Below are 284,829 nucleotides of genomic sequence, written 5' to 3'. Positions count from 1 at the left end.
TGGCTAAAAGGTTTCTGACAGCGGCTATTCAGGCCTCCCCGGATATGAGTACGCAAACACAAACGCCTTCGCACGACGGCGACACACAAAACACAGACCCACCGGCCCAACAGAACTTGGCAGGGCTGTCGCCGCAGCGCTGGCCAGAAAACTGAGGCCAGAGAATGACTTTGCTTCTCTGTGTCAGCAGCTGTCCCTCAGCGCAGAGTTTGGGGACGAAGGAGGGACTGCGACTGTGCTCTGCCTGAGTGCCGCTAATAAGAACAGGAAGCCCAGATAAAGGGCTCTCTTTCATGCTGTAGCGCTGGCATAATGAGCCCTGGCATCTGATGGATTACCCAGACTTATTTTGCAAAAAGCCTGCCTAATTTTTACTTTCGCTCTCCACTAACCCTGCGCTCTCCCAGACTGTTGAACAAAGGCCAGGCTTCTCAGCGCCTTGATGCTCTCATCGCGCGACCATCATGCGCATTACGTGTCTTCCGCTCGTTAATCGCCCGGCGATAAGTCGGACACGATTTCCTGGAGCAGCAGACGGAAACGATGAGAGCGCTCGGCGAAGATATGGCGCATAGCAGACGCCTTTAGTCACAATGGTCACGACTCCGGGGATATAGTTTCAGCTAATTTCATAAAGCTAATTCACTCAGTCGAGGAGGGAAGTGGAAGAGTGCGGGGAGGGGGGGGCGAAGAAGAAGATCCTATAGATGACAATGGAGTATTTCTCTGATTGGCCTAAAATGCTGCTGCATTGTGTTGGAAGTTTACACACACACACACACGTACGTCAGACTCATTCTGGGATTTTAATTATCTCCCTCTACGACTGCCTACACAACAAACCTCAGTTATTCATAAAAACACAACGTTGCTGTGAATGTTTTTCCAGGACTCTGGCTCAAATATTTACATACATCTTCCACTAATGTTACATGTTCATTTCCAAGTTGAAGAAAACCTCAGTTTGTTTTTTTAGCCACTCGCAAGGCTCTCATGCAGGTCTGGAAAAAATTGAGCACTTAAAGTGATCAGTTTCTCTGATTTTACTTTTTATAGGGACATGTTTGCAGAAAATGAGAAATGGTCAAAGTAATGAAAAAGATGCAGTGCTTTCAGACCTCAAATATGCAAAGAAAACAAGTTAATGTTCATTTAGAAGCAACAACGCTTCAAGAGTTCAGAAATCAACATTTGGTGGAATAACCACCAGGTTTTCAACAGGATTCAGTGCCATTGGGCTCTTTATTAAAGGAATGATCTTGTAAAGAATCTGACAGGCAAAATCTCTTCTTGAGAAAACTTTTAGCACCTTGACCTCAAAAGTTTTGAAAAAGGTGCTGTAAAATCAGTAGTTTTAGGCCTGAACAAAAAAAAACAAAACGTTGAAACATCCTGGACAGACTGTTTTATTGTCAAATCACACAAGGCTTGAGTCAACTGGGTATAATGTCCAAACTAAGTGGAATAACAGGGAGGGTTCCAGAATCTCATGGTGGCGGCATGTTGCTCTGTTACGTTGGTTCTCACTTTTTTTTTTTTTTTTAGACTTTTGTTTGTAACTTGTTTGGTTGAAGCACTGCATGTTTGGACAGTTATCTCCTCTGGATTTGGATGCTGTGTGACAGGAATAATTTTTGCTCTCATTTATTTTGCTTTTGGATAGTTGTTCCGCATAATCATGGCAAAGATGTATTGTTTTTTTTTTTTTGAACAACCAGGAGCAGCTAGCTAGCATCTCAAAAACCCAAGCAAACCCTGGATTCATGGATTCAGGTCAGGAACAAAACGCAAAGAGAGAAGGAGAAAGTCAAACCATCTCTTCCATTGTTTATCATAGATGTTAATGTGGAATATCATCTGCTGCTCAGATATTGAGCCGTTAGCATGTTGTGACAACACTACAGTCAGATTCCTCCTTAGATTAGTTTCTAGTTTGAACGCATCAACCTAACCAAGTGTTCTTCTTGTCACTGTGGCAAAATTCAAACCTTTTTTAACATCCTTACTTCAGTGGATGTTGAATAAGTGGAAACCTGGTCTGAAGCATCAGTTTTAAAGAGCATTTAAAGCCGTATGCTAGGTCCTCCTGTTGTGGCCAAAGCAGCTGAAGAACCACAAGGACGGTTTATAGTGTGACCCCAGCGAAAAACAACATTCCTGCTTTGTTTTTTAATGTGAAGAGCTTTGAATTAAAGCACAGCTGCATTGGGAGGGATTCATAACCTTGGCAGCTTGAAAGACCAGTAGCTTCCTAACAAGGGCGAGGACGTTGTTTTCTTCTCGCATGCATGCGCCGCACGGTCAAAGAGCGAGACGTGACGGTTCACGCGAGCGGCGGTGCTTTTGCCCGTGTTACACGAGCACATGTGTGCACTGTAATCAAAGTGACTGTGTGAAAGCGACAAAACGCTTCTTCTGCCTGCTCACCTCAGGAATAACTATGGAAACTGAAAGCTCACGAGGAGCCGTGCCACAGGTCTCTGTGCGACCGATCGATCAAATTGATCTAAAATTCAGTTTTAACCGGCTTTACACGTGATGTTTCACTGGAGCACTTTTTTCCAGTCCTAGTTTCAAGCTTGTTGTTGAGCTCTATTGACAGAAATGAGGAATAATAAACACATATGAACGAGGTCACTTTGAGGTTATGGAAAATGGTTGAGTATAATTACCAGTGGGTACTAGGGCTGATTAATTGTGATTAATCGATTGTTGAAATAATCTAATTTAGCTGTAAATGAATTGCTATAGGGAGTACACAAAAAAAACTCATTTGCTTACAAAAAGACAACATATTCAGAGCAGTAAATAAGCAGAGCTATGCGTTTCACATTGAAGATAGAAACATCTTCGTCTGTCAATATGTTTTACCCAAAACTCCTCGAGTGGCAATTTTTATATTCACTAAAGGTTATTGCATTTTAGGCAACAAACTGTTTTTCTTATTCAAAAAGGGAACTCTGATATTTGTTTCCTTCCATCTTTTAATGTATTTCTAATATTATATAGAAAAGGCTTGAGTAGTTTCATGGAAAATCTGCAGAATGTGTCCCTTTCCCCCCAGCCCCAGATTAATCGATTAATTGTCAGAAAAATTGATAGATTTATCAATTAAAATAACTGTTGCTTGTAGCCTCGGGGTGCTGACGCTTCACAGTAATCCTAGCATATTTTCATGCACAGGGCTGTAAAAATGTCCCATCTCAGAGTCAGGTTTAGCTTTTTCAGACCAAACACATTTTAACATTAGACAAAAATGTCTACAAATATTAAAAAAAATAAATATATTAAAAAAATCCGCATAACTCTTAAGGCCACCTTCAATGGCAGAAATGGCAGTGAGGGGTTTTACGTATCTGTGAATGAACTTTGACCCACCATTCTCCTAAAACTTGCAGTTACAGTTCAGCATGACAGACCACTGTACGTCATTATGATGCTCCCAACAGCAGAAGCTGTCGGTGGAGCAAATAAGTCTTCAATATTGAACAGGCAGTGTGACGGAAGGGGACCAGTGATGAACAATAAAACCAGTGAGCTTCTGTACTGAGGTAATGATGGAGAATGCCGTAGGATTCAGACGAGCTTTAGCAGGAACAGCTGTGGACGAGGGCATAACAATGAGTCTGCAGGAAGGTGATGAATAACAGAGGGAGCTGAGCCAGACAGAGGAGCAACAAACTCATATAACACGATTTGTACTTTCCACTAAAGTTTTGATTTTGTCCCGTCAGTCAACAGAAAATCTCCCAGACAGTTTTGCTTCAAGATGTTTTTTTTTTTTTCTTTGGCAATTGTGAGGAGGGCCTTTTCTTTTGGTCAGCCATGGTTTTCACCTTTGGACTCCACCACTGATGCCATTTTCTTTCTTATTGTAGAATAATGACCTCAACTGAGCTGCCATGTTTCAGATTTTGTTCTGGGTTCTTTTGTGATTCCTCTTGTTTTGGGATGATGATGATGATGATGATGATGATGATGATGATGCTCCAGAGGTATTTTCATTGCTCTCTCCACTTTTTGTGGATAAAGCTTTTCCTGAAAACAAACAAAATAAAAACAATCAAAATGAAAGTTGAAATTTATTTACTGAACTGGGTCTCAGAGGTTCATCTATCTTGTGCATGATCAGGTTCCCTCAGACCTAATAATTCACCCTTCTGGAGAATGTGACATTTTAAGAACACAATGTCTGAGTGTTTTGTGAATTTTGTCGTTTGATCTGTTCTACGACCTTCTGTTTGAGGATGACTGTGATTATTTCAACACTATAGCGTGGAGCAGAAGCTGCCGGGACTCCTATAAATGTCCCCAGATAACTGGTATTTGTTTTACCTCTAAGAACCACTTAGATCTCTGTGGTACTGTAGCATAATTAAAGACAGAAATATTCTGTTCCTCCAATTTATTAGACTTGTTGTTGGATGTTTTCTCCACATAAACTTGTCAGACAAAGAGGAGAGTAGTGACCAGCCAGGCAACATGGGAGAACAGGTTTACCCAAGTTGCTTCCCAACAACTCCTTTTTGAAGACTCAGATCTGGACAGACTTGAGTCTCGGATAGTGAGAAAGAGGAACGTGTCTGTTTACCGGGGATTGTTCCACCCGCAGAACCACACAGAGAACCGAACTCTATACGCTGGAAAAAGAAAGTGGTGAAACTATAGACAGCAGGAACTCTGGATGCAAAGTAAGCTGGAAAACACTCATCACCTCTGATCGGGTTTCACCACAGGAAAGTGAATGGTCACTTTGTCCGTAAGCTTAAGATGAGTGGTCAGGTAGAGCTAACAGACAGGGCAGTCAGAGCTGGTGGAACGGATCCAGAATCAGTGAGGCTGTAATAAGAGTCCAGGTACTTGAAGCAAAGGCTGAGAGCTAAAACCACAGTAACTCACAGAGAAATCAGGGAACAAGCAATGGCATTGAGGCAGAAAACATATAGATAGTTCAGACCACTCAAAGGCTGATTATAGGTCTCGAGCCTATAAATAAAAATTAATCAATCGAGTTGGACACCATGCCTATGGGCTCGGTCGGGTCAGGCTAAGTTGGATTTTTCAGGCCTGATATAAACTCTTAAGAGAAACAGGCAAAAGCAGCAGGAAAGCTAAAGCTAGTTAGCATGGCCGCCACTGATGGTGGACAAACACTTTCCTTGTAACGGTAAGTCGTTTCTCCTCCATTAGCACATTTAGCACCATATACATGAGGATAGTTGACAGCGCTACGACCCTCCTTCTCGCTCTGATTGGTTGTTTTTGACCGGGGGTAGTGAATTTTTGCGGACCGCAATAGTAGCACTGGGAGGAGATGGAAAAGTTTGATCGGATTATCTGTCTCATATCATGCTGTCACAACATGGTGACAGTTTTATATGTGAAAAAAAATTTTTTTTTATAAAAGTTATATGCTGCAGCCTTAAGCAATAAAAAAAGCACACGAACGACAGCTTAGCTAAAAGTCTCCTTCCAGCGGGAGCTGAAACATAAACGACAGGCCTGCTGGGTCCCTGGGCTGCATTTGCATCAACGTACGTACACGTTGAACGTTCATGCATTAACATTTCCGTTCACATCTGCGCTAATGGAGCATGCGAGAGGCGACTGTGTGTTTTCTCCAAGTCCTTGGTGCTTCTTGGTCCGCAGCCAGAGCCGGAGCTGTGTTGCAGGAGATACAACTCGTCTGTTACCGAGACAGAAGGAAATGGAGCTTGGCTCGTCGCACAGGGCCCCTCACAACTGTATTTCTATCAATTTGGCAGCAGGGCCCGCTCGGCCACCCCGAGCCCCCTGTGTGTGCTCATCAGCGAAGTGTCGCGTCTGCCGACAGAGAGCTGCCATTTGTTCGGGGAGCACTCCCCACAGAAACAAACAACAACAAAAAAGAGGAGCCCCGTCTTTTAATTGCGGGGTAATTTATCGCCTGACTTGCTAATTAAATTGCATCGCCAACCAGTCTGCCGTAGCTGCACAGGGTCTGTGTTTGAGACTCCAGACTTGGCCGCGAGCGGGAACAGGGCACGGGGAGCAGAAAGGGGGGAGATGAAATGAAGCCAAGGAGGTGATTTGCAGAGGAGACGAGACATGAGGTCAAATGAATGGAAAGAAGAATATAATTGGATGAAAGGAGGAGAGACACTGGGACACATGACATCTCTGATCCTTCCTGCTTGAGTGTCACCAGAAAAGGAAGCTAGATGTGATTCGCATGTTCAAATAAGCCCCAATAATTAAACTAAGCGTGACGAACTGCGGAAACAAAGATGCAACCAAAAGCTCAAACGTGTCAAAAAGAGATCACTTATCGTCGAAATCAGAAGTTCTTCTCACAGTTAACAGTGAAATTGATTCAGTATTTCATGATGTACTGAAAGACGACAGCACAGCCATCAGTATTTCTAAACCACTGAGGTGCTTTGTTAACTTACAGTCATGTTTAAAAAAATACCCGCCATCTTAAAAAACTATTAACAGCAAGGCAAAATTTCAGGTATCATCAAAGTTTTAGTAACTTTTTAATCACAGACTGTATATTTATTAGGAAGTTATTTGATAGATCACACCACAGGGCAGCGTTGCACAGTGGAAAGACGAGAGCTACGTGGATGTCAAGTAAAAAACTAGAACTGCAAGCAGTTGTCAACGGGTTCCAACCCCAAGTCGGACTTATGAGTCCATTTTCACTGGCAGTTTTAGTAGAACCGAACATCATCGCTGTTTTGCAATGATGAACCGGCAAAGCTGGCAGAGATGTAACCCAAAGAGACTTGAAGAGATGAATATAAACCCACTGCACAACTTCCAGATTCTCTTTGTAAAAAGTGTTAAGTTAAATAGTTAAATTTCTCCTCGATTTCACAATAAAATCCAGCAGCAATACAGAAATTTGTACAGTCAGTCCTGCAAAAGTGGATTTTTGTGGTGGTCAAATACATAACAGGAGAGAGAGAAAGAAGAAAAAAATAACACGTCTTTCTTCTCCTTATCCACTGCGTGCGTTAAAGGACATGATGGGTCGCCGTTTTCCCCGGAGCCACAAATGTTTCCTGTTTTTTTTTTTTCTACTCTTGCATAAATGCCTGTCGCATTCTGCAAAGTGCAGAAACATGTCAGACAAAAGTGCTCAGCGGGCTCCCTGGCTCATGTCCTGGATGGTCCTGTCACAGGGACCCCGGTGGGGTCGGGGGGTGGGCCTGGTGAGGACATCCACAGGTTGGTACATACTTATAGGGGTAGCTGCAGATCACTGCTGTGACATTTTCCTTCCCTCATGTGACCCCAGAGAGCCGGTTCAGGTTGGGCCATGACCACAGAAAGCTGACAAACATCAGTTTTCATGTTGCTGCTAAGAAATTTTATAAAATTGATCTTTCCATATGAATACACTTTCATTAGACTTTGCTTGTTTAAACATTTGACAGTTTACAGCTTATTAAGTGCGACTTAAAGGAACTGCTGAATTAAAGGAAGTGAACTTCTATTTAATAAATGTGAATAACATGGGGAAAAAAATCATTTATTTGAGTAATTTGATTCTCTAACTAAAACACATTCAAGGATTTCTCCCAGAAAACTTGCTGAGCCTGGAGTTTGGGGCGCTCTGCAGTCATTCATCCAGCAGCCCGCAGTGTTTTGGAGTTTTAAAAAAATGTTTAAAGTTGACAGGAAATTTGAAAATATCCTGTCATTATCTGTGAGATTATAAGAGATAATCTAATGTTATTGGAAGATTAATACCTGAACACCAATTACAAAGTTTTAAAAAAATGCAAACATTTAAAAAAAAAAAACGTAAATAAATTAACAATGCTAAGCCTGGTGGGGGCACAAGTAAAGCCTGGTGGCCCGCCAGGCTTATAATACACTGGGGGAAACCCTGACATTATATAGATTGTCTTATTTCTGTTTATTGTAAAGATTTTCCACTTACAGCTGATGAAAACACTACTAAAATAAAAACATTTTAAAGACATAAACATGGGCTTAATAAAAAGTGTGAATAAATGCTGTTGTGATTTTTAAAGGTTACTTTTAATCTGAAAAGACAATCCTCATCAAAACGCATGTCGTAATTAATAAAACTATTGTTTTTTCATATCTAATTTTAAGTAGGACATGTTGTTTCTTATGTCCTCAAATTACAGCTTGCATTTAAAGTTTAAACTCACTCAGTGTATCCAGAAAGCTTTCATAGTGTTTCACTTTTTCCACATTTTATGTTACGGCTTTATTACTAATTCTATAAAATTAATCTGATTCCTTCAAATTCTACACTCAAAGACTTCTGCTCAGGTCTCTCATGAAAATGAGATCCAGATCTCAACGGGGTTTACCTGGTTAAATAAAGGAAAGAAAAAAAAAGAAAAAAAAGAATACCCCAGTTTGACTAAGTGGGGGAAAAAACTGAGACTTTTGCAAATTTATTAAAAATAGAAAACCAACAACCCACATTCATGTAAGTTTCATAGCCGTTTTTGAACTTTGAGGAGAGAGCTAAGTGAAAACAGTTTGGAATAAGGCTGTAGCAGAACAAAATGCGGGAAAAGTGAAGCACAATGAACATTTTCCATATCTACTCTCTTCTTGAATCCTCATTTAAAAAGATTGAAAAATCTTAAAACTGCGAACTATTTTCAAATTTTAGCTTTTCGAGGCAAAATGGCTGACGTGCTAAATTTGTTCTACCCCTTTTTTTTTTAATCAGATTTATTTATTTATTTATTTATTTATTTATTTATTTATTTATTTATTTTTGCTTGATGTAACACCAGGCCTCTGTCTGTGTTTAATTAAATGCTGCATTCGCCCGCTGAGCTGGACTCACAGCCGTCGTTCTCATTATCCATACAGTATGTCTGAGCATATATCGCACTCATCAGCACTCAAAGCTATCATCCCCTGGTTCATTCAGCAAGATTTTCTTACTTATTGATTTTCGTTTCTCCATTATCTGCCGGGCGCTGAACAAAAAAAAAAAGATAAACGTGACATGGTTGGGGAGAGGTACTGTCATTGTGTATGAATTTAGATAAGGCATTTAAAGCTCGCAGCAGCGTCATGCATCAAGTTATCATCCGTTGTCAGCTTCTCTCTCGTCCTGAGCTCTTTTCAAAGGGCAGCCGGGTCGCTTTTGAGCCGCTATTTGAATTCAGGTTTGCTTCCCAGTAAAAGGTCTTATCCGGTTTGTTTAGCATGTATCGGTGTATTTCTTTAGGTCTTTGAGGATGTACACAATGAGGCGTTCTTTTCGAGTGTTTCCGTAAATGCAGACGTTATCTCTGTTTTGATAATGAGGCCTTGGCTGTATCTCAGCACACGTGCCTTTCAGGTTTATATTCACGCAGCATTTAATAGATATCCTGTGTTCATATCTCATTTATTTTTGACAAAACACCTGTGAGGTTTTCTTTCTTCTTTGAGTTACAGATGAATTCTCAATCAGCCTTCGTTTTCGTTTTTCAGCGACTGATGCACACGCATGCCGGCGTCGTTCTTGAACTCATGCACCTCTTTCAAATGCTGATTTGATTCAAATACTAATTTCCGGAGAGACTCTTTTTTTTATTTATTTACATTAAAAATTCAGGTTGATTCTGAAAAAAAAACACACACACACACAAAACAAGATGTTAAAGGAGGCGTAGAATTTCTTTGGCATTGAGAGTAGTGAATTATATTAAAATGTACATTTCTATCAGAAACAACATCCCAGTCTGAATAAATAAATGCATTACGTGTGTAAAGTGGAAAATATCAGTGAGGAATTGAATGAAAATAAAGAGAACAGGGTTTTTCGGCTAGATTAATTGGTAGTCTTTAAGGGGCTCTTCAAAGGCCTTGAGCTTAATGAAAATGTGAGATATTGCCGCAAGAGCAGCTCAAACGGCTGAAAAGTTGATTGAGATGTTAGTCATAATGCTTTCTGGAGAACTAATTTGTAATACAGGTGAATTAAAAAAGGTGAGTTGACAAGAAGCCTTCTGGTTAAAGACTACTCAGGGTTTCTGGAAAGAAGGAGGCACGAGGATAGTCAACTCTAGGATTCTGGAGGAACAGTGTGGTTATTGTTCATCGGACCAGATCTGCACCAGGGTCCTCAGAGTTCACCCAATCAGTTTATGTGCGTTTCTTGAACTCCGGGAAGAGTTCAAGAAACCTGCTCCCCCAAGTACAACTCCTTAAGTACTTGGGGGTGTATGGAATATCAGACTGTAAGATCCCTGGACGGCCAGCGTCAGAGCTTGGTCAGCATCGCTGGCAGAAAGTCAGACACGTTTCCAGTGAGTGTTGGACTCCACCAAGTTGCTCTTTACCACCGATTAAGTTCATAACTCAGGCACGACCAAAGTGTGGAGGAGATCCATTTTGGTCACATTGCATCTCTGCTTTTTGCTGCTGATGTTGTTCTGTTGGCTTCATCTGATGGAGATGTACAGTTTTCATCCAAGCAACCTGAAGGTAAGTGTGAAGAAGAATCGATACCTCCAAATTCAAATCCAAGTCCATGGTCTCGACCAGGAAAAAGGACAGAGTGCTCTCTGCGGGTCAAGGACAAGGTCCTGCCCTGAGTGAAGGAAGTGTCTCAGGGTCATGTCCACATATGAGGGAAAAATGGAGTAGGAGATTGGTAGGCAGATCATTGTGGCAATTACTTAAACTACGACTCTGCAAGTCAAACACAGGATTAATACCAAATCAGGTTTCTGCTTGCAGGTACATAGCGGTTGATTCATGCTAACATTTCCAAAGTTAGCATACACACAAGTATTTCTAACAACTACCTCGAATAACAACTTACCTTATAGAAATACAGGACATAACTGAACCATTTTGTCATGTATTGACCAGGCTAAACACACTTTTGTGTGTTTAAAAACATGCAGATGGGGTTGTGTAACCAAAGGGGCGTCACATATGTCTAATAATATTGGATTGTTGTGTCAGGATAAACTTATTGGCTCCTTTTAATGAATTCACTGCTTCAACTTCAGCTGCCCATAACATGCCAATGCCTTCAGGTGGTTCCCGCTGAGTGCAGAGCTCAAGTAGATGCTCGAGGTGTAAACATACAACAACACGTCCTACTCTGAGTCAATGGACGTACCCCATCATCACACCACCTCCAGATCACTGAAAGGCTGGAGGCTGTTTTTACCTTTCTGATTTAATGACAAGTGGATCGCTCCAAAAGCGCAATGTGGCATCCTCCCTTTTACTCCGAGAGACTTGTTCAACTCCCTCAGCACCCAGCGAAACACTCCGCTAACGTGAGATGTGGCGCAAGCTCCGTTCAGCCATTGAAGAAAAAGTATAATTCAGAGATCTGATTCGCCTTCGCCACATTAGTAGCAGTGTTCTGACAAACAGCTTAAATAGGCTTTGCCACGAAAGTGATTTGATTTGAGAATCTCAGGGGGCACAAAGGGCTAGATTAAACGTCGGCTATGTGTGTCGTGGAGCTCTCTCTGTGTGAGTACGCACGTTTGATGACTAAAGGCAATCAGCTGGAGGCGCTTCAGCTCTACGCTCTTTCCACTTTGAACGAGTCTCTATGTCGACATGAGAAGCGAAGCTTGAAATGTGGCAAACTGGTCCGCTAGCATAAAAAGTCACTTTAGTGAACTTATCAGCTGTGTACATGTTGAAGTCCTCTCACGCTCCACGTTAAATTGTAGTAGCTTGTTTGTTGTGTTACACCGAAAGTGTTTATTTGCTGGTTCTTTCCTCTAAAGAGTTGTACTCCACATCCTATTTAGGTTTTCCTCGTGAGGCCATCGTTTGAATATCTTGTATGATCCGTCTAACAGATTAGTTACCTGATCCCAACGACAGAATATATACATTAAAAAAGTTAATCATAACAACTGAAGGATTTTGACACATTTTCGCCACAAACTTCAGTTGTTTTTTGTGTGTGTATGCGTGTGTGTGCGTGCATGTGTGTTTTATGCAAACTAGAAACACAACAGACCACTTAAAATGATCAGTTTCTCTGATACTTTTACTTTTTATGAATATATGTTTGAGTAAGATGAACATTGTTCTTTTATTCTATGAACTACTGACATGTCTCCGAAATTCCAAGCAAAAATTTTGTATTTATTTGCAGAAAATGAGAAATTGTCAAAATAACAAAAAAGATACAGTGCTTTCAGACTTCAAATAATGCAAATTAAACAAGCTCATATTCATTTAGAAGCAACAACACTAATGTTTTAACTCAGGAAGAGTTCAAAAATCAAAATTTGGTGGAATAACCAGGAGGTTTTCAATGGGGTTCAGTAGAATGGGCTCTTAATTTTTTTCCACAGTGGACATGAAGGAAAATTATGCATTGTTTTCTAATATTTGTACAAATCAAAAATCTGAAGTGGGGGATGTGCGTCTATATCCAATAGGGTTTTATATAAGGAGTGTTAAAGTAAACATTTATAGAGTTCTATATTTATTTGCAATTTATTTGGGAAAAGCATCTGAGAAACTTTTCTTGTAAGATGATTTCTAAGAAAACTTGTGAAAAAATATGTTGATGAATCTGAACATAAGAGCTGTGCTCCAACCCTTGACTATTCTCCTGCTGAAGCTAAATCCCTAATTTGTGCCACAGGCATGCCTTTTATTCTGTGGTAGAGCAACAAAACTCTCATACTTCTCTGCTGCCCTCTACTGGATGATCTTCAGAAGCAATAGCAATAGCCCCATCCAAGGTGAAGGTTTCCCAGTAGAGACAATGTAGTGAAAATGAGACATGACAAATCTGACGAAATGAGGTTCAGAGGACGATGGTAATGATATGCTCTGAGATAATATAGCCATGCGATTCATGATTGGCGGTCATGATTGCACGTGCCGCATTTTATAGCCTTTTTGGCAGGTGATTTCGGCGAGAGGCGATAACGCTAATCACTGAGATCATCTGCTGTTGGAGAGTTTGATTGGCAAGGAATCCAGTTTTATGCACATGCATTCTAGTGTGTCACTGCTTCTGGGAGCGATGAGAAAACTTCACGCTGTGTTCCCACACTGAGGATAATGTCCCCAAACCCATTGGGATTATCAGTGTAATGCCCTTTTAACTGCTCTGATTAGCTGCTTATGCCTTATTAGCCTGCTGCGCCACAACAAGAGGATACCGCCGTCCTTACATCGTTTCAGTGTTTGTTTTGGGCAGCAAAATCAGAGGAAGTCTCTGAGGAGCTTTTGGAAATGCTGTGTGACCTTCAACAAAGTTCGAAGCCACGTTTTACCTGCCCATTAAAGTGGAACATCGACTGTCAAACACGCCACAGATCAAGCTAATGCTAATGCTAACGCCTACGTGTCCTGCCCGCGGGGCAGAAAAATACAAAGGATGTGTGAAAAGCACTTAGTGGCTCCCACTGCGGTTCAGTGGAGTCCAAAGACAAACACATTTATATTTTACTACAGGAGCAGAACTTCATCAGACAAGGGCAAATTACCTGTACAAAGGTTTGAAATCCAGGCACGTGCAGAGGGGGGGGGCTGGGGGTGCTTGAGCACCTGCCCTTTTTGCTCCTTGCCCCAAAGTGCCCTTTTGGTCTTTTTTTTTTGTTGGTATTATTATTTTCAAAGCCCTCTTCTGACACATAATAACATGTACTAAAATTATTTTTTTGTTTTGTTTTGTTTTTTTTGTACAACATAATAAGCCTTCAGGTGTTATGCCCTGAAACGCATGCCTGCCCAAAATTGCATCCCCTCTCGCGGGAGCGCGCATCGCTCTAAGCTCTCGCATATTGACGAGAAAGCGGACTGAAAGATGACCGAAGAGGAAATTTTAAAGATATAACACTGGTCAGAAAGATGCATTTAGTTCAGTGTCCATGAGATGATATTCAGAAAGGATTCTTTTACTGATTGATTTTAGTTTCCTCTGCGATGAACTCTTTGCGTAAAGTCTATCAGGTGCTCGCATGAGGGTGTAAATTATAACCTGTCAAATGACCGACGGGCTTTAAATTTTCATGTAGTTAAAAAAAAATAACCGGTCAAATACGGAAAATATTCCGCTAACGCGACCTCTGGGTCGCATGTAATGAAGCACAGCACATGGCAAAAACAGTGACTTGATGTCACATGAATAGTTTTCAGTTTCTGATTCATAATGTAATACCATAAGTTGTTGTGATTAAATTCCACGACTGTGTGCAGACAGATCCTACAACTTTACATTCCTCACGATGCTGAGACAAAAGTCAGAAACATCTTAACTGGGCTACAGAGGACAAACAGCTGGACTGTTGCTGACTGGTCCAAAGTTTTAATTTCTGTTGGAAATCAAGGTCCAGAGTTTGGAGGAAGAGTAGAGAAGCAAAGAATCAATGTTGCTTAAAGTGGGATGGTTTGGGTTGCCATGTCTGCTCCTGGTGTCGGCCTATGGGGTTTACTGAAGTCCAGTCAACTCAACCATCTACCAGATCATTTTAAAGAACTTCATGCTTCCTTCTGATGACAAACTTTACAGAGATGATGATTTAATTTCCCATCAGGCCTTGACATTTGCCTACTCTGCTAAAAATACCAACAACAAAAAAAAAGGTTCAATGACCATCATTTTCCTGCTCTTGATTGGCCAACAAACCTTTAAACTGTAGATGGAAACAAAATCATTTTACAAATGCAACATACAAGAACAGTTGACCACAGAAAACCTAGGAGATGTTTACCAGAGGAAGCAAATCTCTTTACTCCGCCTGACTCAAATAAACGTCCTCGACGTCAGTGGTCCCCAACCTTTTTTATTACCGCCGACCGGTCAAGACTTGGACCGGTCCGCAGCCCGTGGCTTTTCTCGGTAGAGACAAAAACCACTGACTATTGCCCCAATAACTTATAATGAATGAAATTAAACGACTCCACTTAAATTACCAGCACTTCACCTGCTGGGGTCTGAACGCACAGCTTCACAAATTCCTCCTGGTTCACATCTGCAGAGAAATCTGCGCTGGTTCATCGGGCAGTTGGATCTGTCTGATCCAAACCGATCCATTAAACTTCTTTTTTTACCCTGTGCGTTTTTCGTGATTTCACTTCCCCGAAACAGACAGACGTTATGTCTGCCGCGCTTCTGAGCGCCGCTCTCCTTCTGGGTGCAGGAGGGTCACGTCTTCAGCTCCATTAGTTAAAGCCACAGGGTGAGTTAAGTTTAATTCTTTGCAGCAGCGGCAGAGCCGCGTCCGCGTTGGTTGTACAGCCGCAGCGAACTGCGCATGTTACGATCTAATTAACTTGTTCACCTTTATTTATTTCCTCAAGATAAACTGCCGGCTCCTCTGTGTGGACTATAAATAGGTTCAACATTGCAATCTCTTTAGTTTTCTCTCTTCTGTATGTAATGGAGACTGAAATTAAACGCGCCATTTCTACCAAGGTTTTTGAATGGGCTTCCTAACCAGACGCTCCAAAGCGTCCGGTGTTATGCCCAGGTGTTATTCTTTAACTGTATTTAAAGAATAACTTCAGCGAATAATTGTGTGAGATCCCAGCGTGGAGCAAGTAACTCCAATCAGACCAATCAGATTGCTGCGGGATATTAATATAAAATAAATACAGAGTTGAATGGCTTCAATAATTACCCTTTTAATATATCCAATTCATATTATTACTTCACTCTTACTTATATTTTATTTTTGATTCCACAGTCATATTTTGTTTTTCTAACTCATGTTTCAGAAATGGAACAATCGTGTAAATATTTTTATCTAAAAATGTTATTTTTTGAATGTGAGGTAAAACATTCATTCATCATTCACTTTAACCCTCCCCCTGTGAGTATCCCCCCGAACAGGTGCCCTCACAGAGGGTAACGTTTCGGACGAAACATTACCCGAATCGTTCGCCAGTTGAACATCGGGGGCGAGCGGGTTAACGCCCCTGGGCAGATCGCCAGCACATCCCAGGGGGAACATAGAGACAGACAACCATGCACACACATTCACACCTAGGGAGAATTTAGAGGGACCCCAATTAACCTGACAGCCATGTTTTTGGACTGTGGGTGGAAACCCACGCATGCACAGGGAGAACATGCAAGCTCCATGCAGAGGCGTCCGGGCCGGGAGTCGAACCCACAACCTTCTTGCTGCAAGGCAACAGCTCTACCAACTGCGCCAACTGTGCAGCACGTTATAAACACCTAAAAATACTTTTAAGTCTTATAATAATTACGTCATGAGAGAACACGTGACGCAGCTCGGACCCTGTGACGTGTTTGACCCATTCCATTCTGTTCTATGTGACAACACCGCCCTCTGGTGGTCTTGTTTTGTTCCTCCTACTCATGGACTTTCACTGGCGACATTCTGTTAAGTCCTCTCCGCTGTTCTGATTTGCTTGATGACTTTCAAATGCCCCTTTTCCACTGGCAATTGAAACAACCCGGTTCGGCTCGGCTCTATTTCGGAGTGACCGCGTTTCCACCGCCCCTTCTTGGCCCTGTAGCAGGATGCCGCCTCCTGGTGGCGGGGGGGTGTAGCGCCATGTGCTGTGCTTCGTTACATGCGTCGTTACACAAACATGGATATTCATTTAGAATTAAAAATAACTCACCCTGAATTACCATGATAGATATAATGTATGTCATTGATGAAGGGGAAAAAACTCAACCCAGACTTTAAGTTTAGGGTCTGGTTCGCAGAGTATGAAGTTAAATTTGTTTTCCCAATTATTCAATGGGAAAAAATAAACTAACCTCAGTTAAGTAAAATAAAATTGTAAACTTTTGGAATTGTAATGATTTCTTTTTTAAAAACAAATTGTTTTGTTTAAAAAACTTTTTTTTTTTTTATTAAATAACAAATTTTTGTCTTGTGAACTTAAAAAGTTATTTGCCAAACATAAACTTTTATTTGCACACATCAGAAATCTTTTGTTGCGATTTTGGCTCCTGCCCATGAGGTCATATGAGAATCACAAGCAAAACTTTGAGTCAAACAAAAACTTAGAATATCAAGAAAATATTTCTGACATGCACAAATAAGTTTGTTTTGCAAAAAAAAATCACTTCATGAGACAAATGTGTGATTTAAATGTTTAAAAAAGTTTTAAGCAAAACTCAGTAGGCTTTTCCCATAGTGACATGCATTAACAATTCAATTTTTCTTTTGTTTTTTTCTTTTTTCCTGCAGTTCCACATTAAAGTTTGATGCAGCTCTGCTTTCCTGAATGGACCATCTTCATCTCCACTGCAGCAAACAGGCAGCTCTTTTTTATAGATTACAGTCACCAAAAGGTAGCATTGTGCCCTTGTTTATATTTTTAATAGTGTAATTCTGTGAAGACAAAATATGTAAATCAGAGCTAAACCACCAGCTCTGATTTACATATCTTGCTAAATTGCGGGTTTGAATATTGCAATACTTTCCTATAACAAAATAGACCTGCAGAAAGAAATTACTAATAAAATATCTTACGCATAGCTGTATGCTCTATATAGAGATTTTCCTTAGCTTTGATTGTATATTTCACAATTTTGTAATTTATCATTGTTTATTAAACTCTGAAAGCTGAGTGGCTTTGTTAATATTCTGTCCTAGAATGCGGTAAGATGTGCCCTTTTTTTTTTTTTTGAGCACCTGCCCCTTAAGTGGTTTCTGCACGGCCCTGGCTGTAACATTTCGTTCCAAAGACTTGTAGTCCTTTTTTTCCGGTTGTATGAGGACCTTCCCCCACCTATTGCTTGCCAAGTCAGTCTATTGGGTGACTGAAAGTTTTTACACCGTTCCCTGACTCATCAGAAACCAAATTTTGGCTAATGGGAAACATTTTAAATAATGAAAAACACACAAACCTCCAGACTTGTTGCTTGAACAGACAGTCTGACTGACTTCCCAATAAATATTGGTCATGATTTTCTAAATTTAGTGGGAGATTTTGCCACAACAATAAAAAAAATATTTTTGCACATTTTACCAAGTTTGCTAATAAGTGTAACACTTTTTCTTTCTTTTTTTTTTTTTTTTTTTTACAAACAACACATTTTTATCAAATTTCTACTTTAGGGAGCATAAAGAACTGCAATTTCCTTTTCACTGACACCAAAAAGTAAACGGCAAGCTGGTTGCAGAGAGAAGTCGATAACTTCCCCCAGAACAGGCGATAGTATTGTGTTTATTTCTCAAGTTATGTGCATTCATATTCGAGTTATGACTCCATTTATGTGTCTGGAGGTTTTCTGTCAATAGGAGAGCCTCTTCCCCACCGCCCCCGAGTCTCCTGCTGCTCGCTGCAATTGATTTTATATACATTTTCAATAAACATCAAGGATCTAAATGATCTGCTTATTATCATCTTTATGTTATTTTATCAAATGCTTGTGCACAGCCCAGAGTTCCACGCCGAGGCAGATGTTCCTTGGCTCAGGGACGCTGCAGCCCTGGACTTTTAACCTCCTAATTAATGAGCAACCTGCTCCTCCACCTGAGCCGCGGATCTCATTCTCCTCAGCGTAAAGACAAACATAGTATGATCTGAGCCATTCCTTTGTATCTCTGCCTGTATTTTCAGGGTTGTTAGGTCCAACCATCAACTCTGCCCAGCTTGCCCATCTGTGTTGAAGAGTAGCATCCCCACAGCTTGATGTTGCCACCACCATGTCTCACCATGTTTAATCGTGTTCTGTTTTAAGTCAACTTTAGGATTCATGGCATCACGCATGACATTTTATCTTGATATGTCGTTTTGATTTGTCTTTTAACTTGTTTTATGTTGCTAAAGGCACATCTGGGGATGTGCATTGCAAATGAACTAGGGCTCTAAATGTCGTAGTGTTCTGCTTTTTGATTAAGCTTAACACCTGTCCTCATGCAAATAAAAGACAAAAATCAATACATTGGTTTTTTTAAAGTTCAAATTCAGGCCAGCAATGCAAGCTGTACTTCAATTCTGATTGGTATTTGATGTGGTGTTTGATATATTTTTAGACTGCTTTCCTAATTGGACTAATCTACTGTAACTTTACGCCTCACCACTCGGCGTCCTGATGGGTGAGGTAGTGTGTGTCAGCGTTTTGCCACTTTGCAGCTGTAAGACTTATTATTTGCCAGCAGCTTCTCCAGCAGGAGCAGGTGGCTATCAGTTTGTGTATTAGGGGGGGTTGTTTCAACAACTATGGATTATTGAGTCTTTATTTAAAAAAAGAAAAAAAAGGGGGAAAATGAAAGTAAAAAAAACCCTAAACAGAGGCAGCTGGGAGCTGAACAGTTGGTCTGCATCACGACTCGGCTCCAAGTCACCCAATTAGTGACTAACACGGCTCCACGCTGCAGCGACGCTTCTTATTATTTAATGACTGTTGCAAAAAAAAAAGGAAAAAAGTGCTAGAAAATAAAATTTCTGCTAGCAGACAAATGTCGTATTTCAAGCAGATACCTTTTCTTCTGTGTTCAGAAGAAAAGGTGGGTACCTGTAGATTTAATTGGTTTTCACTTCAGTTGAAAAAAACAAAACAAAAACAAAAACACAGCTCAGTAAAAGATCTAAACAAAACAAAGACGAGCTGCAGAAAAGCCAAAGACGACTTCTCAAGACATTGTTCATCTTTACATTCGTTTTGGGCATTTGGTGCTGCGTTTAAGCTGTTTTTGTCACTTTGGTGAGATAATAAATTGTAATGTTTATTGTAAATTTTTCTCCTAATAAGGTTAAAACTGGACATATAGGCTAAAATATATCTTTTGGTTAAATGTTCACTAAAAAGCAGTAACTTATGCTTCTAGAATTGTTTTCTATTAGCTGGTTTCTTGGCATAGTTGAAGCTTTTAAGCCCATCTAGTAGCTTTGCATTAGCCTGCCTCATCCAATCTAAAAACCATTCTACAACCTGTTTTTGAGTGAGTTTGGTATCATTATTCAAATGTTTACATCCAATGGGGCATATTTTGTTAGTGTGCTGCTCTGCATCCATCCAACTCTTGTTTCTTTTTTTTAATTCTATTGAAGATGTGTGTTGTAGTCACAGTTCTCACTGGGAAAAATAAAAGGTTTATTCCAGGAAATCTCCTACCACCGTCTCTACCATCATCCTGTCTGTATGTAAACATCTGACTAGAACTTCAGGAATACTTCAACAGGAGTGGTTATTTGTGGAATTAGATATTTAATTTCCCCAGCCGCTGATTGGATCTTCTTCTATCTGTTAAAGCAACGTGCTTCTCTTTGGTCTGTGACTTCATTAGCTAATCTCCAAGAGGCAGCTTGATGTGGCCAACCTGTGTGTAATGAGCCTGGCAACTTTGCTGGATTAGCGCGGGATAATTGGTATGAGATTGCAATCAAAGATTCAATTATGATGCGGGTGCTAACTTATTCCCCCCCTGACTGTTGATTTGCAGTGTGTTCGTTTCAAATAAGTGTTAGTCTTTCCCTGACACTTAATCCCAGACAACGTTTGAGATACGTGTTGACTGTCTGTCTGGATAATTTGTTATTTTTCTGCATTTTGTCACATTACAACCACAAACCTCTTACAGGTTATTGAGCAAACAGCATTATGAAGACCAAAGAATGCACCAAGACGTGTCGGGCAGAAAGTTGTGGAGGCGTTTAGAGCAGATTCTAAAACGATAATTCAAGGTTTGAACATCTCATTATGAGATATCTATTCACATAGAGACTTTTAAATATTGCTCCATGGCCGAGCTCAGGCTGTTTTGAAAAGAATGAGTTAATATTTCCGACGTCTCCATGTGTCAAACATTTATCATTTTCACAAAATCACAGTACACATTACAGTTTGCGGTTGTAACGTGGCAATATGTAAATAAACGCAATGAAAGGCAATGGACACCAGAGGGCAGCAGAGGAAGAAAGCTGGACGGAGGTCTTGGCAATACGTCCACGATGAAAAAGGAAACCCAAAGACCAGCCAAAGAACTAGAATATATAGAAATGTGTATCTGCCTTTAGCAAATTATACTGTTTATAAGACTCTCGTTGTTTTATGTTGCTTCACTAATATACATGTCTTATCTGTTGTAGTTTAAACTGAGGTAATAAAGTTGCTAAGTATTTCCTCTAACAGATAGGTTTAGCTGGATGCATTGGACATGAATGTATAGTTGTTCTATCTACTGGGTTTCTATGGCGTAGCTGTTGTATTGTTTTGGTTGGGAAATTTGCCTTCTACAGCAACGAATCACTTTCACTAAGGTCAGTCTTTAATGCATGGATATCACTGTATGTATGAAAATAATGTCATTCGGTATGATTAACAACGCTATTGGGAGAAAATAAAAGAGATAATTCCTCCTCTCGTGTGTTCGTTGCTAACTGAGCGCTAATGTTAGCTAGGTGCACAGTTAGCTGCCAGCTCAGCAGTTGGGTTTATTCTTAGTCTTGCTAATGTTAAATCAAAGTGAATGATTGGTACCTCGCGAAAGTCGTTGTCGGCATATATAATACTGCTAAATAAAAATGTATGCTTTCGTCATTAGAGCTGTTAAACGTGGTGATAGCTAGCTGTTAGAACATTAGCATTATGGACTACAGGTGATGCTAGCCACTAACTGCTGTTGGTTCTATAATTGAATTGTTTGTCCCACAGTCCCGGGTATTGTTAGTCGTGAGCATGCAAACTGGGGCTGGTAAAGGTGCCTCTGACCACATATTGCTAATATTGTATTACGTTAATGTTAGTGCTAGCTTTCAGAAGCGAACCCAAAGTTAAACATTTTAAATTATTCTCTCTGTACAGGTGAAACTTTTCTAAGATGTATGTCTAAAAATATATATATTTTTTAATGTTCACAATATGTATTTAGACAGATGGTGGTTTAATAAGATATTCACAGATATTTATTAGCAACATTTTTTTTTTTACTTAAACGTGTAAGCAATACTAAAGGAATCTAGAAATAAGGTTCCGGTTGATGTAACGTTAAGATAGTTGACCATCTATTTAAGTTAAGCTGACCATTTAAAACGAAGCAATACTTAAAAATGTATCTTAACCCCGTTCAGTTTTCTGCATATAAATTCATTCATTCATTCATTCATTCATTTATGTTTTTTATTTAAATGTGGAATACATCAATAATGTGTAATGCGTCTTTTTACATAGTAAAACCTGACGGTATGTAACAAACTACTCTGCATCGTCGTACTTAACCTCTCTCTCTAGTAATAGAGGTATTCTCTGCTACGTAATTTTATTTCTTTATTAAGCAATTTTTTTTAAAATTGAAAGCATTGCTATACCACTATGACACACAAATAATTATTATTTAATTATTAATTATACTATTAAGTGGGAGCCAAGCTGTTGTAACATAATTTAAGTTTTATTGACCTTGTGTGCTTTATTACTTTCTCATATGGGCATTTTACAATATGTGATAACTCATACTGTTTGAACAAGAGAAGTATTACAAGCATGCATGCGTATATAATGTTTTAAAATCAAATTTTAAATATTTTGCAGTGTCTTTTGGGGGGGGGTTGCGCTCAAATATTTGAAAGTAGGAAATGTTATATGAATGGATATTACTAATTTGATTATGTTCTATTTGTTTTGTATTAATAGACGACACATTTTCTCTTTATATTTAATAACAGCTTTAATATGACACTTAATATTTAGACATTCGGTAGCTGTCTTGAAATGGTCCTCAGTTTCTTTTTTCTTTAATAAAGGCTACATTAGTTTCTCTGCTCACACATATAATGATAATCATTTAACAGAATTGATCACTGATTTAAATGAATGTTTCTAAATGCATTAGTTGGTGATTTCTAAGCTTATTTTTTGTTACTGAAACCTCATTGATTACTGTAGAGACAACCCAAGGGGTTGGTCAGTCAATTTCTAAAATGACAGAGATATTTACTTTGAATCTTGAATCTTTTATTTGGGTAAATGGTGTGATGATAAATCCTGCTCTGCTCCATTCCTTAAATATCATCAAGCTTGTAATCTTTGAATGAATATATATAGGTTGAATCCCAGCAGAGGGCAGTGCTGCACATTTATTAAGTGACGTCTGGAGAGTTCATTCTTATTAGGGGTGCTCATGTTTTATGTGTTCCTATTTGGCTTTAATATGTTTCTGTACAGCTAAGCTCTGGTGTCTTTCAGCCCGATCTGTAAGAACTGCATGGGCGGTCCTAGACAGGGGCCAACAGGGGTCAGTCCCCCTGTAAATCTGGTACTGATTCCAGTTTTTGCCCAATTCTGAAGACATATTATTTAATTAATTGTTTTACAATATGCGGTGGTACAGAAACAACAGCTAATTCCTGCCTTCACGGTTTTACTTTACTGTGAATTCAAAAATTAAGGTGGTGCACTTTTAGCTTCAGCCGTATTGAGATTGGATCTCAGTTTTGATATATTAAATCATGAAATATTGGCCTTTTTTGTTTTCCATTCTTTTGTACTGAGCAACTGTCAAGACAAGTTTATTTGTAGCAAAGCAGTTCAAAGTACTTTATGCCATAAAAACATAATAAAGCTGCTCAGGGTTTCCCCCAGAAAAACTTGCTAAGCCCGGTGCTAGGGCAGTCATCCAGCCCACCGCCATGTTTTTGAGTTAAAAAATGTTTAAAGTTGATAGGAAACTTGAAAATATCACTTGGTAGTTATAGGTAATTGGAATACTGGAAAATTAATACCTAAACACCAACTATAAAGTCTTTTAAAAAAGGCAATAATTAAAAATAAATAAATAAATAAACAATGCTAAGCTTGGTAGGGGCACAAGTAAAGGCTGGTAGCCCACCAGGTTTATAATACACCGTGGGAAACCCTGCAGCTACCATTTATGAAACAAGCAATAAACATTATGTTTTATCAAATGGAGCATAACAACTGAATCTCCATCTTTGGTTCTGCTTCTGGGAATGCAAAGTAGACCAGAACCAGAAGACCTGAGTGATGTGGAAGGTTGATCCAACAATATAACTACCGGTATTTAAAAAAAATGCTGATCCTAACTTAGCCACTCTGGTCAAAATAGTCTAGAACCGCCATTGATGAGCTAAAAACAGAAATGCTTAAAAAGTCTCACTGAGGAATTGAACCAGTTTTGGTTAGTTCAGCTTGTCAGTTCACACTATTTATGTCTAAATGTCACAATGACGTTTTCCACCTGGTTACACACACATAAATTCTAATTCTGGTCGCCGTACGAATGAAAAGTTAGCATGTTAACGTTTCAGGCGGTACAATCCCTCCGCCCCGTTGAAATACAACTTCTCCAGCATTTTCAGCGAACACCGTTTTCTTTCCCCGTCACTTTCTCGTTAATGATTGATAGCGGCAAGACATTTCTATTAGAGGAAACATGGCCAGCCAGGAGGAGAGCTTGGAGCCCAGGCTGGGAGGAGTTTGGATGGAAAGTAGATCCAGCTGCAAAAAGGAGCAGTCTATTTCCTGGCATTGCTGTTCACTGCTTCCAATGTGTTTGAGGAAAAAGAAAAAAAAAGAAAAAAGCTCGACCCACTTTTAGCTGGCAGAGGGTGTCCCATCTGGCTGCTTCTGATAAAACCCTACCTTAGTTAATCACTGACCTTTTGGGATCTTATGTAAATGCATATTAAATTTACCGATATTAAGTTTCAGATTTCCTGTTTTTTTTTGTTTGTTTGTTTGTTTTTTCTCCCTTGTGTTCATTGAAAGTGATGGATGAGCAGACGGGCTCTCCTGCAGGCAACACTGACAACAACAGCCAGAGAAATGGAGATGAGGTAAGAGGCTAACAAATATCAAATGACACATTTTTCACTTTTTTTCTTTTTTTCCTCTCTTTCAACTTTTTCTACGGAGGGCAGGAAACTCCCACGAAACTGCTACCTGCCGCCTTCCCCCTGTTGTATCTCAACTTGTGCTGTTCCTGCAGAAACCTCGACGTGGCAGCTGGACCAAAGGGAGGAAGAGGAAGAAGCCAATGAAGGACAGCAACGCGCCCAAAGCTCCCCTGACGGGCTACGTTCGCTTCATGAACGACAGGCGGGAGCAGCTGCGGGCGGAGCGTCCGGACGTGCCCTTCCCAGAGATCACCAGGATGCTGGGCAATGAGTGGAGCAAGCTGCCCCCGGAGGAGAAGCAGGTCAGGATGAGAAGTTTCCAGACGGCGCTCGGCTCTTGGGCGCGCAACCGTGAAGAGAAATGTCTGGAAGGCGCTGTTTGTGTTGGCTTCCCGTCGCTGCAGCGGCAGCAGCGCTCAAAACAGGACGGCATCAGAATTAACCAGCAGGCACAAAAGATCGTGGAAAACTCTTGTTCTAAGCCAAACCACTAAATGTTAAATTTGTGTCTAAAACTTGTCGCTCTTTAGACCCTAAAACATCGACCTTTTTTTTCTTTATGGAATACCTGCACAGAATGTGTACAGGACAGTGACAGTAACCCTAACTGATGATAGCCCTTTATCTTTTCAAGTCAAGTTTATTTATGAAGCGAGTTTCATCAACAGTGGAGTTAAAAGTGCTTCACACAACAAAAACATAACACAGTAACCAAATATGAAACAAGCAATAAACATTGTTTTGTCAAATCTCATCATCAAAATCATCAAGTAAACACACATCGAACATGTTGATCAATGTTCCACTGGCTGCTTGTCCAAAGCAACTCTAAAAGCAGTCTTTGCAGTTTTCTGGAAGTTTGTTCCAGATTTGTGGTGCATAGAAACTGAATCCTGCTTCTCCTCATTTGGTTCTGGTTCTGGGGATGCAGAGCAGAACCAGAAGATCTGAGTGGTCTAGATGGTTGGTACAGCAATAACAGATCTTTAATGTATTGTGGTGCTAAACTGTTCAGTGATTTATAAACTTACAGTATTTTAAAGTCTATTCTCTGAGCAACAGTGTAGGGACTTTAAAACTGGTGTTGTCTGTCTTCCTGGTTTTAGTGAGAACGAGAGCAGCAGCCTTGTGGATCGGAACTGATTAATATTTTTAGGCAAACCTGTGAAGACACTGCTGCAGTAGTCAACGTGACTAAAGATAAACGCATGGATGAGTTTCTCTAGATCGCGCTGAGACATTAGTCCTCTAATCCTGGAGATGTTCTTCGGGTGATAGAAGGCCGACTTTGTGACCGTCTTAATGTGGCTCTGAAGGTTCAGGTCAGAGTCCATCACTACTCCCAGGTTTCGGGCTGATCGCTGGTTTTCAGTTGTAATAACTGAAGCTGTGCATTGACTCTAGATCTATAACTCTATATCGTTCCTCTTTAGGTTGAAAGATAATAACTTCGGTTTTGTTTCTGTTCAGCTGGAGAAAGTTTTGGCACATCCACACATTTATCTGTTCTAAGCATCTGTTCAGTGGTTGGATGGGTTCAGAGTCACCTGGTGACATCGTGATGTAGAGCTGTGTATCATCCGTGTAGTTATGGTAACTAATCCTATTTCCTGTTATAACCTGAGCCAGTGGGAGCATATAAATATTGAATAAGAGGGGTCCTAGGATTGAACCTTGGGGTACCCCACATGTCATGTGACTTCTAATAAGAAATTGACTACTGAAACTAGGAAGTCCCTGTTCTTTATGTAAGAGTCGAACCAGTTGAGTACTGAGCTGGAGAGTCCGACCCAACTCGATTCAGTAAAATGTCCAACAGAACCAGCACTGTGGTTCTCCCACAGTCTGTTTTTTTATGGATGTCATTGATCACTTTGACAAGGGCAAAGTGATCAATAGTTAAATAGTTTTGTTGTTAAGAAACTATTTAACTATTGAAACATCTTTTTCAATAATCTTGCTGATGAATGGAAGGTCGGAGGTCGGCCTTTAATTCTGCCAATCTCCAACCTATTTTGGTTTGGTGACTTTTTGTCAGAAAAATCTCTGACAATTTATTTTCTTCCCTTCTTTTAATTAATCTATTTTCTACTAATAAAGAAAACTAGTATTTTTGAAACAGATGCATGGACTTTTGAACGTGTGCCGCCTTCCCTCCGCAGCGATATTTGGACGAAGCGGAGCGAGATAAGGAGCGCTACATGCGAGAGCTGGAGAAGTACCAGAAGACCGAGGCCTACAAGCATTTCACCAGGAAGGTCCAGGAGAAGCAGAAGGGCAAGAGGCACCGGGGAGGTGAGACACGGTCAGGCGGCCAGCCGCCTTTCCCTTTTTTTGGGAGGCGGGGAGGAAGAAGGAACTTCGTGTTAGAAAAGTGTTTTAGTGAGACGCTTCCTGTGTCTGAAGATGTTTGGATAAACCAGTCATTGTTGACTGAGGAGTCCTTTCCAGACAGGATGACTCACAGGAAGTTGAATGTGTAATGAGGGTAAGTGGAGGAGGAAGCAGTCAGGAATGGGTGGTTTCTCTTTTTTGCATGACCTTTCCGATTCCTTTCACCGAAACATCCAATCACCAAGCGATCAGCTGGAGCTTTGGGTTGCATTAAGTTCAGTCTGTATGGGCAACCTTTGCAGACGCCTGTGTGGTTGAAAGAAAGTCAGGGAAATTTTAAAAGAGTTCTCCTTTTTTTAATTAAAATAAGTATTCAACACATCACAATTTCTCATAGTAAACATATTTCTGAAGGTGCTAGAGACATGAAATGTTGAGCAGGTGTTTGTAACAACCCAACACTGGAAAAACAAAAATCTTACCAAAAATATTTTTCTTCTAGTTTCCGATGCAAATATTTTAGTACACTTGAAATAAGGCAAAAGTAACTTTCTGGCAAGATAAATAATTGTGTTTTATGAAATGAAATGACATCAGACTTGCATATAGCACGGTTTCAACCCTCCAATGATTCTCAGAGATGCTTCACATGAAATCAGTAAGTAATTTTTTTTTTTTTAATTTTTAAAAACAATAATTTTAAGTTAATATAGTTTTAAGTCGATAATTATTGAATATAGATACAAAAAGTCCTATTTCCACTGGCAGATTTTTTTACTTAGAACAGGAAAAATGTCCTATAATATGTAATAAAAAAAAAAAAAAATCCCCTCTCACCCTCCGTGGGTGGTCTCTTTCATCCTCTGAGCTCGGGTCCTCTACCAGAGGCCTGGGAGCTTGAGGGTTCTGCGCAGTATCTTGGCTGTGCCTAGAACTGCACATTTCTGGACTGAGATGTCTGATGTTGTTCCTGGGATCTGTTTGAGCCACTGCTCCAGTTTGGGGGTGACTGCCCCGAGGGCCCCTATGACCACAGGCACCACTGTGGTCTTCACCTTCCAGGCCTTCTCCAGTTCCTCTCTGAGGCCCTGGTATTTCTCCAGTTTCTCATGCTCCTTTTTCCTGATGTTGTGGTCACTTGGTATTGCTACATCCACCACAACGGCTTTCCTCTGTTCTTTATCCACCACCACAATGTCCGGTTGGTTCGCCATTACCATCTTGTCTGTCTGGATCTGGAAGTCCCACAGGATCTTAGCTCGGTCATTCTCCACCACCTTTGGGGGTGTTCCCCACTTTGACCTCGGGGCTTCCAGTCCATATTCTGCACAGATGTTCCTGTACACTATGCCCGCCACTTGGTTATGTCGTTCCATGTATGCTTTCCCTGCCAGCATCTTGCACCCTGCTGTTATGTGCTGGACTGTCTCAGAGGCCTCCTTGCACAACCTACACCTTGGGTCTTGTCTGGTGTGGTAGATCTGGGCCTCTATTGCTCTGGTGTTTAGTGCCTGTTCCTGGGCGGCCAGGATGAGGGCCTCTGTGCTGTCCTTGAGTCCAGCTTTCTCCAGCCATTGGTAGGATTTCCTGATATCAGCCACTTCAGTTATTTGTCGGTGGTACATCCCATGTAGGGGCTTGTCTTCCCATGATGGTTCCTCCAGCACCTCGTCCTCTGTTCCCCATTGCCTGAGACATTTGCTGAGCACATCGTCCATTGAGGCTTTGTCCTTGATGTATTTATGGATCTTGGATGTTTCATCCTGGACAGTGGCTGTCACACTCACTAGTCCTCTGCCTCCTTCCTTACGGCTTGTGTACAGTCTCAGGGTGCTGGATATAATATATATATATATATATATATATATATATATATATATATATATATATATACTGCTCAAAAAAATAAAGGGAACATTTCACTTTAATTTTGTGTGTGGCTCCAAATCCAGGCCTCCATTGGTTAATAAATTTGATTTCCATTGATGATTTTTGTGTGATTTTGTTGTCAGCACATTCAACTTTGTACAGAACAAAGTATTCAATGAGAATATTTCATTCATTCAGATCTAGGATGTGTTATTTGAGTGTTCCCTTTATTTTTTTGAGCAGTATATATATATATATATATATATATATATATATATATATATATATATATATATATATATATATATATATATTCGATAATTATACTTTATCTTGCTGAAAAGTTACTTTTAACTTAGTCGAGTGTACAAAGATTGTTGTGCTAGAAACTTTGTGAAGATTTTGTGTTTTTGCAGTGAACTAATCCATCCACAGAAAGAAACCAAAACAAGTGAGTTCAGAAATGAAGTTGTGTGTAATAATGTGAAAAGAAATAGGAGATAAAGTATTGAAAGAAATACCATTAGAACTGTATTTACTATATAAATATATTTCACCCACTGTAAATCAAATCAGAACTACAAATGCTAGAAGTGTATTTTGTCCTGTCAGTGAGGAAGTAAAGGTAGCAGTTCAGACAGCTAAACATAAGATTCAATTACCTTCTTTTTGCCATTTTTGGCCATATTTTGCATCTGTTTATCTTGAAATGTTACATCCCCCGCAAAAAAAAAAAGTTGAGGAAAAACAGCTCTGCTTGGTGAAAAAAAAATCCCCTTTCCACTGAGCTTGAAGGATTGCCTCGTTTGAGCTGATTGATATAAAGTGTTGACATTTTTATTGACCTCTCTGTTTTTGTTCATTTCCCTGAGTTCGTAACGAGCCGACGACAGGCCCGCAATCCCAGAAAATCTGACTCATCCGTGATGATGTCCCCTTCATTTACTCTTTCCTTCCTCTCCAGATGTTGGGCACCAAGTCGCCAGCGAGGCTCTTCATGAGGTCAGTAAGTCTTTCCTGCCTGGTGGTAACGCTCAAAATTGCCCTTCATAAGTGCTAACTATCATATTTCATTAGGGGAAGAAACCCTCTTCTAGTTCACTTAAGAGTTTTATGTGTTACACAACCCTATTAAGTCATGGGGTGAAAAGCCCTTACCTAAGGGGTTTGTGACTTGGGCCACAAAATGAGCTGGACGTTTTATGAAATGATCACAAAAACATTAACAACAAAAAAAAGATGAGTATTTAAATCATTTTTACAACATTCTGCTTCCTCAATAACTTCAGGGATGTGGAAAATCCAGCTGAAGAGAGTGGATTTCTTTTTCTTTATGCTTTCCTCAAGGAGCAGCAGGCGGTTATGAAAGAGAACCCAAACCAAATGGATTGATGAAACCATTTCACTCACCAAGATCTCTCTGGCCAGGACATTTCATACTTCATCAGAACTGAAGTGCAGAACTCCTGGGAAATCTTGGTGCTGTCAGTTCCTCCCACAGGAAAGAGGTTCTGCCCATAGTAAATGTGCAAAGAACAAGCTGCAATAATTCCCAGAGCACAACGATGGAACGGTGACTGGGTTGGTCACTGTAGTTTCTGTGCTGTGATCCGCAAAACTGAGGCTGTGATTTTTCCACAACTCGAGAGTCTTTCTGTGAATTCAGTCAGCGCTCAAGTAGCTGTAACTCCTCAGAAACAAATGTCCAAAGCTGGAAATATCCAGGAGTTTCACGATGAATTCACATTGATTAAAGTGTTTAGTTCACTTTAATCAAACTCTAGTTCATTTGCCCAAAAAGTCTGGTTCCTTTGTGAATGTGCAATCAAACTCTGCAAGCAAACTCCGGTCCACCTTAAATCCTAGGTGTCCGTTCAGTTGAAGTGAACTCTGGTGCAGTTTGCATTTCAATGCAAGCAGACGGGTGAGTGGGCCCAATGCAGGAAGTGGATTATGCTGCCGGGCATTCTGGGTAAATCCAACCAAAGCAAACATGCAAGTCTGGTGCTAATGTGAGAAGTGGCTTTTGGTCTTTTACCAAAGACAAAAGAGAAATCTTGCAACCACCACTCTATTTTTGTTCACATTTTATCGTCTTAGGAGGTTTTCTTCTTGTTTCCTTCAGTAGTTCTTGGTTCAGCGCCACCTCAGGCGAGGAGGTGAACATGTTTTTCAAAGGGTTTGGTTCTTTTGATGCAATGTGGTGTGAAAGCAAACCACAGTAGCCCAAAATGTAGAAAAAAAAAAAGTTGCAAATTTTGTCCCCAGTTGAACCGAGTCTACCGGACTATCAGGTGTGAAAACACCCTCAATCAGAGGAAGCAAGCTGGGCACTTTCATTGCCAAGATTTTCTATAGAGGTGAGATGTATGCCTACTGCAGTCAGCGGTTTTAAAAAATACAGTGAGCTATCTTTGTTGTTGGCCAGAGTATTGGGAATATACTAGGTGAGCATCATATTGGAGCAGAGAAAAATGTACCACAGAAACAAATGCAGGGACAAAATAGCAGTAATTAAAAATCAGACTGGAGCTAAGACTGAGGATCACTGCTGTCAGTTCAGGTCACAGTGATGAAGATCATGTGGTGCTGATGAAATCTAGAGCGACTTTTGAGTTAGTTAGGAAATAAATGATTGGGATAATTAAGGAAGGACTGCTTTTTTTTTATCTTACTTATTTGAAACAGACTTAAAAGATTGACTGAGCATATCTAACGTGTTCTGATGTGGTTTCATTATATGATATTTTGCTACATAATTGTTCAAATATATATATATATATATATATATATATATATATATATATATATATATATATATATATATATATATATATAACTTTTTTATGCACTCGAAAATTGGCCACATTGTAGGAAAGAAATGATAAACATGCAGACGGAGCTGAAAAATAATTGAAAGTTATTAAATGTGCTTTACGTTCAATGGAAAATCTTGGCACTATTGACCGAAGTTGATGTTATGACTCAGATTTTTTTTTTTTATGCATGATTGTGTGTGGAACGATAAGATCTAGTCATGCTGGAGAGGGAGGGTTTTCTGGTTTGTTCTGAAAGCTGGTAAGTCATGGGGGGAACTTCTGCTATTACATTTTAGCATGGCTCTTTCTAAATAAATAATTCCATTGTGAAACATGTCATGTGGCGTTGATGAGAGATAGATACGCATTAACTGTGGGTCTGGCTGTTTTATTTTGAAAATGCGTCCAGCAGCAGGCCTGCCTTGTGTTTGTCAGCTTGCAAACAAACACAAGGCAAGTTGTAGATTGTAGATATGCAATCCTGACTGAATTTACTAGTACCTCCTGATAAAGATGCGTGAAGAGCCTGAAAATGATTTCATGTAATTATAGAAAAATTCAATTTGTTTGATGCGAGTGAATTTATTCAGGGAGGAGAAATGTCATCAGCAGGGCCAGATTTACTTGGATGGAAACCATTTTGGTGCCGTATTCACTAAAGAATTACATTTTTTTTGCTAATTCAAATTATAGCGCATTATAAAACATTTATTTATTTAACCTTTGTTTCACCAGGAAAAATCCACTGAGATTAAAAATCTCTTTTGCAAGAGAACCCTGGCCAGGACTGGCAGCGGCCCACAAAACATTCACAACAAATTGAGTATTGTTTATAGCTGAAAAAATCCCAAAAGTATTACTACAGTTCACCTTACATGGATCTATGACTCTTATATAAAGTACATTTTTAGCAAAACACACATTCATAAATAAATGTGTAAGGTGTCCTCCCCTAAAACATCTGGCGCCCTGGGCTACTGGCCCTGATAGCCCTTGCCAGGTTGCCAGATGTTTTAGGGGAGGACACCTTACACATTTATTTATTTTTTATGATCAGAAGTTAAATTGGACTTTCTAGTCTTCATACTTATATTTAAGGTTTCATTGGTCAATTCCCCCCAATGAAATCAGATGAAACTCCTAATATATTAATAGAGATTATTGTTTAAAAACCCCTCATACTTCTAAACCTTCCAAAAGAGCAAAAACTTCCACAAAGTTTGGTTTGTAGATTTTATTGATGTGCGAAATTGTAACAAGAAAACAGATTCAGACTTCTGCCAAAAAAAGGGGAAATGGGCCGTCTCTTTTTTCATGGCTTTCTTGGTCCTCAGAACTAAATCCTTTAGAAAACTTGCAGGGTGAGCTGAAGAGAAGAGGGAATAAGAGCGTATACCCGAGACTCTGGATCATCTCCAGAGACGTTCACTCAGTTGAACTTAAGAAGCCCGTACCGCCTCTAGCTGCAGGTTCCAAAACAAGAGAGAGTTCCTCCAAAGGAAGATCGCAGACTGCTACATCAGTGACCCTGCATTTAACACAAGGCGAGAAAATACCATGGTTTATTTAATTTTATTTGGGGGGAAAAAACATATACCAAAGACGCAAAATGCTACTTTAAGTGTATAGAAATGAACTGTTAGTTTAACTGATCAACTCCAAGGCTGTATAATCCGTGTTCCCCCCTGGGAGCGCCGTTGGCCCTTCCTCTGGCACCAAACGTTTAGTGCTCATTGTTGCACGACTGAAGCCGGGGGTTAATCCTCCTTAGACCTGTGTTTATGATCCAAACGCTTAGCTTCCACTTACCGTGCAATTCATTTTTATTAACTTCAGCGTGTAATTAAGAGACTTTTTTTTCCCTCTTTCCTCTGTAGCTACTTTCAGAACCTCGCGGAGGGTTGTGGCCAAGGTGACTTAACCGGGATGAGCGTTGCCGTGGGAATAGTGTCGCTTCCCCCCACCCCGCTCCTTCCAGATTAGCACCAGCAGGGGGATTCAGCATGAATGTCATTATGTTGGGGGGGGGAATGAAGAAGGATGGCGCGTTGTTACAAAAGGAGGGAGTGAAAGCTCTATTGTATCGCGTTCTTCTGTTTCAGCGCCTGTTTTTAGAGCAGATTTATTGCACAGCCTTTCCTATCTCGGATGCAGAAATGATGAAATTACTTCCATCCCCGCATTTCATAAAAACTGTATCGCAGTGTACGTCTTGTGGCCAGATAGAAAATCAATTACCAGCCCACCCAGAGCCCAGTAAGATAAATGACTGTGTCTGGCAGTTCGGCTAATCTTCCTCCCTCTCTAATGTCTTTGGCTGTAAACAGAAAGACGCGGAGGGAAAGGACAGGACCGTGTTTGACATCCCAATCTTCACGGAAGAGTTTCTCAACCACAGCAAAGGTAAAAATAAAGGAGTCAGGAGGACGGCTTAAGTGTCTGAGCGAACCCTTAGAGCAGGAGTGTCAAACTCCATTTTTATGTTGGGCCATATCAAAAATCTGAATGCTCTTAAAGGGCTGTGTTGATGAAACCAATTAAACTGTTAAAATATCAGTAAACAGCTGTTCACCCAAGACTGTTCTAGTGCTTTTTTTGCAATCAAAATTACAGATTTTGTGAGTAAATTTTTGTAAGGAATTTTACTACTTGCCATATCAATTGCAAACTATAACTTGACATCGAGTAAGGCTGAAGCAGCAGTCACTTCAACTCAGTGTTTTTGACCTATTTGAATAAAATTTGCAGTAAAAGCAGAAAAAAAGTTAGAGATTTGTTGATTTTGTGTGAATTTTTCAGATTTGTGAAAAACTGGAAGGACTTAGTTGGAGTATAGAGGGTCACATAAAAAGCTACAGCGGGCCAAATCTGGCCCCCGGGCCTTGAGTTTGACACATGTAAACCAAGAGTTGACTCCCAAGAGCATGTGTGTGTGTGACTGTGGATTTTTTTCCGCCCCACACCGTTAGCGCGAGAGGCCGAGATGCGGCAGCTGCGCAAGACCAACATGGAGTACGAGGAGCGCAACGCGGCCCTGCAGAAGCACGTGGAGAGCATGCGCGGGGCAGTGGAGCGGCTGGAGGGCGACGTGATGCAGGAGAGGGAGCGCAACGGGCTCCTGCACCAGCACCTGGAAACCCTGCGCCAGGCGCTCACCTCCAGCTTCTCAACGGTGCCTCTGCCAGGTGAGAGAGACAGCGCCCTGAAAAGTGTCGACGAGTCTTTGACCTTTTTGCATTTTGCCATGTTGCACAGGGTGTCGGCACATCCTTAAAAAGACATTTTAAGATTAAGGACTTAAAATCTCTTAATTTCAGTTTTAAAAAGTGTGTTGGCCATAAATACGTCATTCACAGGTCTTAAATTTTATCATGGCAGGTGTATTTAATCTTTTATATTTCATGTGGTTTTTATTCTCGCAGGACGTTCTGTCAGGCAACAGTTTGACTCACACACAGACAGGTCACTGTTACTAGCTGCTAACATACTATCGCTAGCTAGTTAGCTAGCTTTTTCCTAATATTTTTTCCAGCATACAGTGCGCACCGGGACTACTTCTTATTGTGTTGTAGCAAGTGTAACAAGTGCAAGATGGTGTGTGGCAGAAAAGTAGCACTGCGCAATTTGCCAAACAAAACATTTTGGAAATTAAACATGATTGCTGTTTAGTTGGATGGTCAACTATGGTCAATGTTGATCGCAAGATGGATGGAGGTAAATAATCCAGTGAGAAAACAAGTTAGAAGCTTCAAAGCACTTAAGACCGTTGCAGAGTTTCACCAACAACAACCCTAAACATTCAGCCAGAGCTACACATGTTCACGTGCTGCAGCCGTCCAATCAAAATCCAGTCTTGAATCTGCCATATCTGCCACATATACATGGAGTTTGCTGCATCTCATGTACCAAACTCGTTTTTTTAAACAGTTGTAAACATATTAGTCATGTTGCATACTCAGGCAAAATCTGCAGTGAGTTGTCCTTTGTAACTTTATTTCACATTGATATCATTTCCCACGCATTTTAGCTCTCCTGACAGCAGCCCTGCAGACTCGGCAAACACCAGGAATAGACATAATAGGCCCATAAATTATTGCATCAGAGCTCCATAATGAAAGATGATTACAAAACTTCAGGTAGTGCCTCCGGGGCGTTTTTTCTTTTTGCACTTCCTGTTGAAGAGCTTGTAAATTAAACTGGGTAGAACGAAGCCTTGTGTGCTTCTTAGTTTACAAAGAGCAGGTTTGGATTTATTTTCCCCACTTTGATTCTGTTTATTTTTTTTAGTTGTTGGACTTAAATCAAATTAAATTACAGCTGTTTATGTTTCCAGGGTTACGACTTAGCCACGGGTTCTCCGCATGTCTTAAACTTTATTGGGAATTCTTCCTATAACAGTAAGGCACGCTTTTGCTTTCATAAGAAGATTTTATTGGCGGCGGTTCTGTAAATACGGAAGAGGATAAGGGCCACTGAAAGGAGAATTGCCTCTTTTTTTCCCTCAGAGTTCTTAGAGTATCTTTGGTGTTTTTTGTTTTTCCTCAGTGGCTTTAATCCTCCTCCATTCACAAATCACGCAAGTATCTTTTTAGTACGTTTTACTTTAAACGCAGAATGGAAACATTGAGTGCTTTCATGTATTAAAAGCACAATTTAAAGTAATTACAAAGTAAGCATAGAAGCTTTAAAGAGCTAAAACTGCAGGAATAAAGTGCACAAAACGTCAAACAGAAACTTCACTGATAGTTTAGCCTTCAACAAAAGACAGAAGGCTGGAGAATCTTCTACAGTGAATTGAAACTGGATTGGAATAAGGCTGAAAAGTGAAGCCTCTTTCCTCCATTTCTCGACTCGAGAAATTCCAGTGAAGCGTGAGTGAGCCCGCGCTCTGAGGACGATCTCTTCTTGTGAGGTTATGGGGAACAATAACATCATTTAGCTCATTAAGGGCTTTCTATGGGATGAAGAGGATTTTATATTCTCCGCATGTTTGTGCCTGACTGCAACTTAGCTGCAGCGTTTAGGATCAGCGAAACAATTTTAAGCAAATTGTCTTGAGACCCCCGTACAAAAATGCCATCGCAGTCACGCAGCCTGGAAGTAATAAACGCCTGGGATGGGTTGCAGCTTCACTTGGGACGGGATGCCTGTGAATGTGGCGCATTGAAGGAGAGAATGGGAGAGTTAAAATGACGAATCCGCATGGGCAGTAGTAAAGTGATTACAGGTTATTGTCTTGTTTGAGACACAGAGTCTTGCTGAACTTTTTCACATTTTGTCATAGTTGATTATTTGTTGTGTTTTTTTTTTCCTGGCAGACCAACACAAAATATGAAGTGGAATGAAAATTAAATGGGTTTTTTTAAGTTGGCCTGTCTGTTGTGTTCCCTCCACTGCAAAAACACAAGATCTTAAATATTTTTTGTCTAGTTTCTAGTTCAAATATTTTAGTACACTTGAAATAAGACAAAACTAGTAAGTTGTCACCAAGATATTGGAGCTTGTTTTAAGTCAATAACTCCTTGATATTGATGAAAAAGTAAGAGAAATAATCTGTCATTAGAACAATAACATGGATAAAATGTCCTGTTCCTCTAGGCAGATTATTTCAGGTTATTATACATCATGGCGTTTTGTCAAATGTGGAGTTTAAGACGTAGTAAACACAGTGATCATGGCAGAGAGAGACGACTATTATGAGTTTGGAGTGGGAGGAAATAATGATTGATGTGCCGCAACATCTCATTTTGTTTTCCATGTTGTTGCAAGCCAAAAAAAAAAAAAACCCAGAAGGTGTCTTTGGGACGTTAGCCCGCTACGTTGGACGTTGGGAGTTTAGTGTTTTGGTCTAAAAGTATGTCGTTCCTCGGACAATCGGTCCCCAGAACTATCAATCCTGCTGTTTTCCAGATAAACTCAAAAATTCTCACCAATCGCCCCAGTAGTTTCGCATGGGGACGGGGGCGAAAAGTCGCAAGAAGGGGCTCAGAAAAAAATGACTCCATTTTCGTCACACATCTGCGACAAATGGAATCGATTTCCACTCGTCGATGAGCCCTTTAGGTTGGGTGAAAACTAACGTACGTTTTTCAGATTTTCATTTGTAAAAAAAAAAAGAAAATGTCAAAAAGCCACGAATCATTTTCCTCCCACTGTGAGACGAACCTTTACGTAACCTCGTTTTGTCGTAGAGAATCTCAATAAAGCATGCAAAAGCATCGGAGCAGATGTGAAGACGTTCAATAGGTACGAAAACGCTCGTGATGCCAATCTGAACACTGAGGACGCGTGCTTCCTGTCTATAGGCAGTGGAGAAACCCCGACCTTTGACACCATCGACTCTTACATGAAGAAACTCCACACCGTAATCATCAGCAGCCCCCAGGAGCACGAGAGTCTCATCAACACAGTGAGAGACGTAGTCAGCCGCCTGGACAGGTAGGAACGTCTTTCACTACGTCTACTTTAGGGATGTATTTTTTTGTATTTCTCTCTACCTGATTGACAAAACAACTGAACCCGGAGGTTTGTTCATCTGGTGTCTAGGTGAATCAGTGGCGCTCACTCTGAACTCCAAACGCTTTTTTTTCTTTTCCTGATGTTCGGAGCAGATAATCGGATGGAGTTCAGCTGATCTGATGGACCGGGATTCGTCTTCAAGACGTTTCAACAACTTGTCGTCTCCCAGCCGAATTACAAAATGTCCAGACTCTGCTGTGATCATATTGGTGAATGTGCGGTAGCTTCTCATATTAATTTATTTTGTCCCCAACAGTTTACACCCGATCGGTAGGGCGGTAGTAATCTTTTTGAACCGGACATTTTCTGTTGTTTCCATCCTGTCCATTCACGTCTGCCTCCTCACCAGACCCATCACTATCATACATGATGTATTTGCATTAAGCCGTTGCCGAGAAATATCCCTGACATGTCTGTTACTCTCGTATAATTAGTCGAAGAAGAAAAAAACTTGTGCCATTATTTGTTTTTCCAATTGTGAAAAGTGTTTGTATTTTCAATAAAAATGTTTTCATCATTCAATTTTCCGTTTTGTGACAACCTCAGAACTACAAAAGTAAATATTTAAACGTTTATGTATTTGCTTTTGTAAAAAAAAAAAAAAAAAAAAAAAAAAATCAAAAAATTAACACAAATACAGGAAATAGTCAAAACGTTTTCCCCTAAAATGATAAAAATGTATTTATATGTATTCTCTAGCTAGAGAATTCTGGATCAAAAGTTTATTTTAGGTACAAAAAGTCTGAAATTCGCCCATATTTTCTAGTGTAATGTATATTCTGATTAGTTATACATTGTTTGTCTTCATTTGCTTGTTCTGTATTTTTTGTTTTATATTTTCTGGCTGCATTCTTTGTTTTTCTTCTTGCGATTCGTAGTTCTGGAGCAGGACGTTCCTGTTATTATGCTGGACTTCAAACTCCATGGTGCAGGAATTATACTTTAATTTAAACCTGATAAACACCACTAATACTTCAACTTCGAATTTGTCTCAAAGTTTTAGTTTTCCAAACCAAATTGTACAAATGGGGGGGGGGAAAAAAAGTTAAATCAATTTAAGAGGGTTTAAGAACTTCTCAGGTTTCTAGGGGTTTAAAGTCTTTGCACTATATCCATAAATCATCTGTGGCTAATCGCCACTAATTTGCCAACCTGCTCGGTTTGCAGCTAATCTTATTTACTCCCAGTTTATTCAGCCAGTTAAGCAGCTCTGCAGAGACGCCGCAGTTGGATTTGCTAAACACTTCGGCTTTAAAAATTAAAGTAAATATTCCCGATTTAAAGCCTATAAATTTTAATGTGAATAAACAGATTTGCTTTAAATAATGCATTCCCGTTCGCCGACACCCGTTTAATTTCCAGCAGAAATGCTTTCCGCCGATGAATGCCATCCTGATTGTGTGTGTGGATGTGAAAGTGGCACATTTCTAATCTGTGTGCAGGAGAAGACTTTGACATCTGACTTTAAATAAATCACTTACGACTTTTGCTGTCATCTCGTCTACCAGTGTATTGTGCAGTTAATATATAAAATAATAGGACAGCTGCATGTTTATGTGCATTCACAGTATTCAAGCCCTAGAAAAGCGCCATCATTTCTGCGTTTGAACGCTTCTTATTTATGGACAGAGAATCAATCGTTGCCACAATACAACATTTGAAGTCGGCGGCCGGAGATTCCCAGGATCAGTCAGTCCTGAAACTGGGCGTGTCGTCAATCCAGCAGAGCTTTAACTTTATGTAAGGTGTCTGCTGCTCAGCCCAAAATGCCGTGTCATGCTGATGGATTACAGACGTTGGTTAACTGACCTCATTAGCTAGTAATGTACGATACTCTGAAAAGTATTCACGCCACAAGAGCTTTTCCAGAGTTTTTTTCACTTTGCAGCAAGGGGTGGGCGATATTGACCTAAAGTTTTATCACACTATTATTTTGTGGTGCTGTTGTGCTATTGCCACTGTTTTGCAACAGTGGAACAATGAGACCAAAACATACTCGTCTTATACAGTGGTCCAGTCAAAGTCCAGACCTAAATTCATTGTAGCAAGACCTAAAAATGTTCACTCACAGACACTCTCCATCCAATCTGACTTGACTTGAGCTGTTTCACAAGAAAAAATGGGCAAAAAATAAAGATCAGTCTCTCTAGATTGCACATGTAGAGAAACACACTAAAACAAATCTCCAGTTGTTGCTACAGCAACAGATAAGCCAGATAAAATAACAGATTTTTTGTGATGTGATCAAATGTAAGGAACTGCATCCGTTTAAGCCACACCAACATATGGTTACAAAACCTTATGCAACAACAAGAATGAGTTACTGTGACCTTTCATAAGCATTAATCTGCTGAAGCTGGAGTGTGTCCTGCAGCTGTGGACAAAACCAGCCTCTGACTGCGGCTGGAGGAGAGGCGAACGTTAGCAACGCTACGGAAAGTAGTGCCAGCCGATTTAAAATTTTTCTTGATTGAAAAATAAAAGCGTCTTCCAGAAAGAGAGAGAGAAAATACATCAACGGTCACCAAAGCAAATGAAGCTCGTCCCGAGAACATAAACACCCGACTTCATCCATATTTTATCGCTTGCTCAAAAGTTAAGTTCCTCTTCCTGGGAATGTCATCCAGCTCCTTTTATGAGATCCCTGATGAGATATGCAGCCTAATCCAACCATGGCCAATCTTCTTAGAGCCGAGGAAATCTTTTGCAAAGTTCATGCCTGCTTAATGTCATCCCTGGAGGAGCAATGGCTGGAAAAAAAAAAAAAAGCATGCTGGATGAAAAATTTGGGAAGTGAAGAGCGTCCCCCCCTGGGAGTCTACCTCAGCCCGTTAAAGTTGTTTACCTTTTGGTTTATGGTGTCATCATGCAGATGTGCGCCGCTCGCTGTGTGCAGTGGGTCTCAGAGCTCGTTTGTATAATGAGCTTAACCGGAGCGCTTTTATTATCATTATTGTTATTATTTGGTTTTGCTTTGATGTTGCCCAAAAGCTGTGAAAACACCATGGAAAAAAACAAACCATAATGAATGCTGATGTTCCAGGGCTTCTGCTTTGTGGGTTAGTTATCCTCTCTCTTTTCCAGGTGATGATGAGGAAAATGTGTTTTTAGTGAACAGCTGGAGAAGAGAAACAGCTTTTCTGCCTTTTCACTGTGTATCAGCAGCAGTTTTTAATACGGGCCATATGGCTCACAGCTCAGGGCGCTGTGTGTCAGGGGGTGTCGGAAGACATTTGAAAAAAAATTAACAAAAAGAAAAAACGTCATGTTACTATTGCTTATTGTTGTTTCCATTCAACAGGTAGTGTGTGTCCCTGTTGCTTAGCATTGTTGGAGAACTAGCTCAAAATCTAAATGGCCTAGACCAAGGCTCTGCACTGCAGCTCTTTAAATTTGACCTAAAATGTAAGACAATAAAGAAACGTAAAGGTAAAAGAAAAAAAATTGCTAGTTCCTGCATTCTTTGTAATATTTAAGTTGTATTTGCATAGAATTTCCACGAATAATACGAGAAATTCGTTTATTGTTTAGTCAGAAATTAGATGTAAACAAAATCACGTAAGTTTTGTGACTTTACATTATTTCTGAAGGATCGAGACAAAAATGGCTGTTTGAATCATAAAGATCACTAACCTCTGACTTAAGCTAACGAGACATCTCAAAAAAAGAATAGAAAATGTGTATTCTGTGTGGAAAAAAAATGTAAAAAGAGCATCTCAATGCATTTTTTTATTTTTTCATCATTTTGTATTTACTGCCAAGCGGATTATTTCATGCTGATTACAGATTCTTTAAAACCATTTGGATTTGGAAAACAAAAATGGAGAGTACTTTTCTTAACATTTTGTATATAATAGACAAAAACTAAATGATTGTGATACATTTGACTTAGGATTTATATTACACAACTTAATCCCTAAAGTAAATAGCTAAAAATAATAAAAGAATAGAAAACTAATAAACAGGAAAAACAAAACAACTCAGCACTAAGCATCATTTTCTTAATAACTCAGAAACACTGTCACTTTTGACCATATATTTCTTCAACATTTACTCCCTTTCCTCTAACAATACAAGAGAACTTCTCTAATAGAATTTTTTTTTGTGTGTGTGTTTCCTCATTGTTGTGAAGTCCATAATTGCGCATTCTTTACGGTAGGGTTAATGCACTGCCCCCTCTTGCCCTCCCTTTTTTTTTTTTTTTTTTCCTTCTGGCCTCTGAAATAAACGCCATCCCCTTCAGTCTTTTGTCTGAACAAAGAGACACTCAGAAGAACACAAACACCTTCTGCAGCTCCTCCGCGGGGGGCTCGTCCGGGTTGTTGGCCGCCCCGTCCTGGCCCGTGGAGCACAGCAGGGTTGACGTGAGGACAGAGGAGCCCGCTCCAGCAGAGAGCCACAGAGATCCTGGACCAGTGGAGGGACGGGTGGAGGGAGTGACTCAGAGGAGAGAGGATGAGTCAGTGCGTCATGTGCTGAACAGGCAGGCGGAGGTATCAGTGTCCTGAATGGTTTCTCTTCCCGCGGTGTCACGGGCCGCTGTGGTCAAACTGAGCCACCTTTTGTCAGGGAGTCGGGCTCTAATCCACTGTGCACATTTGTGGGAATCCTTTACCGTTCGCAACGGATAACAGACGCAAATGAGCGTTTCAAAGTTGCACTGGGGATGGTCTGGTCCTGAATATAAATTTGGGTGAAAACACTAGTATCTTCCTTGCAGCAGTTTCTCTCATTACAATGTGTTTTGTTGGGATTTTATGTGATTGACCGACACAAATTAGCATGTAATTGTGAAAACAGAAACAAAGGACGTGTTTATATTTAGTGCCCTCACCCCATAGTCAACACTTTATACGGACCCTTTATGGTGTAATTACAGCTCTTTTTCTATTTTGGTATGTCTACAATGTTGTTTTTTGCAAAGGTTTTTATCAGCCTGAAACATTTGGATTAACTCTGACCAGCCGGCTGTCTCGCCTTGACGAAGCGTCCTGCTGCATGATGCTGCCACCACCACCACCACGTTGCTTCTCCTGGATCAAGCTTCTGGAGAACAGCTGATCACACTGTTTCGTTTAGTTTTTTGTCAGGGTCTAGTCAAATCAAGTTTATTTGTACACCAATGGGGCAGTTCAAAGTGCTTTTAGGTCATGAAAACATAACGGTAACCAATTATGAAACAAGTAGTTGTCTGTCAAATGTAACCTAAATCATTGAGCAAATATACATCAAATATTTTGATCAGTGTTCCAGTTTATTAATCAAAGACAACTAAAATAAAAAACTGGGTTTTTAGCCTTGATTTGAAGTCTAGAACTAACAAAGTGGACCACACTTTACAGATTTTTATCATCACTTCCGGTCCACTTAACAATTATGCACTTTTTTGTCTAAGTCTATGATGAAAAAAATCTGTATAACATACAGATTTTACATGGCTGTAACATGTCAAAATGTGAACAGGTTTAAGGGGTAAGAACCGTTTTGCAAGGTGGTTTTATTTAAGCACACTCATCTGTTTGTTTTCAGCTGAGGAATAACTGAAATGATCTTCGCCTGGTGAGAAAAAAAGGGAAACAATAGTCATCTTCCTTCATTATTTCACTCCTCCACACTTGGAAAATCCTTGGTTTCGACGCTCGGCAGTGAGGAGGGGGATAACAATGCCTGGAATGTAGGGGGAAAAAAAAAAAAGAACTTGAGTCATTCCCACGGGTCGACGTCTGGTTCAGCTCCTCCTCCTCATCTCAGGTTGTGAAGGTTTCATGTTCCTCACACTGGATTCTGTCTTTCTTGGAAGGTGACTTGAGAAGTCATCCCACATGACAACTTTTGTTTTTTAGGGAAAATCTCCATCAGCAAAGGTTGCAGATCTCACCACAAACTGCTGTCAACTTTTTGTGAACGATCACATTTTAAAGGACGACTCTTTCATCTACTTGTAATACTTAAAAAAAAAAGTCTTGGAAAGAATAGCTCTTATTTCTAATTAATTCAGATCACGGCATTTCCCCACAGAGCCCTGGGGCGGCTGAAGGAAGTGATTTCCTTTTTCCAGTGGTCATTTATCCCTCACCGAATGCATTATGTCAGTCGGGCTGCACTCAACGCTTTTTAATAAGCATCACAGACTCACTCTCACTGTGGCTTTGTGCTGTGCATATGTTTACTCCCTGCTGATTCACTGTGTTTCCCCCTCCCCACCAAACAAACAAGGATTTGAATAAATTAGACTGACTGACATAAAGTTTCTACTTTGAAGTGAGCCTCCGTAACTTCCTGTGAACAAATGCAGCCGTAGGAAATGGATGTTTGTAAATGCCACAATGAGTTACAGAGTAATATTCCAAAACAGAAAAGCAACGGCAATAATTCCTCGTCCGAGGGTTTGCTGACTGTAGTTGCTCTAATTCTAAACGAGCCAAGTCAGATTGACTTAAGGTTTAAGCTACTAATGCCTGAACTGCTCTGTGTTTATTCACCATGCTTGTGGGGTTCCCCTGGGTATGATCTTAGGTCCAACATTGTTTCTTTTGTACATAAACACAGTAGCTCTCAGGAGTACACCTGTTAAGATGGGAGGTACTTTGTGTTGTAAAATTCTATATTTCTAAATCATTTAAAAAGTTTTTTACAGATATAATGTGACACATACCCTGTTCAAAATAAGTAAATATATTAAATTATAAAATATTAGAGAAAAAGATCTTTTTCATTCAGGTTCAGCATTCGGTTTGTCTTACTTCACACCCACCGTCATTTATAGTGAATCTGACAAACTTTTAAAAATATTTGGCTGTGTTAGTAGGATTTTTTTTTTTTTTGGTATTTATTCATTTGGCATTTCCTCACATATAATCTTTTAGGGCAGATGTGTCAAACTCAAGGGCCAAATCTGGCCCACAATGCCTTTTTATGTGGCCCTTTAGATTGTAGACTAAACACTGAGTTTGCTTAAATATGTTATTAATCAAATCAGTGTAGTTTTTATCTGTTTACTGGCAAATTATATCAGACAGTCCCTCCAGTTTCTTGAGAATTCTCCTGGAAATTCACACAAAATCAGCAAATTGCGCTAATAACTGGGATGATATTGCAGATTTTTCCTCTAAAATTGTCAGAAACTTTCTTACTTGTACTAAACAGCTGCCTCAGCTTTAACTGATGTCAGATTATAGTCCATGATCTATACAGCGAGTAATAAACAGTGGCACTTACCATCGTAAATAAGCATGAATATTTTCAAATTAGTTCCACGAATAGTTTGATTTTTATTGCAAGAAATTACAAAAAGAATCACAAAATCTTGGAGGGACTGAGAAGGTGTTCAATAATATTATTTAACTTTAAGAATTCATTGATATTTTTAACCGTTTGTGAACAGGTTTTATCAACACATTTTGGCACAACCGGCCCTTTTAGAGCGTTCATGATCTGGATTTGGCCCAAAACGAAAATGAGTTTGACACCCCTGTTTTAGGGTAATGAATTAAGGTATGTTAGTACAGGTAATTTGTAATAAGGTAGGTAGAAAATACATTTAATTTTGCCTTGAAATGTACAAAACAAAAGATGATAGCTTCTAAGGGTATCACCAATATGTAATTTTCAAGGAAAGGGTGAAATCACTTTTTATGTGTCCTCCTGTCCCGTTTTACCTGTTATCTCAGTATACTCAGCTTGCGCCCTGGAGGAATGACATTATTGACCATAACAAAAAACCGCTACGTGCGGCAGGTTAACAGGCATAAAGCTTGTTAAAAATAACAGTGAAATCAAAAGCAATGCTCACACTATGCACAATGTGAGGTTTGTCTCACACAATTTGGATTTTGAAGCCAGTTCGGCGTCACTTTGAAACTGCGCGTGCACGCCTCCTTCTGGCTGGCCCAATCTCTCCGCTGCGCGCGCTCCCGCATCACCTCGGTGGAAGAAAAAAAGAAACTGCTGCGGCTGTTGCAGGAGCCACGCAGAGCGAAACCACAGACTCCAGTTGGAGTTCAGCTACTCACTCCCGGGTTTTTTAGGGGTGTTTTTCTGTGGGGACGTCAGTTCAGTCGAGAGAAAGGCTTGTCAGGACCCGGATTTATTATGACCAAGTAGTGGGAGCGGTGGCGGCGAGGAGGCGCGAGGCGAGGTAAGGAAAAGTTAGCCCGGGCTTCCTTTTCTCTCTCATTGAAAGTGTCTCAGTCACAAAGTCTGGGCAGTTTTTTCTTACGGATACAAGTTCCAGTTCGTACAGCTGGGGGTGAGTCGTGTGCTCCTGAGTGGCTCTGCGTTTAAAACGCTAGCTGCTCGGGGTTTCCAACCTTCAGGGATGCGAGAAGTTTTCAACCAGTCGAGTTTTTACCCGACTGTAACGTTAGCTGCTGCTGCTTCTGCTGTCAGGAGTTTCAGTAAGTAAGGCTTAAATACTGAGGGGCTCGGTTCGAGTACACCAGGTAAGGTAAAGAGCTAGCACCAAACTCTTGACCGGTCTCTGTTTACTAAATGGGCTGGACAACGCTTGAGTTAGTTTTGCCCAAGCTGGGGTCTTTAACGGGGAGTGGTACATGGTTGCGTTTCAGAGCTGCAGCATGTCAGCAGCGCTCTCCACACTGTAGTTACGGACAGGGAGCCATCAGAACTGACACCTGCCAGGTTAGTATTTGTTTAATGTTGTCATACTCGCATTATTTTCATCCCATGTTTATTCGCTATCGTCAGATTTTATGCTACTTCTTTAATTTATCTGAGCTCAGCCAGGAGTAATAATGTTTGAGTTGGACTTATCTGACTGATACCAATTACCTTTGGAGTCTAAACCTGCCGATTCTAATATTGGGTAATCCTGTTTATTATATTTTTAAAATATTTCCTTTAAGGACAAGCCACTTTATCTGTATTTGAGATGAAATGATAATGGTTTTAATGGTTATCTTTTAGGCTGCATGAAATCAGAAAAATATTTAACTGCAACTACTTTACCTCAATTTTCCTGACGCATGTCGATGGTAAAACATCGAGTCTTAACTTCACCATCTTAGCCGCTAAAGATATACATCAGGTGAAGGAGGTTGAGGGGAATTAATAGTGTGTCAACCTGCCAGAAAATGTCATGGCTATGTAATATGTGATTATCTGACACTTTATATATAAACACTCCTTTCCAATTGCAATATTGCCTACACTGATACTGCAGTGGCGATTGAGATTTGATATATTGGAGGGTTTCCCCCAGTGTATTATAAGCCTGGCGGGCCACCAGGCTAAGCAGTGCTTATGTATTTAAGTCTTTTAAAAAAAAATTGCATGTTTTTTAAGACTTTGTAATTGGTGTTCAGGTATTGATCCTCCAATCTTTCAATAACGCATAATTATCATCATGGCAATGGCTGATTTTCAGAAGTAGACAGGATTGGTATTCCCATTTCATTAGCATTGTAGCTAAATATCTGCTTATGCTAAGGGCGGGACGTCTTTCAAACCTTTACAATAATAGTAGTTAGGCTTCTCCGGTTAAAAGCAACAGATTGTTGTACCCATAACAATCAGGACCCTAAATCTGTGAGTTATAATTATTTGTTTTATATTTCTGATTCGGTGCTTTTATGCTCCGTCTGTTTTTTAATATTGTCAATCCACTTTTATGTTGTTCTGTATGTTTGAAAATGCCTGGCTGCAAAACAGATTTCCCCCTTTGGGGACTATAACGGAACTGAACTGAACGGAGACTGCTACTACTCTTTGTGTATTTTGAAACGTGTTCTGATAAAACGAAGATAATACTGATAACCATCATGAATTTGCACACAATAGTCTTGACACAAAACATTTCGTCACTTGCCTAACTACTTAAAACCCATGATGCTTGACTGTGACTTCCAGATCAATTTTCTAACCTGCAAGCCAACAAGTCTTTCACAGATTGAAATGTTGGAAACTATCAACTTTAACACCTTAAAAGATTGCAAGCATGTCTTGACATTGACTACTGGCATGTTTTTCTGCTCTGTCAACTCCATTGCTGTGGATGGAGAATCGAGTTAAACATAATTCAATTCAGTATTGATCGGGTATTTTCAGTGCTTTTGTTGAAATCCCATTAGCTGTGGTAAGCGGTCATCATGGGACGAGAACATGTTCAGGGATGGAAAGACTGTCTTGTCATGCAAAACCAAGTTTCCTGTTATTCTTTAAACCTGAAGTCATACCCTCAATGCGTGGCAAGGATTTTTCTCTGTGAACTTTTTGTTAGATCAGTGGAAGGGGCTAACAACATACAGAGTTTTCACCACATTCATCCTTATTTCTCCTCCATCTTTAACTGATGTAATAATTCACCAATCATGGAAATAATCCTGTTTCACTTTGTGTGGGAAATCATCACTATTTGGCTTTGTGACGATTGAAGTAGAGGAAAATGAAGAAATTTAGCTAAGCTGCAAATCAGTTCTCATCCAAAAAATGGCTCAAAAAATGGAAGCAAGGTGTTCTTCAGTAATTATTTTCCAAGAAGTTTCAGACATAATCAATCCTACAACGGCAAGAATAAGGTGGAGAACACATTAATAATAATAAAAAAAAGTTACTTGAAGTTTTAAATAATATCCATCACACATTAATAGTGTGTGATGGATACCCTTTCAACCTGGGCATCCATCATAGGTTGATAGGAACACGTCTAATGAAAAAAGAGAAACTACCCCTGACTGAAGTCGAAGTGTCCTCTGTGTTTTTATACACTTCAGTGTGACCTATACAGTGTGCAATAATGGCAAGAAATGATGTCGATGAAGCACTGATTTGCTCTGGGCAGCTGCAGAGAGCCTGTTCATATGTCTCTAAATATAATTGTGAATAAGCTCAAAAATGCATCAAGGTACATCCTGGTAGTTTCTGCATTTATATGCTGAAAATGGGGCCATATAAAAAAAAGAAAAATCACCAATGCCCCTAATCACCAATCAGTCGATTAAAGGAAATTTCCAATTTCTGAACTGTACATTTGCAGATCCCTACTAAATAGAAACCGAGACCAAGGTAATAAAGAAGGCTCTTCCATTTCATTATTCTGTTTACCTAAAAAAAAGAAGATAGAGGATGAATGCTTTTTCAAATTAATGGCAGAAACTTTAGCAAAATTGAAGCTGTAAAAATTAACATTCAAATGAAATGGCAAGCCTTTTGATGGAGCCAGCATGTCTTTCTCTCTGATAACCGTGAAGTTGCAGCTTTTGTTGCTTGTTTTTTTAATTTATTTTAAAGTATTCTGGCTAAAGTAAAATGTTCATTAGTCCTAAGCGTCACAAGTACAGGTCAGTGAAAGTTTAAGTACATCAGCGCCCCGAGCCTCGGCTCATTCAAAGCACCCTGTGTGCCACTGATAAACGAGCTCTCCTTTTGTTTGTTTGTGTTGGCCTGTAGTGTTCAGTTCTTGTTTTTACTTACTGGCAAGTGGCCAGAGACAGTACCTATTAAGTCTCTGTCAACATTACTGTTTCACCTACGCTCGGAAAAAGGCTTTAGTAGGGTTTGCAGCAAATCCGGGTTTGCCTCCTGGTAATTGTCCTATGAATGCTCGTCCCGGGAGCCTTGTGGGCCAAATATTTGTTGGAGGGTTTCCTACATCTCTGAGTGGGGAACATACCTTTCATTCTTGTGGTGAGCAACAGGAAGATTGTGTTTTGTGGTGATCTGGGTGTTTGTTGTAAACAGTGCAGTTATAGCCTTTTTTTAGGTGCCTTGCTTTGTTTTTTATCTTTTACCATGAAGTTCAACAGGTGGAGATTGTCTGGTGAAACAGAACTTTTCAGGACATTTTGCATTTCCTGAATTTGTATTTCACCTTTCCATGTTGTCTGCAGATCCTAGAAAAGCCTTAGAAAGTCTTAAATTCATGGATCTAAAATAAAGGCCTTAAAATATCTTAAAAAACACAGCAAAAAGTATTTTGGTCTTAAATATGTTAATCACAGGTCTTAAATTTAGTCTTGGCAGGACTACTTAATCATATATTATATGTAATCTTTTTCTCGCCAGACATTTCCATCAGGCAAATGTTTGAGTCACATGCAGACATCTTTGTGACTCATACCCTTGCCAAGCTAGCTATGTTATTTAACCTTGACAAATGCAAAAAAAAAAAAAAAAAAAGCTAGCTACCTTAAGTAAGTGGGCAAGTGCAAATGTATTGCCAGCTGGATGGACGAAGTTCGTACATTTCTTTGGAGAAATGTCTAAAAAAAGGTCTCTTTTTTTTTATTCAGAACTTTGATCTAAAAAAAAAAAAAAGAAGCAACGGTCTTAAAAAGTCTTAAATTTCAGTTGGTAAAACCTGCAGAAACTGTGCATTCAGTTGGGCGCTCCAAAGCCTATCACTTAAGGTTTAGGTTTCCTTGTGGCACTGATATTGACTGAGATGGAGTAGAAGAACATTGAAATGTTCAACATTTGGTCTTTGAAGACGTGAAAAGAAAATCATCAACCAATTAGCTCGACAATGCTAAGGGTAAAGCCTTTCATATAAGAGAAAATTTTTGCCAGTTGTCAGCAAAACAAATTCCAATCCTTTTAATTTTTAATTACTCGACAAAACACTGATGATGTGACAACTAAATGGTGCACCCAAGAGTCTAATTTGAATGGTCTGATTCCACATTTTTTGTAATATATTTCGGTTAAGAGCACACTAATTGACTTGAATCAGTCACTTATGAATAACATTTCAAATAAGAGACCTCTTCTCTGACTGCTTTACTAAAAATGTACAAAACATTCTTTTCTAATTCTCTAATTACTGTATCTTGAGCTAACGAGCTGCACAGCATGTACAAACTGCATTATTTATCTAAAGTGGTATGAAAGCACCGAATTCGCACAGTTGTTATTGTTTATTTTCTTAATTCATTCCAGTTTCAGAGTCTATTTAATTGCATCTCAGCATGAAGCTCAGGGTCTTTTTGTGTAATAGTGGATTAATTTGATGTGTGACCGGCTGCAGAGGTTTTCCTATATGGTGTGAAATTCAGTTAGATTTCCCTTTATTTAGTTTTGTTTATTGAAATAGTTTTTATGAGTAAAAGAATAACCCGAAAGCACTTTAGTTTGTTGCTTTTCCTTATCGAAATATGGTCACTAAAATAAATCACTTCTTTGGACAAAATGTCTTATGCAAAGGAAGGTGATTTTTTTATTATTATAATTATTTGCCTATAATGAGACTCTAACAGTGGTGGGATTGTTGTGCAAAACAGGAGAAAAAATAACATTTATCACTGTTGCAGATACAGGAGCCTTCCCGACCTGTTTAAGTTGTTCCAAGATATAATGTTATCATGTAGCATTAGCACAGCTAGCATGTGGCATCCTTCAGCATTTCTTTACTTCTGGAAGATTGGCTGGAAGAAATGCAACAAGTTAGGCAAATGTTAATGAGTATATATATTATCGATTTTGATGTAAATTAGTATCTTTAAATAATTTATTTTTCTAACATCTATCATATCAAGATATCTATTATTTAGAAAACCCTAGAGCACACAGATCCATTCACTGCATGAGTTTCATATTTCTGCAAACAGTTTGTTGTCCTAGATGTGTAGATTTTACTGTCTTTTTTCTGAGTGAATAATTTTCTCAGCACCCAGTGTTTCAAAGCAACAATCATCGGGCTGTGATTTGCAAAATGCATGAAAATGATCAAATAATTCTGTATGTCAGTTATTTGTTGGGCCATTATCGGCTTGCATTACATTAGTAATAGCAGTCTGTTTATCTTTTTCATCTGACGTCATTCTGCTTTAATGCAATAAGTATAAAAAAGCAGTGGCTGATATTAGACTTCAGAGCACGAGCTACACTGCACACTCTTCAGTAGAAAAGTGATCCCTCTCTCACAGCAGCATCCCAAACAAATTTTCTGTAAAATGTCAGATACCCAGCCTCAATCTGACATTCACATTACCATGCAGACTAAACATGTGGGCTACCGTGTTTATTCTTGACATTTCTATAATTTATTACTGTAAACCTGAGCGCCACATTTAGTTACTTTTTAATATCAACATTTGAAAGATATTACATAATTTCTCTTGATCTTGGTGATCATAGTTATTTTGTTGTATATTCCAATGGTAATAGGAGTGTATTTATTTATTTTTTAAGATTTGTTTTTGGTTCTAGTGGCCTTTATTTGATAATTAATTGACAGGAAAGTGGGCAATGAGAGAAGGGGGAAGACATGCAGCAAAGGTCGCCAAAGTCGGGAATCGAACCTGCGATGGCTGCGTCAAGGACTAAATCCTCCATATGTAGGTTGTGCTTAACCCCTGCACCACCACAGCACACCCAATAGGAGTGTATTTAAAGAAAATCTAAGTTAAACAGGGGATTTATTTTATATAGCCCATGTTTAACCTAGTGTATAGCATTAAATGTGACCCACACTGTAAAAAAGAATACCACAAATCTACTCAATAAAATTAAGGCAACACATCACAACTGTATTTGGATTTGAGCTAAATGTAAGTAAATTAGACAAGTTACATTTAGGAATTTAATCTAAGTATATTCAAATAGAAAATCTAAATTAATAAATAATTTAAACAAGAAATTAAGTTTGGGCGGGGGAGTAAAATCCTTTATATAAATTAATCATAAAAAAATAATTTAATTGAATTTAATTCAGTGTTATGGGACTTGATGTCCTCCAACTGCAACAAAGGCGCACTTTCACAGGAATAGTTTTCCACTTAAAAACTGCATAAATATATCAACTTAAATTCAAGTGAAATAAAACTAAATTATTTTCTTCTTTTTTTTTAACTAGAACCAGTAGATTTTGTTGTTTAGGAATATCGGTCTTGACCTTAAAACTGAATTGTACCGTTTTAAATCAGATTTAAATGAACAACTGCCACAAAGTTAAAAAAGTAATTACATTAATTATATTTTACTTAATGTATTAGTTAAAATCTGCTTGATCACAGGCTCATTTTTTTTTTTACAGTGCAGCACCTAAAGGCAGATTAAGATTACATTAGGAATCTCTAGTGGGATTAAAATAATTTTAATATGTGTTGACGTTTAAAAATACAAAAAGCACTTCACTGAAAGAACAGATTGGTGGAAGCTCCATTATGTGAGGATACTTTTCTTCAGACAGAATAAAATGTTTTGTAGGTGGATAAAGTCGTAATCACTAGTTCAACAGTTCAACAGAGATTTAAAGGATACAGCCAAATTAATGATCTAATACCAGAAAAATGTAAGTTTTGGAACAGCCTAGTCAAATCCATCTGTGTTAAAGCTGTTTTGGTTTGTTGACAGACTAAATGCTGGAACTGAACTAAAAAGCGTTTCAACAAAGTATTTGCTTAAGGGGATCCAATCCTGTACAATCTGGTTGTTGCGGCTTGTTTAATTTCTACCCAAACTATTTTTTTTTCATGTTGAATCATAGAGAGGTAGATAAAACTTTAAAATGATTAATCAAGGTATGATATCTGGCATTTTAAAGGAATTGTTCAGAACTTTTAAGCAAAACAGGAAAAACAGTTTGAACTTGTTAAAATCCAAAACAGGTTTTACATATTTACATGACTGACTGAGAGATCTCGACTCCACATTCTCAGTTTTTCCAAAGGCCAGAGGCTGACTGTAACATTGCGCTCTGTTTACACCAGCGATTTGGTATATTTGTTGCTTTGCAACGAAACAGCCCTCAAACAACTTTAGGTGCTTTTGAAGGTCAGCATGCTTGATAAAGTACAGTTTGGGCTGGAGGCCATCTTTTAAATGAACTCAGCTCTGCTTGCAATCAAGGGAAAGCATCAAGGCAGAGCTTTTTTGTTGTTGTTTAGGAATATCGGTCTTGACCTGTATTCATGCGGGAAGGTTCGTGTCGAGACTTAAGTGAAATGCTTTGTTTTTAGGGAATCAGATTGACTTTTTACATTTACGCACATGACCTGACATGATCGTTCGGGTTCATATTCATCAGATAAACACAGCACTTTCACACCAAGAGCTTTCTGTGTGCATTAATACCACATTTTATCAGCAGAATTAGGGTAAAAGTTCACCTGGCTTTGATAAGTTAGTCAATTGGGATGTAGGTGTGAAGTGGTAGGCGAACAAGGCAGCACCTTCATTCCCTTTACATTTGTTGGTGAGCTGATGCACCTCTGATGGGATGAAGCTGTGAGCAAAAAAGGCTGGCTTTTTTTTTTTTTTACCAGCATTGAGCAAGAGCTGTTTTGTGAAAAGAGCTTCTGTGGTGAGTTGTTGTTCTGGTGGAGAACGGATAGTTATATGAATGCTATTACTTATTTTGAACAAGCCAAACACATTGTTTTTGACTACCAGACATCAGTTGTTATTGATCAGCATCTCATTTCCATCAATTTATTCCTTTAATGGTGTTTCTGATTGCTTTATATTCCCCGTTGCCAATTTCTTCATGTCTACAATAGGTCTGGTTGACCTTTATAGGGAATGTTGACTGTGTAAACAGTGATTATTAGGGGAACTAAAGGCTCTGGCGTTGCTGATAAGCTGCTAACTGGAGCCTGACCTTGAAAATGTCATTGTATTAGGCTTGTTCAGCCGAAGTGTTCAGCTTCGGCACCTTAAAAATCTTAGGAACCATAAATTAAGCAAACTCAATATTATCTTGGTGGATACATTTGGCCTGTTATTTCCGTTAGCCATTATCATAGAACATTACTAGACAAATGAATAACCAAATCTTTGTTTAAATTACATGCATTTACATTAGTTGTTCAGTGTCAAGTGTAACGTTTCAGCATGTTTGAATTAATAACTGAGCTGGTGATGCTCTGATTGCTCAGTAAATATAAAGTGAGTTTGTAACTGGTTGACTTTGTTGGTACAGGGCTTCAAGGACGGTCAGAATTTAGCTAACAGTGAACTTCATTTGAGATGCATCAATGAGATATCGACCACAATCAAATAATTTTGAGCTAGATGTGCCTTGGTACGTGAACATTTGGTAATAAACCTGAAGATCCAGTATGTTGGTTGGTTAATCAACCATAAGATCTAACAGAATGTGGTAACAGCAGAAAGAAAACACCGTTAACCTAGAGGTTTTTAAAAAGGAAGTTAGAGGAAGATTAGAAATGTACATTTGAAAGGAAACTGTTTCTTTACACACATCCAAATATTTCTCCAGTCATTCAGACTGCAAAAGGGTGAGAGAGAGCAAGACTTTCAGCAGATAACTGGACGGCTTAACAAATTACAGCACACTGTGTGCAACTGCTTTTGATCCTAATATAAATAAGAAACCAAAAAATGCTGCTGTACATAACAATAATATAGTCCATATAGAGAAAATAAAATCTAAATTCATTATCGACAGGCCAAAGCTTTAGTCAGACAGGAAAAGGTTGCATCACTATAAATGATTTTTTAAATGAGAATACGTAAAGATTTCACACATGCTTTTCAATTTTTAAATGTAGAAGGCAAAACTGTTCACATGTGAAATGGTGAACTCTACAAGAAAAGTTACCCAGAAAGCCTTTTGGATGAGACTGAACCTAATATTGTTCTCTGTTATTCAAACACCTCTTGATGTGATATGACATCCAACTACTTCCTGCATTTCAACCCAACCTTTTCACTCAATTGTGTGTTTCCTGCTTCAATATCTTTTTTTTTTAAACAAGCTACTGTTTAAATCACAGGTGTAGGTTATAATCTGAAGCTGCTGCACCCAGTAGTTTAATGATTGGTTTTAAACGCATTGCAGTACTCAACATGAGATAAACTGCCACCATGTTTTGTCCTGTAGAGTTCAAAAAGCAAACTTGAAACAGGAGCCAGCAGTGATGTAAGCCCGTTTTATTGTTGACGTCTTCCAGACCTCTCACCTGTTTCTCAACTTGTAAAAGGCCCTATTATGCCTCACTAATGTCTACTTAATTGTTGATTGATGTGAACCGTGTCAGTGGGATCAGCTTTTGCTTTTGGTTATGGAAAAACCTACAGGACCTTTCTATATCAGCAATAAATATGAGGACCTTGGCAGGAATGTCTTCTATATACTCACTTTACTTTAAATAGACTTTTAAAAAAGAGAGGTTACTTTTTAAGATTCCTTCTGCTTCAACTTTGCCTTGGTATTTTGTATTATTCCTAAGTGTCCTACAAATAGGAGAGGAGTAAGACCTGGATATTGTCAGATTATTAAGTCAGGACAAATGTTTTTGCAAAAGACCAGTGACAACCTTTATTAGTAGATGAAAGGAAATGGTGGAGCTAGATTCAGCTTTTTATCCTTGTGCAATGTAAAAATGAAAGCAATGTTGCCCTTCAGAGTTTTGCAATCCTAGCTGGTCTCAGAGCTTACAGGGTTTATTTCCTAGGGCTGCAGAGGACGATGGGCTCCAAAAAGAGAGTTAACAATCTTTAGAGAGATTGAAATCTGCAGATGAATCGGGTTTCCAGTTTCATTGGCTGCCCAGTGCCTGCAGGCAACGTGGTACAGTTCTGTGTTGCTAGTGGTTCAATCTGAGACTTGATGGACAAAATTGTTGAAAATCCTTAGTTATTTCACAAATCAATGCAAATGTTCTCAAAATATAAGCAACTGTGAAGATGGATTTATTTTTTCTCTTTTATTGTTGAAACCCTAATGGGAACATGGAGCAGTGCGTATTTATGAGTGATTACAGTTGTTCAAATAGTCTGACTGTACAGACTGATAACATAAAATATATTTTTGTTACGTGTATTTTGAGTATATTTTTTTTGCTTCACTAAATTTAAAGAAATGTGTCTGAGGCTAAAATCATCAGAGATGGATGGATATGTTCTCTAAAGCTGAGTCTGCTAAGTTGCTACCACAATGGATTGGAGGGTGTGGTAAACCTATGATTGCGTTCTCTAATATTGCAAACACAATAAACCTTCATGTTTTATAATCTTTCAACCAGCTCATCATGACTCACAACGTTCCATCCCAAAGTTGAATTCACAGAGATTCTGGGTTTTTATGTCTTACTATCATAGCAACCTCTTGTATCCATTACTTCGTTGTTTAAGCTTCATCAAGACCACCTGTCTCCGGGGGAAATTGGGACAACCCATTTGACGCGCAGTATTTCAAGGTAGCGAGGACATTACGCAATATTCGCGGGGATAACGCCTCGTGGCGTTCGCCACCTCAACACTTGTAAATAAACAACCAGAGTCTGACCTCCACTGACACAGCAAGTCCATTTTCCAGAAATAAATCTTGCCAGTGGCGCTCGAATTAAACCTGCACACTCACCCCATTTTCAAGCCAGCCAGCTGAGCGAGAGCACATCTCCAATTACCTAACTCATAGTCCATCCTTTCACTCTCATGTCATTCTACACGCATACACAGATCAGAGCCCATCTTAACTCTGTGACTCCCCCCATCCGCCTGCTTGTTTTGGTGGTACCTTTTTTTTGTTTCTTGATCGTATGAAAACAGTACTGGTACGAAAACAAACCCAGACCCTGACACCGGCATTCGGGCTCATACCAAAGCTGTATCAATTCTGCAATGGGAGTGTGACGTATCTGTCTGAGAATGGTGAGAAAGGAGTGAACACATGCCCATCCTTATTTGGATGAGAAGAACTGGTTTGTGGATTTTCTGTTTGCTTTGTGTATGACTGTGATAGCCAGTGGCTGAGCTGGCTAGACACTGGCATCCAGCCACGAGGTTTGGGCCATGAAAGAAAGAGGAACGAGCAGCCGGGGGACTGCGAGGGGGTCTCTGATTCACAGAACTGTTGAGTGACAGCAACAGGGGCAGCACTCAAACTAGCCAGCAAGCTTACTGCTGGTAAACAAGCTCTGCTATTCAGTTCATCTTCTTTGTAAATTCACAACTGGGATGAGATCAAAGTTAAAATCTGATGGTCCTGTTTTTTTTTTTGTTTGTTTTTTCGCTCTTGCATTGAGCAGGAGGAAATCAGCTGGAGCTATTTTTGCTGAGGAGTGAATGCAATTTAAATACAGAATTAATTCATGCACATATTTATGTTGGCCTTCATATTTCTGCCTTGTGCCGGCATATGTCTCTCTGGACCGGTGTTCCAGTACAGCACCTGCATTGACTCGTGATGGTGAAAGGTTCTGTTGACATTACAGAAAACTTGATCATTTGTGCATTTTAAGCAAAAATGCAATTTGTATTAATAAAGAACAATAACACCCTGCTTGTTTATTCTAAATGTTTTAGTGGTTTTCTGCATGTGTGATATAAACTACTCTAATTCACAATTTTATACTGCGTTCTGGGGATATAAATTCAGTGCAAAAATGGTAATCTAGATGTTCATAAGTCAATCAGCCTTGGCTCTGATTAACGAACTGTTGGACAGATACAGAAAAATCTCATTTTACTTTCTTGCATCCAGGACTACTTCTATTTTCCATTTATAAATGCATCAACCAAGTAAAGTTTTTGATGTCTAAATGGGGATAATCTTGCCATTTTCTGTTACATCTATAACTGCAAAGCACAGGTTTGTCCTATAATCGTTAGAACAAAAAATTAATGGTCAATGGTTTTTTCACGTGATAGTCCCGTAGACTCGGTTCAACTGGGGACCACTTTTTGTTGGTGCTGTTTATTTTCACACTGTACTGTCAAACAATCCAAACCCTTTGAACAACCTGTTACCCCCCCTCGACTGTGGTGACGCTGCACCAAGAACTACTGAAGGAAATTACGCCAAAACCTCCAAAGACATGAACGCAATTTCCTTAAAAGTTAAACAACAATGCTGAAGAATCAGATTTTAGCAGGTGTAGCATTTCTCCTTTGTCTTTGGTAAAAGACTATAAGCCATTTTCCCCACTAGTGCTAGACTCTTGCATTTATTTTTGGTTATAATTACCCAGAATGCCCTTTCGTTTGCTTCCTGCTTTTGGAGCGACCTCCGCTTTCATGCATTTGAACTGTGCCAGAATTCATCTGCTGTGCCGAGATCCAGGTTGTTAGGCGGGCCAGAGTTTGTTTTTTGCTCTGCAAAAGAATTTGCGTGTTCACACCACCCCAAAAGAACCAAACTTTCTTGGCAAACAAGGAAGTTTGATTCAAGTGGACCAAATAGGGCTGGCACGAATACCACCTAATCATCTCAAGTTGGAACAAAGAGGACCAAAGAAAAATGGAAATCGGTAGTCATTAGGAAAAGCGCAAACCGTGCATCCCCAGTCTAACTTAAACCCTTACTGTTTAACAAAGTTTTCACTTTGTACACACTGCAGTTACTGGCAATAACATCTCAGCCAGTTGAGCAGCACATGTTAATTTACTGTTGTTGGATCAGCAAGAATTTGGCTCTGCAAAGAGGTCACATGAGAGCAGCGTTTTTCAAAAGACGGATTAAGTAGGTTTGTTACTTAGATATTGAGATGGTAGAACCAACACAGACTAACTTAAACTGTAGCTTTTGATCAATAATTAGACCATATACTTTACATTGGAAAAAACCATGGACATGATTCAAGGCAACACAAAGCAAAGGGAAGAGTGTGCTTTTTGTATATAGTTTTTTTCTGTGATACACCAACACAAATGCCATAGTTGTGAAGAGGAAAAAAGTAAGGATGTGGTTGGAACTGGATAAAATGTTAATTTCAGTCTCTTTATGCAAGTTAAAACTTTTTAAGTGTTTATGTGGGCTGCTATGTTTGTGTCGAGCATTCCTTTACAGCACAGATTTCAAAGAGACATCTTGTTGGTTTTCATCCCGACACAGTTTCTCTATTTACTTGAGAAAAGTGCCACAGTCCTCAGTTACTTTTGTACCGGCTGGAGTTACTGGAGCTCAGCGAGTTTGCTGACCTGCAATTAGTGCCGACCATAAACAACCAGAACCCCAGTGAGCGGTGCCACGGGTGGCTGCCCTCACCACGACAATCTGGAGTTTCCCTTTTGTCCTCGAATGCGTCAGATGTAGAGCCAGCTGCCCACCCCAACGTTTCAACTGCACGCCTACTGAGACGACTGAAAGAAAGTTGTGGAGGCAATCGCGAAGTATGCAGAGAGAAAATGTATAAATACAACTGGGGGGAAGCAATACGTTGCAACGCCTGTGGCTTTAAAGAGGTTTTAGCATGTCACACTCCCCCTTCTGTCTTCCAGAATCAGTTTTAAATATAGTGCCTGATGTCATGTGAAAGCGATGCAAAACCTTGCCTCTATGATCAAATCCGATACGATGTCCACTCTGGCTTCAGATGCATTATGACATCGTTAATGTGCTACTCGACCTCACTCCCCTTTATTGGACGTTTTATGTTCTTTCTTTCACAATGATTGCAGCAATTCAATCACATGCCAGATTCTACTTGCCAGATATTGCACTTGTGATGTAATCTTTGGGAAAATAGTAACTTGCTTTTGCTGTCATTGGCTTGGAGTGAAGGTATTATATGTATTTCTTTTCCAGATTATCAGCAAATTATCTGGATGTCAGTTTCCAGATGTGTTGGGAACAAAAGTTTGGCCTAAATCCAGTGTGGATCAGCTAGCTGCCGATCCTCTGGCCTCCTGTATCATTTAGATGAAATGGTAATGAATACTGTTTTCACAACTGATAGACTCGGTTCTGTTGGGGACCAAAGTTGCAACATGTCTTCCATTTTCAGCTGGTGTGGCTCACTTTCAAATTGCACTGTGTCAAACAAACCAAATGTTAAAAACTCTGTACATCCCCTCGCCTGTGGTGGAGGTGCACAAAAAGAACACTGAAGGAAACGACATTAAAACCTCTGAAGAAGACATGAGCACAACTTAAGTTTTCATGACATGTAAAGAAAAATGGAGTGGTGTCAGATTTTACCAGTTGGAGGATTTCTCTTTTACCCTTGATAAAATAATTATTTTTCCCACTAACATAAAAATAAATAAGACTTGTGCTTTTGTTTTGGTTGTATTTTCCCAGAACGCCCTACACTATAGTTCACTTCCTGCTTTTGGAGCGGTGCCCTATCTGATGGCATTCGCATATGCATTTGAACCGCATCAGAGTTTACTTCAATCAAATGGAGATCTCGGTTTTTAGGCGGACCAGAGTTCGCTTTTTTGGTCCTCATCAGAGTTTGATTGCACATTCACACCTCACCAAACAAACTGGAGATTCTAGACAAATAAGCTAGAGTTAGATTAAAGGGGATTGTGAATGCACCCTTCACACATACCTCAGTGGGACAAACGTATGTGCATTTAAACCAGTTCAATGCTCAAGGCAACTCTGCTTAATGCTCTCACAATAATGAAATTTGAAGATGTAGAAAATTGGTCTAAAGAAATAATGTTGCTCCTTTTGGAGGACAAGTGATTCCATATATTTTCATAGGAAAGAATAGAGGGTTCCTACACTCAAAATATATGGAAATTGATTTGGGCTTTTATCTAGGTTTGGGTTGGCATGGATCAAGGTTTAAAAAAAAAAAAAAAAAAAAAATATATATATATATATATATATATATATATATATATATATACACACACACAGAAAACATATTTCTTTTTGATTCCTGTCCCATTAACTAAATGTTGAATCCATCCATCTGGTATTTAAACATTATTGAAGGTTCAGATTAAAATTCTGCTTTCGCTGTTAAAATGTAAGTAGTCAAAAGAAACTTTTCTATTAAGAAATGAGCAATTGAATTTAGAACCTGAGAACAGCAGACAGCAAGGCCTTAAACGCCTTTGAATCAAATTTCTTTGCCTTGGCCAGTCTGGTATGACGAGAATCTCTGAAACTTTTCTGTGTTTCCCAGTCAAATCCTGTAATATCACATGTGGTTTCGGGGGTTAGCATAATGCAAAGTCTTTGATCCAGGTTGTGTTGAGCTTGACATGTGTTTTTTATTTTTTTCTTCCTTCTTCTCATGGGGATCTCGGTATTTGCTTCAGTTTAACATCAAATGCCTTGCCACACATACGCAGCGCCCAAAGCTCACTTTGACGGCATATGAAATCGTAACGTCCGATTACAGCGCATTGCCAGGTTGGATCCAGACCTGATATTTTTTCAGCTTTATACATAAAAGATGTCCGCCGCATCATCCTAACCGCAGTCTGTGAAGTCTAAGGCCCTGCAGGAACAACTGTTTGCATCACGGTAGCTGTGTGTCAAACACAGACACATGGAAATGTTTTGACTACCCGTCTGTTCGAAAAAGAAGAAGAAACTGCGGTGCTGTGCCAATTAGAGCGGGAGGAAGGAAGTGGTCAGCTCTAAAAACCCAAGAGTAAACGAAAACCCAGGGGAGGCTTGACCTGGATCCTTTTTTTTTTTTTTTCATTTCATGCTCAGGGCACTTCAGACCGATTACTGCACTTTAACCTAAGAGCATTTTAACTCTATTGTCTTCATCTGTATCACATTATGTAAGTAATGTCTGGCTTGAGCTTCAGACATGTAAGGATTATTATTACCATCCGGGGATTATTTCATAGAAACACTGACGTAAAAAAAACTTACAAAATCAAATATTAACTTGATTTCACCTCCTTTGACCAACTGTGAGCACAAGAAACCAGTATTTGGGTTGGATTATGTGCTTAAATATGAAATCATGTTATCAAGTGCACCCTCTTAGAGCACTAAATAATAATAAAACCTTTCGGTATAAACAGCCTCCCCTCCTCCAGGCCCTTAACTTCTAATAGTTTAGAACCACAAGCTGAACTCAACACTAACATTTCCTTATATAGCTTGTTTTCTTGCCTGAGCCAGACTGCGGGGTAAGAGGGTGAAACCAGCATGTCACGCCCGCAGGGATGAATTTAAGGGGGGGAGTGGTTCTTGTCTAATTTCTGTTGACTCACTGCTTTTAATGAGAAGTGGGACGTGACGCCCGTTGTTGGAGGAAAGGTCGGGAATTGCTCGTTAGTGTCTGCCGGCGTTATTAATTCACTCCGGCCTCTTTTGTCTTTCGCTGTTGTGATTGTTATCGTGCATCATCAAGGAGGGAGCCACGTTTTTGTTTTTGTTTTGTTCTGAGACGCGTTCTCGTGTCGGGTCCTCCAGGAGACGCGCTGACCGCAAGGAGATCACATTAATTATTTTATGTCTAGACTTGTTGTCACACGATGCCAAGAAGATGTGTGATGATTTTGCTGCTTACTATGAGAAGATACCTGTTTATTATTTGCTTATGGTCCATCTTACACTGCGAAAACCTCAGTATTTTTATCACTTCCGATGAGTGAGAGAGCGTCATAGCTGTGGTTTATATTTATAACCTTTATCCTCTGCTACTTCCTCTTCTAGAAGTAATCATCAGATGCAAGACTAAAGGTACTGTCAGTATAGGATATGAAAATCTGGACCGATGTTGAAATTTGATAAGCCTGTCACAATAAACAGTTAGTCAATTAATCGCATAATAAGTTAATTACTATTCTGATAATTAATATTTTTTCAAGAGCAATTTTATTTTCAGTTGCTGGATATTCAAAATGTCTTTCAGTTCCAGTCTAGTGTTTGAGAGAGCGCTAACTCACATTATTATCACTATATTATTTGAAAATGGTATCAAAATGACAATATAATAAATGCCCACGCGTCAGTGGCATTTGAATGGAAAGATCAGGTTTTTAAGTTTCAAATTATCGGGCCGATCAAGCTGGAAATCAGTTCATGTCTACGAATCTGCTAAACTCGAGCTGTAAGCATGAGAGCTTACAACTTTTGTTGTCATCTTTTTTTTTCTTTCAAGTTTACGTCGTCAACAAGTTGCTTCAATGTTTTCAGTGGTCATATGGTGTAAAAATGTCTGCTTTTATTTCAAACGAGAACGTTTTCCTGCCAGTTTTCGTTGCACAAGATAAATCCTTTCGTTTTTAACCATCTTGTTCTTCTGCAGGAAAAAAAAAAAACGCGTGCAGACGGAAGATGCACTGAGGAATTTGTCTGAAGCAGCAAGGCGCTGATACGCTCAGCCTCAGAGGAAACGGGAAGCCGGCGCCTGGCAGGTGAGCCGAGTCGCACTTTCTGCTGCCTTTTATTACCGAGCTGTCATCATTCACTGGGTAAACAATTATCACAGCGGGGCTGCTGCATCCCTTTGTTGTGTAATCTCTTCAGGCATGACAGTTTTACATAAGTGCTTCCTGTTTTTTTTCTCTGCTGTACATAAAAAAATGACTGTAATCCCACAGGCTTTTCTTGGACTTTTGTTATAGATTTCTCTTTTTCCCCCCTCTCCTTTAGCGGGTTAGGATGCCATGCTGGGTCATACATATAAATCAGTCTACACAATACGACAAGACGCATAAAGAAGTGCTGTTGTCTTAAATCATAACTCGTGGTGGAACTTTCCTAGACAGACTTGTTGATGTGTTAGTCATTACGATACCTTGCACACGCCGTGATACCAGAAACATTCCCACTTGTTTACACAACACTTGTTTAGTCATGGTTTTCCAGGTAGACTGGAGGGCAGCAGTGTGTGCTTCAGTTTCTGTCCTTGCTGCCAGCTGATGAGTTTGACTTTGGTGTCAGTCTGCAAAGTTTAACATCTAATCTTGTGTTTTAAAATACACAAGATTGGATGTTTTGTGATGAAAAATAGCTGAGTGAAATTAACAGAAATGTTCCGCTTCCTTATCTTTTGATAAAACGAGACTGACTTTGATTTATATTAAGATGTGCAGTTTCTATCTGAAAACCAGAAAAAGGGAGAGCTGAATATTTTCCGGTAAACGTTTTTTGTATTTCCATGTGTGTCGTCTGATTTTTTTTTTCTTGCATAGTTACGGGAATCACTGCAGTTTTAGTGAAAATGCTTCAGGAGGAAAGGGTTTCAGCACAATATGTTACTGTTTCTGCATTTTGTTATGTCGGGAAACTTTCAGTGTTCCAACATTATGAAACACGCTAGACTGAGATTTATTTGGTATTTAGAAACGGATGGCAGTAAAATCCTTAGTTTCTGCAAAGAAGTTGTTTTTCCTGTGGCTTTTTTATATTAGTAATCATATTAGATGTACAGCTTACTGTGCATTGAATGAACTTGGAACAGATGAGTAGTATAGTAATGCTTCTGACATGACCTCTAACAATCATAAAACAGCCAATAGTGGATAAACTATTTTCTGGTGTTTCCACAATAGGCTAAAGTTTTTTTTCTCATGTTTGCTTTGATAATAGGTTAGATTACTTTCACAAGAAAAAAAAATATTTAACTATATATGCAACATGTTTTTTAAAAGTTGATAAAAAATGACTGCTGTCTTCAGATTGAAATTAAAAACGTTCGAGGCATAAATATTGGTGCAACAATCTGTTGGCCATCAAAATCAAAGTTTTGAACTTGCTGAGCTTGTTTTTGTGCTGTTTTTATTTTTATTTTTTAAGATATTCTTTGAAAAGTAAACAGTCATAAACTTAAAATCCTATTTTTTTTTCTATACAGTGGATTCAACAAACTACCGGCTTGTCACTGAAATTGAACTATGTTTACTGTCAGTAGGGTGTTTTAAAAAGGAAGACAGGATGTACAGAGGTGTGAGAAGATATTTAAAAAGAAAGTTTGTTTTTGAGACATTTTTGTGGTCCACTCAAGCTGCAAGAGAGTGAGAGAGAGTGAGACTTCAGGAGGTAAACTGGGTACTGAAAGTATTTCAACAAAAGTTTATCTTTTTTTATCCATATAAGATTTTAACTTCTGTCATGAAACATGCCGAAGTGAGATGGTTTTTCAAATGTATTGAAATGAGTGTATTCCACAAAACTGGTGTTGAAACACTTTTTTCTCATCACACGAGTCATGATCAACAACCCTGTGTCTTTTCAGCAGACACTAGCTTTTTAAAACGTATCATTGTACTTTCATTCTGCAGTGCATAAACGGTGATAATCTTCTACTCCATTCATTTTGTGTTGGGTTAAAACCGCTGCCTTTATCAAGAAACCTGCAGTGTTTTCTTTTTTGTCATGATCAAAGATTAAATAAAGTTCAAATGAATAGTTACAAACAAAATTGCCTTATCTTAAGTCACAACTGGCAGGTCAGAGTTTAAAGTAAACCAGTGAAGCTTGGTCAGTTCATCTCCAGGCTAAATGTCCTCTACCAATGTTTAAATGTTGCGTTTAGATGGCCGGCGCAATCCGAGGCCAAGTGCTCCTCAGTCCCAGTGGAGGTTTAGAGCACTGTGAAAGTCAATGTCTATTGACTGACGGTAAACAGCGTGTGTGTAGATCCATCACTTCTTTGACTCATGGATGCTCGTAAAGTTCCTCTGTTTATCGATCGCTGTGTTTCGCCTTTGTAATTGTCAGTGACGAACGGACAGGAATGTGTCCTGTGCTTTTTACCTCTCGAGTTACCACTCCGGTTCTGCTCCTGAAAGTGCCCTTGCCTTCTCATTTGAGGAGTAAATCATGTACAGTTTTCCCATTAGGACCCGCTTTATGGGACTTAATTGAATTGTACCATAGCAGCAAAAAGTGTGAAAGAGGAGAAAAAGGCTCGACCCATTATGTCCTTGAAGCCTATTGTGTTAAAATCAGCAGAGATCAATAAATTAGTAGGCGTCTAGAGCACGTAGTCATATCATACTCCTGTGTTTCACCCCCCCATCCAACTCAAAAACCCCTTGTGTTTGTCCTGCTAAGTGGAGTGTGCGAGCTAGCAGCTGTTGGAGTTCCCATCAGAGAGCAGAAATGGATTTCACAAAGAGTCACAGATGTCTGAGACATCAATATAAAATGATCTGTGGGCCAGCTCTGCTCCTTTTCCTGCAACTACTATTTCAGGGAAGTGGATGTGTGGATGCTGCGCTGTACGCTATGCACACGCTTCCCAACCACCACAGTAATTGGATAATTACAGGTGGGATGATGATTTCTACAAATGATGCACAAAAATGTAAACAAAGCAATGACCACTGGATGACTTCCAGAAAACTGTTGATTTAGCTTCTCTTTCTTCTTGAACTTCTCCTCTGTGTTACCCCATCCTCCTGACCTTGGATTATTTTCTTAAACTTTCTAGATGGAATTTGGTCCTTGGTGGATAAGAGCGTTTGACCAGCAGTGGGTGGAAGTTTCCCATAAATTCCACTAAGTTGTGTCTCCATGTTGCATGCTTTAGTTACCCTGAGTCCATTTCACTTTAGTTATGGTAGGAATGTGCCACTGCATGAGAAAAGGTCATCATTCCTGTCATGGCTCTCTCAAGTCCTTAGTCAAGGCTCCCAACATAAGGACATTCTTTCCCACACACGCAACCATGCTCCGTTTCATCAATAAAATAACTGCTAATGTTTTATGTTTGGAGCTTGGCTGTTCCTTACTCAGAGCCTATAGATGATGTAAAAATAAACACATTTTCCTGAAAAGACTTGCTCAGTTCATTCTAGTTTATAAATAAACCCACAGTTGTTCCAGTTTATTACTGGCTTCACGAATTAATAACTTCCATGCAGTAACCACTGACATGTTATCTACACCCTCATCATTTCATGTCTGCCTTGTGTTTTAGTAACATAGGAAGATACCTACTTTAGCTAAATACTGCTAACGCTTCATTTAACCAAGCTACATAATCCTAAAGCAGGTCTTTAGCTAAATAATGCTGAAACATTATTTAGCTAAAGACCTGCTTCAGCTAAAGCAGGCTCAATTCATTCTAATTTATAAATAAACCCACAGTTGTTCCAGTTTATTACTGGTTTCATTAATTAATAACCTCAATATAGTAACCACTGAAATGTTACCTACATTATTTAGCACAACTAAATAATACTAAAAACCTGTTTCAGCTAAAGATTTGCAGAAGCAAAGCCTTTAGCTTTAGCTAAAGCAGGTGTCATCTGACAGTTTTGATTTGTGGAAAGTATCGATTTGAGAAAATTTGTCACAATTTAATGTACTCCATATTACTGCGCTGCTACAAAACTACACGACTGCTACTAAACTTTCGAAGAAATAGCCTTACGATGCTAATCTCACACAACACTATGCAGACACTTCGTCTGCACTTATGAAGAGTCACGTCACAAACTGATTAATTCAGTTAATAATTCTCTTTAAAACTTTGAGGCATTCAAAGAAAAGTAAAACTTTCCTCTCCAGAAAGTAATTTGATTCTTAGTTATTGAGACAAGGTGGTGACGTCATGGCAGAAAGCAGTGCTTCCTGACTCAGTGGAAGATTTTGACTCTTCATCCATAATACATGAAATATTCAAGACAAAGGGCACATCCAATATTTCTTAAACTGTCACATCACTTTATTTGTGTCTAAAGCTAATGGCTACCATTAGAATTAAGGATGGTGATGAAGGACTAATGATCACAGTAATGTGAGGACCAGAACGAGTGCAAGACTGAGAACATCAGTGTTATGACTGGATTAATGTATAAGACATCAGCTAAAACTCAGTTTCAAGATCAGTTGTCATTGATTCTCATGGACTTATGAACACAATCTTTCTTTCCTTTTTTCTTTTGCAGTGTTGTGCATTTCTGTCCTGTTGGAAAATATCGAACAGTGTATCAATCAACACCTCAAAGACTTGGAATTGGATCAAACCAGGGAAAATACAGAAAGTGTTTTTATAGATAGTATTCCTTACCTCACAATGCTGCCATGTAATCTGATTTTCCAATTTATTATCCACCAGTTTGCCCAGTGACTTTAAACTCGATCTCCACTATGTCTTTTGGTCTTCCCACCAATTGTTTTGTTGTTAATTCAGCTTCGTCTTGGCGGTCTCTTTAACAAGACTGATGTTTCAGCTGTTCAGCCTCTGGCCTGGCCTGTGCGGCTCAGGCTTTGAAAATGGAGAGACAATTTGGACTTAAAGCAAGACGGAGCTTAAAGTAGAGATGAAAGAAGTTGTGGAAGTACCAGTAATATTGATGGAAACAGCTGGCAAATGAGCCGGGCCGACCACTGCCAGTGATCATGTTTTAATTAATCCATCTGCTCATTTTCAGATTATTAATCGATTATTGTAAATTATTAATTTTACTAAGAAAATCTGACAACTTCATGACGTCTAAGGAGAGACTTTAGTTCGTGAAAAATGTTTTAATACGTCAAGCGGTGGATCCTTCTGTGGTTTTCAAACCAACTGCAGCCATAAGATCCAACTTTCTACAAACATTTTTTTTGCGTAAAGTATATTGTTTACTTCATAATCCAGATTCAGGACAGGACTGACTGCTTTATCGTCGTCGTATTTCATTTTTGTTCATAAAGCACAACAGTGAAGTTGGAAAAACAAGCCAGAAATTTAGCTAATCACGAGTCAAGTCACTGCAAAGTGATTTGTTTCTCAATCTTCAGCCTAATACTGCATGCAACAAATTGTGATTCCCACACAAACTTAGGCAACAGTGTAAAATGGATGTTTTTTTTAGCAGCATGGAGTTGCTGTGATGCCCCGGGGCATCACAATCTTAATTGGACTCAATGAAACACTGTTAAGACATGTACAACTGTAAAATTGCTTATGAATTATCTGCCTTGTTTGCATAAAGAAAGGTTTGTGACTTTGTAAACTTAAGAGTTTATTTAGCATACAAATCCTCTTTAGTATCATATTGGATATATAAAAATTAAAAACACTTTTTCACACTAGTGTAGCCTGCATTCAGAGTGGATCATGCATGTGAGAGAGCTGCTCTGCTGCGTATCGTTGACTTGTTGCGACTACTCGACTCCCAGCCAGACCCCTGATCTTCCCACCCTCTTTAACATGTTTTTTCAGCTGTGTTTACATTCTAGGCCCCCCTAAAAGCTGAAAAGTGGGTTGAATGCCTTCCCCAGTCCTCACCCGCTGACATCTGTCAAATCTGATTATCATTCAAAACCAGCATTCCTCAGGTCTTGTGCATAGTGAGCTCTTACAAGTTGGGAAAACTTCCCAAAAATTCACAGAGGGAGACAAACATTGTTTCAAGGTCACTTAAGACAAGCTCCAAATGTTTTCAAGTAACCAGATATCTCCAAATACTCAAATGAATAAAAGAAACTTTATTGAAAAATAGAAAATACAGGCATTTTCTGAATAAGATCTTTCTAAGACATTTTTTGTTGATTTTAACTAACTGATTGCTAGAAGGAAAAGACTGACATTACATTGCAGCCGTAATGCTTCATGCTAGCCTTTGACTTTTGAATAGGTACTGCATATTTAATTTGTGATCAATAACTTAAGCCAATATGTTTGCAAGCCTGATTATGTGTTCATTATGCATTATTAGTAAGTATGAAAGCAGACCTACTGAGCTATAGGACGTTTCATTACCATTGTACAGAAAGCCACATCCTATCTCTGCCTGTTATTATTGCAACCCTGTCTTAGGTAGTTATTGTTAAACAGAAATTTACACAGAAACAAGATAACACACTTAGCAACAACTGGCAGATTTTCAGCTTGAACGGTACAGATCAAAGACTGATTGGTTGGCATTTCCAATCGATACTGCGATATCAGGTGGTAGTGACAACACTCTTCAGTGTGTTTTATGCTACTGACAGAAGAAGGCTCAGTATTTGTTATTTTTAGCACAGGCTGTGTGTTTTAAAAGGAAGTTGGAGGCAGAACAGAGATGTAGGAAACTATTTTAAAGAAAAATGCATTTTCTATGATATGTCTACGGTTCTACTAGATTGCAACAGAGCAAAATGCGTTAAGACTTCACCAGGTATAGTTCAAAACTTTGAACTGAGATTCAAAGTTCAGAACTTTGCTAATGTTTATAATTGGTAATGCTAAAATGCTAAAACAAGCTTGAAATGCAAACTTTATCATTTTCTTTTTCTAAAAATTACAATAAATTTTTTTACTCCTAATTTTTTTTTTAACATTCTTATTATAAGACAATGTTTAATCAACCTAATACAACATCAGGAGGTCAAACAGCCATAGATTGGAAGTCAGCCACAAATCCTCAGCCAATATGCATCTCAACAAACAATATGTTACATGTAAGATCCACCAAGAATTAATGTTAATATTGATAAATGGGAATAAAGGTTCATCTGTTTGAAACTCCGACGCTGATTTGGTACCAGAATCATAAATTTCCAGCTGAACTTCTGATGCATAACTATGTGGATATTCCATCATTCAGGTTCATTGGCTTATTTAAGTCCATCCTCTAGTTCAGTTGCTTCAGTTGAATAGCAGTAATTGTTTGGTGAATTATAATTTTTATTGTCCTTGATAATGAAATGAACCTCAACAAAAACTACAATCCTGCAATAGATTTTTCATAATTTAAAATCTAAAAAGAAAACACCGTGAGCAACACTGGACTGATAGTTTTTCAACCTGGCAAAAATTTATTTATCAAAAAAAAAAAAAAAAACCCAGCCATGTCATGAAAGTTTTAGCCATCCATCAAATTTTCCAGACAACCATTTATTTAGGCAGTCACGGCATGATTACTTAGTTGTGATGATGGACAGTTGTGAAGAATGTTGTTCCCCTGACGAGGCCAGGAGGCAGATGGATAGCGTTGTGGTAATGTCGTCAAGATGTTAGCAGTCAAGTTGCGTCATTTGTAAAGAATGAGTGATGATTAAACCAGATAGATCACTCGCCTCAGACTTTTCAAGAAGTGCAGCGATTCAATACTTGCACCAACCAGATTAATGGACCCATCATTTTCAGGTTTTATGCATATAGATGTTATCTTAAAGCTTAAAATCTGGATAAAGGAAGTGAATATCTGAACTGAAAATCAGAGGGTTTCTTTTTTACTTAAGGTTAACAGCTGGACTTGCACTGTGAGTGTGTGTGTGTGTGTGTCCCCTCTAAAAAGGCCCCACAGCACTGATTCATCCAAGGCCAGCTTCTAGATACCATAAATAGTTTGTCTGAGTGCAGTACAAATGTTTTCATGGTTCATCCTGTTCTTTAATTCCCAGCATTTAACTGTTTGCGTTAACTGCAGACAGTGGGACCAGTAAAAGTCTGTTGTGGTGAATTACGGCCAGCAGGCAGAGAAAGTTCCAGTAGTTTGAATCTGATATGAAGGCAAGTGTGATAAAAGGTGCCACACTTTATCAGTGAATCTCACGGACCCCTTGAGGGTTCTTTGAACATCTCGAAACTTTTCCACGTCTATAAAGAGTTTTTTTTTTTTCAGCCTCTTACAGATGCAAATTTATGATGGTTTCCCTCCAGTATCACAAGGTAATAACTTTTATCCTCAAATTGATGGCGTTTCCCTTTTCTTTGGAAACATTGCGCTACCTCCTGCCAGAGGGCCAGCGGAGCCAAGTCTTTCTTCTGTCGCCAAATGACCAAAATTAAATTAGATTTTCCGGGAGGCGGGGAGGGGAAGTGAAAACTATTTTCAGAAAGAAAAGTGGGACAGGGTTAAAATTGACCAGAAACTGCACGTCATTTCGTATCCTGTCAACCTGAAACACGAGGCAAAGACTTCTTGTTTTGCTTCCTGATATTTGCAAATGTGAACATCCTCTGTTTGGACCGTAGGGGGCGCGCCCCACAGTTTGGGAACCTCTGGAATAAACAGTGAGAAAGAGAGAGATTTTGAAAAAGATTAAAAACATTAAAACCCGCACCCCTTTTAGGACTTCAGTTAAACGTTTAACTTGGGCTCTAACCCTCCGGGACTTTAGTCAAAAACACCGTTTGACAAGGACTCTAACCTCTAGGTTTTTAGATGAAATGCCGTCAACCGGGACTCTAAACCCCGTAGGACTTTAGTTAAACGTTTAACTGGGATGTTTTCCGGAGGGGGGGTTGGGGGGGGTTATATCATTAAAACGGAAACAGTGAGAAAGAGAAATAAAAAGAAATTAATAAATAGATAAAAATATTAAAAACATCGAAGACATCAAAACTAATCGTAGCTAATCTTATTTCCTGTTATAACCTGAGCCACTGGGAGCATGTAAATATTGAAAAGAAGTGATCCTAGGATTGAACCTTGGGGTACCCCACATGTGACCTTTGACCTCTCTGATGAGAAGTTTCCGATTGAAACAAAGAAATCCCTGTTCTTTATGTAAGATTCAAACCAGTTGAGCACTGGACCGGAGAGTCCGACCCAACTCTCCAGTCGATTCAGTGAAATGTCGTGGTCAACAGTGTTGAAAGCTGCGCTGAGGTCCAACAGAACCAGCACTGTGGTTCTCCCACAGTCTGTATTTATATGGATGTCATTGAACACTTTTACAAGGGCCGTCTCCGTGCTACAAAGCATTTATTGAAACATCCTGTCGACTACACCGCTTTGCCTTTGTCTGCACAGTTCCTACGAAGCTTTGACGTACGTTGAGTTTATATCTTACCCAAATAAAAATCAGTTTCAGATGTGGTCTGGCAACACGATGCTGTGCAGGTCTTTTTCGTTCATCAAAACAATGCAACGTGGTAAAATTCACAGCAGTCTGACGCATCATTATGATGGATGCCCAAAACCTGTCATGTTGCAACACGATATTTCTCCTAAGGCCTTCATCGCCCGATCTGTGGTTCTGGCAGCGTTGTGATGTCCTGTTGCTGCACGTTTCCCACACGCTCAGCTGTTGATGGAATGCATGGTTGGTGGAGTTGAAATACTTTTTAGCAGGATGGCATAGATGTGCGAGGTTTGTCGGAGGGGAGTGAAGCATGACCTGCCGAGGGGTTTTGCAGCACTTTTAAAACCCAAAACACGATTGGGTTTAGAATAGATTAAAAAATTAGTGGCAGAGACGATCCAGCGGATGTTGAACCAGAAGAGGGAATCTGGATTGCATGATGGTAGCTAATTTCATGTGAACAAAGTTAGTTTTAGAGGCATATGTTAAAAAAGTTGCACTGTGATTAAATCGGTTGTTTTCATATTTAAGGGATATTGTATTTTGTGTTCCCCGCCTCTCGCCCGGAACGTGAGCTGGAGATAGGCACCAGCACCCCTCCCGACCCCACTGAGGGACAAGGGTGACGGAAAATGGATGGATGGATGTATTTTGTGTTCTTCTGGGTTCTTACTAGCAAAAGTACAAACCCAACTGGATGTGTACTTACCTTGAAGACCTAGTCAAGATTTGTAATTTGGAAGCAAATCTAAGCAACATTCCCAGTGGGACCACCATTTTATTTTCTTTCCATCTTTTCATTTCATATATTGCAGGGTTTCCCTCAGTGTATTATCAGCCTGGCGGGCCACCAGGGTTTACTTGTGCCCCCACCAGGCTTGGCATTGTTTATTTACTTAAGTTTTTTTTTTAATTATTGCCTTTTTTAAGATTATAGTTGGCATTTAGGTATTAATCTTCCAGTCTTCCAATAACACATAACTATCAAGTGATATTTTCAAATTTTATGTTAACTTTAAACATTTTTTAACTTAAAAACATGGCGGTGGGCTGGATGACTGCCCTAGCGCCCTGAGCACTGGGGTTAGCAAGTTCTCTGGAGGAAACCCTGCACTAATACTTAAGTCTTGTAGTAGACATAAAAGCTGCAAGTTTTACTTTGAAAGGCTGCACTCGATTATTAGCGAGTGACGTTGATGAATTATGGGATGTTAATGACTGTTCATAATGGTGACTAAATGAGTATATCTGCAAATAAAAGCTGCAATAAATGTCATTAGGTCAATTAGGAAACAAAACAAACATGACACACATTTAATATTCTCTCTGATTTGTCGGATCACTGTCTTCTCCCAAAAGAGACACGACAGAAAATGGGAGTAATTAGTAATTAGTTACATAAGTCTTATTGCTACCAATGGGGATTTTAACAACCATTATACATCAACTTTTAAGGTGTAAAGAACTTGCCGTGTTTTGAGAATCCACTTACGTTCACGACATAAATGAGAAATCACACTTTCTTGTTCCTTTTTTTTTTTTTGTCTTTGTGATTTCCAAGACATCCCTAACCGTATCGAGCTCATCTGAAATCTTCACTCTGAAATTTAACATCCATATTCGCATTCAGGGTCCCGCTTTCATGCTGAGCAGTGAAGAAATTCACTTCCAGCAGTATTTGGTTCCTGGTGTCTATTACGGATTAGACTTCAAAGAGCTAATTTAGGACTGACATCCTAAAAATAGAAGAGCAACACAAGGCTGTAAAACTCAGCGGGGAATGCCTGTGTTCACGTTTCTAATGAATTCATTTCTATGCATCACTCGCGGTGCTGATGTACTTCACCATCTTGCTGTGTTTTAATGACTACCTCATCACTTCTATTGCACCGATCAAGAGAGTTGAAGTATATAAAAGAGCGATACGCTTGATATTCCCTACCCAGATTTTTTTTTTTTTTTCGCACTACCGGCAGATTTTTTTCTTTCTCCTATTTATGGGATTCCTATTAAACAGAGTGAAAGCAGATCTGTCTGTCATCCCAGACAGGGCTGCAAGTAACAAATATTTCATTGATCGATTCATTTATTCAGTATTCTGACGATTAATTGTTTATTCGGATAAAAAATTTGTCACATTTTGCAGATTTTTTCATTGAAATATTAAGTCTTTTCAATTCAGTGTTTGATTAGAAAATGGAAATAAACGACTAATTCAAATAGATTTTTGAATAAGAAAATAAGCATTTTATTTTCTAAAATGCAATAGCATAGCAGAGCATTTCTTGAGCCACTTCAGGAGTTTTGGGTTAAATATATGTTTTACGAAGGCATTTTTATCTTAAATGTGAAATATATGTATATAATTGGTACATTTTTGGCTAAATTAAAGCTCTGAATATTTTTATTTTTAAGCAAATAACCTTTATTTTGAGTCTGTTAACGAGTTAACTAGTGATCGATTTCTACAATAGTTGATGATTATTTCAATAATCAATTAATGACGATTAATTGTTTCAGTCCTAATCCATGGTCGGATTACTCAGCACTATCTTGAGATTATTTTATTTTATTTTCCCAACTTTCCCTGTTTCATGCAATCTGTTTTTCCTGAATGAAAGGCTTCCGGTGCAGATGAAGGATCAGAACAGCTTTTTTTTAATTTTTTTTTTAATTTTTTATTATTTTATTTTTTTTGAAACAATTGCACTCAGGTGGCATATACATTAGATGCAAGGAGATGCCTCAGGTTATGTTGGTGTTTTCTCAGCACTTCACATGAAAGCAAAGGTGCATGTTTTCTTTTTGCTACCCAGAAGGTTTGTGTAGAACTGCTGAAGCATAAATGTACCGCCTTTAGTCTTTGAATTCGCTCCATGGAAAACCGAGTAGTTTTATGGTTTTTAACCAGATTTTACGGCTACCGCTACAGTTTGTTAAATGAAACTTTAATTAAATTAATTGATTAATTTAAATAATAGATGTATTGATCAAGATATGTTTCAAGAATGTATGATTTATAGTATAACCTCCAGTAAAATTGGCATTGATTTACAGTATATATACCAAAAATTTTAATGCAAACATATAACATTAGCAACTTGGTTTTTATTTAAAAAAAGAAAAGCCATCGTACTCCTATTGCTGCTAAAACATAAATTTATAACAGTTTATTGTTAAAGAATAATTTAATAACAGTGGTTTGCAAACATAAAATGTTTCTTTTTTCCAAATATGATCATATTGTTAAGACAGGTTTCCCAGTAGAGTTGGATCTCAATTTGTAGTGTTTTATCAAAAAAAAGGTAATAATTAAAAGGGACAGAGCATATTATTTTTTCAATATGCACTGCTTGCTTGAACAAAAAATTAAACATTTTGAGTTGACAAAATAATAAGGATGTGAGAAAGATAAAAATCTCCTCAACTTATACGTCAGACTCCAACATCGCTGCCATGCATATATATTTGTGCAAATTTTACTTGTGGGACATTATGCATAAAATGCAAAGACAAACAGTGTTTTTAACTCATGCTCCTAATAGCAACTAGCCTGTCAAAAGCTTATCAAGCCACATGCTAGTTATTCAAATTGGTACATAGTTAAGTGTAAATCTCAGAAATGTTGCCATTGCAGTGCAATATTCATATTATGAAGAACTGTTTGGATTGTAGTAGTTATTGGCCAATATAGGTGTTAGGAACTTGCATTTTTCATATTGGTGTAATATTTACTCAGTTGTGTCTCAGCAACAGATGATCACACTGGACACTAATGACATATCTCAAAATATGATTTGTGTCCAACCTGTCAATCAAAAATTTACAAACTTTATTGCCATTTTTGCAACCGTAAATGATTCAGGACAGCTGAATTTGTTTTTCTTCTATGCAAAAAAAAAGGGTATTGGTCTTCTTTCAGTTAGCTGGCCAACAGTATGCAGCAACAAGTGGGGAAGGGGCAGAACTCCATTCCTCCAAACAGCTGGAGGACACGCCCATCTCTCTGGCACTTTCTCTAACATCTCACTTTAAACTGTAGGGACAATATGAATTTATAGTAAGCAGCCTATTCCTAATGCTGCATGTTTTGGTTTTGCTTCCTGTGGCTGTATTTGTTTTAAAGCAGCTTTATAATTGAGGACCTAGACATGCACACCTTCACAGTCCACCTTGAACTTGATAATGTCGGTTAACGTAGAGAGAGTTTCTTCTTTCCTTCTGATTTTTGGCGCTCTTATAAAATGCATGCTGTCTGGCTTTTTCGTCTTCTCCCGTGTCTGCACTTTTTTTCCCCCACCATCTACCTCAGAGGACTTTTAACAGTTCTTTTTCAGACTAACAGAGGCTTTTAGAGACATGCAGCAGTCAGCCCAAAGAAGGAGGACAGTATGAGCAGGCAGGGCAGAGACATTATTTTCTGCTTAACAATCACAGCCCCATTCTCCCTTTCCTGTCATCCCTTGTTTTTGTTCACTTCTCCCCTGGTCTGTTTATAGGAACTTATTGTCTCTGCTTTTGGCATTCGCTGCTCTCAAAACTTTGTCCTTGTCATGGATGTTGATCATGATAGAGGATCCCCTTCCAGTGAACCTCTCTGGATGTTCGACAGCTTACACAAAGACAGAGTACGACCGTTAAGTTTTTCATCACTATCACAGTTTTGGTTTCCTGTACTGTGTTTGTGGGACATGCAGTACTTTGTAAATGTTTGCTGCGTACTTTATTCATACCTCTCCAGGTCTAATCAGTTTCACATCTTAATATCACGTGATACTTTTAATGGGACAAATTGAAGATAAATTATTAGATTATTGTGATATGATAACCTTTATTAAAAATACCATTGTTTCATGCGGTATTCAGCCTGCAGTCAGCTGCAGACATAACAGACGATTTTCCAGCTTCAGTTTTAATCAGCATTATTTTCATAAAGGCGTTTCCATGGTACCTGTAGCTGCATTTCTATCGACCATATAATTGAGCAATTTGGAATTACGAAAATAAATTTGCTAAATGTAAACATGGCAATTAAAAAAAAACAAAAAAAAACTCTTGTTTGTTAATAAAAAATGTTGAAAATAGGATGAGGTGGGATTTTTTTGGCTGTATCGAAATTACTGTATTTTGCAAAACTGCAACGGAAACTTTGTTTTTTGCATCAAACGAGTCGCATGATCAACAACCAGATGTTACTACTGGCAGAAATGACAAAGGAGACAAAAAAGTGGTAGGAAGATGACGACACGATGTGTTTTTTTTAATGACTTATCATGTGTTATTCATGTGTGATTTTAATTGCCGTTTTTGTTTAATGGAAACATTACGATTTTGAAATTATGTTTTTTTGATTTTGTGGAATAGCAACTAACTTTTGCACTTATTTGTAATAGAAACGCGGGTAGTGTTTCTGTTTCTCACAGCTGTTTTACAGTATTTCACGTATATTTCTAACAGCCAAATTGTTGTTGTTTTTTTTTACCAAGGGAAAAGTTTAGTGGGTGTTTTTCAGCCATTTGACCTGTAGTACTCTCATTATTGATGGTCAATATTTGAGCAACAATTAAAAATCCATTATTTGATCTTTGAAAACTAACGTTTTTATATTTGTAGCTTTTGTACATTTAATGACAGAGGAAAACTTGTGAAGTTTCACTTTTTTCACTTGTGATTTTTAAGAGATGAAAATGTAGGTAATTTGACTTAAAACATCCTGATCCTGGATGTCAATTATTCAAATCCTCCTTGTACGTCTTTGTACTTTTCAGACTTGTAGTTCAGACTTTAGAGCTCCATGTTGTTCTCCAAAGGGAGCCAGACACGGTTGCCCTGCTAGATAATGGTTTTTCAAGCCTGGCTCCATGTAAGCATACCTGAACTGTGAGTCAGAATTGTACACTCAGATTAATTTTGCTCCATTTTATCATTCTCACCGCTTTACTCTCTGTGATCTAGTTAGGCTATCATATATCTGTCTGGACTGAATATTTTATGACGCGATGCCCTCCTCTGGCTCCAAAACGTGTCGAAGCTGATCTGTCGTCATTCTGTTTCTATTGCTGTCCTTTGCCCTGCTTATGGGTAGGAAAGGGCTTTTTCTGCCACTCTTCCTGCCAAATGGCCATCTGAAGCGGTCATCTTATATCACTTCATCTTCTTAAGAATTACAAGCTCCAGCTATTGTTGTAAGTTTTATTACCCTTTAAACACAAGTAATATATGTTTCATATCAGGACAAGTGATTCCCACGTAGAACTCCTTTTGAAGTAAATTTTTAAAAATATTACTTTTAACTGTTTTTATGAAGCAATTTTACATTAGCAAGCCACCTTAGGCATGGTTTTAGCTAAGCTGTGCTGCTGTAAGAGCTGATATAACATTTAAATCCAGCGCTGATATTACTATTAGACAGTAATGCAGCAGGAAAACATTTTTATTAGATGGTAAGAAAAATATTAACAATGGCATATTGTAATAGAGGAGGAGGCAATTAAACATACGGTAGAAACTGGACACTTGTATATTAATTGTTTCACAGGAGGTTAGAAAAGCAGCAGTTTAAGACTTGCACGAGCAAGTCTTAAACTTTCAACATAAAACTTTCAACATAAAATGACAACTTTTCATCATATTTACTAATTTGTACTCTGTTGCATTTATTGGGTAAATAAATATGGGAAAAATATATACATATATTTTCTTATTTTTTTTAGCAGAGAGCTTTGAGATAGCATTGTGAGCTAACCCTCTTTCCTCTTGGTGTGTGAGGTTATCACAAAACCAGACACTGTTTTTTAAAGGTTTCTAAAGAATTTTAAAAACTTGAATCAACATTAAAATCACTTGTTTTGTGTTTATGCGACGTATGTAAGTATCTGCTGGTTATCAATCACCCAAAATTAAAGAGAAGGGTTCATCAATAAGCCAGCTGATTACCTCGGATTGGTGGTATTGCTGTTCAGTGCAGTGTGGTGTTTAGAGGATAAACCTGTTTCCAAAAGCCAGAATCATATCCATGTCTCTAACCTTATTTTTCTTCAGCTTACTTAATTCTTTTTATTTCATAGTTAGCATTTTGTAACCTTAAATCTTCATGTCACTTCACAGAGTTGAAGACTTCTTAATAGTTTTAAAGAGGCTATGCAAAAGTTCATGCTGTATTTGAATTACTACCCCAGATAACAACTGACAGCAACCCTTAGTTAGCAGCTACAAAGCTCGTATTTCGCGTGTATGGCACTGCATGCAGAGGCAAAAACAATCCAGTGCTTTGCCGTTATCACTTAGTGTCAGTCGGCTCCCCGAGCTCAACCTCGCTGACGCAGAAGCCCTTTCATTCGCTTTGATCTCGTTAATAATTGCATGCCATGCAGCTGAAAAAGAAGGGCAGATTTAAAAAGCAGCAGAATGCTGCAAACTGATAGGGATAATAATAGCGGGGGACTTGAGACTTTTGTGCTGTTTGAGTTTTAATCCACTGTTGTCTATTCAGCTGCTTCAGCTCATTGTGATAGTTTTGTGGATGGTCTCCGAGTTTTATTAAAAAGAAAAGATCATTTTTTGAAACCAAAGACGATATTTAATGGATTTACAGGAGATGGATTTGAATTTTTGTATTTTCTACTGCTCTTTTTGTGGGGGGGTTTTCCCCTCCCTGACAAAATAAAAGTAAAAGACATGCTGTCGTCCACTGTGTCCACCCATAACAGAACGAACGTCAGCTGACTCGGTGGCACAACTGAAGAAGAAAAGCACCAACCAGGGACACAAGCAGGCCAAGAAACTGATCTGTTTTTGTTTATCTCCTTTCTCCGCTGGAGCTAGAAATGGATTGCTTTAACATTCTTCCATTTCATTGAAACTCACACTCACCTGTTGAGTTATTCTCATAGCAGCAGCGATTTAAATCCTAAAAGCTCTTAATGTTTTCACAGGGAGTCAAAGGCATACTGGCACTGCTATGGTGTGTACATTGTAATAAAAGTGTGTATTTTTTGAGTCATGTCGGATCAGATGTTTGCCTGATAACATTTTATGAATTTTTTTCACTCCGTCTTCCCCTAAGCTAGGAGCAAAAACAAAGAACAAAGCATGCAGAGCAGGTTGCATTACAGAAATCGAAAATTCTGCAGCCCAAACAATCTCATTCACTACCAATAAAAAAAAAAAAAAAATCCAATTTAGATTGGCTCCACCAAGAAGTTTGTTGCTGTTAAAATGTAGTAAAATGATTATCAGTTTGAAAATTTAATGCGACATTTTTTTGTGGATGCAGCGATGTGAAAATTAGCGTGATCCCTTGACTAATATCGCCCTGGATTAATTTACGGGACTGACGCCAATATATATGAGAAAAATGACTAACCCCGGCCGATATTGACGCCATTGCCATTATGTTTTTACTTACATGCTATAAAATGCTGCATGCTAAAAAAATAAATAAAACCTTTTCAGTTATGAACAGAAAAATTCTCATTGGCATTAAATCAAATTTGAATAATACCTGACCAGCTTTTTGCATGTTTTCACTGGTATTTGAGGTTGGAGGGCCTCGTTGTCATCACCCTAATCTTTAGTTTCCTCCACAGATTCTCCATGATGTCCACACATATGTGATGAAAAACAAGTTCAAGTGGAGGATGTGGTTGTGTTTTCCGTGAGTGTGTGTGTTTGTGTGTGAGCGCACAGATGACAGGAATAGTTATGCATGGAGTTTTGATTCGCATACAAACACAGAGCTCACATTCACAAATGAAAGAGGGGTGAACCATAATGGGCAGGTTGGCCATATATAATGGTGCCTAACCACAGGCATTTTTCCCAGAAGCAATCTGACATTATGTGTGGTAACATGTGGTTTGTAGCAGCTGACTCACTAAAGACTGGAAAACTCAGGTAGCCTCTGAAAATAATAAAACAGCACCAATCTCTGGATCCTGGCCACTTGGAAGATAAACAAGCAGGTCATAATTAGACAACTATGCTGGTTTTCAGGAGAAATATCAACTATTTTTTCTGTCAAAGTTGAGGAGCAATCTGAGCACCACGCAATTCATAATCTGAACATAGTAAAATACTGCCAATACCTGCAACCGTAAGGTGATGCTGCAAGAACAATGCATTTTAAAAACAACATATTCTATTATTTCCACTGCATAATTATTCACTTTTTTGTGCTGGTGTCATAAAACCACAACAGAACACATTAAGTCCATACGAGCCTGTTTGGGTCTGGCCTTTCTCTAACAAGTAGCGTCATTTGGAAATCATCATCTGGAAGGAAAGCCCCCTTATTATCACTTAGTCTTGCAGTCAAATGAGGTGATTAAAATGAGAATGAGTTCAAGGATTTATCTTTCATCCGATCCCAGAGAAGGACAAGCATCAGTCACCACAATGCCTACAAAGTGTCTGTGTTGTTCTAATCCATCTCCCAGAAAACATTTGCTTCTGTAAAGTGTCTGTTTTTCATTAAGACAACTAAGCACTGACAGACGTCAAGGCGTTGCACTCAGCCTCTTACTTTGATTTAACCCTGGTTTTTTTCTGCTTCTTTGCTGTTTTTTGTGTTATTTTTTTGTTGTTTTTTTGTCTTTTATGCCCACAGCAACATTTAAAATGCAGGATATTTCATTTCTACTTAAGCCCCGATAAAAAGTCGACATCATTGCAGAAGTTGCTGCTGTTTTTTTTTTTTTTTTTTTGCACATGTTGACCTTGTGTGGCCCTTCCACCTACTGTGACCTGACTCTTTATTTTAATATCGACCCTGCTGTGTAAAAAAGCCAGATGTCAGGTGATTGGGGGGGGCTTACCCCAGAGCAGGTCAACCGCCCACTGCTGTCACGTCTGCACGCATACCACCTCCAGAAAAACGCCCTGCTTAAAGCGAAATGAACTGCCAAGGTGGCGCCAAGACTAAACACCAGAGAAGCTGGTATCCATCAGTTGTCTTTGTCTTCAACATGTTTTGAGTGTTTCAGTGAGAATACCTCTGGCTTGTTTCGATTGGAAAGAGAGCGAACATTTTGATTTACCGAAAGTCTTTAAAGTCTCACAGAAGTGATGAACTGTGGAGGCAGCAGTGGAAACTTAACCATCAAACCATCTGTGGGGAAAAAACCAAAACAAAAAAAAAAAAGATTGGTTTTGTTTAGACTGAGCTTGTATGTGTTGGCTCTTAGGTTCCTGACACCCTAAGGGTTATCTTGATGGTATTCGCTTAAGGACATTTCACAGAGATTTGCTATGTACTTTTTTCTTTTTTATATTTAGTCACATTAGAACAACAAACAATGATAATTTAACTTTAGTGGGGATTTTATGTGATAGACCTACAAAAAGAGCCACAATTTTTCTGCATGAAACAGCTGCATTGGGTGATTTTTCTGTTTGAGCTGCAAATTTTAAGTCTTGAATTCAACTCAATTCATGAAAACTATTGAATTATTAATTAATTAGCTAATCCTGTCGCAATAAGCAATTGAATTATAATCACTTCCAGAAAGGGAATCCTATAAAAACAAAATGGTTTACCATAAAGTAAAAAAGATACAATCTACTTTGATCAATTATTATAAAGTGAATCAAGTAAAAAATAAAAAAATAAATAAATCTCACAGATCCAGTGCTTGTAAGTAGGCGTGTCACAATAAACAATCAATCAATTAATCGCATGATAAACTAAAAGAAACTCAATGAGTTTATTTGCTTGACTTATCGGTTTTCTCTTTTTTCCCTCTTTTTACCAAAAACCAAATGATAAAAGTCTTCAGTCTGGTGTTTTAGTCTCAACTATCCCCTTTTTTTTTGTTTGTTTGTTTTTTTTAGATAATTTTGTCTTCATAATTTATTTTATTTGTTGTTTCTGTTGTTTTCTTTATTTATTTTGGATATACCAAATGCCTCCAGACTCCAGTGTTTAAATGTTCATTAGAATTTCAAGTTGATCTTTGAGAACGTGTTTGTGAATTTTTATGTTATTACTATTATATTACTTGAAAAAGTTCTCAAAACAATTTTATCATTTATCTCTATAAGTTCTGGGGCAATTTATCGTCCGGCAAAAGTTATAGTAAGAAAATAAGACTTGGCTATAAAAGATACCTGGTTGTGATGCCCCCCATAAAATCACAGAATTTATTTCCCTCTGCTTTTTTAACTCTTTGTTAGCTCACTCCAAACATCAATCAAACATCCTTCAGTTCTGATAAAATACTTTACTTCACTTGTTTAATTTTTCTTCCAGGCACCTCGTCAGAGACATACCAGGTCACATTCTCTGTCTAGACTCTGTATTTAACAAACCGTTTGGCTGCTGACACGTCTATTAAATCAGCATTAGGCCGACTAGGAGCTTCTTGTGCTTTAATCCATATCACTGGCAGGCGGACAGCTGCTGGACTCTCCGTGCCTGAGATGTATGGTTAACAGGCATCATGGAACTGATAGGGCTCTTTGGGACTTCAGTTCTGCTGGGAGGATTGCTCTTAGGCTCATTCTTTCAGGGGTTTTTTTAAGTCCTTTTTTTAATCCCCTCAGTGCAACATGAGTTGTTAACAAGCCCCGGTGACTGCTAAAGGAGTTCGGTGGACACTGGGATTGAGCGTGAGCTATAATTACTACCAGGAAGGGAATTCTGTGTCATGTGTAGCTGACTTCATCTTATGCGTTTTCTCTTTCCAGCTTTATCTTTTAAGTTTTTCTGCTGTTTTACCCCTAAAACAAAACTTGCCTTAGTGTTTTTTTCTTTCTCCCAACAATTTTCCGTACCTGCCTCGCTCCATGCTCGTTCCCTCCCTTCGTCGTCGCGTCGCTCTTAAGCTCCGCCTCCGTCTCCTCCTCTCATTCATGCTCCGGCTTCTTCCCCACCAGGCTTTTCATGTGGCTCATTCATCCGCCTGACCGCAGACCGGATTCACACCAGCGCTCCGTGAGTAGTGTGCTTCCAGTTTGCGTCGCCGTTTATGTTCGTTTCTCGTCTGCCGAGCCTCCGCCAACTGTTGCCCCCGGGGGCTTTCTCGCAGGGCCACTTGGGCTCGCAGGCGTAACGATAACACAAGGTTTTAAGAGATTCCCAGAGAAATTTCCTTGAGTTTTGGAGGAAGGGGACAGTGCGAGAAGCAGCAGAGGTGGAGTGGTAGGCCTGATAACCCGCATCACCTCTGTCACAGGATTAGACGAGGGACACTCGACACTGATGGGACTCCCTTTAATTTAACAGGATGTGTTTGCGTTGGACAAGCTGGCTCACATTTTAATGAGCGCACCTCATGCACAGAGAAGCTGGAGTTTAAATATTGTTTTTTATTGCTCAGAAAATAGTTTATCCTGAGATCCACACATGGCTGTTTAGCAGCTTTTCTAATTTGGTTTTATATGAATAATATTCTGTTTGCCATATGATAGTACAGAATGCATCTCGGAGCAGCGTATTTTTCAGAAAGGCTCAGTGGCAAAGCACTGTTTTGTCACAGGAATTATTATTTTCCTTCAGTCTCTTTTTGACGTTTTCTGCACATTTTTTCTACTGTCTGTGGAGAGAAAGTCATATTAATATGACTTTCTACAGTCTTAGTAAATTCTAACGTTACACTTTGGAAAGTGGAAGACAGTTTCGTACCAAAGCAGATTATTTGTTGATACTTTTTCCGCGAACACAACTGGAAGTGTTTAAAGCACAGAAATGTTGTTACAGTTTCACTAATAATATTGATGCCCTAATAAGGAGTTTTATCTCTTTTATTTTTTAATTTATTTCATTGGCACTTGTGGCCTTTATTACCAGACAGGAAATGGCCAAAGAGGGAAGGGAGGAAGACATGCAGCAAAGGTCTTGAGGTCAGAAATCGTAATGATCGATTCCAGGAGAGCGATACCCAATAATGTTCTGTCAACTTATCACCTACAACAAGCCTGGCTTTATGATTTGTTTCTAAAGATCACTTGCGAAATATAGCAGAACCCAGAGCAGGCCATATGACACAGTCAGGCAGGATGAAGCAACAGCCAGTACAGCCTCTCTCTCTCTTTTGGAAGACATTGCAAAGGATGAAAAACACTTACAATTTTAGCGAAAATCTGCTGCTCATGAAAATTTCTAGAATTGAGGATGTTTCGGCATGGCTGACTTGGGCTCCCACTGGCAAAAAATTTGCAGACAGGGAGTTTATTTATTCAAGGTTTACTTTCTTTCAGCATACATAGAATTTTATCAGTGTACACGGGTTTTGTCACGCCAGTCTTTCATTTTAGGTCTAAGAGGGAAAAATCGACATACACTTGTGATGCCTACCACATTTCAAAACTGCTCACTATGTCATTGTCAATTGAACATCTGTTTATAAATATGTATGTAAGTGATGGTACACATTTTTCAGTAGGATTAATGAATATGTCGTCTTCCGTGACCATTTATCTGTTTTATAGAGCAGAAAAGCTGGTTGCCAGTCAGTTTATCTCTCTGTACTTTAAACTGCTTTTCTGTGTCCTAAAAATAATCCAGGCACACTCTCAGGCTAAAGTGTTGATTGGCATGGTTTCATACCTTTTTTGTTCTTCACTTCACTCGTGTGAGCAGCAAGAGGGTAAGCCAATGCTAAATGAACTGACAGGGAAACATTTGGAAGCCGTCCTCTGCCAACAATGAGAGACAAGTGTTGAAGTTTTACCTCTTAAATTAACGGAGAAAAAAAAAACGGGTCGCAGTGCAGTTTTTACTGTAAAAGTTTTGTAATCTTACAGAAACCTCATGAGATTCTCATCAACAAACAATTTGGAGCTGGTTTTGTTATGTATTTCTATTTCTCGTAAATATAGGATAGAGGGGGATATCAACATGTTTTTGTCAGTGTAGGCTACAACATGCAACAGCTCCCACAGCTATGGCTCAACCACACTGATTTCCTGAGGTTGACGGCTACTCTGTGATTGCCCTGTAATTTAACAGACCTTGAATCTTTTCTGCATGCAGTGTGTTCACACTAAACTGCAAGACAGTTTTCCTTGGTAAACTTTTCTTTAAATCAAAGATCCTTCCTGACTGATGTCTCTACTTACTGGAAACTGTAGCAAAAATGATCAAATTATGACTGCTCAATCTTCAGAAATTCATTGTCATAAGGAGAAGTTATCCAAATTTCATTTTTCAGTAAAAAGCTGTAGATGTATTTTCTCCCTTTTTTGTTGATAAAGCTAAGTACGATGGTCAGCCACATTGGTTGTGTTGTTGTCCGTTTTAATTATCAAAGATACATAAACTCTAAAAACAGTAAAACTAATCAAACTTACACTTGGTGCTTTTAAGTCTTTAGTCAATAAGAAACAGAATGGGCTTGATATGATTACTAACCAGAAAAATCAGAAAAGACAGGTTTGCCACAATTGGCCAATACCATTACACTATTATTGATATATCCCATCATTCTCTTACAAACATTACCTATGAAATTGTAGCTTAAAGAATAGTTGTTTTGGACTTGTCAAAACATTTCTTTGCATGAACATCAAGACTTAGACATGCTACGTCTTGTGCTTAGCCACCACTTTGACCGAATTTACCTAGACGCTACTCAAAAGTTGAAGCAGTTGAAGTTGAAGACTGATAACATCATCAGTCCACGGGGGGGGAAAGTGCACTATCATCCTATGCTATGCAGAAGCTTTCTCTACACTAGGGAAGTCGTTAACTTGAAGAAACCAATCATGTGATCAGTTACTGTGGCACCAAATTAAATGAGTTTGTGATGTGACAAAAAGATAACTCAATCTGTCTTGTCACAGCAGCAGACTGTACACAGTATCAAAACGAGGGGGAGAGACAACTTAGTGATTTACAATTTACAATGTTTCTTCTAGTTTAGATCTACATTTAGTAGGCTAAGAAATAACGTAATTGCAGGTTTAAGGTATAAAAGTCAGACCTTAAAATGCAAACCAAGATTTTAACACATACGATTTATGAAAGGCAGCCGTGGGTGAGAAGCCACCAAGTGACCTAGAGACCTTTTGGTCTCTGAGTCACCTGGTGCCTCCTGCTGTGCCACCTGCCGTCCTCTGCCAACTGTGGCTGTGGGTCAATATGCATTAGACCCACAGCATATTCAACCTTAAATAAATGTCCAACACACACTGAAGCAGGAATTTTCATAAGTCAGCTCAGAAGGTTGAGAATGCCAGCGCTGCCTTAGCCAATTAGTAGCAACTACTTGTAAGAGGCACATCAGTATGAGGTCAGGCTGCAGGCCACTTGTGTGTCCTTTGCTCCTGAAGTGTTTTTAGAGAGAGCTGAACTGCACCTGCTGCTGCAATGAGCTAGATCAACACCCACATGTTGTCTTTTTGTTAGATTTAAGTTCACCTGCTTGTTTAGTTTGATTATAAATGCATTTGTAAAATCCCTGCCAGATGGATAGATGGATGGATGACTGGCATTTTCAACATACTTTTAAGTAATGATGCAAACAATTAATCAACTTACAATTCATTGTCAATTAATGATCAAAATTAGTTCAAATCAATTATCTAGTAATGCCAGCTTAGACCTTCCTTACGTGTAGTAGTATTGCTGCCATCCTGAAGAGGGCGCCGCTGGTCAATCCTAGGTGGAGCCAGTTGATACAGAAACAAAGTTGGCGGAGCCATACCAGAACAGGAAAGAGAAATGATCTAGAGTCCAGCATGGGATGCAAAATTCACTTTATGCTATTCTGTTTTGAAATATAAATACTTAACAGGTTCTTTTTCACTTTTTTTTTTAAACCCAGAACATTATGAAAAATTTTGCTCTTTATGTGATGGAAAAAGATGGTCGACCCTCTTCATACAAGAGAAAACTCAAGTTTTTAAGAAAATGGCTGCTTATCAATTAACCTTTAGTCAAGCAATGAAATCAGTTAACTTTATAACTCATTAATCACAGTCCATTAAGTAGTAGACTGTGAGTTTAATTTTTATATCTGAAAAACATTTTTCAGATATAAATTAAATCTCCAACTTTGCTAACTGTCTGTTTAACAAAAATCAGTGCTAAGTTGTAGTAGTGGAGATTTGCTCACTCCTGTTGCACTGACTAATGTAGACAGTAGTCTGAAAAGGGAAACTTCTTGAGACAAGTTAAAAAAAAATTAAGGAAATCAGGCTTGCCACAAACTATTATATTTTCTAGCGTCAGCGGTATTCATAAATCCATTTTCAGAAGTGTGTTGAAGGTATGGATTTAAATCGTGACTGTTTGTGTGGCATCAAGCGTGCCACTAAGCTCTGGATTTTAAGTGACGATTTGTCTGTGGTGCTCCACCAGGCCATGTTGTTGTGTAAAAACTTCCTGTGCCTCGTTGAACTTAACCACAGACGTCAACTATATTGAACACACCATGTTTAAAAAAAACACAGGCTTTCAAGACAGGGTTACTCTGTAATCTGACATTATCTAGATCATAAACGTCAAGCTTTGAGAGGCAAACTGCGTTTTGGAACCTGCGTGTGTTGCTAAGTTGTAGGATATTTTTGGAACCAGCTGAGCTCACTGGCTTGCACTGTACAGCTTACGGGCCATTCAGTAAGAAAGGTTGGTTAGATATTGCTACCATGTCCTTCAAGCAAAAGACGGTCACTTGGTGGATCTCTTTGCAACTATCGTGTGTTGACCAATTGTTGGACTTAGTTCTTATACTTTAATCCTAATTTCAAGCAGGAATAACACACAAACAAACTCAAATGACTTATAGTATTAATTGTAATGACTTAAGTTTTAATTCTTGACAATTTCCTTGATTTATTTTTTGTGGATTAGCCACCATCTAACCCGCCACACGCCAGCAGTGGGTCAAAATGAAATTTGAAAAGCCTGTCTTGTAGAGATGCGGATTTTTCAGTCTGGCAATTTGATTCCAATTTTTAGGGTCACGATTCAATTCAGAAACTATCTTTGATTAGAAAACCGATTTTTCTATTCAAATGGCCCAGAGATTGTTTAAATTATCTGACTGATGAGGGGAAAAGATGTTGTAAATAAATAGAACATTTATCTAAAGCAATCAAATTCCATCAATTTATATTGAAACAAAATTAGGAATGTGCATACAATTCTGTAACTTTAATTTCCAGTATTAGGTTAGCTTAGCTGCCTGGCTTTTTCTTAACCCTTCTAAGAGATGGAGTATTAGGGTTTTAGGACCCCATGAGTTTTTTTATGCTGTCTGGTGGAGTCACACTAACCCTATGTGCAGTCTTCAGAGGGTTTTCTTTTCTGTGTGTGGTTTCGAGAACTGACAGTCTAATGGGATAACACCCCACTTCCCCACTGTCTGACAGTGACATCTGCTGCGCTCATCCAGAGCATCACGCTAAGACTGATAGAGGGTTAAATAAACAAAATATCAAAGAATTGTTCAAAATACAAGATGGCCAATTGGGCACGTATTAGGATATGCAGTGTAGTTGAAAATAGTGGCAAAGACGTACAACTTGAATGCATTTTAAAATAGATTTTTGATAATTTTGAATTGATTCAGAGTTACTAGAACTAGGAATTAACATTCTCAAAAGAATCAATTATTTTTCTGCACCTCTGCTGCTTTGATAACAGGCTGAGGATTGAACGAAGAATTGAAAAACTTTGAGAACAGCTAAATGACGAGCTGTCATGTCATTCTGATACTTTGTTCACAAACCCTTTCAATGAAATTGTTTGTGTTTATGGGTGCCAGTGATCCACTGGTGTGATTAGTGAATCATAAGCCGTACCGAGTGATGAATAACACTCCTTTTGGAAACTGTATTGGAGGACAAAGTGTCAAAGTTGTTTTTGCAGTTGTTTGCAGACAATTGCAAAAAGTTTAAATTAAGGGATAAATTTGATCATTTGTACAGCCTGTTCTGCTCAGACAGGAAGATATTCTTTTCTTTTATGCATATTATTATTTACCTCCTGTAGATGAATTGGAATCTACAGAAATTGATAATGGCAGGTCAAAACTCAGCAAAACCTGGAGACTGGAAAAAAGCCACAAAAGTTTTATTTTTGCATGTCTAGTCTGAAGATATAAATAATCTGGTTGTATTAGGTGAAAAATGTAACTTCACAGTGCAGTTTGTAGCTCTGTCAGGGTTCTGTACTCCGCTTCTCGTCCAACGACCGTTGGATATAGCCACCTGCAAGGATAAGCTGGTATAGACAGTGGATGGATGGATAACTACATTTACAAAACCATACAGATTCCACCTTGCTGCTATGTTTTGAACAACAGGAAGCCAAAATGAAACTGTAAAAGTAACAGATACACTCTAAAACATAAATTTAAAATGTGGTGAACTTTCTTTGTAATAATAATGTTCAGTAGTAGTACTTTTTAACTTTATTTGGAGGGTGTAACACTATAGTAGATGGTGTGTAGGAAGAGCAGCACATCAGCATATTTAACAGCATATTCTACCTTGTGCCTTTTAAATCTCAGTGGAAAGCAAGACTGGAATAAATGTGAAACTATAAGACTATTTTCCAATTTAAATAGTGCTATGCCTGACACACTGGGCAACGTTTAACATTTTAACAAATAAAAACATGTTTCCAGTAAACCAACACTGCAGGCCTGAGTAATAAGACCAGCTGGGAACTTAATTTTCCTGAATGCACTTGGAGAGATAAAAACAGCCATTGAAGTAATCAATACGTTTATTTTTAACCCCCTGATGCTTTTGAAAATAAAAAAAACAAAATGCAGAGACACAGAATTAAAAGCCCACTCATGCCGTTTAACAGTTCAAACTGCTATTATTGCCATCCGCCGTAAAGGCAGCAGCCGTGGCTCACGGCATCCCTGGAAGGAGTCGAGGTAATGGTATGCTAGAGCTGTGAATACGGGTTAGGGGAATTTAACAGGTAGCAGATGGACTACTAGAACCAGCTGTTGTTTATGAGGCAAGAGGGAGACATTGTGGTTTAGAGTTCAGAGGGAAGGACATGTGTGCAAAGGCACCTGTGAACAATCCTTACTTTGATGGAGATCTCCTGAGGTGTGCAGACCAAACAGGGTTGCTTTGATTCACTACATCCTCTGAAGAAGGCTGCAGTAGTTTAAGGCAAAAACAGTTTGATGAAACTGGTTATAGTCGACATATTTCTGTCTGTTCTGTGTTTCAATATGTTTTATTTTGGAATATTTCATAGAAATAAGTTAGACATATGAGGGCAAACAAGTTAGCATGTGAGCTACTTCTCAGTGCAGCCCTTGTAAGAATGATTGCAAATGGCATAATGGAGGAAAATTGTTGTGATGACAAACTGTGGGCAGACTGTTGGAAAGAGTAAGAGCTTCTGAAAGAGACATAGGCCAATTTCAAAGCATCAAATTAAGTCATGTTTGATATACGTAGCATTTTTATAACAACTGAATGTTGATAAGTTAAGTTACAGTACAGTAATTTATCTGTGACGATTTCCTTAATTTTGGGAGATTGGTGATTGGAATCAGCAGGTCAGGTTTTTAAAGATCGGTAATCTGCGATCGTCCAGAAATCTGCTGTTGGTGCAGCCCTGCTGGATTGTGCTGTGAAATAGAGCTATGTGTCTGGAAAATACATAATACTGCCCCTTTAAACGGTTGTTCAGAAAGTTGTACAAGGACTTTTGCTTCTCAAAATGAGCTGCGACTGTATTGGAAGCTGAGAATCAAATATAATCTTCGTCCGCATTAGCCAGATGTGGTTTTTCTTAGAGGCCCTCACTCCCTGTTCTCTAGATATGCAAATAAGCAATAAAAAACCTGTTCTTCGAATACTAATATTTTATGAGGTTTTTTTTTTTCCTGAGTTCATGTGTTGCCCCCAGCTGTTGCCACCCAGTTGGGTGAGCCGTAACAAGAAACACCACAGGAAATATGAACATTTTTTTCCTCCCACAGTTAAGGATATCAACATTGAAGTTTTGGACATTTGTCTTACATACAACGCAGCTTTCAAAGACTTTTTAATCCATTTTTTATTCCATACAGTAAATTTTCCTCATTCAAAATAAACTAAATTGGCTGTAACAGAGAAGCCAAGGCCTTTGGGATGCCTGTGGTTATTTTCATCGCAAATAAAACGTCTAATGCTGAACATTAAAAGAATCGTAAAAAATGGGGTGATGCTTTTTTTGTTGTAGTTGTTTTGGCTTGTTTTTCTTCTTTTTTTGTTGTTGTTGCATAGCAACCCACATGGAGCGACTTTGCATCAAATATAAAACCTCCAACTGATCCTACAACAAAGGAGGGTAGGATTCGCTGACGGGCTGAGCAGTTTCAGTTTGCCCATGAAAAAGTATGTCTTCTCTTCACAGTTGGCATTAAACCCACCAACTGGATTAGGAAAGCTGTTACTGTCTAGTTTATTTTCAGCACAGTTGCAGCAGAACAGGGCAGAAACGAACACGCCACAAAGACGCGAGGCGCTCAAAGTGACACGTTATACAGAGCATTGTGCGTCCAAATCAAACCGCAATAAATGTGCATTGCATTTAGTCTCTCTTGTGTTTTCTGGCTTTTCTGCATACAGTGGAGACAATGTTCCTTCAATACTAAATGTGTCAGCAAATCTGACAGCTGTGTGACAAGGCAGCGGTGCTTCTCCAACGTATCGTTATCACAAAAAATTGGAAAGTAATGGAAAGCATATTCCATATTTCTGCACTTAAAAAGATTTATCCATCAAAATTTTAAGCTGGATTTATTGTCAAAGCCCTCTCGGATGATTTACAGTACGGCGAACTGTGTACAGTGGAGTAGGGTGATGTGAATATGACCCGACATTTTCATAAGAAGCAGGTTCGTGTCAACTTTTGCACATTTGTGTCGGATATCTGATGGCCGTTATGTAACGCCGTGCCTGAACTGTGACTGGCTCTGACAATAAGCTATGATCTGCTTCACGTCAAGCCCCTCTCTCTCTCTACTTCGTCTCCGTCTTCCTTCTTTCTTTCCACACTTTTCATCTCTTTATCTCGAGTAACTCTGCCGTGTGTGTGTGCCTCTCTTGTCATCTGTAGGCTCCAGCTGCAAGTACTCTCAGCTCCATCATCTGGGACTCCATGGCCGCCATGGCTGCTGCTGCTGCTTGATTCATTGCACTGTGAGTTAGCTTCTGTTTTATGTGAGAATGCGTGCGTGTCCAGGTCTCCCTGTCCATCTGCGTTTCGTGGTGTCATTTCTTGGTTGTTGGTTCCAGGGCTGTGTAATAATATCAATTTTGCGATATATATCGATATTTTCTTTCCTAGAAAAAAATCGATATTCATCTGCAAGTATCGTAACATCCAACTGTCACCTTGCTCACTCACTGCTTGCTTCACCAGGAGAGTGATTAGGTCATCAGGCTTAGAGTGATTCCTTCAGATGTTAAGTGTCAAGGTTAAAAAGGTATCAAACTATTCAGAGCAGGGTACTTGGTGCACTTTATTTACTTTACAAATGCATGTAAGCTACAGTTTGTACTGTTTCAATTAAAAGAAACATGTTTTCTCTCCACTTCTTTGATTCATTTTCTCCAGCTGTCAACTTTAAGTCTGTGTCCATGCCCAAGCAGAGCCAGGTGTTGTGTAGTTGGTGCTTTTAATCAGTTTTCAGTTAAATTAATTCAGTCCAACTCTATAACAGTCACAAAATGTCACCAAAATCACTCTGTCCCTCTAAAATCTTTCAGAAAATCGCAAACGTGATTTCAATTGTATCGTTTGCTGAATATCGCGTATATATTGTATCATGAGCGGAATATCGTGTATTGTATCGTATCATGAGATTACTGTATCACTACAGCCCTAGTTGGTTTTGGAAATGGGCTGTGCATGTGCATTCAATCAGCTGTAGAAGCCTCACTGTGTCACTATCAAATAGGTTTTTGTCATATAAATTTCTCACAGTAAAGTTTTTACCTGTGACACTGAAGTAAATTCTTTTGTCCTTGAAATAAACTAAAATTATAATTTAAAACTTCAAAAGGTGAAAGAAAAATTACTTAACGGTGTCAGAAATTAAGGCCTCAAAATGTGTTAATTTCTGATTTTTTTTAAATTTCTTTTTGTCTTTAAAGTTTGCCGTCAGTATGCTAATGACAGATCTTAAATTTTGTCATATCCAGACATCTTAATCTCTTATGATAGTTTTTTTTTTTTTTTTTTCACGGGACATTTCTGTCAGGCAAAAGTTTGAATCGCACGCAAACTTCTTCACTGCCAGTAACGACCTTTCCAGCTAGCACGCTTTCCAGCTAGCCTGACTAGCTAGCTAGCTTTTTCAGTGTCCATCATTAGTAATTTCAAATTTATCGCCAGTTGGTTGGCGATGTTTGTCTTAACCAATAGCTAACTTCTGTTGCTAACCCATATAATTTATTTATGTACAGTTTTCTTTTGTGCATTCTGTTGTTGTGATGCAGGTCTTAAATTCCTTTCATATAGATCTTAAAAAAGTCTTAAACTTGACTTTGTGAAACCTGCAGAAACCTTGTGTTTAGCTGTGTTTTGCCCCTTCACACGCACCCACTCAGACTAATTGTAGCAAAGCTGTCATGTCATGCAGAGTGCTTTCCTCCTATTGAGACCAAATTTAAGGGTTCAAATTACCAGACACTCAGGTTAAAAATGTTGTAGGAGTCAAAGCGCCGATGTTGCAGCTGGGAGCAGTCTATAACAGCCTTCTTTAAAAATGCTACGGGAAGAGGTATTGCAATCCGAAATTTATATGTTCGAGTTTTGATTGAGGCGTTGCTTGTTTGGACAATTATTCCCTCTGGTTTTGGATGCTGTGCAGCTGGAAGGATTGTTGCTATTACTTTTTTATTGTTGGGTATTTTTATTACAACTGGGAGCAGCTATTAGTATCTCAAAAGCTTAAATAATACATGAACTTCGACCCCAAGCAGAGAGAGGAGGAGGAAATTCAAAGCATCTTTTCTTTTCAGTATGGCATCTGCTGCCCAGAAATTGAGCTGTTAGCATGTCATGACAGTCAGGACGCTCTCATATAGCAACAATTTGAAGTCAGAAGCCTTTTTAGATTTGTTGCAAGACTGACTGCTACCAAACACCCTTCCTGCCCCACAATGACTCTTTGAGGCAGCTGTGATGTTACAACATTTAATTTCCCTTTGGAATAAATTGTGTTTTTAAATTGAGCTGATGTTGGTACAATTTAATGTTGTGTTTTATCTTGTGATGAACTGGTGTGAAGTCTCCACTAACCCTCATGCAGTCTTTAGAGATGAGGTCATTTGGACCCCACAAGTTTTTGCGGGGTCACACTGACCCTGTGTGCGCTTCTGCTAGGTTTATTCTGTGGGTTGTTTCGGGAACTAGCAGTCTGATGGGAGAACCCCCAATTTTTCCACAGTGTTTAATTTGGAAGAGATTGGTCAGTAAAATATTCGCAGATAAATTAGATCATATTGTCACAATTATTTAATGCAGTGAGAAAATATAGGATTCCAACTTTAGTGCTGACAATATTGTTGTCTTTTTAACTATATTTACGGTGATAAATAGACTAAAGTAGAATAAACATAGCATATAATATAGTACAAACTTTAGTGCTGCTTATCCAAGATCAGATAGTGAAATATAACATTCTATAAATCAATATGTACATTTATCTATTTACATTTTTTTGGATGAGACATTAACATTTAGATTTAACACAGGCCCACTAATCAAAGGTAGAACTCCCTGCTGTTTATAACACTTTTCTGTCTGCCTGTTGTGAGTTTTACCTGGAAGGGTAAACGGTGCAGGATAATGTTGAAATTCCCCCATCTCTTCAGCCATCTTTGGTGTCAGTTACTTCCTGCTTGTGTGTGTTTTGCGCTTTGTTTTTCAGAACAGCAGTGGTGTTGTTTGCACCTCTTGGTGCTTGTGGCGCCAGAGGGCTCCACTTTTCCACATTTGCATAATAGAACATTTTAGTTCTGCAATTAAAATCCTCCTGGATTCTCAGTTTTCATTTGAAATGCCTCGAATGCTGTGATTTATTTTTTCTTGTTGAGATAATCCGTGATGTGAAACAGAATCTGTATAAAAAATATGGATTTTGTTTTTCCCTCCTCCGACGAAGTCTGTCATGCTTGAAAATGAGTTCATGAAGGCTGCTGTGAAAACGTTCCAAACTCAAGCCAGATTTTCGGATCAGAACCACCAAACTCCAGAGAACACTTAGCAGGGCTTGGAAACAAAGTCCTACTTAAATCATTAGTGGGGGGAAAAAAAGCCTGTCCCACCATCACTACCAGGCTGATGCTGTCCAAAATCATAATGAGAAGGCAGAGAGACATTCTCCACTCACAGAAATAGTTTCTTTTTGGTGGTGGTAATTGGGAACTGTTATCAAATCTGTTCCCTTGTTCTATTTTCTCCCAGAGTTGAGAGCTGTAGCAGAAAGAGCCGTTTGTTCTTTGGAGAAAGTAGGACAAGCTTCTCCAGCTTCATTTCAGTCAGAGCTCATGTTTCCTGTAGCTTCCTGAATACTCCACATATACGGCGTTATAAATGTTCTCCAGTTAAACCAAGTGGGAACCAAATCGGCTTTTATGTTTTAATTTCTTACATGCATCTGATGTGTTTATTCTGTTTTTTTTGGTTTTTTTGTCCAGATAGATCTCAGTAAATTAAAATAGTTATTAAATCTCAGTAATCCAATTTAGCTCACACACACACATATATATTAATTTCCCATGGTGGTATAGTTCCAGCGCTGGTTTTTGTTCATTTGATGACTGCTAATGAAATGCCAAAGAAGAAATCCTGGCCAGTGACAGTGACCATTAGGCTCATCTTCATTGTTGCATTTAGCATCTCATGTCTGTCTTTTACGGTGACCAAGAAGGGTCAACACAACAAAATCAAAAGCCTTAACAGCAAAAAGCCGTGTTGGAAGTTATGCTAACACGTAATGTATGCTGAAACGGATGTTGTGATAAAATGAAATTAATTCTGAAACAGAAATGATGCTAACATGGAATTTGTGCTAAAACTGAAATTATGCTAAAATGGAATTCCTTTATCCAACTTTAGCATGACGTCCACTGTGGTTTGTGTTGTTGAGTTGTAGCTTTTGCATTTTTCTGACCCTTCTGGGCCACCGTATCTCCATAAGCTGCCATAGAGAATTTATGGGATTTATTTTTTTGCTAATGAAACACTTTGATACCCTGAGCATTGAAGCAGGTGTTTGTAGTTTTGTCAGGTCCCGAGTCTTGCTGAAAAATGAAATCGGTATCTCCATAAAGCTTGTCATCACTTGTGAACCTTTTTCATTTTAACTTTACTTTTTCCTCCACTCCAATTTATTTGCCTTCGTAAACATCCGGCTTCTTTAGCAATGAAGTTTGGTGTATATCCTGTATTCTGGACAAATGTCAACTCAGCAGTGTTCCTCATATCTCTGCTATCCATAACATGGCTAAAGCATAACGCTGCTCTAAAAGTAGTTTATTTGTTGGTTTTGGTCTTTATCTTTTGTTCAATCTGAGACAGATTTTTTTATTTTCTTTAAATGAAATCCACTTTGGTTGAAATTAACACTTTTGTGCAAACTGAACCGATATGAATTTTACTTTTTGAATAAGATTATTCAAAAATCTTATTCAACTTCAATCTCAATTGAGATTGACGTTTACTGGGATGCATCTTTATCCTTTAGTGTTTTAAAATATATTTAAAAAATAGAATACCACTTTGAACTAAATCAAATCAAATTAAATTTTATTTGTATAGCACATTTCAGCAGCAAGGCATTTCAAAGTTCTTTACATAATTAAAAACAGAAACACAGAGTAATAAACAGTAAAAAAGAGAAAGACATGAAAAACTTTTTATTAAGTTTATGGTTTTTCCGTTGGGATCTTAAACAACTAGCAGACCTGATGCCAACCCGTTATGGTAACAGAAACGGTATAAACATGTCTAAGATGTAACAGATATCAGGAAAAATAAAAAACTCATGAATGCAAGTTTTGCAGTAACTGTTATAAGCTAACTCCACATTAAGTCAAATGGATTCCTGAGCACTGAAAGTATCACAGGGCATACCTTGCCCCCTGAAGTGCCTAAAAACCCGTGTTAGTGAAAGCATTGTTGTAGTCATTTATAACAAGTGTATCAGTGGGACTTTATGGCCTTGAAGCCATAGGAATTTGCTGTGATCCCATCTGATTGCTGTTCCCTGCATCCCCACTGGCAGTCTGAAAGGATCCGGCTCTGCTCTACTGTTCATTTTCCCTGATGGATAGCTCGGCTTGTTTTACCACCGGGCGGAGGGCGGGAAGAGAGTTGGTGGAGAGAAAGCCTTCATGAGCTCTCCATAGTCACCACCCTGCAGCCTCGGGCTAATCTGTGTCGTTTTTACATTGCAGTGTGCAATTCATGTTATTGAATATGAAAGGCTGTGTTTGTGTTAAAGTCAAGAATACTGGAAATGTGTTGTTCTGTTGTTTATTTTTCCTGTAATGTAGCTTTTTTTCGCACAAGGAGATTTAAACTCTGCTACAATAGACCAGCTAGAGCTGCATTTGTGTGGAAATAATTTGGGGAACAGGATGTCATGCATCCTTAAAATGTCTTAAATTCATTTCAAAGTTAAGTTTGAATTCAATATGTTATTCCCAGGTCTTACATTTAGTATTGACAGGACTGTTTAGTCTCATGTGTTCCATGTATTTTTGTTTTTCTTGTGGGAATTTACAGTCAGGAAAAAGTTTGAGTTGCTCTAGTCCTTGCGTTCTGACTTGAGACGGTTGAGGCTACCGCTAACTAGCTGCTAATGTACCCCTCCTAGCTATCTATCTAGCTAGCTTTTTTGTGTGCATCATAGGTAAGTGCAAATTTATCGCAGGTTGGATGGAGAAAGTTTGTACATTTCTGTGGAGATACAGGTCTTAAATTTCATTCATACTGGTCTTAAAAAGTCTTAAATTTGAGTTGGTTGTTTGGTTGGTTTTTCCAAAAAGACAGTAAATGTTGATCAGAACCCTAGAAAAAAACTTTCTATGTAAAAAAACAAATACTGCTTTTCCACATAGCTGTCAGTTTTTAAGTGTATTTATGGAATTAGAATGGTTTAAAAAAAGTAAATATTACTACTTTAACAACCACTTCAACCGCATTTTGTATTAAAGTGATGTTTGTCACCAAGATAAATCACTATTTCCTCAGGAGACCTGGTCACATTAATATGATTATTTGGGAAAATAGTTTATTGATTTAATATTTTATTCATTGAAGAAAAAAAAAAATCCCATAATAAATTCTCTTGACTTTCTGGCTGTCAGTGAGAGAAGATTTTTAAAAAATTAAAGAAAGAAAAAGGATGTTTCTTAGATCATCATAGGAGAATCTGATGCTCATGGATTTCAGGCCATTCTTGCATCAATTACTACATACTGTACATGAATGTTGAAGAATTCAGCATGTTACCACAGCAGAAACACACCTCTACCAGCTGCTATATCCTCACATCTGATCCCTGGATAGAGGAATTAAAAGATCAAGAAGGCTGAAAAATGAATGCATGCATGTGTACGCAAGTTTTCCGTCAGAGATGTGGTCACAGCTGGAAGGGAGCTCTCAGGAAAATGAGTGTGAACCGCTGAGTTAGTGTATATATTTTAGATATTTTTTATTTTGTTTTATCCCAAGCGATGCATGCATTAATTTTTAACATGCCATGCCATGCTAGTGGATAATTCTCCACTAAAGATAAAAACAAAATCTATGAAACTTTAGACCACCTTAAGATCAGACAAGACAAGCATCTACTGGTCATTTTACAGTAGAGGCCCATACTTAAGGCCTATACTGAATGAATCTATAAAACACTATTGGAGACAAAAAAAAACTTGTTTCCCCCCCCAAAAAAAAAATCCTGCTAAAGTTTTATATCTTCCATTCTCGTGTGAGAGATTTATCATTACATCTTTGTGGGAATTGCCTTCAATAAGTCTAAATTTGCTCTCTGCTTAGAGCATGTGAAATATTGCGCTGCATGTTTCATCTTTATGATTTACACATGGCACCCAGAAAATATTGTTCTCCTCTAGACGTAAAAATACAGAGGAGTCTTTTGGCCGTTAATGTAAACGGGAAGCTATACATGTTAGCTTGTGGATCTCTGGAAACAAATCACTTCTGACACACTGAGCTCATGACTCGCATGACTGATTGCCTGAACTGAATCAGCTGTTACTGGGTTTAGAGAGTAAACATGACCAATACTTGAAGAAAAAATGATCCAAAAACACACAGTAAAATTAAAAGTCATTCCCTTTCTATTTTTTGGCTCATTTATAGTCAATTTGGATGATGTTGTTTTTCTTCTCTTTAATGTTCAACACCCCATATTGCCCCCTACTGACAGTTTATATCATGAAGGTAGATCTGAACTTAAAGGGAACCAATTACACAAAATTCACATTTTGCATGTTTTTGTCTATTTGGGTTTCTACTGCTTCTAAAAACAGATTAAGAAAAACCGCCTTGCCGGTTTTTGGCAATGTTTTTTTTAACGTCGTAAACCAGCAGGCACTGCCCTGCTAGCAGCGAAGCCCCACCTGTGACTTATGTTTGTTTGGCCAGCTGGCTTTACTGCTTTTTGCGCTGATGGAAAAGACAAGTGTTTTGTTGTCTACTTTACCACCCAGAAACCACTTGCTGCATTCTTGTTGGTTGTGCAGGAGGCTCCACTTCTACTTTTCAAAGATGTGTGAATGTTTCATTGCACATCTGTTTAAAGGCTTTTTTACACGCGAGGGTAAACATTGAGTTTGGGGGCGTGGCCAGCAGCAGCTTATTTGGATTTAAAGTGACAAGAGGCCCTAAAATATCCCATTCTGAGAGGAGCTCAAGATAGGCAGAACTGAAATCTTATTGTCCAAGAATGATTTTGTGCAAACAAATAAATGAACAATGAACATATTTTGTATAGCTCATAGACTCATCTTAACATAAGCTGTTCAAGGAAGCATAGTAGGCCACCTTTAAAAGTCTGTTTTGGAGTAATTTTGTTACCTGAAACATTGATTCATGTTTCTTGAATGCAAATTGTCCTTTATGGGTTTTACTTCCTGCATCCTGAACGCCCTGCTGTACTGAAGAGGATCTGATCTGATCTACAAACCTGTTTACCTTGAGAATGCAGTTGAAGTAGATAATCACCTTTATATGTAATATTGCACATGCATCTCCCTGCTGCGACACAGACTTTCCACAAACCCATCTTCCAGCTTTTAGAGCAAATATTATGTAAAGAATCTCAGTTGCATTTCTTTTGCTTGGGGTGTGTGTGTGTGTGTGTCGTTTGTTCGCCCTGTGTGTTCTTTGTGTGTACTGTGACTCCTACGCATCTGGCTTGGTCTGCCTTGCCACTCTGCTGGTGATTTTCTGGAGGCTAGCGGGTTGCCTTCCCAGGAGACCTCCACTGGCTCTTTCCCAGGCCAAGCACTCTCCCAGAGCTTGCACAATACCAAATACCACAGAAGAATGTGGTTGCTTTCTCATTTCGCCCCCACCTTTTTTTCCCTCCCTCTATTTGCTCTCCATTTTTCCTCATTTTATCCAAGGTTTTATACTGTCTCTCTCTTAGTGTGTGACTCATGAATGCCTGAAATGATCACTCTTATCACATTACACCATATAATTGTTTAAGTCATGCCTGCTGGTTGAGTATGGTTCCAGATATAGCTTAGCATTGCATTAACTCTTCTTCTAACTTGCCTTCTTGCATGACTGGTAAAGAAACTCCATAGACTGGCTTAATTAAAGCAAATAAATCCAGTGTTTCTTTGGGACATTATAGTCCTTTGCTGTTTTCGAAAGTTCTCTTCAAAAACTCCTAATCCACAGTTTTGTTATCCTGTGATTATACAGAAACCAAACTGCAGATAAAGAGGCTTTAACGTGCCAACAGGTGATAACTGAACCCCTCTGTTATCAGGCTTTGTTTTGACAGCAACAAAGTCTTTGAGCATTTGTATTAGTTGTGTCTAAGGTAGGTCTGTCACTGAATCAGCTCTGAGTTGAGCCTATAATGGAGTGATTTAGTTGTCACATTACTCATTACTGTCTGTCAACACAACAAGCTTCAAGACGGCTTAGGCGCGTCGTGATTTTTGATCCATTTTTGGTAAAAAGAGAATTCAGTGAGTCATTGTACAATCCTTGCTTAGGTATTCACACACTGAAAGAAATAACTCTTTGGAGTAACATAAAAAAAATCATGGAAAGATTTTCCACCTGATTACTTTGCTTTATTTCAGCACTATGTAATTTTGTTTATCCGATTTAAAGGAAATGTGTTGCTTCAACTTAATTTATTAAGGTTATTCCAATTTAAAGCAAATGTGTTTGTTCAACTTAATTTATTAAGGTTATTCCAATTTAAAGCAAATGTGTTTGTTCAACTTAATTTATTAAGGTTATTCCAATTTAAAGCAAATGTGTTGGTTCAACTTAATTTTTGTGGTTGATTCAACTTATTTACTTTAGTTGGACCCAATGTAATTTAATAGAGCCAGCCTAACTAATTTTACAGTGATACCTTCACACTACTTAATTAAGTTGATCCAACTCATGAAAATTAAGTTAGCTGAACAAACACGCTTCATGCTGAAAGAAAGCTATATAATCGTGTGGAAAATCTTTCCATGATTGAATTATGTTAAATCAAAGACATTTTCTTAAGTGCTATTAAATGAAGTGTTTTAAGACCACACTGAAAGAAGAAAGAACACTCAACAATTAGAAAAAGTACAACATGAACTGTATTTTCAAAATTGTTATCCATTTTCTTTTTACACAGCACAAAAAACAGCTGAGTTGAAAGTTGAAATAAACAACAAAAGGTCAGTTTTGTTTTTCCAGAAAAAAACTAAGCTATGTTTAGCATAGATCAAATTCTTAACAACATAAAAAGTGTCAGTAAATTCGCTCAACTTTGCGAACTGTAACAATTAAAATTTAGTTTTCGACTGCAGTCTTTGGAAAAAAATTTAAAGACACAATGCTCAAGTTGTTCATCACTTCCACCGCCTCCAGGACAATCCCAACATCCTCAATGGCATCGCCAGGCTCTGCACTCTCCGGTCGAATAACGAAGATTCCACAGACGGTCTCGGCCATTTGTGCACCTTGATGATGGGAACATGGGTGGGGTATTGGGGGGGAGAGATTTCACATCTCATTAAATAAAAAAATAACTTTACACTTATTTGGCTGACTCACCAACAGCTAAGGTCCATCAAAGATCTGTCTGTGTTAATTGTGAGTCCAGTGGTAAGATTTTCCATTTAGAAAAGGTACCATATTTTCTGCACCATAAGGTGCACCTAAAAGCCTTACATTTTCACAAAAATCGTCTTATAATCCGGTGCACCTTGTGGTGCGGAAAATACGGTATATTGTCTCATATGGAAAAACATGAAGAGAAGGGATGAATCCCAAATAGGCCCCATATTCCATGGCCTGTTCTCCTCAATTGAAATGACAGTCTGAGGATCCACCACACAGACTGTCATTCCAAAACAGTCCTACTTATGTGCAAACAAAGCCCTGACTCTGTACACAAACCAAACATCTTATACATGAAGAACCTGTCTTATTTCCTGGATGGAGGAAATGTCATGACTATGTGTGGTAGTTATTTCCAAATAGATCAGTACTAACATCTTAGGTAAAGTTACTTAATATTTTTGTCTGCGTATGAAACAATGCTGTTAGAAAAAAAGGCTAAATAAAACAGGCCAAAGATCTTTTTGTGGAGTTTAACTCACCTAAAAATCCTCATTTTAAACCCACTTAACAATAACTGTAATTATATCAATCTTACTAATGATTATCCTTTTCTGTGGGAGAAATCTAAAAGCATCTCAAAAGTCAAATTAAAATTGAATGTACCCAAGTGAAAAAAAAGAAGAGTTTTAATGATCATCTCTTACTTTAAATTTATTGGTAATTCACAGGAAGTCCAATTAACTCCAACTATCATCACCTCTTTTGTAGACACAAAGATAAATTAACATACCATGTACTCTTTCTCCAGCTCCTTTGGATCTTCATCCAGGTATGCACACATCCTTTTAGGATGCACCCTCGTCTGACTTCAGCCGTGTTTTCCTAAATATGCAGATCAGAAAACAATGAGAACAACCGCCAAAATCCAGCAGTATACTATAGGGTCACACACTTGAAAACTTAGCTAAATTCAAAGGAAGTCACAACGAAAGTGATCAGTGGCTTGCAGCCTATTTGAAAGATCTTTAAAATTGTTATAATCCTTTAATTATGCCATGACTAAAATTAAGTTTAACATTTTATTTAAGCTTCTAACTGAAGCTGTCACCTAAGAAATATTTATGTCTGAAACAAGGGTTCAGTATAGGGGGATATACTGTGAAAAATCTATTTCCTCTGCCTTCTCCCAGTGCTAGAAACAACCAGTCAGTGGCAGGAGAGTTTTAGTGCGGTCAATCCCAATCTCATGTTGCTGCTCATCCTTCTTCCCCCTTGCTCTGTACTAATCTGTAGCTAGCACAGGGCTGATAGCAGCTCATATCTACTAGACAGAGAGAGACAACACTCCTTACAGTTCCACATCCCCACGCAAATAAAGACAAATAAAACAGACTTACCAAATACAAGTTTAGCTGAACCCTTAATCGCTCTAACACTAGATTCAGTCATTTTAGATCTGGCAAAACTTACCATTAGCCACTGAAATCTAAAACTTGATGGCCGATGACCCCCTTCACCAGTGCTTATGTAGGTGGATAACAGACAGGTGATGTTCTGAAAGAGATCAGATTTTCAAACATTAAAATATGTAATTCACCCTGAGCAGAGTTGTATCTGAACATTCAAACTTTTAGTACAAGTCTCTTGAATGGATCATGAATCAATCAATCAAATTTTATTTGTACAGCACATTTCAGCAGAAAGGCATTTCAAAGGGCTTTACATAATTAAAAACAGAAACACAGAGTCATGCAACATTTAATAAACAGTGAAACAGATAAAAAGTAAAGTCAAAAACATTAAAAACATTGAAGACATTAAAACCGCACTAAGCCTAATTTAGCTATAAGCAACTCTAAACAGGTGGGTTTTAAGTTGAGATTTAAAGGCACCCAGTGTTTCAGCTGTTCTGAAACTGAATATAATCACTGGGCACATGCAAGCATGTACGTGCAGAACAGTGGTGACTTGAACATGGTAGAAAGCAATAAAAATATAAAACATAAAAATCAAAACAAAAACCTCAACATTTCAAAATTAAACCGATAAACTTAAAAATTGTTTATGAACTACAATTATTTGGGGAAAAACAAGTACAATAACAAAATACATCTTTAGAGCAGAGGAATATATGCATTTAAAAAAAAAAGAAAGCCTGTTCATGGACTAATAGGAATAATGGACAATCCTCTGAGTGTTTCAGCCAGAAAACAATACTAGAAATCCATAGCTAGCAGGTGGACATTTATGTGGACATTGCAAGCACATTTAAAGCTCTAACAGCAAAGGTTTCCGCAGGTTCCTCTGACTCAAATTTAATACTTTTTATTATTAATAAATTAAGAATCTGTATTACGATAGAAAGCCACAAAAGTGTGTGTGCATCCAATGTCCACTCTGCATTTACCTACATAATAACAGTACTGAAATAAAATAATAATAAAAAAAAAACATTTAAATAGACTTATGTTTGGCCCCAGTGTTTAAAATCCACTAAACCTCAGACTTCAGAGTTTGTATGGCACCAGATGCTGAATTTACATCAGTCCAACTTTTTTCCAGGGAGTTTTAACAACCTGAGGAGGAGCAAAACTGTGACATTTATGGGGTCCGTTTTTTGTCCCTTACACTGCTTCATGTGATGTTAGCATGATTTGAGTACATCAATTGCATAGAAACGTGACCAAACATAGAAAAAAATGTTCTTTTAAAAAGTCTGATGATTTTAATTTGCATCTTTTTATTTCGATTTTTATTTTTGATTTAGACGGATGAAAATAGACTGAATCTTACCTTTTTCAAAGTAAGCAGATCCAAATCAGGAATCTTCCCGCTTCTCTTGAAAGAACCGTTTGAAGTTTTCCCAGACACAAGATCTCGCGTGATCTCGCGTGATCTTCCGTAATTTCGCTAGCATCTCGCGTGATCTTCCATAATTTCGCTAGCATCTCGCGTGATCTTCCGTAATCTCGCTAGTGTCTCGCGTGATCTCCGGGTCTCGCTAGACCCTCTTCGGCGGGAGATTAGTCTGACTAAATTGAATCACGTTGTCTCAACTTGAATACATTTTATTAACGCTAGGTTGTTGAATTTTATGTTTATTTGACGTGATTTTGTCATATTTGCCTTTGAAACATGAAATAATTCTGTTAAACATGTTATTTTTTATAAATGCAATGACCACTTCAATTCAGTTGTGCTTTGACACAAGCATGGAGCAAGCAGGAAATGGTGCAAATGTTAGAAAAACGCTGATTAATTACCAGCTAACCATCACTTCATGTGATGTTAACACATGTTAGCCACTGACATGAGAAATTTGAAATTTTTTTTTATTTCGAACATGATACAAATATAAAAAGTAATATAGTACACAATAAGAAAAGTGAATAGAAAAGAAGAAAAGTACATCAATTACATAGAAACGTAACCAAACATAGCAACACTGATATGTGCACAATCCTGCCAGGAAAATTTAGTATTCTCTAAACTGCAGCTGGCGTTTTCCTGGCACGAAAAACAATCATCTCACGGGGCCTCGTGTGATTTCCCATGATCTCGCAGGATCTGCCGTGATCTCGCTCGTCGCCTCCAGCACAAGATCAGTCTGACTATAATGAATCGTGTTATCTCAACATGATTCAATTTCATAAACGTTAAGTTGATGAATTTCTTGTTTGTTCAACATGATTTTATCACGTTTTTGTTTAAAACATTAAATTATTGTGTTAAAAGTACATGATATTCTTTTATTAATGTAATAACCCCCTAAGTTCATTTTTTTGAGCGCATAGTACATTTAGGATTACAGTAATTTACTGTGATAATTACTGTGGTTTATACTTTTTTACTTTATTTTTTCTGTGAATAAAGTAGCATAATTGGAGGTGGCATGGCCAGCCAATAGTGTAATCTATGTAAAACTGTCAGTGTTGATATTTCAGAAATGTTCCAATAAGACAGTGTCTGTATTTGGTAAATTGGCTGAATTTACATCATTATTATTATTTCCAGTCATCCAGACCACTCAAATCAATTTCCACTACAGACACTTTCATCCATTTGCACTCAAACACTTTTATTCATCGATACGCTGATCAATAGCAAACATGGGACTAAGTGCCTTGCTCATGTGACAAAGGGATGCAAGAAGACCAAGGAAAACTTGTAAGTTAGGGAGAAAGTTGTGAACAAGTTCAAAGCAAGATTAGTTAGTGTAAAAATATCTTCTTTTCAAGTTTGAGTATGGTAAGAGCTACAGAGATCAAAAAATGTAAAGCTAAGTTTCTGTTTCCTTGCACTTGTATCACATAAAATCATAGTAAAATACACTGACGTTTGTGGTAATGTTATAAAATGTGAAAACATAAAGACATAAAGGCTCATGAATGCTTCTGAAAGATACAGTGTATCGTCTTCTCCTCTATTCAGGATCTTCAAACCATCTTAAAACATTCACTTGTTAAAGGTTTCGTTCCTTCTTTCTTTATTCCAGTTTCTTCTCTCCTGGCGGCTCTGAGACTTGTTTGGGCCATAAAATCTCTTTTTTTGGATTATCTGTAGATCACACACGCTGTCGTCAGTCGTGGTTTTGCCGTTTTCTTCCACATTATTTCTGCCTCCTGCTCTAGCCTCATTAACCTAAACTTTATGACTTACTGCTTTATTATTGAGAGAGGAAATTAGTCCTCTGAGAGCACATTATTCTCATAAGCACATACACCTTAATTGCAAACGGTCTGCTTGCAATAGTTGAACGTTTACTTGTAGTTGAGTATTTGTATCATCTGTAAGAGACTCACAAGTTTCTTTGTGTCAGTGTTTGTGTACTGAGATTATTGCTGTTTCCACTTTAAAATTAATAATTAATTTATAACAATTTGCCTATCATTTTCCTCCCAGAAACCAAGAAGCCACCAAACTCGTTCACTTAAAGGCTTTGTTTTCAAAATGAAACTTCTTTCTGGTGTTTCTCTCAAACCCAGTACGAGTATGAAAATAGCAGAGAAGATTTTGTTTTTATTTTATGTCCGTATTTAGATGTGAACTGATTACAACCCATAACATGTTTAATTGAGCAGCTAATGAGGGTTGTGGGAGAGAGCTCCTCCAGGCTGGAGTGACATGCGGTCCCTCGGTGAAGTGACTGAGCTGAAATTGGGTTGAAACTCCATATTGTGTGAAACGATTCAACCGTGAAGTGGGCTTTAGTAGTGGAAATAAAAGCTTGTTGGGATATGCCACCCACTTCTGGGGTTACACAGTCACATTTACACACTGAAATTTGAATCATGATTCTTCTTTTTCCATGGTAGCTGTTAATTGAGTAAAATGGTTCCACCAGGTAAAGATCCAAACTGTTGGCAGCTCAGAGATATAGAGATGGATCCATCAGCGTTTTAAAGTTTTGATATTCTTTTTGTAAAACTTAAAACCTTCTGGGTCTGTGAGGTTTCCAAAAGGCCGTCAGCAATTCGAAACACAACATATTTCCTGACAAAGGTTGAGAGCTCAAAAAGATGAAACAAAATAGAACTTTACACTACAGCGAACCTCTGGTATTCAAGTGGGCAGTAATAACTAAAATCCACAAATACGTGAGACCACTCTCTAAAAATGCTTTGAACTCCATATTTTATTGCTTCCAGCATCAAATACACCTTAATATGGGTTAATATGTACACTGTAACCCAGGGGTGTCAAACATACGGCCCGCGGGCCGGAACCGGCCCGCAAGGAGGTTCGATCAGGCCCGCAGGATAATTTGAAAGTGGAAAAAAATGCATAAAAGACATGGATTTATTTTTTTAATTAAATGCAATTCATGAATTATCCGCTAGGGGCGCACTGTTCGCAACATCTGCTGCTTGTTATGACTTGTTTATATCCTGTTCTGTACCTGCCCACTACACCCTAATTAGCAAAAATGGCGTTATCAAAAAAGAGAAAAGTGGATAAAGAGTGTAGAATTTTCCAAGAAAAATGGACCACGTCGTATTTATTTACGGAAACGCATGGTAAACCTCTGTGCTTGGTGTGTTTGCAACAAGTTGCCGTATGTAAGGAATATAATATTCGGCACCACTACGAGACTCACCACAGCGCAAAATATGACAGCTTACAAGGACAACTGAGAACGGATAAGGTCAACGAATTTCTGGCGGTCCTGAGGAAACGGCAGTCAACTTTCACCCGGAGCCGAGAAGTCAGTGAAGCCGCGGTAAAAGCCAGCTACCTAATTGCTAGTGAAATAGCATTAGCATCAAAGCCGTATTCCGACAGTGACTTTGTTAAAAGATGCATGATGAAGGCGGCTGAACTCGTATGTCCCGAGAAGCGACAAGCTTTTGCCAATATCAGCCTGACGAGGAACATTATAGCAGAGAGGATTTCGGAACTATCGGCAAATTTAGACAGCCAATTGAAACAGAGAGTCGGGTCATTTATTGCATTTTCCGTTGCAATTGACGAGAGCACTGACATCACGGATGTGGCTCAACTGGCGATATTTATTCGTGGAGTTGATGAGACATTGACTGTTACTGAAGAGTTTGTTGAGTTGGTGCCTATGATGGACACAACAACAGCCGAGGACATTTTCGGGTCTGTCGTTGCTGCACTGGACAGAGTTGGAGTGGACTGGTCCCGCGCTGTCAGCATTGCTACAGACGGCGCACCATCCATGATCGGAAAGAAAGCAGGTGTCGTGACAAAGTTCAGAGAGAAAGTGCAAGCCCTTAATGGAGGAGATTGTTTCTGGACATTTCACTGTATTTTGCACCAGGAGGCATTGTGTGGCAAGTCCTTGAAAATGGACCACGTCATGGAGGTGGTTGTTCGCACTGTAAATTTCATCCGAGCCAGAGGGCTAAATCATTCAGTTTGAAACCCTTCTCAGCGACAGCAACATTACACACAGCCTGCCATACCAAAGTGAAGTGAGATGGTTAAGCCGAGGCGCTGTGCTGATGCGTTTCTTTGATCTACGAGAGGAAATCAGACAGTTCATGGAGAAAAAAGGAAAACCTGTGTCGGAATTACAATCCCAGGAATGGCTACAGGACCTTGCATTTTTGGTTATTACTGAACACTTGAACAGTCTGAACAAAATGTTGCAAGGCCGCAAAAAAGTTGTCACACAGTTTTCTGACAAAATACATGCATTTAAGTTGAAGCTGGCTTTGTGGGAGACGCAACTGGCAAGTGGAGACCCTGCTCATTTCCCCTGTCTGAGAGATGTGTGTGTGACCACACCTGATGCAGACGTGAAACGGTACAAAGACAAGATTGCAGGATTACTGTGGGAGTTTAATAAACGATTTCAGGTATTTGGTGAACTTGAGACAGAATTTTCAGTTTTTCGCTCACCTTTCACAGTTAAAGCTTCTGATCTGCCTGTCGACATCCAGCTAGAGATAATTGATTTGCAATGTGACGCAGATTTGAAGGGCAAATTTGCCTCCGTAGGTCTGGACACATTTTATCAGTATCTACTACCAGGGTACCCCAAATTAACAGCCCTGGCTGCTAAAATTTTGTGCATGTTTGGGACAACCTACCTTTGTGAACAAATTTTCTCAGTAATGAGTATCAATAAAACAAAAATGCGTTCAAGGCTCACACACAAGCACTTAAATGACATTCTGAAAGTGACAGCTAGTCAGGACATGACACCTGATGTTGATGCACTTGTGCAGGCCAAAAGATGCCAAGTTTCAGCAACAAAAACAAGTCCAGACTAGACTAACGTCTTTAAAATGCTGCCTTGCATTTTGAATTTGCAGATACTGTTTCCATTAAAAGAATACAGCTCTGTGAAAATGAATACTTACTGTGGTGATGAATGTGTGTGAAAAATGTGCAATGTAATGTTAGCCTTTCTTTATAAGTCTCTTGTAATCATAAAGTTCATTACTATAATTTTCAACACCAGTTACTTAAAGTTTGTGCAATTTTGTGAAATGTTTTGTAAAAGTGTTGTTCAATACATTTTGAGTTAAATTTCAAATTTCACAATGTCCTTGTGCTTCTTTACACCAAAACAAAGGGAAGACATGATATTTTGGTTATTTATAGCTAAGTATGCTATAACTTTAATGGTCCGACCCACGACGTCTACCTAGGGGTCATATGTGGCCCGCGATGTGAAATGAGTTTGACACCCCTGCTGTAACCCGTCTTAGCACAACAGTAGAAACTTACATCTGCAGTCTTCCCCATTTCCACTCTTGGGCGTACAGCCAATCGGCACCAAGGAAAATAAATGCTGCTCCGGGATTCCAACTAGGTATTTTAGTTTCCCAAGCTAAACTTTCTTTAAAATATTTTACTTATGAAAAAATCTGCAACTTAGTGGGTTTTCTGTAAATATTTTTTGGAATTATGTTCCATAGAAAAATCTACCAATAGGTAAATCTGTGAATACTGAACTGCGAATACGTGGATTTTTGCTAAATTTATGATCACAATCGTCTTAATGTAGTACCAGTCCAGTGTGTTAGCTCCTGTTGCCTTCCTGCTTCACTTGGGTTCAGGTTCATATTAAGAGTTTGAATGGGTGTCTTTAATAGGAGACACCTGTTCAATTCTGATTTTTTGCTGTAATGCAATTTTTTTTTTCTTCTCCGGGTCAGGGGGGTCGTCCTGCCTCAAGTCGAGAGTTTAAGTATCTGGGGATGTTGTTCACGAATGAGGGAAGAAGGGAGCGGGAGATCGACAGGCGGATTGGCGCAGCGTCTGCTGTAAAGTGGGTGCTGTACCGGTCCGTCGTGGTGAAGAGCGAGCTGAGTCAAAAAGCGAAGCTCTCAATTTACCGGTTGATCTACGTTCCTACCCTCATCTATGGTCATGAGCTTTGGGTCATGACCAAAAGAACGAGGTCCCGGATACAAGCGGCCGAAATGGGTTTCCTCCGCAGGGTGGCTGGGCTCCCCCTTAGAGATAGGGTGAGAAGCTTGGTCATCCGGGAGGGACTCAGAGTAAGAGCCGCTGCTCCTCCATGTCGAGAGGAGCCAGTTGAGGCTCGGGCATCTGGTCAGGATGCCTCCTGGACACCTCCCTGGTGAGGTGTTCTGGGCATGTCCCACCGGGAGGAGGCCCCGGGGAAGACCCAGGACACGCTGGAGGGACTATGTCTCTCGGCTGGACTGGGAACGCCTTGGGGTTCCCCCGGAGGAGCTGGAAGAAGTAGCTGGGGAGAGGGAAGTCTGGGCCTCCCTTCTGAAGCTTCCGCCCCCGCGACCCGACCCCGGATAAGCGGAAGAAAATGGATGGACTCCGTGGTGAGGTATGATGGCAATTACACTCCATGTGACTGCAATTATACCTCAATGTGAACAGATTGTGACCCCAAAGTGACCCTAGCACACAGAAAAGGATCCTAGATTAATTTAAGTGCACCAAAGTATTTGGATTAAAAACTGATTCTTCATTTCATCAAAAAACACACGGTTTTCTATATTTCCTTTATTTGTGTTTCTCAAACTACAAACTGGCCTGTCTTCACTAACTTATAGTAAACAAGGAATATAGTAAACAATATTTTTTTATCAACAAATCAGTCAATGCTACTCTACAGTTAGAGCTGGTAAAAAGTGACCTTCATGTTATCAGTAGTATCACTAACCATACCGCAGCGTGTGCCGCTGTTGCAGCGACTGTCCTCATCATCGAAACCCTCTTTCCAAACAGCAGTAGAAAATCCCATAACCCATCTGCTCATGGCTGTGGGTTTCAGCTTCACTTATTCTCCTATTATGAAGCAGGCTCGGAGAGCTCCTACTCTCCCTCAATAAACTTGTTTGTTCCAAACCAGCTCCCATACCGAGCTCATTTCTGAGGAGGAAGACGTTGCGTCTCTGTGGAGGGCTGATTGTGTAAAAACCTGATGTGAAATTTCAACAGGGTTCTGCTGTTTTGATGCATCGCTTACTTATTTCTCAGCATCATTATCTCTGTTTTCATTGCAGTTATTGTTTTTTTTGTTGTTGTTTTTTTTAATAAAACCACTTTTCTCTTCTTTCATGTTTTATGGCGCCTTGTACAAGCATCTTTACACCAGAAACCACATTGTACATTTACAGTCACAAACTTCAATGTGTTCTCTGGTTTTTATGACGTTTGTTCTCTAATGTTCTTTAACAAACCTCTGATGACCTTGACAGAAAACAGCTGGATTTCTGCGCTGGTTAAATTACACTCAGTTGGCTCCAGAGTTGGGTAATAATTACTTACATTTTCTCTCAGGGAAGCCGGGTGCTAGGAAAGCAGCCCATTTCATTTTTGAGTTAAAAAAATATTTTAATTGACTGAAAATTTGAAAATAAGACTAGATAGTTATGTGTTAATGGAAGATATTACTAAAAATACCTAAACACCAACTAACAGAAAAAAATACAATTAAAATAAATGTCAATTTTTAACTTGTCACTTTATTCACTGAAGTTGTTGGTTTATTATGGTGTTCCTGTGAATGAGAAAGACACCTGATCTCAGCGTCCGTATGTGTTCACATACTGACCAAATTATGTTCCCATTGTCCTTCCAGCCATTTCACCAAAGAGGCTCCTTAACCCATCTTCACTCACTGTTAATAGTGTATAAAACAACCTACAGTAATCAAATAAACCATCCTTAGCCTGGTGGGGGCACAAGTAAAGCCTGGTGGCCCACCAGACTTAAAATACACTGGGGGAAACCCTGGACGTACTGCTACTCTTACATGACTGTAATCTTTTGGTACATTACCCACCTCTGGTTGGCTCTATTTACTAATTATGCGTCTTCTTAGGGATACAGAAAAGTTCCTGTATTGCTCTGTGTTTTTTATTGATTTTAACTCATGCCTGTTGGGTCTTCAGAGGTATTGTACTCATTTCAGTGTGGCAGTCGATGCACCCACCAACTTGTTGTATTCGAAAACATCATTTAGACTCTGCTGGATAGAATGTGTCCTCCAATTTAGTCCTCCAAAATCACATTCCTGCCTCAAGCACTGCTTTCCAATCCCCTTCTCTCTCTACCCCACTGCACCAGCCGAGCAGACGGCACTTCTTTCTGAGTCAGAATCAATTTGACCCGCTGGAAACTGGTGCAGAGTCAACGAGCTTTGGGTGGTGCGCCACTGTGGCTAAAACATAGGGGTTGCTAAACTCGTAGTGACATCTTTGCAATCATTCTCAGACAGCTTCCTGATGCTTTATCTCCTTTAAGATGAGCATTTTTCTGGCATGTCAGTTCACTGAGCTATAACTGATGGGGGGAAATGATGAGAAAAGGCCTCAAGTGTAAAAAAAAAAAAAAAAAGATGGATGGAAAAGATGAAAAGATGGTCTTGGTGTCAGGATGTAAATAGTGGCTTTAAGGAGCTTCCTTTAGTGCAATCATTCAAAACATAACTCGATAGTCATCTCGGTGTTATAAATGGATGTGACAAAAGTAAGTACTGGAGTAGATTAATTAATTGATAAATGCATTTGTGGTACACTGATGAAGTCGATCATTTAAGGTATACATATTGTAGTGGACAGATTTGTTACCTATTAAAGAGGAATCTTTAAAATAAATTAATATTTTATCATATCTAAATTATTTAGAAAAATCTAACTTTTCTAAAATTGGATTAGAAAGTTGGATTAGAATCGGCAGTTTGCCAATTGACAGCGCAGGCTAGGTAACAAATTATCATCTCTTTTCAGTGCTCCATCTGAGCTTTCTCCTATTGACTTGAATTTCTCTGATTGAATTAGACAAATCAGCGAACAGAAGAAGTTGTAAACTATGACATTGATTTTCTGTGCTGTTTTAGAATCGTAGTCTGCCTGTGGTTTTATCAATGGCAGCAGAGGAAGTGAACGAAGCCGTTCAGTCAATGTTGGCCACACTTTCACTTATTGAATTAACCTTATCAGCCGCCTTGTTTGGATCAGTTCTTCTCTCTTTGCAATGGGGGATGGCTGTTTGTAGCGCTGGTAATTTCTGGTAAGCTTCATAGCATTAAACTGGAACATTTCATGTGTCACGGCCAAATATAAGCTATTGGGTAAAATTTAAACACAGGCCACGCCTCCAGGAAGTAATCGTTTCTCAATAACCGAAGGTTCACACCGCCTGTACAAAGTGACGCATAGAACAAGAGGCCGGTTTTTACCAGCCTAGTTCCTAATGGCATGAGGTAATTTTTCGATTAGTCATTCTTTGTTTTACGCTAAACCATCCTGGAGTGTTTACAGTGAACGTTCCAGTAGAGTTTAGCAAACTCCACACCTTTTGTAGGACAGAAAAATACCTTGCCTCTCAACCAACCCTTTGGCTCGTAAATAGCATCAAATAGATGTTACAAAGACTTGGTGAAGCCAAGATGGCACTTTGATGTTTAAATTTTCTAGAGACTTTTTACCTTCCTTTAGAATGCTGCTCTTTGTACTTTGTGACTAGATATATGTGGGTCCTCACCAGGCTAGTGGCTGGACTTCTGCGTCGTAATATTTCCACTGTAGAGAAACAGAGTGCCATGGAAGTTCTTAGAAAATCTGGTTGAACTCAAATGTACTACAAGTTATTGCGATTCCTCAATAAATACTTATGAAGACCGCAATACTAAACTCCTCTTTGAAGATCAGGTGTCCGTTTGTTGCATATATCACACTATTTCTTCATATTCAAAAAGTCCCACTCTGGACTCCACGTCTTATGATCCTTCTAGCTTTCTGCAAATAAAGTTTTAACTCACCAGTTGCTTTCAGAAGCAGTACAAATCTGGGGCTCACATGGTGGGCCCATGAAGCCTATGTTCTGGGGGGAGGAAGGCACAGAGCAGCAGGTGTTGTGTGTTATCTCCTCTGCAGCAAAACCAGACACTGTTTGCTGCAATCAGATCTGGAGCAGATGGCCACAGAGTGTTTTCCTACGTTGAATCCCACATGAACAGCTCACTTTGCAGCATTCAAGGCAGTCACAGACAATGAGACCGAAACAATAAAAGGCTCACTGAATGACCCATTTTGTTTTACTGTCTTCGTTTTTTGGGGGGAGGGATTTAGTAATGGAAGGTTAGTGTTGGGTTCATCATCTCTGTGGCTAGTTTTTTGTTTATACATTTCTTCAATCTGAGAGAAAGCCACACTTAGCTCCAGTGAACTCTCCGGATTTGTGTGGATATTTAAGATGAAACCATGTATCTGTTCATGTGATGCATTGCAGTGATGACAGTTGTCTTCAAATTCATGAGATGTCTTCGTCTGTCCACATATCACATGTCCAACCTTCATGTCGCTTGAAATGGAGATTAACAAAAAACTTTTAGCAAAACATGCTCAAAACGTATTTACTACTAGGCAATTGCTGTTGGTTTTACAACAGATATGAAACTGAAAAATTGACAAGATATATTCCTTACAAAATGAAGAGTTCAAAAAACAACTTTCCCATATTTACTTCACGTTAGGCTAGGGCTATGTAATAAATAAATATCAACATATAACAGGATAGACACATTAATGCATAATGGATCTGAGAGAATATCCACTGAACTCCGATCCAGAACCGCACAACATTCTGGGAGATGTAGGCAGAAGAACTGCTTTAGCTGTTTAACCTCTCATGGCCAGCTGAGCAAGGTGAGTGGCATCAACTATCTTGTTCACTCTTTGGTTGCTTAGCAACAACTTCATGAGTAATTTGTGCTGCAGCAGTTTCAGGTTTCGCCACTGTGCCTCAGCAACATAAAAATAAAAAACAATGGTGTGGATCTAAAACTGTAGCTAAAACTTTCAGCATTTTGGGAGTATTTCAGATATTTAAAGCAAAAAAAAAAATTCAATAATTAGCTATCAACTAAAATGAAATGGTTATATCGTGATAAGTCTCTCAGCCTAATGCCTTATAGTAGTCACAGTATTGTCGCCAAATTGTTCACAGAAATTTTGTTTATTGATTATGAACTTGTCTTCATAATCAATGAAGGTTTTAAGACAAAACCTTTAAGACACTTGTCTTAAAACCTTCTGAAGAAGACTTGCAGAGTTGTTGCTCTGCAGAGGTCCGCGGAGGTCAGGAATCACGATACTGCAGCTACACATGACCGGTGGACTTTATCTCATGGCTTTGAAATCCTGACTTTTTCATATCTCAGTATACCTTGATACCGGTAACCAGCCCATGTTGTAGCTAACAAAAAGGCCAAAGATTGTAGTTATGATTTAAAACTGCTTTAGAAACAAATTAGTTCTAATTCATCACATTTCCATTGCCTTACATAATCTACATTGCATAATAAGCCAAAAATAGGTCACAATTTGGCTGATGGCCATTCTGCAAAAACATTAGCTCTGAAAGAAATGCTCTCATACTGAAGCAAAAATAATTATACAGAAAGAAATATTGCTTATTTCATAGAGACTTCTACTTTGATTTGTTGTGTCGTGTAAATTTCGCCTCCATTGCGATAAGCACCCAACACCTACATGTCACACCAGATTACATTATCTCCTGGCTTCCCAGTTACCGTGTGGCACTGATATTCATCTTAAGCACAGTAAGAAATGAGATTACAAGCAGATTTTGCTTCCTTGTGGTTGCAGTGTTGAATTTACTCTGAACAGATGGGGGAAAATAGCAAGGAATTTGAAGGTGATAAAAAGAGTTGCCATATCCCTCAGTAGGGTTTTTGTGCTTTGGGTTATTACAAGAGTTTCTCCAGTCTGAATCAGAAAATTTTTCTTATGCTTTTGGAAAGACATTGTCAGTTGCTTGATGCGTCTCTCCTATGATTTTGTTGGAGTGATGGCCTGCGTTTTTCTGGGAGGATGCACAACGTGTGCTGCAACAGGATGAATCCTCTCCCACCCTTTACCAGTCAGTCAGCAAAGTTTTGTTCAGGAGTTCCTGCTGTATTGTGTCTGGCGCTGGGTGGGGTGTTCTCATGTTGAAGTTCATCTACACAGGATCTGACATACATGACTCCATGACTGGTTCACACATCTTTTAGCAATGAGTCACAGTTTCATTAGGATTTGATGAAAAATAACATTTAAAAGGTCAGGCCATAACCAAATCCCACAAAATAAAAACAAAGCAAAACTTGAACTATCCCTTTAACGTTAGGTTGCTAATTTCTTCATAATTAAGCCGGTGTCAGAAGCTGATGTATAGATTTTGAAAAAACAATTTGTTATATAAACAGCGTACCTTTAACTGCTTATGTGATGACCTCACTACTTTTTGCAAGGTTCCTGCAAAGCCTGAAATGAGTTTCAATCATTTTCCAAATCTAGATAAGTACAGAAAAACGTTTGAGGTTTCAGATTTAATTTTATTTTCAAAAATCGAAACAACTGCTAAACAACTCTGACAATGTGCTGTTTGCATCAATTCGTATTTCAACAATGTTTTTCTTAGTGTTTTGTACACCACCAGCTGAGGTTGACTTTTTAAGTATCAGCTGTATGGTTCCTGAGTTGATGCTCAGTACAGCAGCGGTTAGCTCTGTTGCCGTCCAGCAAGAAGGTTGTAGGTTAATTGGTGTTATTGAATTGTCCTTTGGCATAAATGTGCGCGTGTACAATGTTGTTACTCCTGTGCATCTCTGTGTTGCTTGTGATAGACTCGCCACCTGTCCAAACTCTATCCCACCTCTGGTTTAAATGCCAGCAGGTTAGTGTTGATGCCAAAAAGCTGTGGAATTATCACAATGTCGAATTAATAGCCAAATTCTGACATAAAAATCTTTGTTTCTGTTTCATTAAGTTTGTTGTGATTTCTGCTTTTATTTCTATTTTATTTTTGTCAAACTGCTGTGTTTAGTATGATTCCTGACTTTGAGCTTTTGATTTGATGACAAAGTTGAAGCCCTTTGTCTCATAACCCTGACTAACATCTCCAATCTTCTGTCCTTCATCATTAGTGATTTTTACACTTATGGGCCATTTGGTGGGCTGGGAGACACAACACATGGCAGTAGCTATATGAGGTGAAAGTTTGCCACCTTCTGGAGGAATCATGACACTGCTTTCCCATAATGCTTTACTTCTATATCTCTACAGGCCTTTATTTCCTATCTTGTTCTTGTGATTGTGTGGCATAACAACATTTTGTTTGTAGGTGTTTCGGTCATAAGGCATACATTTATTATCTGTATGTTAAAGTAAGTTTTATCGTCTCTCTGCAGGAATTAAAGTCATGATTCAGAAACAAATTATTTCTAAAAGCTTGTATTCTTTCCTGTTCTGTGTTTCAGGTGCAGTTTTCCTCATTGTTGTTCTCCAGACCTTTCCTGTGTGCTGTGGCTTCATGGAGGGATTTCCTGTGCACTGACCTAGCAGGCTGCCCACAGGACCAGCTGCCATGTCAGCTTGCAGCACCTTCACCGAGCATGTGTGGAAGCCAGGCGAGTGCAAGAACTGCTTCAAACCAAAAAGTCTGCACTGCTTGACTCAGAGCAGTGGGGGGAAACCCCCCTCTGAGCAGAGACCGCCATCAAACCAACAACAAAATCCACTTCCTGCTGGGAACAGAGCTAACCCCAACCTTACCGCCAACTCTCAGCGGGCAGGAGGCGGACCTGCACGTTCAGGACACATCCGCCCTCCTGTGGCCAAGAAGCCAACCATTGCTGTGAAGCCCACTATGATGCTGCCCAGCTTATCTGCAGGACTGGATTCAGATGGCAACTTGCCGCAGCAAACAAATGTAATAGATCAAGGTAAAACATCGGCTTTTACTGCCTGGAACCGCAATGGACTGAACAGTAAAAGGCCTGGTGGGCCTAACAATAACAATGAAGGAGAGGATGACAGTGAGGAAATTGAAGGTTATGGACAACTCAGTCCAAGGACACCCAGCGGAAATAATAACAGTGGACTGACGGATGTCCTTAAAGAGATCGCTGGGTTGGGTCCAGGTTCTAGCCCCACACTCCTTTCTGGTTCCAAAGACCTATTTTGGGGGCGAATCAGTAGCTCATATCGCAGGTCCCTAGAGAGAGGCCTTCCAGCCTCCAGCTGTCTGGCTATAGGAAGCGGCAGCAGCGAAGGTGGCGCTCAGAAGCGGGTATCGCTTAGTGATTGCACCAAGATCATAAGCTCAGAGGGTGGACGCTTCTGCTACCCAGAGTTTTCCTGTGACAATGAAGATGATGATGAGGATGAAGAGGAAGACGAGGAGGGTGAAACTGAGAAGGATGATGAGGAGCATGAGAGCTGGGATGAAAGCGACGAAGAATTACTAGCCATGGAAATCCGTATGCGAGGCCAGCCGAGATTTGCTAATTTTCGTGCCGCCACCTTGTCTCCAGTGCCCTTTGCAGTGGGGAAAAAATGGAATACGGTGCCCCTTCGAAACCGCTCATTACAGAGGATCTGTGCAGTGGACTATGATGATAGCTATGATGAGATCTTGAACGGATACCCCTCTAATGGAAGCCTTCTTCCCTATGGACCTCGTGAGACGCAAAGCAGTGCTTTCCTCTCAAATTCAGAGTCTACAACCTCTCCAGAATCATCGTCATCACTACAAGAAGACTCTCAAACGATTTCCAGTAGTGGAAGCAGTGTGTTTAAAAATGGCTTGCTTTCGCCTATATCTTCCAAGGCACTTGCACCGTGTACAACCCCCCCAACAAAAGAGGCTCCCAAAAGGGCTCTAAGTCCACCCAAGGTGGCTGAGACCCACAAAGCAGTGCTGGCAATTAGATTAGAGGACCAGGATGGCAGGGAAGGGATGCCAATGCCTCAAGCACTTCCTGGACAGCCAGTTACGATAAGTTTTAGCCCTACAGAGGAGCAGGCTAAACCATACCGTGTAGTTAATTTAGAAAAATCCCTCATTTGTAAACCTTACACTGTGGTAGACGTCTCAGCATCGATGGCCAGTAAAGATGAACAGAAACAGGATTCGTCGCCACGACCCAAAAACCTGCCAAAACCCTCTAGTCCCACATCATTTTGTGGCACTCCTTTAGTCCAGCCCCTCTCGCCAGTATCTCCTCTTTCCCCATCTTCTCCTTTGAGGTCAGTATCACCTTCATCCATCGCTCTGTCACAAAAGAAAACCGGCCAAATACGATACCAAGAAGTATGGACGTCAAGCACGAGTCCTCGGCAGAAGATACCTAGAGTGGATCCGGGGAGTAATTCTGGCCAGTCTGTCACTCCTCAGTTTTGCAGTCACAAGTCGGCTCCCACGTCTCCCATCGCAGGCCTGTTGTCCTCTCGAACTGTACCCGTAAAATCTCCAAATTTATCAGAGATCAAGTTTAACAGCTTCAATAACGCTGGCATGCCTCCTTTTCCTATCATCATCCGAGATGAGCCAGCCTATGCCCGTAGCTCTAAGAATGCAGTCAAGGTACCAATCGTTATCAACCCTAGTGCGTATGACAATCTTGCGGTGTACAAGAGTTTCTTGGGTCTTCATGGGGAGCAGTCGCAAACAAAAACGGGTGGCGGTAGGGTTACTAGCCATACCTATGAAGAGATAGGTTCCTCCGAGAGTGTCCAGTCCTCGTCCACAGAGAAAACTCTGTCTGGGAGAGGCACAACAGAGCAGACTTCATTTGAGGAGACAAAATTTACGCTTGAATCAGTGCCAAGTTTGCAAGTTAGAACCACTACAGATTCAAGCACTGTAACGAGCACTGTAATGAGCTCCGTATCTGGGGCCCTTTCTCCCACTACAACAATTTCTTCTGCTAGTCTTGCCATTACTGCAAATCTAGTTAAAACCAGCCCTGCTGCTAACGCTGTTACACACTCTTATAGGATAAGTAGAGATGATGATGATAAAGGCGTGACTTCTCCTTCTGGGACAGGTGTAAGTCACAGAGAGGAGGCCAGCGCAGTTCTGTCACAGATTGTAGCGTCTATCCAGCCTCCTCAGTCGCCTCCAGAGTCTCCCTCGGCACAAACCAAAACCTTCAGCTCTGAGGAGTTGTACGCCCTCCCTCCTGACGCCATGAAGGAGACCCTTTCACGACCTAAGTCTCTGTTTTCCACCACTGACGGCTGTCTTTCCAAGCCAAAAAAGGAAAACCCCTCAAAGGTTTTGTCAAAATCCCAGAGTGCCTCTGCTGCTGTCCCACTCACCAGTCCCCGATCTGAGCCCAGTGCCCCCTACCCGCCCCCGAGGTCCACATCCTCCCCTTATCATGCTTCTAACATACTTCAGAGACATTTTGGCAACTGGACAAAGAGCTCTGCCTCCAGCTCCTCAGCGCGACCCAGTGAAGGTGAATCGAGCCCCGGCGGGGAGGGGAGGCGGGCTTCAGCCGAGAGTTCAAAACCCAAAAGGTGGATCTCCTTCAAGAGCTTTTTCCGGCGGCGGAAAGACGAGGACGATCAGAGAGAGAAGGCGGAGAAAGAGAAAGAGAAAGGCAAACTGGTCGGACTGGATGGAACTGTGATTCACGTTCTTCCACCGCCACCTGCCCAAAACCAGCACTGGTTCACAGAGGCCAAAACAGAAGATCCCACCCAGAAACCTACCATCATCTTCACATACAAACCAGACACTGGCAGCAGCCCCGGGGATGGAGATGGAGAGCTACGCATAGAAGAGTGCAGAGAGACTGATCTTCTGGCAGAAGAGAGCAGGGACTCTGAACCTCTGAGCCCAGGGCAAACGGCACCGTCAGAAACCGCTGGAGGAGACGCCAGCAGCAAAGACCTCAGGTAATAACTGCTGTTTTATCTCTTTATCCCTCATCAAAGCATCACTACAGTATAGATTCTGTTACTAGCTGTAAACTCTCCTACTGAATTTGGTCCCTCATTTTGTTTATTTGATTTGAAAGTTTCTTGCTTTGTGACTGTTCTTAATTTACTTTTTATATTCATCACCTGAAAATAGTTTTTTTGACTGCTGCTCCAAACATAGCACGTCTTATGTCCTGCTTTTTAAATATTTACTATCAGAACGACCAACACACATCTACAGTACCTTGAAAAAATTTCACAGCATTTCAACATTTTCACATTTTGTCAAGTTACAACTACAAACTTTTACATAATTGTAAAGTCTGTATTCAGCCTTCTCTGAGTCAATGATTTGTAGATGCGGCTTTTTCCTACAATTACAGCTGCAAGTCAGTTATTCGCCCCTTTATGCACACATTCAAACACTGATGATTGCATTAAAGTTTAACTTTTCTAGAATTGGAATTAATATTTGATGATATATCTGATGTGATCAAGCACCATGGCTGTGTAGCGTGTAATCTGACAAATCTTGACATATCGTTCAAGAAAACTTTCATTTCCTCATCTAATTAACTTGCAGTTCATATTTTCATATGTCAAAAGTATCTTCAGTCCTTCTTCAAAACTTGCTCATTTGATCTGATCTCTCCTTTTTAAATTCAGCCTGAACTTTGCCCTGTTTTTCTCTCTCTTTTTTTACGTTTGCCTCCCTGACATGTTGCAAACGGTCAGGGTTGTGTTCAAGCTGCTCTGCATCCTTTTCTTTGTTTTGTCTAATTTTGCTGTCCTAGTACTCACTTTGCTTTGAGCCCAAGGCCAGGAAATATTTCACTCCTCAATCCTGTCAAAAGCTCGGCCTCATTCTGTCGGGTTTCAGACTTTTCTGTTTTTTCCTCTTCAACTAGCTGCAGCTGTTGTCGTCTTTTCTTTTCTCCGGGATTTTCAGTATATTAATTTCTTCATAACCAGTCACAACTTTGCCAAAAAAAAGCCATAAAACAGTGTAAAGAAAAAGCCATAAATCTACCTCGCAGGTAGGTAGCTCATGACTTTTTTTAATGTCGTAATGAAGATACAAAGATCAAATTCGTCTTCATTATGCTATTTATATCATATCATCTGACTGTTGCTGAAGTCGGGTATGCCGTAAAATCCAAAAATATCTGGTGACTCCATTTAAAATGTATATAATAGCTTGTTTTAATAGTTCAAACACCAAATATACCTTCGTATGCATTAATTCGCACAGGGGAAACAGTCTTGGCACTGCCACAGAAGCTAACATCCACGTTGTTTGTTATTCCTCCTCTTGGGCGTGCAGCCAATCACGCTACGTTTCCAAAGCAGCGCGAATTGCCTGCTTTGCAAACGCCAGTCAATAGTGTGTGAAGTAATATTGTGCGTAGGTATTTCAGCTTCCCACACCGCATTATCTTTCAAATAGTTTACTCATCCTCTACAAAAAAAAGATGCATTTTCAACAAATAATCTGGAGTTACATTCCACAGAAAAATCCACGAGTAGGTGATTTAAATAGGCGAGGTCCACTGATAGCACTTTCATATACTGTCTTCTAGTCTGATATTTCATTAAAATGAATGACAGTAATGCCATGTATGCATGAAAACATTGAGGTGAGGTAAAGTAACACACTAAATATCATCAGTATTACTCTTCACTCACTCACTCACCAATGATGTCCTGGATGAGGCAGTCTACACTTCTTGACTATGCCAGAGCTAACGAAGACCAGCCTCCAAAAGCTAAAGCTACCTCAGCCAAACCGTTTTATTCTTCAGTCATTTAGTGACCTCTCAGGTAGATTTATTGCTTTTAGTAAATCATTACATAGTCAGAGAAAACCCAGATTTGTTACTTTACTTTTGCCAAGCAGTGTGCATGAAATAACCTGTGGTTGGTGTGAGGTTCTTCAAATACTCGGACATCGATTGTAGAAGAAAAGCCTAAATCAACAGAGACATTTTGAGTTTAGTAACTAGCTTAATCAGTATTGAATTAGGGTTGTTGCTAAACCGCTGTCCTTGACCTTCCCTCAAGGAATGTTAAGTATTCATGAACAATCACATTCATGTTTTGTCCTATCCTTAGTTTCTGTAATTCAGTACTTGACTCATAAAGTCCTAGTTTTGTGATTTTATATTGTTGCATCCCTTTTTAAATTATCACTCTAATAGTTACATTTTACTTCCCAACACGAAACTGAACTTCTCTATCAGAGAAGAAAGTGGCTCATTTTGTGGCTTTCTAAAAGTAAAAACAGACCGGTCACATTGTTTTGGTTGGGAAACAAAGAGTTAACTCAGGAGATTTTTTTTTTCCCTTCTAATCACGTTTTATTGGCGAACGGTGGGCGTGCTCTTCAGGGCTGGCCAACACACTTTACCTTAGACAGGTAAGAGCATTCAAAGAGGGAGAGACTAAGAAGAAGACGAGAAAAGAAGATTGTAGGAAAAGAGTGTCGTCTTCCTTCGTGTTTGACATAGAATGTGATTTCTCCTGCCTTGTCATTCCGAGTTTTCCAATGGGAAGCTGTGTGAGCCAGTACAGTGGGTAAGAACTTGTCATCCTTATCTTTTTACACACCTTTGAAGGCAACTTGGCCATGTGTGGCAGTGTTGACATAGCTGGGAGGAAGGAAAGTTTCCTGTGTCTTATTTTATTTTTACATTTCTGGACATTGGCACCAGAGTTCTGAGAAGGAGAGAAGCGCTCCGAGGCTGCTTCGTGCTGTCTGGACAAGTCAGGTCCTGACATTGAAGTGTGTAGCAGCCATGAAGGTATTCATTGTGTCAAGGGCCTGTGGAGATGTGTATCCACTCTGAATGTTTTGTGTCGAACAGAATGAACGTATGGACACCTCACCTATCAGGCGGGTTTATGGCTTTTTGTAAATCATTAATATTTCAGCTCAGTGCAGAACCCGGTTTTGCTGTTTGCTTCCAAAAGAAAAAGGAAGAATCTAAGGGGAAATTGAACATATTTATTGACAGCAGCACAACAAATGCCAGTAATTTACAGCTTTATTTTGCTTTATTTTGTTTCTTCAACAATCTCACTCACCGTTTTGTGATCACTCCCCTTTTCAACGGTAGGATCCTGCAAAGATCCAAAGTGTCGCTTTGCGTTGATCGGCTGTCTTTCAGAGACTCTGGTCGTTTCATGGCCTGCAGGAACACATCTGAAACATGCCAGATGAGAGGTGTTTTTGTCAGACTCAGTGTCTGCTGAGGATAAAGGCAGAATAGGTCGGTCAGAAGCTGAACTGTTGCAACAGGTTTTTCTTTTTTCTGACATGCATGTGTCAAAATGAGAGGCTTTTAAAGGTAAATCTAGAAAAACTAAGACAGTTTTACTGGCTGACTGGAAGTGCTATGTGTTAATGTAGATAAAGCTGAACGGAGCTGGTTTTGTGTCTTGATGTGAGTACTTTTGGGAACTTTTACCTGTCTTCATTCCATGAGTCGCATTAGTGTCATTCTGCATCAAATGTACTACGGTACTTCTGATGAAAAATGATACAGGAAGTGACACATGGTTTAGGATGTAATTATTAATGTGCCCTTCCCATAAGCCGGCGGGGGGGGAATTAACTTTTTGGGAGCTTTTTACACTTCCGGCCATGTTTTTGTCTTTACTTTTAAAAAACGCAAGTCGGATTCAGGAAAGCTAGAATGATATGAAGTATAAATGGTTACAGAATAGTTACAGTAACCTGTATCTGTTACTGTACTTATGATGTGACGACACCACGGCTGGGAAGACGACACACTTGTTCTGTTTTTAAGTTCCTGCTGGCTAAAAATGGTCGAACATAGCTCCTGTTTAGAAAACAGAGCAGTTTTCCACATCAATACGTTAAAGAAGAAAACTTGAACATATCAATTAGACCAAATACTTGGGCTTCTAAATGGCAGCTATTTAAGGAAAATAAATGTAAGCTATTGGCAGCCAAGAGCTTTGCCTTTCAGTAGCATTGCAGGGAGGTGTTTTAGCTTCTCAGGCTGCATTTTCTTTCAAATGTTTTAGATATACTCTATGAAAAAAATCCTTGAATAGTTGGAGAAATCTGCCAACAGATGAATTAGCAAATCCTGAATCCTAGTTAAGAATTATAAGCAGCCTTAGGGAAGTCACTGAGTGGCTGGAAGTGTCCCGTCAGCCTGAAACATGACCCACATCTCCACTAACTACGTCAGATCAGCTTTCATTAATTGATCAATCTTCTGTTCCAGTTCGTTTACATCTGCTTCCTGCTGTTGTAGAAGTTTCAAAAAGTTTTCCACTTCTTCCCAAACATTTCTGATCAAAGTTAAGTACCTGTTCATGCTTTTCCTACACGGCATCACCACACTCCACAGTGACCTACTTTCCCTCATCCCTGCATCTTGTTCCTGCCTTCATGTGTGTCATTGCCTAGAAAACCACTTCACATTTCAGAAGCTTTCATCACTCCAGTCCACAGCGTGCTGAGGTAGATGTAGAGAGGTGAAACACTGATTTAAGAGTTAAAAAAACAACTAACGAGGGTAACTTGTTGAATAACGAGAAAGGAGCTTGATTATAATTCAACAGCAGCTGTCTTTGCTCTTTTGTTTTGTTTTACTAAATAGCAGCATTTATTATTATTTGAGGACAGAATCCTTGTCAAAAGTAAACTAACTATTAAAGAAAACGACAACAAAAATTAGATCAGAGGCATGTGATTTCGGGTTCAATGAAGCTGAAGTTTGGCACGTTGCTACATTAATAGCAGTCCCTCCCTCTCTGTCATGTGCAGCCAGGTGCCGGCCAGCCATGCCAGGGAGCGGGAGCTGCCCAGGGTCATCCCTCTGCCTGCCAGAGTGAATCTGGGGCTGGTGTTCGGGGACGCCCACGAGGGCCACGCCAACCAGGCCGCCCCGACTGTCACCGCCAGCGAGGGCAGCGCCAGCTTCGGAGAGCCGGAGGACGATGGGAATCACTCTCATCACTCCCACTCTCCTTCGCCCAGCTGGTGCAGCGCCACCTACAGCAACCTAGGTAAGAATGGCTCATAAGGGGGGGATTTAACCAACAAAAATACTGTCTTATCCTCTGTGGCTCATCTGTAGCATTTCTTAATAAGTCTAAAATTTATATAAGTAAAATTAACGCCTTAAATTGTCTTCAATTCAGTTTAATATGTAAGTTGGACTTTAGTATAATAATCACAGGTCTTAAATTTTGTCATGGCAAAACTATTTATTCTATTTAATGTAATAGCCTGTATTTTTGTTTTTCACTAGACTTTTCTGTCAGGCAGAAGTTTGAGTCGCACTCAGACATCTTGACATCTCGAGACGGTTGAGGCTCCCGAGCTACTCGTTGCTAACATCCACGTTGTAGCTAGCTAGTTGGCTTTTTGCATCTATCATGGATGAGTGCAAATTTATCTCCTGTTGGCTGAATAAAATCTATACATTTCCGAGGAGACTGGTCTTAAATCCCATTTGTAATCGTCTTAATAAGTCTAAAATTTGAGTTGGTGAAACCTGCAGAAACCCAGTAGGTGACGATATCAGTTTTTGTGTCTTTTATTTTACTTTTCTCCAGCTTCAGCACTATTCTTCTTGGAAGTTATTCCTTCCTAAATCACCTGGGAGCTCCAGTTCATAAACATCTGGTTCTTACATAATCACAGTGATAATTGAAACCTTCAGCTATATTTTACAGTAATGAGCACGTAAAAAAAAAAAGATTCAGTTTTGACCATTATCACCTTTGTAAATATGATTTGCAGCACATTATCTGTACCCATGCACAGTCACGCTCCACCTGGCTCGGACCATGCATAATGTACTGTACGACTGACCGCAGGGTTGCTGCTTGCATTATTGCTGTGCTCAGGTTTAATCTGACAGTAATTACAGTGACGTCTTTGTGCTGTGATCCTAATCCTCTGGTCGGATACGGATATTAAAGCCCAGGGTTATAAAAACGGATGTGATGAAAAGCCATCAGGTGGCCTGCTTGCAAGGGAAAGAGTAAAAAAAAAAGAGAGAGGATAAAAAAAGCTGAGAGGCTCATTAATGCAGGATATTGACCTGCTTTATATTCATCCCAACTGGTGCTGAAGTTGAAGCTGCAGCTTCTCATAACAATCCAGTGTTAGAAGCAACACTTGTTCCTGCTGCTGCTGAAACAACAACAAGCTGATTACCACATCTATAATAGTGTCAGCTGACATTTATTTATTTTTATTTTACTGCTGTTGCCTGGACACAGAATAAACATCTTTTTTAAGTAGCAATCTGATAAGTGCTGGTTAATTATTGGATTTTTCAGATCAAATAGTCAGTCAGCATTCATTCAGTATATTTCCAACTTTAGCAGAACTTTAACATGAGTCACATGTAATTTCAGTTTCCTCTTAATTTAGTGTTTTTCCATAAATGGGAATGATTTTTCCAGATCAGTTGGAATTGTCTGTTTTGTAGAAAAGTGTGGAGGCCTTCTTTCAGCCAGCTGACCATCAGTGCACAGACACATGGATTCGGTTTTAGCAGAGGAGCAGAACAGACTGGAATGCCCAGATTTCAATGTCGAAAGATCTTCAGCGATAAACATGAGTCAAGTTGTTATAATAATGTCACGGTCTGTTTATTGATCTTACATTTTTTCCTGACTTTGTCGTCTGTCGCCAGGCACACAGACCTATGAGCTCAGCTCTCACAGCTGGTCCTCAGTGCTTGTCTCTTCAGCAAAGCCTCCATTTTCACCATCATCCTTCTTTCCTCCCCAGAGGGAAGAAGGATGAGAAAAACTGCAGTCTAAACTAAAACGTTAGTCTTAGTTCAGACGGTATGCAATGCCCCTGTGCTGACAAATCGCATCAATATTTCAGGGATTAGCAGAATACAGCATTTCTGCATTTAGATAAAAATTCAGACTGAGTTTATTTAGAGAGTTGATTGGTGCAGTTGACAGAAATGTGCAGAAACGCACATCATGCGTTTAAACTGAAATCAGAACCAGAAAGAGATGGAAGAAAATAGAAAACTGATTATGTAATCATTGTAAAGTATCCAAAATGGCCGGTAATCATCTCCATGGTGATGATAAAAGGTCTATTATTATCTGTAAGCCCTGTAACAATTACATAGATTAGATAATGCTTAAGGGAAGCAAAGCTGTGAAGGAGTTCCTATTAACTTCTGTTTAAAAATGACAGGTAAAACGAGAATATGGCCACAGGGAGTTTGTCAAACACAGAATTCAAGACACAAGAAACGACGCATGATGGCTCAGGCTCCAATTGATATGCAGCTGTTTGTCATGCTATATTGTCAGGCTTAATTATGACATATGATCCTGGATCAGTTTGAATTTATAAAACTGAAGATGTCAGAGGAAACGGGTGTTTCTACAAGGATTCCCTCGTCACAGGTGTCAGAAAGTGGGTCAGCTCCATTCAGCTCTCATTTAAAGCAATTTCTCAAAACAGTTGTTATAAAATTAAATATTAAGGATTCACAGGAAAGTGAACTCTTCCAGCATAAGTCTAGAAATAATTGTCAACTAATTTAGCAATCGATTAATCGTTGACTGAAGTCTCAAAAAAATGCCACTTGCTGAAAAAACAACACAATTGAGCCAAAACTTCACTGAACGACATACATGTTGCCTTATATATTAAAAAAAAAAGTTTATAAATATGTTTTACACAGAACTCCTCCAGTGGCAAAGTTTTAGCTTCATCCAGTTTGAATTTTGTTAAGAAAAAAAACCCATCTATCCAATTATTAATTGATTAGTCCAAAAATTTCCAAAAGATTAGCCCTACGCTGTATTGATGTTAAATCAAGCAGGAAGGCTGAGCTTTTCACATTATTAGAAGTGTTTTTTAGCTGCAAAATGCACACTTTGCTACAAATGATCAGGCGTTCACTAAGGGAATACTGTTTTATTGCATTTTAGACAATAAAATATATATTTTTTTAATTAAAGAAAGGAATTTAATTACTTCCATCATTTTTTTAAAATACTGTATAAAAAAGCTCAAGTGATTAAATAAAAAAATCTGCAGAATGTGCCACTTTTACTATCCGATTCATCGTCAGAACCCTGGATGGCTAAAACAATCGCTAAGCTTTGAGTTTTATTTATCTATTTAGGCAGAATGTGATGTGAGCACAGCTGTTGATGTGTAAAAGAGACGGAAGCACTAGAGCCTGTCGAAGCACAAAGAGCAGATCATTGCTTCAGTGAAGCTGGCAGGTGCTGCTGGCCTCCTGAAACATGAAGCTCTGGTGTGAGAGGGAAAGCATCGGGCCGCGATCAGGCTGTGCGAAACAAAACGAGGAATAGAAACAATGTGACAGACAGAAAGGAGAGTGTGGGTATTGTGGAGCAGAAACATTAGTGAGGCGCTTCTCATTGCACATGCTGGCACGTGGGTCTCTCTCTTTCTGTTAAATGACTCATCAGGGACTAAATATGTTTGGTGTTCTGCGCTACTTGCTAATTAGACTTTAAACGCGCGTGAGCAGCGTTTGTGTTTGTGAAGCTCGGAGTGCGCGCACTTGTTGTGGTGGTTCGATGTGTTGGGATTGTGTTAAAAGCTCCCTGGATGTCATCTGATGAGCTGCTGCCTGCAGCTTATTTTTACTTTGCTACACGCTGCTAATGAGAGACGCGGCAGGAGAGTGAGAGACTGTTGGTCTAACGAGAAACTTTCCAGAGCGCATCATCTCTGCTTGGCGGCGGGGAGGGCGCACGCATGCGAGCGTCTCCCTCACTCTGCACCAAGTTGAGGTTTAATCAGAGCATCAGGCAGGAGGAGGCAGAGCGCTCGCCGCCTCACTCGGCGCTGGTGGGAGAGTTGGCCGTTTCCACCAGCGACTCCGCACAGACTCTGGAGATGGGAGCAGAGAAGAGTGTTTCCCTCCGCCTCCCTGCTCAGCTGCTGCGCGGCGTTAGCTGAAAACTGTTAGTGGAACTGAGGTAGGCTTGTTTTACTTGCTCTCGTCTCCTGGTGTTCATCTCTGTTTCTTCTGTCATCTGTCAGTCTTAACACCAGGAACCTCCCACCTCAGCTTTGTTGTTTCAAATCAACACTTTGTTACGTCGATAGCTTTCCCCAATTAGTTGGAACAAAATTAGAAGTATGGAATGTATCAGAGTTTTATATCTTAAAAATCTGAATCTGTAGAGATGAAAGCGAGCAACACAAAACATTGAAACCGATTTTTTATTTTTTATTTTTTTACCCACTGCCTTCTATAAATTTAAAGGAAATTTCTTTGAAAATTTTTGATGATAGTCTGATAAAAACTGTTTTTATTAAAATCCATGCATTTTATTGAAAAAATACATAACCCTTTTTTCTTTTTTATATTACTTTTATATTACTATTTTAGGTCCTTTGGGATTGCCAAATTTCTATTTGCTAAATGCCAGGATAATAAGAGATCATTTCTTTTTATTTCATTAAATAAGTCTACACACATTTCTCCAATGTTTTATAGAAACGTTTGAGTCAGACATGTGCAGTCCAAAACACATTTTGTTGCTTTGTTTCTTAAGCCACTTTGCAACAAATGTAACAAGAGCCATTTACATTCAAGATTTAGCTTCCTGGCTAACGTCCTCACATGTTGCTTCAGTATTTGCCCTTCATGTTTTTCTTTATGACGCCGTCTTTCTGTGAAGTCCAGCAGTCCGTTTCTGCAGAACAACTCCCACAAGACATGATGTTGCAAATCATCCCACAGATTAGATTCTGCTCTAAAGCTTGTAAATATCCCCCATTTTCCTCCAAACAATGATTTTGGCCAAAAACTTACATTTTAGTTTCATCAGACGTCAGTACATGTCTCTTAAGATTAATGTTTTTGTCCCTGAAGACACTCGCAGTAAAGCATGTTTTATTGCTTCTGCCTTGCTGAGCGGCCTTTCAGCCATTGTTAGTGTGTCGCTGTGTCATCTGTCAGTGACACAGTGACACCTCTGTCAGTGGCTCTGCTAACACCTTTAGGCTAGCATCTTCACAAAGCCTTTTGTTTTATTCCCCCGATTAGTACTCTGGGACACAAAACCCATCTTCTTCCTGAAGATTACGATGGCTGGAGTTTTCTGTGCTTTTATAATTGCGTATACTTAAATTAAAACAGATAAACCTGGCACTCCAGACTTCTAGAAACTGTACCCAAGGACAAACTGGAGATGTGGAGGTCCACAATTATTTAACTTACCCAATATCTTTAGATTTTTACCATGATGACACAAAAAGGAGCAGAAAGTTTGTTGGCTTAAAAATACATCCACAGGTGTGCCACATTCCTCCATCTAACTCAGCATGTCCCTGCTGCGGGCTTTCCCAAATTTCTTAAAGGCATTGTAACCTTAATGCTTGCAAACCTCGGAAACTCCTAAAAACTTCCCCATCTCATTATTCTCGTTATTTACTTTTTTCACAACATGTAGTTTAGATGTAGTAAATAAAAAAATTAAGTTATACCATTTAATTAATTTGGTTTAATCATAGCAACACATTAAGTTATGTAATTCAGTTGAGTCACAACAGAAGATCCCTGTGACTGGACAAGGGAGACGTCTGCTTCCTTGAACGGATTACCGCAGATTGCTGGAGGAACACATTAAATCTATTCCCTCTAGGGAGGATTATGGAGACTCATTTACTTCATCCCGACTGCTCTGTCCAAAGACTTTGACTACATCCCTAAGGCGACGGCAGCGTGACTTCCACGTGAGGAGTTGCTCATCCTGAGTTTGTAATCAGTAGCATCTTATACAGTGGGGGGGAATGATTTGCTAAATCGGATGCCCGGACCACTCTGATGGGATCAGTAAATCTCCAGAGCAGCAGTTGACTGGAATGGTCATTTTCTGTCTCTGTCCAGTCTTGCATTATTATCCTCTAGGAAAACAGGGAGTTCCCTGTGGAGTTAAATCAGTGCTGGTGTTGGTCTGTGACCTTATGAACCCTGTCCTTTTTTTAAATACTTGTCATGCAAAGGGCACAATCTTTAGTGTTACTTTCATTTTAAAGTCTTCAGGTAAGGATTTTCACATATTAATGGGTTGCAAAAAAAATAAAACTGTTTGACTCGTAGAAGTGTATCAAAAAGGCCCTTTATAGTTGTTGCTGAATTCCCCACGAGTTGCTAAACCCCCAGATTTATGATAAACCAAAAGGTAACCTTTGACACCTGAGGAGCTCGACCTTTCAGACATTTAAAAACTCATCTTTCTCTTCCTGCAGGTCAATCACGTGCCAATATGATCCCACTGAAACAGCCACGGAACCTCAAGGCCTCCAACGACACTTTGTCCTCCATGGAGCTTGACGGCTCTGCGGAGCAGCCAGCATCTAAAGCCACACCGCCGCCTCTGCCCAAGAAGGTTGTCCCTCGCTCCAGCACTGAACCCAGCCTCGGGGTCAAAGAGCCCAGCCAGGGAGCCCTCCGACCCCGGGCAGAGGCTAAACCGGGCGGCACCAACCTGAGCGTGGCCAACCCTCTGTATGACCTGGACTCTACCTGGGAGACGGCTAGCCAGAGCTCCTCTCTGAGCTCCGAGCCACACCGAGCTCACGACCAGGAGAGTGGTGACTCTTTGGAGAGATCATCCGCCTCCGCAGCCGCAAGCAAGGGTCGCCTGACTAACAGCGTGTCCGCTCTCAGCTCCCCGCCTACCGCTTCCACACCAGTCGCTACCTCTGGCAGGGACAAGAGGGTCTTCCCAAGCACAGAGTCTCTGGGCGGACGGGGTCGGACCGCGGGCCGTGGAGCCGCTGGCGGAGGGACCTCCAAACCACACAGACCCGCTCTTTACAGGGGGCTGGACAGCTGGGATGAGGTGGTGGGCAGGATCCGGGGACTTCACATGGACACCCTACGGAAGTTGGCGTCGAAATGCGAGGACCGCTTCATGGCCGGCCAGAAGGACCACCTTCGATTTGGCACTGACAGCTGGTCACACTTCAGGTTGACCACCGGCAAACCGTGCTGTGAGGCAGGGGACGCTGTCTACTACACCGCCTCTTACGCCAAGGACCCACTGGTCAACTACGCCATCAAGGTGAGCGTCAGGTAGTTTTGCTGATCACCTTATCCTTATACCAGGTTTATTAGTAACCTGGTATAAGGATAAGGTGGTTTGAATAGTTTAGTAAAAAAAAAAGTTTGACCCTTGGCACTCTTTGATAAACTCATGAATGAATGGTAGAGGTACACCTCCTTGAAGGCATACGTCTTGAACTTTTTCACATTTGTCATATTATTGCAATGATAAATGGCTAAATACCTCAGTGACACTGTCCTGTTTGAGTCCCATTCTCAGTTCCTTTGCTGCATCCTCTTCTCTTTGTCTTCCCCTCTTATCTCTGCCCCCTTTCTCTGTAATATAAAGCTTCCACATTTAAATCTTGCCCACTATGTCAACTAATTTCATAGTGATCTTTAGTATTTAAAGTATTTAGTATTTAATAAATGTGAGGGACTGTGAAGAGTCTGGAACGCTATGACCTGAGCAATGGACAATCCAGGTAAAAACCTGTTAGAGGCTTCAAATGATGCACAACTGAGGTTTTGATTCAGTGTCCAGTCAGATAGAAACCCTAAATACACAGCCTTCAACTATAGTTTGGGTCATACCTCCTCAGCCTTCTAACAGAATCTGGCTAATGACCTAAATATTTGATTCAGACATCTAAAAGCTGCCAGACACCAACCAGGCCCAAGGACAGGAATTTGAGACCCTTGATTTAGATCAAAGCAGATTCATGGGTTAGAATGGCCCATTCAAAGTCCAGAAACCAACTGTGAATATGTTGATCCTCATTTGGGGCTGCCTATGAAGTAAGAATATCCAAAACTCCTTAAAGACCGGCAGCTGCAAATCTCTCAAAAGAGGATTCAAGAAGACTGGTTTTAAAATTCATATTTTTCTTTGTCACGATTATGTTCTGCTTTGTGCTGGTCTGCCACAGAAAATGCCAGCAGAATACATCATAGTTAACAGGACAAAGTTTGAAAAAGTTCAAGGGTGTGAATGTCTTTGAACGCCTCTATAAATGAGCTTCATGATGTTGGTTTAATTATACCTAATAAATAAAAGTGATCCTGAATTACACACCGTAATACTCCAGTTAATAACATAATCCCTAAATGCTCCATGTAACGTCTGATTCTCCTGCTAAACGGTGATTAGAAGGAGTGTTTGCTTTGACACCAGCAGGGAATTTGAAGAGAATCCTGTGTCCGGTGGTGGCTGCCTTGAGACGTCCTCGTGTTTCATTTGTTTGATGTCAACTCCTCCCACTTCCTCCACAGAAGCACAGGAAGGTGTTTACCTAACAGTGCTGCCACTTAAACTTTGAGCCCTGAGGAAACGTTCTTGTGCAATAAAACCTGTGCGTTCACATGTGTGCGTGCGTGTGTGTGCGTGCGTGTGTGTGTGTGTGTACAGACTAAAAGGTTGCAGCGGCTGGTAGAGTTTAAAGAGTTAAAGTAGACGCTGCACTATTCATAAAATACTTTCTGAGTTTGACCGGACTTCAAAGTTTTGCCTTTCCAGGCCTGAATTTACTTTTGTGTTGTATAAAACAAGGCTGGCAGAAGCAGCAGAGCACAAACAAGCACCAACATGCCAGTTTCCCTTCGCTAAAGCTTGAAACCTTTACACATTTCTCGTTAAAACCGATTCAGACACACTCAGAGTTAGAAAGTTATGCTGGCTGCTGTGTGAATAAAATCTCCACGGACATGTTGGCAGCTTGACGTATAAGACTTAAGATTTGTCATGATGAATCGCTTATTTAAATAATTGAAAACTAATTTAGAAAGCAATTAATTGTTAACTGGATTATGCAGACTCAAAAAAAGACCATTTGGTGAAAGAATAACACACTCAGAACAGCAATTAAGCCAAAACTATATAAAAACTAGTCACATTTTTCATTTAAGAAAAAAAAACTATCTTGTGATTCAGTGGTTCAATAAAAATATATTTTTTTATCTGATTAAGCAATTAACTGATTTCTAAAATGATCATTTGCTGTATCTCTAATATATATAAGTATATATATTTCTCTACCATTTTGACACTGAAAAAACAACCACACTGCTTCATTTAAGAAATATATTCTCAAATGGGAACAAGGAGGAAAAACATAACTACTTATATCAACCCAGTTTTACTTATCAAACCATGACTGACATGTTAAAACGTTGCGCTTCCCTAAAAACAATCAAATGAACAAGTTAAGGGAAATAAATTTACTCTGTGCTTTATTACAGCTAATTTTTTCCAGTAGCTGAGGTTTTCTTCTTGCAGAATTAAAAAGCCATTTGCTGCTGCTCAGAGGCATCCCTCTGCTTCTGGTAATCTCACAGACCATTACGCTTTTGGCTCTGGGAGACTTTTTTGTTATTGTTGTTTGGCTGACCATTCCTGAGCACCAGAACCCTCATTAATTCTCCTAACTCTGGGTAAGTGCTCTTCACACAGTTTTAAAGTTGGTTATGTGATTTTCCACAGTTGCTCGTCTTGCTCTTTTTTTTCCTCGTCTCTGTCATGACGCACTTCAGCAGAGACATAGTGGAGATCGCTGCTCCATCGTACTTGAATATGTAAGAGCACCATCCCCCTTCAGTTATGAAATGTTATGTACTGCACCATTTTGGATTAAATTTTTGCTTTTATAATCATCAAACTGAATTTGAGTAATTTCCTTCAAGGTATGGTTGAAAACTTTACAGTTTGCCTCCTGATGTAGACGTCCACTGTGATCTAAGACGTTCTTGTTGCTCTTTCTGAAAACTGCTTTCTACTTTTTTTTTCACTTTATGCATAACTAACAACAATATTTGCTTCAGTTCACAAGAACAAAAGAAAAAAGAAAGTTTCAAATTCAACAAAAAAGTTTAGCCAAGAAGTCACCAGTTCTGACCAAAGGTTTCACTGGAGGTCACTGTTTATATTATAATATGGTAAGGTATGTCTCAATAACAGATTTTGATGGATGATAAATTGTCCCAGTAATAATTGCTAGAAACTGTACTATTGTTTTTTTTATTACCATTTTCAGGTAATGTATAGATTATGGCATAATAATGGAAATTTGACCTCTCAAATACCAATAAACTTAAATTTTGTGAAGAACATTTACATTGAAACTAAATGGAATATATTTTAGATATCCAAAATAATCAAAACCATTAAATAAAATAATAAAGACAAAAAAAAAATATGACCAAAGCCATAAATAAAATGGATTGTGAAGTTTTTAAAAACAAAAATGCCCTTGAAAAATTATTAAACACCAGAATGGAAATTAATTTTAATATACTATCAGTTGTTTAACTGCTTACTGCAACAGGCTTAAATGTTGCCTTTTTTGTAAAACAATTTAAAAAACGAATAAAAAGTACAGAAGCTATAAGTAAAGGAAATGATAAAAATTAAAATCTGCTGTTTTTGATCTGCAGATCTGTCGCAGTCATGTGAAGGAGACGCAGCAGCAGTTTTTCCACAGCCTGGCGGTGAGACAGAGCCTCCCGGTGCACTTCAACATCCAGCAGGACTGCGGACACTTCCTGGCTGACGTCCCCGCCCGACTGCTGCCTTGGGAAGAGGAAGAGGAGGGAGAAGATGAAGAGGAGCAGCAGGAGGAGGAGAAGCAGAGAGACAAGAATCATGAAGGACAGACAGAGATGGACACAAAACCGACAGACTCTGAAGCGTCGAAAGCTAAGTCGGATGAGGTCCCGGCGGCGGGGAACATGAACTCGGCGGGTCAGCTGAGGAGCCGAGTGGTGGTCATCACGCGCGAGGTGCCCTTTCAGACGGTGGCGGACTTCGTGGGGGAGGGCGCGGCCCGGCACGCTCACAACCCCGAGCTGTACGAACGTCAGGTGTGCCTCCTGCTGCTGCAGCTCTGCTGCGGCCTGGAGCACATGAAGCCCTACCACGTCACGCACTGCGACCTGCGGCTGGAGAACCTGCTGCTGGTCCACTGCCAGCCCGGCAACCCCTGGAACCTGGACGTGCTCGAGCCCAACAACAACAGCAGCAGCAACGGCTCGGGGGCCTCGGCCGCCGCCGCCTCCACCTGCCCCGCACGCCTCATCATCAGCAACTTCTCCCAAGCCAAGCAGAAGAGCAGCCTCATGGCGGCCAACCAGGAAACGCTGCGCGACCAGTCGCGGCTAGCGCCTGAGATCATCACGGCCACGCAGTACCGCAAGTGTGACGAGTTCCAGACTGGGATTCTCATCTACGAGATGCTGCATAGACCCAACCCGTTCGAGGAGACGCCGGACCTGAAGGAGCGAGAGTACACCTGGGCAGACCTGCCGCCGCTGCCCGTCAGGTCGCTGTACTCCCAGGGGCTGCAGCAGCTGGCCAGGCTGCTGCTGACGGTCAACCCGTCGGAGCGGATCCAGATGTCCGAGGCGCGCGCCTGCCTGCAGTGCCTCCTCTGGGGGCCGCGGGAGGACCTGTTCCAGGCCCTGGGCTGCAGCAGTGGTGCCGGCCCCGTGTCGGGGGCCACCGCCAGCCAACGGGAAGCAACGCTGCAGAACTGGTTGGACCTTAAGCGGACGCTGATGATGATAAAGTTTGCGGAGCGTTCACTGGACACGGCCTGCAGCGTGAGCCTGGAGGACTGGCTGTGCTGCCAGTACCTGGCCTTCGCCACCACGGACAGCCTGGGCCGTGTGGTCCACATCCTGCAGCAGCCGCCGCAGCAGCCCCACAACCAGAACCAAACCCAAACACATCCGGCGCACGCCCACCGCCTGGCTCAGCCACAGCAACTCTAAGCTGTTACTATGGCAACACCTCCAACTTCTTCCCCTCTATCTCTGCTCCCTTCAGCTGATGAAGTGTGATGTAAGCTAACAGTGAGCGCCAGCCGAACGTGGAGCTGTTTGTTTTCCCCGTCGGACCACACGGCGAGAGAGACGGCGTCTCATCAAGCAAACAGCACGACCTCATGATCAGATCCCATTACTGCAATGTTCTTAAATCAAGTTCAGTAACGAGCCGAAGCACAGGAAGTCTGCAGGAGTCAATCTGACCAGAAGCAGCAACAAGTTACCAAACATGCAAGGAGATTTTAGCCATCAGGTTCCTTAATGTTCTGCAAAGACGAAGTTCTTTAGAACGCTCTTAGCACCCGAGATCATCACGGATTAGATTAATTTTAGGGTTGAATTTAAAAACAAAAAAAACAAAAAAACAGATGATTTGATATGGAAAAATAAACCAATATTTTTTAAAGGAATTTGATCAAAATCAAAATTTTAACCCCTTAACACTTCAGGCAGGTCAGTGGGTCGTCATGACAGTTTAGTGGTTTTAAACTCAAAACTGATGCAGAGTAGACGATGACTCACTGAAACCAAAGATCAGCCACAAGCTGCTCACTACAGCATGAAATGACAGGGTTTTCTGGCTACATCAGAGACATGTGGGTTTCAGATCTGGTTTTGGTGAAGCTTTCGATTTTGATTTTAGTTGAATATTAGAAGACATAAAAATATCATTGAATTGTGTCTTTTAGCACTCTGTGATTAATTATATTAGGAGAATCGGCAATGTCACACTGTGTGTGTCAGCAATTGCTGTAAAAAAGTATTTTATTAATTAAAATGAAAACAGTTATTACAGAGTTGACATTAAACTAGCTTCGTCAACTTGTATTGGTGTTTAGCAGCATTAGTGTAGTTTGCATTAGAAAAACAGGTAATTCCCAGATTTCTAAAAGCCTGTCAGCATTTCAGAAAGGATGAAACTGAGCAATTCTCCTCTCAAATGTTTAGCCTTCATGTTATGTGCTTGAAGTCTTGCTTTCTCTCACTCACTTGCAGCCTGAAAGAACCGTAGTCGTCTTACCACATAACATACGTAGCTTACTTCTCTGTTCTTCCTCCGAATTCAGCTGTGACCAATTCAGATTCAGTCTTTCATTCAGTAACTTAGCTCTGTTACCAACCTAGTTGCTCTTGGCAAGGTTTGGTCACTAATAAAAAAAAAGTAGATATTTGAGTTACTGATTTGTAGTTTTAACAGGATCGTCACATTTCATCTGAATGCACAGCAAGTCATCTATTGCAGACTGGCCCTAAGGTTTGCATCACTCCACATTTTTAAATGTTGTTTTAAAAACCGTAAGCTAGTCTGCTTTGAACTGAATGCCTTCACGTTCACCCTCACTGAAATGAAACTTGGACACATCTGCTCTTGGCTGCAAGTCTGACCTCCACTCAATGTTTGTGCAATGGATTGTTTTATCACAGCGGTTGACTAATTGACTCCTCCGTTAGTTTTTGTGGCACATAAACTGATTTTATTTCAGTCCTGCAACTTTTGGGGGGAATGAACAAAAAAAGAAACAAGTGAATTTCAGAGTGAACATCTTCCATCGGGCGGAATGTTTCACGGACTGCAAAAACGCGAGTCTTTGTTTGTCTTGTTTCTGTCAAGTTGTTTTTGAACAGTTCTGAGTTACGGATGATATTTGCACACTGAGTCAGAGCGGCGGCGGCCCTCTGCGGACGCCTGAGGTCATAACGCAACGGACGACTGGGAAAAGTTGGGAATTGGACGATGTGGTTAGACATTTGAACTTCGCCGCATCCTCCTACTGAACTGCATTTTTTAAAAGTATTTAAGCATCTTTGAAAGGAAATACTCAACCACTGGGATATGTTTCTCATCCTCTTGTTCTAATCTAGCCAGTCCTGAAGTGAATCCAGCTCAACCGTCAGCTTTAACTAAAGAGATCGGTGTTATTGAACGCAGCATTCTAGCTTCGATTCGGTAGAGTCTATGCAGGTACTCGAGTCTCCGATCCGCCAGTCAGAATTTCATTTTGAACCAACTTAACGAATAACATCTTTAACTCGGATTCAACACTTTTTCACAAGTTTACTTGACTGGATCCAGTTTGTTTTACAGACTCTGCAGCAGAAGCGTTGCTATGGGGTCATTGCTTGCAGATGTACAGTAGCAACTCAATGGTCCACAAAATGGGGGGAGAAAAAAAAAAGAAACAAAGTAGGAGTGAGTTTGTTACTGCGGTAGAGTGTGGTGAGGAATGTGTGTGGGACAGCACTGGTGGCTGGCCGCCTTTATTTAGAAAAATATATAAATTTAACCTTTTCTCTATTTTAATCTGCACACTGTTTTATTGAGTACAGAGCACCTCTATTTCTCGTTAGAGCCTGATAGTTATTTATTCATTGTTGCTTTACTTGACTTTCTTTCTTCTCGCATGTTCTGGAGGAAGAATAAAGTGAGTAGTTATCACTGTCCTACGCGAACAAACGACCAGAGAAGATCTCCGTTTTCACACGCCACAGTGTACAGTATTTTACTGAGTTTGCCTAATGAGGAGAACAACCACTTTGGCTGAAGGACGTCCTTTGAACCGGCTTTCGACAAGTTTGGATGATGCGTCATGTGTGCCGATAAATGCCACTGAGTTTTAAAGAACAGGAGCTCTGTAATGCTTTCTGTGACGATGTGTAGAGTACGTCCTCTGGCTTCATTGTTAATTGTTGAACAAGTTAGCCGACTGTAACAGAACAATAAATATATGTTTTTATATATACATGCTGTCTTTGTGTCTTTTTAGCTTAAGTAAGTTTGTGTGCTTTGGTGACCATATTCACTGACAAGTTTTATGTTTCTCTCCATAATAGGGCTTTATGTTGACTTTGATTTATATGCCTTACCCCAATCGTAAAAAAAAATATTATCAAATATATTTCTTTAAGGTACAAGAGTATTTATAATAAAGGTGATCCGCCGCATTGATATTAGGCCCATCAGTTAGCATAGTGGTAAAAACTAGCCCCTTGTTCTGCGTTTTGCTAGGGTCTGGAATTGGTAACTGAGAAATTATTTCCTGGAGGCGTGGCCTCTGTTAACCAATCGTTAACGTTTGGCCGTGACGTAATGCGCCAGTTCGACGCTATGAAGCTAACCGGAAATTGTTTGCAGCTCTAACTGTCTTACACTGTGAAGAGAGAAATGCAGGCTGTTAATGTTAATTTAGTATTAATTGTAAGCGCGGCTAACACGGACTGAATGAATTCATTCACTTACTCCTCTGCTTTTGCTAAAACTACAGGGAGAATACAGTTTTGAAACGGGGCAGAAAATCAACATCCCGTTGAAATTTTACCGTAGGAATCCACTTAAATGGGATTAAAGACCAGACAGAGCAGTGAAGTGAGATTAGAATCGAACAGAATGGCGTAAAAGGTAATGACCATGCTTGAAGGTTAGTAATATACCAGAAAAGTTGTATATAAGTAAACACACAGTAGTATTTAAGGTTAATAGTGAGCTAGCAAATAATGACATGTCTATTTTTTTTGCCAAAAGTAGACATGTCAGATTTTGAAGTGTAATGAAGGTGGTTGTCTTATTTTCTAATTTAAAAAAAGAGAAGGTTTTCTCTTTGGCCACCAGAGGGAGACCTTTACAAGGCAGAGAAAATCAGCCGCACCACTCGTCTTTATATTGTCTACTTCCACTACAATTCATTCATTATCTTATTTCAACCTTGTCCAGTTCGCTTGTAACTCACAAAATATATTTTAGTTATGAATTTAATTTCAGTTTACTGTAGTTCACAGATAAGGCAGCCCTTAACAAAAAAAAAAAACACATTTCACAAGACTTATCAAATTCATACCTAGAAACAGCCAGTCAGCCGTCAGGCATCAGCACTTAATCCCGCCCACTGAGGTAAAATTGACAGATTAAATTAATTAAACAGATTAAACCATGAAATACTTCTATTAAGTTTTCAAAAATGAAATCAAAACGTTTAAATGAGGCACACATATAGTTAATTCCATTTTTAATCAGTTGTTCCTGTATTCATTTTTGGCTTTAATAAATTTAGGACGCATTTAAATAATTATTTCTTACTTATTGCCATTTCACGCTCCGTGTTTGTGCGCCTTGCCCACCTCCGTTCCAGACGCCTTACATAACTTCACACTGAATCATCCCTGCCGGCTCAGATCTCAGGAGGAGCAGGCAGGAGCTGAGGGAAGACTCAGAAAGTTAAGAGGAGGATCTCCCCCTGAAACGCTCTCACTCACACCCCTCCCCATCTTGTTTCTGTTACCCGCCACCCCCTCCCTCTGATTGCGTTGCGTAATCGCGGCGTACGGTGTGTGTTTGTGTGTGTAGCGAAGCAGGTAGCCAGCTCCTGCAGCCTCTCTCTCTCTCTCTCTCTCTCTCTCTCTCTCTCTCTGTGTGAGCGGATCAGCATCAGCAGCGGGAGGCGGTGGACGCGTTCCTCTCGCATCCTGGACCGGTTCAGGTTGCGCTGCAGGGGAGGGACTTTGCTTGTGCAGACTGGGCTGAGCTGCAGCAGGGATGCATCAGGCGGCAGAGACGGACCTCTGAGTTGACTGGAGAAACCCAGGGCCTCCTATTTCCTCTGAGAAAGAAGAAGAAGCGTGAACGCTGTTTCTCTACCTCCTCGTCCCTCCTCCTACCCCCCACCGGGGGTAAAATAAACCCCGAACACCGCTGGAGTCGCTGGATGGAGAGAGTCGCCTGAAGAAGGGAGAGCGGTGGAGTTGCTCTCCTCCTCCCCCCTTTCTCTCTACTGCACCAAAAGAAAACCCCGAGTAAGCTCCTCTCTCTCTCACACACACACACACACACGCACACACACACACACACACACACACACACACACAATCGCCTGCCTCTTTCCTCTCATCCTGCTGCTTTTGTTGACGGGATTGTCTTAAAGCAGGTAACTGCCCCCCTTAACGCATCTCTCGGAACTGAAAGGGGCTTTTTCCTCTCCCTGCCTTACAATCAGGATCCAGTTGGTTTGTGTTGTTACAGGAGGGAACAGGTTGTTTCCAGATGTGGCGGTCCAGGCTGCAGCATCCTGTGGCTCAAATCCAGTTGAAGGAACTTAGAGCAGGTCAGGCGTGAAGGATGCAACCTGAAGTTACTTAATTAGCCAATTTAATTTAATCTCAGTATTAATCCAGCTGCTCTGTGGAGTCCTAAGACTTTTAGAGAACAAAGTCAAGTTTAATCGTGTAGCTCATTTAAGGAACAAGGCAGTGCAAAGTGCTTCACACCATAAAAACATAAAACAGTAACCAATCATGAGAAAAGCAACTAAAATTACATTTTGTCAAATATACATCACAATGTTTCACTTACTGTTAATCAAAGGCAACTCTAGACTGGTGGGTCTTCAGATTTAAAGGAAATCAGTGTTTCAGAAGTTTTGCAGTTTTCTGGATGTTTCTTCCAGATTTGTGGTGAGTAGAAGCTGAATGCTGCTTCTCCATGTTTGGTTCTGGTTCTGAACCCTGTGGTACCCTGCATGTGACTTCTGCATCAGTGGAGCAAAAAAACAGCAGACAAGTCAGGGGGAAGATTGTTAGCTAACAAAAAAGAGATAAATACTTGACAAACCTGTTGGAGAATGTACATACATTAGAACGGCCCAGTCAAAGTCCAAAGTTAAATCCAATTTGGTCCCTGCGGCAAGACTTGTGAAATAACTAATTGCTGTTCACACACAGTTCTTCCAACTTGAGAGTATCTAAATCATCCCCACACTTTTCAGATTTATGTTTGTAAGAAACTTCAAAACCAGATTCTTCAAACTCCTCAGCCTGTTCCTCTGAGGATCTGTTTTCTCCAGTGACAGACACTAATGGAGGCCGTCCCACTGTCTTATTGATGACTAATCCAGATTTTGGTTAGCACCATTTGACTCTAAATCCTCATTCAAAGGAGGTTCTAATCTGGAAAGGTAGGAAACCGTTCAGACGTTATGCAACCTGCAGCTCATACGCAGACTGTTGTCTCCAGGGTCGATCCTGGGAATCAGTGCGTGCACGGTGATGAAAACGATGCTGCTTGAGCTTTTAATTTCGGGTAATCCCATTAGATGATGCTCACCGTAGCAACACGCCGTAATGTGGTTTAATCCTCCCTCCTGTTCTGTCTCAGAGGCAGCCGAGGGGCTTCTGGGACCTTCTGGATGCTCATGCTGTCATGCTAATGTGTCCACACTGTTTGGTCCTGATACAAACACAAGCCATGGGATAGACCAGCAGAGACAGAAGCGTATCTTTGTATCCATCACCCTCATATCAGTTTTTTGCACCAATAGGCTGAAATATTCACCTGTTTTTCTTGTTTAAGTTCAGGCAGACTGGACAGCTTTCAAGTCAAAGATTCTCAGTTTGATTTAGATTTGGACTTTGACTGGGCCATTCTAACGTGAATTATGTTATTTATTTTTTTCTTTTTGATGTAATGCGGCCTGTATCTGATCTTTTCACGACAGTCTGAACAGCACAGGTCGGATTCTTTTCGAATGCGACTCAGGCTGCTTGGGGATCCAATACGCATCTGATTCAAATGTGACCTAAAGTCCAGGTCGCGTTCATCCAACCTGAACGTCAGTCATACTCGACAAACGTCACTATTCTGCGTCCTGATGCGCACAAGCGGAAAGAAAAACAACATCCATGACGGATTATAATGAGGATTGAGTTGTTAATATGTTGCTCCGTTCAACTGTGTAAGCTAAGCTCCACCGTTAGCATCCATGTTTACTTCCACAAACACTGAGCACTCTTTGAGGTAAACAACAAGAACGACAGCCACTAATTAGACCTTTTTTGAAACTTTTATCTCAATTTTTGAGATATGGCCTTAAATGTTTCATGGCTACTGCCTGTTTCAGTTTAATGGTTTGCAATAAATGCTTACTCAGGTTTTTTTTTGTCTCACTCCCATCTCTTCATTTTGCATTTTGAAGCTGCACTTAGAACCTTCTTAAGATCCAAAAGTGCAAAACATGAATTCTTGCCGTTTTTCAACTGGCCATAACATTTTGACCGGGAGAATATTTACCCAGTAGGTGAGAGGGAAGCACTCTGGGGTCCTCTGGCTATACAAGTTCAAAGCCATTTACCAATAATATCAAACATGTGGCTTTCTGGGTTTTAGAGATCAATAGAAAAGTGCAGCGTTCCAGTAGGGGACGTAGCCTCAATGCTGCTTCAGACAGCAGAATGCTAGCCTAAATACGAGTGTATTTGCATGAAATGTGGTTCTTATAGTCAAGATTTTACAAAATAAAGTATTTTTCCCAAATGTATTTAAAATTCAACCTTCACTACTTCAGGTTTATTTCTGTTAATTTCCTTAAATCTCTCATAAATTGAAATCCTTGGAGAGTTTCAAACTTGCTGAGAATTTTGCAACCCTTGCATGTTTCACCTGATGGATGGGTTTTGTTTCGATTACCTGCGGAGTTTGTTTGTTGCTACAAAAAGTCTCATTCATGGAAAACAGAACTTCCACTGGGGGTTTCTGTAGCAGCGGCCAGATTTGCGGACCGCTACGTCACGGTGATGTGTTCTGATGCATCGTCTCTGTTCTCCCTCACGTTTGGGGGGTTTGATAACTTCTCAATGATCTGTTCCTATGTGAAGGAGTGGCTGTTACTCCGCCTTCGCTCAGCTGAAATACGAGCCGCTCAGAACTCAATTCCTTCACCGGCACTCGCAATCATCTCAGCTATTCCTTTAACACGGACCCCGCCTCCTCGCGGTTTCTCTCATTCCCACACACACACACACACACACACACACACACACACACACACACACACACACACACACACACACACACACACACACACACACATTTCCCCTTCCTTTCTGGACTCATTAGAAGTATTATTACATTAGGGAAGCACTAAGATGAAAACTGAAGACGTGAGACTTTGTGAGTCCTCAGAAGCCCATCCGCGTTATGAGCCTGGTCTTTCCTAACTGGTGGCTTGGGTCTTGATGTATCACAGCTAATATTTCCAGAATAGATCATGTGATGGATTGCCTTTTTTTTTTTTATGGCGTACGCCTGCGGTCAGTGCAGGTTGCTGCCAAATGTAGCTGCAGCTCAAATCTTTTGAAAGGCCTGTAGATGCAGCGAATAGGCTGGAGATAAATCACTTGGACCGTTTAGGACCAAAGGTGAGAAGAACTGAGAAGTCAGCTTGCTTCAGAGCTAAAAGGATTTTTTGTTGTCGTTTTTTTTTAAGTGCACCAATAAAGATGCAAAGAGAAAGTATAAAGTATAAAAGTGTGGTTATCAAACTGGATCCACAATGACTCCCAGATTTCCTCATTTGTTTGAAATCTGGCCTGCAGACGGTGGGCGGGTTTCTGTCCAAAACATTAGGTCAGCTCTTACAGACGTTTCTGCAGCACTAAGTGCTTTCACCGTCGTGTATTAACTTAATTGTTGGGTTGTTAATCTCATAAGTGGTAGCTTTAATTTGTTAGTGTGATCGGGGGCAACACTTGACACTTGATTGATCGTTTTTGCTTTAACACTAATTTACCGATCCGAGAGTCGAGATTAAAAAGCGATGAATTTTTTTTTACTTTTTTGCAACAGATTATCCACTTTGATCTGGACTTTGACTGGGACATATTTTAACACTTGAATATGCTTCAACTTCAATCGTTCCACATCAGTTCTGGCTGAATATTTGCTCTGCAGAGTCCTAACAGGATGCTGCTGTGTGTAGCTCAAACCATCTTCCTGTCAAATTTGAGACGTTTCCCTGTAATGGTCATAGAAGAGAATCCCCACAGCATGATGCTGATGCATAAACCTGAGTGAAGTTGCCTCCCCACAAATACACGCACACGCGCCTTCTTCAAATCAGACAGAATTGGTGTCAAACGTTTGTGCAGCAAAATTTTTCGTTTGTGGCGCTGTCATTTTAAAGATATTAAGAAATGTTTCCGGAGGTCATGAAAAGGTCATCCACCTAAAATGAACTTTTTAGGCTTCCTTCAAACATCTAACCAAAGCATATTCCTCGTCGTATTTATAGTTTCCTTTAACAAACCTTTGAAACCTTCACCCAACATCTGGATTACCGCTTAGATTAAATTACACAAATGTGATGTCTGTTTATTGATCATATATGTTGTGACGGCAATTAGTTATTCAGAAATCAGAGTAGAGGGACCTGAATGTGTGTTTAGATTGTTTTTTGGGAAAGTAAAGACTTGAAAACGATGTAGTTCTTTTCTATACGCTACTCTGGGTTGGTCTAACACATAAAAAGCCATTAGGGTTTTTGAAGATTTTCCATAAATGTGTTAAACTTCAGTTGCCATGAATACATTTTCAATATAAAGCAGCACATGAAGGTTTTCATTTAATTTCCTAGACAATGGACTTACAATGGGACCCATCAGTACCAGTGAAACCCTTAAAAACCTAATTCTGGAGTCATAAAACTCACTGAGAGCATTCCTGTGCAAGTCTGAGAGGAAATATTGAATTCATTCTTTCTCCCGAGTTAAATGAAATGACACCTGGGAGAGATGGAAACTGCGTCTTCAATGTAAAACAGGCAGGGACTGTCTGCAGAGATGAGAGCAGATGAGGAGACTCTGATTTTACTTAAACTTTGGCTAAAAGATGGCAGTGATGGGGCTGTAAATCATTGTTAACGTTAAACTGCTGAACAAAGGTGTGGCAGACGTCACCTTAACCAGCAGAACTGAAACCTCCAGGCCGTCGTAGAAGTTAAGTGTATGTTTTTATGGAGACACGTTTAGTGTGTTTGCACAGGCTCAGGTGACGTTTATGCTCACTGTTCACTTTTCAGATCTGTTGGAGCTTTAAACTGGGCTAAGGAGAAAAGGGGTCAAGACACCCTGCGCGTTTCTCTGAACAGGAGGGCGGATGCAGAGGACGTAACAGGCGGAGACGAACTCTCAGGGACGGTTAAAGCATCTGTTAAGAGAAAACGGGTCTTTCTGGTCCCTCCAGCATTAAAGGCCTGAAATAGATGGATTGCCATAAAGCTCTGAAGCATTGATGGTACCCAAATGATTGGCTCCAACAGCCAATTCATTTTATGCTTTCGTTTCCATGGAGCTCATATAAATGAATGTGACAATCAGACAGATGATGGCAGTTCCTTCATGCTGTATGCTGTATTAGCTCAGTGGACAAGCATTGTGATGATGCTGTCCTCTGCATCCTGAACTGGATTTGGTTTGCATACGCTAGCACTGCTATGCTAACCCAGATGAGGATGCTGAGTCTTTGTAAGCATTTAACATTTTCCTTAAAAATGTTACGGAAAATATGGATGTATCTTAAAGCTTCATTTCAAACTCACTGCTTCCTTCTGTGACATTGTGGGAAAATGAAGAGAAATCATTTAAGATATCAGGAAAATGAATGTGGACCAAAGCGAGCTGAAAGGCCACACAGAGAAATTCATTACACCGAAAGCACCATAAAAAGACTAAGAGATTAAAAGTTAAGTGTTTGACCACACTGACCATCATTACAATTTAAGGAAATAAATGATTAGTTAGTAATAAGTCTGTAGGCTGTGAGCTACAGGTTTATTGTTTTATCTGAGGTAATGGGGCATCTTGCTGCTGTGTGCAGATTTTTCCTCCGTCGGTGCCAGCACTGAGATTTAAAAACTTGTGCCAGTGGGCGCTTCTTTAACTTAAACCATGCATTAAATGAATTAAAGCAGAAAGTCAAAGCGCAGCCGGATTTGTCCAACCTGTGGTACAGAGGACACCGAGTGCAGGAGAGAGACACATGGCCCAGCCGGCCGAACATGGACTGCGGGTGTTGTGTGATATCCCATCACGGCAGCGAGGCTGGTAATTTGATTCTGATGTCATTGGAGGAGATTAAAAGCCGAATTGATTGATCAGGTTGTCGAGGAAGCGAGCGGGAGAGAGGTGAGAGAGAGCGGCTGATGGCCTGTTCTCCGTCTGTTCCTCCCACACAGCGTTCCTCATTCCTCTGTCAGCGCAGGCACACCGCTCTTTGTTTCTCTGACAACAGTCACCTGCTTTGTTTCCATTATCCGTCTCATCGGTGTCTTTTTCGTTCCTTATCTGACCTTTCATCACTTTTAACCTGTGCTAGTTTGTGCTTAAGACAAAACCCATCAGTCCTGGTGTCTCTTCTTATTGATCAAAGCTGTTCAATATTCAGCTCCAGCAAAAACTATTCTACTCTCCCACAGGGGTGACTGTGGCTCAGTGGGCTGAGTTCTCATCTTGTTCGATTCTGGCTGTGTGCATTTAACCCTTGACCTAAACATCCCTACTGCTCTGCACATTGGTGTATAGATGTGTTTGAGTTTGTAATTCTTGGTATCCAACATCATTAGTTCATTAGGGATCTTGTGCTCCTGAAACAGGTCAGCTATCATTCATCCCCAGATTTCAATCATTGGTTAATTTTATGTACTGGACTCCATTTGTTATTTTCGCTAGAGGGTCTATTGTACCTTTGAAATCTGTCTTAAGCTGTTACTTCAACCTCATTGCTTATGGTTTGTGTCCTTCAAAAGGCTTTTGACCAACTGGGAGCTGTGCTTTCCACCATTATCTTGCTGAAACATCCAGTGGTGACCTGAAGTAAGACTTACAGCTGATTCCTTTAAAGTAATCTTCAGAATGATCCCTTGAACACCAGTGAAGCGAAACCGCCCCATGATATGATGCTTCCGCCATTTAATCAGTGGAAAATGTGATTTTTGGCTTGAAGGCTTCTCTCTCAAGTTTAGTCTCATCAGACCAAAGAGCAGACTTCGGGACAGATCACCATGTTTCAGATGCTGAGTGGTAAGCGTCAGTCGGGTGTTGATGTGCCATTGCTTGATCAATGGAGCTTTTGAAGTCCTCCACAATGAAGAGCTCTTCCAAACATTCCTGTCACATAAACGATAAATAAAGAATAAATAAATCAATAGCATGATAAATTAAAGTGAGCTCAGTAATTTCTATTTGCATGATTTATTTTGTTTTTGTCTTTCTACCAAAAACTGGGTGATAAAAGTCTTCAGTCTGGTGTTTTGGTCTCAACCGGGCCTTTTTTTGAAGGACAATTTTGTTTACAGAGACTCTATAAATGAATTTAATTTGTTGTTTCTGTTGTTTTGTTTATTTATTTTGGATATTTTAAATGTCCTCCAGTTCCAGTGTTAAATGTTTGTTCGGATTTAAAGTTTATCAATCTTTAAGAACATGTTCTTGCATTTTTAGGCCATTATACCATTACATTATTTGAAAATTGTCTCCAAACAACAACAATATTATCGTTTATTGCGATAATTTCTCTGACAATTTATCGTCCAGCAAAATTTGTAATCGTGACAGTCGTACTTAAGAACATCTCCCTTGACACTTGAGCCCAGCTGATGGACACAAACCTCGGCAAAGCTCCGAGATCATTGTTGACGTTTCTGGTTATTTTTCTCTCCAGTTTTTGAAATGCTGCTCTTATAGGCTCACCCAGGTTTCTTTGCAACTGAATTTGTCTCCTGGTGTTTCGTAGTAATGCATTGTACATCTGTTCTAGACACCAAGAAACGTTTGGAAATGACCGTGCTGACTTCATCCTCACAATAAGCATCTGCTACGCTCCGTCTGAAGTCCAGATTAGCTTCTTTTTCTTTTTGGCATAATGAATTTGCTTCTCAGTGCGTCTGGACTTTGCAGGCCATTTCATTTCCAGACAGACATACAGACATGTTGTAGCTTGTTACCAATGCCTGTTTTAATGCTACCTTTGTGGCTGAAGCATCTTTTAATGCTCAGCGGTTACAGAGCCAAGTTGACCAGTAGCAGTGCTTCCCAAACAGAGAATATCCAAATAATCGGCTTCCTGACTTTAAAGGATTCAGGATCGTGATGCTCCATCAGAGAAAAGACTTTAGGAATCACTATGTAAGAGGGATTTGATTGATCAAACAAACTCCTCAGTCTGACTGGATCCGAAAACAAATGACCAGAGTTCCTGTTGAGTGCATTCTTTCTGTTCTATTTCTGTCCTAATGCAATCTGCTCTTAAGTCAGTGTATGTGAGCTGATGTGGACCATGCTGAGCAGAGACACTGGAGAAGATTCCCTCCCTGTTAGAGATCCTCTTTGCCTGCCTAATGGCTCATCAGGAGCACGCCCTGCACTGCACCAGCCTCTTTCGCCGGCCTGCCTGCATGGGTTGTGTTCTCCAAAGTGTTTGGTTGGGAAAAAAAGAAACAAACACACAGCCTGCAGCCCTCCCCCAATGTTTCTATACATCATTAGTGTAATGCTCCCGTTTCCCCCAAGCTGCTGCGATATGGGGGAGATTTCAACAAGCAGGGAGGAGGAGAGGAGGAATGAGTCACACACAGGCCAGCACCCATCGGTTTTATAGCTGCTCAGCTTTGCTTAGAAGACGGCGATGCAGAAAAACGCTCTTTTGTGTTTTTTCACAAGGATAACGGTTGGGGAGACTTTGTGCTACATGATAAATAACTATAGCAACATGAGTTCACAATACGCACAGGGTGAGGCAGCTGTCAGTTCCTGGTAGAGAAACACTCAAGACGTATGGATGGCAGGTCCAACCAGAAGAAAGAAACTTAAAAACAGGAACTATAAGAAAAAGGAAGTGGAGCCTTGTTTGTAGGATCCTGGATGACCTGGAGGTCACAGGAACCGACTTGATTTGGCGGCTTTCCCTCAAACTCCTGGTGTTCCTATTCCTTTGTGTTAGTTGATTATGTTTAGAAAACGTGGATTACTCGCTATTTAGACCAATGTTATACTTTTTAGATTATTATGCAGAAAAACTCATATTAGTTTTACCAGAGAAACTCCCTCTAGCTTATAAATTACGGAGTACTTATAATTATCTTGCAACCCAGAACAGGAATTAGAACAAACTTGGAAGTCAGAGAAACAAACTTCCAGAACAGGAACATTTAGTTTACATACTTTAGATCAACATTCAACACCATCTACTTCATAGAATCAAACATGGAGAACCAACAATTAGTTTTATGCCATCTTTCTTTTGCTTGTTTTTTTTTCTCTTTTTGCTCTTTCCTGTGGTTTATTGTTTTGTTTGTATTTCCGTCTAATTCATGTAAAGCACTTTGAACTGTGTTGTTGCTGAAAGTGTGCTATATAAAATTACCTTCCTTACGTCACTGATGGCAGAAACAAGTGGTTGAGACAAAGGAGGCCGGATGCCTTTGGGAATCATCGAAGAGCTGCAGAACAGAAACTTGAGCTCTGTCTACGTGGAACCAGGAACCTGAGGCAAATCCTTCGATATCCCACACACCAACAACTAAACCAAACCCAATTATGTGCTGGCATAACGGCTAATGCTTGGGAGTAAGTCTTTGTCTCGTCTCGTAGGGTTTTTCTGTATTATGCAACTTGGCAGCTGCTTATTTCACTTGATTTCGAAGAAGTTGGTTTTGAATCAACATCCTCCCAGTAATCTGCAATGTAAACACTTACCTCAGAGTGGACATTGACATAAACAGCATCCACCTTTAAGGGTGCCGTTAGCTCCAGCACCAGTGTATGGTGTGTTCGCTGACTAGAAGATTGCATTTTTGGTCACTAAAATGGATCAACAGAGCTGGAAATGTTAGGAATCTGGTCAGGAGCCACTTTCTCTGTCCATGTCTACTTTTAGCAATTTTCCTAAGTGGGCTGTTGGATCCGTGTGGTTGTACTCGCACACCGCCTGTTGCCATGGATGTCGGATGGTGTTAGGTTCTGGTAGTGTTTCTGTCCTGTATCCTTACACTGGCTGGGGCAGACACATTAACAGTGATTCAGGTTGAAGTGATTTAGATCGACACGTTGTGAAAGCGAATGAGCGCTTCATGTTGCTGTTGAGGCTGGTGCTGCTTCACACTGTTATCGTTGTTCAAATGAAACTTTTGATGAGCTCTGATGTGAATTTGACTCAACAGATTTCTGGTTTGTTTTGTTCCTGCAGGCTGGATGAGACACCATGTCCTCGGCTGAAAGCGAGGATTTATCAGGCTACCGTTTGAGTGGTGAGTATGTCATGAATCTGTCCACACTACTGCATGTACGAGAGCATAATGTGTTTTTGTCTCAATTTTTTTAATATTTATTTAGACTTGAGGTGTTGCGTTTGTTCCCACTCACTCTCTCTGCTCAGATGCAGAGCCTGATACTCAGAAACTCTTTCATTGTTTATTTTCTACTCTCCATCATTAAATGCTTTTGGTTCTGAGGCTTTTTTTTTGTCAATAAAACCTCAGAACGGCTTTGAGGACCGGTTTGTTTTTCCCGTGTGCTCCAGTGGTGCAGAACCCACCGGGCTGGGAGGTGGGGATTTACTTGGTGGGCTTCTTGGTGCTGCTTGGTGCGGCGGGACTCAACATCTGGAAGCTGTGGAAATCTGGAACCTTCCCCGCTCCTTCGCCCTTCCCCAATTTTGACTACAGATATCTGCAAGAGAAATATGGAAACTCCTTCTCAGAAGTCAGACAAAAGGTAATATTTGTTTAATCTTCACAAAACAAAAAGTAACTTCCAACTCTTTTCTTATATGTGGTTATTTTTATTTCGCATCTAGTTTTTTGGTTGTTTTTTTTTTACACCAATTCTAAGCTTAGGTATTCATTAATAAGTACCAGTCTAATATTTCATTAAAATTGATTCAGAGTCTATAATTGAAAACTGAGCAACTTTTAAGTACAGTAAAGTATCACACTGCATTTCATCAACTTTACATGGGTTACATTCATTGTAACTGAGTTCCACTTCACCAGTGATGTTCTGGATCCAGTGGGATCCATTTTTATTGATGCTGAAAAATATTTTGTCCCAGCAGGAGATCCTGTTGGGCAGCCTTTTGCATCTATTAACATATTTGACGCAAATCATCCAACTAGTCCTCAATAAACCCCTTGATGCAGAATAGTTTGGTGAAGTGCTAGGTTAACATTGACTTGCTGTTTTCATATTACCTGTTGATTATTTGGAATATGAGATATTTCAATGTGGTTCTAGTTAAGATATGTGGATAAAACCTAAGTAAAATGTTGATCACCTGCTTCAGAATATTTTCTTTGAACATCAGGCACATCATAGTGACGAGTGTTTCAGCTGCTTTCTACACAGTTCTGACACAAACAGTGGTCAGAGCACAGCGCATTGAGCAGGTCACATGACACGTAGTCAGGAAGCTACGGCAGCCAGTGTAGACTCTCTTTGACCTTAATGAAAACTGTGATTGTTCTGGAAAACACAGATTCATTAGAGGACAGTCTCAGACAGTTCAACAGCAGCTGGTACTGAGAGCTGAGTTTTATCAGGAAAACTGATGCGAATCGTTTAAATTGTCTCGATTAAGACCACAATAGGACATCGCTTGAATTTTACCACGAGAGGCCAAAAACAAACCTAAAGGACTCAGAAAAGAAACAGTGAAACACTGCTCTATAAATTCTAAACACTCCCAGTAAAATAAAGTATATTAACCTTTTTAGGCTTTTTAAGACAGGAAGTTCTACGTAATCATCTCCTTCTCTCTCCTCCCTCCCTGCAGAGAGTGGCGGCCATCAACCACCGGCGCACCTCCACCACCTCCAGCCGTAAACCCAGCCTGGCCCTCGGTGACACCCCCGACGCGTTCAGGGAGCTGGGCCACCTGGAGCTGATGAGCAGGGAGCTGGACCCAACGGGCTTGGCTCAGCTCAACCGCTCCGTCTCCACCGACTCGCTCAGCTCCATCTCCTCCATCGCCAACAACTTCGGTCACGACTTCACGGTCGGCCAGCTTGAAGTGACCCTGGAGTTCGACGCATCTCGGCAGCTGCTCCACATCACCCTGCACCAGGGAAAGGACTTGCTGGAGAAGGAGGAAGGGGACTTCCCCGGTTGCTTCATCAGAGTGTCGTTGGGGCCAGAGGAGTTTAGCGTGGGAGTGACAAGGGTGAGGACCTCTCCGTGAATGTCAGCAAAGTTAGAGCTGGCCTTGTTCTTCCTTATGCGATAAAACGGAAACGCTCGATTAGTTACTTTATAGCTTTCCTTTAAAGTAGGACTTCATGTCTATCTTCTCAACTCTGAAGAAAACTAACGCACCCAGTATAATACTTTCATTCTATTGGCTAAGAGGTTGCCAGGCGACGGTGCTTTTTTGTTCCAAGCACAAAATGATTCGCAAGCAAGCAGAAAGGTTTGCAAGCAGAAATTTGATCCGAGCAGAGACAAGTTTTGAGCAAGAGGAGAAAGGTTTGAGAAAGCAGAGTGAATATTTGAAAGAGAGCAGAAGTTTTGAGTACAAGTTTTACACGTTTTGATAAGAAAGTCCTGCTTTCAGACTGAAAATGTGTGCATTGTGGCAGAAACATCCCCCCATACGCACATACCAAAACTGCTATAAGCACTGCACTTCTCCTAGTCAGCAAGTTGCTATAGAGAAAGTAATATGTCTACACTTCAGGAACGACAAGAAAATATCTTCATAAGAAACACGTTCTTTACACACAACAGAGAATCACATTAACATGTCCCCAGAAATGCATTTTCTTCAACTTTACCCTGGAGCTCGTACTCAAAGATGCCTCTTTATGAAAGAAAGAAACCCAAACCTAACTTCCTCAAAGAATCACTTTGTGAGATGCAAACGCAAATCCAGATGGAAAAAAGACAAGAGTAGAGAAGATATTTAGCAGTTTCATTGCTCCTTTGACTTTGACTCTGCAGATGACAAAATGGATTTTCCTTTTATTGTTTGTGATCAAGGTACAAAATTATTGTTATTTTGACCACATTTTAGTTACAACAGTGACTGTATTAACTTGAAAAACCTCACAACCCCATTATTTTCTTAGTGTTTTAAAGGGATACGCACCTACACAGTTTAAGCTAAATAATCCACCATCTCCTTTCTGCACTTCTGATGCTGCAATTTTTGCTATTTGATCGCCAGCTAGATCATGTTGCTGCACATCTTTTAAAAAGATCAAAACATTGTCACATCGTTAGTAAAGTAGTAGCATTTCTTGTTTTTGCTCATGCTGCACCACGCAAACGCTCTGTCTGCACTGATGAAGGATAACTTGCCTCAAATCCGAGGAACCCCAACAGACACACTCTGACTTTAGCTAATAATTACTTGACCACTTCAGAGTCTGATCATAGGACATTAAACTTTAACTACTTGATTGGCAAATATAAAATAGATAAAACGTCTGTCTTGACTAAATACAACGCCATGAATTTTGCACACTTTTCAACATTACCTGAGTGTAATAAGTGGACAATAGGTGAGGTTTTGCAGTCATGCACCAGAAATTATGTGGCACAAACTCAATCAAAGCATAATTACTGAAGGTTTTCCATACTGTCATTGGAAATTTTACATTACTTTGTTACACTAAAAAGTAGATTTTGACTCCACCAAGATCAGACAGCGAATCAAAATCAAGGTATAGTTTTAATGGATCATTAGCATTTTTGACAACCCCAGTGGACCTATGAGCCGTTAAATTTTAAAGATAGAAGTGTAATCTTACCCTGGGGACCTGAGACCGTCTCTGTCTCACATAGAGGACAGTTTGGACTGTCTTGAACGTGGTTTCAGATCGGAGCCCCAGCTGAATTTCCCCTGTGACAGTGATCCGTCCCGCGGGACCTGGAGCGCGATCGTACCGCCTGACAAGCCAGTCACTTCTGGTTCCACAGCAGCCGGTTTCATTTGCTGCACTAGCTGCACCCTTGGAAGCTGGAGTCAAGAAGGCGGATTTCAAATTGTTTCACTGTCACGACGGACTGATGAAATCTCAGCTCGCTCAATTTGCCACTACACAACCGCCCATCACAGAGCGTGACCCATTTCCTGTCTGCTGTTTTCAAAAACACACTGTAGGTGATTAGGATTTCTCGTGATGAACTATACTCATCAGGACTTAAAATATTTCATTCCAGCCTCCCTGCTGTCGGTGATCATTAATTATTCATATTGGAAGCAGAGCCGACTTTGCTCACTGAAAGAGAGGAGTTGCTATAAAACATGGCTTTATTTTTTAAAAATAAAGATTAAAAACAATACTGAGCTGACATTTTAAATTGTCTACAGTGCATCATGCCAGCAATTACCATGGTTGCCTACTGTGACCGCAGTCTGTGTGTTCCCTAGATAATGTAGGCCCTTTTTTCAACCCTTTGTTTTCCCTGACACAGAAATCCAAATGAAACTTTAACCTTTCTTTAACTTGCTTCTTATACCTTTTACACAAACACGTATGGTGATTAAGTCTTTATTCACTAACAACTTCCACACCGAAGTGTGTTGATGTTGGTGCGACCCGTTAATGCTACGTTCACTGATCGGAAAATACTGGGATTTTAGTAACCTTGTATTTGGCTTTTAATTTTGCCTCATTATTTGTGTTCCAGGAGCTGTCCTCATTTAGCAGTCGTTCATATTTAGCTGCTAATAGTTCACCTTTCAAAGTGCTGCCATAAAATTCACTGCTAATTTTCGTCGCCGCCCTCTAATACGAAACAAAGGGAAAGCGCCTGCGTCCCTCCGCCTGCGTCCGTCCGCCTGCGTCCCTCCGCCTGCGTCCCTCCGCCTCAGCCTGCGTCCCTCCGCCTGCGTCCCTCCGCCTGCGTCCCTCCGCCTGCGTCCCTCCGCCTCCGCCTGCGTCCCTCCGCCTCCGCCTGCGTCCCTCCGCCTGCGTCCCTCCGCCTGCCCCACCTGCCGCCTGCCTTCTGTTCCCACCTCCTCGTTGCCAGAACTTCCTGCTCCCGGCCCCAGCTGGCTGTGAGTCATCTCTCCGCCGTGTGGCTCTGTTTCTTCAGGCTGACATGTTGGATGCGCAGGCTTATCGGCTCGCCGTTCTCTTCGTTTCAAAGTGTCCATCCTGCCGTAACGACGGCAGCAGCCACTGATGCAGCAGCATCGACACTCTGAGGAGTTCCTGACATTAGCTTCACTCATTAGCGGTCAAGCAGGCTCCTTTCTTCTGCCTGCTCCTGTTTATTCTCCTATCCCACATCTCTTTGTCATCACTATTGTTTTCCCCCCCATTTACCCTCCGCCTCTCTCTACAATCCTTTTCTTTTGTTTCCTTCTCTTCTCATCTCGTCTTCTTTATATTTGCTGCTGCAGCTTCTTGCCTTTATTCTCCCCTGTAATAATCTTTCTATTTCTGCTATGACTCACACTAACAGTTGTCCACACACACTTACTCTTTTTATTGCCTGTTGTTGCCATTGTTGTCTCCTGAGAGACGAGGCCAACACGGCAGCATGAAAACCTCAGTGTGAAAGCAGGAAAGGCTGGAAGAAACAGAGACTTCTCCTCTGGATCATTTTTTATTATTATTTGTGCAGATTTTTGGCAGTTATGGTCTTCTTTAAGTTCAAGATCACGACCCCAAGCTTACATAATGATTTTATGATTATTATTATGTGATTATTATGTATTATTATTATGATTTTAACCTGTTTTATTGCACTGCCACTAGTTTATATTTACCAGTGATCTCAGTTACTCTTTCAAATGTCTTTTCTGACTTTCAGTCACATGACAAAATCAACATTTAGGAACAAAACGAGGATTGTTAAAATGTTTTTTTTTACTGATATTCTCTTTTTCATGCCACACAGCTAGCTGTCATTTCTTTCTTCGTTTTCTGCTGTGACTAGTTGCTAAGTAACATCCCAACGGTGTTAATTACCGTTAACATTAGCTTTAATAGCTAATGTTGCATTAGCTTTAATAGCTTTAATAGCTAAACCTGTTACTTCTTAAGTACTCTCTGGTCTGTGCAGATCAGAACCAAACGCCCTTAGTCCACAGTGTCTTGTAAAGGATTTCACACTCCTTCAACTTTTATTTTTAGAATCTTTTACTTTAGCGTATTTTATGTCATAGATCAGAGCAAAAAAAAAAAAAAAAAAAAGCATGACTGCATAGTGGAAAGTAAATAGTTCTCCATTTTCTTTTTTTTTTGGACTGGAAGATGCTTCTGCAAGTCTTACTGAATTCTTTTATTTTTTTTACTATTATTATTTTTAATAAATTATCTGAAGCTCAGTCAGATTGGATGGAGGGCATCTGTGGACTTTTAATTCTTGCCAAAGACTCTCAGTTGCACTCAAGTATGGGCTTTAACTAGGCCATTCTAATTATTCTAAGTTCTTTGTTCCAAACTGGACATGGGCTGGTATGAAACTATGAAGGTATCCTTAAGTAAAAATATCACAGTTTCATGTTATCACAGCTTTTTAATTACAGCTGGTCTAAAATGAATACATTGAATTTACAGTGGTCACATAAAGAACTTTGCATTGAGACCAAAAGTAGTGGAGAGCATCACTTATAGTTGTCCGGTCAACAGGTTCTCCCACTTAAGCTGTGGAGTTTTGCAGCTCCTCCAGAGGTACTATTGGATTTTAATCTGGTTGTCTGATGAGCCCCATGTGCCGTCACTAAGCCAACCACAAACTCTTCTTTGCATCTTGAGTCAGATGTGAAGCCAAAGCTGAAGTTTGACCAAAATTGGTTCAGCAAAGACCATGATCCCAAACACAGCAGCGAATCTTCAACATAATGGTTGAAGAGTAAAAGAACCATTATGTAGCAGTGATCCGATTGAGTCAAAGCTCAGAACTTCAAGAGACCAATGGATGAACAAACCTCCATGTCCTGAGTCAACAGTGGGAAAATGATTCCCTCCGTTGATTTTGGCGACAGAAAACAAGCACTTCACCTTCTTACTGCTGACGTCGTTCTGCAAACTATTTCATCACGGGGTGTACTTACTTTATCAACATTTGTTTCACAGTCTGGTACATTTCAGCCTCTCTCTGCGTCGTTCCCGCAGGTCCAGACGAACGCTTTCACCGTCATCTTTGACGAGCGCTTCTCCGTGCCCATGGACCAGTCCGCCCTGGACGAGTACAGCCTGCGCTTCGCCGCGTTTGGCATCGACGCCGACGAACGGAACATCAGCGCGGGCCTGGCCGAGCTGAAGCTGTCGGACCTGGACCTGACCATCAGGTCGTTCAACGCCTGGCTCTACCTGCAGGACGTCAATAAGGTCCTTCATTCAGTGACAGGAAGAATTGCTGCTGAAAATAAGCTTCCAATCTGAAACTCATTTAAATTTCCAAACGGAAAATGTAATTGGAGCATTTCACTGTTTACATTGTGGAAGTTGCAGACAGCATGAAGTGGTGTTTGGATCCCTCTGCTGGCCGCCAAACAAAACTACAAGTCCGTTTTAATAAACAAACATCAGTAGAAGTTGAAATTCATTGAGCACATCTTTAGCAATCATGAATCACATGGGATGTTAAACAGAAAGTAAAAGCAGTGAATGTAGATATGAAACTTTAGGCCTGCATAACAGAGGTTTGTGGTTTGATACATAAAAATTATAGATTCAGTGTCTTAGCCCATCCAAACGAAATGTGTCAGACTTTGTGTATTTTTCTTTTGTTAAATAACTAAATGGTATTCTTTTTTGTTTTTTGCAAAAAATATCTCAGTCTTTGTAGCTATAAGAAAGTTAAGGAACTTGAGTGGCTAAGTTTTAGTTGACTAAATGTTAGCTCAGTCCCTTAAATGACTTTTATGATTTTCCATTCCAGAATCTGTTCCAGAAAGTGGTCAGATTTTCTGGTGCAGCATCTGCTTTAGTTCACACGTCTTATCAGTGACTGACCTGCAGGTCAGGATTATAATCCAGCTGCAGGAGCTTCTTACCTTTGCCTGTTTGACTCCGCAGGCCGTGGACGCGGTCGGGGAGATTTTGCTGTCTCTCAGCTACTTACCGACGGCAGAGCGCCTCACGGTGGTTGTGGCCAAGTGCAAGAATCTAATATGGACCAATGAGAAGAACACAGCAGGTGAGGAGAGGCTACATGTAATGTTGTTTTTCTGCTCGTGAGTTTATTTATTATGTAAAGGGGTTTCATCTACATGCAGGTGATCGTGGCGCATCACCGTTGCAAAATGTTTTTTAAAATATGTTTACACAATGTAAAGCATATGAGATGTATATATATATATATATATATATATATATATATATATATACATATATGTGTGTGTGTGTGTGTGTGTAAAAGTAAAAAAGTTTATAAAAGTTTACAACACAATTCGCAACTCTCAGCTGAAAAATATAAGGCACAGTGCAAAACTCTTCATTTTACATCTGCTTTCAAATCGCAAAGTGGTTAAAAACTTTCACACAGTGTGTCATCGTTGAATGCTAGCAGGAATTAAATGTGGGAGGACGTATCGATCGTCATCTAGTCGGGTAGTTGAGCTATAAATCACTCGTCTCGCTCGTTCTAAGGGTAAAGGTCACCTGAGCTAATCGTGTCTGCTCCTTGTGAAATTCCTTTGCACGCTTTAGCAAAATAAGGGGATGGCTGATTCTAACTGAAATGTTATAGAGAGCCAGGAGAAGCTGCTGTAAAGAAACTCTCTGGTTGTCCACTGTTAGATCCGTTTGTCAAAGTGTATCTGCTGCAAGACGGCAGAAAGATCAGCAAGAAGAAAACCTCCACGAAACGAGACGACACCAACCCGATCTTCAACGAGGCCATGATCTTCTCGGTGCCGTCCGCCGTCCTGCAGGTGACGCTTCAGACTGCAGACTGGTTTTATTTGATCAATAAGGGGGTAGCCTTGATTAGTAACCAGAAAATCAAGACAAATAAGTGGCAGTAGAATGAAAAGGTACAGTGTTTAGAAAAAAAATCACAGTTTGCCAAAAAATGTAAGCGTGAAGAATTTTAAAAAGATAAACTTTCAATGTTTTGCATATATGGAGTTTGTATTTTTTTTATTTTTTTTTTCTCAAGGATCCGGGGCATTTCACTGGCTGGTTAATATGCAGTCTAGATGATTCTCTTAACATCAGCCAAGCATTTTGCTGAGAGGGACATATCTTTTTTTTTTCTTTTTTTAAAAATCAATCGAGACACCTCCCCTTAAAAACTTGTTTTAAAGTATTTACTCAGCGTGGAGTTAAAAACAAATGTACGCTACACTGTTCAGGTTATTTGAAACTAAGTTTGAAATCCGTGCATGCTGTTTATTATATTTAACAAGAATGCTCCACTTTGGTTTGTGTTGGTGACATGGAGAAATGGGAAAAGTAACAAAAAAAAAAAAAGCTTTTGGAAATGTCTGTCTACTGAACCAAACTAGTTGAATCACTCTAGTTATTTTATTCTGTTTGACTAAATTGGCTATCAGTTCTGTATATGTTTTCAGTTTGCACATAATAGCTGTCACTACATTCCACAGATTTGACCTTTTCCACTCAAAAACTCCTTCCTCTGCTCTCAATCTACCACTGAGGTCAAAATCAATAAAATCATCAGAGAACTTTGTTTTTTTTTTATGTGTTTTTTTTTTTCAGTCAGTTTCATAAAGATTTGTTCAAAAACAAGTGGAGTCACATCTGCAGAGCCTGTTTATGTAACCGTGTCGCTCTGCTGGCAGGAGCTCTCCCTGAGGGTCACCGTGGCGGAGGCCACCGATGATGGGCGGGGCGAAAACCTGGGCCACGTGATCATTGGCCCCGAGGCCAGCGGCATGGGGATCACCCACTGGAACCAGATGCTGGCCACGCTGAGGAAGCCCGTCTCCATGTGGCACCCGCTGCGCAGGATCTAACCACACACACACACACACACACACACCTTCACCATGGAAAATCCTCTTCTCGTTCCTTTGGACTCTCGTTTGGTGCCGTGTTACAACGTTAGGATGTAGATTTGTAAGCGATTTTTATTGGTACCACAATGGAATTAAAACCACATCTTCATGTAATAGGGCTAAGTATAAAATATATATATATATATATAATATATTTGGTTAATTACAGACTTCCATCCTGTGGTAATCAATCAGTTTTAGTCTAAGTTTGGTTCTCCATTAAGCAGCAGAAGGAGACATGAACATGAAATGTTTTTCTTCCTTCCACAGGACTTTCAGCTTAGAGTTTGGGTTGAAGTGTTTGGTAAGAAGATTCCCTGTACTTGCATGGTGCCTACTCTGGTTGTAGCCTCTCAAATGTGTGTTGAGATAAGAATGACAGACACAGACAGGGCGGGCGTCGCTCCTCTTTCAGGAAAAAAACCCAATCGTTTATCATTGATTGCACCTTATTGGTTTATTGCTCCCTAGTGGATTCTGAGCTGTTGCTTGTAAAGAGTGAGACTGACAGAAGGTGTTTGTTTTGTATTTATTGTACATTTAAAAATATATATATCCAGGTACTTTTATCCAGGTGAAATAATTGTAATCTGTAGCAGTTGTTTCAGGGTGGCCGTCAATATATTTTTAACGCAATAAACCGATTTGGAAAGTAGAACACCGTAACTCTCTTCTCTCATTCTCACTTTTGTTGTTCCTCCAAAAATTCTGTGTACAAAATCATGTTTTTCCAACATTAAACTTATTCACAAAAAAAAAAACACAACAAGCTTTAGCATAAATATCATCACTGACCAGTTAACTATAATCAAAACTCCTCTGGGAATTTAACTTGTGATGTAAATCATACTAACCCCTTTGTATGAGTTTATTTTGTGTGAGAGGAAAAAACCTCGATGACACAGCAGCGTGACGAGGTTCACAAAGCCCAGAATGTCATCGTGGCTTCTGAGATATCCTCTAGAAACTTGTGCAGTTGTATTTTATTGTAACTTTTAAATGTACAGAGAATTAACACATAATCAACCCCGGGCATTGCGGTGTAATTTAATGTTTTTGTTAATTTTGTTCGGTTGGAACTTCATTTCACTCCTCGTTTTGAAAATCTGTTAAAAAAAAATAACACATGTATGGTAATACAGAAGAAAAATATATTTCCTATGTGCCAAATAATGAAGCAATATTGTCATTCATTGTCACAATTTGCATTCAACAGAGCTGTAGCCTACATTTGGCCATGCATGTAGATCCTTGGCACCTGATGTGAATGTGCCTCAAGAATACAGTGTATAGCGTGAATGCTGTTTCAAATAAAAAAAAAAATGAAAAGAGATTGATTTATTTGTTTATCTCTTTTGGGCTTGTCTTTCAGACCTCAACAAATTAAAAAAAATTAAAATTAAAAGAAAGACAGAAAGCAGTAGGCAGCTGACAACTCGGTTAAAACTTACAAGTGAACGACGACAAGATCCCTGAACTCAGAAATCACTCTTACTGAACATAATGGACACACAAGAAGAAAATAGTAAAAGTAAAGTTTTCTGTTGCAATGTGAGTTCATATGATGATGATATCCAGTGAGTAGAAAGAGAGAAATGTTTTCTAACAGGCAGTAACTTGGAGACCTAACCACCTGATGTGGTTGATTGAAAGTCACTCTATGGAAACCCCAGCCTGCCTGTAATGTGCCACAGTGGTGATCAATACTTGTACCAAGGTTTATTCCAAGGGAGAATGATATATTAGCATATTAGTTGTGCCACACTTGTATTAAACAGACGTAGCAAGAGGAAGGAGTTGAAAGCCTCACTTTTATACACATTAGCACTATATGTTTTATCAGTGAGGATTTAATTGTACTAGTCTGTACTGCAACTCTGAAATTCTGTTTTCAGTTAGATATCTCACAACAAAGTGTCATTTGGCCCAAAAATTAACAAAACCTACAGCTAAAAAAAAAAAAGAAAAGCATGATCTTACCTGAGAAACTTTATGCTCACAAACAAGACTTGTGATTGCTAAGCTATCTTGTGTTGCCATAGAAACAAACTGTGTTGTGTTACTGTTGGTGAGTTCCTTCCTACCCCAATTCTTAGATTCAGCTGCTTCATACCACTGGGGCAAAATATGTTTAAATTACAAGACTGTTTTTGGTTTGCGACGAGATTTCTTTACTTACAGTAAAAAATAATAATAAAAAAACAGTTCTCCATATATGATAATATTTCTGTTTTACAGAGGTGTGGTTCCAAACACTGAAAATTACATATTAAAATTTATGAAAACCCGATTTTGAATTATATGTTTATGCTAAAGCATTGGAAAGGAATTGCGTGGAAAAATTCCCATCAAAAAGTGTCTGAATATATTTTTCTTAAAACAAGAATACATATTTAAATGTCAAGTGTGGATACACATTGTGAACACTCACTGAAGTGGAAGTAAACGGTCAAACAGACCATGTTTGCATAACTCTTGAGAGACAAACTAATATAGCCTAAGTGGTCTTTGACAATGCTAACAGACAAACAATAAAAGGACAGTAAGAACAAAAACTCTCTCATTATTATTACGTTTAAAAAACAGAACCAAGTACAAGCTAACAAACAATAACCTGAACTGTAGGTGTAGTTATAATAAAACTGTATTTTTAGACGTTTTACTAACGTAAAAAGTATGTATTCTTTCCTATTTACTCTGATGTAGTATTACAATTTGTTAAATTGTCTTGTGCCTACGAAAAATGCGTTTTGTATTCAACTAAGTTTACCTGTTCTTTTTAATTGTTTTATTTTAATGGTTTTCGATATTCTTCTTCGTCTCTTAATAAATTGACTCAAACGCTATACCGTTATACAAGGCCAGCTAAAGCCCTTATTTCTTTAAAGAAAATAGGTCAGTTCAGTCCTATCAGCCAATCAGGAATGAGGGGCGAAGGCGAGGCGGAGTCACGTGGAACAAAGTCCAGGAAGACTTTCTGTGGCATTGAGGTAAACAGATAACGATTTTCTCCAAGACACCCACCGTGCAGTTAGTGGTCCCGACGTGCGGTTTGTCGAGATGGCGGAGAACAGAGATAAAACTACCGACCAGATGAAGATATGGAAGGAGAGCAGAGGCTCCCAGGTTTGTACAAATGCTGCATTTTTATCAAGGATTTTGCTTGCATGGTGTCCGACTTGCAGGAATTGGGTGACGGGTCGTCTGGGGGGTAACGAGAATCAAACCCCGTCGACTGTTCACTCATTGTCCGCACATTATTAGCGTTAGCTAATCTCAAACATGCTAATAAATGTTGTTTAAATCAGAACTCCGGTTTTGTAGTCGTTTTGTTGCAGCAATGAGAGAGGTTGCTAATGTTTTGCTAACAAAACATTAGCAAAGTTTAAACAACGCCATTAAGCGAGGGCTTGCTCTTCCAAGCATTCCTCCTAAAATGTCTCCCGTGGGTTAAATTAAGTTGAAAGACGTGAAAGTGGGTCATTTTTATTGCACATGGTGGAACCTGAACTTTTAGTTGCATAACAGTACAGTCTACATTAGTCTGCTAAACTGACTGAAGTCCACCTGCTCTTGCAGCTGAATGTGAGGGTTTAACCCAATTGAGCTCTGAAAGCATTTTCCTTATTCAATTTGTCTTATTGATGCACTTTTATTTATCATAATATATATGTTGCAGGTTTATGCAAAAAAAAAAAAAACGCATTTAATTGGGTAAAGTCAGTGTTGTTGCACTTAAAAAGGGTTTAGTTAAACCACATTTTTTTCAAAACTAGCTCAATATGTGAACAACTAAGTTGATGTAAAATAAAGATAAATAAAAAAAAACAATGCATTCCAAAACAAGTGATTTGTTGTGAAAAGAACTATTGACCTGTATATATCATGTGTTTTTATAAATTGACATTTGCAGGGTGTTGAGAACCAGTTGGGTCAATTTATTTCCTTTGATTTGCATTAAAGTCTGTGGAAAGTTTTGACCCAAATTCATAATATTTGATGGATGTTGTGACTTTTCAATGGTTAAAATAAACGCCTGTTACTTGATATGTGATAGCCCTTTTTTTACTCAACTAGAAGATCGTATTCATTTTCAGTATAATTCAACTCTTAATTTAAAAAACTCTGCATATTTCAGTTCAGGTGTTTTTTCTGCCATCTTCACAAACTTCAAATCAATGTTCATGTCACAAACCTACACAGTTCTTTGTAAAAAAGTACAAATATTCTTCCTATATCTTGACATCTGATCCAGATGTCAAGATATAGGACATCTGACATCTGATCTAGGATGCTATAGAAAGCTAGCTAGCTGCACTCATCTTGAACACAGGGCTATACGCTATTCTTAACCAAATATTAGCCTAATATTTATGTTCACACTCACCTCCTATCATGCCCGTTTCATTGACCCATTACTCTTCTTTTTATTTTGTGAAAGAAGATAGACAACGTCAAAGGTCCAAAAATTTAGACAATTTTTGGACCTTTCTGTGAGATGTGAATAAAAATGTCAGGAATATAGATTGTTTTGTCCTCAATAGACGGGTAAATAAACATGCTGCCTTTTCTGTCTTCCTTCTTGCCTAATCTAGATCTGTGGGTGATCAACAGACTCTCGTTGGATTGGGGTTAATACATTTAGATTAGAAGTGGTAGAGCTGTTGATGAATGTGCCACACAGACAACTGATTAAAAAAAGTCCACTTCTTTTATGCTTGTTTTTTTATTATTTTTTTATAGTTTTGGCTGGTCTGTGTTTTAAGTTCATATTGGTGAGATATTTTCCAGGGTGTCCACGCATCCTTAAGAAGTCTTAAATTCATATATCTAAAATTAAAGACTGAAATTAATTGGAAAATGTACAAGTTGGCCTTAGATACGTTAAATACTCCTGCCATAAACGTTGTTTAATCTTGTATCTTCTATGTAGTTTATTGTTCTCGGGGAACCTTTTATGTCAGGCAAAATTTGACTTGCACGTAAAAATAATTAGCGTTTGAGTCTACCGCTAACTAGCTGCTAATAAACACTAGCAAGCTAGCTCTTTTATGTGCATCATTAAGGGCAAATTAATCACCAGGTGTCTGGACGACCTTCATCGTTGCCACTGGCTCACTTCTGCTACTAATTTGTACGATACAAAGTGCATTCTGTGCAAAAGAATCAAATAAAAATTTTATTTTATTTTTTTGTAAATTTCTGTTACATGTCTTTAATTTAATTCATGGTGGTCTTAAAAAGTCTTAAATTTGAGTTGGTGAAACTGGCAGAGATCGTGTTTACTTCTGTTGTCTCCATACAGATGAATCAAAATCCTCTTTTCTCATCCAAAGAAGGTTTTGACATCAAAATTAAATGCTATTAATATTGTTGTGTTAGTAAACATGTAAAGTTAGGGGTGTAGTTGTTAGCCACGGTAATGTGTATTAACAATTTTTCGGTCAGCTTTCCATTGGGTTACTCTTTGCTTGTCACCTCATGAAAAACACTTTTAATAAGAATAAGTATGAATGCCATGAACCAAAACTTTAATGTTTTCTTTTTTTTTTTTTTAAATTTCTTGGACTGTATTTTGTTTCAGAGACCAGATCTGCTAACTACAGGAGGTGGCCATCCCGTTGGGGACAAGCTCAACCTGCAGACTGCGGGGCCGAGGGGCCCTTTGCTCGTGCAGGATGTGGTCTTCACCGATGAGATGGCCCACTTCGACCGGGAGCGAATCCCAGAGAGAGTGGTTCACGCTAAAGGCGCAGGTTGGCTAACGATTGTCTTGTAGCTCATGTGTTTTGGAATCAAGGCCTCATTTTGCTTTGATAAATAAGTTTCACATAATACAACAGTAAGCCCTCTTGAAAAGCTGCTACATTGTTCTCAGTGCTAATGCGCTGAAACATTCAACAGTGTCCAATGTAAACATAATTTTAAAAAATTTTTCCCGTGACTCAGGTGCGTTCGGCTACTTTGAGGTCACTCATGACATCACCCGCTACTGCAAGGCCAAGGTGTTTGAACATGTTGGGAAAACGACTCCCATCGCCGTCCGTTTCTCCACTGTGGGTAAGAGATTCATTTTCATTTCCAAGGAATATTTTCACACTTTGTCATCGCAGGAATAGCTATGCCATGTTTGCACACAATAATTTAATTTCACACTTGAAAATACTTTTCCTTTGAAGTGATCCACTGATGTCATTTTTCATCTCAAGAACCAAAAAATGTGTTGACACATCTAGCTGTCGCTCTAGTTTGCTAGCTAGCTGCAGTGTTGCAATATGTATATTTCTTTATTTAACCATGACGTTCACACACTCCTACCCCTGCAGCATCCATGTTCTGTTCTGTTTGTGATGGCAGAGGGCGCTGTTGTGCAACTTTTATTATGTGGCTCTGTTATACTACACATAACAGACTGAATATTATAAATTGAAATGCTTGCGTCCTCAGCTGGGGAGTCTGGATCGGCCGACACCGTCCGAGACCCCCGAGGCTTCGCTGTAAAGTTTTACACCGAGGAGGGGAACTGGGACCTGACGGGCAACAACACCCCTATCTTCTTCATCAGGGATGCGATGCTTGTAAGTTGACATTTAAAATTTGGAGTTCAAGTGAGAAGATCAAACATTTTATTTCTTATTTTGCCCATGCTTTTTCTTTTTTTTTTTGTTCTTCCCCCCTTCTGCAGTTTCCATCCTTCATTCATTCCCAGAAGCGTAACCCTCAAACCCACATGAAGGATCCTGACATGGTGTGGGACTTCTGGAGCCTGAGGCCTGAGAGTCTGCATCAGGTAGCCGCTGATATCCAACCTTTAGCACTTTTAGAAACTAAAATAAACACATTTTTTAAAAATGATTTGGTAATGGAGATCTTTGCAAATCATAGTTGCTCCTGCTGATGAACATTTTTATCTGTTTTATTCGTCAGTATCTACTTTAACGCTCTCTTTCTGCCTTCGGACTATGAAGACGGTTTGATTTGTCGCAGATTGTCTCCGACTCTCCACACAGCCATGATGGAGCAGGAACACGTCTACTTCCTGTTCCTGTTTAAGATTCTCGTTAGAATCAGTAGCATCAGCAATTCTTCCTGGGGTCAGATTAGATAAAAGACAGATTGCATTTACAAGAAATCATATTATAGATGAAGTATTAAAATGAAAATGTAGACAGTCATTTAAAGTTTGGTTTGCTTTGTCTCATATACGGCTTGCAGCTGTTATTTTAGTAAGTGATTAATCAGTTATTCTGACAAATCGGGTAAAAAAAAAAGGCATATTCTGCGAATTTTTCATTAAAGTACTTAAGCTTTTTCTGTATAATATTAGAATTACACTCAAAGATGGAAATAAACAAATAATTTAGTTTCCTCTTTTAAAATGGGGAATAATAATTTTATTGGCTGAAATTCAATGACAGCCTTTCTTTAGTGAATTTGAACAGGTTGAATATAAAAAATGACACTTGAGGAGCTTTTGTTAAAATATAATGGCAAACAAATGTGGTTTTATCTTAAATGCAAAATAAATCTTAATATTTTGTATTGTTTTATCTTATTGCTCTGAATATGTTGGGATTTTTCATTGTTTTTACTCCAGTTAATGATTGATTGGTTACTAAATTAGTTGATTAGTACTTCAATAAGCGATCAATCAGATTAATTGTTTCAGCCTTAGTCTTGTATACTATGATTCTCTCACATTCGATTACCAAAGGATCATTTCCTACTGCCATCTTGTGGTCAGTGATCAAAGCTAATTTCCTTACTATAATCAAATGAAGCTTGTCTGTTTGATTTAAAATCAGTTTGACAGCAGTAACAGTGGTAAAACATGTATTTTTTGTAAATAAACCTCTTTTTTTTTTCCTCTCAGGTGTCGTTCCTGTTCAGCGACCGAGGCCTGCCTGACGGCCACCGCCACATGAACGGCTACGGTTCCCACACCTTCAAGCTGGTCAACGCTGACGGCAAATGCGTCTACTGCAAGTTCCATTACAAGGTCCGTTTCTGGAACTGGTTTGTTGGGTTGCAGAGCTCTGCGATGGATTTTATTGTTTTTTTTTTTTTTCTTTTTCTAAAGACTGATCAAGGAATAAAAAACCTGTCTGTGGAGGAGGCAGACCGCCTTGCAGCCACCAACCCGGATTACGCCATCGGAGACCTGTTCAACGCCATCGCTAGCGGTGACTTTCCATCCTGGACCTTTTACATCCAAGTCATGACCTTTGACCAGGCGGAGAGGTTCCAGTTCAACCCCTTTGACCTCACTAAGGTACGGAGTCCCAACAGGGTGAAACAGCTGATTGTCCCTCCGGTTTGAACTTTTGTTACAGAACTGAACTCTGGGTTCCTCGATACCAGCAAAGTGTTAGTAAAGTAGAGGAGAACCTTTTAATCAAACCGCTTCCTTCGATGTCTCTCTTGAACGCATTTGTTTCATTTTCAATCGACTTTTCCAACTCTCCCAGGTGTGGTCGCATAAGGAGTTCCCTCTGATCCCTGTGGGCAAACTGGTCCTCAACCGGAACCCGGTCAACTACTTCGCAGAGGTGGAGCAGCTGGCCTTTGACCCCAGCAACATGCCTCCAGGCATCGAGGCCAGCCCCGACAAGATGCTGCAGGTGACGCAGTAAATCGGCTGAGGAGATGGTGTTGGTATTCACCAGAGGTTAACCTGGTCTGCCTCGGCGTAGGGTCGGCTCTTCTCCTACCCAGACACGCATCGCCATCGGCTGGGAGCCAACTACCTGCAGATCCCGGTCAACTGTCCCTTCAGGGCCCGCGTGGCCAACTACCAACGAGACGGCCCCATGTGCATGTCTGACAACCAGGGTGAGTCGTTCACCTGCTGCTCCGCCTTAAAATGTCTTCACGTCTGAAATTCATGTCTAAAATTAAGACCTTAAAATGTCTTGAAAACATTTTTATAAGTAAGTAAGTTGGCCTTTAATCTGTTAATCACAGGTCTTAACTTGTATCTTGACAGGACTGTTAATCCCATAGATTATATATATATTTTACTTTTTTACTGCTGGAAATTTCTGTCAGGCAAAACTTTGAGGGTTCTGTCACCCACTGCTAGCATACCACCGCTAAATAGCTAGCTAGCTTTTTTGCATCCTGTGTAAATGCTAATTTATCGCCAGTTGGCTGGACAAAGTTTGTATGTTTTTATGGAGATACAGATATTAAATTTCATTCTTAATAGTCTTAATGATATTTACATTTGAATTGGTACAACTTGCAGAAACTCTGTGTTATTATTATTATTAGTGCATTTATGCTGTGTGGTTCACTATTAGTGAGGTAAATTAAAGCTGTAATTCTACATTTTGCAGATTTGTAACACCTTAAAACTAAACTGTGGTCATTTTCTAACCAAGGTCAGTTTGCTCCCAGAAATCGTGCCGCTAAATTTTCAGTTTTATGACAGCTGTAAGAATTAAATTTATGAATAGCAAGAATAAATACTAATAAATAAAGTTGGTCTCTTATGTATTTACAATTATCAAATATAAAAAAATACTCTTTGGTTAGTTCCCTGGAGGGGAAAAAAAACCTTTGGTTTAAAATGTAATGATGGACACTACGACTTTAAAGTGACCAGAATTGGACAAGTTTATGTATATTTGCACATAAATATTTATATTTACACATGTGGCTAAAACTGGTAAAATGTTTGTGTTGATGATTAATCAACTGATGTGAATTTCTTCACTCGTTCTTCTGTCTTTGTCCCTCCTGATGTTTATATGCTTAATCCGATATAATTTTTAAAAATCTCCCTCTTAAGCTCAACCAGTTCTTGCTCCATCTGACCTCCAGGTGGCGCTCCAAACTACTACCCCAACAGCTTCAGCGCCCCGCAGACCCAGCCTCGCTTTGTGGAGTCCAGGTTCAGCGTTTCGCCTGACGTCGCCCGTTACAACAGCGAAGACGAAGACAACGTGACGCAGGTGACGATGACGCCGCCGCCTCTAATAGCCTCTGTGTGGCTGTCTGCCAGTCACTCACAGGAAGTCGACGTTTTCAGCCTGTTGAATTCAACGCAGAAAATGATCTAAATATAACCTTCCAAGCCCATACCAGTAAAACAATAAACAGCTACGTGGAATCACTGTCAGAGTACAATAGAGTTCTCATGCATCTAAAAATGTCCGCTCCTCCACCGTCCTTCATGTACGTTTGGTGCGGTGGTGTAACTTGAAACTGGAGCGCAATGGAAACTTAACAATTAGACCAAATCAGCTTTTCTCATCAACAACTGACTCCATCTCTACAAATACAACTCGGCATGTAGATGGGTTTTTCCCAGCATGTTAGACACAACATATCCATAAGCTTCTAAAAGGGAGACTTCACCAACATATCAATTGAAATTAAACAAAAAATGTGGCAAACACTTTATTTGAAGGTAAGAATGACGTCATGAACATGAAAGAGTCTTCATGAATGTCTATGATGTCATGACACTTTTAATGGACTTTTAAAGCAACTTTACATTAAAAGTGTCTTTGTTTGGGGTGCTGTGGTGCCGCAGGAGCAAAGCACGACCCACGTATTGAGGCCTTGGTCCTCGTGCCGGTGGTCGCAGGTTCGATTCCCGGCCTGACGACATGCCGCATGTCTTCCCTCTCTCTCATTACCCTGTTTCCTGTCAAACTACTTTCAAATAAAGGCCAACAAACCTTAAAAAAAAAACAAAAAAAGTGTCATTATTTACCTCATGTTCATGACATCATGAAGTGTTACCAAGATAAGTTTCATCTGAAACTGTAGGACTGTGTTTACTGTGTCTGGGTCTGACCGGGTCCGTGTGCGGCCGGCTGCAGGTCCGGGCCTTCTACACCCAGGTGCTGAACGAGGACGAGCGCCAGCGGCTGTGCCAGAACGTTGCCGGGGCCCTGAAGGGAGCCCAGCTCTTCATCCAGAAACGAATGGTGAGTTCAGGTCAGAACTCGCAGTGTGGAGCAAACGAGTCGCTGCGCTGCATTTCAGTGAAGTACAAAGATTGTTTCTCTTTTCAAACCACAGGATGTTGCTGCATGAAACTAGGATGTGCAAAGGCCTGCTTTGTGATTATGTGGTTGCTATGGAAACAGATGGGGAAAACATTTGTAAACAAGAAAGAATGGTGAACACATCTGTTTGTTTTTTTTTGTTTCCTGCTTAGAGAATCAAGTTCTCTAAGGTTTTGACTAGGACATTTAAAATGTTATTTTAGTAATTCAACCACATTATGCAAAAATGAATCCAAATCTTTCACTTTTTAAGATTTGAGCAATTATGTCTTATAAATGTTGATAATTATGTTTTATAGATAATGAAATCCTGACATTCAGTGTCAAAAACAATTGAGAATGTTGCATAACAACCGTTAAAACCCAGCATTTTTAACGTGTAAATGTTATGTAATGCACCAGGTCGTGGCCTGAGTTGAACACCAAAGATGAGGAACTCCATCAATGGACGCTTTCAAAACCTTGTTTCAGTTTCCCCTCGGCTGACGGCCTCCGTGCCACGCCTCACCGATGCAGTAATTCATGTTAAATGAGCTCCAACCAATCACTGAGTGCATTGAAATGAATTCTCACATTTCTGTTTACAATATCCTCTTTTTTTAATATATACTACATGTTCTAATTGTCTGAAACACTGAATTTTGGCTTACTGTTCTCCAATATTTGGTTTATTTTAAGTCAGGATAATTAACCTTCAGATTTTACGCAGTTTAGAATAAATCCCTCTGAAAGTGGGAACCTTAAATGACATTTATTTTTCTCATTTGTTTTCCTGAGCGTCTTTTTCACGTTTTGTCTCCACCGGTGTGACTCGCCACCGCAAAGTTAATTTTTAAACACTTGTATGAGAAATGAAAGGTGATGGAGTGATGTCATTCATTGATGTCACAGCAGCCACATATACTGCTCTGGTTTCCTGTGTTATGGAAAAAAAACTAATCCCTGTTTGCACCTTTTGTAAATTTGCTGCCAGAGTTGTAACTTTGCACAACCTTATGACTTTGTGCTAGTCTCACATTTTTTGTGTGCATCACTTTAAAAACAGGAAACATGAACATAGATGCATTTATTCAACGTTCTTCCTGCAGGTGGAAAACCTGAAGGCCGTCCATCCAGACTACGGAAACCGGGTTCAGACTTTACTCGACAAGTACAACGCCGAAGCCAAGAAGGTAACCAAACAGCCGGTTCGTTATCGTGGAGTAAAAAAGTTCAGGTAATAGAAATCTGCTCGTTTTCTAATGAGCTCACTTCCTGTTCCCAGAACACAAACGTCCGTGTCTACAGCCGTCCAGGAGCCGCCGCCATCGCCGTGTCCTCCAAGATGTGATCAGCAGATCTGCTCACATGACCGCCGACTGGTTGGATCGGCCTCAACGTGCTAATTACTGTCGCAGTAGTGCTTAAGCTTGGCTTTGATCCATTGCAAACAGTTAATCCTTACTTTATTAAATATCAGGTCAGGTAACCATCAAAAATTCATTTTATTGCATTGAATGCTGTAAGGTAATACTGTTGAGATTAGGCTGCAGTTTTATTAAATTACCTTTAATACATCGATGCCTTGCTGCTGATTCAGTTTGATTCAGTTAACCAACAATAATTGATGAACCTTTTCTCTAAAGTTGTAAAACTTGAAGATGTTTAACAAAGCTAATTTTGAAAGTATGTCTGAAACGATGCTGATCTCTGTGCCTGTCTCTTACCGCAAAGCGACCGATCGCTTGGTAAAGGACATTATTAACGTCTGGGTTGTTTAACTCAGACTTGACTGAATCCCTCACTGGTGAATGTTAATATACAAATGTATTAATCTGTTTTCAAATAATAAAATCATTCAAAATACTGGAGGGCTGAATATTTTCTTCTGCTTATGTAGATGCCTTATATTGTGAGAGTTGGCTAAAAGTCTTGTGCTCCTTTAAGTGCATGTAGAATTCCAGTAATTTAAAACTACAGCATGTTTTTACTTATATCTTGTGACAGTTTAACATGAGAATCTGGAAAAAAAATCAGGTTCCTTTTGCAATCTGAACAAATGCAGCTCTCTGTCAGAAACAACCAATCAGAGTCAGGGAGAAAGACTTAGCGCTGTCCATCATGTTCTTGTACGCGCTGCTCATGCTCTCCCCTTTGCCCTCAGCACAACAGAGCTCAGTCTAGAGTTGCTGTCCACCGAAGATGGCGGATAAACTGTTTTTCTGTAGCGGTAAGTTGTTTCTCTGCCATTCGTAAATTTAGTAGTGTGTACGCAAGCCTGACTGGCAGCGCTAAGACCTTCCTCCTGGTTCTGATTGGTTGTTTCTGACCAGATTACCTGTTTCATATTTTACTGTTGCAACATAGTCAGTTTTAAGAAATATGTAAAAAAAAAAACAAAAAAAAAAAAACACTTTTCACATCGTCTTTAAAAGACAATGTGTGTCTTTATCCCACTGTGTGTGTGTGTCATCTTCCTCTTAAAAGACAGCAGGATCCTGTCCAGGTAATCTACAGTTGAGAAATGAGGAAGAAAGAGTCATAATAACTTAAGCTCTTAAAAGGTTCAAACCGCTCCACTTCTCCAGAACCTGCACAGCTGCTGATGCTACAGGAATGGCCACAGCTTCACCAGATAAGGGTCACCAGCCTGTGGTTGTTACTTTGCCGCAGTATTTTGGTCCTGAAGTCCACGCTCAGCCTCCCATGATGGTCCATCAGAGCGCCGTGAACATCCCAGCTGTGCAGCCCAGCGATGACATCATCTGGTCTCTCGCTTGCTTCATGTATGGGAATCCGCTCTGCCTGGGACTGGCGGCCCTCATCTTCTCCGTAAAGGTCAGTTTTTAAAGCTTGGTGATATTTATCACCAGTTAAAGAAGCAGTTTGGAGTTACAATCTATGACAGGTGGTCGTCTCCAATATGCTGATGAACAGTGAAGGTTTTATTTCAAACTGCAGCCCTAGTCAGAGCTACTGTGGGTCTGTCACTCTAACAGATTTTACTGTTTAATAAATTGCCCCAGAAGTTATTTGGATAAACAATAAAATTGCTTTGAGACCGTTTTTGACTTAAAAATACAAGAGCCTATTCTTAAAGATGAATAAACCCTAAATTCTCATGAACCTTTAACACTGAAACTTTACGGCAGGGGTCCCCAAACTTTTTCCTGCGAGGGCCACATAACTGTTCCCTTTTCTGGTCGGGGGCCGGTCTTAGTTTTGTTTGGGGGGGGGAGTGAAACTGTGGACCGGGGGGCTGGATTACTGCCGACATATTTGCGTTTGTAGATAGATTTTTACCCAGAATGCAAATGGAAAAAAACCGTGAGCGAAACGGTGACTGGTACTGACTAGTATATATTTCATTGAGGGAAACTAAGTTTCATATCTGTTCAAGAACCCCCCTGGTGGTTGAAGAAAAATCCACATATATATGAAAAAAAAAAACACTGAATGCTCTCTGGTATTGTTCAGGGGGCCGGACCAAGGGCCGTAGTTTGGGGATCCCTGCTTTACGACATTTTAAATGAGCTAAACAACAGAAACAAACGAATTATGAAGTGTGTTTTACTTTCACACGGATTCAAACCACAACTCCACAATCATTTGAACCACAATCACTAATCTATATACAGCCACATTCACTATGCTCTAACAAAAAGCAAACGCTGGTAAAGTTTTTTCCAGTGGGATAAAGCAGAGAGGTCTTCATTAACCGTGGAGGGAAAACCTCCACACAAAACTAAGACACTTTCTATTTTACTCAGTTTTTGTTCTCATTTAACAGAAAATTTTGTTGAACCAACTTTTCTAAACCACTGCTGTACTCTATCATCGTAACTAAATAGAACACCAAAACCGTAGTTCTTTGACATTTGAGACCTGTGGTTTTCAGAAATGTGCCAATATTATTTTATCTACTGATGTTTGCACAAGAGTCTGCAGATTCTGCCAGTCAGCAAACACGCAACCAACTTGTTTTTCTGCTGAAAGTGCAGATTTCTCAGAAACCTTACGATAAAGCACTGGGGGAGGAGCTGTAGTGTTTTCTAAACTCTGCAAGAATAAAGCCCTGTCTGTAAACTTTTCCCATACTTTGTTGAACTAACTTTCTCTGCAGGAACTCGATTCAGATCCAGGCAAGGCAGGAGTCAGAATCCATGACAAAAATTAATCGTTCAAACAGAAACAGAGCTGGGAGGTGAACAGACAATAGAAAGAGTCAGAATGGACCAGAGTGGTGGGAGGCCGTTGAACCTGAGTGAGAGTAGCTGAGTAGGTAGAAAATGAAATGAATGTTAGAATCACAAACCCACAGAAACTAGAGAACAATAAACAGGTGCAGCGCAACTCAGCATGAGAAGGACACGACCAACGCAATATAAAAAATCACAGACGTGAGATAAAATGAGAAGTAAAGAGAAGAAAGGAGAACTCAATAAAACACAAAACTACGACACTTTCTGTTTTACTGACTTTCTGCTCTCATTTAACAGAAATATCTTTGCTGATTTCAGGCCAGAGACCGCAAGGTGGTCGGAGATCTGGAGGGAGCCAGACATTACGGCTCCACCGCTCGGGTCATCAACATCGTGGCGACCGTCCTGACATCTGTAGCCGCCGTACTTACAATCATTGTTTTGCTTGCTTTGACTTCTCGCTAACTAGCTTTTCTGTTTTTGCTCTGGTATCAAACTGAAACCGTGACAGTAGTAGCAGTAGTATTAAGGTTTAAGGCTGTAAAGAAGAACTTCAATTGTGTAAAGTTTGCTTATGTGCAATCTGCATAACCATGTTCTAGCTGCGATGAATGGAAAGCTTGTTTCACTATATTAATAAAAAACACCACATTCTTTAAAACACAGAGATCTCCTTTCATTTTTGTGTGCCGAGTCTCCAATTTAATTTTGAAATGTTAAAATATTGTGTCACAGACTGACAAACTGGGGATAATAAAGACAGAAACCATTGTAACCGGATAAGAAAGCTGACATTTTGATTCTGAATTCAGTGAACAGTCATGAGAAAATGAGCAGCACCTCAGATAGGACGTTTAAAGGTCACCTGTGGATGTGTGTGTATATGAGGATGACTGGAAGATATCTAAAAACGTTGTGTAAGATCCTCTTAACTTGATCCGGTTCTTTAAAAAACATACTTTCTGGGTCTGACGCGAGATCATTCAACTGAGGTTCTATTGTATTCTGAGTGGCCATTTTCCAGAACCAATTTTGTATTATGTGTAATGTTTTTTTTTTTTTTGATTTGGTAAATTTATTACAACAAAATCCAATGCGCCTAAGACATGTTGTAAACGGCATGTAGGATTGCTGTGAAATGACAGAAACGGCAGGTGGTTCTTAAAGAGACAGGAAGCCAATTTCAAGGTGTTCAGAAACGCAAAGGGAAATTTATTGTTGATATAGAAAGCATTTTCATGTCAACTGAAGGTGACATAATTACTTGATTTTTGTATAGAACTGAATTATTTGTCTGGGAAATATAGCGCTGGTATCGTTTGGGTCTGCACTTTTGACTTTGAAGTGGAAATACTTTGTAGAACGGCACTTTGTGAAGTTCAGTCCATTTATTTGTATTAGTTTACTAATAAATTATTTTATCTTGTCTCGTCTTAAGATAAACGAAATAATGACCTTAATCCCTAGCTGTGGACATAATGTGGCTATTTGCTGCTTTATCTGTGCAGATCGTCTTCTCTATAAAGTGTTGTTTCTTTACTTCAGCCTGTGGTGAACCTCTCAAGTACAAAAAAACAGCACCAAGACCAGCCAGCAGAAAATGGAGGCCATGTTTTTTTAAGTGTGCAGTTTTGCTATCTTCTTCCATTGTTAGATTGAATAGAGTTTTCTGAAATTGGATTATGTTTTCCAACTTTAAATTTATCTATATCTATTGTTATTTATTAATCCCTGCCCTGACTGCTGAGTTCTTTGGTCTGAATCCTTTTTCTTGTGTTCTCTAACGTTCTGGTACAAACCTCTGAGTCTTCACAGAGCAGCTGGATGGATGCTTAAAGTTAAGAAGCTGTTATGTGAATGCAAATGATTGTTCTGGATTTTTATTGAGAGGGGGTAGAGAGTAAAAAGGCTTGAATATTTATGCAAGCCACACTTTTTTGATTTCTATTTGTAATTTTATCATTCAAAGTTTCAAATAAGCACTGCTTTCTGCTTTATCTGACTTAAATCAGTTTTGTTTAATAAAGTCCATCCTCCTTCTGCTTTTAATTACTTACTTTTAAAAAGAACTCCTTGAATTATTTGGCAAATAGGTGATTTTTGGAGAGAGAAAGTACATTTCGCTCTCTTTTGCAAGCACAAGCGTGATGCATAGATGTAAAAAGTTGGAACCTCTAAGCTCTGCAAAGAAAGTGAAAATAAGATGTTGGGTGGGGGAGAGGGGGGGGGTCCCACTGGTACAATTTCCCGTTATGCCACCTACATCATAAAACAGGAAAACCACACTGTATAGGGAACCAAGTTCTTCAACGGACCGTTCAGATTCCTCTTCCACCTGCAGCTGAGCAGAGAGCCATGCATCCTGGTTACTGCAACGAAGCGTCCCCTGGACAGCCTGGGGGCCCCACAGGAGTTCAGCACTTCGTAGTGACCGTCCCCCCGGAGCCCCCAAAAGATTATCTGGTCTGGTCGCTCTGCAGCTTCGTCTACGGAAACTTCTGCTGTCTTGGATTGGCGGCTCTCATTTATTCTGTCAAGGTGAGTTTGTGCAAATAGTTTCCCCGTATTTAGTCTTTAATATGAACAACTTTGGCTCGTGATTATCAAAGGAAAGGGAAAGAAAGACACGAATCAAGAATAGAGGTGGAGACTGGCTTCTGATGGGCATTTTGGTAAAAGGCTTTTACAAACGAGGTTCATTCAAACTATAATTATGATTAATAATTATGAAACTAACCACAAGTAATCATGCAACTCTAGACTGGATCACTGAAAGATTAATAACTGAATCCTTTATTTCACAAAATTCAAAAATCATACAGACTCAGAATTTTATTGTGATATTTTGTGCATAATGTGGTAATGATAATTTTTATCATTAGAACAATCACTGTGGTAATGACAAAAATTATTTTAAAAAATACATTATTACTTTATTAGAAAACAGCAACACAGATACTGTTCTTAAACATTTCCATTTTAAATGAGCTTCTTCAGGATGCCATTTACGTCATTAACTGTGATTTCGATGGTGAAAACATAGCATACTTTAGTATACGTCAGTATATTTTAAATATACTGTATTCTTCTGAAGTACATTTTAGTATGTCATCAAGTGGATATACTTATTACTAAAAGTGTAAAATAAATACATTTTTAAAAACATGCTTCTAATAATCTTTTTAAACATTTATATTTGGTACACTTTCTAAAAGTTTTTTTTTCTTGCGTATTTAAATTCTAATTAAATATATTACTAAAGTTACACTTTACATAATAATTTAATTTTTTTTTACTCTAAAATAGTGAATCTTATAGTTCCTCAATCATTTTCACAAGATATAGAAATATGGGAGAGAGATAGCACTAATGTGTTTATGTAAATTGAGGCTGAAGCTTATGAGTGTGTGTATGGATGTATATATTGAAACATATATAAACCCAGATAAAATGGAAAACTAATTAACCTGTTTGTTATTTTTTTATTTAATAATGAGGGTCCATCTGAAAATAAGGTGAGTTTAAGGAGTTCGAGTTTATGAGTTTTTTTACTTCCTCCTACTGCTTTTCAAGCAAGTTAAGATTATTGTAGTACAAAAATGGGTGTCTTTTGCATTCCTTGTTCGTGTGTGTGATTTTATACTTCTATCATGTTCAAAATAAATAGATTAAAAAAAAAAATAATAATAATAATAACCAGAAGGGTCCGGTTATTAAAATAATGTATTAATTTATTTTTTGATTTCAGGCCAGAGACCGGAAGGTGGTTGGAGATCAGGACGGAGCCAAACGTCACGGCTCCTGCGCTCGTATTTTCAACATCGTGGCCGTGACCCTGACCTCTCTGATTCTCTTTATCCTCATCGTTGTGCAGATTGTTGCGGCTGTGAAAGTGGCGCAATATACAAGTCAGAGAAGACCCTGGGGCGCCAATTAACCATCTCTCATAATGTTTGAGGATTTATCCAACGCCATGGCTTGTTTGTACTGGTTTTTCTCTGATATCAAAATTAAACTGTTACAGTAATACTGCTAGTAAAGCCTAAAGCGGTGAAGAAGAGCTTCATTTCTGTAAAGTTTGCTTATCAACCAAACAGCAAAATGTGTCTTGCTCACATGAATAAAAAGCTTTTTTCACGATAATAAAAACATCCAACGCTGTGCTCTCTAAACCACAGAAATGTCTGTTCATTTATGTGTGTGTGATGAGTCTCCAATTTTAATTTATACATAAAAATATTGTGAAAAACTGAGATAGTACTGATTAAAAAAAGAAAAAGAAAAAAAGAAATCGTTGTGAGAACTGGAATTATGACATTTATTTTATGTGGTCTGCGACAGACTGGCAACCTGACCAGGGTGACCCCGCCTCTCGCCCGGAACGTTAGCTGGAGAGGCACCAGCAACCCTCCTGACCCCACTAAGGGACAAAGGTGTAAAGAAAATGGATGGATGGATGGATGGATGGATGGATGGATGGATGGATGGATGGATGGATGGATGGATGGATGGATGGATGGATGGATGGATGGATGGATGGATGGATGGATGGATGGATGGATGGATGGATGGATGGATGGATTTTATGTGGTGATGAACTTAATAGTCATGAGAAAATGAGCAGACATCAATTGTTCCCATTGTGAAATTATACAGCACACCAGTGCAGGTTGCCATCTTGGCTGCTCTGTCATCCTCATATTTCCAGTTTTGTAGCTTAAGCAGCGTAAAACTTTTTATTGAATCTTCTTTAAAGATCAACTTTATAACTGGATTCAAAGTTTTACTGCTTTCTGTCAAAGACGGATTTCCTCTCTTCCAGAAAGGCCAGATTTGTGGAGTGCTAAGCTCGCAGTTGTCATGGCAACAGATTCTCTCGACTCTAAACTTCTCCACGGCGTTATTACATCCCTGAGCTGTTAGTTCCTATGGATGGCCATGACTTCTGAATGGAAATAGCTGTTCTGGGTTTTGTGAGGCAAACCAAGTAAACAAACACTTTCAGACTTTTATTTGTGAGAAATCTGTAAAATTCATGTAAAGTTTTTATTCCAAGTTGCAATTAAGCTCGACTTCCTGTTGGTCTTCCAGGAATATTTACCAGATTGGTTGTAGTTTTATTCTCTATTGTATTTCCAGAAGTTCATCCTCATTCTCCATTTTTGCCTTTAAAGAGAAATTATTTTTTGCACATGCACATTTGAAATTTTTAGTTTTTTCAAAATTAAATCTCAATTTGACCTAAATTGTCTATTGCAAGCAGAAACAATTTCAAAAACTTTGACCTCCATGTTTTGCAGAACAACTAAAAATTAAAGCAGTTGTGGTGCAGCACCACAGTGGTAAAATTTCCACTCTGGTATTGCAAACTTCTCTTTGTGTTTATTATAGGTGAAGGAAAGGAAAACGAAAACCATGAAAAAGCATTAGAACTGGCTTCCCCTGCACATTTTGATGGGCGATTAGGTGGTTTGTTCAAACTTAGATCACTTAAACAAAGAGAAGAGTCTGGGGTGGATTATTGAAAATTAGTATAGAAATTTAAGTCACAGTTTGATATCTTCCATTTCTAACATACCCTAAAACTGACTGTATAAAATCGTTAAAAAAATAAACAAAATGCAACAAGACACATTTAAGCTTCCTATTAGAGATGCACAATATTGGACTTTTGGTCGATATCCAATATGCTGATGTGCTAAAACTCATTTGGCTGATAACTGATACCAATACCGATTGTTTTTTTTTCCTGTATACCTTCTTACTGAAACTATACGTCTTTCTCTATTGTGGAATTAAAACAGCATTATCTTTTGTCAATTTAGCCTGCTAAAAAATGCAAAAGCTAAAAAGGAGGCTGAAGATGATGCAACACTTTCACCTAATTATGTTTTATGTCAAATTTATTTATGACATCTGCTCTCTAAGACAAACAGTGACGTTGTGCTGAGCTGCAGGCATCGTTGTCACTGGTTTGTCTTATAAAATCAATGTGTTTTACGTCGGTGAGTTATTTTGATGGAATGGTCGATGTCTCTTATTAAATTTTGCAGCTAATAGCGATAGCCGATACCATGCCGATGATATTGTGCATCCTATTGTTCTTCCTATTGTTTTAATTTGAAAAAGTGTGTGTCTAAGTTTAATCATTTCCAAAGTCAGTGTGAAGAAAACTCAATCTATGATCGGCAAATCAAAGATAGATGGACTACCTACTTATAAATCAAAGTAAAACACTCCTTTGTCGTTTACATGATGGTGTAAGTAGTAAAGTGTAGCTGTTCTTCCATAACATATTTAATATTCGATGTAAGAGAAATGATGAAATTACATTCAACACGGTTCCAGACTGCATAGAAAATTGTCTTAAGCAGAAAAGGATTTCAAACTTCTTCACTTAAACTTGGCTTCTTCTTCTTCTTTGCATGAATGTTTTTTGCTGCTTTCAGGCCAGAGGCCAGACGGTGGTTGGAGATCAACATGCAGCCCGACATTACGCCTCCATCCCTCTCATTCTGAACGTCATGGCCACAAGCTCTGGCATCTCTACTGGTCTTTATTTGCATTATTTTTCTAATTGTGGTAGGAAGTCAATCAGTACGTATTTTCTACTACTACAACTACTAACCAAGTTTCATATTTCCAAAACCATTTCTTGGTTGTTATTAAGGCTATTTATAAATTTGCTACCTGATGCTTACTAACCAGATTTTCTGCTTTTCTTCTGGTACCAAACCAAAACTGTGACAGTCGCAGAAGAAAGGCGTAAGGCTAAGGCTGCACCGATTGCAGTTTTCTGACCGATCCCTGACGATTCCGATTTTGGCCGATGCCAATAGTTTTGTCTGAAATGTTGCTCAGTACAGCAATAAAGTTGTTGAATGGGCAACAATGGGGTGACTATTGTTAACTGTAAATGTGCAGACATGGCCTGGTGGGCCAGTCTGTCAGTCAAACCTCTCACAGAATAGCAGAAGAGGAAAGTAGTTGATTTTCAGACCCTTGTTGAGCTTGATAAAATCGGTGGATAAGATCGGCTCCACATGTAAAAATCGACCGATTACCGATCTCCCAAAATTAAGGAAATTAGCACAGATAAATCGTCTGGCCGACAAATTGGTGCACCTCTATTTAAGGCAGTGAAAAAAACTTTATTTCTGTAAAGTTTGCTTATATAAAACCAGTAAAGTGTTTTTTTTTTAGCTCAGATGAATGAAAAGCTTGTTTCCTAATAATAATAAACCATTCCCCTCTGTCAAAAACTGACAGAGGGGAATATTTGTAGCTGGATGTGAAAGGCCAGTTATTCCCAAACTGCATCAGTAAAGTTCTTACAATAAAACTAAAGTAAGAACTTTGATCTTCTTGAAAAGCAAAAACAAAAACAAAAAAAGATAAAAAAATGTTTAATCAGTAGATTAAAATGTTTAGTTTAGTTGACACCAGACTAATCAACTGTATATTTGAATTGCTTAACATATATTATCTTTCTGTATTTTTAGAACTAAATGTACTCTGTAGTTTAATTGAACTTGTAAAAAAAGTACAACTTAAAATAACATTTACCACACTTTTTCTTGCTGAAGCAGAACAACTGCAGTTATACAAAATTTTCAAGTGAAAAAACTACACCTTGAGACAAACGGCAGATTTTGATTGCATCACCTGCAATTTTCTAAATAGTACCGCCAATTTGCATACACTCACACAATATACCTTTGTTTTTGATATTAATTCAAAACAATTGACTGTCCAAATAAAACAGATGAGAACAATCTGATGAATTTTAAACAGAATATCAGAAACCTACACAATCTGCCAACATCTGCTGATGGCAACGAATACTAATGAGCACCTACAAAACAAGCTAGCGACAGGTAAAACTCTGACTCACAATCAGCCTTCAACCTTGAGTAAAATGTTAAACTTGCATCATCCATAATTTATTTTTCTTTTCATACACCAAAAATTATTTCACATTCTAAGAAGAAGGAGTTCCTCCGGTGATTTTGCGGGTGGTTTTATTGCCCCACCAAAGAGTTCTTTTAACTTCTTCTCTCTGAAGACACCACTGAAGCTTACACACCTTACCCTGCTGAGACCATCACACTGCAGGACAGGAGACATGAAGCGTCCCCTGGACAGTCTGAGGGTCCCACAGGAGTTCAGCACACCGTAGTGAACGTCCCCACTGAGCCTCCAAACGATTATCTGGTCTGGGCGCTGTGCAGCTTCATCTATGGAAACTTCTGCTGTCTTGGATTGGCGGCTCTCATCTGTTCTGTTAAAGTGAGTTTATGCTAATAATTTTTCTCTAATATAAGCAGCTTCTGTTCTTGACTATAAAAGTTAGGGTACAAACAGCATAACTATAAATAATTATAAAATATAAGCTAAAATAATTAATCAAAACCTTATTTTGAAATGTTCATCTTTCTGATGAGCCAAATTTATCAAGCACCAAAGCTAGCATAGCATGGCTAACTAAAAATCAAAATTATGGTAGTTTAGTAGTTGTGCTAAACATATGTAAATAATAATAGTTTGATCTGGTTTGATGCAGTTTATGAGGACAAAGTAAAATCAGATAAAGTAAGTCAGAAATAGACTAACAACGACATGTCAGCAAGAAAACATAAAAACAGAGGAAAACACATAAACTAAGTATCCTGTTGAGCTGAGGTGTCCAGCAGGTCAATTTTCACTGACGGAAAACCTTTAAAGAGCCAACTTATTATTTAGCAATTGTTTTTTAATGCTTTTTTTTTGTATTTAATTTTATTTGATAGTAAACAGGACTATACCCATCGGTGACTTTCTCTGGATAGCGGACTTGAGCACAACCGTTTCCTAAGTGTGGCATGTAAAGAACAGTGATGTCATGTCCTGTTATTGCTGCTAAAAATACACTAACAACAAAATACAAAGATAATCAGCCACAAAAACATCTGACATTCTAAGTTATGATTATTTTCTCTTTTCTTTTTATAACCCTGCAAAACTGTGAAACCCTTCTTATGTTTTATAGTCAACAAGGTGAAAGAAGAGTTAGCTCTAATGCTTATTAGCATGCATCAATAAAAATGATTAGCTCACATATTGACGTCTCTAAACATAAAGATGCCATAGAAAGTAAATTTGTCTGTAAATAAAACCCATAACTTGTACAAATTAGAACACATGCCAATCTGGGTTGCCATGTTGGCTGCTCAGTCAGCTCAATCCTCAATCTGATTTTTACTTTTGTGTTGAAAACTCAATCCAGACTTTAAGTAATATTATGTTGTGCGATGGACTGAAAAACATATTAGTTTAAACACCAGGGTAGAGAACTGGTAGTGTGGTTTAATATAGTGTTCTGATTATAATTCATTATGTTTTGCTTTTTTCAGTTCAAAGATGCCACCCAAAGAAAGACGTCAGAAACAAAAATGAAAGGATCTGCCAGGAGCAGCCAAAGGTAGTGGACTGTTGACCAACTGGGTCAGAGCGAGTACTGCAGGTAAGAACAAAAAAAAAAAAGGTTTTGAACTGCGGAGCTCCTCAAGCTAAGGGGTGGGCAACTCCAGGCTTCGAGAGCCGGTCTCCAGCAACCTTTAGATGTGTCTCTACTTCGACACACCTGAGTCAAATAATGAGGTCGTTAGCAGGACTTTGGAGAACCTGACTGCACTTAGGAGGTGATTCAGCTGTTGGATTCAAGTGTGTTGAATCAGGGAGACATCTTAGAGTCGCAGGACACCGGCCCTCCAGGACCAGGATTGCCCTCCCCTGAACTAGACGGTGCAGCGCCTTGTAAAAAGAAGAGAGGCAGGTGAAAACCAACCCTGGCCAAGGTGCAGAGCTTCATTAAAAAGTCAAACTGGACCGAGAACTGCGTCTCTGCTGAGCAGGTGCTACAGGGCTGGAGACCACCATCCATCGGCACCCCGGAAGATGACCAGGAACTCGTTCACCACATCCAGTGCCAGAGTTGGACCAGACTTGTGATTTCTGACAGCAAGGAGCCAGGCGCAGGCAAAGGTCGGTTGATGGTACCTGCTGTTTCCTGGATCTGGAAACTGACACTTTTGTAATAATTAAGATGATACTTATTATTATAAATTAATAAAGTAATAAATGGATTAATTCAATTGGGTTTCTCCTCCACAGGGCTCTTTGCGAGCAGGGCATTTCCCAAAGGGCTCCATCCTGTGCGCGACTACCACGGTCAGGTTGCCAACGCCTCCGAGGGCCGGTGGTTGGTGGAATCCCTGAAGGAGGGAGAGGAATCGTATATTTTCTTTTTTAAGTCTGGAGACCAGGACCTGTGCATCGATTCACAGATTCACCCTTGCCAATGTCATCCACAGATGGCCACCTTTGGGAGAATAATAAATCATTCTGCCAAGGACTTTAATGTGAAAGGTGTACTGGCAAAGTTTGCAGTTCTGGCTGGCTGAGCCAATAAGAGCAACGAAAGACATAAGAGGAGAGGAGCTCTGCACAGACTACAAGTGAGGGAGTGGTCGTTTGGGGGCGAAGCCATGGGACTTTCTTGGCTCGATGAGTGAGCTTGGCTCACCTCCCTGTGTTTTAAAAAATAGTCTGATAGTTTATCACTTGGTATTTATTTATTTGCTGTAAATAGTTCAGTATATCTTTTATAGTGTAGTAATTGCTGCTTTGTTTTTTATTTCAGTAAGAGTTTATTTTCTGGGAAGGTATCCTGACATCCTGCAAAGACATTCAAGCAGAAACTATCCACAAACTGAAGTTCAATGGATGCAAGAATTGTGCAGGTGATACCAAAGAAGGTCTGTTAAGATGTTTTTGATTGAAATATTTTAATTTTAGTAAATGTGACCATTTAATGCTGGACATTTGGAGAAAGGCTGTTTGCAGTTTTTTATAATCCATAAAATGTTTTGAAAATCTGCGGTGCATAATAATTTGGAACAGTGAATTATGAGTTTATTTTTGAGAAAAAAAAACTGTTCTCATTGGGAGGTTTGTTAAGTAAAATTTGTTTTTGTCATCAAGTGTTGGTGGTGAGGGAGAACGCCGGCAGACCCAGGTTGTAGAAGATAATGGTGATTTAATGAGGATAAACTGCTCAAACACAGTCCAGGAAGCTGGCAGCACGGCAGAGCGAAAAGCTAAAGCTCAGCACCGGTAGCAACAATTACAGGACTGACCAAACGAGAGCGACGTCGTCTCAGTACTTGACAGTTCAACTGAGATGACTGACAGCTAAACAATAGTACGACGACAAATGACGTACGACAAGGACCCAACAAGAGACAACAGGTGAACTTAAATACACTGGGAGTAATCAGGGATACTAGACACAGCTGGGAACAATCAAGGGGAAGACAGGACAGCACAGAGACTCACAAGAAAAGGAACCAAGAATAAACAGAGAAAACTCAAATCCCCACAGATTTATACTGTAACGGTTCATGACTTGAAAATTAGACTGACCATCATTTGGATTGACCATTAAGGAAAATCTGAGAAAATATCACTTGCATAATAATTTGGAACATGGTGTATAAATCAAAGTAAAACACATTTTTGTCCATTTTTTTGTTTACATGTGTAAAGTGTAGCTGTTTTTCAGAACATACTGAATATTTGATGGAAGAGCAATAATGAAATTGCATTCAAAACTGTCCCGACTGCATAGAAATCCGTTTTTAGCAGAAAAGAATTTTAAACTTCTTCTCTTAAAAGTAAACTTGGGTTTCTTCTTCTTTTCATGAATATTTTTGCTGCTTTCAGACCAAACAGGTTTAATTAAATCTCAATTTGCCTTTAAATGTCTTGTGCGTGCACAGGCAATTTATTTTAGGAGCTAAAAATTCTGAACCTCTAAACTTGACAAAACTAGTAGAAATGAAAGCACTGCAGGTTTTATAAATGTAACCTTGTTGGTAGGTGATGAATAGATCATTATCAAACCACAAGCATCAAAAAAAGCACATCCACTCTCTGTAGCGTGCCAGTTCTTCAGACTCTTCAGATCGTCCTCCACCTGCAGCCGAGCTGAGGGCCATGGATCCTTGTTACACCACTGTAGCTTACACATCTTACCCTGCTGAGACCTTCACACTGCAGGACAGGAGACATGAAGCGTCCCCTGGACAGCCTGGAGGTCCCACAGGAGTTCAGCACACCGTAGTGAACGTCCCCACTGAGCCCACAAGAGATTATCTGGTCTGGTCGCTGTGGAACTTAATCTATGGAAATATTTTCTGTCTTGGATTGGCGGCTCTCATTTACTCTGTCAAGGTGAGTTTATGCTAATAGTTTCTCAGTCATTGTCTGAAATGTCAACATTTTCTGATTGCTTGAAAAAGGAGAGAAATCATGCTTCTGATTCCTCTTTTGGTAAATGACTTTTATGCAGTTTGGAGAAATCTGGAGACTAATTAGAAAAATCTGGATAATTAAGGTTTAAAGACAAAAAGATTTAAATCACAGTGTGATTTCACAAAACTCAAATATCAAGGTAGTTCAATCGTATGGATGGCTTTTCTACTGAAACTCTGAGTCTAGCTTAAGACTCCAAAAGGCTAAAAATGTCTAGAAAAGCCTTTAAACTTTCTAATTTTTACTTTGAAAAAGTGTCTGTTTTTGTAAAATAAATAAAAAGTTAATAACTCAACATGCGCTTTGGTAAATCAAAGATAAAAGTCCCAAAGTTACACCAGGCAATAAGGGAGAACCAGATGTTTTCCATATGAATCGAAAAACATATTTTTTTCTGCTTTCAGGCCAGAGACAGGAAGCTGGTTGGAGATCTGGATGGAGCCAAACGTCACGCCTCCACTGCTCGCGCTCTCAACATCGTGGCGACCGTCCTGACATCGTTAGCCGTCTTTCTCTCCATTGTTGTGCCCATTGCTATGATTGCAAACGCTAGAAGATATTACAGATATCACTAAATAACTTTTGTGTGATATAAGGGGTTTTCAAACACCATATCTTTCTCTCCACTGCTGTGCTCATTGCTATGATTGCAAATGCTGCAAGATGTTAAACATATCACTAAGTAAGAAGGGGTTTTCAAAAGCTGAGTGAAGCTGACACCAAATCTACATCGATCTATGTTCCTACCCTCATCTATGGTCATGAGCTTTGGGTCATGACTGAAAGAACGAGGTCATGGGTACAAGCGGCCGAAATGGGTTTTCTCCGTAGGGTGGCTGGGCTCTCTCTTAGAGAGAGAAGCTCAGTCATCTGGGAGGGACTCAGAGTAGAGCTGCTGCTCCTTCACATCAAGAGGAACCAGTTGAGGTGGCTTGGGCATCTGGTCAGGATGCCTCCTGAATGCCTCCCTGGTGAAGTGTTCTGGGTACGTCCCATCAGGGGGAGGAAGACCCAGAACACGCTGGAGGGTCCATGTTCCTCTGCTGGCCTGGGAACGCCTTGGGATTCCCTGGAGAAACTGGAATAAGTGGCTGAGGGAAGTCTGGGCCTCCCTGCTTAGGCTGCTACCCCCATGACCTGACCTCGGATAAGTGGAAGAAGATGGATGGATGGATGGATGGATGGATGGATGGATGGATGGATGGATGGATGGATGGATGGACAGACAGACAGATGGACTTATTATCATGCATAAATAAAAATGATTAACTAATATATTGAGATCTCTAAACACAAAGATGCCACAGAAAGTAAATTTGTCTGTCAATAATACCCATAACTACTGCAAAATTACAACATATACCAGTCAGGGTTGCCATGTTGGCTGCTCAGTCAGCTCTATCCTCCCAATTCTGTGGCTTTCACAGCAGCTCATGTATCCAGAAACAGCAGCAAATGCCTATTCACTTCCAGTTTTTTCTAAATAAACAATAAAAGCCTTGAACTCTTCTGGCAGCAGTTCGTCTCATTGCTTACATTTTAGCAAAAAGATGCCAAGATGCCCCCTGGTGGCGACTTCAGGCGGGTTTTCAGTACCTTCTGTTTTCTGTCAGTCTTCAACTAGTCCTAAATATCAGCAGTGGTGGAGAAAGTTCCCAAAAAATGTACTTAAGTAAAAGTGCAAATACACAGACAAAAATTTACTCAAGTAAAAGTAAAAGTAACATTTTACTTAAGTAAAAGTAAAAAAGTACTGGCTTTTAAAAATACTTGCGTATTAAAAGTAAAAGTACTTGCTGAATACATAACCTAATCGCTAATATCATTAAATGTACCAATTGTATTTAATTTTAATACATCAGAAATATGCCATTTTAATGAACAATGCCACAAATAAAGCATGTTTTTATTGTGTTTACTCTGTAACACAGTTTAGACTTAGATGTTTGATTTTATGCATCATAATTTCAGGGATGGAATCATCTTGTCTCCTGTCCTAACATAGCATGAACTTCACTTATTTTTGCCACTAGTGGCATTTATTTTGAAAGAAATCCAACTGGCAGGGGATGACATGGAACCAAGGAGCCACGGAGCACGTTGTAGTCTAGACCACCGAACCCGAGACCAAGACAAGACAAAGACCAGCACCCTGTTCTACATGACACAATAAAATTAAGTTTACCTATCAAAATTGCTTCCACATTCCCACAAAACACCTAGATATCAAATACTTAGAGCTGAGAGATTGATTTTATATATATATTTTATATATATATATATATATATATATATATATATATATATATATATATATATATATATATATATATATATAATAATTCCCTTCTCACCCTCCTTGGGTGGTCTCTCTCTTTCATCCTCTGAGCTCGGGTCCTCTACCAGAGGCCTGGGAGCTTGAGGGTTCTGCGCAGTATCTTGGCTGTGCCTAGAACTGCACATTTCTGGACTGAGATGTCTGATGTTGTTCCTGGGATCTGTTTGAGCCACTGGTCCAGTTTGGGGGTGACTGCCCCGAGGGCCCCGATGACCACAGGCACCACTGTGGTCTTCACCTTCCAGGCCTTTTCCAGTTCCTCTCTTAGGCCCTGGTATTTCTCCAGTTTCTCATGCTCCTTTTTCCTGATGTTGTGGTCACTTGGTATTGCTACATCCACCACAACGGCTTTCCTCTGTTCTTTATCCACCACCACAATGTCCGGTTGGTTCGCCATTACCATCTTGTCTGTCTGGATCTGGAAGTCCCACAGGATCTTAGCTCGGTCATTCTCCACCACCTTTAGGGGTGTTCCCCACTTTGACCTTGGGGCTTCCAGTCCATATTCGGCACAGATGTTCCTGTACACTATGCCCGCCACTTGGTTATGTCGTTCATTGTATGCTTTCCCTGCATATATATATATATATATATAATCTAAACACCAGAGCAATAGAGGCTCAGATCTACCACACCAGACAGACAAGACCCAAGGTGTAGGTTGTGCAAGGAGGCCTCTGAGACAGTCCAGCACATAACGGCAGGTTGCAAGATGCTGGCAGGGAAAGCGTACATGGAACGACATAACCAAGTGGCGGGCATAGTGTACAGGAACATCTGTGCAGAATATGGACTGGAAGCCCCGAGGTCAAAGTGGGGAACACCCCCAAAGGTGGTGGAGAATGACCGAGCTAAGATCCTGTGGGACTTCCAGATCCAGACAGACAAGATGGTAATGGCGAACCAACCGGACATTGTGGTGGTGGACAAAGAACAGAGGAAAGCCGTTGTGGTGGATGTAGCAATACCAAGTGACCACAACATCAGGAAAAAGGAGCATGAGAAACTGGAGAAATACCAGGGCCTAAGAGAGGAACTGGAGAAGGCCTGGAAGGTGAAGACCACAGTGGTGCCTGTGGTCATCGGGGCCCTCGGGGCAGTCACCCCCAAACTGGAGCAGTGGCTCAAACGGATCCCAGGAACAACATCAGACATCTCAGTCCAGAAATGTGCAGTTCTAGGCACAGCCAAGATACTGCGCAGAACCCTCAAGCTCCCAGGCCTCTGGTAGAGGACCCGAGCTCAGAGGATGAAAGAGACCACCCACGGAGGGTGAGAGGGGAATTTTTTTTTTTTTTTTATATATATATATATATAGATATAGATATATATATATATGGAATATATATGGAATATATGCAGTAGCTAATATTTTATGAAATAAAATAATATCTACTGCAGTGTACGCAGAGCATTACAAGAACACAGAACGGCTCTCAGTGAGGCTTCAGTCATATCAACCTTAATTAAGGTTGATAGGCCCAACGACCACATCATCTGGTCTCTCATCTCCTTTGTGTATGGAAATCCACTCTGCCTGGGACTGGCGGCCCTCATCTTCTCCATAAAGTTCAGTTTTTGTGTCAGTTTTAAACTTAATTTATCATCAGCTCCAGAAGCAGTTTGGAGTTCGGGGAGTAACGATAACGCAAGTTGCAGAGAGATTTCAATCACTCCATCCTGATTTCAGGAGTTTTGTTTATAATGTGATTGTGGCATAACAGTCTAAGCCAGGTGGTGGCGACATCATCACATACAAAACGGTTCTGTTTAAGAAGGACGACAAAGTAATTTGGTAAATAAATGCTTTTGCTCCAAGTCGACTGTCATAAGACAGCGATTTATTTCAGACGGTGTTTAGAAAATAAATTTAAAATAAGCTAATTTTAAAACTTAACATGTCTTGATTCAAATGGCCTAATTGTGGTTTTGAAATTAGTAATGTATTCTGACTTTTTGACCTTTAATTTACCTGTAGTTACAGCAGATGGTTTGCTAGGATCTTTTGAACTGCCTTTTGTCTGTGGGAAAACAATACAGGAGAAGTTGTAGCTTTTCACACTCATCTGTGAAAAGCCGTAAACACGGCAGGAGATTCTGGCTTGAGAGAGGGTCAGAGATAGCTCCTGGTTGGATGAACAAAGATACGCCTTACTTGAATAAATTAAAGATAAGAATACGCCTTAACTATAAAACTTTCTACACAGAAGTAACAAATTAGATTTGCTCTTGCAACTCTCCAAAGATGTCTCTGCACGTCTTTGCTTTTCTTCTTCTTTCCATTTATGTCAGGTAAATGAATGTATGTCTCCGTTGTTCTGCAGTTTCTGGTGTAAGTTTATGCATTGTCTTATATTGGATTAAACTCTGTAATTCTGTGACGTCAACACGCATTGCTGTTGTTTTCCTTGTGGCTACACGTGGCTCGCCGAGAGGACCTGGGATCCAAGAGAAAGAGAGAGCCAAACTTTTTCCAAAGTTAACCAATTTAGATATTCTTCCTTAACACTCCTTATCACGACCTTCCTGGTAGATTAATTTTTCTCCAGACAAACATTACTGCCCCCAGAAGCACAACCTCCATGTCATAGGTTTTGGGTGATATCTTGCTAGATATCACGTATCTAGGAAGATATCACCCAAAACCTATGACTCAAAAACATTTTTGCGATGCCCAGAATTAGCATGCATTGGTCCCTGCTATTGACACCAACCTCATACCTCATTGGTACCTCATTGGTAACCCAGGAGTTAAACTCCCAGGAGTTAAACTCCTGGGTTACCAATACTGTTCATTCTAAAGCAATAGCATTACAAAATAGTTGCTTTTCTTATTCCAGTGAGCAGCTTCTGTTCGTTTTTACACAAATTTTAAAACCGTTTACATGCACAAAAGCAAGGCTATATAGTTTTCTGTACAAAACCACAAATAACATGTTTATAAGTTTATTTTTTTACTTTTTATGCAGGCAAACAACATGTTACAATGTTCAATATGGATGCTTTTTAAAAATAGGCATATGTGGCAACATTATTTCATTGAAAACAACTTTTTTACTTGACTGTATTAGATTTTAAAAATTAAGAATGATCAATACTTTGTTGGTTTCAAAGTTGCTTTATTGTATCCTCAAAACCCATGACAGCTTTTTGTCCTTGTTTTCTGGTTTTAGACACTTTGCCTGTTCTCACCCTACCATATTTTGTATGGCCTATCTTTTCCTTTTATCCTATTACATTTTTCCATGTCCTCCTCTTCCTCCTCTTGACCTGCCATCTTTTGCTTGTCCTCCTCTTCCTCCTCTTGACCTACCACCTGGTGCGCGTCTTCCTCCTTTTGCCATATTGTCACCTTTCGTACTTCTTCCTCCTCCCACCTTGTGATGCAACGGACATTTTTTTACTGTTCCCACATTGCCTTGTTTTCCTCCTCCTCTCCTCACCTCGCCACCTTTCCTACGTCTTCCTCCTCTCCTCACCTCGCCACCTTATAAAATGTGCTGGAGCTCTGCTTGGGTTGCTAGGCGACAGGTTGGGTAGGGTTAGGGTTAGGGTTAAGGTTCATGTAAAATGACTCCAATGTGTAGTGATAGTAGATATTGTTATTGAAATGTCCAGTTTATCTGAGAGAAAGGGCAAATAATTATCTTTTAACTTTGTGCAGGGTAGTAATAAAACTGCATTACAATAACTGACTTCGATTTGAGTTGCATTTAGTTGTGCCTACTGTCTTCTACTCTTTAAGTTAAATAAAGGTAAAGTTTTAGATTTTGAACCTAAATGTGAGTTTGTGAAACATAAACCTACAGCAGTAAGTTGTGTTAACTTTTTATTAATTTTGTCAAACCTCCAAGAGTTTAATAAACTAGAGTTTTTAGGTTAGTACTTAAAAAACTGAAAGAAGAAAAAGACAGGAGTGGGAACTATTTCCCAGAATGCTTAGCGCCATGTTTCTGTATCCTGAGATGGAAGTGCGTCACATTGATCCGACTCTGGTGTTTTATTAAAGAAAATGTTTATTTTAAAGCTTGAGGATAATGTCCTGTTTACACTAATTGTTTCTGAGCTGAATTCATTGTGAAGTTTAATAAAATTCATCATCAGATCAGAAATTGCAACTTGAAACAAGAATTTAAATTATTCTAAAGTAAAATAAGTTATTTTAACTTGATATTGTGAGTAAAATAATAGAGAAATGTGGTTATTTAACCAGGTGAGGACAGATTTTTTCTGACATATTGTGAAATAATGATTTGGTTTTGCACAAATAAGTAAAAATTTCTAGGATTTATTTACTTATTTATTATTTACTTATTTATTATAAATACTTATAAGTATTTATTTACTTATTGATGATATGTAGAATTATTTGACACATTTCAAGATATTCCATCTTCAGCTATGCCAGTGTCCAGATCAGTCTTGGTCTCGAGACCATTTTTTGATGGTCTGGTTTTGGACTCGATCGCATTTCGTCTCGGTCTCGGGCGCTGAGGACTCGGCATTTTATTTCAAGACCAGTCGAGAACGCAACTGTGAAAATATCACTAAGCGTACAGCATACTGTCCAGTTTATTTGTTAACATCTTTGTTTTCAGTGGGTGCAAAACGCACCAATTAAAGTCCAAGCAATTACGTGTTTCTGTTGCTCCACCTCCCCCTCCTCACCTTTCACTCGCGCGCGGCGCTCTGAGACATGCGCAGTGGTTTCCTCTTAGCGGCAGAAGATGTCTGTCTAATTGTCAGTAATAGAATAGCGCTGCATAAATCATAAGAAAGCCGATGGCCACAGCTAACTCAGCAGCGCTTCGCTTTCACAGACGATGGGGACAACGTCTAACTTTTTTCGTCACTTAGAAAAGTAGCTCAAAGAAGGTAAGCTCCGTTGACGTGATGTTAGTAAAGCTAGCTGTACAGAGACACATAAGTATTTGTGATGAAAAAAAAGTCGTCACTCACTGCGCTGAATTATTGTGCGGAGGTGTTGACTGACACAAATATGGGACAACGTTGTGTCCAAAAGTCTGCAATATAGTGACGTGACATTCAGAAACAGTCCGATTCTTCTGCACGGCTCTTTACTTATTAGATAGGACTGGAGTGTCACTGAGAGCCGTTGTTCTATCAGATAGCCATACGCTGTCAGAATAGCATACATGCAGTGAGTACCATGCCTGCATGCGCATTAAGTCTGACAGTCAGAGGAGTTGTCAGTTCACCATACGCAATAAGTTATGACAAACATAAGTCATTAAATTGTTTTCAATGATAACTATATAGGGGGTCCTGTGGTGGCGCATGGGCAAAGCAAAACCCATGCATTGAGGCCTTAGTCCTGATGCCAGTAGTAACAGGCTCAATTCCCAGCCTGGCAACATTCACCACATGTCTTCCCCCTCCCTCATTACCCTCTTTCCTGTCAAACTACCTTCAAATAAAGGCCACTAGAGCCAACAAATAAAAAAAAAGATAACTACATAGATATACATGCATTGTCATGGTTTCAAAGTGTATTTAAAGCAGGTCTGGCTGCAGCTGGAGTCAGCTACAACACACGTCCATGTAAAACTCATCAACCCACTTAATCGCTAAGTCAGGATGCCATACAATCTGCGACGGCCACGTCAAGGACTAAGTGCTTAACCCCTGCGCCACTACAGCACACCACAGATGCCATACAATTGTTAATAACAAAGTGTATGACGATCTACGTCATGATTCTATGTTGCTATCTTATGGTAATGACGTGTCTGACAGATATAGTCGTGGGTTCGTGCTAAGCGTATGACGATCTGACCTGACAGAACACCCGTTCTTTGTTCTTGTAATGCTCTGCATACACTGCAGGAGCTATTATTATTTTATTTAATTATGTACGTTGATATTTTTTAAATTGACAACTAAAACACAAGAACGAAAGAGCATGCAGAGAATGCACATTGCTCTTTCATTGTTTTCGTTCAAAGTGGCAGCTGTAATGTCTGCCATGGTGTCAGACTACCTGGCTTCATGTAGCGGGATAGAGAGTGAAAACAGTCACGATGAGGGTCTTGTGCTTGGTTACTTCTTGCTTGTTGTTCCTTGGTCAGTGTTCATAGTTGAGCATTATTTACTGTCAGGGCATTGCCTCAATTGCTATGTTTAATGATGCAGACAGTGGTGGTTACTGACATGAGAAATATGGGCAAACGCCCAGGGCGTTATCTTTTTAGGGATGGCACGAGACCACCTCGGTCTCGGTTTCACCACAGAGATGAAATATTTAATATTGGTAAAATGTATTAAGTATTTAATATCTAGGTGTTTTTTGGGAATATAGATCTTTCATATCAAATTGAGAAGCAATTTTGATCATATTTTACATTTTATTGTGTCATGTAGCGCAGGCTGCTGGTCTTGGTCTCGACCTGCCTCGGTCTTGTCTTGGTCTCGATACACTCTGGTCTTGGTCTTGTCTTGGTCTCGGGTTTGGTGGTCTTGACCACAACACTGAGCTATGGTAATGAAATGATAAAACTAATTTTACGTAGATCTGATAATAAAACAAACCACATTTGACCTTAAAGCTGCAGTAAGTAACTTTAACAAAGATACGTTATATATATATATATATATATATATATATATATATATATATATATATATATATATATATATATATATATATATATATATATATTTGATATTTCACTGTTAAAACTGTCATCATGTTTTGATGGTATAACATGAGAGAAATATGCTGCTGGAGTTTATGTTCATAACTGGATGAGTTTATGTCAGCATGTGAATGTTTGCATGTGTGACCAGTCTTCGCCTCTTTTGAAACTAATCATGCAAGAACAGATCATTTTCTCAACCTTATCTCTGAAAAGTCCTTTGAAAGACTCAAGATGGTGAGAAATGCCTAAACCAGTTTTGCCGCCTCATTCTAACTTGCAGATGGAAACAAAGATACAGAGATTAGAAAAGATGGTTTGTTCATCTCTTTCTGAAGTTCTGCTTCTAGAAACATATGAGGAAGTTAGTATGAGTTAGCTGTAAAAACGCTTCTGTTTATGTGATCAAATACACATTTGTGCTTGATTGCAAGTCATGTACGGACGAAACGCGGTTCAGTCGAGCCGTTAGTGGCCCTGAAGAAAGAAAACTTACTAAACAGGTACAGTGGGACTGGAAATTATTGAAACCCCTTTAAATGTTTTACTCTTTGTTTCATTGCAGCCATTTGCTAAAATCAAAAAAGTTCATATTACTTCTCATGAATGTACTCAGCATCCCATATACAGAAAAAAAAGAAATGTAGAAATTTTTTACAAATGTATCTAAATAAATAAATAAATAAAATATCTGTGACCATGTGTGATATTTCAGTTTTTCTTTTTTAATAAATTTGCAAACATTTCTAGTTCTTTCTGTCCTGATGGGATACTGAATGGACATTCATGAGACATAATCTAAGCTTTTTTGATTTTATTAAATCAGCAGCACAACAAGAAGCACTCTGACAAACTGACTTCACTTCAGTCACAGCATTTATTTTTATAAAGATAATAAAGACCTCAGTTTTTCTTAGATGCATTTTTTTGTCAAATTGTGTTTGTCTTTTTTTTTTCTTCTTGGTCAAAACTTTGGAAATTTTTACTTTATTGTGATAAGACCAGAAACTTGTTTCCTAATAAAAAATAAACATAAAACAGACTTAATGCTGAGCAAAGCTTTATTCTGAAGGGAAAACCAAGGCATAAAAGAAAAAAAAAAGTCCAGTAAATACATCATTATTGTGAATAGATTATGAATCAATAAAATAAATTCTGATAACTCCGCAATTTCAAGAAATTATCAAATTTAATAGTCTGGGTTATTTTACACCAACAGCTGTTTGCAACCTACACAAATGTTGTAAAAGTACATCAAGTGTCAGAAAAATATACATATAAAGTACATCAGAAAAGGTTAGTTTTTTAATCATAGATTTCATCTATTTTTTTCTTTTTAATGCACATTTAATATTTTAGATTATGAGACAAACTTTAATGTACACAAAAGCGACCCGAGGAAATATAAAATACAGTTTTTATCATCATTTCTTGGTCAGTGAAATCAGTTGATCTCTTATTGTTTGGGTTACATTCACATGAAGCTACATTGGACATGGACTCAGCTGACTAACAAATACTTACCTGTAGTTACAGCAGATGGTTTGCTAGGATCTTTTGAACTGCCTTTTGTCTGTGTGGAAAACAATACAGGAGAAGTTCCAGCTTTTCACACTCATCTGTGAAAGGCCGTAAACACGGCAGGAGTTTTAGGCTTCAGATAGAGGGTCAGAGATAGCTTCTGGTTGGATGAGCAAAGATACGCCTTATTTGAATAAATTAAAGATAAGAATATACCTTTTACTATAAATGAATGGTATATTCATATTCATTCTGCAGGGGAGTGTTTTCTCTACATTTTCAGGGTGGCAGGCTGACGGGATCCAGCTGGTGCTCGTCATCTCCAATCAACAATGGCCTTAAATAGGAGCGGCTTCCCAGAAGAAGATGCCAGATGGTTCTGCTTCTACAGTGGTACACTCTAGCTCTCAGTGCTGTTGCAAGTGTCTAACTTGCTCCTGACGCCTCTTCCATCTTTCTTCCTCCTAGAACCAACCCGGACCTCTCTCTGAGAATCAGATCCACCTGGACTACCTGGCCCTCGCTGTTCGGCTTGGCCGAGCCCCTGGATTCCTCCACCACCACCACCCTGCTGCTGCCTGTCCACCCTCAGTTACCTGCTGGAACTCCCCTACCTGGAGACCCCTCACTGCCCCAACTGCTGTACCCTCCTCTGCTCACCTGAACCCCCAATCCGTAAGCCCTCATCAGGTTACATCATCATTCCTGTCATTATTCCTCTGTCTAACTGCTCATCCATTTCTCAGTTCCTCCTCTGGCCCGGTTCCTCCCTGCTGCCGCTGATCTACACCTCTCCATCGTTTCCCCCATTACACCTTCTTGTTCAATAAATCTGTAAACTGAGTTTGGTGTCCGTAGTTGTTGCTTGCCTTCGAGTCCTGGTACCTCTCATTATGACAATAAAACTTTCTACACAGAAGTAACAAATCAGATTTGCTCTTGCAACTCTCCAAAGATGTCTTTGCACGTCTTTGCTTTTCTTCTTCTTTCCATTTATGTCAGGTAAATGAATGTATGTCTCCGTTGTTATACAGTTTCTGGTGTAAGTTTATGCATTGTCTTATATTGGATTAAACTCTGTAATTCTGTGACGTCAACACGCATTGTTGTTTTCCTTGTGGCTACACGTGGCCCACCGAGAGGACCTGGGATCCAGAGGAAGAGGGAGCCAAACTTTTTTCCAAATTAACTATTTTAGAATTTTCTTTAACAATGGTTGCTCTTTTTCTCTGAAGCTTGAAATTCGTTTTCTGTGCCTCTTCAGTTAGCCATAGAGGATGGTAACAACGGAGCTGTGAACATGCAGCAAATGGCAAAATGCTCCGCAAACAAGTGAACGAGGCAAATACAATCTCCAAAACACACAACCACAAATCACCCCACATGCAAATACTGCAGAACAGAAACATGTTTACATTCAGGCAACACTACAGACTTCCGGACTCCTGAGTTTACACAAGTTTTCCTTTTATTTCTTGTGGTTGCAGCATTTGCAGTGTTTTTCTGTTGCTCTTCTTTCATTCCTGTGTGTGTGATGAGTTAGCATCATTCATGTGTTTGCAGCTGTCAGCTGCTGTTAAAAAAAGAACTAAAGTAAAGCGGTGTGTTCAGTTTTACCCTGATTCAGACCACAAACCTTTCAGCTGAAACCGTACCTGACTTTTAGCCATGTTCACTGAAGTCAACTGAGCAGGCTGGAAACGGTGACAGGAAATGTTCTCTAACTGAGAGGAAGCAGGTGGCTCTTCCTTTATAGAGATTTTTTATTTATTTTTTTGCCTTATCAAGAAGAATTTCTGTTGTGTCAAAGTTTGAGAAGCAATTAAAAAGTAGGAGCCATGAGATGCTTCAATCAAGTATTTACTTTTTGAGGAGTTTCTAGTTTAAAAAACAACAACTAAGCTTCGGTTGTTGATTAAATGACAGCATCTTCAGTTTTATTAAGTTAACTTAAGATTTTACAATGTACTTGCAAATTTCATTTACTACATTTAAAAAGTTGCATAATTTGTACAAAGTTCAGTTTTGCCTAATCTACTTGACAAAATAAACCCTTGTGCGTACGAGGGCCTGAGGCAAATGATACAAGTGATACAGGTATGGGGTCAGTTGGACCCCATTTGTAAACACAAGGGTTAAGTTAATTTACTTGGATTTTCTGTTTCATGTAGCAAAATGAGCAAGTACTTTAAACAAAGAAAAAGTTGCCTTAATTTTTTTGTACGTAGATAAGACAGAAAAAAAAAAAATTCCCTTCTCACCCTCCTCGGTGGTCTCTCTCTTTCATCCTCTGAGCTCGGGTCCTCTACCAGAGGCCTGGGAGCTTGAGGGTTCTGCGCAGTATCTTGGCTGTGCCTAGAACTGCACATTTCTGGACTGAGATGTCTGATGTTGTTCCTGGGATCTGTTTTAGCCACTGCTCCAGTTTGGGGGTGACTGCCCCGAGGGCCCCGATGACCACAGGCACCACTGTGGTCTTCACCTTTCAGGCCTTTTCCAGTTCCTCTCTGAGGCCCTGGTATTTCTCCAGTTTCTCATGCTCCTTTTTCCTGATGTTGTGGTCACTTGGTATTGCTACATCCACCACAACGGCTTTCCTCTGTTCTTTGTCCACCACCACAATGTCCGGTTGGTTCGCCATTACCATCTTGTCTGTCTGGATCTGGAAGTCCCACAGGATCTTAGCTCGGTCATTCTCCACCACCTTTGGGGGTGTTCCCCACTTTGACCTCGGGGCTTCCAGTCCATATCCTGCACAGATGTTCCTGTACACTATGCCCGCCACTTGGTTATGTCGTTCCACGTACGCTTTCCCTGCCAGCATCTTGCACCCTGCTGTTATGTGCTGGACTGTCTCAGAGGCCTCCTTGCATAACCTGCACCTTGGGTCTTGTCTGGTGTGGTAGATCTGAGCCTCTATTGCTCTGGTGTTTAGGGCCTGTTCCTGAGCGGCCAGGATGAGGGCCTCCGTGCTGTCCTTGAGTCCAGCTTTCTCCAGCCATTGGTAGGATTTCCTGATATCAGCCACTTCAGTTATTTGTCGGTGGTACATCCCATGTAGGGGCTTGTCCTCCCATGATGGTTCCTCCAGCACCTTGTCCTCTGTTCCCCATTGCCTGAGACATTCGCTGAGCACATCGTCCGTTGAGGCTTTGTCCTTGATGTATTTATGGATCTTGGATGTTTCATCCTGGACAGTGGCTCTCACACTCACTAGTCCTCTGCCTCCTTCCTTACGGCTCGTGTACAGTCTCAGGGTGCGGGATTTGGGGTGGAACCCTCCATGCATGGTTAGTAGCTTCCGAGTCTTAACATCCGTGGCCTTCATCTCTTCCATTGGCCAGCTAATTATTCCGGCAGGGTATCTGATTACTGGTAAGGCATAGCTGTTTATTGCACGGATCTTGTTCTTACCATTGAGCTGGCTTCTCAGGACTTGCCTTATTCGTTGGAGGTATTTGGCTGTGGCTCCTGTCCTTGTGACCTCATCGAGGTTGCCATTTGCTTGCTGTATTCCCAGGTACTTGTAGCTGTGCTCTATGTCTGCTATTGTTCCTTCTGGGAGTGAGACCCCTTCTGTGTGGACGACCTTCCCTCTCTTTGTAACCATCCGGCCACACTTCTCTAGTCCGAATGACATCCCAATGTCAGTGCTGTAGATCCTGGTGGTGTGGATCAGTGAGTCGATGTCTCGCTCGCTCTTGGCGTACAGCTTGATGTCATCCATGTAGAGGAGGTGACTGATTGTGGCCCCATTCTTAAGTCGGTATCCGTAGCCAGTCTTGTTGATGATTTGGCTGAGGGGGTTCAGGCCTATGCAGAACAGCAGTGGGGACAGAGCATCTCCTTGGTATATGCCACATTTGGCATATACCAATGGGCGAGAGACGAAAACAGAATATATATATTCTATATATATATATATATATATATATATATATATATATATATATATATATATATATTCTGTTTTATATATAAAACAGAATATATATATATATATTCTATATATATATATATATATATATATATATATATATATATATAGAGAGAGAGAGAGAGAGAGAGAGAGCGAGAGAGAGAGAGAGAGAGAGAGAAATAGCCAAATGACAACTAAAAAAGTAGTTCCTGACCATCGTCTTTGAAGCTGTGCTAACAACAACACTCTCTTCCTCCGTTCACGTCTGAGACCTGCGATGTTCAGAGTTTTATCTTTTTTATTTCATCCTGGTTTGTGTCTGAGTGAAGACATTAGTTTGACTTCCCAGCTACGAGTCATCTGCCTGCTCTGTGCACCTCCACATAACAACCACATAAACCACCTGGTTTTCCTGTGAGTGAAGATGTTTCTCATAACGAAACCTTCTGATTAGGACCTGCGGTGGGACTGCGTAGTTTGGCTTTGCACGAAATCTTCTACACCCATAGCTGGGGGCCTTTTTTATTACTTTGTTGAACCACCTTTTTCTGCAGGAACTTGACTCAAATCCAAAATCCAGAGGACTTGTGAGGTGTGAACAGACAATGGAAAGAACTAGGAGAGTCAGCATGAGCCAGAGAGTGGTGGGAAAAACCAGAGTGAGAGCAACTGCATAGGAAGAAAATAGAATGAATGTTAGAATCACAAACCCACAGAGAACAGAAACTAAAGAAGAGTAAACAGGTGGAGCTCAGCTCAGCATGAGAAGGACACGACCAACGCAATAAAAAATCTGACATGAGATAAAACGAGAAGGAAAGAGAAGGAAGGAGAACTCAATAATCACAAAACTATGAAACTAAATGGAACCTGAACAACTGAATGTGCATGAGCATTTTTCTACACTTTGACAAACTTTGGTCAATAAAAATCTGGACTGGATTCTACTGAACCCACTTCACAAACCTTAGGTTCAGATTGATACCCCAGTCCCAGTTGACCAAAAAGATTTAAAATAACAATTTTCTACTTTGGAAGAGTGTGTGTTCAGGTTGTAGCAACTCAGAAAAGAAGCTGATATGACAAATGAAAAGAAAAACATCACACTGACTGTAAAATGTAAACATATTTTGCTAGACATCACTTTCTAGACTCCCTGACTGCCTGGCAGCTCATGTCGAACAGAAAAAATATCCTTTACCAAACAAAAGTGGCTTCTACTTTCCATGATGGTGAGTTGTGCTTTCAGTCAGAGAGAAATCAGTCATGACACTTACAAAAGGCAAAAGGTTTCAGACAAGAAGGGAAGTACCATTGTTTCTAGTTTGAGTCCAGTTTTAAAATGAATATTTTTTTGCTGCTTTCAGGCCAGAGACCAGAAGCTGGTTGGAGATCTGGACGGAGCCAGACGTCACGACTCCACCGCTCGGGTTCTCAGCATCCTGGCGAACATCCTGGCGTGTTTGGTAGTCGTTGTTGTAATCTTTACTGCGATTGTACAAGCGAAGCATTGTTCAAGCTACAGATCCTATTACAATTACAATTATTGGCAATAACCAACTTTCAGAGTGTATGAGAGATTGTCCAACGCTATAACGCAGTTGTTCTCTTTTTTCTCTGGTGCCAAAATGAAGTTGTGACAGTAACGCTAATAGAAAAGTCTAAGAACTTAATTTGTGTAAAGTTTGCTTATGAAAACCGGCAAAGGGTGTTTTAGCTCAGATGAATTAATAGTTTGTTTCATAATAATAATAATAATAATTGACATTATCCTCTTTAAAACGTTTAAATGTCCTTTCTGTCATGAATTGGGTTGATTGAGGAGGTGAGGATGGACGCGGTAGACCAGGTTGATGTTCTATAATGATGGTTTTAATGACAAACATGAAGAGAACAGAAATCCAGGCAGCACAGGTGAACAGTGAGGCTAAAACCTCAGACACTATGGTAGCACTGGGACGACACAGGACTAACAAAGACTGACAGCAAAGACAAGGACCTGACGGGGAGCAGGTAACACAGGTGAGGCTAAACACACACAAGGGGATAATCAGGGAAATAAGAGGCAGCTGGAGACGATCAGGGGGAGACGAGCCGACACAGGAACTAGATTAACAGAAAAAACACACAAAAATCCACATCCTCAATTTCATTGTGTGCAGAGAGACTAATTATTTTCCAAAAGTAAAGCAGTAACAACTGCAGTTATACAAAAATACAATTTAGAACATGGAAGGTTGTGTACCAATGTAGTACTTCCTCACCCCCAAATCTACCAACATTCATGTCAAATGTTTGTGCTTCAAAGCAACCAGAGATGAAAGTATTGTGGTTTTTGCACATTGACCATTTTTCAGTGGTTAAATTTCCAGTTAAGACACGAACATCATAAAAAACAAACCCCACTCCGGACCGCCTGCCAGTTCTGGAGCAGATCGTTCAGATCGTCCTGCACCTGCAGCCGAGCTGAGAGCAATGGATCCTGCGTACTCCTCTGCATCTTACTCTGCTGAGACCGTCGCATTGCAGGACAGGAGACATGAAGCGTCCCCTGGACAGTTTGGGGGTCCCACAGGAGTTCAGCACACCGTAGTGAACGTCCCCACTGAGCCCACAAGAGATTATCTGGTCTGGTCGCTCTGGAACTTGGTCTATGGAAATATTTTCTGTCTTGGATTGGTGGCTCTCGTTTACTCTGTCAAGGTGAGTTTATGCTAATAGTTTCTCAGTCATTTGTCTGAAATGTAAACATTTTCTGATTGTTTGAAAAAGGAGAGAGAAATCATGAAGAGGCTTGAAACTGGCTTCTGATTCCTCTTTTGGTAAATGTGTTTTATACAGTTTAAGACCACAAAATTTAGTGGATCAAAAGGCTAAAAATGGCTGAAAAACCTTTAAACTTTCTATACTTTATTTTGAAAGAGTGTTTTTGTAAAAAGAATAAATAAATCAACGTGTGATCTGATGAATCAGAGATAAAAGTCCCACAGTTACAGCAGGCAATAAGGGAGAACTCTTTGTTTGCCATATGAATCGGTTATTAAAATAATATTTTTTCTGCTTTCAGGCCAGAGACAGGAAGATGGTTGGAGATCAGAACGGAGCCAGAGGTCACGCCTCCACCGCTCGGGCTCTCAACATCGTGGCGACTGTACTGACATCGTTAGCCGTCTTTCTCTCCATTGTTGTGCCCATTGCTATAATTGCAAGTGCTACAAGCTATTACAGATATCACTATTAGTAACTTTTGTGTGGTATGAGGGGTTTTCAAACACCATGAATCGTCTGCTTTTCTGTTTTTATTTTGGTGCCCTAAATAAAATTGTAACAGTCGTACAAGTAGTAAGATCTGAGGCAACAAAGAACGTCATTTGAATAAAGTTCACTTGCTTAAAATCTGCAAAGTGTGTTTTAGCTCAGAATGAAAAGCTTGCATCATGATGATTATAAAAACAATCCTGTACTCTATAAGACACAGCAGTGTGATTTATTTTGTGTGTAGCCTCCTGTGTCACTTTTTAAACCAAAATCATATTTGTTCATAAATTGACAAATTGAGGACAATAAAAACAAAAATCTGAATATAAAAAATAAAACTATGACAAGTGAATCATAACATTTATATCATGTGATGCAGAACTGAGCAAACAATCATGAGAAAACGAGCTACACCAATCAGACAAGGTCATACAAATAAAGGTCCGTTGTTTCCATGGTGCCATTTCACTAGTAATGGACACTGAGAGTTGTTGACTTTAGTTCAGCATAGTTACAGTCAAACTACTCAGCTGTATATTTTGTTAAAAATGTTTTGTCCTTAAAATTTGCAAGTTTACAACAAAGAATCAGTGAGCAAATCAGCTAAAACACAACCCTTCATGTTTCCAGGAAACAGCAGAAAACACCTCCTACTATTTAACTCCACTATTTCTACTAAATACAAGAACAGATTTACACAATTACACTGGCTTGTACTCGTCTCATTGCTCATATTTTCCAGGTTCCCCCTGGTGACGACTTTAGGCTTTAGCTTTTCAGCACTTCCTGTTTCTCGGTCACAAATTTCTTCAATCTTCTTCCAAGTCTAGCTTTTAAACCACATTAAAAACGTTATTCTTTGCTCAAAAAACATGAAATATTCAAAGGGTTTCCCAGAGGCAAGTAAGGCCTTCAAACTGGACTTTACATGGTTGGTTCTCTTTCAAACACAGACTTCTTCCTGCACACTCTACCAGAGAGGCCAGATTGGTTTGTGGAGGGCTGAACTCATAGTTGTCATGGCAACAGATTCTCTCACCTGAGCCGTGGATCTCTGCAGCTCCCCTAAAGTTTCGATTGACCTCTTGACAGCTACTCTGATCAACGTCCTCCTTCACCGACCTTTTAGTTTAGAAGGTTGTGAAGTTTTGCTACTTTCTTGCATTTTGTTGGTCTTTCTGGAATATTTCCGACTGAAACTAACTTTGCTGTCTGATTTTTGTTTTCATGAGTCCATCTTCACTCCCATGTTTAATCAATTACTTTTGAAAATAACTCCTTAAATTATTCTGCAAAATTAGGTTTGCAAAGATTCACCATCAATTAACCCTGAACGTTCATAAGCAAGCACATGTGAACTATTAAGAAGACAAAGGTAAGAAGCTGTAAGTGGAGATGAAAGTCTTGTGGTTTTTGCACACCGACTTTTTTTCAGTGCTGAAATTTCCACTGTTAAGGCACGGCCCTCTTGAAAACCAAAGACGACTGTGGATTCATCAGCTTGCTCAGATCATCCTCCACCTGCAGCCGAGCTGAGAGTCATGGATCCTGGCTACTCCTCTGCACCTTACCCTGATGAGACCGTCGCACTGCAGGACAGGAGACATGAAGCGTCCCCTGGACAGTCTGGGGGTCCCACAGTAGTTCAGCACACCGTAGTGAACGTCCCCACTGAGCCTCCAGCAGATTATCTGGTCTGGTCGCTCTGGAACTTCGTCTATGGAAATATTTTCTGTTTTGGATTGGTGGCTCTCATTTACTCTGTCAAGGTGAGTTTATGCTAATATTTTCTTAGACATTTGTCTGAAATGTCAACATTTTTTTGATTGTTTAAAAAAGGAGAGAGAAATCATGAAGTGTTCAAACTGGCTTCTGATTCCTCTTTTGGTAAATGTGTTGTATGCAGTTTGTAGAAATCTGGAGACTAATTAGAATAATCTGGATAATTAAGGATTAAAGACAAGTTTTATTGGTTTTGTGTTTTCGAAAAACAGAGAAAGGAACAGAAAATTGCGCCTGGTGCTGATATATCACATTATATATGTAGAGAATCAGAAGGAAGAAATAAACAAAATATCTACTGAAACTCTGACTCTAGATTAAGACCCCAAAATTTAGTGGATCAAAAGGCTAAAAATGGCTGAAAAACCTTTAAACTTTCTATACTTTACTTTGAAAGAGTGTTTTTGTAAAAAGAATAAATAAATCAACGTGTGATCTGATGAATCAGAGATAAAAGTCCCACAGTTACAGCAGGCAATAAGGGAGAACTTTGTTTGCCATATGAATCGGTTATTAAAATAATATTTTTTCTGCTTTCAGGCCAGAGACAGGAAGATGGTTGGAGATCAGGTCGGAGCCAGAGGTCACGCCTCCACTGCTCGGGTTTTCAACATCGTGGCGACTGTACTGACATCGTTAATCGTCTTTCTCTCCATTGTTGTGCCCATTTCTATAATTGCAAGTGCTACAAGCTATTACAGATATCGCTATTAGTAACTTTTGTGTGGTATGAGGGGTTTTCAAACACCATGAATCGTCTGCTTTTCTGTTTTTACTTTGGTGCCTTAAATAAAATTGTAACAGTCGTACAAGTAGTAAGATCTGAGGCATCAAAGAACGTCATTTGAATAAAGTTCACTTGCTTAAAATCTGCAAAGTGTGTTTTAGCTCAGAATGAAAAGCTTGCATCATGATGATTATAAAAACAATCCTGTACTCTATAAGACACAGCAGTGTAATTTATTTTGTGTGTAGCCTCCTGTGTCACTTTTTAAACCAAAAACATATCTGGTCACGAATTGACAAAGTGAGGACAATAAAAACAAAAATCTAAATGTAAAAAATAAAATTATGACAAATGAATCATAACATTTATATCATATTAATTACACTGGCTTGTACTCGTCTCATTGCTCATAATTTCCAGGTTCCCCCTGGTGACGACTTTAGGCTTTAGCTTTTCAGCACTTCCTGTTTCTCGGTCACAAATTTCTTCAATCTTCTTCCAAGTCTAGCTTTTAAACCACATTAAAAAAGTTATTCTTTGCTCAAAAAACATGAAATATTCAGAGGGTTTCCCAGAGGCAAGTAAGGCCTTCAAACTGGACTTTACATGGTTTCTTTCAAACACAGACTTCTTCCTGCACACTCTACCAGAGAGGCCAGATTGGTTTGTGGAGGGCTGAACTCATAGTTGTCATGGCAACAGATTCTCTCACCTGAGCCGTGAATCTCTGCAGCTCCTCTAAAGTTTCGATTGACCTCTTGACAGCTACTCTGATCAACGTCCTGCTTCACCGACCTTTTAGTTTAGAAGGGTGTGAAGTTTTGCTACTTTCTTGCATTTTGTTGGTCTTTCTGGAATATTTCCGACTGAAACTAACTTTGCCCTCTGATTTTTGTTTTCATGAGTCCATCTTCACTCCCATGTTTAATCAATTACTTTTGAAAATAACTCCTTAAATTATTCTGCAAAATTAAGTTTGCAAATATTCACCATCAATTAACCCTGAATGTTCATAAGCAAGTACATGTGAACTATTAAGAAGAAAAAAGTTAAAAAGCTGCAAGTGGAGATGAAAGTCTTGTGGTTTTTGCACACCGACTTTTTTTTCAGTGCTGAAATTTCCACTGTTAAGGCACGGCCCTCTTGAAAACCAAAGACGACTGTGGATTCATCAGCTTGCTCAGATCATCCTCCACCTGCAGCCGAGCTGAGAGTCATGGATCCTGGCTACTCCTCTGCACCTTACCCTGATGAGACCGTCGCACTGCAGGACAGGAGACATGAAGCGTCCCCTGGACAGTTTGGGGGTCCCACAGGAGTTCAGCACACCGTAGTGAACGTCCCCACTGAGCCTCCAGCAGATTATCTGGTCTGGTCGCTCTGGAACTTGGTCTATGGAAATATTTTCTGTCTTGGATTGGTGGCTCTCATTTACTCTGTCAAGGTGAGTTTATGCTAATAGTTTCTCAGACATTTGTATGCAGTTTGTAGAAATCTGGAGACTAATTAGAATAATCTGGATAATTAAGGATTAAAGACAAATAGCTGTAAGTTACAGCATGAGACTTTGAGGCTTAGCAAAACTCAAACATCAAGGAATTTCTTTTTGATTTAAACACAGTTTTATTGGTTTTGTGTTTTCAAAAACAGAGAAAGGAACAGAAAATTGCGCCTGGTGCTGATATATCACATTATATATGTAGAGAATAAGAAGGAAAAAATAAACAAAATATCTACTGAAACTCTGACTCTAGATTAAGACCCCAAAATTTAGTGGATCAAAAGGCTAAAAATGGCTGAAAAACCTTTAAACTTTCTATACTTTACTTTGAAAGAGTGTTTTTGTAAAAAGAATAAATAAATCAACGTGTGATCTGATGAATCAGAGATAAAAGTCCCACAGTTACAGCAGGCAATAAGAGAGAACTCTTTGTTTGCCATATGAATCGGTTATTAAAATAATATTTTTTCTGCTTTCAGGCCAGAGACAGGAAGATGGTTGGAGATCAGAACGGAGCCAGAGGTCACGCCTCCACTGCTCGGGTCCTCAACATCGTGGCGACTGTACTGACATCGTTAGCCGTCTTTCTCTCCATTGTTGTGCCCATTGCTATAATTGCAAACACTGCAAGCTATTACAGATATCGCTATTAGTAACTTTTGTGTGGTATGAGGGGTTTTCAAACACCATGAATCGTCTGCTTTTCTGTTTTTATTTTGGTGCCTTAAATAAAATTGTAACAGTCGTACAAGTAGTAAGATCTGAGGCATCAAAGAACTTCATTTGAATAAAGTTCACTTGCTTAAAATCTGCAAAGTGTGTTTTAGCTCAGAATGAAAAGCTTGCATCATGATGATTATAAAAACAATCCTGTACTCTATAAGACACAGCAGTGTAATTTATTTTGTGTGTAGCCTCCTGTGTCACTTTTTAAACCAAAAACATATCTGGTCACGAATTGACAAAGTGAGGACAATAAAAACAAAAATCTAAATGTAAAACATAAAATTATGACAAATGAATCATAAAATTTATATCATATTAATTACACTGGCTTGTACTCGTCTCATTGCTCATATTTTCCAGGTTCCCCCTGGTGACGACTTTAGGCTTTAGCTTTTCAGCACTTCCTGTTTCTCGGTCACAAATTTCTTCAATCTTCTTCCAAGTCTAGCTTTTAAACCACATTAAAAAAGTTATTCTTTGCTCAAAAAACATGAAATATTCAAAGGGTTTCCCAGAGGCAAGTAAGGCCTTCAAACTGGACTTTACATGGTTCTCTTTCAAACACGGACTTCTTCCTGCACACTCTACCAGAGAGGCCAGATTGGTTTGTGGAGGGCTGAACTCATAGTTGTCATGGCAACAGATTCTCTCACCTGAGCCATGAATCTCTGCAGCTCCTCTAAAGTTTCGATTGACTTCTTGACAGCTACTCTGATCAACGTCCTCCTTCACCGACCTTTTAGTTTAGAAGGTTGTGAAGTTTTGCTACTTTCTTGCATTTTGTTGGTCTTTCTGGAATATTTCCGACTGAAACTAACTTTGCTGTCTGATTTTTGTTTTCATGAGTCCATCTTCACTCCCATGTTTAATCAATTACTTTTTTTATGGATTTCTTTTGGCTCCGGTGGTCTTTATTCCACAGTAGATAGATGGGAAAGTGGGTTATGAGAGGCCTCTGTACATCAAGTGCTGCTGCTGTACCACGCCCCTAGTCAATTATTATTAATTGTTTTTTGTTCTAGTGGTCTTTATTTGACATGCGTTAAGACAAGAAAATAGTTAAAGAGAGAGAAGACATCCAGCAAAGGTCACCAGGCCAGGAATTGAACCTGCAACAGCTGCATTGAAGACTGAGGCCTCATTATTTGGGTTGTGCTTAACCCCTGAGCCACCACAGCACCCCAAATCAATAACCTTTGAAAATAACTTCTTATATTATTATGCAAAGTCAGGCTTATAAAGATTCAAAGTTAATATTTCCTCATATCCAAAAACAAACAAATTATTAAGAAGAAAGAGAGGAAAAGCTCAACGTCATACAAAGCAACTGGAAATGACAGGATTGCATACCAACTGCTGTTGAGTGGTGAAATTTCCCCTGTTAAGCAAGGACAACTTAAAAAAACAAAACCCACTCCAGGTAGTGAGGCCGTTCTTTAAGAGATTGTTCAGATCCCCATACCTCCTGGAGCTGAGCTGAGAGGCATGGATCATGTATATGAAGTGTCCTCTGTACAGCCTGGGCGTCCCACAGGAGTTCAGCACACCGTAGTGAACGTCCCCACTGAGCCCACAAGAGATTATCTGGTCTGGTCGCTGTGCAGCTTCATCTATGGAAATATTTTCTGTCTTGGATTGGTGGCTCTCATTTACTCTGTCAAGGTGAGTTTATGCTAATAGTTTCTCAGACATTTGTCTGAAATGTCAACATTTTTTTGATTGTTTAAAAAAGGAGAGAGAAATCATGAAGTGTTCAAACTGGCTTCTGATTCCTCTTTTGGTAAATGTGTTGTATGCAGTTTGGAGAAATCTGGAGACTAATTAGAATAATCTGGATAATTAAGGATTAAAGACAAGTTTTATTGGTTTTGTGTTTTTAAAAAACAGAGAAAGGAACAGAAAATTGCGCCTGGTGCTGATATATCACATTATATATGTAGAGAATCAGAAGGAAAAAATAAACAAAATATCTACTGAAACTCTGACTCTAGATTAAGACCCCAAAATTTAGTGGATCAAAAGGCTAAAAATGGCTGAAAAACCTTTAAACTTTCTATACTTTACTTTGAAAGAGTGTTTTTGTAAAAAGAATAAATAAATCAACGTGTGATCTGATGAATCAGAGATAAAAGTCCCACAGTTACAGCAGGCAATAAGGGAGAACTCTTTGTTTGCCATATGAATCGGTTATTAAAATAATATTTTTTCTGCTTTCAGGCCAGAGACAGGAAGATGGTTGGAGATCAAGTCGGAGCCAGAGGTCACGCCTCCACTGCTCGGGCTCTCAACATCGTGGCGACTGTACTGACATCGTTAATCGTCTTTCTCTCCATTGTTGTGCCCATTGCTATAATTGCAAGTGAAACAAGCTATTACAGATATCACTATTAGTAACTTTTGTGTGGTATGAGGGGTTTTCAAACACCATGAATCGTCTGCTTTTCTGTTTTTATTTTGGTGCCCTAAATAAAATTGTAACAGTCGTACAAGTAGTAAGATCTGAGGCATCAAAGAACGTCATTTGAATAAAGTTCACTTGCTTAAAATCTGCAAAGTGTGTTTTAGCTCAGAATGAAAAGCTTGCATCATGATGATTATAAAAACAATCCTGTACTCTATAAGACACAGCAGTGTAATTTATTTTGTGTGTAGCCTCTTGTGTCACTTTTTAAACCAAAAACATATCTGGTCACGAATTGACAAAGTGAGGACAATAAAAACAACAATCTGAATGTAAAAAATAAAATTATGACAAATGAATCATAACATTTATATCATATTAATTACAGTGGCTTGTACTCGTCTCATTGCTCATAATTTCCAGGTTCCCCCTGGTGGCGACTTTAGGCTTTAGGTTTTCAGCACTTCCTGTTTCTCGGTCACAAATTTCTTCAATCTTCTTCCAAGTCTAGCTTTTAAACCACATTAAAAAAGTTATTCTTTGCTCAAAAAACATGAAATATTCAAAGGGTTTCCCAGAGGCAAGTAAGGCCTTCAAACTGGACTTTACATGGTTCTCTTTCAAACACGGACTTCTTCCTGCACACTCTACCTGAGAGGCCAGATTGGTTTGTGGAGGGCTGAACTCATAGTTGTCATGGCAACAGATTCTCTCACCTGAGCCGTGAATCTCTGCAGCTCCTCTAAAGTTTCGATTGACCTCTTGACAGCTACTCTGATCAACGTCCTCCTTCACCGACCTTTTAGTTTAGAAGGGTGTGAAGTTTTGCTACTTTCTTGCATTTTGTTGGTCTTTCTGGAATATTTCCGACTGAAACTAACTTTGCCCTCTGATTTTTGTTTTCATGAGTCCATCTTCACTCCCATGTTTAATCAATTACTTTTGAAAATAACTCCTTAAATTATTCTGCAAAATTAAGTTTGCAAAGATTCACCATCAATTAACCCTGAACGTTCATAAGCAAGCACATGTGAACTATTAAGAAGACAAAGGTAAGAAGCTGTAAGTGGAGATGAAAGTCTTGTGGTTTTTGCACACCGACTTTTTTTTCAGTGCTGAAATTTCCACTGTTAAGGCACGGCCCTCTTAAAAACCAAAGACGACTGTGGATTCATCAGCTTGCTCAGATCATCCTCCACCTGCAGCCGAGCTGAGAGTCATGGATCCTGGCTACTCCTCTGCACCTTACCCTGATGAGACCGTCGCACTGCAGGACAGGAGACATGAAGCGTCCCCTGGACAGTCTGGGGGTCCCACAGTAGTTCAGCACACCGTAGTGAACGTCCCCACTGAGCCTCCAGCAGATTATCTGGTCTGGTCGCTCTGGAACTTCGTCTATGGAAATATTTTCTGTTTTGGATTGGTGGCTCTCATTTACTCTGTCAAGGTGAGTTTATGCTAATATTTTCTTAGACATTTGTCTGAAATGTCAACATTTTTTTGATTGTTTAAAAAAGGAGAGAGAAATCATGAAGTGTTCAAACTGGCTTCTGATTCCTCTTTTGGTAAATGTGTTGTATGCAGTTTGTAGAAATCTGGAGACTAATTAGAATAATCTGGATAATTAAGGATTAAAGACAAGTTTTATTGGTTTTGTGTTTTCGAAAAACAGAGAAAGGAACAGAAAATTGCGCCTGGTGCTGATATATCACATTATATATGTAGAGAATCAGAAGGAAGAAATAAACAAAATATCTACTGAAACTCTGACTCTAGATTAAGACCCCAAAATTTAGTGGATCAAAAGGCTAAAAATGGCTGAAAAACCTTTAAACTTTCTATACTTTACTTTGAAAGAGTGTTTTTGTAAAAAGAATAAATAAATCAACGTGTGATCTGATGAATCAGAGATAAAAGTCCCACAGTTACAGCAGGCAATAAGGGAGAACTTTGTTTGCCATATGAATCGGTTATTAAAATAATATTTTTTCTGCTTTCAGGCCAGAGACAGGAAGATGGTTGGAGATCAGGTCGGAGCCAGAGGTCACGCCTCCACTGCTCGGGTTTTCAACATCGTGGCGACTGTACTGACATCGTTAATCGTCTTTCTCTCCATTGTTGTGCCCATTTCTATAATTGCAAGTGCTACAAGCTATTACAGATATCGCTATTAGTAACTTTTGTGTGGTATGAGGGGTTTTCAAACACCATGAATCGTCTGCTTTTCTGTTTTTACTTTGGTGCCTTAAATAAAATTGTAACAGTCGTACAAGTAGTAAGATCTGAGGCATCAAAGAACGTCATTTGAATAAAGTTCACTTGCTTAAAATCTGCAAAGTGTGTTTTAGCTCAGAATGAAAAGCTTGCATCATGATGATTATAAAAACAATCCTGTACTCTATAAGACACAGCAGTGTAATTTATTTTGTGTGTAGCCTCCTGTGTCACTTTTTAAACCAAAAACATATCTGGTCACGAATTGACAAAGTGAGGACAATAAAAACAAAAATCTAAATGTAAAAAATAAAATTATGACAAATGAATCATAACATTTATATCATATTAATTACACTGGCTTGTACTCGTCTCATTGCTCATAATTTCCAGGTTCCCCCTGGTGACGACTTTAGGCTTTAGCTTTTCAGCACTTCCTGTTTCTCGGTCACAAATTTCTTCAATCTTCTTCCAAGTCTAGCTTTTAAACCACATTAAAAAAGTTATTCTTTGCTCAAAAAACATGAAATATTCAGAGGGTTTCCCAGAGGCAAGTAAGGCCTTCAAACTGGACTTTACATGGTTTCTTTCAAACACAGACTTCTTCCTGCACACTCTACCAGAGAGGCCAGATTGGTTTGTGGAGGGCTGAACTCATAGTTGTCATGGCAACAGATTCTCTCACCTGAGCCGTGGATCTCTGCAGTTCCTCTAAAGTTTCGATTGACCTCTTGACAGCTACTCTGATCAACGTCCTGCTTCACCGACCTTTTAGTTTAGAAGGGTGTGAAGTTTTGCTACTTTCTTGCATTTTGTTGGTCTTTCTGGAATATTTCCGACTGAAACTAACTTTGCCCTCTGATTTTTGTTTTCATGAGTCCATCTTCACTCCCATGTTTAATCAATTACTTTTGAAAATAACTCCTTAAATTATTCTGCAAAATTAAGTTTGCAAATATTCACCATCAATTAACCCTGAATGTTCATAAGCAAGTACATGTGAACTATTAAGAAGAAAAAAGTTAAAAAGCTGCAAGTGGAGATGAAAGTCTTGTGGTTTTTGCACACCGACTTTTTTTTCAGTGCTGAAATTTCCACTGTTAAGGCACGGCCCTCTTGAAAACCAAAGACGACTGTGGATTCATCAGCTTGCTCAGATCATCCTCCACCTGCAGCCGAGCTGAGAGTCATGGATCCTGGCTACTCCTCTGCACCTTACCCTGATGAGACCGTCGCACTGCAGGACAGGAGACATGAAGCGTCCCCTGGACAGTTTGGGGGTCCCACAGGAGTTCAGCACACCGTAGTGAACGTCCCCACTGAGCCTCCAGCAGATTATCTGGTCTGGTCGCTCTGGAACTTGGTCTATGGAAATATTTTCTGTCTTGGATTGGTGGCTCTCATTTACTCTGTCAAGGTGAGTTTATGCTAATAGTTTCTCAGACATTTGTATGCAGTTTGTAGAAATCTGGAGACTAATTAGAATAATCTGGATAATTAAGGATTAAAGACAAATAGCTGTAAGTTACAGCATGAGACTTTGAGGCTTAGCAAAACTCAAACATCAAGGAATTTCTTTTTGATTTAAACACAGTTTTATTGGTTTTGTGTTTTCAAAAACAGAGAAAGGAACAGAAAATTGCGCCTGGTGCTGATATATCACATTATATATGTAGAGAATAAGAAGGAAAAAATAAACAAAATATCTACTGAAACTCTGACTCTAGATTAAGACCCCAAAATTTAGTGGATCAAAAGGCTAAAAATGGCTGAAAAACCTTTAAACTTTCTATACTTTACTTTGAAAGAGTGTTTTTGTAAAAAGAATAAATAAATCAACGTGTGATCTGATGAATCAGAGATAAAAGTCCCACAGTTACAGCAGGCAATAAGGGAGAACTCTTTGTTTGCCATATGAATCGGTTATTAAAATAATATTTTTTCTGCTTTCAGGCCAGAGACAGGAAGATGGTTGGAGATCAGAACGGAGCCAGAGGTCACGCCTCCACTGCTCGGGTCCTCAACATCGTGGCGACTGTACTGACATCGTTAGCCGTCTTTCTCTCCATTGTTGTGCCCATTGCTATAATTGCAAACACTGCAAGCTATTACAGATATCGCTATTAGTAACTTTTGTGTGGTATGAGGGGTTTTCAAACACCATGAATCGTCTGCTTTTCTGTTTTTACTTTGGTGCCTTAAATAAAATTGTAACAGTCGTACAAGTAGTAAGATCTGAGGCATCAAAGAACTTCATTTGAATAAAGTTCACTTGCTTAAAATCTGCAAAGTGTGTTTTAGCTCAGAATGAAAAGCTTGCATCATGATGATTATAAAAACAATCCTGTACTCTATAAGACACAGCAGTGTAATTTATTTTGTGTGTAGCCTCCTGTGTCACTTTTTAAACCAAAAACATATCTGGTCACGAATTGACAAAGTGAGGACAATAAAAACAAAAATCTAAATGTAAAAAATAAAATTATGACAAATGAATCATAACATTTATATCATATTAATTACACTGGCTTGTACTCGTCTCATTGCTCATAATTTCCAGGTTCCCCCTGGTGACGACTTTAGGCTTTAGCTTTTCAGCACTTCCTGTTTCTCGGTCACAAATTTCTTCAATCTTCTTCCAAGTCTAGCTTTTAAACCACATTAAAAAAGTTATTCTTTGCTCAAAAAACATGAAATATTCAGAGGGTTTCCCAGAGGCAAGTAAGGCCTTCAAACTGGACTTTACATGGTTCTCTTTCAAACACGGACTTCTTCCTGCACACTCTACCAGAGAGGCCAGATTGGTTTGTGGAGGGCTGAACTCATAGTTGTCATGGCAACAGATTCTCTCACCTGAGCCGTGGATCTCTGCAGTGGATCTCTAAGAATGTGAAATTGTACATTTTAGGTGATATTTCTATATTTTTTGAGCCGCTGATGTTTCAGAAGATCACATAAACCAGGTGAAGTAGCTCAAAATTATCCTGTTGTTTAATGATAATGGGAGTGTCTTCAGTGACAGACTGCTCCATCTTAGGCGCACAAAAGAGCATCACTGCAGATCCTTCCTCCTGGCTGCTGCAAGACTTTATAACCATCTCTGTTCCCAACAAACTCAATGAGTTTTTAAATCCCTGCTGTCATTTGCAGTTGTTCATATTTTTCTGTAATGAAGTAGTTTGTTGTTTTTCATGCACAAATACACAAGGACGTGTATTTTGTTTTTGTTAAATGACCGTTCGTAGTTGTACATTTCTTTTAAACACAGTGTGCTATTTATATATATATATATATATATATATATATATATATATATATATATATATATATAGATATATTTTACATTAGTTTAAATATGTCTTTGTCTGCTTACTTCTAATTTATTGTCTGCACACTGGAATTTTCCTACTGTGAAACTCTAGGAGGATATTTCTAAATCTATTTCTTAATGCCAACAGTACCGGTTTCCATTTGTTTCCTGTTTTTATTCAGTTGAAAAACAAATGGCAAGAAAATATGGTAAGTACTATTAAATGTCATCCTTCGTGCCTTAAATAAATATAGAAAAGGAATAATCAAACTGTTGAGGTATGATCTAAACCGCCTGCCAGCAACTACTGTGAAACTGAAAGGAAATGGATTTTAAATAATATAAAGTTGAAGCTTAAAACGCAAACTTTTTGAAAACAAAGCTGCAATTGACAATAGGGGTAAAACATCACATCTTCTGCAAAGACATTGTGGTCACAAATGAATTAATTGCAAATGACGGGAAACTGTGTATCTACTGTGGAATAAAGACCACCGGAGCAAAATTGGCCAAAAACATGACTTGACTCGATGTCAAGTTATTGTCCTGACCAGTGATGTCAGTAACGTGTCAGACCACTTTTTCAGTAACAAGTAATCTAACGCGTAGCTATTTCAAATCCAGTAATCAGATTAAAGTTACAAATCACTGTACGTTACTATTTTCTTTTGCACCGTATTTTCTGCACTATAAGGTGCACCGGATTATAAGGCGCACCTTCAATGAATGGCCTATTTCAAAACTTTTTTCATATATAAGGCGCACTGCATTATAAGGCGCATAGAACAGACGCTAAAGTAGAGGCTGGAGTTACGTTATGCATCCACTAGATGGAGCTGCACTAAACAGAACGTCAACAAAACAGTCCGACTCCGGTTGGCGAGGAGAGCCTTATTTCCTCGAATGACTGCCGTTTCTATGCGACAGTTATCAGCAGCGACAGAAGTAAACAATTTCTGGAGGGAGGAGGGAGATGCGCATTTTGTTGCTGGAAAAAAAGAACTATTTTGAGTTTCTGTCGCCAAGCCCGATTATTATAAGCAGCATTGGGCTTGCAAATTTAATGAGTCGCGGGTTGCGGTTTTGGACTTGTTTTTGAACTTGAAATTGCTTATTTGGGCTTGGAAATAAGCAGAGACACATAGCAAGCCCCAAAAGTTGTCTGTCATACAGAGAGTTTTAGTCAGACTCTCCCTGTCCCTCATTTCCCGGATGATCCGTCCCGCTGTGTCTTTTAATGTGAAGTTAATATATTACCTCTGAATGACGTCGAGTTTTGCGTTGCACTCCAGAAAACTGCAAACATCGAGATTAATATGAACAAGGCAAAAAACGTGAAAACAGCCACGAATGACTGAGTCTGTAAAGTTGCACAACTAAACGCCATTATAATTATGAATATTATGATAAATGTCACAAATCTGTGCAGCTGCCATCTGAGTTGTGGAGCCGCAGGAGGAGATCTGTGCGATGCACTCTGACAACAAATTTTCTCATTGATCAGTGTGAAAATATTGTTCAATAGTATATAATTTTAAGAAACACTTATTGAATGCTGAACCAACCGGCTGTTTATTGACATCTTAGCAGTTTAATGGGCTTTATCAATACATTCTGGCACAGCCGGCCTTTTAAGAACAGTCAGAGTTTTGATAAGGTCCAAAACGAAAATGCTTTAGAGGAACAAAATTTCCAGGCTCCAAATCTCAATAGAATGAGAAAAACTGGGTCAAGTATGATTTTAGTAAATGAAAAAAAGAGATAGTAAATCAATATTGATCAAGGCCATTGATGTTATATCCATTCTGAAGCCAGCTTTGGATAAGCTAGCAACTAGCATGCCTGGTCACCTGCTTTATTAGGACCAGTCTTGTTTCTTTAAACAAACTTTATCAAGAAAGATGGCTGCCATACAATATCTGTGAGCAGGGGCGCTGCCAGGAATCCTGGGCCCCCTGAAATAAAATTAAATTGGGCCCCCCTCACGCAACTGCTGTTACAATTTCTTGAGTCTATCTGACCCATCAAAAGTGTCACAATTTCAAAGGCTTGCAACTGCCTTGCTTTCTTTGGTCCAATACTGATAACAAGTACAATGTTTACTGCTCATGAATTTTACATGCAAGAGTAAAATTCAGTCTGCATACAGTATGCAGGTTGCTTAATTTGTTTCTATTAGTTTTAGATTACTGAAATGTCTGCCCATGAGCAACAGTCATAGGCAACATGCAAAATACACATAAACCAATCCAGACTTCTCAAAAAATGCTATGTAGTTGCATTTTATTGAAGCTGCAGTACATAACTTTAATCAAAAACATATGTTTTCTCCATATTTGTTAAAGCTGTCACCACGTCGTAGCAGTTTGTTATGAGACAGATAATCTGTGAAAACAATCAATCTCCTCCCTGAACTACTATGGCTAGCTAAAGTACTGCATCGTTTTGACCAAAACAACCAATCAGAACCAATAGGAGGGTCTTAGTGCTGTCAATCAACCTCATTCATTCACTGCCAAAAGTGCTAATGGTGGAGAAACAACTTATCATTACAGGAAAATCGTTTATCTGCCATCACTGGTAGCTATGCTAACTAGACTGAGCATTTGCAACAGGTTGTGCTATCTACAGAATAGCACAGAGCAAGGGGGAGGAAGGATGAGCCACATAAGATTGTGATTGACAGCACTAAAACTCTCCTGCCTCTCCTCCCAGTGCTCTCTAGTAGTTTTTAGAGAGCACTGGGAGAAGGCAGAGGAAATAGATTTTTCACAGATTACCTCTCATACCATAATGTCCAACATAATGACAGTTTTAACACGTATGTGGATTTTTTAAAATTTTTTATAAAAGTGACATACTGCAGTTTTAATTTCACTCAGGAGAGAACAGGTCAGGAGGGACATGGATTAGAGCTGCTGCTGACTCATCTGTTGTTAAGTGGCAAAAGGTACAAGGGACAAGTTAATTATATGAATATCTTTGTAAGTTTTTTTCCTTAAAAACTCACAAAGTTTTCTTAGCAGCATAGTAACTGCCACAGTAGTTTGTGTCTTCCACTGTCTGCAGCTGAACATCTTCACGGTGAAGCGCTCCAAGCAGGAACGAACCATTTCATGCAGGGCGGAGGGGGGTGGTTCAGCGCAAATATGGACGTGTTTTTTGGTATACACAAATAAAATTTGATTGATTGATCTGATTGATCTAACATGATGTCAAACATAAACATGTAGTGTAATACAGAGCTGAAGTTGGCTTGAGATTGCAGATCCAAATTTCAGATGTGGATAAAGGACGACTCTGCCTCATTTTCCAGCATGTTTAATTTGCTCACATTTAAGGACATCAATAATTAACCTCCTCAAACATGGACTAGATTATTTCACATTAAAAGCAGAATATTTTAACATTTTACAGCCTGCCTTGTGATTTGCGAAACCTTGTTTGAGTTGAATAAAGGATCATAATGGTGCTTTCACAAAACGTTTTGGCAATCGTACTCACTGTGTTTTGCACTTCTTCTTTTGTTCAGAGGTAACAATTTCCACACAACCACCATAAAAAGTACGTCTACTCCAAGTAATGTGACAGTACTTCAAGAAACTCTTCAGATCCACCTACCATCTGCAACAGAGCAGAGAGCCATGTATCCTGTTTACGCCAACGAGGCGTACCCTGGACAGCCTGGGCGTCCCGCAGGAGTTCAGCACACAGTGGTGAACGTCCCCACTGAGCCCACAAGAGATTATCTGGTCTGGTCGCTGTGCAGCTTCGTCTATGGAAATATTTTCTGTCTTGGATTGGCGGCTCTCATTTATTCTGTCAAGGTGAGTTTATGCTAATAGTTTCTCTTTAATTTGTCTTAAATTACGCGTCTTTGAAAAGGACAGAAATCATGAAGAGTGTTCAAATTGGCTTCTGATTCTCTTTTTGGTAAATGGGTTTTATGCAGTTTGGACAAATTTGTTAAAATCTAGAGACTAATTTGATTAATCTGGATAATTCAGGATTAGAGACATATAACTTTAAATCACAGTTTGATAGGTTAATTTCACAAAACTCAAACATCAAGGTAGTTCAATGGTATGGATGGCCTTTCTACTGAACCTGGTTAAAAAAACAGATTAAGACCTCAAAACTGGGTGCATCAAAAGGCTAAATTGACTAAAAATGTATTTTAACTTTCTATTTTTTACTTTGAAAGAGTGTGTGTTTTTCTAAAAATAAATAAATCAATAAATAAATCAATGTGTGATTTGGTAAATCAGAGATAAAAGTCCCAAAGATGCAGCAGGCAATAAGGGAGAACCAGATGTTCTCAGTATGAACCTGTTATTAATACAGTATATATGTTTTCTGCTTTCAGGCCAGAGACCTGAAGATGTTTGGAGAGCAGGACGGAGCCAGACGTCACGCCTCCACCGCTCGGACTCTTAACATCGTGGCGACCGTCCTGGCATCACTAGTCATTGTTCTCTCCATTGTTGTGCCCATTGTTGTGATTGCAATCTCTTTAAAAAATCATAGATGACACTAAACTTTTGTAAGCTATGAGGGCTTTTCAAACATTGTGACTCCCTTGCTTTTCTGTTTGCACTCTGGTGCCAAAATAAAACTGCAACAGTAGTTACTAGTAGTAAGATCTGAGGCAACAAGGAAGTCCACTTGCATAAAGTTCGCTTCCTTTAAATCCGCAGTGTGTGTTTTAGCTCAGATGAATGAAAAGCTGGCATCGTGATGATAATAAAGAAGAAAACAACAGAAACGTCCTTTTTTCTGTGTGGAGAGTTTCCTGTGTAATTTTTTAAACAAATATGTATGTGGCGACACTAGATGGTAGTTCGGGTTTTGTGGGATTTTAGTTCTAATAGGTTGCTCAACAACGCCACCCTGGGAATTTCACCCAGGGAATATTACCTCTCGTCGGAGGCACACAGGTTCGGTTATGCAGGGATTTAAAACATCTGAGACAGTTCACAGTTATAAAAGTAGTTTTATTAAATTCTTTTTTTTAAAAAATGTTTTTAAAAATGACACAATAAATCCAAATAAGTCAAAAGAAAATAAAAAAACTGCAGCAGCTGAGGTTACCGGCCGGAGGGGGCGCTATGGGGACGACCTCCACCAAACACAGCAAACCAAAAAAAAACCTTTTAACACCAGACGCAGTGAGACACCCCAAACTCAAAAATCACAGCACACAGACGAGGAGGACACCGTCACCACACCAACACCGCCACCGGGCCTCAGCAACTGCAAACAAAAACAGACAGTTAACCAATATAATAATCTCAAAAAGAATAATATCAGCCCTGACTAAATAAAGAACAAAAAAAAAGGCTGTAGACAAAATAAGTAAAAGAAATAGAAAACAGATAATACAAGTTAAAACATCAGGCCCAGGCGTGGTCCTCTTGCCGCACCGCAGCGAGAGGTGAAATGGGCGCGCTGACGCCACACCCCAAACACCGCTTTAATGAGGGCGGATAACGCCACAGTCCAACTTTAAAAACAATTGTGCCGAAATCCGGGAGATAAACGTAGACAGGAGCAGAGCAGGTCCGGAAAACGGATGCAGACAGAGCAGATCCGGGAAACGAACGTAGACAGAGCAGATCCGGGAAACGAACGTAGACAGAGCAGATCCGGGAAACGAACGTAGACAGAGCAGCAATGGTCCAACTGCCGATCCACAAACACGCACACACACACACACACACACACTCGCAGACCGAGGAAGAGGAGCGCAGCGCTGAGGCGTTTTACCACCAGATCGTCAGCACAACATGCACCAGCCAGCAATTTGTTGCTTTCCGCTGCCAGATTCCACCGGACACAAACCACACAGTGGGAGCACAAAGACGACACATGCTGAATGAGCGCTGCAGCTCCCTTATATACACCACGCCCACCTAAGAACCGGAACTCCTCACCTGGAAACTATTTGTAGAATTACATACATTTCTATACCACTACATTCTACCCCCCCTTCTTGCATCGTCGACCCGACGATGGCCAATTCAAAACTGGAACTATCAGATCCAAGGTCTAAAAGCTGATACACTTGACATGGATGCAGAAGAGCCTCCAGGAAGAGCATCTCCTGCTGGCCGTGGGAGATGGTACACATTAGAATGTTGTCCAGCAGTTTGTCGTTTGGAACGACGTAAGGCCACTGGCTCAGGACAGCTGACAGGTGGAACAGTCACAGATGTAGAGGGTTCAGCGGATACAACTGGTTCACATGGTGACCCTGGTTCCTGGGATGCAGCTTGAGGCTGTGATCTACTAGAAGGTAAGTCAGAAGCAACCACCAGGGGTTGCTGTTCACAAACAAACAGATCATAATCAAATGGGCCATTATCCTCAGACAGTCCTTCTTCTACAGAAGGCAAGTTGTGAGGAGGAATGTGATCAGGAGGAACAACACCAACCACAGGCTTCAGCATGGTACGGTGTACCTGTCTTACTTTAGTCTGGTCATTCATAGGTGCAATGGTATAAACAGAGCCATCGTCCTTTGGTGCCCTCAACACTTTATACTTGACAGAGCTCCATCGGTCCCTGGTCTTATGAGGCCCCCTAGCAGTAAAGTCACGCAAAAACACAAATTGACCTTCTTTTAATGGCAGATGTTTCACCTGAGTCTCATGGGCCTGCCTTCGGCGATCTGCAGCATGTTTCAGGTGCTCTCTAGCCCCATCAAAGGCTACCTGCAAACGAGCTTGATGCTCTTGAACCCACTCATGGACAGAACCACCAACTGGACTCTCAACTCTACCCAACAGGAAATCTAGGGGCAGTCTAGGTTCCTGACCAAACATTAAAAGGAAAGGTGACTCTCCAGTAGATTGGTGAGGAGTTGTATTATAACAATAAAGAACCTGGGGCAAACAGGCATGCCAATCTCTCTTCCGAGACACAGGCAGCGTCCTTAACAGATTGTGCAGCGTCCGATTAAAACGCTCACATTGGCCATTTCCTTCTGGGTGATATGGAGTGGTGCGTGATTTTACAATACCATACAAGCTACACAGCTGCTGGATAAGTGAGCTCTCAAAGTTACGACCCTGGTCGGAGTGCAACCGAGCTGGAACACCAAACTTATAAAACCATTCAGACACCAAAACCTTAGCCACAGTGGCCGCTCGCTGATCCCGTGTGGGGACAGCAACAGTATATTTACTAAAAACATCTGTCAAGACCAAAACATTTTCTAAGCCATTCTGAGTGGGCTCTAAGGTGGTATAATCAATAGCCAAAATTTCATTAGGACGTGATGCTAATAAATGTCCCATGTTACCATAAGCTTTAGGGTGGACATCCTTTGCCACCTGGCACCTCTCACAAGCCTGGCACCATTGGGCCACATCAGAGGCCATATGAGGCCAGTAACACCGGGACCGTAAGAGCGCCAAAGTTCGCTCCACTCCCTGGTGACCATGTTCTTCATGAACTTGGGTCAGAACATCCTTAATTAGCACACTTGGTAACACCAACTGAAACACAACATCACCACCGTCGGACCTAAATACCTTTCGATAGAGAACTCCATCTCTCTCGACAAACCGGTTCCACTGTCGAAGCAGAACCAACGTGGATGAAGACAGCTGGGCTCGCTCCTCTCGACTAGGATGCTGTCCTTTCTTCCAAAACACCAACACGTCCTGTAAAACAGGATCCGCCTGCTGCAAAGCACAAAGTTCAGCTGTAGTATGCTGTGGCAAAACTGCAACGACTGCTTGGGTTGCCTCAACTGTTTCAAACCCCAAAGCTTCCTGCAATGCTCTAGGCATAGCTGTACCCGGAAGCATGACTTTCACATCTGGTAGGTCAGGTGGATGCTGGCGAGAAAGCGCATCAGCATTGGTGTTACTCCGACCTGACCGGTACTTGATCTCAAAATCAAAAGATGCTAGCTGAGCAGCCCACCTCTGTTCAGTGGCAGCCAATTTAGCGGTGGACAGATGACTGAGAGGGTTGTTATCAGTGTAGACAATACATTTGTTCCCCAACAGATACTCTCTAAACTTGTCAGTCATGGCCCACTTAAGGGCCAGAAACTCAAGCTTCATGGAGCTGTAATTTGCCATGTTTCGCTCTGTGGGTCTCAAGCCTCGACTGGCATAAGCAATCGGTCTCACCTTGCCTCCTTGCATCTGAGAGAGGACTGCTCCCAGGCCACCATGGCTGGCATCAACCTCCAGGATAAATGGCTGAGTGAAATCTGCATAGGCTAACACTGGTGTTGTTGTTAGCTTAGCCTTCAGGATTTCAAAGCTCTTTTGACACTCATCAGTCCAACATGCAGCAAGTCCACAATCTGATTTCTTACCAGCTTTGGCACCAGCACACTGAGCCACAACTCTATGCAAAGGAGCTGCCAGTTTTGCAAAACCTTCCACAAAACGACGGTAATAACTGGCAAAGCCAAGGAATGACCGAAGTTCTGAAGCTTTAGCGGGAGTTGGCCAGTTAGCTACAACTTCAACTTTACTAGGATCTGTGGCAACCCCTTCACCAGAGATCACATGTCCTAAATAACGTACCTCTTTTTGAAAAAAGGAACATTTACTGAGCTTTGCCTTAAGCCCCTGTTGTAGAAGTCGATCCAGCACCACCTTCAAGCGCTCCAGATGTTGATCCACACTTGAAGAGAAAACAACAATGTCATCAAGATATAACAAAACAGACTGGCACTGTTGATCCCCAAAAATCCGCTGCATTAACCGTTGAAAGGTACTAGGCGCATTGCAGAGCCCAAAAGGCATCCGGTTCCATTCAAACAGCCCAAAGGGAGTACAAAAGGCAGTTTTTGGACGATCTGCCTCCACAACTGGAACCTGATTATACCCACTAGCCAAATCAAGGGTGGAAAACCAACATGCACCAGACAAGGCATCCAATGACTCTTCTATTCGTGGGAGAGGAAAAGAGTCTTTTCGGGTCTTGCTATTTAACTGTCTATAGTCAACACACATCCGAATACTTCCATCTTTCTTTCTCACTAATACTATTGGAGAAGCATACGGGCTGCTACTCTCTCTAATGATCTGTGAAGTCAGCAATTGGTTGATATGGTCCTTCACCACCTCATAATCAGAAGGGGGAATACGCCTATAGCGTTGTTTAACTGGGACATCGTCAACCAAAGGAATGTCATGAGCTATCAGACTAGTACAGCCCAGGTCACCATCATGAGATGAGAAAACTGTCATGTACTGATGGAGCAATGATCTCACCTGACCTTGTTCTTCCACAGACAAAGACGACAAATCCAAGTCCTTCACCTGCTGTTGCACACCAACTGAAGCCGTCTGGCACCCCATCCTGGCTACTTTTGCTGGGACTTCAGTAATTCCTGCCGGGAGACTCACCACATTAACAACATTCAGTGTGCCAACAACAGTGCGAGGGTATAACACCACTTCAGTCAAACCAACATTAATAATGGGCACATAAGCTGTACCCCTGATTACTGGAACCAAGGCAGGGGAAGCAAGCAAACCAGAAGGCAATCCGGACTCTAAGGGTTCAAACAGAGCAGTAGAGCCTGAGTACCCATCAGAACATGTGGCAGCCACAATTTTCATGACTCCACCAGGAATCCGACAGCCCTTTTTACCCCTGACCTTAACCCTTCCAGGACTATGAGGCTCTTGTAAGGAGGCAGACTGACACTGCTGCAGTGCCTGCATGACGGACTGAGGGGTCTCAGAAACACCAGGCACAGAAGACCAAGCTACACCATGCAGCCCAAACAGTTCCTGATAACACTTCCTGATCACATTCATCCCCAAAACACCTGGGACCTTAGTTGGGAGCTCACCACAAGGGTCCTGAACAACCAAAACACCACAGTGGGGAATCAATTTGCCACAGAGTTGTACATCAAGTTCTAAATAGCCAATATAAGGAATCTTAAGACCATTGGCAGCTCTAAGCTCCAACCAATGACACGAATGGAGACGCTCCAAACCCCAAGACTCCATATGCTGACGAAAAAAGCTTTCAGAGACCGTGGACACCATTGAACCAGTATCCACTAAACATGCGACTGTTACACCACCCATGATTACATCTGCATGAGGACAAGCTGAGATCAATTTAGAAGCACCCAAACTCCCAATAACGGCTTGTGAGCCAGTAGCACCCCCACCTAAACTGTGGCTCTGCAGTTCGGTGGGAACTAGTTTTCCGCCGCTGAAGCAGAATGGGGCCGAGTAGCTGAATCTGACTGAACTTGGGTTCGACGAGGGGCACGCACCCCATCACACTCTCGTGCAAAATGACCAGGCTGATTACACCGCCTACAGATAACTGGACCAGCAAAGGGTGGACGGTTAGTACGACGGAAATTCTGCAACTGAGAAATGCTCTCACTAAGCTGTTGGAGCTGCTCTTGCTGACGCTTTAGCATTTCCCTCATCTGACTCATTTCTGTTGCTGATGTCAAAGAAGCTACCTGAGGACCACCATGAACCCCATACTGGACACCATAAACTGAAGGAACCGACTGACTACGGCTTCTCACAGGATGAGGTACCCCTTCGCGCTCCCACTGTATTGCTGCAGTCCTAACATCAAGCAAAGTGCTGTCCGGCCTCGCGCGCACCAGCTGCTTCAGCTCACGACGCAGGGAACCATCCAACACCTGCTCAACAAACTGATCTCTTAGCAGCGTCTCAGAATTCAACATACCAGCAGGTGCGCGTTGCTTTACCTTCTCCATAAGACCCATTAATGCGAGGGAGAACTCCTGAAGACTCTCCCCCTCTTGTTGTCCTCTGGAAAAGAAGGCCTCTTGGAGAGCAACATATGACTCTGAGCAGCCATACAATTCTTGTAAGATTTCAAACACTTTAGCAGGGTCCTCTCTCTCTGCACTAGAGCGATACTTTATTTCATTCCTAGCCTCTCCATCCAAATGATCGAACAGGAAAAATGCTTGGTCAGCAACAGATAGATGTCGCGCTCTCATACACACCTTTGCTTCCTCCATCCACTCACTCAATCCTATGCCTGTCCTTCCTCTAAAGATGGGACATTTCCTATCCCTAGGCACAAAAATCAGTCTCTCTGCTACAGGGAGACTAGGCGTAGGAGGGGCATTAGCCGATGCCGAAGAAGTGGACGGTTGAGCACCCAAGCTAGCCTGACCCTGTCGCAACTGCTCGTTGTCAGCTCTTAAGCTTGCTACCAGGTCCTTAAGTTCCTGAATTTCTTCTTCCATTATAGCAAGCTTATGATTACTGCAGTGCAAAAAAAAAACAACCTAAGGTTAAACTATTAAGACCTCACCCACCACTTTGAAGCTCTACATGGAACCACTGCTGCTCTGTTTCTGGATCGGTCAATCTGCACAAAAAGAAAAAAAGGGAAAAAAAAGAAAAAAAAAATACACAAACACAAATATTGAAAAACACAAACACTGGTCTCAGATGTTCATAAAAAGCATAATCCTGCCAACAACGCCAAAAATGTGGCGACACTAGATGGTAGTTCGGGTTTTGTGGGATTTTAGTTCTAATAGGTTGCTCAACAACGCCACCCTGGGAATTTCACCCAGGGAATATTACCTCTCGTCGGAGGCACACAGGTTCGGTTATGCAGGGATTTAAAACATCTGAGACAGTTCACAGTTATAAAAGTAGTTTTATTAAATTCTTTTTTTTTAAAAATGACACAATAAATCCAAATAAGTCAAAAGAAAATAAAAAAACTGCAGCAGCTGAGGTTACCGGCCGGAGGGGGCGCTATGGGGACGACCTCCACCAAACACAGCAAACCAAAAAAAAACCTTTTAACACCAGACGCAGTGAGACACCCCAAACTCAAAAATCACAGCACACAGACGAGGAGGACACCGTCACCACACCAACACCGCCACCGGGCCTCAGCAACTGCAAACAAAAACAGACAGTTAACCAATATAATAATCTCAAAAAGAATAATATCAGCCCTGACTAAATAAAGAACAAAAAAAAAGGCTGTAGACAAAATAAGTAAAAGAAATAGAAAACAGATAATACAAGTTAAAACATCAGGCCCAGGCGTGGTCCTCTTGCCGCACCGCAGCGAGAGGTGAAATGGGCGCGCTGACGCCACACCCCAAACACCGCTTTAATGAGGGCGGATAACGCCACAGTCCAACTTTAAAAACAATTGTGCCGAAATCCGGGAGATAAACGTAGACAGGAGCAGAGCAGGTCCGGAAAACGGATGCAGACAGAGCAGATCCGGGAAACGAACGTAGACAGAGCAGATCCGGGAAACGAACGTAGACAGAGCAGATCCGGGAAACGAACGTAGACAGAGCAGATCCGGGAAACGAACGTAGACAGAGCAGATCCGGGAAACGAACGTAGACAGAGCAGATCCGGGAAACGAACGTAGACAGAGCAGATCCGGGAAACGAACGTAGACAGAGCAGATCCGGGAAACGAACGTAGACAGAGCAGCAATGGTCCAACTGCCGATCCACAAACACGCACACACACACACACACTCGCAGACCGAGGAAGAGGAGCGCAGCGCTGAGGCGTTTTACCACCAGATCGTCAGCACAACATGCACCAGCCAGCAATTTGTTGCTTTCCGCTGCCAGATTCCACCGGACACAAACCACACAGTGGGAGCACAAAGACGACACATGCTGAATGAGCGCTGCAGCTCCCTTATATACACCACGCCCACCTAAGAACCGGAACTCCTCACCTGGAAACTATTTGTAGAATTACATACATTTCTATACCACTACATGTATATTTGGTGACAAACTGACACAGTGGGGGTAATAAAGACAGAAATATTTGTAACCAAAAGTGAAACCTGGGATTGTTATGACAAAGGAATCATTACATTTATGATATGTGATGCAGAATTGAACAAACAGTCATGAGAAAACAAGCCGCACCAATCAGACAAGGTCATAGAAAGGTCAGTTAATCCCATGGTGAAATTAATGGACACTGAGAGTGTAAATGTTGACTTCAGTGTCGCTGGAGTCAGGCTAATCAATATGTGAACTATTTTTAACATACAACATGTTTTTCAAGTTTGTACTTAGAGTTTAGTAAATTTGAAATTGCCAAAAAAACAAAACAAAAGCACAACTTAAAATATATCTAAGATACATTTTTGTGCTAAAATGGAACAAAGGCAGTTATAGAAAAGGGCAACATCTTTTTTTTTAGAACATGACTAGACTGAATCTGCTGCTCCTGCTAGCATTCAACTATGTGTAAGATAAACATTTTCATTTTGAAACCTAAGTTAGTGAGTGTGTATATGTATCATTTAGCTCTTTATTTATAATTTTGGCCTTGTGTAAATTTGTAGTAAAATACATAAATAAAATGAACAGGAATTTGTATCTAGGGCAGTCAAATCTTGCTTTTAAAAATCAGTAAGGTACGTTATATATATATATTCTACATTAGTTTAAATATGATCTGTGTCTGCTTACCTCTAATTTGTTGTCTGCACACTGGAATTTTCCTACTGTGAAACTCTAGGAGGATATTTCTAAATCTATTTCTTAATGCCAACAGTACCGGTTTCCATTTGTTTCTTGTTTTTATTCAGTTGAAAAACAAATGGCAAGAAAATATGGTAAGTACTATTAAATGTCATCCTTCGTGCCTGTTACGTCCACCAGGCTCATTTGATGGGGTAACATTAAAAGGAGACCACACAAGGATTTAGTAACTTAATGAAAATAGAATTTATTAAATTATATTAAAGAAACAACCCTGAAAAAAAGAATACCTGAAATGAGAAACCAAAATAGATTAAAGCAGAACCTATAAGTGACCAGAAATAAACAAATGCTAAACAAACCTAACAAATCTCAACCAAAAGATACAAACCAAACCACATGGGGTTCTGAGGAGAGAGAAGGAAAAAGCCTTTCGACTGCTGCATGCCTGGCAGTTTTAAAGCTGCAGAACACCAATCAGGGCAACATGCATCACCTGCAGAGACCTGTCTGCAGAATCCTAAAAGGAAAAAAGGGCAGAGACCCACTGAAGCCGTAACAGTGCCTTAAATAAATATAGAAAAGGAATAATCAAACTGTTGAGGTATGATCTACACCGGCTGCCAGCAACTACTGTGAAACGGAAAGGAAATGGATTTTAAATAATATAAAGTTGAAGCTTAAAACGCAAACTTTTTGAAAACAAAGCTGCAATTGACAATAGGGATAAAACATCACATCTTCTGCAAAGATGTTGTGCTCACAAATGAATAAATTGCAAATGACGGGAAACAGACATACATACTGCATCATTTATTTCTATTCTTCTCTTTAAGTGTTTTGCGTCACTTTTGCGGTAATTTCTCTGTAATGTGGAATAACTGAATTACATCAGAGTGTCATGTCCTGTTTACCACATGTTTTATTTACCGCAACCTTTGCAACTGCAACTTCATTAGCCAAATCTCAAACTTGGAAAACAAAGGAAGCGTGAGTCACATCCTGTTTGTGTCACTGACACTACACAGCACTAAAAAACAAACAAACAAAAAACACAAAAAACCCTGACAGAGATAAAGTAGAAAAACTAAGAAGATTGTATGTGGGTTGTTTTCTTTTTTTTCCCTTGGTTATTGTTGAGCAGGTAAAGTGAAAATAATGAGGTTGGCATTGCAAGTTGAGTAAAACTAATAATAGAAAACATTTAAATTCTGTAACAAACTGACTACTTTCAACATTTTTGGCGACCATGACAAAAAGTCTGGACACTATTGCTTTAGAGCACATATGTCAAACTCGATGCCCGGGGGCCAAATCTGGCCTGCCGCAGCTTTTCATGTGGCCCTCTACTCTCCAAATTACATCAGTAAGTCCCTCCTGTTTGTCACAGATCCATAAAATCATCAGATCCCCACGTTTTCTGATTTTACTGCAAATATTCTCAAAATTGGCCAAAAACATGACTTGACTCGATGTCAAGTTATAGTCCTGACCAGTGATGTCAGTAACGTGTCAGACCACTTTTTCAGTAACAAGTAATCTAACGCGTAGCTATTTCAAATCCAGTAATCAGATTAAAGTTACAAATCACTGTACGTTACTATTTTCTTTTGTACCGTATTTTCTGCGCTATAAGGCGCACCGGATTATAAGGCGCACCTTCAATGAATGGCCTATTTTAAAACTTTTTTCATATATAAGGCGCACCGCATTATAAGGCGCATAGAACAGACGCTATAGTAGGGGCTGGAGTTATGTTATGCATCCACTAGATGGAGCTGCACTAAACAGAACGTCAACAAAACAGTCCGACTCCGGTCGGCGAGGAGAGCCTTCTGTGACTGGGCTGGGGCGGACAATGGTCACCCTTCTCCGTTCGCCAGCATGTTGGCGGAGAACGTGGTGCTAAATGACCTGCAGACGACCTGATTCTAGACAGTCAGTAGGTAGATAGGTCAGTCAAACTTTAATAACAAACCAGCGTTCTGACAACTATTCCAGCATGCACCGCGCGCTTCTTCTTCTACGGGAGAAAATGAAGTCGGTGGCTGCTTGCCGTAGTTGCTAGACCTATTGTGGCTCAATATTGGTCCATATATAAGGCATACTGGATTATAAGGCGCACTGTTGGCTTTTGAGGAAATTTAAGGTTTTTAGGTGCGCCTTATAGTGCGGAAAATACGGTAATTTAATTTTATTTCCCAGAGTGACCGCGGTTTCTATGCGACAGTTATCAGCAGCGACAGAAACGTAAACAATTTCTGGAGGGAGGAGGGAGATGCGCATTTTGTTGCTGGACAAAAGAACTATTTTGAGTTTCTGTCGCCAAGCCCGATTATTATAAGCAGCATTGGGCTTGCAAATTTAATGAGTCACGGGTTGCGGTTTTGGACTTGTTTTTGAACGTGAAATTGCTTATTTGGGCTTGGAAATGAGCAGAGACACATAGCAAGCCCCAAAAGTTGTCTGTCATACAGGCCCATCAAAAGTGTCACAATTTCAAAGGCTTGCAACTGCCTTGCTTTCATTGGTCCAGTACTGATAACAAGTACAATGTTTACTGCTCATGAATTTTACATGCAAGAGTAAAATTCAGTCTGCATACAGTATGCAGGTTGCTTAATTTGTTTCTATTAGTTTTAGATTACTGAAATGTCTGCCCATGAGCAACAGTCATAGGCAACATGCAAAATACACATAAACCAATCCAGACTTCTAAAAAAAATGCTATGTATTTTATTGAAGCTGCAGTACATAACTTTAATAAAAAATATGTTTTCTCCATATTTCTTAAAGCTGTCACCATGTCGTAGCAGTTTGTTATGAGACAGATAATCTGTGAAAACAATCAATCTCCTCCCTGAACTACTATGGCTAGCTAAAGTACTGCATCGTTTTGACCAAAACAACCAATCAGAACCAATAGGAGGGTCTTAGTGCTGTCAATCAACCTCATTCATTCACTGCTAAACGTGCTAATGGTGGAGAAACAACTTATCATTACAGGAAAATCATTTATCTGGTAGCTATGCTAACTAGACTGAGCATTTGCAACAGGTTGTGCTATCTACAGAATAGCACAGAGCAAGGGGGAGGAAGGATGAGCCACATAAGATTGTGATTGACAGCACTAAAACTCTCCTGCCTCTCCTCCCAGTGCTCTCTAGTAGTTTTTAGAGAGCACTGGGAGAAGGCAGAGGAAATAGATTTTTCACAGATTACCTCTCATACCATAATGTCACAACATAATGACAGTTTTAACACGTATGTGGATTTATTTATTTTTTTATAGAAGTGACATACTGCAGCTTTAATTTCACTCAGGAGAGAACAGGTCAGGAGGGACATGGATTAGAGCTGCTGCTGACTCATCTGTTGTTAAGTGGCAAAAGGTACAAGGGACAAGTTAAATATATGAATATCTTCGTAAGTTTTTTTCCTTGATTCATTAAATGCTAGTGAAATGGAGGTAATCAGTAGTCTGTAGCTAAGCTAATTATGCTAAATGGTTGGTAATCTCACACAGTCTACCTACCTCTTAGAGAAAAACTGAGCTATAAATTGACACGCTTGCCTTTTTCTCTCTCTCCCTCTCTCTATTTTTAATTTTTTTAAAAACTTGACTTTATTACTTTTCTTAGCAGCATAGTAACTGCCACAGTAGTTTGTGTCTTCCATTGTCTGCAGCTGAACATCTTCACGGTGAAGCGCTCCAAGCAGGAACGAACCATTTCATGCAGGGCGGAGGGGGGTGGTTCAGCGCAAATATGGACGTGTTTTTTGGTCTGGGTGTGGGAACATAAAATTTTTACTGCTTAAAAACAATCTTCGAAAATACAATGTGATTAATTTTGTAATTGACAGGGCCCCAATTTTTTTTATTTTTTATTATTTCTATCAACAATAAATAAAACAATAAATTGTGGAGGGCCCCCTGTTGGTCAGGGCCCCCAGAATTGTCATCACTTTTCCCCCCCTATGCTGCGCCCCTGTCTGTAAGTGACTCATAAGTAACTTTAGATCACCGGGTGGTGATCTAATGTAACGTGAAACAAAATTTGTTTCACGTTACATGCAATAACTTGCTCTTTTGACAGAGTTTTCTGTAATCTTCTACGCTCCACAAATCTGGAACAAACTTCCAGAAAACTACAAAACTGCTGAAACACTGAGTACCTTTAAATCTAGACTAAAAACACACCTGTTTGAAGTTTCCTTTGAAGCATAATTGACTAAGAAATTAATAATGGCACTTGACTAAATGTAAGGTTTCGATTGTTGATTCCTTGTGTTTTTATGACGTAAAGAACTTGTTGCTGAAATGTAATATACAAATAAAATTTGATTGATTGATCTGATTGATCTAACATGATGTCAAACATAAACATGTAGTGTAATACAGAGCTGAAGTTGGCTTGAGATTGCAGATCCAAATTTCAGATGTGGATAAAGGACGACTCTGCCTCATTTTCCAGCATGTTTAATTTGCTCACATTTAAGGACATCAATAATTAACCTCCTCAAACATGGACTAGATTATTTCACATTAAAAGCAGAATATTTTAACATTTTACAGCCTGCCTTGTGATTTGCGAAACCTTGTTTGAGTTGAATAAAGGATCATAATGGTGCTTTCACAAAACGTTTTGGCAATCGTACTCACTGTGTTTTGCACTTCTTCTTTTGTTCAGAGGTAACAATTTCCACACAACCTCCATAAAAAGTACGTCTACTCCAAGTAATGTGACAGTACTTCAAGAAACTCTTCAGATCCACCTACCATCTGCAACAGAGCAGAGAGCCATGTATCCTGTTTACGCCAACGAGGCGTACCCTGGACAGCCTGGGGAGCCTGGAGGAGTTCAGCACACCGTAGTGAACATCCCCATTGAGCCCACAAAAGATTATCTGGTCTGGTCGCTGTGCAGCTTCGTCTATGCAAATTTTTGCTGTCTTGGATTGGGGGCTCTCATCTATTCTGTCAGGGTGAGTTTATAAAATAATTTCCTTAATATAGCCAGGTTCTGTTTGTTACTTTAAAACAGGGGTCACCAACTCCAGTCCTCGAGGGCTACCATCCTGTAACTTTTAGATGAGTCTCTGCTCAAACACACCTGGATCAAATAAACTGCTCATTTCCAGCCTATTGCAGAGAGGAATGAATGCTGGTGTGGGAATTCAGACATTTTGGAGCAGAGGTGAATCTAAAAGTTGCAGGATGGTAGCCCTCGAGGACTGGAGTTGGTGACCCCTGCTTTAAAAGAAAAAGGGGGAAAAGGAAAGGAACACACAACTCATGAGCTGATGATTATTAGGGTGAAACACAAGTCGTAGACACCTGAAACCTAGAGAGTAGCAATTAGAGTAACGTGGGGTGGATTATTCAAGTTTAAAGATAAATAACTGGTGATACCTTTGTTTCACAAAACTAAAAAAAAAAAATACTTCAATATCATTTATGTCAAACCCAGTTCCAAAACCAGATTAATATCCCCAAACTGCAGGATCATGAAACTGCAAAGGGTTTAAAAAACCATTTAAACTTCCTATTTTCTACTTTGAAAGAGTGTGTGTCAAAAATGAGAAGTCAAGTTGTGGTACAACAAATCAAAGATAAAAGTCCCGATGTTTCTTCAGGCAGTAAGCCTGATGAAACTTTGTCGTTTGACCCACAATAGTTCATATGGAGAATAACCCAGTGTTCTGCAAATGAACTAGTTTTAAAATAATATATATATTTTTGCTTCTTTCAGGCCAGAGACCGGAAGGCGCTTGGAGATCAGAATGGAGCCCAACGTCACGCCTCCTCCGCTCGCATTTTCAACATCGTGGCCGTGGTCCTGACTTCTTTAACGCTCTTTATTTACGTTGTGGTGGTCATTGCTGTGTCTGCAAGAAGTTAAAGCTACGGATCTGAGAATAACAATTAACCAACTTTCATATTGTATGAGGACGATTTGCTCTGGTGCCAAAATAAAACAGTTAAAGTCTGCTTATGTCAAATCTTGTGGAAAATGTTATTCTTCCATCACACCCACTGTTTGTATGTATGTAATTAACATGCCACTGAAACCAGCTCATCCCATGACTAACAACAGCCTTGAGTGAGAAAAAAATCACATTCTGTAAACAACTAGTGAATAAATATGAGTGTTTAAAGCTGCAGTGACCAATGAGAGCCTGAAGGAGGGTCTTTTTCTGAAAAGCAGATTTGGTCACATCGGTTTCTGAAACTTGGAAAGTAAAGCAGGAGTGAGTCACATCCTGTTATTGTTGCTTGAAATGTTCTCACAGGTTGAAATCATTAAGGTTGAAAGCATTAAGAAACAGGAACCTTATATTGCTTCAAAAGTAGAAGAAAATATGTTCTTCACAGAGCACTAAAATATGTTGCTTTCTGACAACAGAATTTAATCAGAAACTTGGAGGTGACAGTCAGAAGTTTCATCACAATCCAAGCCAGCTTTACATCAAAAGCAATAAATGAAGTAAAAAGTAAAATAGATTGATAGAAGGTGGCCTAGATCAGAGGGTGACTTTTAAAAAGCTCATCGACAGATGCTAATGGCTATGGAGAGAATATAGATCAGAAAATGTCATGATGACGTCAGAACATGACGGCATAGGATCGTCAGGCACCAACCCGGATCATTCATAACTAGTTTGGGTATGAATGATGCCATCTTTGGTTATATAACTATAACTTTCACTCACTGACAATTGTGAGTGAAAGTTAGAGTGTTTTGTTTGGTTTGGCCAGTACGCCAACTTCACTGTCTGGCCACGCCCCCTAAACATGCTCTAAACGATTTTGATAACTTTTACTCCCCCATCCCATAACTACATACTGACCAAAAATAAAGCCAATAACTCAAAATCCCCAAGGAGGAGTTTGTTAAAGTTCGAGGTGTGTAGACGTGAAAATGACCAAAATTTGCCCTTTGAACCAAAATGGCCGCCTACCTGTACATTTTAGGTGGTACCTCCAAGAGACTTTTTTTCTTGACTTTGGGGGAGGGATCTACCTACGCACAGAATTTCAGATTTTTGTGACCTATGGTTTGTCCTGTCTTAGATTAGGGGGCGCTGCAGAGCAGTTTGGCCACGCCCACTTGATATTCCATTGGAACCTGAAAATTTTACTTGGGACACTATTTCAGGTGAAGTTTGGTGAGTATTTTAATATGTTAAAGCCTCCAAAAGGCAGCATATAATGTCAGAAAAACAATAAGAAATTTTGTGATTACAACAGGCCTTTGCTGCCCAGGCTTAATAAAAGTTTCCCACAACAAATAATACAAGTCACATCATGTACTCGACATATAATGAGCCTAAATAGAAAACAAGTGTAAACAAATGTTACCTCTTGATGCCTTATGAATCATGAAATAAAATAAATGCATCATCAGCATAGTTAATGACTATATGATATCTAGATTACTCAGGCAGCTGCCTGGTGGATGATCTTTCTACAGCTGACAGATGATGTCAGCGTCCAGAGAACAGTCTGGTGTCACTCTCCAGGTGCCGTCTTCAGCTGCCATGCTGCAGCCGCTGTCCTGAATGCTCTGATCCGGCTGTCTTTCTCCCCATTTAGTAAAGGTCAGAGGTCGATTTTTTATGTCGGACTGGAAGTTCCCTTCTGCTTTTCTCATGTTGATGTTGATCCAGGCTCTTTTCTCATGTTGACCCATCAGCTGAAGCAGCATGTGGTTCTCCTCCTCACTCTGGGGCAGAGCCAGCTCCAAGCCTCGTTGGTCGCAGAAATCTGCAGCCTTCTGGAAAGATCCTCTCTCCTTGTTGGACACAAAGTATTTCTGACCCACCTTCCTCACAAAGTCAAAGGTTATAGCTGGAAAATCATGCAGAAAATTTGGGGAAAAAGATTTTAATTTTGTTGAGCACTTGAAATAATCGTGTGGCTGTCCTCCAAGTCACTGCTTTTAGTCCTCTATTAACTTTGCTGCATAATGATATTTAGATGTTTGTCATACATGGAAAGAAAATGTGTAAAACTCTAAATCAGACATTGAGAAAACATTAGATCCTCAGTAACTCTAAAACAGCTTTTGCTGATCTAATTCTTGGCTGATCAGAATTAAATAGAAAACCCACCAAGGTCCAGCTTAGCAGTGATCTTCATCTGTTCCTCAATATCCCGTCTGAAAGAACCAAAGATTTCTGGATAAAACAGAACAAGTTTGGTTACCAAAGTTGGTTTGGCTGCAGCTCAGAAATATTTTCCACTAGTTTTCTCTCCTTTACAGTAATATGTTACTCGTCTAATAATTTGCATTGGATAATAGTAAAAATTGTTTGTCTTTGATTTTAAATTGGTGACTTGGTTTGTTAAAACATGAGAAACGTCTAACTGTTCTGCTGTTGTGTTGAAGTGAATGTAATGTTACCATAACTTTATTTATTCAAGTCAGTTTCAGGAAACAACCATCACCTTGTCCACACACGGCGACGGGTCCAGGTCTTCCACGTAGTCCATCTTTTCCACGATTCCCTGAATCCAAATAGAGATGAAGAAATTTTCATTGGTCATAAAAAACTAGGATGTTTTCCACAGTACTTTTCATTGCTCTTCTCATTCTCTACATATTTTTTTGTTTTGCTTTTAGCTCTTCAGGAAAAACTCTTCATTGCTTTATGAACAGATACCTGGTTGTCCAGGAAGTCCAGAATTTCCATAATCTCCTTTTTCTCCCTTAATTCCTGAATCCAAAAAGAGATGAAGCAATCTTCACTGGTCATGAAAAAAATGGAGAATTTGGCTACAGTATTTTTCATTGCTCTTCTCTTTCTACAGATTGTTTTATTCTAATTTTAGCTCTTCAGAAAAACTTTCTATTTGCTTTGTGAGCTGATACCTGGTGCTCCCGGTGCTCCAGGAAATCCAGGTGCTCCAGGTGCTCCAGGTGGTCCAGGAAGTCCAGGAAGTCCGCTGTCACCTTTCTGACCAGGGGGACCCGGCAGCTGACTGAGGCTCATGGGAACCATCAGACAGAAAACACAGAAGAGAAAACAAAGCCTCATATTCTCAGTTTAGTGTTGGATTCTGTAAAAAATGAGTTAAATTTGATACTTAGTTTTCTCAACAAAAAAGATGCTGTCTTTTCTGTCTTTTATCAGTTCAGACACACATTTAAACATTTAATCCTGTTAAAACAGAGATTTACAGTCATTGTGTTACGTCTTTCCAAGGCGAACATTAAAAATGCTGAAAAATGTTGAAGTCACCAGTAAATGAGATTGTGAATCTCCTGTTATCTTTTTTGAAAATTAACAAAGTACAAGGATTGTAGTTTTTAACATGAAAGGCTAATTTAAAAAAAACAAACTGTACAATGATAAAAAATGAATCAAAAAACTCACTGTCAGAATGTGATCGTCCAGAACGTGCTGCTGCTTTGCTGTTCAAAAACCTTCTGATGTGAATGAAGATTCACAAACATGAGATCCAGCCCAGTGGAAAAGATACTTAGTCAAGAATGATAAACAACATACAAAAGATAAGCAGAGAATTCCTGTGGTCTGACAAAATATCATTCCATGGCAAACCAGCAGCACATTCTGGATGATCACATTTTCACAGTGAGTTCTTGTTAGTTTTCTGTCATTGTACCGTTTTTGGTTGACATCATTTATGCAGAAGTTCCTGGATTTCCTGGAATCCCAGGTAACAGCTCATTAGGTAGACACATTCGAGTCAGAGAAACACTAATAATTTGGAGAAGGATGGGAGAAAGAACTAGAAGACCTCCTCTGTTTGTGTAAATTTACCTGCCAAGTAAAGATTTCTTCATGTTTTTTGTACTGGGTTCCCTGGACCTCCTGGACCCGTCACCATGTGTGGTCGAGGTGATGGATATGTGCTGAAACAAATACTAATCTGTCAAAACTACCAATTCACCCAGCCTGTTTACTTCCAGGAGGAAACAGAGGAAACTACATGAGGAAAATCATGCAGAGTAAATGTGTAGAGAGCTGAGGCCACGATGAAGAAAAGTTTTTGTTATCAGGTGACAGTAGTGCTGATCACAACCTCTATGATTATCAGATCTAAAGTATATCCAGGTAAATTGAAGGAAAAGCAAGTGAAAATGAGGGGGGAAAAATATCCACTTAACCTCCATACATTTCACCATAAAGCCAGAAATACATCATGTAAATGCATTGATTGGGGTCATCAGCATTATGTGACAATATCTAGAAAAGAAAGGGAAGTTTACTTGTACAGCTGAGCTACAAGGAGCCAGTGTAAAGACTTTAGGACTGGAGGGATGTGCTCTGTTTGTGTCTTCCTAGTTTTAGTGAAGACACAAACAGCAGCGTTCTGGATCAGCTGGAAGACCACTGAAGACACTGTTGCAGTAATCAATTTGACTAAAGGTAAATACATGGATGAGTTGCCCTAGATGTGGCTGGGGCGTTAGTCTTTTTATCCTGAAAATGTTCTTCAGATTATAGAAAGTCGACTTTGTAATTGTCTTTATGCGTCTCTGAAGGTTCAGGTCCGAGTCCATCATTACACACCAGATTTCAGGCCCGATTGCCATTTTCAAACTGGAAGTGCCATGAAGTGCGGTTGTAGAGTGGTGAGGTAGACGCAGCAGACCCAGGTAGTAGAGAAAATGATGGTTTAATCATAAATAATGCACTAAATCCAGGCAGCACAGGTGAGCAGAAGGTGAGGAGCACAGAAGTGGTAGCAGCTGGAAAATACTGCTAGAGACAATGACATTTGACGACTTGATAGACGAGGACCCGATGAGGAACAAGAGACACAGGTGGGATTGAATACACAGAGGGTAATCCGGGTAACGAGACACAACTGGGGTCAATCAAGGGGTTGACAAGACAACATGGAAACTCAACTGAGACAGAAGAAAAAATAAACACACAGAAAACTCAAATCCTCACTGGAACCTTGAAAATAAGTGATCAGACCAAAAACACTGGAATTACTTCATTTTGTTTCTATTCAGATGAGAAAAGCTATGGCACCTGCATTGATTTGTTCTGTGCATCTGCTTAGTGCCTGATTTGGGTTCATAGACACCTGGTGACATTGTATTAAAGAGTGGTGTGTCACCCCCATGTAGATATTAAATGAGAAGGACCCCAAGATGAAACCTTGGGGTACCCCACGTATGACTTCTGTCTTATGTTACCTATTGGCAAGAAGAATCCCAGTCCTTTAGGTAAGACGTAAACCAGTCAAGCACTGTGCCAGAGAGTCCGACGCAGATCTCCAGTCACTTGAATAATAAGTCATGGTCGACAGTGTCGTGTTGATGTGGTGTTTTGTGTTATGTCCTGATTTGATCACACAAATCAATAATCAAGAAACATTTGTCGTCCTTATTTTTTGACACATAATTCATAATACCCAAATTAGATAGCTTCAAGCATAATGGAAATAAGAAACTCTTGATCTGTATGACCAAAATAGGCCATGAGTCAGAGCAACCATTTGTCTGAGCAAGAAACAATAATGGAGCATTCAAAGTGAACATTTTATCCTGATTTTAAAAAATGCCAAAACAAAATAAAACATACGTCTAAAAGTTTAGTGGATTCCACAACAGACATCCCAATTCTTTATACAAGTATAAAGAATAAGTTTATAGTTTTTTGTGGTGCACCATGAAAAGGAATTATTTCTTCTGAACTCTTTGTCGATGGAAGTCGAAGCTGGTCCTTATGAACGTTTAACTTGCATAGTAGTTTCAGTGGGTTCAATGAGACACGTTAACCTCAAAGCCTCCTACTGTTGTCATCTTCTGCCACCAGCTCGCCACCAGGGGGCTCCCTCAGCTCTCTCCTGACGCTCCACCTTGCGAGTGTGTCAGCACACACCTGCAGATCCAGGAGTATAAGAGGAGCCTCCTACCAACACTTGCACGCCAGAGTTTTGACCCTTGTGGTTTGACCGAGCCCGGAAATCGGATCATGTCCGGGACCAGTCTAGCTCGCTAGCAGGAATCTGGATCTCCTCGACCGAGGAGTCCTGAGACAGCGAACATCACCAAGTCGGCTTCCGTCTCCCTCTGCTTCCCCGGGCAGACGTTCTTTGGACCCCGTAAGCCCAGCATGTTATTCCCCAAGCTCTGCCAGCCTTGTATACTCACCTCTCCGGATCTGTCCTTTCAGAGCCCAGCCCCGACGCTTCTGGCCTGCCTGCCGTTTACGGATTCCCCATTCATACCACATTATTACTCTTGTAAATAAAGCCCTTAATCTCCAGTCTTCCTGAGTGTTTTGCTGCATGTGGGTTCGGAACATTCCTAAAATCGTGACACCTACGACGTGATAGACCTTACTTTCTGTTCTGCACTCATCACCTTGAATAAAAAGTTAATTCACAGATATGGTTTCAGGTTACCAGCAACATGACTTCCTGCCATTGCAGAAGTGGTGACAGAACTGAGTACTGGACAGCCTTAACGCTTCTGCTAAGGCAGGGGTGCCCAAACTTTTTGAGAGCAAGATCTACTTTTTCTCTCACCAGCCGCCTGAGATCTACCTCATGACACAAAGACATAAAAATTGCAAATTAAACTCTATTGACTTATTTTATATGCGAATATGCATCAGCTATAACAGAAATAATAAAAGTGACAGAAAACCTAACGCAGTTTCTTCCTCAGTGAGATTCTGACAATGGGAGCAGCTTACTGGTTTCTCAGTCAGAAGCTGGTTACAAACCTGAGGCCAGCAGGTGTCAGTCAGTCAGGGTAGATCTGAAATTTGGTTTGATGACCTCAGTATGAGAAACTAACCAAAGAGCCCAGAAAAGGTAAAGGCAAATCTTCTGAAGTCGGGATATAATTAATTTAATTTCACATAATTGTCGCTGTAGAGTTAGTTAAAACTTAATGAAATATATTTGTCCTATTTGATGTTTGTTGTGACGTATGCTCACATACGAACGAGGTAATTCGTCCAAGTTTGTCGTTTATTGAATGTTCAGAAACTACAGCGGGTGTGATGAGCCACAGCAAAGATAAACAAAGGTAAAACAACCCGAACAGAAACCACTCCTACCTTTTTACTTTCTGTCTCTTTGTCGTTTAAGCACACCTGTTGCCGTGGCAACCGCCTGCGCCCCGCAAGCCGAGCAGAGATTATGTTAAAAACACAACATTCAGTTCGTTGCAATATCACGTTTCCAGGCTTGATATTTATTCCTCGACTATTAATAAGCCTCTCATGAACACAGCGGTGGTTGAGCAGCTAATTTAAACTCCTGCTCTGCTCGTCAGTCGATCTTTGAGTCGCCTTTTTTTTTTTTTTTTTTTTTTTGTTGATGGAACCGAAACGCACTGAATTGCGCAACACCTTGTTCAAACAATAATTACTGAGATTATTAATTTTAACACGTCTCGTTGATATTTTTTAAATAATTATTATTCTTTTTAATGAAGTGAATATTTTTGATAAGCCCGTCAGAAGAGGAAGTGCTGGTCTCAGCGGCCTGGTGGCGTTCAGATTGTCATCTGCCGAGATCGACTCAAAACCTTCCGCGATCGACGTATTGGGCACCCCTGTGCTAAGGCAATCTGGCCCTGCTGATTTCACCACTGAGCCTCCCAAAGGAGAATAATAACATTTTATAGATAAAAAAAATAAAATCATTGACCTCACTAAATTAGCATTCCTCATCTTCTTCTTTGAAAACAGTTTTTGTCTTGTTATTGGCCCTAATATTATGAAATCACTGTCCCAGCACTATAGCTTTTATTACTAAGAGTACATTTCAGACAGCAGTGTTTTATTGCTTCTCAGATTTGATTATAAAACAAGGTGTTGCTTAATCTCAAATATGATAAACAATATGGAAAACTTTTGCAGTGCCATTGTCTTTTCAGAGAGGCTAGCTGTTGACGCAGCAAAATTGTCTACCAATTTCTGAATGAGGTTACGAATGTTGATCTGTAAGAAGCAGTCTGTGGATCCATAGTAAATGTACTTTGGTCAGAATGAGAAGAAAGGATTTAGGGTTAAGTCCTATCACTGTCAGGATCCTGGGTTGTGAGGTTGTTTTGTAGTTTGATTTCATTCCAGTTTAATTATTTTGTGTCACTTTCTTATTTTGTTTAGATCTGTCCTGTCCCTGTTTTCCTTTAGTTCAGTTCTTCTTAGTGTTTCTACTTCTGTTTATTTCTTACAGTTTATTTTTGTTGCCTCAAGTTTTATTAGGTTTCCAGCTACTCTTTGGTGTTAGATTTATTTCCTGTTCCCCTGTGTGTCCTCCCTCGCCCCCTGTGCCACTTCCTCTCTCGTCAGGCTGCATCCTGCTCCATTCACTCACACCTGCAGTCAGGCAGCTCATCAAAACAGGTCTGTTGTTTAGCATGTAACCTCCCCAGTACTCTCATCCTCCTCTCTGCCTCCCAGACAAATGATATCATTTTTCATTCACTCAGGGTTGTTTTTTCTAAGTTTAAGGCTACATCTCAAACATAACTGGACTAGTTATGATAAGGTAAACTAGATTGAAAGGACAGAAATTAGACCATTTAATCTGTCAGTCAAATCTTTACTAATGATAAAGAATGAAACTTAATAAAAGTGTATACCGTATGTTTCACATTGAGTTCCACTAATGACTATTAATATACTATTAAAAAATTCATTTAAAAAATCAATTCATACTTAACTTTATTAAGTATAAACACGTAAATATATTCTGTCATATGTACAGGATCTGTGAAATAGTTATTAGACTGAGTGTGGATAAACTCCATCAGGACGAGCAGAACAGGACTGAGTGATGAAAGCAGTCTGAATGCACTAATCTGGATTAAGTTGCAAAAAGGCTGAAGCACCGCATTACAAAGGTTAGCTAAAGTCATATCTAGATTACTCAGGCAGCTGCCTGGTGGATGATCTTTCTACAGCTGACAGATGATGTCAGCGTCCAGAGAACAGTCTGGTGTCACTCTCCAGGTGCCGTCTTCAGCCGCCATGCTGCAGCCGCTGTCCTGAATGCTCTGATCCGGCTGTCTTTCTCCCCATTTAGTAAAGGTCAGAGGTCGATTTTTCATGTCGGACTGGAAGTTCCCTTCTGCTTTTCTCATGTTGATGTTGATCCAGGCTCTTTTCTCATGTTGACCCATCAGCTGAAGCAGCATGTGGTTCTCCTCCTCACTCTGGGGCAGAGCCAGCTCCAAACCTCGTTGGTCGCAGAAATCTGCAGCCTTCTGGAAAGATCCTCTCTCCTTGTTGGACACAAAGTATTTCTGACCCACCTTCCTCACAAAGTCAAAGGTCATAGCTGGAAAAACGTGCAGAAAATTTGAGAAGAGGTTATCTTTTTTTTTTTTTAGAGTCCTAGTTGACGTTGTTTCAACTAACACGATAACGACAGAAACGTAAGTGAATTTTAAAATTGCTAAATTCCCAGAGGGTTAGAGTCCCTAAAAGGGGTGCTGGTTTTAATGTTTTTATCTTTTTTAATCTATTTTTTTTTTTCAAAATCTCTTTCCCACTGTTTGTTCAATGTCACATGCTGTTTTTATTTTAATTATGTAAAGCACTTTGAAATGCCTTTCTGCTGAAATGTGCTATACAAATAAAATTTGATTGATTGATTGATTGATTGATTGATTGATTGATTGATTGATTGATTGATTGATTGATTGATTGATTGATTTTGGACAACGTGAAATAATCGTGTGGCTGTCCTCCAAGTCACTGCTTTTAGTCCTCTATTAACTTTGCTGCATAATGATATTTAGATGTTTGTCATACATGGAAAGAAAATGTGTAAAACTCCAAATCAGACGTGGAGAAAACATTAGATCCTCAGTAACTCTAAAACAGCTTTTGCTGGTCTAATTCTTGGCTGATCAGAATTGAATAGAAAACCCACCAAGGTCCAGCTTAGCGGTGATCTTCATCTGTTCCTCAATATCCCGTCTGAAAGAACCAAAGATTTCTGGACAAAACAGAACAAGTTTGGTTATCAAAGTTCATTTGGCTGCAGCTCAGAAATATTTCCCACTAGTTTTCTCTACATTAATATGATATTCCAATAATAACTTGCATTGCATAACAGTAAAAAATGTCAGTCTTGGATTTTAAATTGGTGACTTGGTCTGTTAAAAGATGAGAAACTTTTTACTGCTCTACTGTCGTGTTGAAGTTTCAGTGAATGTAATATTATCATAACTTCATTTATTCAAGTCAGTTTCAGTAAACAGTCATCACCTCGTCCACACACGCCAACGGGTCCAGGTCGTCCAGTTGCTCCTACATATGCAGGATTCCCGGAATCCAAAAAAAAACATGAAGAAATCTTCATTGGTCATAAAAAAAATTGCCCACAGTATATCTCATTGCTGTTCTCATTCTCTAGATTTTTTTTGCTCTATTTTTTAGCTCTTCAGAAAAACTTTTTCTTTGCTTTGTGAGCTGATACCCATTGCTCCAGGTGGTCCAGGAAGTCCAGTTTCTCCTGAATCCAAAAAGAGATGAAGCAATCTTCACTGGACATGAACAAAAATTAAGAATTTGGCTACAGTATTTTTCATTGCTCTTCTCTTTCTACATATTTTTTGTTCTATTTTTAGCTCTTCAGAAAAACTTTTATTTTGCTTTGTGAGCTGATACCTCGTGGTCCAGCTGGTCCAAAATACCCAGTTTCTCCCTTTTCTCCCTTACTTCCAGGAAACCCTGAATCCAAAAAGAGATGAAGAAATCTTTATTGATCATGAAAGAAATGAAGAATTTGGCTACAGTATTTTTTATTACTCTTCTCATTCTACAGACTTTTCTTGTTCTATTTTTAGCTCTTCAGAAAAACCTTTTCTTTGCTTTGTGAGCTGATACCTGGTGCTCCAGGTGCTCCAGGTGCTCCAGGTTTTCCAGGTGGTCCAGGAAATCCTCTGTCACCTTTCTGACCAGGGGGACCCGGCAGCTGACTGAGGCTCATGGGAACCATCAGACAGAAAACACAGATGAGAAAACAAAACCTCATCTTCTCAGTTTAGTGTTGGATTCTGTAAAAAATGAGTTAAATTTGATACTTAGTTTGAAAGATAATTTTCTCAACAAAAAAGATGCTGTATTTTCTGTCTTTTGTCAGTTCAGACACACATTTAAACATTTAATCCTGTTAAAACAGAGATTTACAGTCATTGTGTTACGTCTTTCCAAGGCGAACATTAAAAATGCTCAAGGGTTGAAGTCACCAGTAAATGAGATTGTGAATCTCCTTTTTCCTTTTTTGAAGTACAAGTATTGTAGTTTTTAACATGCAAGGCTAATTTTAAAAAGAAACTGTACAATGATAAAAAATTAATAATAAAAAAAAACTCACCGTCAGAATGTGATCGTCCAGAACGTGCTGCTGCTTTGCTGTTCAAAAACCTTCTGATGTGGATGAAGATTGAGGAACATGAGATCCAGCCCAGAGGAAAAGATACTTAGTCAAGAATGATAAACAACATACAAAAGATAAGCAGAGAATTCCTGTGGTCTGACAAAATATCATTCCATGGCAAACCAGCAGCACATTCTGGATGATCACATTTTCACAGTGAGTTGTTGTTAGTTTTCTGTCATTGTACAGTTTTTGGTTGACATTATTTATGCAGAAGTTCCTGGATTTCCTGGAATCCCAGGTAACAGCTCGTTAGGTAGACACATTCGAGTCAGAGAAACACTAATAATTTGGAGAAGGATGGGAGAAAGAACTAGAAGACCTCCTCTGTTTGTGTAAATTTACCTGCCAAGTAAAGATTTCTTCATGTTTTTTGTACTGGGTTCCCTGGACCTCCTGGACCCGTCACCATGTGTGGTCGAGGTGATGGATATGTGCTGGAACAAATACTAATCTGTCAAAACTACCAATTCACCCAGCCTGTTTACTTCCAGGAGGGAACACAGGAAATTACATGAGGAAAATCATGCAGAGTAAATGTGTAGAGAGCTGAGGCCACGATGAAGAAAGGTTTTTGTTATCAGGTGACAGTAGTGCTGATCACAACCTCTACGATTATCAGATCTAAAGTATATCCAGGTAAATTGAAGATAAATATAGAAAAGCACATGAAAATGAAAAAAACCCAACAACATCTGGTTAACCTCTATATAACAGAACAGCAGCATGGCAATGTTAAGTTTAAATATAACATTATAACATGTGATGCTCCCCACAGTATGGAGGGAAACAACACACAGAGGTACTTATGGATATTTACAACATCAGGAATTTCATTGCTAATATCAACATTTGTTCCTGTGTCCTTCACTAAATATTCAAAAGAACAAGGTGTGATTTGGGTTTTTTATTTAATGCAATAAAGTCAAACCGGTTTTCAATCTAAAAAGTTGAATCTGAGATCAAACCTACGAAGTAAAATAGAAAAAAAAGAACTGTGAGCCGCTCCTGATCAAGGCTTCAGAAATCTGTTTTATTTGGAGATTTTGTTAAATTTGTTATGAACATAAAGTAATTCACCTTCTGACATGAACAACCAATTTTTTTATTTTAATGATAAAAAAAAGTAGAGAAGTAAACTAACTTTAGATGTGAAAGTTCACTGTAGAAACTTTCTGCTTGTTTTCTATGTGATAACATTCTTTACTAATCATCTTTTTCTCTGGGTGGATATCAAATGTATGACTCCAAAATCTTGATCCACATGAGTTTCAAACAGAAAAGCAGCAGATCGCATTTTGACAGTAAGTTTTTTTTATTTATTTAGATCTTTTTATCATGTTTATTTTACCTTTTAGTCATTAGAAATCCCAAACAGAATCTCATTTGCTACAATATTTTTCTTACTTTTTGGCCTCTGTCTTGTGAACATGTGACAGAAAATAATTTACTGCAAACTTCTAGTTTAATTGTGTGATTGTATTATTGCTAGATGAATTGATCAAATATCAATGATGTTTGATTGAAAAACAGAAAAACAGAATAGGAAAAATTAACAAAAGATTTTTTCAGAGAATACGACAAATCTTCTTCTTGAAGATTTGTTTTCTGTGTTTTCTGCGTGATGGTCCCCCTGATGGTAAAGGTGTCAGAGGACCACCTGGACCACCTGGTAACACACATAAAGGAAAGCTTTTTGACGACTTAAAGATGAAACAAAAACAATTTGGAGAAGAACAGGAGAAAGAAAATACTGTAACCACACTCTTCTTCTCAAACAACCTGACCAATAAAATGTATTCATGTTTTTCGTACTAAGGCACCACTGGAAACCATGGACAACGCGGAGCACCTGGACCACCTGGACCTGTTGTGTGTAGACAATGTGATGGCTGTTTGCTGAAACTGACTTGAATAAATAAAGTTATGGTGACATTTCATTCACTGATTCTTCAACACAACAGTAGAACAGAACCAAAACACTATATTATAAACATCCAAAACTCTGGCATTTTTCACTGCCATGTGAATTATTAGAGAAATTATACAGTGAATAACTAGTGAAAAATATTTCTGAGCTGCAGCCAAATGAACTTTGGTCACGAAACTTGTTCTGTTTTATCCAGAGATCTCTGATTCTTTCAGACGGGATGTTGAAGGACTGATGAAGATCACCGCTAAGCTGGACTTTGGTGGGTTTTCTATTCAAGTTTGATCAGCCAATAAGTCAACCAGCAAAAGATTTACTAGGGTTTCCGAGGATCTAATGTTTTCCTGCATGTCTGATTTTGATTTTACACATAATGTAGGATCTATTGAAAATGTGAGTTTACACATTTTCCATCCATGTATAACATCTAAATATCTACATGCAGCAAAGTTAATAGAAGATCAAAAGCAGTGATTTAGAGGACAGTGCCATGATTATTTCAAGTGCTCACAAGACAAGTGACATTGATTTTCTGTGCTGTTCTAGAATTATAATTTGCCTGTTCTTTTCACAATGGCAGTTCAGTCCATGTTGGCCACGCTCCCACATATTGAAATAATATTTACACCAGCCTTGTTTGGCTCTACACTTTTCTCTCTTAAGTGGGGGACAGTTGCTTAAAGTGCAGGCGGTTTCCTGTAAGCTTCATAGTGTTGCATACGACACAGAGAAATGTAACATGGGGTAACATCTACGAAATCAACACAGTCCACGACTCCAGGAAGCAATAGTTTCTCAACAGCTGAGAGCTCAGGCCTGGTTGTTACCTGGGATGCACCGATCCTCTTTTTTCACTTCCAATACCAAGACAGACATCTGAGTTTTAGCATTGGCCGATACTGGCCCGATACAGAAAAAACTGTGCTGAACTGACTTTAAAAAAGTCTGTTTTTAAACTCTGCACCATTACAGCACACTTAAATACACCAATAGCTTCAGAAATTTTGTTTAAATGTAAAAAAAACAACAAAACTTTTAGTTGTTCAGTCAGTACAATTAGGAGTAGAACAACCAATGTAAAATAAATAATAAACAAACTGAAACTGGCAAAAATAATCGGTTGACTACACTGATCAAACGTAAAAAACTAAACAAATATACGGCAACAAATATTCTTTAAAATAGTGCAGAAAGTGGAATTAGATATTCTAAATTTTAACTAAATAATAAACTTATACAGTGGTTTGGTAAAACCATTTACACACTATGGAGAAAACAGAACTAAAGATCAATCTCAACTAAGCCCAAAACAATCCAGCTGAACCTGAAATCCCTTCCTTTCTGACAAGCACACAGATTTTAACCCCCCTGCTTCCCCAACACTTTTCCTCAGACAGGAAGAGGCAAAAAAACAGAAACTTAACAACGGAATAAATTCTGAAAATCACATTCCCATACTCCTTACTATATTAAGTTTATTGAACAAAGTAGATTAATTAAATTGCTAAAATACGTAACACATAACACCAGTAAATGAAGCGACTGTAAACAAATTTACTGACTAACATAGATGTTAGCCAGGGAAGCTTAAAGCACATTTCTGCTTTTTCTCATGAAATTTGAGACGGTTTAAACTTTGAGTCAGTTCCCCCTTCAGTCCCTTACTACTTAAGGTCTTTCAGAGAACAACATGATGCATTGCTTACATTTGTAGGAATGCTTGCGACATGTTTATCCGCTCACAGTTAATTCCTGTTTCGGCATGAAGAGATGGGGAAACGTTAAACTCACTACAACATTTTGGCATATTTCCAACAAAAGAACCAAACAGTCGACAGAAATAAAACACAGGGATGTTGATGAAAAGAAAACATCTTTCAGAAAGTTAATTTTCTATGGTGGGGATAAATATTTTAAAATGTGTTTTTGACACCAAAACGTTTTAGATACTTGTTAATGTTATTTGTTATCCATTTATAAAAGTCACATGCTGACAAAAAAATGAAGGTATTTCATACAAAATAGGAATGCAGTAGAAATAGACAAATAGCCACGAAATCCACTTTGTTTTCTTTTTTTTTAATCAATGAAATAACCATCTTAAAGCTATATCCAGCAGCATATTCAGCATATCGCGCTTCTACTTCTGATACAGCAAGTTCTTTTATGCTGATTTCTGTGTTAAGTAAGTTTTATTATTCATTATTTTTAAAGAGAAACTGTATATTGTTGCTAAGACATAAAGCAGCTTCAGAGTTTTAAACAAGAGTACATGTGGGCTCTTGGTAAGATCGCAACCAGGTCCGTTAGCGCGTGGCTCGCTTTATTCTCGATAATGTCAAATGAGATTTGGGTTTTTAGTTGTAAGAAAATAACACAGAAACATGAAACGTACACACCGATGCACGTTTGAAGTCTGAGCAGTGTTTTATCTACATTTCAGTTCTGCAAGTCCGACAAGATGAGGCTCCCCGTCTTATTTGGAATCGTTTTGTTGGTGACAGACATCGGCCATTGTCAGTATCCATGTGTTCACCCTCCGTATTGCAGCAGAGGGCTGATGGGACCTCCAGGTGAGTGACAAAACTTTCCTTGTAAAGGACCATGTCTGTAAAATATGTCAGAAAATACAGAACGGTAACGCAATAAAAACATCGGGATAAAGTTCGTTTTGGTCTGTGGACTGCAAAGACGGCACCGAGCGACTGCACCTAAACGCCCCACAACGTCTGACGCAGTGACGTTGGTTCCAAAGCTCTACTGGCCAATAGTAGACATAGAAGGCAGCTCTCCTCATTAACATAACGATGCAGCAGAAATACAGCAAACGGAAAAACAGCGAACAGAAATACAGCGAGCAGAAAAGGGTAAAGCAAAAAAAGGCAAAGCAAAAAAAGGGAAAAGGCTACTTCTAATGCACTGCTAAGGCTAATGCTAAGACTAATGATAAAGCTAATGATAGCACTAATTAGCAACTGCTAATTAGCACTTAGCTAAGGCTAATTCTAAGGTTAATGCTAATGCACTGCCTTGCTTCCTATACATTGTTATCATAAGTAGCACTTCAAAAGAGCAGAAGTCTTATGTTTTTTGAACAATAACAATATTTGTTGTTAATCAGTTGCTAAGAGATCAACACGTTTTCTGGTAGCAAAGTGCCACAAAGTAAACATCTGACTTTTACTTTTGTAAAATTTACCAACTAAATTTCTTGTGTCTAAACAGATAAACGGTATTTCAAAAGAGCTTATGTTTTATAAACAATAATTAATTTGGTGTTGAGATGAGTGCTTTTTTCTGGTGTTGAACTGCTCCATAGTGTAAATCAGACTTTTGCTTTTGTATTGAATGTCTGTTTTATAATATATTTACCACCATGGATGGTAAAAAAAAAAAAGAAAAACTTTCACTTTTCAGAAAACATAACTGCACAATTCTTGTTGAGTAGTACTTATTGTAAGTTAAGTAGTATTTCAAAAGAGCAGAAGAAATCTTTTGTTTTATGAAGAACAATTAGCATTTTGGCTAATTTAAGCTTATACACTAATTTTAAGATAGTGAATGGAGTAAGTCCATGTTACTCAACATGCTTGTGACTCTCCACATGCTATTGAGGACATTGTATCTTACTTTAGCACTGATGCTAATTTTTAGCATCAGAATGCTGGGTTCAACGGGCACACTTTGGCAGGCCCCGATTAAATTTCTTAAGAAATTTCTAGTTTTTTTCTTTTATTTCTTATTATGTCAGATATATATTTCTTCTATTTATATATTTCTTTTATTTCTTATTATGTTGGATATATATTTCTTCTATTTATATATTTCTTTTATTTCTTATTATGTTGGATATATATTTATTATTTTATTTATATATTCATTATTTTATTTATATGTCGGATATATGTTTATTCTTTTATTTGTATATTTATTATTTTGTTTATTATGTCTGTTTTGGTCCTCCATAGCCCGGTGCTGACAAATGGGAATCCAACAAGATGCAGAATCAAAATCTGAATCAATAAAATTTAAATTATTCCCAACCCTACTACCAGGGATTATTTTATTAACTGATTTCTCCTTTAGTCTTGTTGTCTTGTTAGTTACATGGATGTGGAAACATGATATATCTGTATTGTCAAAACTGATCTAAAATCTTTTACTTATCTCTTGGTGCAGTTATAACCAGGCTTGTCCTGAATTTTATAGACCATTTTATTTACCTTAATTAGCATGAATGGTTAGACAAAGAATGTTCCCAAGATACAAATTCAAGCATTTAAATTAAAAAAAGACAGTTGATGCTCAAAAAAGCTTTTACTACGTTGTCATGTATGGTCTACGAAGTCACACGTTCACTTCGCTGAGTAACATTTTCCTGACACATTTATAATTGTTAGAAACAAATCAATAGCATTAGTGCTACCTTCTTTTTTTTACTGAGACATTTATAAATGTAATTACTGGAAAATATTTAAACAAAAGACTTTGTCCTTTCCACATCAGGCAGTTTCTGAAAATGTTTAATATTGATCAGTCAAGAGGCAAAAGACGAACCAACAATCGCATGGGGACGTTGACGGTGTCACAATAGTTTATGCATAATTACTGTTGTGATGAAAATTTTAAATGTTGTAAAAGGAACTGCTGTCAAATGAGTTAAAGAAAAACAGAGATCACAATTCCAAGTGCTTACAGCTGATATATTTCATTAATCTTCAGGGATATGAAACTGTTAGTGGTGAAACACGTTAGCTAGATATCTTAGCTAGTAAAATGAGCTGTTAGTATGCCATTTTGAAATTTACCTTCTTCATTGTAAATTACAGCTTCAACATGGGCCAATGAAGCAGACCCCCAAAAAGCATGCCAGTTGTTCAAAGAAAACCTGGATGAATAAAGAAGAGCTGATGAACAGGTTTCTCTGAAAGCCCAGGCCGTTCTCACAGTCGACATGTCTGATGCAGAAGAACAATGGGACAGTGTGATCACTGGGCATCTCCATTTAAGTGCAGGCTGAGAAAACATTGTAATCGTTTTTCTGGTGATGACCTGAATTGAATTGTTGCTGTTTCAACGGTTGATTTCTTGTTCTTTAACATCCATATATTTATTACACTCCGTAGTTAGCGCAGTAGCTATGCTTTATGCTGCTTTACCCTTTTGATTGTTCTGTTCAGGCATTTCGTCCCTCTGCCCCAACGGGGATGCTGCGGTGGCTGAAGACATGCTATGTCCATGGCCATGCAGAAAACTGGCTTCATTTTCAATTTAGGTTTGTCTTTATGACTGACTGAGTGTGCCATCCGGGTTTACATGTGAAAACTTTTTTAACTGCATTTGGCTTTTCAATTTCCTAAACCGAAGGGACAGAACTTTGAGTATTTTGCCACTTTTCCACTGGCTCTCCTGGACCCGGTTTCGCTGCCGTTTTTTCCAGCCAGGTTCTTGATTTTTCGGTCCCTGCTCTGAGAAGGGTCTGTAAGGCCGAATGGGGGGTTGCAAGCTTTGCACCTCTTCACTGATTGGTCATGGGCGTGGTCAGATCCAAGCATAAAGAGAAGAAAAACGGCCTTTTCTCAAACTCGTAGCAAGAAGAGAAAGAGTAGCAATGGAGTCGTCCCAACCTACGTGTAATCCGTGCAGCAATGAGGTGCAGACTTTTCTGTCAATTATTGAGGACTGCAATATTCAACACCAGCTAGATGAAGCGACTGGAAACGAAAGTGTTTTTGTTGAGGTAGCGGAAAGGATGACCGGCGCTGGATATCACAGAACATCCCAACAGTGCTGGGAAAAGGTGGAAAAGCTAAAAACCGACTACAAAAACATGAAAGACGACAACGGGCAGAGCGGGTCCAACAAAAACCGGAGGCAGCGGTTCGACCTAATGGACGATATTCCTGGCCAAAGCCCTGCAAGTTGTGGAGAGGAGGAAAACGTGGACAGCGACACCTCGCTGCTGGAGGACATCTGCAATGGTAAGGTTTTATTCATCTCTGCTTCCATATAAAGGTTGAGTAGTAACTAGTTACATTTTCCCAATTACATGTACTTTAGTAGCTTGTTTGAGAACAATTAATTACGTTTAGGAGTATTTTTACTACTATGTACTGTTTACTTTTACTAGAGTATTTTTATTATGAAGTGTCTCTACTCTTACTTGAGTAAAATTTCTGGATTTTCTACCCACTGAATGAAAAACAAATGTTAAAGTTTCATCAGTTTTTTACTGAAAGAATCTGATTTGGAAATATTTTTTAGCCTGATTTTGTTATTTTTTGTTATGTATTACCACATTTTGGTCCTTAGAATACCAAAATGTCCACTTAACAAGGTCCATCTGATGTTGTCATTTTTAAATATCAAATGACTGATCATTTCATCAGTTACTCAGTACTTGAGTAGACTTTTTACCAAATACCTTTTTACTCTAACTTGAGTAATTTCTTGTATTTTAACTCATATAATTTCAGTAACTGTAAACTGAAGTCAATCAAAGCTGGATTAACACGGTAAAATAACAGGTTGTTGAGCTTGAACTGATCTCTGCATCCTTAAATGGGAGTGAATTGTGTTTAACTGGTTTGCTTTCTGCACAGGATCTCTCCCCTGTGGTGCAGAGACTGAAACCGATGCGGAGGATTTCCCATCATTTCTTTCGGATCCCAGTTCTTCCAGCACCTCTACTTCCTCAGATGCTCCTCCCAGTGCTGGCTGGACACCGCTGCCGTCCAGCCAGCGCCGCCGCTCCAGCCAGCGCCGCCGCTCCGGTGAGCACGGTTCATCTGTCTGCTTTGATGGAAGACATTATTAGACATCCTTATCACCACAAACCATTGGTTTTGCATTTCATTATCCTGTGGGTAATGTGATTTTAAAAACAGACAAACACAGATATCAGCTCTTTAAACTGTTATGAGCTGTGGCTTCCGTTTGGAAAGTTGTGCTGTCAAAAAATAACTGCATTTTTGATGTTATCTAAGAAAATAAAAACATATTCACCTTTCTATCCATTAATTTTAACTTTCAGTTTCAACCAAAGTAGTTTAGAAATCAACATTTCTAGCCCCATTCCACTGTCAATCACTGTTAGCATTTTATTATGTCTAGTAGTGATTAACTACTCATATTCAGATATATAGTTGTTTTTAAATCACTGTAACTGTGCTTTAATACTTATTAAATCTCTTTCCCCAGGGAAGAGACGAAGAAGGGGGGGCGTGTCAGACGTGAATGAGGAAGTGGAGAACCGGCAGCAGCGTGAGCGGCACCACAGCTCATGGATGGAAATCCTCCGGGAAGAAGCGGCCATCCGAAGAGAGGAAGCGGCCACTAATCGCCAGATGGTTGCCCTCCGTAGAGAGGAGCTGAGACAGGCGTCCCATTTCTACACGGCCTGCCTCGGCCTGCTGGGGGACATGGTTGCAATCCTAAGGGAGCGACAAGTCGGACAGCATTCAACTGTAAATGTTGATTAATGATGCCAAGGAAAATGCCGACATTTAAAAGTGAAGAATAAATACTGTGCTTTAAATCTGTGCTGTCTGTTCTTGCACAATTTAAACTTTTCCTGGGGGATTGAAAGTACTCAAACCAAAATTGTTTGTATTGGATGTTTTTCTTTATATCAAACGACTTTAAAACCAGTGATATTCTCATTGACACTTCACATTAATTTCCACTGACTGCATCCAAATGTGAGCATTACTTAGCAAACCAAACCTTGAAATAACTCAGCTTAAAGTAATAAGAAGAGCTATTTAAAACAACCCAACATGCAACTTAGATCACGGTAATGTATCCGCTGGTTTGGTTTTCCTCAATATGAGAGTTGAAAAGGGTGTCAAGCTTCCAACTGGATTCTGTTTTAACCTTTGTTCTATGACGATTGAGAGCTTAGACCTGTAAGGTTAACTGTTGCAAAGTTAGCTTAACAAAAGCAAACCTGCAAACATGTCGTTTCTTGAACGACCGTATTTACATAGTTGGTAGGTCTTATTGCTCATTCCTGCAATGCCATTGGATGGGAAATGTGCAAATAGGTCAGGTCATCAACTTGTATAGCTTGCAGACTTTCCAGATATTGGTTGTTAATGGGTGTGGAGATAAGAGTGAATGCTCTCGAAGGTGAAGTGGGTGGGGTTGTAAATGTGGAGTTTTGTTCTGAACTTCCATGGAATGTATCAAATCATTAGCATCTATTTGTATTGAAATGATTTAGACTAGCATTCGCTAACCACCAGCAGTGGAGGAGCTCAAGGACATGATCACACATTTTCTGTGTGTGTGTGTGTGTGTGTGTAGGCTCCTCATGATAGAAACTTGGAGCATCACTGTACTCAAACATACACAGTTTATGATGCTACAGAGTAAGGCTGGGTCATATATCATTCACAACATATTGCAACAACAACTGGATATTATAATGCAGTAAATGCAGATGGTATTGTCGTTTAGTCTGGAAATCTGAAAGAAAATTTCACACCATAAATTGCATGCAAGTGAATTTAATTAAAAGTTTTCACCATTTGTGTTAGTGAAATATCAAGACGAAACAGGAGACGGAGATGGATCAGGTTGTCCTGTCTCTCCATCATGGGTTCTCTGATGTGCTTTCTAAGTTCCTGACTGACTGAAGCATCATCCGCATCGGTCACAGCTTTACGGCTTCTCTCATGTGGATTATCTGATGTGCTTTCAAATGCCCCAGCTTTTTGAAACTTGTGCTGCAGCAGCCACAGACATGAAGCTGTGTGGGTAGTTTGATGACTCTTCAAATAGTTTGACAAAGCAAAACTCTTTCCATACTGCTCACGGGTGCATGGCTTTTCTTCTGTGTGGACGTGTTGGTGACACTTTAAAGATGCCAAACTCTCTCCACACAGGCTGCAGCCCGTGTGAATTCTCTGCTGACTTTTCAAATTTCCAGACTTTGCAAATCTCTTGCTACAGTGGCTAGAGACATAAGATTTCTCTCCAGTGTGGATCAGCCGATGACACTTAAGAGACGACAGACGAATAAAGCTCATTCCACAAACGTCTCAGAGGAAAGGTTTCTCTCCAGTGTGGATACGTAGATGTTTCATAATCCATGCGGCAGAAGAACTCCTGTCACACTGATCACAGCAGTGAGGTTTCCTCAGCTTGGAGCTGCTTCCCTCTTCTCCTTCCTCTTCCCGTCTGTCCAGACTCCTGCAGCTTTTGCTCTGTGAAACAAAAACAAGCATTTAATCTAGAGAGCCTAAATAGGTCTGTAGAAAACTGCAACATGTTGAGATGACTTACATCTTCCACTGACATGTTGTTGTCTATCAGTGTTTTTTCTTACAAGTTTCTAATCACAAACTTGTACGTGCTTTTCTTCACCAATGTTGCTAGTTTCCAGGTTCTGCTCTAGCCGCTCAACGTAAGCTGTCCTCTGCTCAACCTCTGGTCTGAAACCATCTGTTTTGCCAACCTGAGGTTGGCAAAATAACAAACCTCACACATTACACTATTCACATTTCTATCCTTCACTTAGGCTGCGTTCACACTGCAGCCTGAAGTGACCCAATTCCGATTTTTTTGCCGGGGCCGTTCACACTGCCAGTAAATGCGACCTGTATGCGTTCTGCGGTGTGAACGGACAAACGACCTGAAAGTGTCCCGCATGCGCAGTAGAGGGCGCAATAGCGTCAGCGTTCTCAGTGTTCTGCCAACTGCCATGAAGAAGTGCTCAGTGTTTGCGGGAGTGAACATGGTTGCTAACGGTGGAGCTTAGCTTACATATTTGAAGTTGTTGTCCGGCCGGAGGAGCAGGTCACATTACGTCAAAAAAAAAAAAAAAAATCGGAATTGGGTCACTTCAGGCTGCAGTGTGAACGCAGCCTTAGATGAAGCCAACCACTTTATGTGTATCAAACAGGATAAATCAACTGTTTTAAAGCTTTACTGCATTTAGCTGTACATTCACTGGCATAAGCATTAAAATGTACACTGACTTTAACTGAATACCGATCAAAAATAGAATTACAAGACAAAACAAATACAGAATTTAGCTTAGCATTGTTTCAAATTAACCTCAATTCTCACATTTTATGAATCAACAAGTCAATTTGAACTGAATATTATTCAAATAAAAGCAAAAATAAAACTCCTAAAACATGGATACAGTTAATATATCACGGCCTACTAATCACCTCCTCTCGCGGGACTTTCCCAGCGCGAGCTGGCATTTTGCCAACGTTACCCTTAAGTTATAATGAACATAAAGAAATTCATGTTTGGTTTATCATTTCTTTGATAAAAACGGCGCTTTTATGCAACAAAACCTAAACTGCTAGAAAGACTCTTTATGTTGTATAGATAAAGCTGATATCAGTAATTATCAGCTTATAGTTATTGAAGACTAGATCTCCATGCAATTAATGAAGCCAACATCCCATGCCGTTTGGGGGCATGAGATACAGAACCCATTAGTGCTATATCATTTTTGACATACAAATTTTCTTTTTCAGTAACGGCTTCTTTACCGGGAGAGCAGCCTTTGCTTTGTCATTCTCCTGATCCTTCTGTTTTAGCTCCTCAGAGAGCTTATGATTGCATGTAAGTTAGTGTTCAATTTCAGCTGTTGATGCATCCAGCTCTTTATATTTTACTTCATCAAAAAAGAGCTTGTGTTTCACTTCATCCAGTTCTTTCTGTAGCATGTTCTTCTCGGCGTGGAGGAATTTGGCTCTCTTACCATTCTGTATTTCAACCTCAGCATGACGATGTCTCTCATCCCTGTGCTCCTGCTCCATTGTTTGTATTTCTTCTTTAAGGGCTAAAATATCAACTTCATATTTCTGAACCATTTCCAGATTTGCGTCTTTGACTTGCTCAAGCTCTTTCTGTTGTTGACGAAGAGCCTCATTCTCAGCTTCTAGAGCCGCATAAAGTGTCTGGTTCATCTTCAACAGTTCAGCATGAGCTTCTTCGTTGTCACTTAGCTTTTTCTTTAACGACTCTGCTTGTTGTACATTAGTTTGATAGTTGGTGTTAAGTTCCTGGTATGACTCTTTCATCTTCTTAAGCTCTTCCTGGAGATGCCTCTCCTTCTCTGCAGACATCTTTCTCAGCAGTGCCATGGCCTTTTTCAGTTCTGTACACTGAGCTGTCTTTTCACCTTTTACAATCTTAGAAAACTTCTTGTTTGTATTTGTTTGAGAGTTAGCTGTCATCTCTATTTCCAGCTCTTCCTGCAACGTTGCCACCTGTTCTGACAGATTGATAATATCATTTTGAAGCTTAGCAAGGACTTCTTGATATACGGCCGTACTTTCCTGCATCTCTCTCTGTAAAATTGCCTCTTTTTCTTGAGATGATCTTAGCTGATATTGGAGGGCTTTATTTTCCATGAGGAGTTCAGAGGACAGGATGTCCTCACTGGGATTCAATCCTTTTTTTTGCCTCACTGCATACCCCAACGTCGTTGTCATTAAACTCGCATTTTTCTAGCTTGAGTTTTGCGTCATGTAGTTCTTTTTCCAAGTCATTTGCTCCTTGGTGTTCCTCGTTAAATCTGGCTCTTTCTGCATCCACCAGAGTCTTTAGCTGTTAATTTCTTCCTCAAAAGAATTACCGCTTTGGGTATCTCTGCCTTGAATCAAAAGTTTTTGTAAGCTAAGTTTAATGTTGCCTATGGTTAGTGTTACTGTCCACATAGATGACCCATGTGCAGCAAAACAGCCCCACAGTCTGATGCTGCCACCACCGTACTCTGGTTTTGAATACATAAACATCTTTAGGAGTTACAGAAGAAAAAGTGCCACTTGAACCTAACCAGCTGCATGATTACGCAAGTTAAAGGTGCTTAAGACAAATGGAGAAAATATTTTCTGATGTTAATACTTCACTCTTTCTCTCATACCATCATTTCTCCACTTGGTGGCAGAAATGTCATAAATATTTGATCCCTGAGATGTAAGATTCCTACACAGTTCAAAGCATTTATTCCAGTTGCCCTGAATTCATAGGGTAAATTAGGTTCCGGGTTCCTTCTAGGAGAATTTGATTTTATTTTAGAAACTAGACTGCAGTGTTGTGGTACTCGAAGTTGGTCTTGGTCTTAAGACCGGTCTTAATACCATTTTTTGATGGTCTCGGTCTCGTCTCGGACTCGACCGCATTTGGTCTCGGTCTTGTCTCGGGCGCTGAGGACTCGGCATTTTATTTCAAGACCAGTCAAGACCGCAACTGTGAAAATATCACTAAACGTACAGCATTCTGTCCACTTTGTTAACATCTTTGTTTTCAGTGGATGCAAAACGCACCGATTAAAATCCAAGCAACCACGTGTTTCTGTTACTCCCCCCTCCCCTCCCCACCTTTTACTCTCCCTCCCCCACTTATTAGATAGGACTGGAGTGTCACTCACTGAGAGCCATTGTTCTATCAGATAGCCATACGCTGTCAAGATAGCATACATGCATTAAGCATTAAGAAATCCGACCATCAGAGGAGTTGTCAGTTCACCATACGCAGCAAGTTATGATGAACATAAGTCATTAAATTGTTTTCAATGATAACTATATAGACATACATGTGTTGTCATGGTTTTAAAGTGTATTTAAAGCAGGTCTGGCTGCAGCTGGAGTCAGCTACAACACACGCCCGTGTAAAACTCACTTAACCGCTAAGTCAGGATGCCATACAACTGTTAATAACAAAGTGTATGACGACCTACGTCATGATTCTATGTTGTTGATTAAATAAAATCTTATGGTAATGACGTGTCTGACAGATATAGCCGGTGTTCTATCAGATAGCCATACGCTGTCAGAATAGCATACATGCAGTGAGTACCATGCCAGCGCATGCGCATTAAGTCCGACCGTCAGTGTAGTTGTCAGTATACGCAACAAGTTATGACGAAAATAAGTAATTAAATTGTTTCTAATATGACATAATGTGATAACTAGATGGATATACATGCGTTGTCGTGGTTTCAAAGTGTGTTTAAAGCAGGTCTGGCTGCAGCTGGATGCCATATAACTGTTAATAACCAAGTGTATGATGATCTACGTCATGATACTATGTTGCTGATTAAATAAAATCATATGGTAATGACAGCGTATGCATGTCTGAGCTAAGCGTACGACTATCTGACAACGTATGCTGATCTGACAAAACACCGCGAGTTTGTGTTAAGCATATGACGATCTGACCTGACAGAACACCCGTTCTTTGTTCTAGTAATGCTCTGTGTACACTGCATCATTATTTAATTATGTACGTTAATATTTAAATTAACAAATAACTAAAACACAAGAACGAAAGAGCACGCAGAGCATGCACATTGCTCTTTGTTTTTGTTCAAAGTGGCAGCTGTAATGTCTGCCATGGTGTCAGACTACCTGGCTTCATGTACTGGGATAGAGAGTGAAAACAGTCACGATGAGCGCCTTCTGTTTGGTTACTTCTTGCTTGTTGCTCCTTGGTCAGTGTTCATGGTTGAGCATTATTTACCGTCAGGGCATTGCCTCAATTGCTATATTTAATGGTGCAACAGTGGTGGTTTCTTATATGAGCAATATGGGCAAATGCCCAGGGCGTTATGTTTTTAGGGATGGCACAAGACCATCACACATTGTAACACAGAAATGGAATATTTAATATTGGTAAAATGTATTAAGTATTTAATATCTAGGTGTTTTATGGTAATATGGATCTTTCAGATTATTTTGAGAAGCAATTTCGATCATATTTTACATTTTATTGTGTCATGGAGCGCGGGCCGCTGGTCTTGGTCTTGACTCGGTCTCGACTCCCCTCGGTCTTGGTCTTGACTTGGTCTCGGACCCCAAAAGTCTTGGTCTTGTCTCGGTCTCGATACACTCTGGTCTTGGTCTTGTCTTGGTCTCGGGTTAGGTGGTCTTGAACACAACACTGCTAGACTGCTATTTAGAGTAAAATGATTCTTCCCCTGCTTTAACAGGTATCAATTTGGAGGGCATCTGTGAGCACTAATTTCCATCAAATGTGGGCCAAAAGGTTTAATTATTACCTTGTTTAATATTTTTCCTCATTCTCTCCCAACTCAGTTCCTTCAGGCTAGCCAGCAGCAATAAGCAGATGGTGAAACTGCACATCTGCTGAGCTCATTATAGGAGCCACTTCTCAGAGCAACACTGGTAAAAATGTTAAATGGTTAATAGAGGAGCCATGTTGTGATGACTTCCTGAAGGTGGAGTTTCAGAAAGAGGAGGAATTTTTAAAGAGACAGAAGCCCAAACATGTGAAATTACAAAATCAAATTTCTTTTAAGTCATATTTGATTTATATAGCATTTTTATAACTGAAATGATCATTGTTACTTGACTGTGCTATAAAATAGAACTATGTGCCTGGAAAACACATAAAGCTGCCCTTTTAAATAAAATCATATTCATTTTTAGTAAGATTTAAACCAATTTTGTTGATCAAATACATTTATTTAGTACTGCTATTAAACCTGCTATTAAACCTTTAATTAAAACCAACCATAATTTAATGTATGTTTAATTTTCTTAAACTCCAGTTATTAAAATAGCAGCTGCATATGTACATAAAGTTCATTTTTGTGTACAAGAACAACTGTGATATAAGTCACACTAAACGATTTGTAAATTGACACATAAAAGCTGTCACAGACGACTGCTAATTAGGAGACGGACTTTCAAAATAAGAGAGGCGTTTCGCCAAACAGCTCACTCAACACTGAACGCGCCTTAAAATGAAACGCCGTCCCTGCTTCCTCAATTTCCCACAACAACGCCACTCCGTCTCTCTTGTCGTGAGAAAACCTCAGCACTCCCACGGGTGTTCCTCTTATTTTGAAAAGCCAAAAAAAAAATCACAGGTGTCACGGTCATGGTGACTCATGTCTATGATGGTCACCATGGACATGAACATGTAGCGGGTCAGCCCGTTGCTGCGATACATCACAGAATATGTGCCAGTAAGCTAATACAAGTCAAAGGATGGTCACCTGATGGTCACGGTCATCACGGCTGTCGCGTTTGAGGCAAACCGGAACTTCGTCCCAAATCCAACCCGAAAGCAACGCCCCCCAAACAAAGGTTCCGCTTCGCCACTACTACTACTCCCATCCCAACCTCAGGAAAGCACTATAAATGTTGGCAGATTAACATGCAGAGCTGCACACAAAATATCATTTGTTAAGTTTTGTGGAGAAATAAAATAAATTATACATGAAAATATTTCAAAATTATAAAACGACCAGAATAACGTGGTGGGATTTTTAGGTGCACAGCAGCACCACCTTCTGGATGGTCACATTTTGGCAGTGTTTATTTTGATCTGTTTATTGTTTGTATTTTATTTTACCTTTTAATCATTGTGAATTTTTGGTTAACATCATGTTTGTACATGGAGTAATTGTGCTTTTTGCTAAATATGACTGAAGAAATCCCATCTAATTTGCTGGTTTCTACGACACTTTCCAGCCTCTCTCACCTCAGTCTTGTGAACGAGTAACAGAATGTAATTTACTGCAAACGTCTACTTTAATTAGTCAGTTAGGTTGTTGTTAGGTGAATTTATCAAATATGAAGGTTGTTTCATTAAAAGAAAACATATTGAAAGAAAGTAAGAAATATTAGCCTACGTTTTTTCACAGGATCCAACACTACGTTGAGAAGATGAGGATTTGTTTTCTCTTCTGTATTTTCTGCCTGATGGTTCCCATGGGCCACAGTGAGCTGATGGGTCCCCCTGATGGTAAAGGTGACAAAGTAGTTTTATATCTATATGAAACTAGTTTCATATAGTTTTATATCTATATGAAACTACTTTATGTACCTTAATTTTTACATATATTTATAAAACATGAAGGCATTTAATACAAAATGGGATTCCAATAAAAATAGACAAATTGCCATGAAGTCCACTTTGATTTCTTTTTATGTAATTGATTAAATAACCATTTGAAAGCTGCATTTTGGGATCTATTCTGGGTTTGCAGGTTCCGCGTCATTTGCTGAATGTTTTCCCCGCTGCATCTTGTATTTAACCAAATTAGGAAATCAACAAAAATGGAACAGTAGAAAATATAGAGCATGACATCACCCACCCTCTGTCCCCAAAAAAGATGAAAATAGTATAAAAAGTCCCATAGAATGAAATCACCTTTTTTTACGGTTCCTTCCTTCTTTATACGAGCTCAAACTTGATCTTAGTCATTACTTTTTGGCAGGACTGGGTGGCAGCATATCAAATAGAGTAAGTTCTTTTATTCTGATTTCTATGTGTGTTTACTACGGTTTTATTATTCATTATTTTCCAATGATAAATAATCATTGAAAAATCAATATACAACAGAGAAACTGTGTTGTAAATAATCATTGAAAAATCAATATACAGCAGAGAAACTGTTGTATATTGTTGCTAAGACATAAAGCAGCTTCAGAGTTTTAAACAAGAGTACATGTGGGCTCTCGCAACCAGGTCCGTTAGCGCGTGGCTCGCTTTATTCTCGATAATGTCAAATGAGATTTGGGTTTTTAGTTGTAAGAAAATAACACAGAAACATGAGACGTACACACCGATGCACGTTTGAAGTCTGAGCAGTGTTTTATCTACATTTCAGTTCTACAAGTCTGACAAGATGAGGCTCCCCGTCTTATTTGGAATCGTTTTGTTGGTGACAGACATCGGCCATTGTCAGTATCCATGTGTTCACCCTCCGTATTGCAGCAGAGGACCGATGGGACCTCCAGGTGAGTGACAAAACTTTCCTTGTAAAGGACCATGTCTGTAAAATATGTCAGAAAATACAGAACTGTAGATAAAACTAATGTCAGATTGACAAGAAGGCATTAAACTTACTTGAGGAAGAAAAAAAAGGAAGAGAAACCACATCTTCCATGTTATTGGGAGGTTCTTTACACAGAATGATGAGTCAGAAAAGTTTGACGCAGTTTACTAGAATGACCATCAGTTTCTGAACTTCACACTCATCTATAAATAGAAACGAAGTAATGATTTGAAAACTTGCCTAAAACCAATGGTTCTCTGTGCAGCGCCACTACAAGTGAGTCCTATATGCGACTCCTTAAGCCTTAAAATCTCAGTTAAAATTCAATCTTTTCTCTAAAATGTCAGTCTTTTAAAACGACTCCAATACGAAGAGCTTATTATAAAAAAATATGAAAAATAGTTCAACTTGAAATGCACATTTTAACCTTTTAAAGGCCATTGAATTCACATATTGCTACAGCATCTAGCTAAAGCAAAACCAAAAGATTTCCTTTGTGTAGCAAAGCGACATAGAGGAAACATTAAAGGTTGAACATTTTTGATGTCTTAAATGGAGAAACAGTAAAGCCGTCTGGTTTAAAAAAATATAAAACTAAAACAAATTATTAAAATTACAGTTTTTGACGTAAGGTGCATTCACACCAGCCCTGTTTTGTTTTCCTTAATTGAACTCTGGTCTGTTTGTCTAAGTTCGTTTGGGGGAAATGTGAACACACCATCAAACTGATGCAGACCAGAAAAGCAAACTCTGGTCTGTATAAAACCTCGGTCTCGGATCCTTGAAGTGAACTCTGGTGCGGTTCTAGTGCACATGTGAATGTTGGAGACCGATCCAAAATAAGTAAGTGGACTATAGCGCAGGGCATTCAGGGCGAGATGGGAAAATGGTTCATGGTCTTTTGCTAAAGACATCAGAAAAATCCTAGAACAGCTCAAGTCAGACGCCACTTCATTTTTGTTCACATTTTGTGAAGAAGGAAGTTGCGCTTGTGTCTTCTTCAAAGGTTTTCATGTCATCTTCTTTTCTGTGGTTCTTGGTGCAGCGCCACCACAGGTGAGGAGGGAAATAGATGTTTCTGTTTGGTTCATTTGACACAGTGTTGCAGTTTTGGTTCCCAATCAAACCTGACTGTCAGGTGTGAAAACACTCTTAGAGAATAGTCAGTTTTACACTAATTTAAGAAATCTAGACAAAAGTTCTAAAATAAGAAGAAAATATCTGGAATAATTGAGCATTTTTTATCAGCTAAAGGGAAAAAATGGAAAAAGAACATCACTAGTATCTCTTAAAACCAGACAGGGTCTGCATCTGTCCAGTACAGATGTTTAGCTTACATTTTTTCTTTGTTCACATCTCTTATCTGACTAGAAATTATGTTGTTAAGTGATGCTGGTTATTTTATTACAGTTTATGTGCTTAAAGAGAATCTAATAAATGTAAAAGAAAAAGTGAAACATTAACCTTCGCTGCCCGTACGTAGAAACCTTCTTCCATCTGCATTTCAACAGCTAAGTAATAATCCTACAGCGGCATTACTATATCCATGTTTTTTATTCGAATTGTCCTTTGAACAGATATTTTCTCACAGAAGCAAATAAATAAAAAAATACCAGTTTAGAAAGAATATTGGGAGCAGTGCATCTGAAGCACTTTCTAGACTTATAAAGTGTTAATTCATTTTAGGGTTTCTTGTTCAGTTTTTTCTCCTCTTTTTTCCCTATTCAGGATTTCCAGGACCTCCTGGATTACCTGGAATGCAAGGACCTCCTGGACCAAGAGGAGAACAAGGTCTGGTGACATCTATCTGTTTTCGACCAATGAATGGATACCTGTTGTAGTTCTGTGTGTTTCAGGCAACCCACATTTTATTTTTTAATTTTATTGTTTAGTTTTTTTTTTCTCCCCTCTTTTCACTCATGTCTACCGGGACTTCCTGGACCAATAGGACCACCTGGAGAAAGAGGACTAGCTGGTTTAACGGGACCACAAGGACCGGCAGGAAAAACAGGACCACCTGGAGAATCTCTCCCAGGTACGTTTTTTCTGGTGATATCTATAAAGTTTTAAGCGGTGAATGCTTTGCTGTTGTAATCCTGTGTTCTTCAGATAACCCAAGTTTTACTCTGTTGTGTCCCTTTTTCCCCCTGCTTTTTGCTTCATTGTTGTTGCTTTTGGCCCAGGACCGGTAGGACCACGAGGCCTACCGGGGCCACCTGGACTAAGAGGTCCAATAGGGCTACCAGGAACAACTGGACCGGCAGGACCGAGAGGAATGACAGGACGGGACGGACCAGCAGGACCACCAGGAGCACCTGGACTGTCTGAAATAGGTATGAAAAGGGTCAAGGCTGTTCCTCGTATCGTCATAAACCATAAGTTACTTGAACTTGTTGAGATGGTTCTAAATCTGGGTTTGAAACAGTGGTCCAAAATGTCCAAATACCATTTGGTAGAGTAAGGCAGCTGTCTTTATGTCTTTACCTGAGACAAAATCACATTTTGTTTAATTTCCCTTTGGGATCGATAAAGTTCTTTTGAATTTGATTTAAAGTCTGTAAATATTGAATGGCTGGAGAACCTGACCAATATTTCCCCTTAATGTTTGTTGGCAATAATGATGTAGTTGTTTTATTTTTCTTTTGTTTTATTTGTGCGGTCCATTCCAAGGACCACCGGGACCGGCAGGACCAGCTGGACCACCTGGGAAAACGGGCCTGGCTGGACCACAAGGGCCACCCGGAGAGCCAGGTTTAACATATTTCGTTTTGTTTTGCAGTCTGCTTTTAATTGTTTGTGCTTGGAACGCCTTCCACAAAAACCATAAAATGCACCTTTAAGCCTCAGACTGTCAGATTTATAATTACTATTAACAGAAAAATCGTCTTCTCAACTGTTTTATTACCTTTTGAGAGATATAAAAATAAAAAAACTGTAATCTGTTTTGATCTAGGTGTTAGCTGCAGTTGTCCTGACATCAAGGCCATACAGCAGCAACTGACCAAGTTAGAGCTGGGTAAGTCTCAGTATTAAGATCTACTGTAATGCATTGTGGAGCAGAGTAGATTTCATTAGTACTCATTAAACCAAATCAAGTCATGCGTTAAGCCATTTATATTAAATTAACTCAATAATAAAAAGGGCTATAGTCTTAAAATGTTTAATCAAAGGAGCAGCCTATTTAAATTTAGGTGTTTTCAGTGAAACACTTAATATGTTTTTGCCTCTTGCTCCTGTTTATTTTTTCATCTATTGGCATTTTGATGTTAAAACTATTTTTTTAAAAATGTGTTTCTTTCCTTTAGCTATAACTTACAGCTTTGTCCGAAAGGTCGGTGAGAAATACTTTGTGTCCGACAAGGAGAGACGGCATTTCGAGAAGGCAGTGGAGTTCTGCTCCCAGCGAGGGTTGGAGTTGGCTTTACCTCAGAGCGAAGAGGAAAACAGTGCTCTGACTGAAGTGTTCAGCGACCCATACAAAACCGTCTGGATCAACGTCAACAAGGAAAAAGCACAGGGAAATTTCACTCTTGATGCGAATAATCGACCTCTGACCTTTACCAAATGGGGAGCCGGGCAGCCAGATGCGTCCGTCCAGGATGTAGGCTGCACCATGGTGTCAAAGAACGGCTTCTGGGAAGTGACAAAGGAATGCTTCCTGTATGCTTACGTTGTCTGTCAGATCTAAACAAGTCTGTTTAACTGTATATTGTTGTAGGTTTTGTCTTTTCCTCTGTCTCTTTTAACTGCTTACACGCACATGCTGCAGCTTACATAACCATGTCTGTGTCTGCCGGCAGTCATACGTAAACAGACTGAAACTATTTTAGACTATCCTAGGGAGGGTACAGATTGCAGAGAAAAATAAAAAGCTAAACTCGTGCTTCAGTCTTTGCCCCACTTTGTTCTATCCATAAGGTGAGCTAAGTGTGACCCAGCGCTGGACGGTGAATGTCACTCTGTATCTGTTCCTTTTTTGTATGACATGTGTGGCTTGTAACATTTGATCATTTTTCGGAATTAAAGCCTGCTGTCATATATAACCAAATCTAATTATTTCTCAAGGTAATTTACCCTCAGGGGTTCTGGTCGGGTCCTGAAACTGGTTAACGGACCTTAACCAGAGACAGAACGGACCGGAGCTCAGAGACAGAAACGAATGAACTCCAACAATATTTCACTCTGGGTTTTAACAATCAAATATGTCATGGAAATATTGTTTTTGTTTAGTTTTGCTTGCTCTGTGGATGTTACAGAATCAGGAAGAGTCGAGCAAACTTGCTTTATTTTACATATTGTCTGATAGAAATTGACTAAGTTGATTAATGTCATGAAATAAAGACTGCACAGTCAGTCGATATTAATGTTTATTATTATTATTTATTTATTATTATGACCAACATTGTAGACATACACACACACCCAACGCTGCACTTCTGTATAATTTAATGATTGGCCCTCCTAAGTGCGACGTCAAATAAACGTTTGCCCACGTTGTCAAGCGTGGGTGAGCAGCGTGAAACCTGACAAATCCTGAGTGAATGTCTGTGGAATATCGTGTAAGCTAACTTTATGCTATGAGCATTTCCACACAGCCTGTAAGGGTATTATTTTATAATCTACATGTGAATATGAACCAATATCAGGTGGGTACTGTATATTATATACATTTCGGCCATTCAAGGCGGAAGCAGAGTGGCGCAGCGGAAGCGTGCTGGGCCCATAACCCAGAGGTCGATGGATCGAAACCATCCTCTGCTAATTTTTTTTATTTTTTATTTTTTTATTGAATTTTTTTTTTATTTTGATATTTGACATATTTTCTTTCCTCTAAAAGAAAGCAAATAACCGGTGGCAGAATATATAGGTTGAATTTTAGCTATGCAACCAGCTGACACAGATCGATAAATGGCCACCAACTAACATACCCTCCGACAGAGCCTGGAAATAAATCATTTGAAATGTTTAATTATTACTTTACTGCTTGAAAAAAATCAGTCACAAAAGCAGAAGTGAAATAACGTTCCGAAGGAAGAGTTAATCTGGATAACGTTACAATGACAGAAAGAGAAACGGGAGCATGGCTCCCTCTGCTGGCCGACCCAGTCCTGCTGACTTCACAGAGGGCGGGGATACTTTAACATATTGTAAGGGCCCTGAATGAAAGGCCTTTAAAGGCCCCCTTTTTTCTTTATAAACAACAATCTTCTCTTTGACATGGAAACAGTGTTGTGCAGTAACAAGTTTAGTTTAGCTCTGAAACAAACAGAGCTAACCTGAACATTTAAACAATTTTTTATACTTACTCTCCTTGTGTCCATTCGTAGCACAATCACATTTTACTTCTTCCTCTTAATTCCAGTTGACTAGTACACCAAGAGCTGGCGAGGGTTGAAACCCATTTTTAAAGTAGCAGTATTTTTTTAGTGTGGACAAAAAAAAATGTTCATTTGTAAAAGCATCCTAATGTCAAACGAGACCAAATGCAAATAGCCAGATTTCTTATTTACGATTAATCAGGCTTAAGAAAAAACATAATATGTTTTCACTGGTTGCTAATTGTTTGAGTCTTTTTCGTCATTTTTGATCCTTTTGGATTTTTGTTTTCAGTTTCTATTCCCATATTATAATTTTCCCCTCTTAGATTAACTTTTTGATCAAAATGTATTAAACAATCCATTTTATTCCAGATATTTAAGGAAAAACAACCTATAACCAGCTGGTACGTTTGTTTGTTTGTTTGTTTGTTTGTTTGTTTGTTTGTTTGTTTGTTTGTTTGTTTATCTGTACAGCACATTTCAGCAAGACGGCAGTTCAAAGTGCTTTACACCATAAAAACAAAATACAGTCACCAATTATGAAACAAGCAGTAAACATCACATTTTATCAAATGCCATCATCAGAATCATGACTACACATCAAACATGTTGGTCAATGTTCCAGTCATTAAAGGCAACATGTGGGTTTTTAGCTCTGATGTAAAGAAATTCAGTATTTCAGCATTTTTTCAGTTTCCTGGAAGTTTGTTCCAGATTTGTGGTGAGTAGAAGCTGAATGCTGCTTCTCCACGTTTTGTTGGTTATCTATGCTCAATTATATTGCTCTTCCAAAAACAGTGAACAATCTGGTTAGTAATGCTGAACGTCTGTGGAGTTTAATTTTACTAACAAAACACGTGACCTTGTTCTTATTTGTTATCTTGAAACTCTTTAGGGAATATCAGCATGTGACCTTTGACCTTTCAATTACTTATTTCAATTTTTTTTTCCTTTTTCTGGCAAACATTTTTACCTTATAGAAAAAAGAATAATCACAAGCATAGCACATCTACAGACTTATTATGACCTGTTAGGAAAGTTTCTTGACCTCATCTCTTTCCTTTAGCTAGAGTGTTTTAGAGAAAACATTCTCTGCATTCAGATTAGAGCAGTTCATCGCTCACATTATGAGGAAAGAAGTGCTGAAATCAATTAACTGAAAGGACAATTTCAAAACAAACACGTTGACTCTACAAGATGACCTTTGGCTAGATTTTGACAGCCACAAAATCAAGATTTTGACCCCTGCCCCTGCATCTAAACTCACTGTCACACCTTTTGAACTTCTGCTTCTGCTCATTAGACAGAGTTGAAAGCAGCAACAATCGAGGGAGATCAGAAGACATTCAATCCACATTAACAGTGTTTGACATGCAGCTAAATGCCAGCTTGTATGAATTAATATCAATCTCTTTCAGTCTAGATTGTAGGGTTACAAAAATGTGTTTTGTCAGGAAAAGAAAAAGAGAAGCTTTTTGTTTCTGTTTCAATTTGAAGCTTTAAATGGGATTCATTGAATTGCTATTGGTCATTTGGTTGTATTCAGGAGCCAATGCAAAGATTTGAAGGGAAACAAATTGATTCTCCTCAATGTTGTTCTATACTTTATTCTCTTTGTTTTAGTTTTCTAGTGTTCGGCTTTTCACAAAAATGTGTTTTGGTTTTGGGGAATCCATCCATATGTAAGGAGAAGCTGAACCTTTGTAACATTAGGAAAGCAGCACATTACTGACATGCCTGCGCCCCCTGCTGGTGATGTGGATTCATAACATCCCAAATTCTCCATCCTTAAAGTTGTTATTCGATGTTTCTCATATGAAATCAAACTAAAACTTTTTCCCCCTCAGATCAATTAGGATTACAACTATTATTTCTATTTGCTAATTGCCACAATAACTAGTTTTTTATTTTTATTTGACTGACTTGAAATTTAGAAGACTGGATAAAGTTCAATAAAATCCAGGTAACTGCCTTCAAATATGATCTTGGAAGAAAAGAGGGGAGACTAAAAGTCTGAGACCATCCCAACCACGAGGCATCTGTTTAGAGTTGCTTTTGACCCGTAATCACTGGAGCATTGGCCAACACTATTTAATGTGTATTGGCGATTTTGATAATTGGACTTCGGCGAAATGTAACGTCTGCTACTGGTTTCACAAATTGGTGACTGTATGATTTTTTTTTTATGCCTTTCCATTTTTATGTTTTTATGATTAAAAGCACTTTGAAGTGCCTTGTTGCTGAAATGTGCTATAGAAATAACCTAGATTGACTGATGTGCGACTGTGTTGCGACACGAGGGACTGGTGCACTTCACAAGACAACATGAGTCGAGTACTGAAGCTGCGGTTCAAGACGTCAGCCAGGTCGCTACAGTTTGGACAGTGACAATCAGGATACCTTCAAATTAGCTACAAAGTGACAGCTAATTTGTAGCTAAACAACATTTGTAGCTAAACATTTTACTTTTAGAGTAAAATGTTTACTCTAAAAGTAAACATTTTAGAGTCTTGATATTAAATCCCAATGAAAATATGTGGGTTTGTGTGAACAATGGAAATCAAAAAATGGCCTCAGTTACATCAGTTTCGTTTGGGGTAATGGTCCAAAATTTCAGCAATCTATTGTGAGGAGCTTGTTGAAGGATTCAATTCGTATGACTTTCTTCATACGAATTGAAGAAAGTCATAAAGAAATCAGGTTATTAAACAAACAGTAATAATTTTGGGAATCTGGGTATCTGGTTGGATCTGTTTTATTCCTTCTTTAAAGTTATTTTCAGCTTCAGCTTCATGCTTATGAACTATCTTGAGTCCGTTTTTTTTTTTTTTACACCACCCTGTTCCTACACAGCAGCTTGGAAAAAAGACCTTCAAGAAAACTGAAATTAGGGACCATCTAATGGAGGACTGTGCGCTGCTCTCGTATAAAGTTTTGTCCTCTTTCGTCTTTCTGTCTCTATTTCAGTCTCCTTTAGGCCCGGCCACATAATGACAGACCTGCTGTGTATTAAAGGACCCTGCCCATGCGTCTTCTCCCAGCCACCTCCCTTTTCACGGGCCTTTAAAAGCCTCCCAGACCGGGTGGTGGTGGGGGGGACCACTTCCAAACAGAGAGAGAGAGACTCGCCATCCACTAAGTCAACCGTTCGATCGCAACCAGAGGGCTTCAACATGGATAATCATTCCTACAACTTTCCATCCGACTGCACCCCACTCACAAACTGCAAGTCGGCCCGCAAGCCGGCGGGTTCCACCGTGGTGAACATGGGCAACGCGGGGAAGAACCCACCCCGGGACTACCTGCTCTGGTCACTCTGCAACACCTTTTATGTCAACTTCTGCTGCTTGGGCTTCATGGCACTCATCTACTCCATCAAGGTGAGCTCAGGTCCTGTTTTCTTGAATTCACTTGAAATTTGAACCGTTTTGAGGAGGCGTTCAAATGAGACGAAGCTTAAAATGGCACCCAGAGTAAAAAAAACAACAACCAATTCAACACCCAGAACTTGCACTGAGTGGCCCCTTCCTTTGACTTTTGAGCTGAATTATCTTTAACTAATGAGAAAAAACCCTGAAAATTTTCAGTGGTTGGAGCTGAGAGTGAAAGCAAAATCGAGAAGATAAGTCCTTGGAACAAGACAGTTTGGTAGTTGGTGACATTTGATGAGAACAATTCAACATTCCTTGTCCAATTTCTCAAAGTTGGCCGTATTAGACAGACAGTCGGATTCATCAGTAGGCGTTATATTCCAAATGCCACGCTGGGAAATACAGCCGGATAAAAATAATCCAGACCAGCAGACCAGGATGTGGCCATCCTCTGTTTGCCAACCTCAAGAACCATTTTGTTTGTGCAAATGTCGACTTGAGAGCTCTAACCACTGAAAATATCTATGAACATATTTAGATTCCCCGAGTTGTTGGATTTTGTATTCTTTTGAATCACAAACATTGCAACAAAACACATTTAGCTGCAAAGCATCTAGAATGTCCTTGTCCAGAAACTTGGAATGCTTTACAGCACAGGAATGGAGTCAGGCAGATGTTTTACCGACAAAAAGATACCTGAATTTAAAAAACAAGTTTCTGCTAAGCTTACCACAGAAGGGTGTGTAAACCAGTCACTTCACTCCTTTTTTCCCCCCCTGTTTGCATAGTTTTGAACTCCAGGCTTGTGATTGGCTCAGCACGGAAATTAAAGGCAGTGTCTCACAAAGTGGGGAGTTAAAAATGGCATAATTGGCATCTTCTTAATGGGCAAGTACTGTCAAGAAATTAGAGAGTACTGGTGGAAAGGTTCAGTAACACTGCACTCTGATGAGACCTAGAGGAGACACAAAGGTTACATGAGTCTTTGCTTATTTTTCTCCCCCATTTTGTCCAATTATAACTATGTACCATGTAATCAAGCAACTCAAAGTAGTGCATGATTGTCAACTGGAAGGACAAAGTCAAATTCAGACACTTTTCCTTACAAATAAAAATCCTAAAAATTCACTTTGGATGTTCATATCCAGCTCCCTTTACTCTGTCACCCCTAAATAAAATCTGCTCTGTGAAAGGGTCAGAGTTTGATAGCGGATGTTAGAGACACACAAAACTGATCAGGCATAGAGTTGTGAAGATGTTTTAAGCAGATAAAAGTGGTAAAATAGTATCCCAGTCTCTGGAGGAGCTGCGGAGATCCGCAGCTCAGGTGGAAGAATTTAAAAACAAGGCAGCTACTGGTTGGGCCGTCCATAAATCCAGCTATTATGGAGAAAAACAGTTGTAGAAACAAAAATAAGAGTATGAAGAACAGTAAAATTACCAAAACATGGCTGTTTCCTGAAACTGACAGGCAGTAATCAGAGAAGTAGCCCTGCTTAGTTTTCTTTACTTGAATTCTAGTTTCTTAGCCAGAAGGTCCGGTTTGTTTGGGGAGATGTGAACGCGCAATCGAACTCTGATGCTGACCAAAACAAGCTAACTCTGGCCCACCTAAAAACCCAGGTTTGGGTTCGGCTGAAGTAAAATTAAAATGATATGTGAACGCCAAGCGGGCAAGAGACCGCTCCAAAAGCAGGAAACTGGCTATAACAAGGGCATTCTGGGTAAATACAACAGAAACAAATGCTTCAGTATAGCGCTAGCAGGAGAAATGAATCAAGGTCTTTTGCCAAAGACAAAAAAGAAATCCTACAATCTCCAAAATCCGATCCTACCCTATTTTTGTTTACAATTTGCAAAGGAAAAATGCGTTCAGTGTCTTCTTCTGAGGTTTTTGTGTCACTTCATTCAGTAGTTCTTGGTGCAGCGCCACCAGAGTTGAGAAGGTAAACAGGTTTTTCCAAGTTTTTTTTTCTTTCTCTCTTTTTACACACTGCAACATGAAAGTGAATCGCTACGGCTGAAAATGTGAAAATATTGCAATTTTGGCCCCCAGTCGAACTGAGTCTGCCAGACTATCAGGTGTAAAAACACCCTTAAGGATCGTGGTGTCTCTTGGGGAGGTGCAGAGATCCAACGCTCAGGTGGCAGAAACTGCCAGGCCCTCCACAGATCTGGCCTTTTTAGAATGAATCATACGAAAGTTAAAAATAATGAAAGAAGTCACGTGGCATTTAGTAGACACGGCAAATATGTGGAAGAAGTTTCTCAGGTCAGTTAGAATCAAGATTAAACCTTTTGGGGCAAAAAGTGAACACAGCACACAACCCTGAACGCATCATCTTCACCTTGAGACGTGGTGGCGGACGCAGCTTGCTGATGCTTTTTCTTCAGCACAGACTGAGAAGGTGGGAAGATGGATGAAGATCAACACGTGACAATCCTGAAAGAAAACATTTAAGCGGCTACAAAAGAGTGG

At 39.6% G+C, this 284,829-nt stretch overlaps 20 protein-coding genes, 2 long non-coding RNA genes and 1 pseudogene across 28 annotated transcripts in view; 20 read left to right on the top strand and 3 right to left on the bottom strand.

Moving 5' to 3' along the window:
• The first annotated feature begins 20,880 nt into the window (after window positions 1-20,880).
• Window positions 20,881-38,823, top strand: hmg20a (high mobility group 20A). Of its 2 annotated transcripts, XM_014972316.2 has the most exons (9): window positions 20,883-21,171; window positions 24,638-24,705; window positions 24,858-25,067; window positions 26,928-27,060; window positions 29,933-29,970; window positions 34,115-34,190; window positions 34,757-34,972; window positions 38,093-38,225; window positions 38,399-38,823. In XM_014972316.2, the coding sequence occupies exons 2-9, from the start codon at window positions 24,640-24,642 to the stop codon at window positions 38,400-38,402; spliced, it is 876 nt and encodes a 291-aa protein (XP_014827802.1). In that variant the 5' UTR covers window positions 20,883-21,171; window positions 24,638-24,639; the 3' UTR covers window positions 38,403-38,823. The 2 variants fall into 2 exon arrangements, with proteins under 2 accessions (XP_014827803.1, XP_014827802.1); XM_014972317.2 differs by lacking the exon at window positions 38,399-38,823 and having other exon boundaries at window positions 20,881-21,171; window positions 38,093-38,229.
• A 23,003-nt stretch (window positions 38,824-61,826) lies between these two features.
• On the top strand, window positions 61,827-144,172 carry peak1 (pseudopodium-enriched atypical kinase 1). Of its 2 annotated transcripts, XM_088006514.1 has the most exons (6): window positions 61,827-64,295; window positions 94,640-94,722; window positions 121,095-124,524; window positions 129,350-129,591; window positions 135,815-136,632; window positions 140,043-144,172. In XM_088006514.1, the coding sequence occupies exons 3-6, from the start codon at window positions 121,202-121,204 to the stop codon at window positions 141,375-141,377; spliced, it is 5,718 nt and encodes a 1,905-aa protein (XP_087862640.1). In that variant the 5' UTR covers window positions 61,827-64,295; window positions 94,640-94,722; window positions 121,095-121,201; the 3' UTR covers window positions 141,378-144,172. The 2 variants fall into 2 exon arrangements, with proteins under 2 accessions (XP_087862640.1, XP_087862641.1); XM_088006515.1 differs by lacking the exon at window positions 94,640-94,722.
• A 12,275-nt stretch (window positions 144,173-156,447) lies between these two features.
• On the top strand, window positions 156,448-167,495 carry syt12 (synaptotagmin XII). Its single transcript, XM_088006745.1, has 7 exons — window positions 156,448-156,493; window positions 156,715-156,959; window positions 158,017-158,403; window positions 163,313-163,528; window positions 164,219-164,339; window positions 164,942-165,075; window positions 165,949-167,495. Exons 1-7 carry the CDS (start codon window positions 156,448-156,450, stop codon window positions 166,120-166,122), a joined length of 1,323 nt encoding a protein of 440 aa, XP_087862871.1. The 3' UTR covers window positions 166,123-167,495.
• A 1,634-nt stretch (window positions 167,496-169,129) lies between these two features.
• On the top strand, window positions 169,130-179,030 carry cat (catalase). The gene is made up of 13 exons (XM_014969604.2): window positions 169,130-169,290; window positions 171,749-171,920; window positions 172,114-172,224; window positions 172,612-172,742; window positions 172,850-172,954; window positions 174,038-174,163; window positions 174,245-174,436; window positions 174,633-174,785; window positions 174,858-174,996; window positions 175,990-176,120; window positions 176,997-177,104; window positions 178,274-178,357; window positions 178,450-179,030. Exons 1-13 carry the CDS (start codon window positions 169,225-169,227, stop codon window positions 178,513-178,515), a joined length of 1,584 nt encoding a protein of 527 aa, XP_014825090.2. The 5' UTR covers window positions 169,130-169,224; the 3' UTR covers window positions 178,516-179,030.
• A 677-nt stretch (window positions 179,031-179,707) lies between these two features.
• Window positions 179,708-182,029, top strand: LOC106905009 (dispanin subfamily A member 2b-like). The gene is made up of 2 exons (XM_014969602.2): window positions 179,708-180,002; window positions 181,685-182,029. Exons 1-2 carry the CDS (start codon window positions 179,781-179,783, stop codon window positions 181,829-181,831), a joined length of 369 nt encoding a protein of 122 aa, XP_014825088.2. The 5' UTR covers window positions 179,708-179,780; the 3' UTR covers window positions 181,832-182,029.
• Window positions 182,030-183,659: 1,630 nt separating this feature from the next.
• On the top strand, window positions 183,660-185,547 carry LOC106905016 (dispanin subfamily A member 2b-like). Its single transcript, XM_014969609.2, has 2 exons — window positions 183,660-183,904; window positions 185,115-185,547. Exons 1-2 carry the CDS (start codon window positions 183,722-183,724, stop codon window positions 185,301-185,303), a joined length of 372 nt encoding a protein of 123 aa, XP_014825095.2. The 5' UTR covers window positions 183,660-183,721; the 3' UTR covers window positions 185,304-185,547.
• A 5,643-nt stretch (window positions 185,548-191,190) lies between these two features.
• LOC106905018 (N-lysine methyltransferase KMT5A-A-like) lies at window positions 191,191-192,122 on the top strand (annotated as a pseudogene).
• A 1,139-nt stretch (window positions 192,123-193,261) lies between these two features.
• On the top strand, window positions 193,262-195,233 carry LOC106905014 (dispanin subfamily A member 2b-like). The gene is made up of 2 exons (XM_014969606.2): window positions 193,262-193,639; window positions 194,125-195,233. The coding sequence occupies exons 1-2, from the start codon at window positions 193,403-193,405 to the stop codon at window positions 194,293-194,295; spliced, it is 408 nt and encodes a 135-aa protein (XP_014825092.2). The 5' UTR covers window positions 193,262-193,402; the 3' UTR covers window positions 194,296-195,233.
• A 7,922-nt stretch (window positions 195,234-203,155) lies between these two features.
• LOC148158735 (uncharacterized) lies at window positions 203,156-205,326 on the top strand. Its single transcript, XR_015763084.1, has 3 exons — window positions 203,156-204,628; window positions 204,704-204,910; window positions 204,982-205,326. It is a non-coding gene; the product is annotated as an uncharacterized LOC148158735 (long non-coding RNA).
• Window positions 205,327-210,538: 5,212 nt separating this feature from the next.
• On the top strand, window positions 210,539-211,620 carry LOC106905015 (interferon-induced transmembrane protein 1-like). Its single transcript, XM_088006513.1, has 2 exons — window positions 210,539-210,857; window positions 211,222-211,620. The coding sequence occupies exons 1-2, from the start codon at window positions 210,630-210,632 to the stop codon at window positions 211,393-211,395; spliced, it is 402 nt and encodes a 133-aa protein (XP_087862639.1). The 5' UTR covers window positions 210,539-210,629; the 3' UTR covers window positions 211,396-211,620.
• A 1,272-nt stretch (window positions 211,621-212,892) lies between these two features.
• LOC148158734 (dispanin subfamily A member 2b-like) lies at window positions 212,893-214,305 on the top strand. The gene is made up of 2 exons (XM_088006512.1): window positions 212,893-213,181; window positions 213,735-214,305. Exons 1-2 carry the CDS (start codon window positions 212,954-212,956, stop codon window positions 213,906-213,908), a joined length of 402 nt encoding a protein of 133 aa, XP_087862638.1. The 5' UTR covers window positions 212,893-212,953; the 3' UTR covers window positions 213,909-214,305.
• Window positions 214,306-215,084: 779 nt separating this feature from the next.
• LOC148158733 (interferon-induced transmembrane protein 1-like) lies at window positions 215,085-216,238 on the top strand. Its single transcript, XM_088006788.1, has 2 exons — window positions 215,085-215,365; window positions 215,902-216,238. Exons 1-2 carry the CDS (start codon window positions 215,138-215,140, stop codon window positions 216,073-216,075), a joined length of 402 nt encoding a protein of 133 aa, XP_087862914.1. The 5' UTR covers window positions 215,085-215,137; the 3' UTR covers window positions 216,076-216,238.
• Window positions 216,239-217,566: 1,328 nt separating this feature from the next.
• Window positions 217,567-218,694, top strand: LOC148158732 (dispanin subfamily A member 2b-like). The gene is made up of 2 exons (XM_088006511.1): window positions 217,567-217,810; window positions 218,366-218,694. The coding sequence occupies exons 1-2, from the start codon at window positions 217,634-217,636 to the stop codon at window positions 218,537-218,539; spliced, it is 351 nt and encodes a 116-aa protein (XP_087862637.1). The 5' UTR covers window positions 217,567-217,633; the 3' UTR covers window positions 218,540-218,694.
• Window positions 218,695-219,715: 1,021 nt separating this feature from the next.
• LOC148158731 (dispanin subfamily A member 2b-like) lies at window positions 219,716-221,120 on the top strand. Its single transcript, XM_088006510.1, has 2 exons — window positions 219,716-219,996; window positions 220,550-221,120. The coding sequence occupies exons 1-2, from the start codon at window positions 219,769-219,771 to the stop codon at window positions 220,721-220,723; spliced, it is 402 nt and encodes a 133-aa protein (XP_087862636.1). The 5' UTR covers window positions 219,716-219,768; the 3' UTR covers window positions 220,724-221,120.
• A 779-nt stretch (window positions 221,121-221,899) lies between these two features.
• LOC148158730 (interferon-induced transmembrane protein 1-like) lies at window positions 221,900-223,287 on the top strand. Its single transcript, XM_088006787.1, has 2 exons — window positions 221,900-222,180; window positions 222,717-223,287. Exons 1-2 carry the CDS (start codon window positions 221,953-221,955, stop codon window positions 222,888-222,890), a joined length of 402 nt encoding a protein of 133 aa, XP_087862913.1. The 5' UTR covers window positions 221,900-221,952; the 3' UTR covers window positions 222,891-223,287.
• A 4,360-nt stretch (window positions 223,288-227,647) lies between these two features.
• Window positions 227,648-228,842, top strand: LOC106905008 (dispanin subfamily A member 2b-like). The gene is made up of 2 exons (XM_088006509.1): window positions 227,648-227,900; window positions 228,440-228,842. Exons 1-2 carry the CDS (start codon window positions 227,718-227,720, stop codon window positions 228,602-228,604), a joined length of 348 nt encoding a protein of 115 aa, XP_087862635.1. The 5' UTR covers window positions 227,648-227,717; the 3' UTR covers window positions 228,605-228,842.
• Window positions 228,843-242,266: 13,424 nt separating this feature from the next.
• Window positions 242,267-243,556, top strand: LOC106934019 (interferon-induced transmembrane protein 1-like). The gene is made up of 2 exons (XM_015013657.2): window positions 242,267-242,539; window positions 243,307-243,556. Exons 1-2 carry the CDS (start codon window positions 242,357-242,359, stop codon window positions 243,454-243,456), a joined length of 333 nt encoding a protein of 110 aa, XP_014869143.2. The 5' UTR covers window positions 242,267-242,356; the 3' UTR covers window positions 243,457-243,556.
• A 387-nt stretch (window positions 243,557-243,943) lies between these two features.
• LOC106912721 (mannose-binding protein C-like) lies at window positions 243,944-247,019 on the bottom strand. The gene is made up of 6 exons (XM_014979517.2): window positions 246,935-247,019; window positions 246,430-246,617; window positions 246,221-246,274; window positions 246,006-246,065; window positions 245,669-245,734; window positions 243,944-245,405 (listed from the first exon to the last, which is right to left on the bottom strand). Exons 2-6 carry the CDS (start codon window positions 246,593-246,595, stop codon window positions 245,023-245,025), a joined length of 729 nt encoding a protein of 242 aa, XP_014835003.2. The 5' UTR covers window positions 246,596-246,617; window positions 246,935-247,019; the 3' UTR covers window positions 243,944-245,022.
• A 5,064-nt stretch (window positions 247,020-252,083) lies between these two features.
• Window positions 252,084-254,978, bottom strand: LOC148158729 (mannose-binding protein C-like). Of its 3 annotated transcripts, none has more exons than XM_088006506.1 (7): window positions 254,889-254,978; window positions 254,399-254,568; window positions 254,180-254,242; window positions 253,989-254,024; window positions 253,778-253,819; window positions 253,440-253,505; window positions 252,084-252,842 (listed from the first exon to the last, which is right to left on the bottom strand). In XM_088006506.1, exons 2-7 carry the CDS (start codon window positions 254,544-254,546, stop codon window positions 252,460-252,462), a joined length of 738 nt encoding a protein of 245 aa, XP_087862632.1. In that variant the 5' UTR covers window positions 254,547-254,568; window positions 254,889-254,978; the 3' UTR covers window positions 252,084-252,459. The 3 variants fall into 3 exon arrangements, with proteins under 3 accessions (XP_087862632.1, XP_087862633.1, XP_087862634.1); XM_088006507.1 differs by having other exon boundaries at window positions 254,180-254,245; window positions 254,411-254,568; XM_088006508.1 differs by lacking the exons at window positions 254,399-254,568; window positions 254,889-254,978 and adding an exon at window positions 254,373-254,391.
• A 71-nt stretch (window positions 254,979-255,049) lies between these two features.
• Window positions 255,050-264,418, top strand: LOC106934293 (uncharacterized). 3 transcript variants are annotated; one of them, XM_088006505.1, is made up of 7 exons: window positions 255,050-255,107; window positions 256,221-256,255; window positions 256,771-257,143; window positions 259,325-259,454; window positions 261,711-262,862; window positions 263,484-263,654; window positions 264,082-264,418. In XM_088006505.1, exons 5-7 carry the CDS (start codon window positions 262,493-262,495, stop codon window positions 264,360-264,362), a joined length of 822 nt encoding a protein of 273 aa, XP_087862631.1. In that variant the 5' UTR covers window positions 255,050-255,107; window positions 256,221-256,255; window positions 256,771-257,143; window positions 259,325-259,454; window positions 261,711-262,492; the 3' UTR covers window positions 264,363-264,418. The 3 variants fall into 3 exon arrangements, with proteins under 3 accessions (XP_087862631.1, XP_087862629.1, XP_014869586.2); XM_088006503.1 differs by lacking the exon at window positions 255,050-255,107 and having other exon boundaries at window positions 255,136-256,255; XM_015014100.2 differs by lacking the exons at window positions 255,050-255,107; window positions 256,221-256,255; window positions 256,771-257,143; window positions 259,325-259,454 and having other exon boundaries at window positions 259,995-262,862.
• A 957-nt stretch (window positions 264,419-265,375) lies between these two features.
• On the bottom strand, window positions 265,376-271,962 carry LOC106934294 (uncharacterized). The gene is made up of 3 exons (XR_001421672.2): window positions 271,874-271,962; window positions 266,170-266,341; window positions 265,376-266,090 (listed from the first exon to the last, which is right to left on the bottom strand). It is a non-coding gene; the product is annotated as an uncharacterized LOC106934294 (long non-coding RNA).
• Window positions 271,963-273,029: 1,067 nt separating this feature from the next.
• Window positions 273,030-277,709, top strand: LOC106934296 (uncharacterized). Its single transcript, XM_015014102.2, has 8 exons — window positions 273,030-273,126; window positions 273,494-273,623; window positions 275,390-275,452; window positions 275,610-275,696; window positions 275,845-275,994; window positions 276,332-276,412; window positions 276,615-276,677; window positions 276,967-277,709. Exons 2-8 carry the CDS (start codon window positions 273,512-273,514, stop codon window positions 277,347-277,349), a joined length of 939 nt encoding a protein of 312 aa, XP_014869588.2. The 5' UTR covers window positions 273,030-273,126; window positions 273,494-273,511; the 3' UTR covers window positions 277,350-277,709.
• A 4,008-nt stretch (window positions 277,710-281,717) lies between these two features.
• The window catches only part of LOC106934301 (interferon-induced transmembrane protein 5-like), a 5,217-nt gene continuing 2,105 nt past the window's right edge, over window positions 281,718-284,829 (top strand). The window contains exon 1 of the mRNA XM_015014106.2: window positions 281,718-282,359. Within this exon, the coding sequence (XP_014869592.2) occupies window positions 281,970-282,359 (390 nt within the window). The 5' untranslated portion in view covers window positions 281,718-281,969. The remainder of the gene's footprint in view (window positions 282,360-284,829) is intronic.

Source organism: Poecilia mexicana, unplaced genomic scaffold, assembly GCF_051168715.1.
Source record: "Poecilia mexicana isolate PSO_F unplaced genomic scaffold, ASM5116871v1 scaffold_6, whole genome shotgun sequence".
NCBI lineage: Eukaryota > Metazoa > Chordata > Actinopteri > Cyprinodontiformes > Poeciliidae > Poecilia > Poecilia mexicana.
Note: the sequence above shows the minus strand (reverse complement) of the source record. Positions and strands in the feature narration are given on the sequence as shown.

Coding starts and splice junctions, on each gene's coding strand:
- LOC148158732 (XM_088006511.1), top strand. CDS start 217,634: ATGGATCATGTATATGAAGTGTCCTCTGTACAGCCTGGGCGTCCCACA. Junction 217,811..218,365: donor CTCTCATTTACTCTGTCAAG/GTGAGTTTATGC, acceptor TTCTGCTTTCAG/GCCAGAGACAGGAAGATGGT.
- LOC148158729 (XM_088006506.1), bottom strand. CDS start 254,546: ATGAGGTTTTGTTTTCTCATCTGTGTTTTCTGTCTGATGGTTCCCATG. Junction 254,025..254,179: donor TGGACCAGCTGGACCACGAG/GTATCAGCTCAC, acceptor TTTTGGATTCAG/GAGAAACTGGACTTCCTGGA. Junction 253,506..253,777: donor CGTTGGCGTGTGTGGACGAG/GTGATGACTGTT, acceptor TGTTTTGTCCAG/AAATCTTTGGTTCTTTCAGA.
- cat (XM_014969604.2), top strand. CDS start 169,225: ATGGCGGAGAACAGAGATAAAACTACCGACCAGATGAAGATATGGAAG. Junction 171,921..172,113: donor GGTTCACGCTAAAGGCGCAG/GTTGGCTAACGA, acceptor CCCGTGACTCAG/GTGCGTTCGGCTACTTTGAG. Junction 174,164..174,244: donor ACTGCAAGTTCCATTACAAG/GTCCGTTTCTGG, acceptor CTTTTTCTAAAG/ACTGATCAAGGAATAAAAAA.
- hmg20a (XM_014972316.2), top strand. CDS start 24,640: ATGGATGAGCAGACGGGCTCTCCTGCAGGCAACACTGACAACAACAGC. Junction 34,191..34,756: donor GTTTCTCAACCACAGCAAAG/GTAAAAATAAAG, acceptor CCACACCGTTAG/CGCGAGAGGCCGAGATGCGG. Junction 34,973..38,092: donor CTCAACGGTGCCTCTGCCAG/GTGAGAGAGACA, acceptor TCCTGTCTATAG/GCAGTGGAGAAACCCCGACC.
- LOC148158734 (XM_088006512.1), top strand. CDS start 212,954: ATGGATCCTGGCTACTCCTCTGCACCTTACCCTGATGAGACCGTCGCA. Junction 213,182..213,734: donor CTCTCATTTACTCTGTCAAG/GTGAGTTTATGC, acceptor TTCTGCTTTCAG/GCCAGAGACAGGAAGATGGT.
- LOC106934019 (XM_015013657.2), top strand. CDS start 242,357: ATGTATCCTGTTTACGCCAACGAGGCGTACCCTGGACAGCCTGGGGAG. Junction 242,540..243,306: donor CTCTCATCTATTCTGTCAGG/GTGAGTTTATAA, acceptor TGCTTCTTTCAG/GCCAGAGACCGGAAGGCGCT.
- LOC148158731 (XM_088006510.1), top strand. CDS start 219,769: ATGGATCCTGGCTACTCCTCTGCACCTTACCCTGATGAGACCGTCGCA. Junction 219,997..220,549: donor CTCTCATTTACTCTGTCAAG/GTGAGTTTATGC, acceptor TTCTGCTTTCAG/GCCAGAGACAGGAAGATGGT.
- LOC106905008 (XM_088006509.1), top strand. CDS start 227,718: ATGTATCCTGTTTACGCCAACGAGGCGTACCCTGGACAGCCTGGGCGT. Junction 227,901..228,439: donor CTCTCATTTATTCTGTCAAG/GTGAGTTTATGC, acceptor TTCTGCTTTCAG/GCCAGAGACCTGAAGATGTT.
- LOC106934296 (XM_015014102.2), top strand. CDS start 273,512: ATGAGGCTCCCCGTCTTATTTGGAATCGTTTTGTTGGTGACAGACATC. Junction 275,995..276,331: donor ACCTGGACTGTCTGAAATAG/GTATGAAAAGGG, acceptor GTCCATTCCAAG/GACCACCGGGACCGGCAGGA. Junction 276,678..276,966: donor ACTGACCAAGTTAGAGCTGG/GTAAGTCTCAGT, acceptor TCTTTCCTTTAG/CTATAACTTACAGCTTTGTC.
- LOC106905009 (XM_014969602.2), top strand. CDS start 179,781: ATGGCCACAGCTTCACCAGATAAGGGTCACCAGCCTGTGGTTGTTACT. Junction 180,003..181,684: donor CCCTCATCTTCTCCGTAAAG/GTCAGTTTTTAA, acceptor TGCTGATTTCAG/GCCAGAGACCGCAAGGTGGT.
- LOC148158733 (XM_088006788.1), top strand. CDS start 215,138: ATGGATCCTGGCTACTCCTCTGCACCTTACCCTGATGAGACCGTCGCA. Junction 215,366..215,901: donor CTCTCATTTACTCTGTCAAG/GTGAGTTTATGC, acceptor TTCTGCTTTCAG/GCCAGAGACAGGAAGATGGT.
- syt12 (XM_088006745.1), top strand. CDS start 156,448: ATGTCCTCGGCTGAAAGCGAGGATTTATCAGGCTACCGTTTGAGTG. Junction 164,340..164,941: donor CAATGAGAAGAACACAGCAG/GTGAGGAGAGGC, acceptor GTCCACTGTTAG/ATCCGTTTGTCAAAGTGTAT. Junction 165,076..165,948: donor TGCCGTCCGCCGTCCTGCAG/GTGACGCTTCAG, acceptor CTCTGCTGGCAG/GAGCTCTCCCTGAGGGTCAC.
- LOC106905015 (XM_088006513.1), top strand. CDS start 210,630: ATGGATCCTGCGTACTCCTCTGCATCTTACTCTGCTGAGACCGTCGCA. Junction 210,858..211,221: donor CTCTCGTTTACTCTGTCAAG/GTGAGTTTATGC, acceptor TTCTGCTTTCAG/GCCAGAGACAGGAAGATGGT.
- LOC106905014 (XM_014969606.2), top strand. CDS start 193,403: ATGGATCCTTGTTACACCACTGTAGCTTACACATCTTACCCTGCTGAG. Junction 193,640..194,124: donor CTCTCATTTACTCTGTCAAG/GTGAGTTTATGC, acceptor TTCTGCTTTCAG/GCCAGAGACAGGAAGCTGGT.
- LOC106912721 (XM_014979517.2), bottom strand. CDS start 246,595: ATGAGGCTTTGTTTTCTCTTCTGTGTTTTCTGTCTGATGGTTCCCATG. Junction 246,275..246,429: donor TGGAGCACCGGGAGCACCAG/GTATCAGCTCAC, acceptor TTTTGGATTCAG/GAATTAAGGGAGAAAAAGGA. Junction 245,735..246,005: donor CGTCGCCGTGTGTGGACAAG/GTGATGGTTGTT, acceptor TGTTTTATCCAG/AAATCTTTGGTTCTTTCAGA.
- LOC106934293 (XM_088006505.1), top strand. CDS start 262,493: ATGGAGTCGTCCCAACCTACGTGTAATCCGTGCAGCAATGAGGTGCAG. Junction 262,863..263,483: donor GCTGGAGGACATCTGCAATG/GTAAGGTTTTAT, acceptor CTTTCTGCACAG/GATCTCTCCCCTGTGGTGCA. Junction 263,655..264,081: donor CAGCCAGCGCCGCCGCTCCG/GTGAGCACGGTT, acceptor CTCTTTCCCCAG/GGAAGAGACGAAGAAGGGGG.
- LOC148158730 (XM_088006787.1), top strand. CDS start 221,953: ATGGATCCTGGCTACTCCTCTGCACCTTACCCTGATGAGACCGTCGCA. Junction 222,181..222,716: donor CTCTCATTTACTCTGTCAAG/GTGAGTTTATGC, acceptor TTCTGCTTTCAG/GCCAGAGACAGGAAGATGGT.
- LOC106905016 (XM_014969609.2), top strand. CDS start 183,722: ATGCATCCTGGTTACTGCAACGAAGCGTCCCCTGGACAGCCTGGGGGC. Junction 183,905..185,114: donor CTCTCATTTATTCTGTCAAG/GTGAGTTTGTGC, acceptor TTTTGATTTCAG/GCCAGAGACCGGAAGGTGGT.
- peak1 (XM_088006515.1), top strand. CDS start 121,202: ATGTCAGCTTGCAGCACCTTCACCGAGCATGTGTGGAAGCCAGGCGAG. Junction 124,525..129,349: donor GCCAGCAGCAAAGACCTCAG/GTAATAACTGCT, acceptor TGTCATGTGCAG/CCAGGTGCCGGCCAGCCATG. Junction 136,633..140,042: donor TGGTCAACTACGCCATCAAG/GTGAGCGTCAGG, acceptor TTTGATCTGCAG/ATCTGTCGCAGTCATGTGAA.